General features: G+C 45.5%; 6 protein-coding genes and 2 long non-coding RNA genes across 13 annotated transcripts; 4 read left to right on the top strand and 4 right to left on the bottom strand.

The window, feature by feature from the left end:
- Positions 1-37,028: 37,028 nt before the first annotated feature.
- On the bottom strand, positions 37,029-76,398 carry BMP7 (bone morphogenetic protein 7). The gene is made up of 7 exons (XM_058036088.1): positions 75,885-76,398; positions 51,681-51,873; positions 41,537-41,685; positions 40,196-40,393; positions 38,875-38,951; positions 38,125-38,235; positions 37,029-37,618 (listed from the first exon to the last, which is right to left on the bottom strand). The coding sequence occupies exons 1-7, from the start codon at positions 76,396-76,398 to the stop codon at positions 37,469-37,471; spliced, it is 1,392 nt and encodes a 463-aa protein (XP_057892071.1). The 3' UTR covers positions 37,029-37,468.
- A 24,808-nt stretch (positions 76,399-101,206) lies between these two features.
- SPO11 (SPO11 initiator of meiotic double strand breaks) lies at positions 101,207-112,194 on the top strand. The gene is made up of 13 exons (XM_058036408.1): positions 101,207-101,304; positions 103,364-103,477; positions 105,859-105,947; positions 106,550-106,616; positions 106,809-106,917; positions 107,519-107,605; positions 108,919-108,955; positions 109,178-109,287; positions 110,174-110,273; positions 110,767-110,804; positions 111,451-111,527; positions 111,720-111,831; positions 112,075-112,194. Exons 1-13 carry the CDS (start codon positions 101,207-101,209, stop codon positions 112,192-112,194), a joined length of 1,158 nt encoding a protein of 385 aa, XP_057892391.1.
- A 1,020-nt stretch (positions 112,195-113,214) lies between these two features.
- Positions 113,215-120,901, top strand: RAE1 (ribonucleic acid export 1). Of its 4 annotated transcripts, none has more exons than XM_058036148.1 (12): positions 113,215-113,246; positions 113,890-113,986; positions 114,119-114,223; positions 114,799-114,891; positions 115,283-115,369; positions 115,799-115,885; positions 116,120-116,191; positions 116,680-116,787; positions 117,095-117,201; positions 117,305-117,380; positions 117,886-118,080; positions 119,584-120,901. In XM_058036148.1, exons 2-12 carry the CDS (start codon positions 113,897-113,899, stop codon positions 119,668-119,670), a joined length of 1,107 nt encoding a protein of 368 aa, XP_057892131.1. In that variant the 5' UTR covers positions 113,215-113,246; positions 113,890-113,896; the 3' UTR covers positions 119,671-120,901. The 4 variants fall into 4 exon arrangements, with proteins under 4 accessions (XP_057892131.1, XP_057892130.1, XP_057892129.1 ...); XM_058036147.1 differs by lacking the exon at positions 113,215-113,246 and adding an exon at positions 113,357-113,405; XM_058036146.1 differs by lacking the exon at positions 113,215-113,246 and adding an exon at positions 113,369-113,445.
- Positions 120,902-133,470: 12,569 nt separating this feature from the next.
- RBM38 (RNA binding motif protein 38) lies at positions 133,471-147,657 on the top strand. The gene is made up of 4 exons (XM_058035975.1): positions 133,471-133,700; positions 134,377-134,500; positions 135,113-135,167; positions 146,224-147,657. Exons 1-4 carry the CDS (start codon positions 133,533-133,535, stop codon positions 146,525-146,527), a joined length of 651 nt encoding a protein of 216 aa, XP_057891958.1. The 5' UTR covers positions 133,471-133,532; the 3' UTR covers positions 146,528-147,657.
- A 2,322-nt stretch (positions 147,658-149,979) lies between these two features.
- On the bottom strand, positions 149,980-161,645 carry LOC131090547 (uncharacterized). Of its 3 annotated transcripts, none has more exons than XR_009115325.1 (4): positions 160,179-161,645; positions 157,691-158,580; positions 154,718-154,814; positions 149,980-151,868 (listed from the first exon to the last, which is right to left on the bottom strand). It is a non-coding gene; the product is annotated as an uncharacterized LOC131090547 (long non-coding RNA). The 3 variants fall into 3 exon arrangements; XR_009115326.1 differs by having other exon boundaries at positions 157,691-157,779; positions 158,424-161,645; XR_009115324.1 differs by having other exon boundaries at positions 157,691-161,645.
- A 4,075-nt stretch (positions 161,646-165,720) lies between these two features.
- Positions 165,721-176,661, bottom strand: LOC131090802 (uncharacterized). Its single transcript, XR_009115339.1, has 3 exons — positions 176,452-176,661; positions 166,349-166,716; positions 165,721-165,878 (listed from the first exon to the last, which is right to left on the bottom strand). It is a non-coding gene; the product is annotated as an uncharacterized LOC131090802 (long non-coding RNA).
- A 27,864-nt stretch (positions 176,662-204,525) lies between these two features.
- On the bottom strand, positions 204,526-210,763 carry CTCFL (CCCTC-binding factor like). Its single transcript, XM_058036529.1, is given in 5 exon segments — positions 204,526-204,555; positions 206,809-206,942; positions 207,626-207,784; positions 209,381-209,588; positions 210,629-210,763. Coding segments are annotated over 5 exon segments (666 nt in total).
- A 13,111-nt stretch (positions 210,764-223,874) lies between these two features.
- PCK1 (phosphoenolpyruvate carboxykinase 1) lies at positions 223,875-231,102 on the top strand. Its single transcript, XM_058036251.1, has 9 exons — positions 223,875-224,146; positions 225,521-225,702; positions 226,314-226,517; positions 226,888-227,075; positions 227,904-228,066; positions 228,186-228,410; positions 228,505-228,636; positions 229,359-229,454; positions 230,024-231,102. Exons 1-9 carry the CDS (start codon positions 223,923-223,925, stop codon positions 230,476-230,478), a joined length of 1,869 nt encoding a protein of 622 aa, XP_057892234.1. The 5' UTR covers positions 223,875-223,922; the 3' UTR covers positions 230,479-231,102.
- The last annotated feature ends 32,530 nt before the right edge of the window (positions 231,103-263,632 follow it).

Genomic DNA, 263,632 nt, shown 5'->3' on the forward strand with positions numbered 1-263,632 from the left:
CTCCCACAGAGAGATGTGGTTGTCCTGCTGCTCCATGCCCATCACTGACTCTGCATTCTGTAGGTCCCAGGCTTGCTTGGAGCTGCCAAACTTTGGGTTCAGATCTGGAATTAGATGGTTTTGTAAGTTACTCCTTCACTTTGAAGCCATTGCTTCCCCTCCATTTCATTTCTGCTTCATAAATGCACAGCACAGTTTTGCCTCCTTTTAGCTTGTCAGGATAATCCAATCCAGACCCTTCTGGTTTGAATTACAGCCTTTTCCAACTCACAGCCTTTCAGAGCCGGCTTTCCTTTTAATCCCTTTTTATTTATTTATTTGTATGTATCTTGTCTCAGCAAATTATGTTGCTTCATGTCATCTTAAACGATGTGGTGTAAAATTAAAAGAAAAGCCACTTTGTAATGTATCAAAATGTTATTTAAAAAAAACCCCCCCAAAATGTTTGTCATTTATTTTGCTCACAAGTAATCCCAAGCGGCAGCACACTGTGAGGTTTTCTGTGAATGCACTTACAATAGGAGCCAACCACACATTTCACTGAATCAACAGGCTTGTCTCCAGATATTTATGACATGAATGTTCAGACTTCTGTTTAGTCAGCCATCCCCAGGGTAGGCAGCATTTTTGATAGCGCCTAAAGGAATTAGGCACATGTTGTCAGAAGGCTCTTTGAAACTCCTGAAAAATCACTGCGAGCGCGGCTTTGATGGCTGAGTCATTTGGGGTCTTGCAGATGCTGTGCTGAGTACCTAATTCCCAGGGCACAGGGGATGGGAGTGCAGCCCTGCCTGCCTCCCTGCCAGCAGCTGGAGCCAGGGCAGCTCTCTCTGCTCACAGACAGAGCGGTGACAAGCCCATTTTGTCACAGGGACCGAGAAGCTGCATTAGCTCTGGATGTGTCACCTATAAAAACATCATTGTCTGTCTGCACAGCTGCCAGGCTGACTCTGTGTCAGTCCCAGCGAGGATGCTGCCCTCCCCTTGCCCGGGCCAGGCTGGATGGATGCCTCCGAGCTGCCTCCTCTGCTGCGGCTCCCTGCTCCTCAACAATCCCCTCGTTTTGTTTTTGCTGTCTGAGTTACCTCCAGAGCAAACAGGAGTTTTCCCCTGTTTGGGGTGCATCCACAAACCCCTCTGCAGCTTTAGCTCCAGATTTGGAAAGCAGAGCATGCTCTGCGTGAGGGCAGAGGAGGCTGATGCCAACCTCGGTGCCAGCTCTCCACCAGCTCCTCTCCCCACAGCCCCTCGGGTGCCATCTGAGCTATTTTTCCAGCCAGAGCCAGACTACTTCATCATGTCCTGGGTATGACAAGACTTGTGAAGGGGGCAACCTTTGATGGCTGAGAGCTTTCAGAAGTGTTAATGCCATGTCTGGGATATTGTCACGGAGGGCTGAATTCCAGCGCGGGCGGCGCCCGGGGTGGAGCTGGGCCATGAGCAGAGAGAAGGGCATTTCTTGCTAAGGCTTTGTGCTCAGGCTTTTATGATGCTTTTAATACGAGAGACTCTTATCATGGTTCATTTGCTTCCATGCCTGTGGTTTTGCCACTTGGGAGCAATTATGGGAGTCTGATTCGTGCTAAGGGAAGGGCTGGCGTTTGGAGGGTGAATTATGTGGCTATTTTTTGGTGGACTTTTGCTGGTATTGAGCTAAAAGGCATTAAGGCAATTTGGTCCAGCTCAGATGGCATTTGTCTTGTTTGTGGCCACACTTTATTTTGTTACCTACACTCCTGGACTGTTTGGAAATGAAATACTGATAGAAGTTTGAACACAAGCTGTTGATGATTTTCCTTTGCCATAAAAATGGCAGGCTCTTAATTAAGATCCACTGTGGGGTTTTTTAAGTGCATTTTAAAATTTATTATTTGCTTTGACTTTCCAGAACATCTATGCTCTAACCAGTTCATTTTGTTTCTGGTTTTGTCCCACCAGTATTGATGTCACTTGAAAATCTGATTGTCAACATCGTGAAAACAGTGCTAGGAAAAGCCACAAAATATTGCACAAGATCCAGAAGGACTGAAAGTTGGAGGATTTCTTTCAGGGGATATATTGTTTTCACTGGTGAGTAGGTGGAGCCATTTTTTCCCTGATTGCACTCTAGAACAGCTCAAGTTGCTGTGACTAGAATTTTGATTCTTGCTAAAATAATTTGACAGTAGTAAAGCTTTTCTCCAGGGCCCTTGCTGTAAATTATATGTGTTGCATGCTCCATTATTAATTGAAACCAGGGTTTTTTCCATTTAAACAATGTCATTTCTTGAGGTGGGAAGAGGGTTTCTTTGGCTGGCGGTTGTTGATTAAATTGGGAGTAGAAATGGTTTGCATCTTATGAAATGAAAGGTAAATCTGGTAAAATTTTATTATAAAATCTGAAATTAGGCAGAACTCTGGAGCCCTGAGACTCAGATGAAGTCCAGAGTGATGGTCAGAAGAGTCCTAAAAGAAGCCAAAGGCAGGAATTTTGAGGAGGAAAAAAATTTGAATGTTTTTTCTCCTCTCAAGCATTCAAGGGAATTAAAAATTGCACCCAAAGTGGAATGTGAAATTCAGCCTCAAATGTGGAGACTACAGTTCCCATGGTTGCAAACCATTACTCAGGCAGCAGAATGATGGGCTTTGAGCAGGAGAGATTATCCTCAGATAAATTGTCCATTTTGAACATTTGTGCATTCACTACTCACTGTGTCTCACACTGATAATATTCTTTCCCCAAATTTAGGTGATCCAGGGAGAAAGGAAAAGTAGGGGGACATGTTTTGCCTTTTTTAAAAATTTTATTTTGTTATCTCCAGAGCTAAAAAGAGTTAATTTATTTTGTAAGAATTTCAGCCTCACCCTTACTCCATCTGCATTTCACACAATGATTGAAGTCCTGTTCTTGAAGTAGCCCTGAAATCTTGAAAATTGCAGGAAATCTCTCTCACATTTGATTTTTTGTAACCATTACAGGGGAAGAACGCTCCAAAGCTCCATGAGGATCCCTGTGGGCTGGGACAATGTGGGTTCCCTCCCTGAGCTGGGAGGCTGCAGCCCACAGGATGGACATTCAGTCTCCTCCAGGACAGGATCCAGGAGCAGCTCTGGGGATGTGCACAGGTACAGCACGGGATGATGCCCTCAGACCTGTCCTGTTGGGCTGCCTTTGCCTCGTGGGCTGTGTGAGCAAACAGGAGATTAGAGGGCACAGCAGGCTGATCTGGCTCTGGTGCCTGATTCAAGTAAATAAATAAACCAAAGGATAAAGTGACCACAGCAAGGCATGTTACAAAAATCCAGAGTTATTTAGGTAATGAGAAGCATGGATAACCACTTTGAGAACAGCAGAGGAGCAGAAGACAGAGCAGTGATGTCTCTTGCATGATAAAGGCCATCTTAATACTTTCTAATTACACTTATTAATACACTTTCTAAATGACAAAATGGAATCAGTCTTTGCTGTCTGGCATCCTAACCCTGCTAACAAAGCAGGGCCATTTGATTTCCACCAAAGGAATCAGAAGAATTAAGACAATTCCCTAATGCAGGATTTTTAAGAGAATTTCTTAAAAACAGATCCCTGTTTAAAAGTGACCTGGAGTTCTGTGTGGCAGCAGGGACAGAGGGCTCTTGGAAGGGGAAAAATGAGAAGTGGACCTTCAGCTCATCCAGGCTCTCCCATTTTTCACCAGCCTTGGCTTAGTCTTTCCCTGCCTTGGCTTCATCCAGACATTTGTGCCAGATGAGCTTTAAAAGAGCAAAGCAGAGAGTCTGTCATTTGTGTTTAACACAGAACAGTTTCACCAGGTACCCCCCTTGTGCTTACCCTAAAACTCCATAAAACATCCTGTCAGCTGCAGAATATTCCATACAAATAACATCCCCTCATGGGGTTAAAGGATGAAATCCAGATGGAAGGACAGAAAGCACAGGCCAGACCTTAACGTGCTGCAGCCTGGCACTGCCACCCCAGCACAGTGCCAGTTTGCTGTGGGAGAGCCCAGACACATTTCCCTGCACATTTTCCTGCTCAGGTTTGCTGAGCTGCATCCCCAGCGCAGCATCCCTGTCTCAGTTACCCACCAGGGCTGCAGAGGGGTCTCAGGATGGTGATCTCCATCCAGCCAAGCATTGGGGATGCTGGGGATGGGAGCTGGGGCAGCAGCATGAGCACAACTTGTGTTTATCCCCTGGGCTGTGCAGCCAGCAGCTGCTCCTATTAGCACGATTTGCATTTGGCCTTGGCAGGGCTGGGAGTGAATCAACTGCTCTTCATGGGTGGGGACAGAAAATCTGCCTCCCCTGGACTTGCAGTAACGTTAAACCCGAGTTTGGGGATGGGAGAGAAAGATTGATTAAAAAATAATGGTCTGTTAAAATGAGGGGTTTTCAAGTAATTAAAGCCACAAAATAAGCTCTGAAAGAAGATGAGCAAGGAGCACCTGTGTATATTCACAGTCATCTAAATACAAACTTCTATTTTTGGATGCTGATCTCTGCCCATCCTTCCATGTCCCCTGGCAACAGGGCAGTGCAGGCCTGGAGAAGCAACAAATCCAGCAATTAGTGTCAGTTTTATTAATTCATGTATACAACCTGAGTAGATTATTGCTTTGCCATATAAGATCTGATTTCTGTGCAGGTGTGTGCGGGAAGGTACAGTTCAGATAAATCCAGGGTGAGTAATGGGTACCAGACACTTTTGAGTCAGCCCTAAAAAGTTTTTTTGTTCTTGGATGTCTCTTCTAAGAAAGCAACAAGAGGGTATAAAAATTAAATGAGCAGGTGGCAGGTTCAGGGTAAGGAGAACGAGATTTTTCTTAAGGTGTTCTGTATTTAATCTATAGAACTCCTGCTAGGGGACACTCTGAAACTTGCGTTCAAAATTCAGCAAATTAAAATCACCCATTCCCATGCTCCCCACCAGGCAGGGCAGCTGCTGCCCACTGCCAGGGACTGCTCCAAGGACCCTCATCTGGGATCCCTACATCCATTCCTGATGCTCTTAGGGAAATAAAACAGGTATTTCACAAGGCAGCTCCGAGACCTGATTAATATGGACGAACTACTTTGAAAATTTTGGATGATAGGGACTGCTAAGTCCAGGCCAAAACTCACTTTGCACCCTGTGCAAACCATAACTGGGCTGGCAAAACTCATTAAACGCAGCAGCTTTATCACAGGGGATAATCTGTGAAAATGTTGCAACACCAAATGTTGGCGCGTTACCAGCACATCCTCACCCATTTCAGTGCGGAGCAGTGACCTGGTGATAAGCTCCTACTTGCTCAGCATCCAGCTCTGCTGGGATGGTGCATTAGGAAATTCCCCTCTGGCTGCCTCAGGTTTGATCCCAAGGGCTTTGTGCTGGACAGGAGGGATGGGGCTCTGCTGCTGTCAGGGCAAAGAGCTCCAGCAAACACCAACACACATGGGCAGCACCTTCTAAAGCGGCTTTAAAAACGCTGTTTGGATTTCACAATTAGGACAGATGTCAGTCTTTTGGGGATTAAGGCAGCCTGGTCCTTCTTCTTGTGTGGCTGATCTCCACTTGAAGGACATAAGGTTTGTTAGTCTGGTGTTGCTGTTACAAGCAGACATCATTAAGGTCTGGATCATCAATATTTTGTCGTGGGGGCAAGGAGATTGAAGAGGCTTTTGGCATCGTGGTAGCATTTTGGGAAGGTTTTGTGAGAATGCAGAATTTTTGCTGTCATATGGAAGAGAGAAAAACTAGGTAGGCATCCCAGATTTCCTTACAGTAAAATAAATTTTAAGTAAAGAGCCCAGTTATAGCAAAATGGTCTGCATAGCATAACCTTATAGTTGAGCTCATAGGGAAATGTAACAAACAGCATTTTCAAGTGGGTTTGTATTCCAGCTATTTCACAAGCTCGTTCTGAGCACTTATGGAACCCTTTATATTTTCAGAGCTCCTGAAAACAACAAGCTTTCTAAAAAAACATACAGGCACTATTTTTAGTGCTGCAATGTCTAAAATAATAGCACATTGACAGGAACTCCCTCGGCTGCAAAAGGAAGCCACAGTGCTTGGTGGTTTATGGTCCCCCTCCAGTTCCCAACTGGCTGAGCCCAGAGATGAGTCCAGGGGATCCTGGGTGGATCCAGCAATCCCTCCCCAGTGCTGGAATGCAGCCACCTCTGTGCTAAAACCTGCTCTCGTTGACCACCACCAGACTTTCAGCTCCAGGTGTCTGGTGTGAAGGCTGAGCTTGGAAAAAAGAGTGTTTCCAACTGCGGCGCATTGCCCGTTTTACTCATTTTTTTATCCTCTCTTTGACTTCCCAGTGAAATCTCTCACTGTTCTTTCTCCCATTCCCGAATTATTTTCCCAGCATTTTGTGGCAGAGAGCAGAGGCTCTCTCCAAAAGAGATATAAAAGTATCTGCACAGGGAGTAGGGCTGACACACCATCCCCATCCCGTGGCTACCTGAGCTGCCACCCGAGCTGCCTCTGGGCAGCGTTTCCATTCCCACTGTAACCCTGGTATTTCTCCCAAAATGTAACATGAATCCAGGAGCAGCTTTGTTGAACTATAATCTGGGTCAACAGTGTCTGCTAGGTTGAAAGGTCATGCTGAAACCCCATCTGTTTTAGCTCTCCGTTGGAACCATGAAAGTACTTTAAACTTGAGATGTTCTGTAGCATTCCTAAATTATCAGTAATGTGTAGTGACACCAAGAACTGTGGTCTAGAAATGCCATGTTTCTCTCTCTTTTTTTTGTGTGTTTTGATCTAACTGGGTGAAGCATCAGATTTAGGAAGTAAATTCAAATCAGCTGGACATAGGTCAGTGGCTGTGTGTGCAGAGGACAGTATAGTAGGTGCCTCTGGCCCATAAAAAGCCTGTCCCACTGAGATCTGGCTCCAGGGCTTATTAAATACCAGCCATTTTTGACTAGTAAAAGACCAAACAAAATGTGCTTTTTCTCCTTTGATGATTAAAATCAGCCTGAAGTGAGTGGCATCATTGATATAAACACTTGCTTTTATGCAAGTGCTGTCCTAAGAGATTAGAGCATTGCGTGCTTCCTTGTAAGGTTTTTTGCTTTCAGGTGACAGCAAACATAACCTACAGACTGAGGGACAGCTTTGCTAGGCCAGGTTGCTCAAAGCTCTGTCCAAGCTGACCTTGAGCACTTGCAGGGATGGGACAGACAGATTTCCCTGGGCAGCCCTTTCTTGGGATGTGTGCTGCTCACTCCATCCCTTGGTTCGGGGCAGCTGTGTGTGCCCAGCGCCTCCCTGACAGCCGGGCTTTAAAGCTGGTCTATAAACCAAAGACCACACTGGCTCCTTATTTATGGCTAGCTCAGAGCCAGTGACACCCTTGGTGACCTCCTCCTGGCACCTTTAACCTCTCAGCTCTGTCTGCTGCCTCCCCATCTCACAAAGATGAGAAGCAACCCCTCGCTCTGGACCAGGCGCGGTAATTGCGCGGAGTCACGCTCACGGCGCACACAGAGCCTGCAACTGATTATGAGGGTTTCTTCTCAATTAATTGTCAGAAGCAAAGGGATGTTTGATGTTTAATGTCGTCTTCTTCTTGTTAAAAGCATTCCCTTTGCCACCCGTCCTCAGACACTGGGAATAGGCAGAGCTGCAGAGTTTTTGGTGTGTTCCTGTAAAATCCATACCCGGCGTCCCTCTGTAACACACAGCTCTGTAGGGGACCTTTGCTTGGGGTTTGTTGATAAAATAACACTGACATCTTACTTGGAGGCGCTGAATGAATCCTAAACCAGAGTTCAGGGTGGGAGATTTGGATGCTGTGTGTGTTCTCTGGGCCAGGAGAGGGAGGATGTGCCTCTTCCAGTTGTGAGCGTGCCCTCACAGATCTGACTTAGGACACAGGAAGACAATTCCTCTGTCTGAAAATCCTCCTTGGAGCTGATGTTTCCTCCTGTGGTCTGAGCCCAGCAACAGCCCTTTGGCTGTCAGGAGTTTAAGCAGGGAAAAAGAAAACAAGAAAGGGAAACAACAATGGCAAGGAGATTAGCTCCCAGCCCTCTGCTGTGTCCACGGGTGGAATTGAACTGATTACAAAAAATCTTTGGAAGGTTCATTATTTTAGAACCAGTATTTTGAACTTTTAGGAAGATCTAATGTACATCAGGAAGCAATGAATGATTTTATGAAAAGGTAAAATACAGACTGGGCTCTTGTAACATGGAAATTGCCAGAGATAAAAAGTAGATAATTCTGCACTAGGCTGTGTTTTAAATTACCAATTACACCAATTATGTAAAACAAATATCTTAATTTGTTCTGATTTGGAAACATCAGGGATGTGGTATTTCACTCAAAAAAACCTAATAAAAATATATTTGAGGTATTATACACCCTTTTCCAGGTTTTTATAGAGGATCTCATGGTATGCTAATGACAGTTTATATTCTGCTTAACCATTTTATTGCAGCTAGAGGGGAGGTTCCTGCCTGCATGTGTGTGACAGAGGTGTGCAGACCAATCCCCCCAGAATGCTGGATGAATTTATCTGTTCTTCTTTCAGGTTTATCAGCCAGACCATCACTTCCTGCATCCCAGGGTTATAAGGACAAGTTCAACTTGCATCATCCTTCTCCATTTCCTCAGCTGGCATTTAACTTCCAGTTGGATGCATCATGTAAGTAGACACAAAACTGTCCAAGAGACTTCATACAAAGTCCTTCTTTGAATTCCTGTGGGCAGTATAAGATATATAAGGAAATATTGCTTCAGGTTTATAGTATTTTATTCAGGCTACGAGCAGCAATTGAAATGTGTGGGGAAAGGAGGGAGAAAGAAGGACTTTTTCAGATAAAACCAGGGTAAATATATTTATTTCCTCACTGGAACCAAGAATTTGGTATTTCTGTTCTTGCTGAAATTTGTTAGCTTAGACTAGAATTTTCATGCAGAATGTTCTGTAAGAAAAGAAACGTCCAAAATGTAAGCCCAGCACCAGGAATCACTGGCCTGCAGCTGGAGGTGCCAATGTGTTCTTGTCTGCCCCAAAATTCAGAGTAAGAGAGATGTTGGGAAGCTGCATGCAGCTCCATCTCTGCTGCTCTCTTTTGGAAACTAATGAGCAAGCAAGATCCTGGACTTCAGAAGCCACCCTTGTCATCAGGTTATTTCTGTCTTTTCCAGGAGTCCCAAAAGCTCCAAAAGTGGAGCTGTTCCACTAAATCACTTCCTTAGATGGTCACTGAATCAGGAGGAGATGATAAAAGGTGAGTGTCTACATCCCCCCAATAGTCTGAGGCTGGATCTGCCCCTGCAGTGTGCCTGCTCTGATCACTGACCTCCAGAACAGGGAATCATCTCCTGGCTGGGGGACACCCATCTGGGCAAGACTTCTTCTGTTTGAAACTGCAGAAATGGCATTTTTGATGAAAAAAACCAGGGGTTGCCTGGATCTAGTTCTTAGCACATCAAACCAGCTGCCAGGTTTGGTGTTGGGGTTGAGGAAAAGTCCTGCCCACAGCTGTAATGCAGACAGGCTCCCACACTGGGGGTCTCCCACCACCACCAGCAGCAGGTGCTGAGGGTGAGACATGTTGTGCCCACCTTCTCTGCTCTCAGGACGTGGCTCTGGGTTGGATTTTCTGTGTTTGCCCTTCGTGCTTGTCCAGTTGTGGCTGTGGGAGTTCAGTCTGGCTGTGCTGCCACACTCACACCGTCACCGACTCCCACGTCTGTCAGGGAGGCTGATGAGGTTTGTTCTGTTATCTCTCTTATCTCCCAGCCTGGACGGGGAGCACTGCAGGCTACACACTGAGGGGCTTCCAGAACTAAGCCTCAAATCAAACAGAGCAAATTAAGCCGTGCCATATGCAACACATCATTTCAGTATTTATGTTTGCAGCCTCCAGCTCCGGCATCAGAAAGCCTCGGAGACGAGTGCAATAAATAGCCAGTTCATGCAGGAGTTGGCAAGATTTATTATGTTTATGATTGTGCACAAATAGTGTTGACAGAGTTGTTCTGATACAGAGATAGTTTGTGTGCTCAGATCACCGAGGAGAGCTGCACTTGGGAGGGTTTGCCCCCAGCTGAGCCTGGCTCTTTAGGTGCCTCCATCTCCTTGTGTGCTGTGTTTTAAACTCTACCATGTGAAGGAATTTCATATAAATCACTTTACACTGATTTTGTGCTGCCCTTCTGAGATGGCAAGCCCAGCCTTACCTCTTTGCCTGGTGTTCTATCACCACAATTTAGAGATAATCACTGCTGGCATTCAGAATCCCAAACATGCCCAGTGTGCTGCAGTAGTAAAACAGGAGGAAAGCATCCCATGAAATTTCCAGTCTGAGCCATGGAATCAATAGGAATTTTTTCTTTAATTTCAGTGGGAGCTGGATCTTGCCCAAATTGCACAAAGCAGCCTCCCACGCTCCAGAACAAATCCAGAGGCATATGGTTACTGTCAGGGGAACAGGTGGATGTTCATATGGTCTGAAAAGAAGCTGGAGACAGCTTGTTGCATTTTGATAAGAAGGTTATTCCAGGCAACTGGAATAGTGTTAAAGCAGGGAGAAGGGCAGAACAGTCAGCAGAGGCAGCAGCAGCAGGCAGGATAAGACTGGAACATGAGGGGATTGGAATGCAGAGATTTGGAAATGAGGAGGGAAAGCTCTGATAAATATGTGCTGGATTTGGAGGGAAAACTGAGCATATTTGAGAGCTTTGTGGTGCTATTTTGCCAGAGATGGAGAGACCAGGATGGTCCACAGGTGAGGGCGATTTGTCATGCAGTAGACCAGAGATCTATCCAAATCTATTGCAAAATATTCCGTGTGACAAACTCCAGTGCATAACTTCACAAGGGAGCCATTGTATTTTTGCCATTTGCAAAATTAAGAATCCTGTGACTATGAGAGATTTTTTTGAATGGAATTCCTTGCTTATACATGCTCAGCATTTAAGCTTCTGTGATGCTAAAATAGAAATGTTAATAATTTGGGAATGCTAAATCAGCACCATAGCAGTTACTCTTCTAAAGGATGTCTTTGGGAAGATATCAGGAGACATAACCCAGCCTTGTTGCTATTGTTTTATTGACTCAGAAGAAGCTTGAAGAGTCCTCTGAAGTATTTATCTGACAAAACTGCCAACCCCAAAGAATAATTTCTGTGTGAGCATGGCTGTGATCCTCCCAGAGAAGGTGCTAACCAGTTGTTAAAATCTCTGAGAGAAAACCCAGGGAAGAATCCTTTCACAGTGATGCAGAGATGGCTCAGAGGTCACTGTGAGGATGCTCTTTGGTCCAAGAAAAGTTTGAGATGCTTGTCTTTGAAACTAAATTTTCATTTCGTTCTGACACGTAAACCTTTGAGCAAAGTGTAAAAGCAGATTATCCACTGGGAGGGAACCCTTGCTGCTGCTGTGGGCTATGGGCAGTGCCCAGAGCCCGGGTGGCGCTGCCAGCACACGGGGTCCGTGTCCCCGGGCATGGCGGGGCCAGCTCGGCTGCAGGAGCCGTCTGCCCTCCCAAAATAGCAATAATTCACAGTACAGGGCCAGGGGGTTCCTGCCTCGCACCCGGGCTGGGCTCTCGGTGTTTGCGCGTCCCGTTCGCTCGGGTTTGCAGAGAGGACCGGGATCCGCTTTCCTGTCCCATTCCAGCCCCATTCCCTGTCCCATTCCCAGCCCCATTCCCGAAGCATTCCAGCCCCGTTCCAGCCCGTTCCATGTCCTATTCCCTGCCCCATCCCAGCCCTATTCCCAGCTCCATTCCTGGCCCATGCCAGCCCTATTCCCTGTCCCATTCCAGTCCTATTCCCTGCCTCATTCCAGCCCTATTCCCTGCCTCATTCCAGCCCTATTCCCTGCCCCATTCCAGCTCCATTCCCAGCCCCATTCCCATCCCCATTCCAGCCCCGTTCCCAGCCCCATTCCCTGCCCCATTCCTAGCCCGTTCCCATCCCTATCCCAGCCCCGTTCCTGCCCCATCCCAGCCCGTTCTCAGCCCATTCCCGGTCCATTCTCTGCCCCATCCCAGCCATATTGCCAGCCCTATTCCCAGCCCCATCCCAGCCCCGTTCCCAGCCCCGTTCCCAGCCCCGTCCCAGCCCCGTTCCCAGCCCCGTTCCCAGCCCCGTCCCAGCCCCGTTCCCAGCCCCGTTCCCAGCCCGGTCCCAGCCCCGTTCCCGTTCCCGGCTCCCGGCGCGGCTCCAGCGCCGCCTCCCGGCATCCCGCGGCACTCGCCGCCCGCTCACGGCAAATCCCGGGAAAATCGCAGGTGTTTGGGGTTTTTTTACATCCATCGAGCACAGATCGCCCTGAGGAGGGCACAGGTGGGTGTGGACAATCCTTCCCGGTGCTGCTCCGCTGCTGCCCCTCGCTCCCTCACCAGCAAGGAAACCTTCAGAAAGCGAGATCTGCATCTGGAGCAGCTGCACGGTACACACGGGAAAATATTTACCCAGGAATGGCATTTCAGTGAGGGGAAAGGGCTGTGGGTTCTCACTGGAAGGTGGGTGAGGACAAAGCCACAGCTCAGGGGTGGCTCGGGATTCCTGCTCCTGGGAGGAGGGAAGAGGGCTGACAGCAAGGAAAAATCATATACAGAGATATTGAGAAATATATACATCTGTAGATAGATAGATAGATAGATAGATAGATAGATAGATAGATAGATAGATAGATAGATGGATGTGTAAATGGAAACATAATGTACCTGGAGTGACAAGCAGCCCAAAGGTGAGGACCTGAGGACCTATGGATCAGATTGGTGCCCTGAGTGATGTCAGACACTGTGTTGGATGGTGAGGTAAAAGAAATCCAGCACCCACATAAAAAGTTATTAAATATGTATTTTAAGTTAAAGCAGGACCATTTATGGTGAGGCTAGGTAAGTTTTTGATTCTGTAATTGTTTCTGGCTGTCCTCCATCAATGCAGGAGCATTTCCATGGGATGCAGCTGGCATATGCAGCTCCTGTCCACTTTAGGAGCACAGTCATTTCTTTCTCTCCATCTTGTGTGCAGTATAGAAATGCCACAGAAGTTAACTCGGGCTGGCAAAGTGGAGTAGTTGGAAAATGTTGTTATAAGCAAGGTAACAAACACACTTGGCTGAACAGCTGCCAGTGTGGCAGTGCTGGAGCAGGCTCCCTCCCTGGCAGCCCGGGTGCTGCTCTGCCTTGTGCCCCACACCAGCCCTGGTGCAGAGGGTGAGCCAAGGCCCTGACAGTGTCTGCTCCTGCTGTGCTCATGGGGTTTGGCCTTCCAGGAGCTGGGCTGACCTGCACAGCTGGTTCACACTCAGAGCGCTGAGATCTGAGCCCCCAGCCCTCATCTCCTCGAGTGGCCCCAGTCCACCCCACACAGAGCATGGTTTGGGGTGGCTTTGTGTTGTAGGGTGCCCTACAGAGCCCTGCTGCTGCAAACAGACCCAGCCTGGAGCTGCTGCAGAGCTCGGTGAGCACCTGTACAGGAATGCTGGGCTTGGTTTGTTTGGAGAGCAGCGTGTGCGGGCTGAGGGAGGGGATGGAGGAGCCCGGAGCCAGGGGATGGAGGAGCCCGGAGCCAGGGGATGGAGGAGCCAGGGGATGGAGGAGCCCGGAGCCGGGGGATGGAGGAGCCAGGGGATGGAGGAGCCTGGAGCCAGGGGATGGAGGAGCCCGGAGCCGGGGGATGGAGGAGCCAGGGGATGGAGGAGCCCGGAGCTAGGGGATGGAGGAGCCCGGAGCCAGGGGATGGAGGCAGTGCTGCAGGAGGGGTCAGCAGAGATGCTCTGATCTGCTGTTTCTGCTGTGCCCTGCTCTCTCCATTTCTCACCGTTCCCCTTAACACCTGTACTTTGCTGGCTCTCCCCAGGAGCTCCTGGCTTTCCAGCGGCTCCCGCAGAGCAGGAACAGGAGCCGGGAGCCCCCGCTCGGTGCCGCTCCCCGCTGTCCGTGTCTCGGCTCCCAGGACTGGATTCTGCATGCCGGGGATGCTGCGGCGCTGCCGTTCCGCCGCTCGGCCGCCAGAGAGCGGACGGGCATTTCCATCCACCCGGGACCATCCCGATATCCTGGGATATCCCCGGACATCCCTGCAGCACCCGGAGTCCTCCCCGGGACAATCCCGATACCTTCGGGACAGCCCGGTACGTCCTGGTACATCCAGGTACCGTCCGGACCCCTCCGGAGCATCCTCGGTGCTGCCGGGGTCCCTCTGGTACCGCTCTTTAGAGCCCTTTTTTTATTTGAGAGAGCACATTTAATTTCCTCTTCCTCTTCTTTTTAAGTGATAAACTTAATGCGCAAAAATATAAAAAATTATATTTTACCCAATATAAAATTCTCATCCATTCCAGGGCACTTTACTCCTGTCCACGGGTGACAAATTCTTCTGGCCAAGACGTCAGTTATTAATTATTATGTATCATACAAAAGCTGCCTAAATTGGACTGAAATGATGGATCTTCAGCTGCTGCAGCTTCACCCCGTGAGCAGTGTGGAATGATTCCATTCCAGTCACATCTCCAGGAGGTAAGAACAGTTTGGCTCAGTGCTGTTTGTTAAGATAATCAGTAAAAACATGTTTAGCCTAATGGGTGAGATGATTTCACCTCAGCAGAGCAGCTTCTGGAATTACCCAGTGAGATGGTCCATGTGAGTGGCAGAAATGGCAGCTTCTTCCTCCTTCCACTCACAGTGATTCCTCATCAAGAGCGGAATTCTGGTGCCCCAAATTTTCTCTGTCTCTAATTTAGGTCTAGCTCTGGCAATCAGAATAAGCAATTTTGGTTTGGAAGTGTTCAACAGAGATAAGGACTGAGGAAGAAACTTAGATCACAACAAGGAGTCTGAACACTTATTCCTGCTTGATTTCTGAAATAAAAGGTGATGTAAGGAGGAGCAGTGGAATAACAAATAACAGCATCCCTTGATTCTCCTCCAGGAGTTCTGGACTGATTGCAGCAGGATTACACGTTGTCCCTGGGCTGCAAATATCCCCACAGAAAAACAGGATTACGTGGTGCCCTCAGTTTAAACCAATGGCCCATAAGATGAAAGAGAGTTTTATTCCTGGAGATCAGGATTTCCTGAGGCCAGGGCTCCTGCAGTGGCGCTGGGGTGAGCTGTCCCCAGCCCGTCCCCCTTGGCTGAGGCCATTCCACAGCCCCTCCTCAGCCAGAATGAACATCCTCTGCTCCAGATCCCACCTGGGCACGGGTGGGATGAGGGGAGCGAGGCTCTTTTGGCACCTGTGTGGAGGCAGGGCTGATCCCTTCAGAGAAACTGAAGCCACACCTAAAAATTGATGATATTTCACTCCTGAGGCCATTTCTCATCTCCATGCAGAGTGAGGAAATGTTGTGTGATGGATAAATCCCAAAAGCAGCACTGAACAGCTTTTCCTGTTTCCTCTCTGTCCTGTAGCATTGACCAAGTGTTTTAATCAGTGCCCATTCCCAGGGGATATAAATGAGCCCAGCTCAGCTGCCTCCTGGGTAAAGCATTTATTTCCTGGGAATCTGGTGCTGTGTCTTAGGTCCTCATATTTAGCATGGAGATACAATTACTTTTTTTGTGGAAGGATATTGAAATGTGCTGGGTTTTGTTATTAATTTAATATTATCCAATTATATGATATTATAAAATTTGCAGATTCCGCCTCAAAGGTTTTAATCTCAGATTTGTGTATTACTTTGATACATTTAGATAAATATTGTAACAAAACACTCATTTGCGCTTTGAGAAGCACTTTTATAATGATTGTAGAGAGTGTGATGTGATGTTAATATTTTAAATTCTGTGTTAAAGAGCTGATCATAACTAAAGTAGGGAATGTATTTTTCACTTAGATTCTTTTCAGTGCAAGGTACCAATTAGACTCAGCATACCAAAAATAGCATGGGCAAAAACAGTTGGGCTACTTAAAAAATGCCATGGGAGATTAGCAAAGTATACCTAGACACAAACCATATGGAGACAAGAAAGAACCAGGACAAATCCAAAGAGTTTCAGCAGGTAAGCAGCCACACAGCAGCTTGTGTCAGATATCAAAGAGGCTGCACAGACTGTAGAACAGCATCCTGCAGCTGGCAGAGGGTAAAACCTCTCCCAGTAAAAGCTGGATCATCCCTCTTTGGTTTCACAAGCTGTCCTGGGCGGTGGTTGCAGAATGGAGCTGTGAGCATCAAAAGGAGACTGGAGCATCCTGGAGCTGATCCTGGGTGTCCCTGGGGTCCAGGAGAGTGTGAGTGCAGGGCAGGGAGGGATTCCTGCTCCCCTGGCAATTCTCCCTGGCTGCCCATCCAGAGCTCCTGCACACACTGTGAGGCAAAGCCAGGCAGCACCAGGGCAGTTCTGCTTTCTCATCAGCATCCTTAATGTGGGTGACATTACTAATTCTCCTAATAATACTAATTCCCAAAATAATACCAAAAATTAGGCCTATTGCCAAGTGGTTAACACATGAAGTCAAAAAAAACCCCTATAAACCCCAATTTGTTTATGTAGTAATACAATAGGAGAGAAAAATGCTATTTATTGTTTAAGTATTTATCTAGCTTTCAACTGTTTTAGCTTGTTTTCAGGATCCTTCATTTTAATTTTCATTCCTGATGTAGGTGAGCATCAATGTGGGGAGACAGTTCCATGCAGGCAGGAAGAACATGCAGTGAATCTTTTATGGAGATTCCCCTTGTTTGGTGGTTTCCCAAGCTGGAATGGGGGTCACTGACTTCCCCATGTGCAGGATGGTCTCTGTTTAGGGAGGGGCTTTGCCACTGTGTGAAATTCAGTGATGGTTACAGAATTATTTTTTAAGGTTAAATTTATTCCTCTGCCTCCCAATCCCTGTGGGAATCCATTGGTGCCTGAGGACACATTTCTGTGTTTAGGAAAGGCACAGCAGGGAAAATGTGAGGTGACTTCCAAGTACTTGGAATCACTCTGCTGACCCTGGTGGAACGACCAGGGCCAAAAGGTGCAGGGACCTGATGTCTCTCAGGCTGCTCTGCCAAAGAATGGGATCACAGCCTGTGCAAATAAAGGTCAGCACAGCTGGGAATTCTGCAAAACGTGAGCAGCTTGGGCAGGTACTGCTCTGAGATGGGAGCAGGTGCCCCGTGCCTGGGACAGCCAGGACCACTCATCTTCCCAAGGAATACCCAAATCCAGCACCTCCCTGCAGGCCACAAGAGCTCTTTAAATGCAATTAGGACTTGGGTTACAGGCTGGCTTTGCTGTGCAATTATCAGCATTAGCTCAGCATTATCGGCCGGGTTTCAGGGCTGATCCCAGGATAATCCTCACCCGTGTGACAGCAGAGGCTGCTGCTCCTCCCCAGCCCCGCCATCCCCTCCCACCCTCCGGGCTTTGCTGGGTGCTGAATTTGCTGCTTTGCTGAGCAGTGATGTGGAATGGGCCAAAGAGGAGCCTCTCACTTCAGCCCCACACCAGGGTAGGAGAATACCAGCAAAAATTAGCCAAAAATATTTGTCCTTCCTGCCAATCCCTCTCAGTGATTTCTTTTTCCTCCTTTTCCTCCCTCCAAGTTTCACACAAAGCTCTGTCTTTAGGATTAGCTGTCTACAGGCAGCTCTTTGTATTCAGCTGAATTTAAGATTATGGCTGAGCCATAAAAGGGGAGAAAGGTGACACTGGAGAGGTTTCTGCAGCTGTAAATCCTGAAATATTCAGGCCCGTGACATTTTTGTAGCTGGCAAATGCTGAGTGAGGCATATCTGGTCAACACTGGGGCCCAAAACTGGTTGGATTTCACAGAAGAACCTGCTGTGAGTCTCAGGTTTGGGGGGCATCAGATGCATTCAGAGATCTTTCAGGTCAGGTGATGAAATGCTGGTTTTATTTTTTTATTTGCTGCTGTCTGCAGTGATTGCCAGGAGGTTTCACACTGGTCTCCAAACAGTCCTGAGCTGGTGGTGGCTCTGGATGTGCTTTGCCTGAGCTGTAAGGACATGTGTGTGATGAGTTAAATCTGTCTGGGAAGGCTAAATGGGCTGGGGCTGTGCAAACCAGCCTGATTCAAGTTCCAGTTCATCATTGGATTGGAATTAAATCAAATATTATTTACAGACACATGTATAGTCCCTGGGTTTTGATTAACAGATCTTGAGGTGAAGGGGATCTTTGGGATTTTTACCCTACCACAGGCCTCCCCCCTGGAATCTTTGGGCTGGAAATCATATTTATGCAAGTGAGCCTCATACAGGCATTGAGTTTTAACTCCAAAGTTCATGTCTTTGGTGTTCAGAGACAGGAAGGCAGCTTGAGATGTGGTTTCTCCCCATATCTAATGAATGTTATTATGAGGAAATCTTCTACTGGATCAGATGCTTCCAATGAGTCTTTAAAAGGCTTTGGATGTATTTAACAGGGTACCAGAGCTCACCACAAACGGGAAGAGGAAAAAATTTATGAAGTCTGAGGCTTTGTCACCATGGTGACATCTATTTGAGTTTGGAAGCTGCATTAGTTTGAGCTCACAGATTTTTTCTTTTCCTGTCATTAAAGGCACGCCTCTTATCCTCTTCCTCCTCCTTCTCTTCTTACCCCACAATGACTGCATTTAAAAACTAAATTTCCTTTCAGGGTAAAAAAAAAAAACACAGGGTAAATTACCTCCATCAATTTCTGCCTCCAGCAAGCTGCAGCTGCTGAGTCCATTTCCAAGTGGACTTCATGTGTATAAAGTGAGAGAAAAAAATCTCTTTTCTGTGCCATGCAGTTAACAGCTATGATCAGATATGACCAAGTGTGAGATGACCACAGGGCTGAGCAGATTCACCCTGCAGTCCCTCCCCAGGATGAGGTGGAGCTCCAACAGGGGTGGATTGGACCCAGGAGAGAACATCAGCGGCCTTTGGGTTTGCTCTGCAGAGCACACAGAGCTCTTCAAAGGCTTGTGGTACAACATAACCCTGACTTCAACTCTGCTTTTAATGGCTACTTGGAAGATGACAGCGACCACACTCCTTGGGAATCTGTCGTGGGGTGAGAAGCCTCAAAACCACAGGGCCCAAATGTGAGCGGAGCTGCAGCCTGTGCAGCCCACACAGCTGCTGCCAGGGGATGCCAGAGCCAGCCCTGCTCCTGGCTGACAACTGCAGGGCACAGGGGCTGAGCACAGCTGAAGGAGAGAGCTTTCTTTGATGGGCATCCAGGAGGGGTTACTGCTTCCTTCCAGACCAGCCTGCTGTGCCGGGAGAGGCTGAGCAGCTCCCACACAGCCAGCATGGATGGGAGGCATGGCAGGACCCTGATCCATGGGCAATGGCGCTTGGAGAACCTGGAATTGATGAATTGGGGTGGAGCCCTGATCCATAGGAATGGCACTTGGAGAACATGGAATTGATGAATTTGGGCGGGGCCCTGATCCATAGCAATGGCACTTGGGGAACCAGGAATTGATGAATTTGGATGGAGTCCTGATCCACAGGCAATGGTACTTGGGGAGCCTTGAATTGATGAATTTGGGTGGAGCCCTGATCCATAGGAATGGCACTTGGGGAACCTGGGATTGATGAATTTGGGTGGAGCACTGATCCATAGCAATGGCACTTGGGGAACCAGGAATTGATGAATTTGGTCATTTGTTTGACTTGTCAGAGGGAGAGGCCAAGCTGTGGTTGATGGCTAGAGGAGGACTGGGCTCATTCATTTGCTAATGGTTTTCTGGCCACTGGGAATCTTGGTCCTGAACAGCAGGAATTCTGTCCTGGCCCTTGGTTTTAGCAGGAGTTTTCTGCCCTGCACTGAGCAGCATCACACACCATCCCTCCCCGCCTCCATCTGTGCTCACAGTCTAGTTCACTCTCAGTAACACATATTTTATTAAATTTGGCTGTGAGAATGTCACCAATTATGAAGGGGAAAGCAAGAGTGAAGGTTAGGGGGGAAAGGTGAAGGTTAAATTCAGACATTCATGGGTTTATGGGGCAGTTTGTCCTCAAATCAAAGCCAGGCATTCATGTCGAGCTACGTAAACAGGAATAAACACTCATGTGAAAGTCACTTAAGGAGCAAAAACCCCTAAGAATGTTTGCTGCAAAATATGTGCTTTCTTCTCTCTCCCTTCCCCTGCTCTTGGCCCCAGAGGAGATTGCTCAGAGTGTTTCCAGCATGGACAGTGTGATGCCTCCAAAGATAAAGACAAAACCATCCCTGCCACAGACACATCCCATGCTCTGAGCCACTGCTGGCAGCACGGCCTCAAAAAACTGCACAGGATTCCAGAGCCCTGGGGTTAGGACACATCCCAGTCCTTCCTGAGGTGCCCACTGATGTTTTTCCTCAGTACCACACTCTGTAAAGGTTTCGCCCGAAGTAAAGTTTTGGGAAGAAATGAGAAAACCGGCGAGAAGAGTTTTTTAAAAAGCAGATTATCCTCAGCTACCTTTTATTTACCAAACAGAAGAAGTTTCTCTGTGTGATACATTTTCTCAAATTATAGGCTTCCCATTTCCTGGCATCCCAATAAAGTCTGGATGAATGATGAGAGAGTCTGCTGGGAGAGTGAGTAAACATCTCCTACTGTCTGGAATGCAAGACGACTACTGTCTTATCCTTTGTTACAGGTTGTTAAGATAAAATTACCCTATATATCAACAGCACTGTCAATGAAATTAGAAAGGGCATTCTACCTCCACACTGCCCCCGAGGGTTTGAGGAGGGAGGAGGGAAGGCAGTTGTTTCTTTGTTTATTTTGGTTTTTCTTTTGCAGTGAAAGAAAGGAAGAAAAGGGGTTTGTTTTGGTTTGAGGGGGGGAGAAGCTTTGTTTTGCTTCTTTTTAATGCAAATGAAAAAAAGAGGAGAAAAGCCAAGGAGAATGTGCGAGGCAGGTTTGGGTATTTCACTGGCTGTGCAAGCAGGAGAGGGAAAAATTATGGTTTGATGAGCAATGGCCCAGGACAGCTGAATGCAGTGGGAGCAAAGCTGGGGTGCAAGGAGACCCTGGAGCTGGAGATGGTGGCTCCAAGCAGGGCAGGGTCCCCGAGACAAGGACAGCCCAGGGCTTCTGTCCCCATCCAGCGTGTGCTCTGAGCAAGGGCTGCTGCAAAATGCTGCAGTTTGGGGAGAACCCCCTCATACATCCCTATGATCCACTGACTTGTCTGGGGTGTCTTTTATCAAATCTTGTTGCTGTGGCAGTTTTCCTGGGCTTTAGAGAGATCTGTTTCTGGATTTTCTGGAAATGTGAGACTCATGAGTGTGCACTTGATTGCCAATATACTAGAAAACACTGCATGTGATCTCTCTGTACTCAGAGAAATCCAGTTCTCCTTGCAATTAGGCTGTATCACCAAAGTAATTACCTGGTTTACATTTGTTACATTAATTGTGTTTGCAGCCGTCACTGCCCTTGAACCCCAGAGCCATGAGAGTGGGATCCAGAACTCAAACCCCATTGCCTCTTTTGCACAAAAAAAAATTATTCTGTGTTCCAGACACCTCTCCCAGATGATCCCTAAGCTGCTGGGCTGTGATGGAGCTCAAGGGTTCCTTGTGGAGGAACAGGGCTCTAGTGCAAGTCAAAGCCTCATCGCTTCCATGTCCTCTCTTGTTTTCGTGTCAGCTTCTGTCACAATCTCATTCCTTTGCCTTTTCATTCTGTTTTTCCTGAGAACTTTGGATTGCTTCTTTTTCTTTAATTTTTAAACAAAGTCATTATTCATTTTTGAAACTCAAACATTTCGCACTTAAAATATTTTCATTTTGAAATCAGAAAAAAAAAACCCCAAAAAACTGGAAACAATACTGAAGAAAAGCTTGGTAAAAAAGCTGAACTTGGGTGAGAAATGCTCTTGGATTCACAGAGCATTCCTGATTCCCCCATCCCATCTTGTGGCATGTCAGAAACTTTACATGTCACTCTCCTGCCCTTACGTGTGTGTGCACACACGTGCACAGGAGAATTTCCTCTGACAAACTGTAGGGCTTTGCTACAGATTTTCCATCCCTTACCAAGTCAAGAAGAAAATATCTTAATGCTCTATTCACAAAACACTTTTGGCCTGCTTCCATGTGAACGTTATGCTTGTTTGCATAGGCAATTCAGAGGGGAGTTCATAAAACCTTGTTTTGCCTGAATTTGTGAAAGTCTGCCCACTGCGCGGTCTTAAAATGAAATTACATTGGAAAAGGGGCTGTTTTGGGATGCATACATTTTGCACATATTTGTCCTTTAAATAACTCAGATGTGTTTTCTAAGGAGAATGTTTTTCCTATGCACTGAAGGCCATGTTTATGCCACCTAAGAATTTCTTCAGCTTCAAAACAGCACTGAGTAAACAGCTGAGGGCTTTGCCAGCTCAGTGTTTCCAGCACTTGGGTCTTCCTGTTGAAGAGATCCCTCAGCAAAGGACAACTTCTTGCTTAAATTCTTGCTGCTTAGTTCCAGCAGAAAATCCTTCCCTAAATCTGTGATGATGGGGACAAAGCCTCTTCTCTGCCCAGCCCTGCCAGGAGCAGCCAGCCCAAAATGGGTGTTTGTCTGTATTAATCCAACACACAAAATGTGCAACCTGAACTGTGTGCAGAAATGAGTGGAAAAAGTGCAACCTGACCACGAAAGTATTATTTTATAAGTAAGGTCCTTTAGTAGTAGTTAATTGGATACACATTTTGCTGGATTCGTGGAACATTAAAAACTATCATATCCAAATTGACTGACTGAGTTCATGTTACATCTCCAAATTGCCAGTGACCATTCTGCCTCACAACATCAGACCTTGGGTTCAACAATCTCGCTCCGGGGTCTTTTTTAAGTACATGGTGACTTTTTTTTTTTTTTCCCCTAATAGAGATTGATTTAGTGTATGTTTAATGGCCCCATAAATCACTCAACATGCCCAACTCGCATACAAATTCTGCCAAAAAAAAAAAAGTTTTCAAGGAAGCAGATGCCTTGTTGGTGGAACCAATTTGCCTTGCTCTCTGCATGTGCACGAACCCACCATTTCAAGAACCTCCTTATAAAAACGTTCTGCTCTCCCAAGCCTGCACATTGGTCATTTTCTCCGGGGCTGCTTTCTTACCATGCCAAGTTAAACTCGGGCGATTCCCCCGCTGTGCCCGTTCTGTTCGAGTGCCTTTTAGATCAGCAATAAATAAATTCATTGTGTGTTTCAACAAGGAGAAAGAGCTGGAGCTGGAGCAGCATTGTGCCTGCCCTTGTGAAGATCTATTGTGTGCAAAGCAGCGCGCTATCGGATGGCGTGGGTCATTTTTCATTACCCCACTGAGGATGCAGCTCAAAGCAGAGGATTATAGAAACTCATTTCCTTTGGTTAGGGGGGGAAAAAAAAAAGAGTTAACATTCAATAAACTGGAGGGCTATGACGCAATGTGGCCCTCAGAACCTTCCGAGCAGAGCTGTTAATAGCTTCCTTTCCCAGGACGCGGGTTTGCCCCGCTCACTTATCGACTTTGATGCATTAGTAAAAGAAAATATCAACCCCTCATAACTCTCAGAAATGATACAATACATCACTTAAAAGTAAGCTAGGATCAACACATTGTTAACTGTTTGATCTCTCGAGTCAAAATTAATGATAGGTGTTTTGCACACAGAAAAATGAATGTTAAAAGCCTATTTAAGCTAACTAAAGACATCCCTACAACATCAGGGTTGAATTGGAGGTGATTTCCTGCAATGCAGCTGTTATAAGTTTATCAGTCTGCGGGTGGCAGTAACCAGTAATCATAACCAGATTGCAGAGGGGTGGGATGGAACTTATCTTTAAATAGAAGATCTATCTGACTAACTAACTACAGAAAGCTGGTTGGGAACTGAGTCCACGGTATTATTCACTGGAACACCCAAGGGTCTGGGAGAAGCCAGTTTTCTGTATATTTTAAAGAAATGAAATGATTCTGAAGGTTTAACTGCTAGGCAGGGAGAAACCAAGGTTCATAATGATTAACAGCAGACCTCCTGCGCTCTTGTACTTGCAGCATTTACACAATGATGATAGCTAATAAGAAATGGCATTAAGAAATGACTTCAACTTTCTCCACTGAGATGTTGCCATAGGCTGTTGATGAACTTTTAGCTCATTCTCTTGTGACATGGAAAGGAAAGATCTGAAATGCAGCATATACTTCAAGCAGAAAAGCGATTGAAAAAATTCCAAGAAATCTCTGTGAAGAGCCAAAGAGAAGTGTTGCACTGTGAGACAATGCCTCTGGACAATTACAGCCTGTTAGTTTTAATGCAGCCCCAATTGCTTCCGTCTGCAGCTAATCTGACCACTGGAAACAGGCACTTTTGCAATGCCCTTTAATTTTTCTGATTTGTGTGTGGGCAGTATCTGTTGGTATTAATACCACTCTTTTCCGGATTGAATTAGGGAAAACAAGATGAGCTTTCAAAGGAGCCTCAACTTTCTTTGAGAAACGTGAGCTGCAGAGGATCCACGTGGATGGGCTGGGTCTGCCCAAGTGCAAACTCAGGAAGGAGGAACAGAGAAGTCCCATGGGTGCCCAGGTGCCCCCAGCAGCACCCCACAACCTCTTTAGCTATCCTGAATCTGCCATATACTCCAGCTCCATCCTCAGGGCTGTGCCAGCAGGGATCCCCACAATTCCCAACCTTCTGGGCCATGCAGATCCACTGTTTTCTGTGGATGAATTAAACAGCTCATGAGTGAGCCAAAATCTTCTTCCATCCCTACAGTCAGACAAATACACATTTTGTTTTTAAACTAGTTTGCAAGAGCCTTTCCCAGATCCAGCTCCCTCCCCTTGTAGGGATTGTCTTGTGCCTACACTTAAACCTGGCTTATGGAAACCACAGCCCCGGAGAAGCTCAAATTTGCTCTTTTTATGAGGAACAGGCTGAAAAATGGCAAACATAAAGTTCTAATAAAAATGAATGTATTTTTTAAAATTCTTCACACAGCCTTCCTTCAAACTGTGCTGCAAGTTTAAACCTAAAATAATTCTCCCCCATGTCTGACATCTGTACGTTATTTATACAACACCTTTTTTCATAGAGGTTTTTTAATTATTATTCCAGAGGTGTTTCTCAGTGGAGAAAAAGGAAATTATTGATGAAACTGTAAATTTGAAATACATTTCAATTAAGACCCTTAGTCATTTCCACTTTTTGTTTTCCAAGCCTTACTCAACAAAACCTCTTAATTATTTCTCCATGGCGATGGGATCAGCTCACTCTGCTGCCCTCCCTGCGGGGCCCATAAAACCCTCAGCTGGCAGATCTGTGTGTGCAGCAGCCTGAGAGATGTGACACATCACAAATATCTGCAGAGGATAAATTTTCCATTGGACAAAGCATCAGAGAGGCCCCTGCACTGCCTGCATGAGGACAGGTGGATGGGGGCCAAACTCTTCCCGATTTTTTTTGGCTTGGTGTGAGAATTCCCAGCTTTGGAGGTGACCCATTCCAGGCAGTCTGGCTGCCCTCATTCCTGTCCTGCTCACTGTGCTCACTCCAGACTCCTCAGCACAACCCCTGCCCCCTGCATGCAGTGCTTTCTGTCCTTCACAGCCCACCCCATCACAGCCATGCCTTCCAAAATCCTGCAAAATTCAAATTTTACAGGCGGGGAAACTGTGGCAATGATGGGCGAGGCCTCCTGCACAGAGCTATGCAGTGGATGATGTGAAACAGAAATCAGGACTCCAGGTCCAGCTCATTCCAGTCATACTGAGTTATGTCTTGTTAAAGGACAGAAATGAGAGTGGAAATTATCAATATTCAATATAGAAACTTTTGCCAGAGTAGGCTCTGAAATTCTCTGATGTGTAAATCAGTTAATTTACAGTAAGAGTTGTGTTAATACAGGGTGTGTTTTGCTGCAATCCTTAGACTCACAGCCCCCTGTTAAATACCCCCTGTGCAGGTATGGGATGTGCTGTCCACCCATCTGACCTGGAGGAAAATCTCTCTGCAGAGAAGGGGCACTGGTAAACAACCAGTTAAGTGACTGTGGCACTGTCACCCAATCCCTGCTGCACTGCCAAGGGCTGGATTCCTAAATGTGGGACCCAGATGCAGAGGGAACAAAGACCACATGAAAGGGGTGCTGATCACCCGAGCTGCGGCTCTGAGCAAGATGCAGCAGTGCTTGGGAGGCTGACACAGGCTGGGGACAGCCAGCACAGCCAGAAATGGCTTTTGTAAGGCACATGTGAGGGGCAAAAGGTTTCTGTGCCTCCCCCAAACCTCCTTGTGTGCAGCCTTGGCCATTGAGACCATGCCTGCACACCCACACACGTGGCAGGGCTCCCAACCCCTCTGCAGATGTGGGGCCCCCCCCAGGATTGTTTTGGGAGCAATCCTTGCTAAAATGGGCCATGAGATGTGAAAAATCTACCTTTGTCACCCCAGGCTTTCCATGGAAGCAGTGATTTCACTGGGAACTCCCTCTCCACTGCCCAGCTGGACTCATAAACCAGCCCAGAAGCTGCTTGGAGCCCCTGATTCTGTGGGCAGGGAGAGGGAGGCAGGGCAGGGGCAGGTTCTGCCTGGTCCTCACAGTGATGGAGGGCAGAAAGTCCCCTTGCAGAGGGGCCAGGTGTGTGGGTGGCTTCTGGTGGCCAGACAAGCTGTGTGAGACCAAACTCCACGAGGTGAAGGTGATCAGCACCATGGGTGATTGCTAATTAGGGATGTCCTTAGGGCTGGAGCCTGGGAGAGGGGCAGGGAGAGGCTGCTCCATGCTTGAGCCAGAGCACATGGGGGAGAGACAACATAATTGTGCCTCCTAATTGAAAAACTGATGGGTAAATTATCACCAAATGAGGTGAAAATCAGAAGTTCCCAGAAAGGACTGGGTTGTAGGGTTTTAAACCAGTCACTGAGAGGCTGAGCTGATTTTAAACCAGTCACTGAGGCTGAGCTGGGAGCTTGTTCTGGGGCTTGGTTAGAGTTTGTCCTAAGGAAGGGAAAGGTCTTGTGGCCTTTGGTGTTTTGGTGACTTCAGAAAGGAGCAAGTTCTCTTTTCCCTGGAAGGACAAAATGCTGGTGCTACCTTGATGTCACAGCCTGCTTCTCTTGAGAAGAGTGCATGGAGGAAAGGACAAAGGTGACCTCTGGTACCGGAGAGGTAAGAGTTATCTTTTGTTGTCCTAGATAAAATGATGCAGTGGTTTGCAGTGTCAGAGAAACAGGTGTTTGAATTGACCACTGAACAGGCTGCAGCTTGAAATAGTGTGTGAATCCTGGTAGAGGAGATTCTGTGCATTGTTATTAGAGCTATGTTATTTTAATTATTATTCCAGTGATTTATTTGCTCTGGTTTCGCCTTCTTTTCGGTCCTGACCAGGACTGGGGCTGGTTGTGACAGGAGCAATTCAGGCAGTGGCCTCACTTGTTGGAGCTGGCAGGATGTGCCTGCAGGCTCCCTGTGTGCTGTGCAGGATTTGCCTGCAGGCTCTGTGTGTGTGCTGTGCAGGATTTGCCTGCAGGCTCTGTGTGTGTGCTGTGCAGGATTTGCCTGCAGGCTCTGTGTGTGCTGTGCAGGATTTGCCTGCAGGCCCTGTGTGCTGTGCAGGATTTGTCTGCAGCTCTCTGTGTGCTGGGCCCTTTTCTGTGCTGCCCACCCTGCTCCACTCACTGACAGGGGTGAGCTCTTGAAATTGTGAATTTTGCTGCTGCAGCTTGATCTGCAGGGAGGAGTGGATGTTGCTCTATCTGTGTAGGGGACCAAAAGCATTGCTTGGAACCAGGGGTGCAGAAACAAAGAACGAGGAGATGCTGTGCCTTTGGAAGCTGGTTTGCTCTTGTCCTGAGGCCAGCAGGGCTCAGCTGCAGCTCTGGCTGGAGGCACTCTGAGCTCCATCCCAGAGCAGGCTGATCCCAGCTTGCTGAGGGTTGGAATGGATGGAATAAGCTCTGCTTTGATCTGGCAAACAGGAGCCACAGCAGCTGCTGAGCAGGGGATGAGGGCAGGCACTGCAGGCTGATGGTGCTGGAGATTATCCCCAGCATGTTGAGCAACAGGAGCTCTCCCACCTGCAGCTGGGACAGGGGAACCTGTGTGCTGTGCTCAGGGCTCGGGTGTGATGTCAATGGAGGAGTTTCTGCTTTGTCCTTCTCTGCTGTGCCCCCACACCTCCTTCCTTGGGCAGAGGCTGGGACAAAAGCTGTTCTTGCAGTAAAATGTGTGAGCTGACTCTGGAAGCTGCTGTAAAGATATTTTTTGGTTGGTTGGTTGGTTGGTTTTTCCCCTTCTTTTGCTTGGTTACAAACTCGTCTCTCACAGGTTTTTTGCAAGTTCCTGACATTTATTATTCTAAATAGACTCACTGTAACGCTTTTTTGACTTGAATGTTGATTTGATCTTGTGGTAGAGGGTGATGTGGCTGGTGTGGCCCTTTGGCCTTTGTGTGTGGCACAAAGGTGACTCACAGAGATGTGTCACACCTTTCTGGTCACCTGGGGATGCTGTGAGCTGACAGCTCAGTCCCCAGTCAGCGGTTCCAGCTCTCTGTGAGCAGCAGCCCTCAGACCTGGGGCTGCCAAGGTGTGGGTGAGGCTGGAAATAACCTCTGCCTGCAGTCAGAGGTGCTCAGGAGTGGTGCTGGACATGACTTCACCGTGCCCGCTGCTCGGCATGAGTAACCAGTTCCATGATTTCCATGCCAACCATTAATTTCCAGATGCAATGACTAGCACGGTATTTTCCATTTCCAGATCGTGTTTGTACTGGCATGATTTAAAATACTTTGTAATTACAGTGGTTCCTATAGTCAAGCTTCTAGAGCAATGCAGGGTGCTTAGAAGTTCTTCTCTAAGCAGCAATTTTGGTAATGACAGTAATTCACATAATCTATCTTTGTGGCCTTGTGGCTTTCAGAAGTATAGGCTTTTTTTTTCTTTAATTTTTCAGAGATGTAGCCCTATCTCTATATATAGCTCAGTAGATATCTGGTATTCTGGATGTGTTAAGACAAACTCCACTGAGGAATTCCAGTCCCATCACCACAAGCTTTCTGGTGTGGCTGCTGCTGTTAATGCAATTGAGTAAATGGCAGAAGAAAATGGAGTGGGGAGGGGGGATATGGAAGTTTCCTCTCAAAGATGAGGAGGCCTCAACAAAAACAACTTCAGGCAGCAGTGGAGCTTCATTTTGGCTGACAACTTACAGCACAATAAGCAGTTTTGGCAGCCAAATGTGACAACATCCTACTGAACAGGGAGAATCCTTTAGTTTGGGGGAGATGGCTGCATCCCAAAGCTGCTCTCATTTACTGGTTTAGAGTAACAGAGACACTTGTGAATGACTTGAGGGAGAGGCTGCTCAGACAGATCAGAGGCAGACATCTCCCTCCGTGTGCAATCAGATGTGCTGCCTCCTTTGAGAGGGGGCCAAGGCAAATGGGGAGCAGCAATTAAGGCAGACACCAGCAATGAGAGCCTGAAGTACAGGGCACAGTGTTTATCAGCTGTCACTGCACAGGAAAAGCCTTTAATTTGACTGAGGAGGGAGGGAAGAGCTGCAGCTCAATATTTTTGTGAATTGATTAACTGTTATTTTTCCCAGAAGATTCTCATATGTGTCGGGTGGGAGGGACAGCTGTTGATTAAATGTAAACTTCTCTGCAAATGCGTGTGTGACCTCTGGCATGTTGTTCATTCACACTCCCTTCAGAGGCAGAGAACAGAGCTGGGGAGGGTTTTCCATTCCTCTGTCCAATTAACCTGTGTGCTTTCAACCAGAGGCTGACAAAACTGGGGCATCCTGAGCCTGGAAGAGCTCTTGAGGTCCCTATTCTCATACTGGCAGTAAATCACCCCAGATAATTTGTTTTTTAAGCTGTAGGAGCAGTAAATGCAGTCCGGGGTATGCCAGGGTGTGACCCGGTGGCGACAACCCTTGGGATCTGTCCCCCCTCTCCGTGTGCTGGGAGCATTTCAGGAGGAGGCAGGGGAAGGACAGACCTGAGGCACCCCTGGTGTTCCACCTCTGTTGATAAGGGGAAGGAGGACACTTGAGGGGACACGAGGGTTGTCTGACACATGGTCTGGAAAGGAAGCTAAAGCCACTCCATATCCTGCGGTGCCAGCAGAGATGTTTTCCTTTTCATTTTCTGAGAGGTGCTGCAGCAGAAAGCCAGATCTGCTTCCTCAAAGACTGTCACTCCCATCTGGAGAACAGAATATTTGACCCGTGGGCTTTATTTGCTGTCAATCTCCCACAGCTCCCAGGAAGGAGCCTCCATCTCCTTTTAACTTGAGGCTGCTACCTCTTGCCCAAAAAGCAGGTTTCTCAAGGCTCGTTCTTGAGCCAGATGAGAAACATGAAATAACTGATGCAAAACACAGGCATCTTCCTTTTTGACTGCCATCAATAAAAGCTCTTTGAAGAGGGGATGCTGAGCAAGTGTTAATTAATAGGACTGTCACTGTGACTGCACATTGCCACTGCAAAGTGCACTGAGTCACTGAGACACACAGGAGGCTCCTTTTGGCTGTGATTTTTTTCTTTTATTGAGCATCTTGTTCTCAGCTGCTACTAGAAGCAGGAAATCTCTCAAAGCTGTGAGGAGCTGATGCAGTTTGTGCCTTGAATTGGTTATGCTTTCCCACCTACTCCCATGAAGAAGTGCCTCCAGCAGCTCTCTGAGGGGGCTGGAGGAAGGAAATTTCTTCCTGGCCAAGGGAGAAATTTCAGGGCTTTGGGACCCCCTGTCTCTATCAAGCACATCCCCACTGATGTAGACTATGAGGAGCTTTGTTTTTTCCTGCAAACCAAAAATACCAGATTTTTTTTTGTTGTTTTTTTAATATCTGGAAATAAACAGTTACATGATCCACTGAAATTCATAACAAAGAACAAATTGAATCCTTCATGCTGTGTAACAGCCATAAATAAAGGCTTTATGGCTGAGAAGTTGTAGGCAGAGCTCCAGCAAAATCAGATTTATTCCCTCCCCACCCCCTGCACTGTAAGTCTCTGGAAATGGGGGTTCCAAGGGCTGTTCTGACACAACATTAACTGCAGCTTCTTAAAGCAGACTCCCTGCCAGTATTTACAGTTCACATTCTGTGCATGGTATGTGTCTGTGTAACTGCACCAGCTTTTACAGTTGATTTCTCAGTAGTCATGTGAAACCAAAACAACTCATGGGCTGAACTTGGAATCACTTGTGCATTTTTCTGATTTAGAATAAAAAAAAAAAAAAAAAAGTCTGCCTTGGTGTTAGGGAAAAAGATCTCCTGGTTAAAGTTGCTCCAAGCTGATGGTGGCTCAATCTCTGTGAGTGTTGTGTTCCTTCTCCCCAGAACCACTGGCTGGGTTTCCAGGGAGCCCTGCAAGGTGGATTTCACAACTTGGTTGTACAATTTAAAATGCAGTATCTGCATTCTTTCTTCTCACAAAGGCCTGGCCCTACCTCTACTTGCTGTCTCCTCTAAAACTTACCCCTGAGGTGTCACAAAATCCATTTTGGAGTAATTAACCTTGGAGTAATCAGCTCCTAAAACTGCAGTTCAGCCAGGTCATTCCCTGTTAAGGAAGAACAACTGATTTCAGCGGATTTAAGAGTTGGTTTCTCAATTCAGGAGCTAAATCCAGGTCAGCAGTGGCAGTAGATCACTGTGAGAAATGGATAAACAAATCGAAAGCAAAGCTCCTCTCATGCCAGTTTTGGATCAGCTAATATTTTTGTTTGTTCTCCTTTCTTGTGTGCTTATATGTACCCTAAGATAGAAGCTAAAATGAGGAACTTGTTCTCATTAAGCAGCTGCCCAAATCTCTCTTTTTAAAGAGTCTGAGGCAGAAGATGTAGAGGCACTGACTGCTCTGCTCTTGTCTACAGCTCGTTTTAAACACCGAGCAAAGTGACTTAAATTGTTGGGACCTGAGAAAGGATATCTTTGAGCTCTGACCCCTCATAACTGAATCCAGACACTCAATGTCTCTGCTTCCACCTATTTGATATGAAGCACCTGACACAGCAGCAGCAAATGGGGATAAATGGGGGTAAATCCAGCAGGCTGCAAGAATTCTCCTTCATTAGCCAAGCCAGAGGTCAGCTGGCTGGTGTCACCATCAGGGGCTGGCCACTCCTGGGGCTGCTGTCCACTCTGGATTTAGTGGAGAGATCATGCCAGGGCAGGGAAGGTGGGGAGCCAGGCCAAAAGAGCCTCTGTGGCCCTTTGTGCACTGCACAACCAGAGTGACAAACCTGCAGTGCTGCTCTGGGAACTGAGCACAGCCCCAGGTGCTGACACACTAAAGCACAACAGATCCACTGAGCTCCTGGCATCCCCTCCTTGCTTCTTAAGAGCTTCTTAAAATAAGCCCATTAGGCCCAAGTTATCAGCAGCTCACTCAGGAGCCACCTCAGCTCTGAGAGTGGTTTTAATGACAGGCCCTGGGTGCAGCACTCACCCCAGACACGACTGCTCCACTCCCCAAACCACTGCTGCCTGCCCTGGGACTGGGTTATTGCAGACAAGCCAGGCAATTCTTTGAGAGTGAGGTTAATTCAAGCAGCCCCATGTAGAGCTTTAGCCTGCAAATGGTTAAATGCTTCACCATGCCTGCAAAAGCTGCTCAAGTGCAAAGTTGGCTTTCTAAGGGTTTGTGGGGCTGAGGCTGAGACCCCTTTTCCCCCCAACATTCCCCAATACCTTTCACTAAGGGAAAAAATGTCTGAAGCTGATGAATCTGTCTATGGCTTGTCCCGTTTTCCTTTTAAATGCAAAGCCAAACTTCAACTGTTTAACGATTGTGCTGTCTTCATTTATGGAATTAATTCATACACAAGGATTCTGTTGGAGAAAGCAGCAGATTTATCCCAAAGTGGTAAACCTCACAATACCCAGAAACAACTTTCCAAATTTCAAAATTAAAAAGTCTGTTCCCATTGCCTGGCAAATGGACCCTTGGAAAACCAGCTAGGAAACAAATCAGTGTGTTAAACCTGCTATCCTAAACTTCTGGTCTTTCTCAGCTGCTGATTGAGGAATACAAATTCCTCAGCATTAAGCAGGAAAAGGGAATAGATATTTTTATTTAAAACAGAGCAACTCAAAGTGGCCATAATAACCCATTTCTGTTGCTTTTGTACTTGGGTAATGAGTGACTGCAGTATAAAGCGCTCATAGTTTTTGCCTCGAGGTCTTGTCAATCATTACCTGATAAATAAAAACTTCAAACTGGTTCCTTTTAGCTTAATTGGGCAGAATTTCTCTCTGAAGGAAGGTTGGATACCAAGAATAATGTGTTTGTGGCAGCAGTGGAAGTCAGCAAGCAGGGTGTTTGGATGGAAGCAGGCAGAGGATGTGAACTCTGAACTCAGAAGATGAATCTGAGGGGATTTTTATCCAGCAGTGTCTGTTCCCATTGCTGAGGGACTGAATCCAGCAGCAGAGGGAATCCTGCAGCCCCTGGCCATGGGCTTGTGCAAGCCCTGCTGGCCCTCTCTGGTTTGGGCTTTACAGCTGACACTTCCATAACAATCAGGAATTTAAACTTGCACCAAGGCTTATTTAAATCATTATTTTTTATTACACGAACACTGGCAGCAGCAGAGGCAGTTTCCTGCATAGGGACAAAAGGATTTTTTTTGTCAGTACTGGAACGGATCTGAAACAGCTCAATTAAGCAAACACAACATCCTCAAAGCTTGGCCTGAAAGGAAGCTAGAATAACTGTTCTATAAAATGTTTTAAATGTGCTTTAAAATGTCATTACTCAGATAAATCTAGCTGTTTGGAAGCTCATCCACCAGGGTTTTATGGCCCTGCCAGTTTATGGCAGTGGATGCATTCATGTCAAGAATTCCTCTTCCAGAACAGTAGATGAGGAGACAAAGCCACGGGGGTGCTGCAGACCAAGGGGAGGCTGCAACCAGCTTGGGAATGGAGCTTTGGCTCCTGGGCTGGGAAAGCTGCTCCAAAGCACATCCAGCAAGTTGTGTGTATTTGTGGCAGAGCTGGAAACCAGCAGATATTTCATGGCTGGATGTGTTGAACTCAGTGGTGAAGCTACTGTTGGCTGCAGGACTGACCCTGCAAAGCAAAAATATTTATTTTATTCTTGCTCTCCTTGCTGGCACCACCCCTGCCTTAACCTAAATGAAGAGAATTGGGACCATAATGAGAAATACCAGAGGATCCTCCTTCTAAATTTAGTCCAGACCTACAAAAGCTGAGTAGGTCCCATTTTACATCAACAAAGGTCTTTCCACTGATGCTTTACTGCACTCTCAGAGCAGTGCTCAAAGCAAATCTACTTATGAATTTGTACTTGCTTGTGGAAGATGGCAGATTAACTCCCAAATGCTGATGATTGAATCCTCTGGCCCAGCAAATATATCTATGTAAACTGGCATAACTCTGCTCACAGTTCAAAGAAAAGAAGAACCCCAAAATTGCTGTTGTGCCCTGAAGATATAATGCTCAGTTAATAGAGGGATTTATAGCATTATTTTTTTCAGCTGCCTCCATAGCAATGCAGTGTGGTATCCACAGTAGGAAACCTCATGCCAGCAGCATCTCTCAAATATGCTAAAACAATCTAAATTAGAAAATGTCAGCTTCTTGGCTGATGTTTCTTTGGAGTTTCTTTCTTCCTTTCTTGTGCCTCTATAATTTTATTGGGATGACTAAATCTCTGAACTATGTTAGCAGTAAACAGAACTAATTTACCCCCTGCTTCTTTGAAACAGCTGCTGACAGCTGCACTATAATTCAATCATGGATCTTTGCAGCACAGACTGCAAAACACATCCATATTTTTGCTATTCTTCCCTCCCTGTTGTATTTGGACCAAAGGAGCTGCCCCAAATAATGACATGTGACAGTTTTGCCCGTACATAGAGACTGAGCTGCATGAAAACAGAGGCCCAAGATGAAACATTATCCAGCCAGAAAGGTTCTTTGAATAAAAGGAGAATAACCACACAGATACACAATGTCGTCGGGATATCTTTTGTAAAGTTGCAATGATTTATTTTACTAGTTTGTACAAAAAGGCTTCTGACAACTGCTCTATGAAAAGAACCAGAAATGTGTATGCATTTTTGCCAACTGTTAATAAATATCTTCTTAAATAAGGAAACAAATGTGTTTAGGAACCCAGAATCATTTTTCCTGCATGTGATTGAAAAGGAATTCAGAGATGGAAATAAATAATTCTTCTTCCGCTTGTGACAACTATTTACACAAAAATGTACAAACAGTGAAGCTGATGTTGAGCCTAGCAACAGAAATCCTGTTATTATGCTTAAAAACAACAACAAAAAACCAAAACAGAAACAATCCCCACATAATATTTAATATATGAGTCCCATACAGCAAGACCCCGTGGTCCAAGTTAAAAACACAATATACCAATGCAGTGACCACCAACACTGAAACACCCAAGAGAAAACTAATCCTTGACTACTAAATAGTGGAAGCTCAGGCATGATTAGCTTTTCACTTTCTAGGCAGCACCTTCACTTCCTTTAGGAGGTTTACAGAAGCACTGGTGTGTGTATATGTATGCAATGTCAAAAGATGCTTCCTCCCTTGTGATTTCATTCCTCACCCTAGCCAGGGATGCACTGAGGGCAGATTTGGCTGGTTGTGGTGGATGGTGCTGTCTGCAGGCTCCATGAGAGGTGGATTTTTGGCTTCAGCTGTTGTCCTGCCGTGTTTCTGGCTGTGTTTGCCCATGGGGAGGTTGCTGCAGTCCTCCCTGCTGCAGCCAGGCTGCTCCTGCAGATGTTGGGGAGCTCTAGGGGGATGCCAGGCACATCTGGCAAGGTGGCAGCTGCTCACCAAGGACCCCATCCAAAACCCACCAGTGTTGTAGGTTTTTCCTCTTTCCCATCAGCCTGATCCTGCTACTGATAAAACTGCTGGGAAAACACCAATTGACTGAAATGAGATGAGAATTAGGCCATCAGAAACAAGTTTCCAATTTATTTCATAGACAGTAGGGGTTTTTTTCTTCCTTTGCTTATTCTTTTTTTAAGTGAGGCATCTGGTCTGGATTTGATCTGTGACTTAAAGGGAGAAGAGCAGCGAGTGAAGTCCAGAATTTCATTTATCTTCTTTCTCTAACTCTCCTCTAAGGCAGGACATGGAGCCAAGTCCCTACTCTGGCTGCATGGCCCCATCTGCTCACTGAGCAGAGACTCATCTCCAGGGATTTGTGCAGTCCTGGACCAATCTGTGGGAGGTTTAGCTCTCTGAAGCTGAGATTTAGAGCTGGGTGTGCTGGGCATGGTGTTTTATTGGGCATAATTTTCTTTTTATCTCCCTGGTGAAATTTATACCAATCCCACTTTGGTGCGTGCCAAAGTGGGGAATTGGTTTGTGATTGGTTACTGCAACTCTTTATTCTTCTTTGCAACAACTTTAATTGGTCCTTAATTACTTAAGTGTGATGTTTGTGTAACCTGTGACTTTAAAAGAAGGAAAAAGAAAAGCCTTGAGGGGACATTTCCTTGCTTCTGGTTCCAGCTTCTTGGTGGCCCTTGAAGGGGATTGTTGTGGGGTTTTTTGAGGTGAAGCCAGGAGAGCAGGGGCTTTTATCAGAGGCACTGGCCCCAGGAAGGTTTCCCAGCTTGTTCCCAGTCTGTGTGGGGCTGGGTGTGCATCCCAGCTCACAGCACCTTCTCACTTGAGTCTCCATGTTCTTGGAAAGGGGAAGAACTTGTTCCCTCTGGGAGGTCAATGGACATTTTCCACACAGCAGCAGGATCTTTAGTCACAGCTCTTACAGTGACTGCTCAGGGCACCCCAGCTGCACGTCAGGATTAATCCCTGCTTCTCAGCATTTTGCTGCTTTCCTGTTTCAAGTTCATAGCAAACTGAAATACCTTCTGGCTGCCAGAGGAAATCTCCTTCCTTGTTGACAGAAAAAAGTACACCCCAAAACTCTCACTCTTTGAAGTACTTTTCTTCAGCTCTTTTGCTTGCCAGTTGATTTGTTTTTCCTTAGCCTAATCTGTCCTTTGAATTTGTGTCAATCCACATCCAGCTTTTGTTACTGTAGTTTAAAACTGGAAGTTGCATGTAATTCATCCTTGGTTTTGCCTATGAAATTGAAGCAGGGGGATGGAAGCAATAATTCTCTAACAAAATACCTGTTCACTCCAGGTATATTTTGTTCACTTATTTTATTGCAAACCGTGTTACAGGAACTACACACACTTATTAGTCACAGCACAGTCTCACCTTGGATAGATTATTACTGTTTTACTCACAATCAACACTGGTGAGTTTGCAATCTCCAGAAAGACTCATTTGCAAAAGTATGTACTGTAGGAGCCAATTTTGTAAGCAGATTTGGTTTTAAACGGTTTCTCTGGCTTGTTTCAGTTTACAAGCTCATTGTCTGTAATAAACTAAAACAAAATGTGTTCAAATGCCTCTTCAGATCCAGAAACTGCTCCATTGTCTGAACTTTCAGAGGCCTGGTCCTAAAATGGTTTGGGACTTTTTTAAACCCATGGCTGGAGTACCAACCTTTCCCCCAACCCCACACAGCCACACAAACCCACTCTTTACAAATAACTTCTTTTTCTTCCTCTGTCCTACAAGCCTAGTGGCAGCCACATGCTCGTACCACCATGTTCCTGTATTTTTTTAAGATAACATTGGAGCTGTCATCAAAATAGAGCACTGAGATGGCGTTGAGTTGTGTAGGGGCACAGCAGGGCTTCGGCACAGTCTCTGGGTTTATAAAGTGAACCTGGGGAACGAAAATGGAGCAATGTTAAGATTTAATTCTCCCCTCTCCTCCCCCCATATCCTTCTTTCCTGGGCAACCTTCTGCTTGTCCTATATCCTCACTCAGTAGCTGAGCTGTGTAACTTTGGGATTCACTGATTCTCACTTTTGGTGGCAGCACGTTGTGGCTCCTTACAGAGCTTCCCCAAGAGGTGCTGACAGTGGGTCTGGTGTCTTGCTCCTTCCCTCCTTCCCATGCAGTGGGCCCAAACCCCCATTGCAATGTCTATCACAGGGCCCTTTCCAACCAGAGAGAGCCTGCCACTGCCTGCAACAGAGACAGGGTCATTTCTGGCCAGGTTCTAATCCAGGCCAGACATGTGGTACAGGCATCTTGAGAGCTGAGGCAGACCCTCCTGTCCCTGTCAGCTCAGAGACCCTGCTGTGTATGAATTTATTTCTGAGTATGATTCTATAAATTTATTTCTGTCAGGTGTAAGGCTGTGCTAGGAGACGGGGGGCACCTACCAGTGTCTGTACAATGGCATGGTTTGTAGCATTCATGTAGGAATTCAGGGGGAAAGCACATTCTCCTTCACAGTAATAGGCAGCGTAGCCCTCCGGAGCAATGATCCAGTCCTTGAGTCAATGGAAGCCATTGGATTGTGGGGAAGGACAGAAATGCAGTGAAACAAAAAGCCAACCAGTTAAACATATAAACCAAACATATAAATCTAAGCATTAATACACACAGTTACAGTGGCCTGCAAAATAAATAACAATCTGCCCCCCTGGCCTTTCTGCAGCTCTCTTAGAGGCCTCTGAAGTGCCGGCCCTTCCTGCAGGGACACACCCCACATTGCAAATGTGCCCACAGAGCAGCTGCACATCTGGGTTCAGTTGTTTGTCCATTCAGCAGTGCCCTGCCTGCCCACGAGGATCACTTCACCCAGCAGCACAATGCAGACACAAGCTTCCAGAAAGGAAAATAGCTTTAACCAGGTCTAAAAAAACATGTAGATGAAAATGGAGAGCCATGCCTCCAGCACTGCCAGAGGACCTGCAGGCATACAGCCCCTCAAAAGGACCTGACTGTGCTGAGCTTCCAGCCAGCCTCACACTAAATATTTGTATACCCAACTTAGCAGAAGCACTTAAGCACGCTAAAGGCTGTAAACAATATTTTTCCCCTTCAGGATTTAAAATAAAAAACCTGTCGGTGGCTGTATCTCAGTTCTGCAGTTGATAAATGATGTGCCAGGGCACCCCAGGCCTTACCTGCCACCCCAGGTCCCTGAAGCTGACGTAGAGCTCGTGTTTCTTGCAGGCCTGTCGCTGGTCACTGCTGCTGTTCTCTGTGAGGGGACAATGGTGGCCATGAGCCCGGGCTGCCCCAGCTCCCTCAGCAGGGAGTGAGGCACTGCTGCTCATCTGGTGCACTTACAGCTGGCTTTTTAGGTGTTTTGGTCATATAATAATGGCTGGGTACAACATATATGAAATGCACTTCTGGCTTTTTAGTGCAAAGCCAAAAAAGACCTGGGCAAGTAGGGGTTTTATCTTAATTTTTTTCCCCTGGACTTCCTCTGACTTCCTAATAGCAACACACAGATCACTCTGGTTATTGCCTATACATGAAAGGAGAATCAGTGCAGTTTTAAAGTTTTGTCCATCCTGAACACATAGCCTGAGCTGAAGGCCCAGGCAGAAAGAATGGCTCAGGAAGAATTTAATCTCTGACAGGGTGGTCAGGCACTGGAAGGAGCTGCCAGGAATGCAGTGGAGTCCCCCTCTCTGGAGGTGTTCAAGGGACTGGATGTGGCACTCAGTGCTCTGGGCTGCTTGACAAGGTGGGAGTTGGTCAAGAGTTGGACTTGATGATCTTGGAGGTTTTTCCAACCTTAATGATTCTATAGAAATGTGATTGCAAGCTCTGTTTTGCTTTTCCTTCTGCTCCTCACAAGCTCTCCTTGCGCTCAGTGAGGCACTCCCAGAAGCAGCTGGAATTTGCTGCTGCCTCAGCAGAGCCAGCCCCAAGCTGTGGCTCCTGCTGGGACCCTCATCAAGGGCCAGAACCTCTGAGGTATCACATAATTAAGCCACATTTCTATTTCAAATGCCTGATGGAGTTTTCTTCCAAATTAGGAAGCACAGCTCCCCCCAGAATAGCCGTGGTTATCCCGAGAATGAATTGGTTTTCCTTTTCTATGCAAGAATTTTGGGACTACTGTGCTTTTTAGGGGCTAAACTTAAAATCACGAGCTCTGGAAAATGAACAGCATTTGGATTCAGATATACTGATCACTGATTGTTTTAACGTAATTATCTTCCATTTCAAAATGAGAATTTATTTCATATGGGAGAAAAGGAGTTTTTCTGGTTAGGTTCTTGAGGTATTTTTTAAAATTTGAATTAAGAGGTTCCTCAATCTAACACAGGGAAAAGAATGTTTTTGGAACAACCTGCCATTTTTGGAACAACCCTAACCCAACACCCTTTCAAACCAGTGACCAGAGGGACAACAAACAAATAACATGGGAGAAACCATTCCCACACCATCCCAGAGCCAGAGCCGTGCTCGCAGGCAGCTGTGCTGTACCTGCAATGTTGGAGACCCGGAATGCCTCCTGGTTCTTTGGTGTTTTGGATCTGTTCTGGCTCCTCTGCTTGCCGCCCGTGGAGCGGATGCTGCGCAGGTGCACCTCGGTGGCCTTGAAGAAGGCCACGGTGAAGGGCTGCTTGTTCTGGGGGCCCTGCCTCCCAATGAGCCCCGCCAGCTTGGGGTTGATGCTTTGTCCTGCAAGAATGACAGACCGGTGAGGGTTTTGGCCTGGTTTTATCCTGGTTTCATCCTGGCAGCACCCAGGATAACTCCTGTGAATGCCCTCGACTCTCTAAAGACCTTAACGGGCAAAGCTGCTTCTGACACGAGCAGCTCAGCACAGCTAACTTCACGTGTGTAAAAGTTACATTAACTAGTCCTACACATAATTGTTTTAGCCCAAATCCGCTCAGCATTAGCTTTTCCTGCATTCTTTAGAGGGGTTTCTTCAAGTTCACCAACCTATAATTTGAAGTGATCCTATAAAAGGAGCCGTAAAACTCAGCCCATAGGAACGCTAAATTCCCACTGGAAGGTTATTAGCTTAAAATAAAAATGCCTTGTATGAAATGCTGACAGAGTTCCAGATATAGCTCAGCTGAGAGAAACAAATGTTTAGAGGCATTTTGCTTATTGCTGCATCTTGCCATCGCCATACCTGATAACTTTGTACAAAACTCTGATTATCATCCATGATAATCATCATGATTTCATCATCATCCTTGTGCTCTAGAATAATTTGGTTTTTGGTAGAATTAGTAGGTTTCTCTGTAGAATTAAATCAATTATTTACAAAAAAGGTAAGGACAGGGTGTCAGTGGGAAATTTCATGTTTCTCCTTGTCGCTGTTGAGGGATGTCTGGGTGCTGCTGTGCAATGCAGAGGTGATATCCAGGATTATTCTGTCCCAAGCTACTGAGTGCTGCTGCTAAATCCAAGTTATGGTTTTGTGATCCTTTAGCCAAGGCCAGAGCTGTGCCTTGTCAGGCACAAATCAAAATGCCAAAGGACAGCTGACACTTTCCTGGAGAAGTCCTGCAAGGCAGCCTGACCAGAGAGAGGGGGGAAAGGGCTCTCAGTTCATTTATTTTGGATGATCATATTTTTAATAGACTGTATTTGCTTCATGATTATAGGTCATGTAGCAGCAGATACAATGAAAGGATGGAGGTTGATTTACTTTGATATTTATTTTACTTCACTTAAAGCCTTGAGGATTGCCCGAGCTTAAAGTGTTGCATCAAAATCCTGCTGTATTTACAGCCTATGATATTTACTGCCTCCCCTGTCTGTGAATCATGGAACAGCCCCTGGTTTCTGCTGGGGTGTGACACTCACCATCAATGCCCTCCACGGAGAGCTGCAGGCCCAGGTTGTGCTGGGGATTCACCACCCAGTGGTTGCTGGTGGCGGTGATGTCGAACACCAGCCACCCTTCCTCTGCAGCCCAGATCGTCCTGGAGTCCAGCAGGAACAGATCTGAATCCCTGAAGCAAAGAGCAGAATTCCCACTTAGCCAGGATTTCCACTGGAGTCCCCACAAACATCCTTTAGGCAGCACAAGGGGTTGGGATTTCAGCAATAGCTGGGCTGGTTTGTGTTCCCCTCCCATCACCCTCAGGTGAAACTTCTCCTCTATCCTCTTCAAAAAAGGGAGGATGGGCTGAAGCAGAGCTGAGCTGGTTTGGGGTTACTTTGCTGTTAACCTTGAGCTCCTGGTGAGACTTCAAAAAAACTTTTGGCAGGCCCAGATCTGCAGAATTACTGTTTGCATATGCAAATCTGGTAATTGGGCAGACAATGCTGCTCATTAGCCTTTCCACACATAATTTCCTGACTTTTATGCATAACTGTAGTGTTGGTGCAAGGCAGCTGGAACAATGGTGTGCATATATTATCATATGTAATAGGTTTTTCTAAATTGGCTCATCTGAGGTTACAGATAACTGTTTGAGGCAATAACCTTCTGCACTGCTGTGGGTCACAATCTTTCTTCAATTCATTGCTTGGGTGTTTTTTTTTTTTAAAGGCCACTGCTGGCTTACTCTAGCTGAAGAAATAGTATCAGAAAATGGAAAAGATCCTAAATAGAGAGATTCTGTTCTTTTGAAAAAAGGTGGAATTATTCCAGACTTACAAGACATTTCCTGGCATATTTCTGAAAAATTAAAATTTGAGAAAATAGAGGTTCTGTAAAAGAAGGAGTTTTATCAGAAAAGGAGATAAAACTCAGATTTAAAAATGGATGCTGTTGCAAGACTTTTATAAAAAATTACTTTAAAAGAAGAACAAAGACATAAGGTGGAAGTGTCTAGACAAGTCCTGTAAGAGCCTCTTTTGTGCCTGCAGTGAACAAACACGATAACTTGTTCAAGTGTAATTATATCCTTTTGAATGAAGAACTATCCTTGAAAAACCCTTTAATCACATCCTCAAAGCTTTAAAAGGCCTTATGAATTCGGTCACTATAGATTTGTCAGTGCAAATATGTATATTCAGCTTGGTTTACACAGTGCCTCTTGTTTGCATGAAACATCATGCGATCAGAAATGAATCTGAGGAGAGCTGTTGGCATAAGGGCTTTTGACTCACAGCTTTTAGTGATTCTTTCCCCTTTGGCATACCAAGAAATTAGAAGCTTTTGTCCCACACAGAACAGGAATGGAGGGGTTTTTTTTTGCAATGCTTTTATTGTTTATCTTTCCTCTCATCCTTAGTGGGCCAGAATGTGTAAGAGATGATGCTTTCTTCTGAGAGCTAAGGGGTGTCACCACCCACCTCTGACTGTGCTGGCTTGCATGAAATTAAATTTCTCAAGTGAGTTCCTGCAGAGCACGTGGGCACAAGGCTCAGGAAGAAAATTCTGTGTTTCCTCCCTAAAGCAGGAGAGATTTGGGTACCCCATGGCTGAATATGGAGCCAGTGCTGCTGAGGGTGCAATCAGTGCTTGCTTTCAAGCAAAGCTCTGGTTTGTGGAAGAAGCCCTACACCAGACTTGCTGCACCACCTCCTTGCCAAGGCTGAGGGGATCCTGTGGGAGTGTTCAGGGGATGTTTGGGGCCATGGTGGGTGATCAGGAGGGGCTGTGGGGCAGCAGTGCTCAAGGCAGGTGTTGGGAGCTCGGTCAGCTCAGCTCCCAGGAAATCTGCAGTTAAACAGGATGGGTTTAACTCACATTAGTTACAGCAGTGCAAGAAGCTTGAACTCCAACCAGGGGACAATTCTCCTGGGGTTCCATCCCCACCCAGGAGCGGTGGCCCCATTTTCACAGCGCAGGACACCTCCCACCCTGCCCTGTTTACACCACACTGACCCAAACACATCCCACAGGAGCCAGGGACCAGGCCGTTGCATGGATGGGCCCGTCCCAGTGGCTGAGGCCAAGTTTCCAGGAGTAAAGGGTGTTTTATTCACATAGTCCATTATTTCAGCATGGCCCCTGACTGGAACTCATGATTCACACAAGGTTTGGTTTAACAGGGATTTGGCTTGCTTGGTTTTCTCCCCTTGTAGTTTGCAGGTTGATGATAGTAGCAATCATAATATTTTTTTTTGTTTTTAGCTACTGCTCAACTGCCGTATTATTACTCAGAAAAAACAGATTTTAAGCTTCCCATGCTGACATGATGCAATCAGGGGTAAGCAGACTACAAGAGGCATCAAGTACCAGGGTGAGTCAGTCTGGGAAATTGTATAATACATTTGTTTTCCTGTAGTTACAGCAATGTGCAAACAATAGGCCTGGAGGGGAAGCCCGAAGTGAGAGAGATCAAAGGGAGCCACTGAAGGGAAATGTCCTTCCCACACACACTTGGAACATTTGGACCCCAAAAAGCCCCATGTTGGATGCCCTTTGGAGGAGTTCAAGCACTCCTGGGTTAGTGTTTTCTGGGTGGGATGCAGAACCTCACTGGGGTTGCAAACAGAGGCTCCTGAGATGTGGCTCCTGTTCAGATGAAAAGAAACCTCTCGTTCTTTTCAAAAAGAAAACCTCCTTTAAGTGGAATGTCCTGCTCTCCAAAGACAGGCAAACAGCATTAAATCACCAGCTAATAGGCAGCCAGCCCTCGAGATATCCTTGTTGGACAAGACACAGTAAACAGAGCAGAGAAATGTTGTTCTGCTAAGAATTAAACATCATTTATTCTGAGGGCTCCCATCTAATGGCTTGTCACAGAAGGCAGTGCTGGTTCAGTCTAACTAATAGGGCTGCTTTGGGTTTTAGCTGAGAGATAAAGATCTGAGCCCAAAGAGAAAAGGTTTCTATGCACATCTCACTGCTGTACCTCAATTTCACACTGTGTACTCACAGAGCATGTTCCTGGAGCAGTGTGAGTGATGGCTCTGCAGCAAGGAGGCAAAAAACCCCTTTGGTTCCTTGGCCCTGCATTCAGCTCCTTAATTTTAGAATTTCAGTGCATGCAAGAAACTGTACTTGCTCTTTTTCCAGAGCAAGAGATAGGAAAGGCACATGATCCTCCTTTTACAGAAAAATTAGGCTGGGACATGGAAATGTTAATGTCTAGATTAGAGTTACATAAATTACAAAGTCTGGGTCCAGACCACAAGTATGTTCTGTTGAGACCACATCAAAATGGCTCAGCCTTCAAAGAACTGACATCAGCGGGAGTGTCAGAGCTTTGAGCAATGATAAAATTTGGGGCTTTCTGCTCGCCTGTCTCCAGCACCAGGCTCTCAGTGGAGCCTGAGATGAAGACAGGAGGTTGGCATTTGCCTGCTGATGTCTTTGGTAGCGTCTCACACTGGATGCCAGACAGGAGAGTCACCTCCTGTTAGAAAGCACTCCCAAAAAAATTTGTCTACAGGTCATGCAAGTGCTGTGTGGTCTGTGAAACTTCCTGAGTGAACTTGTTTTCTGGGCTAGGGCTGAGTAACCAGCGCTGCAGCGTGAGGGTGGCTGGGCAGGATGCATGTGAGGTCGTGTCTGGGAAGCAGCTGCAGCTATGGAGGTGGAAGGGCTGACGGTGGTAAGGAGAGGGATCACAAATATTTAGTGAAGAGAAAAGGGCTGGAAGAAGTGAGGATTGTGGGGGTGAGCACAGAAATAAGAGAATAAGGCAGGGAAGGGAAGGTGTGGGATAAAGGGAATTGTTGCAAACATGGCAATTCTGAAATAACAGAAAGGATTAACAACCATGAAGCTTTGTGAAAATAGTATTTATGGCTTCTTTGCTTTTTGCTGGGGTACTTTTTCAGTCCCTGGGATGCAGCTTGGTTTGAAGCCATAAACACTAAAAATATACCCTAAAATGAGAAGTGCTGCATCTGCCCCAGTCACCTACCTTGGTGAACTGGGGCATGAGGGGAACATGAATGAAAACATGAGAGACAGAAATTCTGCATTGGCAAGGGAACAGGAGATAAAACTCTGCATTTATAGACTATAATGCTGTAAGGTCTGCACTATTTTAGGCCAGTCCTGCCAAACAGTCCCTGCTTTTACATCTGTTTTCTTCCCCTACTGTCCCCATTGTCAGCCCTGTTATTTCAAGCTGCTGCTTACAAGTGGCAGTAAACACTAATGAGCACTTCCAAGAGGGATAAAAATAAATGGGAAAAAGGACAGTGAAGGTGACTCTTGGCAATTTCCATTACACTGTAAGGCAAGGTGATTCCTGTGACCAGGCTGTGCTGGGAGCAGCCCCCAGGCTCCCCTGGCTCTATCCTGGCAGCATCAGGGACAGGGAATCCCTCAGCCCAAAGAGCATCCCTGGGCTGCCCTGATCCCCCCCTCTACCTGCAGGAATTCCAACATCAGTGCTTTAAACAGAAACCATTCAGAGGCACCTTGCAACAGCCTTTGGATGGCTTTACAAATGTGGCTTAACCCTCCTGCTTCTGCTTTAAACTAGGAAACACTTGAGGCATGGATATGTTGAATTCTCTTTGATTCGGCATGCAAACCACAGTGTCTAAGGCAGGAGCACAATCCTCTCCTCTCAACTCATATTCTGACCCTAGAGGGGCTGTTTGGGTCACAGGCACAGGGCAAGGACAGAGCTGGCATGGGGAAATGGGTTATTCACATTCAGGTTTGAGCAGGTGGAGGGAGGAGAAGGCAAAAAGGACATCCTGGCAGGCTGAGAGGAGATGTGGGGCTAGAAGACATCTGTTTGGATTAAAAACCTGCCCTATCCAGATTCCAGCTTGCTTGGTGTCATTGCTTAAAGTCAGCTGCAGCTGTCCAAAGACAAGCTTAGGAAAATATTTTTCAGACTTTCCTACTTTGAGAGGGCCCCAGGATCTCCCTGGGCCTCTCCCTGGCACGTTTGCAACACCCTCTGTACACAGACCTGGTGCAGCCCTCCTCCCACACCTTCCCTGCCCTGGGCCTGGGATCCCCTGCTTATCCTCCCCCCTCCCTCCCCACTGATAACGGCTCTCCCCACTGATAACAGCTCTCCCCACTGATAACAGCTCTCCCCACTGATGATAGCAGCTCTCCCCGTGCCCCCAGGCAGGAGCCAGCAGCCAAGCACAGCCCAGGGGCTCTGCCAGGTGAAGGGATGTCCACAGCAGGAATTCAGCTTGCTGGAGGTGTTTTCCAAGGGTTGGCCTGAAAACTGGCTATACTGGTAGTGAAACAGATCTGTGTAAATTCTGCTGAATCTAGGGGGAAAATTAAATTCACTTTAAAATTGCAGCAGATTCTTAATTCTGCTTTCTGTGATTCAAGTAGCTGTGCTGCCTTTCTTAGACAGTGTTGGTGAAGGGTAAGATCTCCATCTCAGAGGCTGATTAAAAGTGGCAATGGGAGTTTGTTACTGAGAAGCAACATCTTTCCTAAACATGAAGCCTGTTGTAAAAACAGTGCTGGGAGAAATGAGGTTTTACACATATCCCTGACACTTTCTGTACAGCTGTTTCTGCTCAGCATTGAGGGGCTGTTCTTCAGTGCATCACTTCCCCAGCAAGGACCCACTGGGGTATGCAGAATGCCTCCTGCAGCTCCTCAGGTGCCTGTGAAGAGTTGTGCCTTGCTGAGTTCAAGATTTTTCAAAGGTTTTGCAGGCTGCAGTGGCTTTTAGGACTGGTTTGAATGAGAAAACCAGATACAGTCTCTTCTTGGAGAGCTGCAGGATCTCTGTGCTCACATTCCCTTGTTACTTGCTGAGAGATTAATGACTGAATTGCAGATAAATCACCAAAAATTACAATCAAATTAATTGTTGGTATTTGTAGGTATTGTCATGGTGCTGGGGCACATCATTAAATCCAACTGTGCTGTGCTGCACCATCCTCAGAATGCCCACACTGGCACTTAAAAAAGTGGGAAAAAGGACAGGCATCACACTGGCACTTAAAAAAATGGGGAAAAGGACAGGCATCACACTGGCACTTTAAAAAGCCCCAGAAAGAAGGCACATCTGCTTTATGGGCTGGGTGGGCCCAAGCCTTTCTTAGGTACTAGAATTACATGTTTCAACCCACAGCATGGAACCAGACTCCAGGGAATGGCAGAAAGGGGTCTGGAGAGGGGCTCAGGTTTGATCTGCTGCAGCAGTGCTGTAGTTTGAAGCTCAGGCTAAAGGGTTCCAGCTGCAAGTCAAACCCAGGAATGCATCCTGCAAGATCTGATTTTTCTGTAGGGCTGGTAACATGAGCATTCAAATCACTGCCTTTGAAGCCCTGGAATCCATAATGGCCACAAAGTGAACATGTAACAACTACATTTCAATTACCAAAGGCTGGTCAAGTACCTGGTTTTATTCTCTCCAGTAACAAAACTCCCATCGACTTCAAAGGGGCTGGGATTCACTCTGCAGTGCAAGAGCTGGGTCCAACGAAATAGGAGATGTAACTCTGGGATGAGGTATTTCAGCTTCAAAAGGTGCAGACAGAAAAGCAGGATGGAGCTCTGAGCTTTAGGGCATCTCTACAGTCTGCATTTTTTCTGCAGGGTAATTAACTGAGGGGGATGCCCTGACTGAGCACTGGGATCTGCTTTGCTCTCCCTCCTTTTCTGGGGGAGGAGATTTGAGCAGCCCCAGGCTCCCCATGGCCTCCTTCCCACTGAGGAGTTTGTCACCTCAAACCTGGACTGCATGTCCTGCTGCTCTCAAGCCAGGCACTGGCTTTGTCCAACACCTTCCCAAGCTTTTGGGTGAGTGAGCCATGACGTCCAAACAGGAGTTGGACATGACTCACTGGACTTTGAGCTATGCACTTGAGAGCTTTGAGGCATGTTATACCAGTTAAAACACCATCAGTGTTTGTGATATTTGGGACATTTTTGTTCATGAATGTACTTGTTTGCCTGAAGTGAATAGCTGATGCTGTGTGCCTAAAGAATGCTGTGCACGCCTTTCCATCGAGGAGATGCTGCCAGTTTGAAGAGCTTGCCTTGCAAGGAAAGATTTGGAAAAGTGAAAAAGAATATTTGATCATTTAGCCTGATTTCCTACAAACACCTGTAACAATATCTTCAATCTGACAGAGATGTAATTCCTGGCAGTGCAAAGTCATGAGTGGCATCTCCTCTGCTGCAAAGGGAGGGCTGGGCCCTCATTTTTGCTGCCAGGGTTGTTAGGCTGAGCAGGTGGATGGGGGAGAGGCTCTACCCTGCAAACACTGAGCTGCTGAGGGGCAGGATTTCAGGAGCAGCCTGCTGGGGGTGCAGCTGTTGCTCTGGAAACACCTAAGCCTGTGTTTTTCACTGACAATGAAGTGCACACAGGAGATGTTGCTGGTTAGATCCCTCCAACCTCTCTGAACTCGTGAAGCCATTAACTGCTGAGCTGCTCATACCTCTGCTTTCTGTGAGCTGAGGGCACCATCACACCCTCCAAACTGGAGGCTCTTGCGTGGTTTAACTGAAAACCCTGCCTGCAGCTCATCCCACAGAGGAAAATCTCCCCAGTTCCCCTCAGCCTGAGCTTTCCCTGTGCTCTGGGAGCTGTTCTGCTCTCGGCTCTGTGAGGATGCTGAGCTGCCCCTGGCAGGATCTGCTGTGCCTCGGGCGCTGCACAGCCTGCAGAACTGCAGGGTCAGCTCTCAAAAGGCAATTCTCTGTGTCAGGAGAGCCCTGGCAGGAGGAAACCCGAAGGCAGCAGAGGTTTCCCTGCCTGCGTGGGGCGGAGGGCTTGGCTTTGTTTTGCTCTTGTTGCTAACAACGTCAGATGGGGCTGACTTTCCAGAGCTCAGGATGAGACAAACAGCCAAGGAAGCATCAAAGTCAATGGGTGTTTTTTGATCAACACTGGAGAGGGTTTGTTTTCTTTCTGCACTTGCCCAATGACACACTGACTTGGATGACTGGGCTGTGACAGAGCCGGGTGGAAAATGTCAGCGGAAAAATGCAGAAAAAGAGCAAATATTTTTACAAATGGTAGGGACAATATTTTTACCTTTGGTCAATCCAAACCAACAGGAATATTTTTTCAGGACAAACTGTTCAAAACTCGCCACAGCCTGTGCCAAAATGTATGTAAAAGGGGAATATGCATGAGCACTCATTAAAAACAGCGTTGCTGTGGTGAATATGATGCAGTAAAATTGCATCTAGTCCTGTGGCTGGAACATCTGTATAATTAGCAAGATTCCTCACCTCTTCCAGACAGTGGTTGATGTATATGCCCACCCTTTGCATACATTTATTTTCCTTTAGGAGTAGGAATTAGTGGAGGAGAGAGTTTGCAGAAGCATTTGCTGCTCCCCAGCAGTGCCTCCCCATCCTCTCTAAACAAAGTTGTAACAACCTTTTGGATGCACCATGGTAAAATTAAGATATCAGATCTCATTCTGACTCTGTCAGTAGGATTCCTAGTGGGCACCTCACTCATCAGGACCTGAGGGGGAGCTGCCCTGGCATCTGATGAGGAGGAAGGTCATTTACCCCAGAACAGCTCCCCACTGCCCTGGCACTCGTGTTGGTGCCTCCTCTGCCAGCACATCTACAGTTCCTGCTCTTCCCAAGACTGGAAGGCCATCCCTGCAGGCTGGCACCTAAATAACCCTCTCAAGAAATGCAGCAAAGGGAGGCTGCTGCCTCTGGAGTGGCCTGAGAGGGAATAAACTGAAATGCTTAGGGTGAGCAGGACATCTGATGGGGCCTGTGCACAGCTCTGGCTTGGTGCCTTCTCCTTTAAGGAAGACCTGGTTAAAATGCACAGTTTGAATTACCACTGTTTGATAAAAATAGATTCATTTTAGCACAGTCCCCAAACACTGCAAATAATTGCATCATTAGAAATGCTAGGAGAACCATGAGTTTTAAGCTATAAAATCAGAATTTCAGATGTGGAAGAAAACACACCAGTGGTTAAATATTTTTACTATCCAGCAAAGCCGGCAGAAATTCTCACTATTAAGAAAAAGTTGACAAGGTTTCCTGACATATTTCAATTTTTTCTGCATTTTTATTAGCTCTTATAAAACTATAAAGCCAGAGTCCTGATTATACTTTTTTTTTCTTACCCTTTTGGACTTTCCACTTTTTGAATCCCTTGTGTTTCTCTTTTCATAAACCTAAATTAGAGCTGTAGTATTATTAGCCCATATTTAGTAGTCCTAAAGAATAACTTCTGACAAGAATGTGATTGTAAATACTTTTCACATAAATAAGTGCAATCTCACTTTTGGTAGGATTTGTATGTGAAAGAAATCTGTGCAAATGAAACTAAGTGCCTTTGATAAGTGGTTTGGGATTGCTGATTAATTGGAACTAAAACCAGATGAGAAAATTGAACATATGTTCTTATTCAAGTTCCCTGGAGGATTTGTCAGGGAGCTTGGCATACATTAATAATTGCTTGGAAGGGATTTAATAGCTCATCTTGTAGTTTTGCACATACAAAACAATCAGTCAATATAAAAAGCATGGTGTCATCTGTCTTTGTTAATTAGGGAGCTTGAATGCCTTTGATAATAAGGGCTGGTAATTAAGCTACAATTCCAAAGGAAGCATTTGGGTTTGCCACCTCAGGATCCATCAGGGGCAGGAGGAAAGGGGGAGTACTTCCAGAAATCTTGAGATATTCCTGGTTTATGATACTTATTCTGCACTAGCACACCACGAGGCTACTGAGTGCTCACAGAGGGCAGAGCAGGAATGGTGGGGTTGCCGCCTGGAACACAGGGAGGCTCCCAGGGCATTTCTCCTTGGGTTTGCCACCTCAGGATCCATCAGGGGCAGGATGAAGGGGGGATTTCTTCCAGAAATCTGGAGATATTCCTGGTTCATGATAGTTTTTCTGCACTAACACACATCCAGCACTCTCAGAGGGCAGAGCAGGAGTGCTGGGGATGCTATCTGGGCCATGGGGAGGCTCCCAGGGCACTTGTGCCCACATCACAACACTCAGGAGCTGCTGCAGCAGGATCTCTGGGATCCCCTGCACGCCCCAAAGCCAAACGCAGCCCCTTGTGCTGATGGCCCCAGGCTCTCTGAGAGCCCTGGCTGTGATTCCCTGCAGGAACAGGGAGCTGTGCCCTTGGCAGGGTGTCCCCGTGGGTGCCTCACCTCCCCGGGTGCTCCTGCAGGACCTGGTAGACGCTGATCTGGAAGGTTTCGTTGTCGAAGCGCTCGCGGATGAAATCCTTGTAGATCCTGAACTCGGCCGCCGTCACCGCCTCCCCCTCGGGGATCCGCGAGAGGTCGAACCTGAACTCTCGGTAGTGGCAGCGCTGGTGGTGGAACTCCCTGTCATGCTCCACTGGAACAGAAAACAGCCCATTAGGCACCTGCTTTGTTCCCCTTCCCTCACCAGCAAACACCCTCAGAGCTGCCACAACAGACAAGGGCGGGAATATCTGATGGCAGCACCTCGGGGGCTGCTCAGATCACCAAAGCACAGAGGAAATACCTGCCTCTATCTGGGCTATTATGGGCATATATGTGTTTATCAGGCTCCCTTTGGAACAGTTTCACAGTTGGCTGGCACAGGGGGCCATTGTGTTTTAATGATTTTTGGCAGCTTTGTGCCTGACAAGTGACTCTGGACATTTGCCACCGATAGCGACCGAGCTGCTGTGGGAAGGAGCTGAGACAAACAGATGGGGCTTTTCAGGAGTGCTGGTTCTTGGCCTGGCTCTGCTCCTGACAGTCACACACACGCATACCCACACTCTATAGACACAAATTCCAGCCCTCGAGGCTTTTCATGCCAGTGACCCACATTTGGTGCCAGCTGAACTCACCGCGAGCTCACAGCTCCTCTCTGTAGGGTCAAAGCTTTCATTTTAAAGGATCTGTAGTGGTCAGGGCTGTGAAGAAACTGTTCAAAGTGAGGGCTTCCCTCCACCTCCCAACCCTCACTGTGAAATAACAAGTGCTGGTGTTGGGATGTGTGCTGTCCCAGGGGGTGACAGGCCTGCCTGTCCCCTGATGGAAGCTGGTGGTCCCCTGTAACCCTGCTTGTGGCACGGAAGCAGGGGTCAGTGTTGGGAGGAAACAAAGACTTCAATCCAGTCCTGCAGCAAGGGGGAGGAGAGGTGTCAGTGCCCCAGCCCAGCACATGAGGCTAGGCACCCTTCTTGGAACAAATTCCAAATTAAACAGACAAGTCAGACAAAGGAGAAGGGGGAAACGGAGCTGTAAGGGGATGAACTGACTCGCCCAAGGTCACAACGCATGACATTTTAAGAGTTGAGGTTTGAGCCAGGGACTTCCTATAAGTCCCAGTCCTGTCGTCTGTCCACTTGACCTCTCTGCAGCTCAAGTGCACAATTCAAGTAGTTAGCTCTGAGATTTCCTTGGCCAGGAATGTGTGTCTTCCTACAGGCCTGATTTGCTTCTGGCAGCAGCAAATCCATTGTGTAAATCCATTGACTTAAAGGGAATTACTCCTGAAAAAAGAGGAGTTCCAAGCGTGGCTCTGGACAGTGCTGTTTAAATTGACAGCTCTGCGTGGCACAAACACAGCTCAGGGTTTGTGAGTCCATGGCCAGGGTGTCCCCACGGCAGGGACAGAGCTGGGGAGGCTCTGGGAGCGGGGCTGTGTCCAAGCACGGAGCAGGTTCAGTGCTGCTTTGCTGGCTGAGGCTCAGCCCCTGGCCATGGACTCTTCCTCCTCTCTCACATCCCTTCTGTGAGGAGTCCAGTTTGCCACTGTGTGATTGCTGTTCAGGGAAATGCTTCAGAGCTCTTACTCATAGCTGGGATTCATCTTAGAGGAGCTTTTTAGGTATTGAAACCTCTGCACTTTCCAAGGCAAAGGTGGTTAAGTTTAGCAAATGGTTTTATGTGTTGAGCGCTCTCTGTTGCACCTCTGCTAAAACATCTCAGGGGCAACATTTAGTGTCTCATACCCTGATGTGGAGGAATATTGTGAATATTCACCAGTGTTTGTGAAAGACTTGGCAGGCTGCAACTGCCCTGGACGTGCTAGCAACACTATTAAACAAGCCTCAATCCCTTTCCTCCAAAGTACTCCTAGCAGAATAAGATATCAAGAGCATAATTTCAGCTTTAAAGGAATTTATCTGCAACTAAATTATAATGGAATGAAAAATACTTTAATATGGAAACCCTCCTTTAACCACAAATGTAGAAGAATGAGTATAACGCAGGGTGGGTTTAGTTGCAGCTGTTAGCAGTAGGATGTACAAACATGATTTGCTTCCAAAGACATGGGAAGGCTGAATTTCCAGAGGAAGGTGGGTGCAGCTTTTCAATACGTGTGTGATGACAACTACATCAACAAACACTGGCCTTTAGCTGCACTTTATACACAAGGTCTGACAACAAGCACATGAAGATGAAACTTTTTGGGGTGCTGCTAAAGGTCACAGCAATTCCCACTGCTGAGCCCTAGAAAAAATGTGTCGTGTTAGTATGAAAAATTAACAGCCAGGGTCATAAAATAAAGAGCCCCAAAGTTTGAACTTTCCCATGCTTTGCAGATGTTTGGATATAGGGTTTTGGCCTGAGCCATCTTTAGTGTTAAAGCAAACATTCCTGTGGCTATAGTCATTAAGATCATGAAAATATGTGGATATGTAACTGAAGAAAGAATCCCAAGAAACCCTTCAACTCAGTGTTTATTGTTTTTCCCCTTTTTCTTTGCACTCTGGACCTATCTGCTGACCCAGAAGTAACAAATCCTTTCAGAACTAATTTATGAGAAACACTGACCCTGAATCAACATCTGTTAGATGACTGCAGTAAATCTTATTACATAATTAAACACCAAAATCTATGTTAAAATAACGTTAAGGGTCTGACTCGAACTCATAAAAGCAAGACTCTTCATTATGAAGGCTGAAATCCTATCCCCAAGTGCTGCTGCTGTGTGCTGGTATTTGGGAACATGTGGTACAGTATATCTGATCAAGCACTTTCTGCAGACCCCTGTAATACCCTAAGCACAACAGCACGGGGTAAGCAGGGGAGCATTCAAGGAGCCTGAGTTTCCTGGGTTTGATGGGTGTTAGACCTCTGACAATGCTGCAACTGGGTCATTTCCAGTTAATTACCTGAGGAGTTGCAAGGGGCAGCGTGGGGGGAGAGCTTAAGAAAAAAGACAAGGGGGAATAGTGGTATTTTAGGTGTTCATTGAAATAGTTCAAGAGAATTGCTGCAGCAATTCTTTGGATGTGACTGTAGTTTTGCATCTTGCAAAGTTGCAATTCTTTGCATCTTTGGATGTGATTTTGTAGGTCCTCCATTAGAGTTATAAAATCCATGATCCCTATTGACACAATGACCATAAGAAGAACTTCTTGGTCATCCTTGAAGGACTTAATCTCAGCTGTTTGTTCACCATTAAATTAATGTTAAATGCTCCCTTAAAACACATCAAGCATTTTGAATATTTGCTGGATATGCTTCATAGCCCTTCTGCCCACAGAACTTCAACTCATCTTTGTCCCAGGCTCATAGTTCTCACAAATCTACTACCCAAAGGCTTTGGTGAATGGTTTTAGCTCAGATGCTAATTTCAAACATTGGAAATTCCAGCTCACAATTCAAATGCCTTGGCAAGGCAGCTGCTTGGAGAGGAAGCCAAAGCTCTGGATGTGCAATCAAAGGTTGTAAAATAGGAAAAGGAAGAACACCCTTGAAAAATAATTCTGCTATGAAACAGACTGTGTGCCCTGACTGTGGGAAAACAGGGCATTTCCTCTCCCTAAAAAACAATCCCAAGTCACTCACAGGTGATGCGTGTGAGCCTCTCCTCATTCTTAGAAGCAGCATTGCATTCTGGAGGCACAGCCACTGCAGACAAATTCTAACTCAATTTGGCCTAATTTAACACAGGGCTTAATCTGGCCTAACTAAAAGGCCTAATTTAACACAGGGCTCTAAAATTGCTGTTGTGAAATAACCCTTGGCATGGTGAGTGTGGCAGCCAATTGGGGCTATGGTGGATGAGGATCACCAGGCACTCCCCCTGGCACAGTCCTTGGGAAAGGTGGAGACAGTGGGCGCTGTGGGATGGGGGAGGACATCAGATGCATGGGAAAATAAGCAAGACACCAAAAATTGTGGGGGAACAATTAAGGAGATGCAGCCAAAACAAGGAATATCTCAGGCTAGTGGTTATCAGTGGCTTGGCCACACCTGTCACAAACATGCAAGTCAGATCAGCACCTCTGAAAGCCTGGCCTTGCTATCTGAGCAGGATCTGAGTGCTGCTCTATCTGACACTGAGAGGGCTCCCAGCCCTCTGAAGTCCTTTGTGTCTCCAAGGCTCTGTTGTGGCCTGGTGGTGATGCAAGAGGGGGCAGGACAGAGTTGTGCAACTCCAGGGATGGTTAAAGCAAACAGCATGGGCACATGTGCTCAGGTGTGAGGCAGCCAGATATCAGATCCAAAAATATGGGAAAGCTGGAGATAAAATGTCAACAAATACTGGGTGCTTGTCGTGGCGTGTGCTGAAGATACAGAACTTAAAAACATCAGCAGACAGGGATGAAACAGTGTGGCTGCTGATATTTGGAACTTGCAGCAATACAGTTAAAGCCTGTACCAAATAAATAATGTTGGACAGAAAACCTTGAGGTCCTGGTTTAGCACCCCATCAGAACTGGAAACTTCAGCTGATCCCACGTTTGGTCATATTCACAGCAAAGTATGTTGAGGTTAGAAATAAACCAACTCCAACTCTTTGCAGCCCCTTTGTGAATCTCTGCTGGCAAGGGCAAAGCCACCCTGAGCTAATTCTGCAAACCTGGTTGGACTTTGGGGTGGTGTCAGGGATTGCTGGTGGCCAGGCCTGCCTCGTGACACAGGGATTATGGCGAGGCACAGCTTGCAGTGTTTTTGAATGACAGTGTTAAAAATAATTATTATTGAAGAATTAAAGAGCTTATCTAGATGCCAGGCAAGTCAATAGAAATATTTTCACTAATTTCAATGGATTTCACAGGAGGCCAATCTCCCTGCTTAGGTATTTTTACTCTCTTGTTTTCTGAAGATGCCAAAAAACTGCTTTTCAGAAAGAAACTCAACATCAGATGAATAGTCTCTGTTCTCAGGTTGCCAAACTGGGAAAGCTTTAGTAATTCCACAGCTCTTCCTCCCTGGCACATTTGGGTGATGCACTTAGAACACACTTTGAATATATAAACAAGTAAAAACTTAAATTTTCTTGTTAACGCTTTCACCTGATAATATGTTAATTGTTTTTATAAGGCACTTTGAGAGCAGTTGTCTCATTTATTGTAGTGCTTACAACAATTAGAGCTACTTGTTTCTCATTTACAATGGAAAAAGGCTCCAGAAGGAATGTGCAGTAGGGTGTCTGTAACTTCTTCACTCCCAAAAAAGGCCAGAAGGGATTTGTTAAGGACTTTAATCTCAAATAGATTAAAGGTCCTGAATTCCAGAGACTGAAAGATAAGTCAAAGGAAAATAGATTCCAAAAGACAACACCCCCTGCCTCAGCCTCTCAGCCAGGCTGCTGCTGAGCCACCAGCAGCTGCCTGAGAAACCCCACAGAAATTCAAATGCCAAAAAGAATCTGCCAGGCTCTGGCATTAAGGTCTCACAGGTTTTCAGAGTCTACCTGTGTGGTGAGTTTAGAGGGTAGGAGAGTCTTTATTTGCTTTCTCTCCAGCAGCTGCAGAGCTACAGAAAATGGGCACTGTTTCTTCAGAGGTGGCTGAGACTGGACTGTCCTGAGATCCAGGCTGGATCTCTAAACTCTGACTGACACATTTGCATCCAGCAGTGCAAAGTCTTGTTTGAATTTTCCAAGAAAATTTACCTTTCTTTCCCTTCATTGTCACTACCTTAGACTGAAGCCAAAGCTTCAGGAGCTCTGTTGCATCATTTCAGTGCAGAAATTCCCAGAAAATAGAATCCCTAGAAACCAGCTCCACCTGAGCCCCACTACTCCTACCTCCTGCCTCACCCTCCTGCCTCCCTTGGGAAGTGCATCCAGCTGGAAAGAAATGTCCCCTTTCCCAAAGGATGATCCTTGGGGTGGCTCCTGGCCCGTGCCAGCCCCCAGAGCAGCATAGCAGGAGCAGCAGGGACCTCCCAGCACGGAGGGAGGGAGGCCAGGCCCACCCCCGGGGCCCGGGCCTGCTGGTGGTGCTTGTGAAATGGAGCTGTAAATTTTCGGGATGCCAAATTCGAGACCTCTCGATGGGCTCCTAATTAACAGGCATTAAATGTTCCCTCTATAAATTGCACTTCTTTGTCTCTAAATTGGTGGATAAAACCATGGCACTTATGAAATATAGGCCTTTTCTCCTTATGTTGCTGGGGTTCAAGAAGGAGGAAACCAATTAGGGGCAGGATCCAGTGGTCTGTGCAGCTGAAAGAGCCCACTGGGCTCAGCAGGGCTCCTGATTGAGCAAGAAATGTGAGGCCAGTCCTTATATTTTTCTGAGGAGAAGGGGGACTATAATAAAGATTATTGCAATAATGTCATGCCAGGCCACAGCCAGCAAAGGGAATGTTTCCCTCCTCATTGTCCTTGACAGCAAGAGTTACAGGGGCAGTGGCAGGAAATTTATAATGGCAAGAATTTGGGAATGCAAAGTTCTGTGATTGGTTTTCATCTGTTTCATTCTCTTGGCTTCGTGATTTACATGCTGACATTAGGCAGCTAAAGCAGCAGTTACAGAAATAATTGGAGAAATAGTTGAAGAATATAAATTGGGAGTTCTATAAATGGAGTAGAGCAAATGTCCTGGGATGTGTGATGGCATATATTTTAAATTTTTTTTTAAAGAGTGATAAAAACAGTATTTGGCAGGCCTTTTACATGGAATAGCTGCAGCTCTCCAAGTCATCTAGAAGCTAGTGCAGGTTTTTGGAGAAACCCAAGGAAAAACAAATACAGCCTAGATTCTGACCTGTGACATAAGCATACTAGAAAAATAGTCTGTGGTTTTTCTATAACCCATTAATGCATCCCATCACCGGGGATTGCTGCCATCCTGCCACTTCTGAAACCACAGCCTGTCCTTGAGCCACAGGCTCAGCACGCCCAGATACTGGAGGGCTCTGGGCTCATGTGCCCAAGCCCTGCCTTGATGCTCTGGGCTCATATGCCCAAGCCCTGCCTTGATGCTTTGGGTTTATGCGCCCAAGCCCTGCCCTGTGCTCTGGCCCCGTGTGCCCAAGCCCTGCCCTGGTGCTCTGTCCCCATCTGCAGCCCTGCCCTGGTGCTCTGGGTTTATGTGCCCAAGCCCTGCCCTGATGCTCTGTCCCCATCTGCAGCCCTGCCCTGGTGCTCTGTCCCCATGTGCCCTTTGCTGAAGGGGCTGCTCTGAGCCAGGGCAGGGCTCAGCAGAAGGGAACCTGCACCCAGCTGCTCCCTGCTCAGGGACCCATTTTACAGCCAGGGACAGGGAGGAGAAGGTGATAAACTCTTTCTTGCATGGTCAATTCAGCGTGTGCCAGGGCAAAGTCCTGCCCCATCCATGGGTGGAGAGAAGCACTAATGCACTAATTTCCAAGAAGATGAAAACCAGGCTCCATAAATCCCTATCCCCAAACCCAGAAGTTGGAAATTCTTTAGTGCTCACTCTGCAAAGTGATCTGGGGTGAGCATTTTTGCTTCAAAAGGGGAAAAAAAGCCCTCTGGAGTTAATATTCTCCCTTTAGCCATCACTTCATTTGTTCAGCTTTCAGCATGGAGCTGGTATTGCCAGCGAGACCACCTAGCCACAAACCCAGCAGGGAGCTTCCAAAATTCTTCTGAACACTGACTCCTTGTTATAAATTGAAAAGTGGTAATAGCAACAGTGCATATCACATCTGTGCCAGGCTCAGGCCTGGGAAGCAGCAGCCTCCCTACTGCAGAACACAACTTGGAAAGATCCTTTCAGTCCACACATGTATCAGCATTAGCCATTTCTTTGTCAACAAATCCCTTAATACGAAGCCTTTCTATCATGTACAGATGTCCAAAAAATAATGGAATACTGTAGTACAAGATTAAACACTTTAATGTCAGCATGTGTGTTGCATGACTCTGAACAATGGTATCATTGTGCGTGTGCAAACAGCCAGGCGAGGGAAGATGGGTTTAATTATCTCCCAAACAGCAGCAAGTTCTTCCTGACTCAGTCAAACTTCAGCTAGCAAGGGCTGCTCAGGACAGAAATGGGTGTTTCTCCCTTCCTGCTGTTCCTAAATGGCTGTTCCCCCAGTGCTGGGGTCAGTGTGGTACCCAGGCCAGGCAGGAGCCACCTGCTGCCCCAGGAGCCACCAGGGAATGTGTGTGGGGACCAGAGGATGCTGAGAGCCACCACATCCTCTCCTCAACCCATGTGTCACCCAGGAGCCCTTTAAGTTAAAATTCCCAAGTGTGGTAGATGGCAAAGGGGGAAACAGCCACTGGGGAGGAAATGACAGAGGGAATCGTGCATGCTGCTGTCTGGATTCAGAGACATTCCCTGCTGGGATTTCTCTGCAGACACTCTGAGCAATGCTGGATGGAAAAACCATTTCATTTTCAAGAACATCCATGGAGTTTCTGGGCAGGTTAAGCACAGGTAATCCATTTTCCTTCCCGAGTGTGCCCTGATGGGTGCCAGCTCAGGCTGTGCTTTCTCTGCTGAAAGCAGAGCCAGACGAGATGAAAGGTATTGTGAAAAATTTACACCTGGGACTGCTCTGAGAACACAAAACTCTCCTAATAGTAAACAGACCCATGGTGGTGTGACTCCTGGTGCTGTTTGCTGTGTCTGCGTGTGTATCTGGGGAAAGCAAAGTTAAATAAGCAGGGAAGAGTTGTGTTTCTACAGAATACCTAATTCACAGCCCTGTCACGTGAAACACAGCAGCACATGGAGCTGCAATCCATCTGCAGCTGCTGCAATGCTCTGAGGATTGCTGTGGGATTTCAGCGGTGTGAGGGAATGGAGAATTCAGGGAGGGGTGACAGCGAAAGGAAAAAAAAATGGGAGTTCATGAAGTTGTTCCTTTTGACAGACTGCCTCTATTTCTACCTTCATCCTTCTGGAATCCACTATAAGGAAATCTCCTGCAGGGCCTCCCTCTCCAGGCTCTCAGATCCTGTTTCCCTTCCTCCTTTCACAGCAAAGGGGGAAGCCAGGACAGTGCTGACCAAAACCCAGGACTGTGCTCTCCCATTCCCAAAGCCTTGTGGGTGGCTGTTTTCCAGAGGGGCAAGCTGGGGACTGTGCCGATGCTGTAAATCCTGTGTCCCCCCCAGCTGGGCAGTGCTGTGGCCATCACAGATGTCTCGAGCTCTGGTGCTGGCTCTGGGATCAGGGTTAAGCCAGGCTGGTGCTCATCCCTGACAGAGCACAGCAGGGCTGTTGTGTCTCTGTGTAGCTGAGGATGGGATGCACCTGGGCAGCAGCTCCTGCAGGGAACCAGGGCAGGCTGGGGTGAATGCATAGCACCTCAGCTCTGCTCCACACCCTGCCCTGGAAATGTCCCTGCAGCAAACTGAGCCCTGAGCAGAAGGACAGGCAGAAGCTCCTCACTGCTCCTGCTTTCTCTTCTCTGTCTGCACAGTGTGGAACGACACAGCCTGAGAGCAGAGGCATGCTAACACATCCCCCAAACCCTCTGGGTGCAGCTGTGGGAGGCGTGTGAAGATGCAGGAGCACATTTTTCTCTTCCCTCTTTGAGCAGAGATGATGGCTACACCACACTGCTCGCTGACTTTGTCATTCAGGGGACAGCAAGGCTGAGGAACCGGGGAGCTGCCTCTGGCCAGGCCAGCTTCCCAGGAAAGCTGTGCCAGCCTTAGGTGTGAATTGCAAGTCACACGTTTTGCCAGGGCATCCAAGGGTCACGGAGATAGTGGCAATCTGGGGAGAATTCCTGATGAGGATCAGGCTGGGGTGGCAGCCACAGCACAGAAAAGGGAGGAGGAGAAAGCAGAAGGGTAATGGGTGCCTCAGGGGGGGAAGAGGTTGCAGAGCACAAAGAGGGAGAAAAGTTAAGTGGCAATAAGGTTTATTGAGAGAAATAATCCCCCAGTCCAGACACTTGACAAATGGGGCCTAAGGTGCTTCCTGCAACCTGCTCTGAGACTGAGCAGGTCTCCAAATATCACTGATGCAATAACCAGCAGCCTGCCCTGACTGCTTGCACACCCTGAGCAAATGGAAACATCCCCAAGGAAGGAGAGAGAGCTGCGCAGATCTGGTCAGAAATAAAGTGGATTCAGCCAGGGGAGATAAGAGGCACTGTGAGACTGCTACGGGCAAACAAAATGGGGAGAAAAGCCCACAAGGGAAGGACTTAGAGGAAAATGAGAGCTTGCTGGGGGCACAGGCACCTCCATCTGCAATTGGCACGTGCAGAGGGCACACAAATTAAAATCAAATCTTGTTAATACTTTTTCTTCAATGCAATGATTTGATCATGCAGAGATGTAACAGGATCAAATTTTTTTCCCCTGCATTCCAGTATCTACACTGGGGTAAAGTAATAAGTTTTTAAATAAATTAGCTACTATTCATATTAAACAGCCTGAGTCAGTAATTTTGGGATTGTCACTGCCTGAGCATCTCTGATGTGTTTACACAAAACAGACAGAAACGGCCAAAGGTACCTCTGGTGTCTGGAGAGTGAGTTCCAAACCTTCCCTCCAGGGCCGAAAGAACTTTATGAAACTTCTGCTCATAATCTGATGCTTTTAAGCTTATATGTTAATTATCTTCTACTGCATGATTTTTTCTTCAAGCTGCTCTCTGTTTTTTTAATGTTGCAGTATCATTATATAGCATAAAGTTACTTAAGACAGCAAAGATTCAACACTTGGAAAACTGATAGAGAAAGAAGGGCTGGATTCTGGGCTGGTACAGCTGGTTTAAGGTATTTTAGAAGTAAATGAAATCAAATGAGAATTTATAATCCTTCCTGAGGTCTGGATTCCATCAGACTAAACTCATTAGGCATTAAGGTGCAGGTGCAGCTAAATAAAGGATTGTTCTGCTTTTCTTAATGCCATAGATTCACATCTTGAGTTCAAAATAAAAGTCTTTTAAAAGCACATGTATATGTTGTGCATCTACTGGCAACACTTGAAAGGGAAAGCTCAGCTGATGGAATCTTCAAATGCCTCATTTTTGCCAAAGGAATGTGCCCATTTCTGCCCCAGCTGTGCTGAGGGACACGAGTGGAGCTGTGACTGGACATTGGCCCCTTCAGGCTTATTCATTTAATTTGCATTAGACTTCCTTTCATCTACTGAACAGCTGCCCAAATAAATGGCACAAATCTAATTAATCCTCCTTTAATATTGTATTGCCACAACAGCTCCAGCATCCCCCCAAACGCTGCAGGAGTGTGGGCCTACACCTGCACAGGCTCCCTGGGAGGAGCCCAGCAGGATTTGCAGGGAATCCAGCCTTTCTTGTGGTTTGCTGGGATAAAAGGAAAATAATTAAAAACCAGTTTCCCAGGTTTGAAGCCATGCAACTTGCTGGATTTCTCAGCTGAAATCCCAGGTTCTGGTGCTGTTGAGAGAGCAGTTTGTGGGATATTACAAAATAAGCAGCAGATATCAGGCACAGGCCATCAGATAAGGATCTCAGCCTTTGATTGTGATCAGCAAAACCTCAGCTTGGAATGTACACAGTGAGCTGTGCCCCACGACCAGCTGGGCCTTTGGAGCTTGTCTGTGCTCTGACAAACATCTGCAGCTCTGGGCAGCAGAGCTGGGAGATTAGGGGACAGCAAACTGTGGAGGGGAAAGGTCCTGCTGCCCCAGAGGGGAAATCCCTGCCAGATCCCTGCTCTCCTTGCACCCAGTCTGCTGCAGCCATTGCCTCTTTCTCAGGTGTTCTGCATGTGGGAGGTCCAGTGGTATTAACACAGTTTATAATTATTAGACAGAAATGAAGTGTTTGGAGGGGATGTTTTGGAAAATAACCCTTAGAAACTTCAGTTGCTGCTTACAGAGAGGCTGTGGAGTGCCCTTCCTCATGCAAGTGTGACTTGATGACCTAGTTCACATTTTTCTTTGAGATGATCATGTTTGCTCTGTGCTGCCAAGAGAGGCGAGCTCAGGTGGGGCACTGGGATTGGGACAGGGGACCTGGAGAGGAGTCACTGCCTGGAATGACCCTCCCTGCCAGCACCACACGTCCTTCACCCTGGGATGGGACTCACAGCTTTTGCTTTCTAGGAACATTTGCTGTGCAACACATTTATTTTATTGAGAAATAGGCAGGCAGCTGTTTGTTCTTTATTAACTCTACACAGCCCTGAGAGCTATGAGTATTGAGGACCTGGGGGCTGCAGACATCCACGTGTACTCCTGTTTGCAGATGTAAAATGTTAGTGTCTCAGAGCGATGGCAAGGTTAAACTGCTATTTCAGGAATGTCCTCAGGAAAACAAACATGAAATATTCACATGTAGGGCACGGGCACGTGTCTGTCCCCTTCACACCCCAAACGTTGGTGGCCCATGCCCCAGGCATAACGGCATCTGAGGGTGAGGCAGAGATTTATTTGCAGTTTAATTCCCACCCACGATCCCTTTTATACAAGAGGAATTTTCTTTTGGTACAAGATAAGCCCATCAGTGACATCAGCAGCACCTAGCCCTGCATACCACAGCCCTGCTGGATTCCTGACACTGAGCCTCTCACCAGGGCTGGGCCACGCAGGCCTCCTGAGTCAGCCCCTAACAACAGCATTTGCTGCTTTGTTTTGGTTTTTGTGTGTCTTCAAGCACAATTTTGCAACTGCAGCTCTGGGGTAAAAGATCAGCTGTTGAAATACACCCTGGTGTCCTGCATGGGTCTGGCATGAATGGAGGGAGCACAGCTCAGTCCTGTGGTGTGCAACTGCAAAAACAGCACAGGAGTGAGTGTGGGAGTTTGTGAGAGCATCTCTGAAGGAGCAGGAGCACAGAGCATCCCTTTTCCAGCTCATCCCTTTTCCAGATCCCTGCCAGGCTCTGCTCGCTCCTCGGGTCACAGCTCCAGCTCAGGGAGGAGATTCTCAGGGTGTCACACACTGGTTTACATTCGCATCCCTCTCAGTGTGTCACACACACTGGTTTACATTCACATCCCTCTCAGGGTGTCACACACTGGTTTGCATTCGCATCCCTCTCAGTGTGTCACACACACTGGCGTAGATTCACCTCCTGCTCAGTCTGTCACACACACTGGTTTGCGTTCACCTCCCTCCTCTGCAGGATTTTCAGTGAAGCACCTCTCATCTCACAGCTGTGGACTAATGAGCAAAATGACAGTTTTCTGTTTGCTGGAGAAATATTTGGGGTTTGCTTGGACGAGTCCCTGCCTCGTTCTGGGTTCTTTTGTGTGTTTCTGTATTCCCTGTGTCAGGCTTTAACGCAGCAGAAATGTCAGGGATTTCCTATTTTCTAATATTCTGGTAATTTCATTACACTGCATGCCATGGATTGCAAGAACTGTTGTACTCAGAGGTCAAAGTTGTGTCCACACCAATGAGAGAAGTTTTACACCACATGTCTGATTTGCTTCTCCTTTTCATCTGTCTCAGGAGACAAATGATTCATCACATAGTGCTGAAATATCTTCATCTCCTGATTTGGGCCAAGATTTAAGAGTAGTTACCCAAAAGTTTCTTTTTGAGCTGAGGAAAAAGAATCATTCATCACAGATCTTTTTCAGTTCTTCTCTCCTGCAGTTTATTACAAGTATATTCGTGTAATTAGGGGGCCCAGTAGTAATGTTGTTAAAATACAAGTGGGCACATTTATTGTTTCCTCCAAAAGGAAACAAGCAGTCTCTAGCAGTTCTGGTTTTTCCCTGCCTCAGCTGAACATTTACTGTTTTATGTAGCTAGCAGATTGAGGCTAAAGTTACTTCTTCCCCCCGCCTTTATTTCTTTTTGTTAAAAAGAAAAGAAAAAAAATCCCCTCCATTCTCTTAGCAAATGCTGGATTTTTTAAGGATATGGTCAGAAAGGGGAACTTAAACTCAGCATAATGTTTATAGTGCCACACAAGCCTCAGGAAAAGTGATGTGCAGTGCTCTTTATTAACATCTAAAAAGTCCCTGTGGGGTTATAATGACTGCAGAGTAATAAACAAATAAAAGTAGCAAGATTAAATTGTTCAGAATATTTTTAGTGATGGAAAAAGCAGTAAGTTTTAACCTTGAGAACCAAGGGAAGAGCAGCTTGTGGGCAGAACAAATACAATTAGGAATGGATTCCTCTTAGTGATGACTGGTTATCATTCATGGCATTACAGACAATTGTCTTATGGAAATAAAATTGTTAAAATATGGATACAAAAGAGCAAATGTAAGCACCGGAATTCAGAATTTCTAAATTACAGTAATTTTTAATTTTGTGTTTAGATGCTGAATTTGCTTTCCCTTGTGGTGCCAAAGGGCTCAGTACAGGCACTGGGTGTTCCAGGCACTGACAAAGGAAACCCACCCAGCCCCATCCCCAGCGCTCACCCAGGAGGAAACCCTCCTCTCCATCAGAATTAAAACTCCCAACCTCCAACACTGCATTATTTTGTGAGCATTTTTAAGTACCTCTCCCAGAGCTCTTCTGCTCTCTTTTAAAAAGTTTTACAGCCACTGAGCTGTGGGAAGAACAATTGGCAAAGCCGAGGGAGCCCCCCCAGTGCCAAGGCAAGGCAGGGGCCAGGGGCAGGATTGGCCCAGGGGCCCCAGGCCAGGGCTCAGGGTGAATTACAGCCCCAGGCTGGGCACAGCACACAGTGCCAGCTCCTCAGAGGGTGCCAGGCCTGGTGACTTCACTGCCAGGGTGGCCTGGGGCCAGGCTGCTGCAGCTGAGGGAGGATGCTGGGGTGACATCAGTGGGGCTGGGGTGACATCAGTGAAGCTGTGCAGGGCTGGGGTGACATCACTGGGGCTGGGGTGACATCAGTGGGGCTGTATGACATTAGTGGGCCTGGATGACATCAGTGGGGCTCTGAAGAACTCAGGTGACATCAGTGCGGCTGTGGGGACATCAGTGGGGCTGGGGTGACATCACTGAGGCTGAGGTGACACCAGTGGGGCTGTGAGGAGCTGGGGTGACATCAGTGGGCCTGAGCAGGCTGGGCTGACATCAGTGGGGCTGTGAAGGACCTCAGGTGACATCAGTGGGGCTGTGGTGACATCACTGAGGCTGGAGTGACATCAGTGGGGCTGTGAAGAGCTGTGGTGACATCAGTGGGGCTGCGTGACATCGGTGGGGCTGTGAGGATGCTGGGGTGACATCAGTGGGGCTGTGGTGACATCACTGAGGCTGGGGTGACATCAGTGGGGCTGTGAGGAGCTCTGATTCAGCCCAGCATGGGGAGCCTGCTGCAGAAGCACAGCAAACTCAGTGCTCCTTTGGAAAGCTCCTGTGTGCAGCAGGGAGAACCTTGCAGGGTGATGCTCTGTGTGGTTATCCAGCAGGGAGAACCTTGCAGGGTGATGCTCTGTGTGGTTATCCAGCACAGCAAACCTTGCAGGGTGATGCTCTGTGTGGTTATCCAGCACAGCAAACCTTGCAGGGTGATGCTCTGTGTGGTTATCCATCCAGCACAGCAAACCTTGCAGGGTGATGCTCTGTGTGGTTATCAGCTCATCTGCTGCTCCCCCAGCACTGAGGGAGCTCCTGCTCGCTTTAATTATTGCTTAGGGGGAAGCTGCCTTCCCTCTGCCCTCCTTTTCCTTGTTTTTTGTTGTTTTTTTTTAAAGGAAGGTAGCTTTTAAGAGCTTGCCATGAAGATCTAAGTTAAGGGATTTTCTCCACTACAAAGCCTGCATAGTTTCCCAGGCCAGGTGGACCCGATAGCACTGACTGCATGCTGAAAAATCTCATCCCCACCCTTCAGGCACTTTAATTGTAAGCCTTTCCAGATACACTGGATAAACACTGTCAAAATGAACCTGAAAGGGTTGTTGTTGTTGGTTTAGCCCTTAAATAATTATGAGTTTGTCTGTCTAATTACAACATAATCTTGTTTAAACTTGGATGGCTATTTGCAGTATCTCTTAAATGAGGTGGAAGCAGAAACACTGGGGAAAAAAAAAAAAAAAAGAAAATTCACAGTTCTTCCATTTAAGAGAAGGAAAAAAGGAGTTTTACTCCTGTACAATTTAATTCAACCTGACAACAAAGTACTCTAACTTGGAAGCTACTGTGGTAGGATAAGGATGATAAGAATAGTGTGGAACCTCTGAGATGCAACAGAAACCTAATCCTCTGCAGATAATATTTTTCAAACAGTTTAGAAATAGTTTAAGGTAATTTACGGGAAGACTTGAGTGACAAAGCACATTACTTGAAGTGCCTTTCCTTCACTAGGCACTTTCTAAATTCTTTCTCTTTCATTTCTTTACTCTCAGGAGACTTTTAAATCCAGTGAACCAAAACAACACTTTGTTTGTTGGTATAGCACGGGGCTGGCACAGATGGCAGACACTGCACCTGTTCCAATAAACTGGGGAAATGCAGAGATAAACCATAGCACTCATTAAGGGGAATCTACTGAAACGTGAACAATTTGTATTTTGAATATCTTCCAGGAATTAAGGGAGAAATACATAAACAGACTTTGTTTTTACCATTATCAGTTTAAAATAAACTTTGTTTAAAGGGAACTTCACATTTGTTTTATGTACAAAGGCAGACATACCACTAAAGAAGCTATGATAATGCTTGATTTTTTCTTTAAGAGAGGCAAATGATTTTATCTAGCTGCTACTATTCTGCTAAAGAAAAATTACCTGTTGGCAGTTAAACTAAAATCATTTAATTCCCCTCTTCCTTAGCAGCGGCAGCTTTTTCTGCTTTTGCATTTTCTCACGTTGAGTAATATCACATTCTTACAATCCAGTTCAGAATGATCAGAGGAACAACATAAACTAAAGTCCATCTGCTCATCTATTAATAAATAACTAAAATTATTGGGGGGTGTGGGGGGGAATTGTTTGGATCGTTAGCAACAAAGTTCCCTGCAAAACAGCTTTTTTCTATGCATAAGGAATATGTTGTGTAGTATCTGACAGGTTATTAAAAAATCCTAAATAAGAAGAAACATTGAGTAACAGCTCCTCAAAGGATAAATTTCTTCAAACATTTGCCTTGATCATCAGAGCTTGTGCTGTTCAACATGCCATACATCTCCCTCAATTTCTCTCTCACACACACACAGCATTAAATACAAAATGTCATGAAAATTCCTAAGTATCATTTAATGTTGGCAGCCCTGCACTGTAAAGCCATTTATATAAAACTGTGGTTGGCAGCTCTCACTCTTCCATGGGAACAAATTAACATTGGCATTCCAAACACAGGAAAGTAAGGAAATTAGAAACACAGTTTATATTTGGCCAGTGCTTTGAAATACTGTACCATGCTACTGATGTCAATTAATGAAAAGCAGAATTCTGCGGAGAGGGTCTGGTTTTGAAACACATTAACACACGTTAAACATGTTTGCACAGGAACTGGACTGTAAGCATCTTGGTTCCCAAACAATAAAGCAATTACACTAAAACTTGTAGTCTCAAAGTTGCCATTAATTCAATCCACTCAGTCTGGATTTTCACTGACTCTCAGATGTAGATGGCACAAATGTTTTTAAAAGGGGTAAGGCACAGTGTGGTGGGGATTACACCCACCATGGCTTCTCTGTTACCTGCTGTAAATCAGGTATATTTATGTATAAATAATGGAATTGTAGAACATACACCCAAATACGAGGGGGAGCTCAGCAAACTTTGTGGTCCTCATCAATGAAACAAAGGTTTCCAAAAGGGCTTTTTGAATCAGAACCGGTGTGATCTTTGCTACCTGCAACCTTTTCTGCAGCAAAGATTTTTACTGACAAAATCCTCAACACCAAAAAAATCTAGATGGCAGTTTATCTCCTGGCACAATTCCACTAACTTCAGTGGAATTACTCCAGCACGGAATTTGGCCCCGCAGCCTTTACAAGGCGCTGTTTATTTGTACTATGATTCAGATATTTTGATACCAGGAATCTTTCAGCACTGAAGTTTCTCCATATGAAATATGTCTTGTATTAAGAAATATCAGTTTCACATTTTTGTCAAACATTATTTGCTAAATTCTGTTTGTTGCAAGGATGGGAATTCAGCTGTAGTTCAACAACATGGATCGGGCTAATAATAATGATAAGCAGTGACTAATAGGAGCTGGTTCATGTTTTGACTGTTTGCAGCAAAGGAAACTTCCCTCAGAAACAATTTCAAGATTAGGAGAGGAAACTCTGTGAAGCTCAAGCAGAAACTACTGCATGCTCATTATTCCAACACAGGGGCACTTCTTTGGCCCAATTCTGCTCTCAGTGCTGCTCGTGTAAATCAAGAGGGAGTTTATGGGAATTACTTTGGACGTAGAGTTGTATAAATGAGACCACAGGGCCAGCTTCAGTAGAAATTTGACAATTTACACCAATGAAGGCCTAGCCAAGAATTTTCTCTTGGGTTTCCATTTTTCCAACCTTAAGCATGTGCAGAACTTTATCCATGGGATTAGTCCTTGTGTGTAGTCTCGTTTATTTCAAAGAGTTGAAAAGGAAAATCTTCATCCTGAAACTAACTTAAACAGCTCTGTCATTTCTTTAGAAGTTTCTTCCATTAAGAGAAGAAATATACATATATAAAATAGCGTATTTTATTTATATATAGTAATGGTATATATTTTATATATATATATGTAGTAAATTCATAAAAGTACTTTGATGTAGGCTCTAGAGAGGAGGACTGGAAAGGTTTAAAATATCATGGTCTCTTAATGCTGTATATCAACAGGTAGTCTCCTTATCTGGCATGCTATCAAAATTTGCTTACTTGTGTTCTTGCTCAGATGACTTCATCCATCATTGCAACTTCTCACTGGTATTCATCCAGTTAGGACAATTTAGAGGCATAAAACTAAATGTGTTATCATTTTAACCACAAATTAACAGTTTCCACATAAATATTAGCATTTCCTCACTTGGTTCAAGGATAGCAGCCCTAATGGCACTAACCGTATATTTGATTTAAACTAATTAAAAACAGGGGCTCTTGCAATTTAATATATTGATTTTACCAGTGGGACTTAAATCTTTTATAATAAGTGTACACAGCTGCAGCACTCACCCACCGCCACTCTCCAACCTAATCCCTGCATTCCTCCTGACAATAACATGACAGGATCCACACATCCCAGTATTAGCCTTAACCCCAGTGACACTGCCAGAATGTATTAAACTAAAACATCACAGTGTCCTATTTAAAAGGAGCCTGTCAACGGCTCTGACTGGGCTTTAATAGTTATAATCTTTTTTTTAATTAATGTTTCCAACCACTTGTGTAACCTCCTCTCACACGTCTCTCCCCGCCGACCCGAAAATGTGTTTCAGGCTGATTTCCAGGGAGCGCAGTGCCTGGTTTTGTGCTGCCTGTCCAGAGGCCATTAAAGCTCCTCTGCAGGGGGAGAGCTGGGACACACACAGAGACGCAGGCATGGCACAACTGGGGGCACTGGGGGCACTGGGAGCAGGTCCTGCACGCTCCACTGGTGCCCAGCTCCTGTTACCGGCATCACAGGGCCTGGCCATCAAGGCTCGTCTCCTTCAAAGCCCTTTCAGAGCTGCTGTGTTTTGGCTTCTAAACTGCAGCTCACAGAGGGGGATTCACCCCCCCAGGGCAGCCTGTGTGGGAACAGAGCACAGACCCTGCTCTGGGATAAATCTGCTGTGTGCCAGCGGATGGGGACAATTTCCAGGTCCTTTCTCCTTGCGTAAGGACATCTGTCCTTGGCGGCTCCTTTCTGTTCTGCCAGCATACCCCCATGGCAGAGGTAAATGGTTCCCGTCCTGCTCTGCTCTTTTACCCCTGGAAATTAGAAAATTAATTAAGTTTTCTCTGGATAGGTCTGCACATTCAGAGAATACCTGCTGGTCACTTGCTGCATGCTCCTTCATACCCTGACTTGGCTGCAAGCTTTCTGCCTTAAGCCAGTGTTACACCACCAAGGGCTGCACATATCCACACTGCCCAAAACAATTATGGGATGTACCTGTTCAGGCTTGAGAGCTTTTAACAGCGTGAGGTGGAAGAGAAGGAAAAAAAACCAAAGCGCTTGGCCTAATGTATGGACAAACCATGTGATGGGGACCAGGCATCCAGGGCTAACTTTTAATCTGCTTTGTTTCAAGTGGGAAATATGTGAAGATCAAATAAGTTCAAATCCAGGTCAAATATCCTTGAAAATCTTTGATTTATACAAGCAGGAAAATGAGGTTTAAAAGAAGTGATTATGAAAGGGTTACTAAAAACACAGCTGTACTCGTACTCTTATATCTGAGGCTCTCCAAAGAAAAACTGTGTGACATCTATATTAACCTTTGGCTGTACACCAATGAAGGCCTGTAGTGAGCTGGAATGCAAGGCAGCCCCTTCCAAATTTTAACACAAGCCAGGTTACAGCTGCAAATGCCTGCAGCCCGTGCTCACTTTATAAAGTATTCCCCGAAGGAAATTTTTTAACTGTTATAGAATCTTTTTCTAATACCCTACAGTGTTAAAGCCTGTTATTAAAGGGCAAAGAGATGGTTCTCTATGCCAAACACTTGTCAACAAAAAGGACAGCCAGATGGTATGAAATAAAAGGAAACTTGGGGGCTCTTCAGCTTCTTGATTTATATTAACAAAAGCCACTTTCAAGTGCTCCTTCCAAGAATGACTAATTCCCCCCCCCACTTCTTTTTTGCCAGGATTAAACAACGTTGTTCATTTTATAATCAACCACGAGACAAATTAACAAATTGCGTATCACTTGTGCCGACTCTTTTAAAAATATTCTAAGCAAGTCTGTTTACCAAGGCAAGTTTACCAGCATAAGGACAACGCAATTATTTTTAGAAGAGAAGGCCTAAGTCATCTAGAGGATGTTTACTCCTTAGCTGCTGTTTATAAACTGAAATTAAACTTGTGCAGAATATGCTTTGCGTTTTTTCAGTTCCTAAAATGGATCAGTTTGTAAACTGTATTGGACAGGATCTGAAATTAAATTCTAAATGTTAAAATTATAGTAATAAATTTTACAAAATTAGTCAGTAATTAACTGACTAACTTAGTCAGACCACTGTGGCTAAATTCTCTTTTAATTTACAAATAACTTCATTCTTGACACAACTCCATTCCCCATCCATCTTAGCACAGGTGTAAGCTAAGACAAAATGTAGCCTGTAAATTAACTGGTTATAAATCTAAATCTAATTAGTTGTCAGGATTTTACAGTAAGTAAAACTGTGCTTAGTACAAAGCTCCCTAAAACGGAGCACCTGTATTCTGGTTCCTCCCTACCAATACCCAGCATAAATTTTCTGCATTAAATATACACAGTATCTCCATAGAAATCAATGTGTGTGGGGCTTGCTGTTGGGGTTTTTACTATGTAGCCCAGTAAATCCTGCAATGTAGTTTTTTAAAAAGTATTATTCCCTCTAAAGTTGTACAACTAGATGGATGAGGAATATGAATAAGGCAAAAAAAGTGCTTATGTAGATTAGCATTTGGAAGCCTGGAATTACCGTTTTTTATTGACTGAAATTTCAAAGTATTATTTCTTTGCTCGCTTTTACTTCCTCCATGCTAAAATGAAACTTTATTATGCTGTGACACTTCCTCATTGTGATGGCTCTGCTATAGTAATAAAAGCCTACCTGTGAAATGCAATGCTCACAGAGTATCTCTTACAAAAGTAGGACACAGTTTACTACAGTCTGCATTTAGGAATTCAGCTCTGCTTTAAAAGGGATCATTGTAGAAAGTCTCCACAAAAATTCAGTTCTACAACTGATCTTCTAATTTTCCCTGAATGTCATAGAAAACTGTATGTCTCAAAGCAGGTGTTGTGTTTGATTATATACGGAGTGAGTGGCTGCTCTAATTCATTAAAACCTCCATAAACAAGCCTGCCTTTGTCCTATAAAGATGAAAGAGCAATGACTATAATGGGATGAAAGGTGTGCAGAGCGATGAAGAAAGCTCTTATAGATCTGTGTCCTTTTTAAACTCGTCCTGGCATGCTCTGTTGACAAGGGAACAAAACAGCACAGATAAACCTCCAAAATGTGCCTTGCTGGTCGTAATTCCACCTGTCCTTAAAACTGCTGGGCTTTGCTTGTGCTTGTGCTCTTACTGCTCCCTGACCATGCTGACAGCAATTAAATAAAATAATCATTTAGGATTTTGCATGGAGAACACTCTTGCATTTCTAAGCTGACAACAAACCCTGGTGGGTTGAAATGAATGAATAAATCCACTGCAGTCACCAAACTGCATCAGGATGTTGGTTATTGGGCGTTATGGCTCATACAGGTGAAACCTGCTCCATACAAAGTTCTCACATAGACACAGACATATCCAAAATGTAACTTTTATTTCACATTTATGGATTGATTTCATTCCTTTGTATTCAAACCCATCAATGGCCTAAATATTAACTTTTTCTTATAACTATTACATGAGGTGACAAGAGACTTGCATCGGCAATGTGGGATGGGAGCGCTGCAGTTTCACTGGTGATTCAGTAAATTACTACACCTGAGGAGCAGAGCTAAACTCCCTGCCATTATGTACTTACATGTTTCATAAGGTTCTTTCCTCTCTACTGAAATGGAAAGCAAAGAGTGAATTTCGCTATTGTTATTTGAACATCTTTTGTCCTCTGCTCAGGGCTCTCCTTGCACTCGATGTAGGACACAAGAACCACAGAGAACAGTGTTAGCAAGGTCACCCTTATCTTCAAAGTCAAATATTTGACTGCTATTGGTACTTTTGACTGCTCAAATATTTGATTTTAAATGTATCATTGCTCATCGGCTTAAGTATCCAGCAGCGACTAGACAAACACTGTAATTCCAAATGGAAAGCACCAGCCCTCATGGAGCACAGCCCCCGGGCCAGATGTAATTCCGAGTTTCCCACTGTGAAGCTTATGGCAGTTAATAAGGAGGCGCAGCTCATGCAAACTAAGCTCTCCCACAGCGTCCCGTGGCTCCTTATCATGCAGGAATTGTGCCGGGATGGCTACCGTGTCTAATAATTATTAACGTGTGTCACAGAGCCTTTACAGCTGCTGAGCTTTTCAAGTTAGTTAAAGTGCAGGATTAGAGAGGTGGTGGTTTAGGTGGTGATTTAATCTTTGCTGCCTCTGAAGTTCCAGACAGTGGAAGTGTCCAGAACAGTGACATCCATAAAGGTGTTAATGGATTTATTGGAGATGGGGGTCTGTAATTCCTGGCAGGTTATGTGCCAGAGGTGTGCTCCTCTTGCACTTTGCGTTTCCCTTTGTTTGGGACAAAGTCTGAGCCGATCTTGTTTTGGAAACACGATTCAGGTTCTGCCTTGAACTCGCAGGCACCCTATCTGTACGTGTGTGGTTTGAGAGCCGCACATGATGAGCTCTAAAAACGGAGAGAGCGAGCCAGGTCTATAATTATATATTTAAAATAGAATGCGCACCCTGACAATGTTTTACTCAAATCCGGCCAAGTCAGTCCACACGGGTGTGCAATCTACAGCGAGCAAATAGAAATCAGATTGGGCCGTGGCATCCAATTAGGGAGGCCTAGCGAGGCGCATACAAAGCGTGCCAACTCTCGTATCGTTTGCATAAACCCATCCACATGTGCTTGTGAAAAGAGGCGAGTTAGCGGCATAAACTGGGGTCAACAGGAAAAGCTGCAGGAGTAAATAAGGATTTACTGCGGAATCCCTCCCAAGCCATTAGGAAAACATGTGCGAGCGGCTCAGCCCCCGCGGCCGAGGCAGCGCGGGCCGGGATGCCGCAGGAGCCGTCCCGGCCGTGCCACCGCATCCCGCGGGAGCCGTGCGGGACCCGCGCCGGGCTCTGCCGGCCTTTCGTGTCCTCCTCGGCGGTGCGGGATGCGGGGCAGACCTGCTCATCGTCCTGTTTAACTCCTACCTGCAAATCCCATTTCTGACGCGCAGCCACTATCAAAGGGAGCGGACGACAAAGAGCTCAAAGTGCCGGCGTGTGCGGAGAGCTCGTGGCTGTCCGATGCTGCGAGGGGAAGTCAGAGCCCTTTCTTTCTTTCCCCGCCGATGCCACTCAATTACCGCCTGGCACAGCAGCCACCCTGCCGAGGGCCGCTGCCTGCCCTTCCTTGCCCAGGTGGGCTGTCACCCACCTGCCCCTCTGGGAAACAGCTCCCAGCCGGGGCCACCTGCGCCACCAGTCCCTGTCCTCCCGTCGGTGGCCGGGTCCCCTCTCCAGCCTCCCCCCGGCACGGTTCCCTGCCCGGTTACCCCCGACCCAGCCCCGCCGAGCCCGGCACTCACCCAAGTTGACGAAGCTCATGACCATGTCAGCTTCGGTGAGGAAGTTGCTGTCCTGCAGGCTGGCCAGAGGCGGCCCCTGGGTGCTGAAGATGGGCTTGTAGGGGTAAGAGAAGCCCTCGCCGTCCTCGGCGGCGGCCCCCGCCGCCCCCTCCTCCACGGACATGGCATTGTAAAGGTCCAGCATGAACATGGGGGCCGAGTTGTGCTTGCCGTGGAGGTGCGGCCGCGGGCGGTGCGGCAGGCCGAGGATGGAGAGGATCTCCCGCTGCATCTCGCGGCGCTCGGGGCCGCGCAGCCGCCGGTGGATGAAGCTGGAGTGCACCTCGTTGTCCACCGTGAAGTCGGCGAGCACGCAGCGCAGCCAGAGGGCGGGCGCGGCGGCGCCCAGCACCAGCAGCCAGGAGGCGGGCTGCCCGCGCCCCGCCACCGGCATCGCGGCGCGGCGGCGGCGGCTGCGGGGCGGCGCGGGGGGCGCGGGGCTGCCCCGCCGCGGGACGCGCCCCGCCACCGGCATGCGCGGGGGGCGCGCACGGACGGACCGACGGACGGACGGACGGGCGGGCGGGCGGACGGGCTCAGCCCCCGCGGAGGCGCCGCAGCCCGCTCATGGCCCGAGGCGGCGGCGGGGGCCGATCAGCGGCACCGGCCCATGGACGGGGCGGCGGCGGCGGCGGCCCGGGGCGCTTTCCCCGGCGGCGGCGGCGGCGGCGGTGGCGGGAGCGGAGCGCGGTGCCCGCGTCCCGCACGCCGCGGCGGAGCCGTGTGAGCGGCGCGCTCGGCGGGGAGCGGCGGGAGGGTGGCTCTGGTGGGAGGAGCAGGCGGATAAACCCCAGCGCTCCCTCTCGCTCGCCCGCCCGCCCGCTCCAAAGCGCTCGGGAGAGAAAATCCCGGGAACTGCCTCGAGGAGGGAGGACGTCTGCTCAGGTTGCTTTTCAGGATGTTTGTGGAGGCTGCGGGCTCGGCGAGAGGCTGAGCCGGTCCCCAGCGCCTAAATTGCCGTGAACGTCATTAAGGAGAAGACAGCCCAGGAGAGAGGGCGGTTTATGTATAAGGAAGGGGCCCAAACTCCCACAGACTTTATAGATGCGACTACATCGGCTGTCTCACAAGCACGCGTACACATTTCTTTTTCCTGCCTACCCTTTTCTTTTTAAGAAGTTCAGATTAGAAGAGCCTGCCCGTGACACAACAAACTCCATTAAATAATTTAAAGCGTGATGATTATATATTCACCTACATAGACACGTATGTGTGTGTCTGTGCACAGAGCCCCGGGTCACTTTTTCCAGCTGCAGTGGGGAGAGTTAATGGAGAAGCGTTAGAAATCCGAGGGGGGAGATATTCTCTAAGAATGGTAAAACCAGGAACATTTACTTGAAGTGAAACTATCAACCTGTGCACATGGGTGGTTTATGCCATTCCATTACCCTGCACCCTTGTCTTCCCATCCTTCTGCTCCTGGTACGTGCCATTTTGGGGATATTTTGCCTTGAAATAGATTGTCAGCTTCTTAAAACAATGACTTTTTTAACTCAGTGGGTGCAACATCTACAGTAATGTAGTTACAGTCCAATTAGCCCAGGTAGATGTCTGCTGCAACAGTAAATAATAATAATAATAATAATAATAATAATAATAATAATAATAATAATAATAATATCAGATGACAAATGTAAACTAATGCTTCCCAAATCTTACTTGGAAAGAAGGGGAAGCCAGGATGGTGTATTTGGGTCACCAAACTAAGCCTGAGATAACCTCAGAAATCATGCATATATACATTAAGTCTATCCTGACATTAAGATTAATTCCTTGGGCAAAGGAGAAAGAAGAGGGGTGGAAGATAAAACAGGTCAGTGTTTTTGGAGGTGTTTTTTGATAGATTGTTCTGTTAATATTTTCAGACAAGCAACATCTGGTAGTATCCAGCAGCAGATCCTGCAACTCTTCTGGAAAATAATATTCAGCTTTTCTTTAAGTTCTTTATGTTTCAAATCTTGGTGTGAACAGCAGGTAGCCAGTGAAAAACTGCATGGGAGCCATGATGAATGATATAATGTGTTTGTATGCATGCATGTGCACCTCTTAATAACAGGGAAACTGAGGCATCACATAGAAATGACTCACTGATGGCGCTATTGAAGTAGAGGTGGAACCAGCCTTAATCCCTCAGCTCAGACCTAACACATGTTTAGGAATGGCTCAAGCTCGGGGAGGATGGAGGGGGCAGAGAGGCTGTGGAGCTCCATCCACCTTGGGTAACAAGAAACATTTGCTGCACTCACTGGAGCTGCTCAAAAATCCCCCTGCAGCTGCATTCCCAGTGCTCCCCACGGATGGAAACACCAGCACCCAGCAGCTGAATTCTGGCTGCCCAGCTAAGATCAAACTCTCCAGCATCTTTTGCACTTCCTGAGGAGCAGCACTAACCTGCTCTTCGCCACGCAATTTGCCTAAATCTCTTCCTGGCCCAGGGTGTGGTTTCTAGATCAACTTAAACTGATTTAAAGCCAGGCTCCCCCTGAGAAAGATCTTTGTTTTCTCATCCCACCCCAGCCTGGACCTTCAGCTGTGCGACCCCACCCCTCTGCAATGCTGGTACCAACACTTACACACAGGTCAGAAAGCTGATTCTGTTTTTAAAATATTTTTTTTTAACCATTTGTGTACTTGCTTTTGCTGAAATAATTTTCTGCTGGATCAGCTCCTTGTTCTGACTGACTCCACGTTGTGGTGGAAGGAGGGAGGCCACAGGAATGCACAGCTGGGGGCAAGGAGAGGGTGTCTGGGTCAGGCTGTGCAGGAAGGGCAGGCAGAGGATTTGGGATCTCCCTGCTCTCCCTTTCAGCTGCAGACAATTTGATTTCTCTGCCTTCTTTGCTCCTTGTAGACTGTTTTTCCAGGGCTGTGAGTGCTGGCCTTTCATCAAGCAGCAGTAGGACAAGGAGCCTTGCCTTTGGCATGGATATGAGATGAAAAAGTCTGCAAGGATGGGACAGTGGGCTGGAGAACAGGTGTCTCTGCTGCCTAAATTACTGGCACTGGAATTGCTTGTAGCTCCCATTTAAAAGCTGACTAAACTTCAGGTCAGTGTTGTGCTCTGAAAGAAAGAAAAGGAAAAGTGTGGGAGGTTTCTCTGCTCACTCATTAACACCTTAGGTAACTGCTCTTGGTGTTGTAGGTGTCACTGGAGAAAGAACAGAGAACAAAACTAAACCTTGAAACTCTTGATTTGACAAATTTCCTGAAAAAGTGATGTTTGAAACGATTTCCTTCTTGTTTTGTCTAAATGGTTTGGGTTAGGCCACATTTAGCTATATTCTGATTTAACGCAGGATATGCTCTTAAAAGAGGGGGCAATGTTGCAACTGTAACCTGCATTTTATAGGAACAGTTGGGAAGTTTTCTCTTTCATACAGCATTTTCTATGATCTTGCTGCACCTGTACTCCTTTTAATAAATGCATGATAGCTGACAGTGGGGTACTTAAAACAGCACAGCAAAACCATGCCAGCAGCATGGGATGAGAAAGTGAGTTTGTTAAAGAATAACTTTTTGATGTGAAGTCCCAGCTCTTGCCTTCATCCTGCTTTGGGACACAACAAAGGGCAGCATTTATTCTGCTGGGTACAATAAGGGATGATGCAGCTCCAACTGCAGTGGTGCAGCCCTCAGATCTGAGCTTGAATTTCAAATTCCTTTCAAACAGAAAGGCAATCCAGTTTGTACCTTTTTTCATGGACAACCTCTTTCTCTTCCCTCCTTTCCTGCCTGCTGTGTAAACCCTATCCTGCTTCCTGTAGGATCAGTTCCACACAGCTTGCTGAAATATTGGCACCTTCATGTCACTGTCTTTTTCCTCCTCCTCCTTCCTGGATCAATTAAGAAACCAGTTTTTCCTCTCAGTCTTCTCTACTTCTTTTGTGTAGCCTCCTCTTCTTGAGAAGGAAAACTTAATGCTTGTGATGAAGTAATCCCTGTTTGTTGGCACTTGCTGCTTCAGATGATTTCTATAAAAACAGACTCCCAATGTTTCTGGGGTTCTGCACAAGCCACATTACCAATTGAGTAACTTTTTGATCTCTGTGAGCTTTGTGTGCATGCTCTTACCCAAGTTTAGTACCAACTACTGCCATTTTTTTGTTTGTGTGGAAACAGAATATTTGGAAGTGTGTATTTAGGAGATAAATAAAGGGGCTGATTTAAAAACAAGAAATTCACAAAAATGTGCAGGTTTGTGCTTGGTGAGTTTGTCATCCTCATGAAGCCATGTGAGGCATATGCCAGGGGCAGAATTTGGACATTTGCATTCAGTTTTACCAAACAGGCAGTAAAAAGTGTGGGTTCTGCTCAGAAACTCATTTAATGACTTCTCAAAAATTAGACACAAAGCATTTTGTCCTCTTTTTTGCTGATTCAGTTTCAAGCTCGTTGTCTTCCTACTTTGATGTCCTCTTTTTAACTTTAACCATGGTTCTTTTCCATTCTGTTTTGCATCTTCCCTCATTTGTCTTGAACAAAGTGCAACTCCTAAATTATAGCAAACTTTTTTCTCCTTCCAAATAGTCCCACTAAACTAGCATGTGTTTGGGGAATTTTGAACTGTTTGTCTATGCTCTTTGCATGAAAAACATTAGTACAGCAAAAATAATAGCATTATTATTTGTATAAGAATGGATAATTAGCTCACGTATTTTTTTACGCTGTATTGGATCATTCTTATCAAAAGATGCTAGTCATCATTCCAGCATTATTACTGAGAACACATTCACCAACATGGAGTTAATCACATTATGGATAAAGACATTATATTAGCTCTAATCCAGGAATTTGAACAGATTTGGGTTGAGCTGTGCTCTGTTGGACAATACTGATCACGTTATAAAAATTAAATTTTGATTCTCAATGCTACCGATCAGAGGAGAGTCAGAAATGAAATCTGTGTTTTGGATGGTGAAAAAGGCATTATTACTTCTGAAGATGCCAGTGAAAGCTAAAATAGAATTTGGGGATTTATGAAATGGGGGTATGGCACTGAATTTAATGTTCATCAGCTGGGGAAGGTGGACAGAGTTCAGTCCTTCACAGTTCAGCACTTCATTTCCTAAAACTGGATCACCACAGGGATCCTTTTATTGCTATTTACTTCAGAGAACATTAGAAATGAGCTCATGTTACTGAAACTTTTGTAATACTACATTTATTATACATTTATCTGCAATTTGAATATCGGCATGGGCTGTATTTTCTATATATGTTTATATTCTGGTATGAGCAGGCATAAATACACCAGTGTACTTCAATCATCTCTTTAAACTTTATGTAACTAATCCATTTCTGCAGCACAGATACAGGCATGGGAGTATTATTTAGTGTAGACTCCAATATTGCCAAAGCAGCTCGAAGAAAACTGAATTTAATTTTGAACTATTAAATTATTGTGTGCACACTTGATTTGGTTGATGGTTTTGGCCCAAGCCCAGGTATTTCCTTTGTTGGTAACGTTGTAATCTGAACGTCTGAGATCTCAGGCTTGTATTTGTGAAAAGCTAAGCTGGGCACGAGCTCGGACGTCACTGTTGGGAGCGGATTTGAGTCGTGCTGCAGCACCTTGGAAATGTGCCTCTGAAAATCTGCTTAGCTGTCACATTTCCTTACAATACATGGTGATCTTTGCTCCTACAGACATTCAGGATTCTTCTTATTAACATATATTTATGTCTTTTTCAGTTTTCTGCTGTTTGCATTCACTAAAGGCAGGGATGTTTGCTATTTTTTATACTGAACAAAAAGCATATAAAACACATTCATTTTTTTCAAAGGGAACAAAATAACTGATCCCGACCTGGGGATGAATTTGGATGGCTTTACTTTTCCTCTCCAGGCAGGTGCAGAGTAATACCTCAAAAGAACCATTATTTTGTGCCTTTATTCCAATGTGTACATAAATGCTTGCATAACCCTTGCACAGCTGCTGTACAAACTACTCATGCCACAAGTATTAGTAATCCTAACAGGGGAGGTTGCATGGAAAATTGGGGTGTGTATGCTAAACCATATGTACCATGCCCCTGAATCATAAAACTCGTGTTGCTGGAGCAGAGAGATCTTTGGAGACTGCTGGTTTTACAGGTCTGAAGGAAGCAGGATTATATACAACAGCTGCACCCCGCAGCTTCTCTCCTGTTGAGGCTTATCTTGTGCATTTCAATAAGCAGGAAACAGAATTTGGTCCAACATTATCTTATATGGTCTCAGCTCCTACTTTTTATTTATATTTCATTTCCATAGGAACAATTATTTTCACAGTTTATTTTGAATACACATTAGAGCCACTCCAATTGGAAGTTTTGAGCTGCCAATTCCAAGCTGCATGGGGCTGCAGAGACACAATGTGCATTTTTTTTTGTTTCTGGTTCTGCCTCTAAAATAACTTTCTTTATATTTGTGGTGATTTATAGCAGCGTTTCTGAACCAGCTGAAGGAAGATGGAAGCTGGAGAGCCATTTGATTCTCCAAAGCCCTGGCCACAAAAATCCCCTCCCGAGCAGAGCAGGGCTTGGGGAGGAGGTTTGCCACATTACCAGTGCCTGCGTGAAGCAATCTCCCAGACCTTCAGCAGCACAAAATCATGAATCGGGAGGATTTTAGAATAATCTGAAGAGATCATTTCCTCTGCCCGTGTGTGTTGGTGCAGCGCTGTGTGAGCGGATGGAGGTGTTCGTGTTTGCCCCCATCCAGGGCTGGGTGTGGAGCTCTCGGTGTCACCGCTGTCCCCTTTTTGTGGAGGGGGCTTTAGCTGTGAGTGCAGGGCTGCAGGAGTTTATCTTCCCGAGACTGGCACTTCTAAGTTTTCAGTCAGAACAAATGCGCTTCCTAAATGGTGCTCAGCGTGCACTGAGTTGGCTTTGTCAAGTGCATCTTTTCAGCATTCATCCAAAGCCCTTTCTGCAGTTGTCTGAGCCCCATAGGCGAATATATACTGTTAGACTATTAAGATAATTTTTCAGTTAAGACATCGTCAAACTGCAAGCGGGACAATAGAAACAAAACCCCTTTTGTTCTGACTAAACTGTTCCTAACGACCCCCTCTATAAACAGTGGCACCAGCGGAGGTCTCAACAAGGCTCTTCATTGAGCCCCCTTTGAAAAGGACAAGCAGAGCAGAACATGGGGCAGAAACTCTGCGAGTTACTGCACTTTACTCCGCTCTGGTGGTCCGACCGCAAGAGAGAATCTGTTGTTTTTGTTGTTCGAGGCACCCAAAAAGCATAATTCAAAAGCATGGATTTCCACAGTTAGCATCCTATAAAGGGTACTAAATATTTGGATTGTCGGGGAAAGAGCAGAAGGAAGCAGTTTGTATGTTTGTTGTTTTGTTTATTTAAATCAAGGAGCTATAAAATAGACTATTTAGAGTTGCATATAAAAATTTAACTTATTTCCTTGGGATAAGTTGCTGTCTGTTAAGCTCGTGAAAATGTACAATCCAGAGAAGTTAAGATTTGTACGTTCCAGACAGATCCCCACATTTGTTTTGGGGGTAAAAACCATCTTTGTGAATAGCATGTTTATCATGAGCAGGGGAAAGGTTTCAGTTGTTCAATGTGTACAGAAATTGAAGTTATGAAGATAAACTGAAACCACACAGGAGCAACCTCCTGTTCTTCCAGCTGAGTAACTGCAGGATACGTGCAGCACAGGCAGCGTCCTCACACAGATGAGGGCTGTGGAGATTTTGAATCACTTCCTGATTATTCCTGTCCCTATTTCCATGTCCTGAATACATGAGGAGAACAGCACAGGAGACCTTCCATTTCAACAAAAACCTGTTTACAGAGCATCTTACTGTCTGTAATTGGGAAATGATGACAAGTCAGACAGCAAACATCCCTAATGCGGACGGCTGGGGAATTTACACTGGCTACATTTGCAAGTAGAAATGCCAGTTTCTTTTGAAAGAAGTTGGGGTTTGTGTTTTAATATCAGATTTAATAAGGGTATTTCTAACTTAAAGCATAGGCTACTGCTTTATTTGGAAGCAGGGAGAAATTGAGGAAGGAGAAGAGAGAACATCCATTAAGACAGAAAGTACACATTGAATAAAGGCTAAATCATGGAGAAAAGTAAGAATATTCAGAAAATCTTAAAAATTCCATGGTGTGATGGGGGTCTGAGGGCTCTCTGCCATCTTTGGGAGGAGTTCAGCAGTTCATAGCTCTAAGGTTTTGGCTTTTTGTTAGAGATAGTGCCTTCACTCTTCCTTTGTAAAGTGTGGGATGGAAGGTTTTAGTGTGTCCTGGAAAAAGGAAGGATTTGGGTAAGTCCAGGATGAAGGTCCAGTGCCCTGTGACAGGATACTGAGAGAAAGAGAAATGTCAAAGAAATCTCGAAGAGATTTTCAGGAGAAACAAAAGAATCTTTGTGAAAGATACTGTTAGCAAGTCTAATGGAAGGAATGGGGACGAAAAAGCGAATTGAGAGGATTTGCAAGTTGTTTCTAAGCCTTGAGGCAAGAACAAAAAGCCGAGCATTGACTGTTTACTATATTTGGTAGGTATGGAAGAGCACTTTGGCCATCAAGGGAGCTCATAAACTGCAGAGCCCCATTGTCTGCTGGCTGGTTGTTGTGCTGGGGGTAGAGAAAATGCTGCTGTTAAAGGACATCTGAGGAGCAGCAGCTGAGATTGACCTTGCCTTTTGTGAAAATGCTGTTTTCTCAGCAGCACGGCCGAGATCCGAGAGCATATTCCCGTGTTTCCATGAATCTGATTTTATTTTTCTTGTTTGTATGCATGTAGGCATGATGCAGCGTGTGGTAGCTCTAGTTTTCAGGATTAAACATTATTATTGTAATGTGATAGCATGAAAGTACAGTATTCATTTTGTCACATCTTTTCTCAAAAATACTCATTTGAAGACAGATTTTACTGAAAATTTCTGGGAACAAGGTATTAACTGTATCTGACTAAAATTTGCTACCTCAGAGAAATTGAAGGGGATAGACAAAAGAAAAAACATATTTTTTTAATCTATCGAAATAAGTTTATGGTAATTAATTGACCAACAAGAAAAAAATTTAAATGGATTTTTAACAATTTAATGCCACGTAAAACAGGTTTTATTTAGCATTTGATTAGCCACTCACATGCTTGGGGATCACATTAGAGATGGGATAACTTTTAATCATGAAAAACAAATGCGTCAAAATGATAATTTTGTCCAGTTTTCATATGGGTGCATGAAGCTAAAGTAACAGCATGAACTTTATATTAACTTTGACTGTTGTAAAATTGCTTTCTCTTGAAAGTGATGGATCTGGTTATACATGCATCTCCTGAGCCAAAGTATTCTTCTTACTCTCTTCCAAAAAATGTTGTGATTCACTTAGTTTTTAATAATGTTAATCGTTTTTTTATCCCAGTGCAAATAAAAGCTTATTGCAAGCTTTCAACCTATACCAACAGCAGCAGGACACAGGTATATCTGTATAAAGCAGTGATCTTTATTGTTTTCTAATTTGCCGACTTTGGTGGCAGCCAATTCTTTATGTCATGCCAAAGCAATGTGTCTTATTTACCTTTTTGGATCCCTGTAAAAGCAGATTATGGGCCCCAAAGGCCTGTGAAGTAATTTTAAAAATCAGTGATATAGGACAATACAGAATGCACAAAGCAAATTAATTTTCCCCATGCAAGAGCTAAGTATCTCTCACTCTTTTAAAGGCCAGCAAGTTGGACCAAGTTAGAAGAGAAGAAATGAATTGAAGAGTTAAGGGTGGTGCACTGAGAATTAGAGTTGACCAGAAACAGAAAAAAAATCTCGTGTATAAAAAAATTAATGGTTTTGACATTTGTTTTAGATTTGTCACAGAATGATTTAAAAAACAAAACATGAATAGAAAGAATGAGACATCCCAGAATAGCCAACATCCAGTGGCTAGGGTATTTACTTGGGCCCTGTCCAAGGAGTGCTTTATGGGATTTGGAGCAGACATTTGACATAATGTTTTCAACATTATTTTTGTCAGACTGAAATCTGGGCTCTGTAGTGGGTTGAAAAAGAGCTTGCTTGGAGTCCTGTGCTTGGTAGGTGAGACTTAGTCACCAGCTGTTTCATCAGGCAGCTTCTCTTCAGCCTGGGGAATTTTATTTATTTATTTTAAAAAATAAAATAAAATAGCTGCACGGAGAACAGACAGTTATTCTGTTGTGTTTGGTAGGGTGCTAGCATATATTTGGGTATACTTCTGGCTTTGGGAGTCTCATAAATCACCCTTCACATTTCTACTCCATTCTCATTCAGAACAGATTTTTCTCATGGAAATATCTGAACCTGCCTAACTGTATTTCCATGGAAATCAGCAAAAATATAATTTTTTTTGCAAGTTAGCATTTTCTAATAGAAAAAAAGCACTTTGTCTAAAAATTCACAACCAGGTTTTCTGAGGTGAGATCTTTCTCCGTATTTGACAAATGTGAGGTGTTTACCTTCAGTATTTTTGGGGGTTGAAGAAGAGATCATAAGTGAAGTGTGCTCTGGGGTGATGAAATCTGGTGGGTAAATTTGTGGAAACTTTGTAAGGAATATCTAGAGCAAAATACAAGAAGATGTTGGTGACTGTCTCTCAGCTCTTACTGAAATTAGGTTAAATTGAGTATGTGGGGGGAAAAATCAGAAAATACATTGAAAGGTGGAAATTTCAACCCTTCTCCTTTGCTTTGCAAACACAGATCTCTCAATCCAAGCCTTTCATCCTTGTTCCCACTCTGAATCTCATCAAGCCACTGGACACACGTGTTCAGCTTCTCTTTCTGGTTTAGCCTGTGCTCCTGGCAGCCTCCCACTGGTTTGTGTCCTTCCTTCTGTCTGACACCCAGGCCTGATCCTCCCACAAAGGCTCTTCCCCACTGCTGGGCACCCTTGGGCATTCTTGAGCAAGAACTGAGACTTGCAAGTGTCCCAGGGGATCTGAAGGAGTTTGCAGAAGTGGGGAGCATGTGTTTCACCAGACACAGCTCCACACCTCAGCACTCTTCGTTCATTATTCAGCAGAGCTCATCTGAAAGATGTTCACCGTGTCTGAGGCTGGTTTTTGGATTCCTGGGTTAATGACCCTGCTGGGAAACAGTTATCCCATTTCTGTAGCTGGGGTTGGTGCAGGGCAGGGCACTTTGTGATAAAGCCTGGTCACAGATCATGAACGCAGTGGGTGCCTTGTTTCCTAGAGGAATCAATATTTGGGACCAGACATTAAATGTTGCTTGCCCAACTCCCCAGAGATTTAGAAGATATTGAACAGTACTGGGGGGAGCTGTGTTTGATGTCACATTGTCCCTCAGCTCCATTCCCTTGTCCAGACTCAGTATCTGTAGTGTTTCACTTTTAACTGAAGCATCTAGAAGTGACAATTCATGCCATGCAGGGACAACAAATCTATCTCAGTCATCTCCAGCCCAGGAATTGGTGTAGCTGTGCTAATTTGCTGACTGAGAAATAAACCAGGGTAATTATCCACTGAGAGGCAGAATTTATTAGGTCTGATGCAAGTGTCTTGTTGTGCTCCTAGAACCTGGTCCAGCTTGTTTTTGAGACCATGCAGGTAGTCTGGACAGGTGCTGCACACTCTATAAACAAGATTGTACTGACTTCTGGTCAGTGCAGATCCTATCACACCTCTCAGTCTGGTTCCCTAGGGAAATCACTTACACAATCTAATTATTTGTCTGACCCAGTTTCCAGGATGCTGACACATTTGTCACAGGTTATGTAGATGATTTGGAGACACTTACCAGTTGTCCTTACCAGTTTTGCAAGAATTAGCATCTAAGGAGAGGAAGGAATCCTTATTAATTCTCCCACTGAGGGAGAAGGGAGAGTTCAGCAATTGTTCATTGTGTTTGACAGCAGCGGGGCTCTCGACTGATTTGCACATTGCTCTGATATTCCTTGGTGAAAACACTGCTTCATTCAGCTGCCAAATCAAAAACAAAAGTCAAGGAATGGCTGAGAGAAGATGCCAAGGCATGCTAGCTAGGGTATTCCCCAAGGAATAAGGGAGCCTGCGTATGTTCTTGCAGGGGGGAGGTGGGGGATGAAGGGGGCTGGAGGGTTGGAGTGGGATATGGTGGAGGACACCTGGGGTTATTCCAATAGGGAGATGTAAGAACTGCAACATAAATCCATGAATAACCAAGCTTCATTTGCTCCACTTTCAGAGAATAATTTGTTAGGAAAATACTGAAGACTTTATTTTGCTGTTTTGGATGCATTTACACGCTGATTTAACCCTCCTATAATTCCTGTAGCAGCCAGGGCTGGTACACCACCTTGCTGTTACACAGCAGGCATCTGCTGTTATTTGACCTGAAAAGATCATTATAGGAGCTTTATTTGCTGTGCATTTAATAAAGCTGTAGCTGTTGTGACTATAACTCATGGCTCCCATGTCATTCCGCAGTGGCGCAACCAGCGATTCAGCATTCCAGGCCCATCAGTTCAAAGGGAAGTGTGAGGGACGCCAATGTATGCCAGAGCATTGGGACTTTTATTGCTCCTCTCCTCTGTTGGGAAGATACATTCTCGAGGAATTGAGAAGTACAAAGCGTCCTCAGACCTTGTAGTGCAAAATGTAAAAAGTGATGTTATCTGCAGAAAGTGGACTTTAGATTCTATCAGCGCACATTTAGCATAAAGCATTTCCTATGGTAATGCCTCTCACTTTCCCAGACTTTTAAAGGCTCCGAGTGGCACACAGGCTGCAGACCTCTTTGTAATGTTAATGAATCATCTTAATGGACTGTTTTAGCAGAAACATTCATCACCTTTTGTCCCACGATGATTTTTTTTGTTATACTTAAATGGTTAAGTAGGCAATAAATGCCTATCAGACCAACCACTATGCTCTAGTAATCCACCACACTATAAATCACCAGTGGATTATTATTGTCCTGTTTAATTAACACTCTTAAGGGATTCTATCATTGGATAGACTTTCACCTTGCACTAAGAAGGCATTAACATTTGAAATAAGACGTGTGTTTATGTGAAAAGCATTAATCAGCATGACTTGGAACTGGTAGTGGTGGGTTGGATGAAATATGTGCCTGTGTCCATGGGTGAGGGTTCCCTACATCAGTTTTCAATGGAAGCTGTGGAGTACTTACCTAAGTCATAGCAAATGATAGTTCCAGAGTAATCTTTAATCAGGTCAAAAAGACATTTGGCTATATTTGGTTGAAAGCAGTAGGTTTAACAGTTTTTATTCTGGTAGTTAGGAATGCAATGGTATTGTGAATGTAACCAGTTTGTTGTGATTCAGTTCAGTTTTTAGAGGCCTGGATCAAACCCTTTTCTTTTTCTGCAACAAAAGGTGAGAGGGGAATCCTGATCCTGTTGCTCCTGTGTGAACTCTTTTCAGGCTTCCCAGCCACAAAGAGTAAGCCAAGCAGCCAGAGTTCCCGGGAAGGGCAGGCGTGTCTGGGGGCTTGGATGCTCTTTGCAGAACAATTCCAGCAGCTCTGCAAACAAAATTCCCACACTGAGACACAAACTCTGCACAGGATCACTCTCAATATACAAACATTTTTGTACCTAGTACAGCTCCATGGTGGTTTTCTCCTCTGGCAGCATATAAAGGTGGCCGCTTGGTTTTTTTCCCCCTCATATAATACAATTTAATGCATTTACAAGTAATTTCCTCATCTTTTGTCAGGAGAGGAAGACATTTGAAAAAGGCTCTTGTTAAGGCAGTGTTTCCCATCCATGAAATCTTATCCTGCTCTCTTTGATTTTGTTACATTGGTAATACCAGTAGTGCATTTACCAACTGCTCCTTCTTTGAATTCCAGCAGTAACAGCAGCCCTGTGAGATAACCCACTGCTGAATTTCATTTTACAGACAGAGAACTGACATGTGCAGGGATTTTCTGAGGTCTTTGAAAGTCAAAACTAGTAGCAGAGCTCAAGAGATCCTGGTTCTTGTCTGCACACAGACCTGGTATGCACATCCCATTCCTCCTGGCATTTTCATTCAATTATTTCCCAGTATGGACTCCTGCAAATTAAAGAACAAATAAAACTGCTAAGTGGAACACAAACACACTAAATCTTTTTAATTAAGAGATTGAATCTCTTAGTATAAATTCATTTCCTGAAACAAAACTCCAATTATGTAAGATTAATTCTTTCCTCTGAGATTGCAGGGATTTATTGACTAACAAAATCTTCTGTTGCGTAAATGGAAATGTGCTTTTTAATGCTGCCTGCTGCTCAGAGGCAAAACCATAGCATTAGCCTTTTCACTGGGCATTTTTGTTTTAGTTGCATGTTAATCTGCCAGGTTTCTTTCTATTTGTAAGAGGAAAAGGGTGAAATGGTTCGCATCTGAACATGTGGTAAATAACACAAAACACTAAAGGAGTTTAAACAAGATGAGAAATTAAACAAAGCTCCTAAAAAGCCTGTTGTGATGGCAGGAGGAATTGTAATGACAGAAATAAGAATATCATGTGTGCAGGGCACTGTTGTGAGGAGGTATGTGTGTGTGCCATTGATCACACAATAGTTTTTTCAAATCATTTAACACAGATGCACAAAATCCACAGAGTTTCAAGTGCAGGCACGTCCTGAGAAGAATCTCCTTCATTCCCTCCAGTCACACCCAGCTCATTAAATCCATCACTGCCTCACAGTAAGCCCCAGGGTTCAATCTTTTCTAGAGCACTGTTACTATCCAGCCTTTTAGCTCATAGAGTGGGCAGCCAAGATTTCATGTCTATGCATATGGTAGGACTCATAGCCAATATTTCCTCCTCTCCATATATATGGATATATATATATAAAATAGTTTGGTTATGTCCTTGGGGGTTTTTTGAGCATTTTTTTGGGGGCTGTTTATTGTTGAGGTTTTTTGGGGGTCTTTTTGGATAGGTAAAACTTCAGTGTTGCTTTCAGATTACTTTCTTACATCCTGTTCCAATAACCTGTATGAGGGTGGCAAGTTAAAAGGTAATAAAATCAGGAATCTGTGCTCCATATAAGTAGCTGGCCATGAGAAACTGCAGCAGGGATGGATATTGAATGACTTCAATAGTCCAGCCAGCTTTTATCGGAACAGGTCATCAACCTGTGGGCTGCCTAAACCTGTTCCACTGCTTCCCCATTGATTAAATATCTGAAAGCATTTACACCTATATCAAATTCTCCATAATCTATTTTATCTTAATGACACCCAAGTTCTTTGTCAAGGGCAAAAATGTTCCCTCCAGTGGTGAAAGACGATGGTGTCTCTCCTTAGGGTACTTCAGTACATTGAATTTCCTTCAAGACAAACGATGATCTCAGGTTCTCATGGGATGAAATATTAGCAGGACTGCAGGGATATAAAGGAGGTGATGTTAAGGAATTTAGGACTGGATTTTTTTCATTTGGTTGCAGACCTGACAAATACAGAGGAAAGGAAAGAATAGAGAGAATATGTAGATTCCAACCAAGTTCTGATGGCTAAAATTCCTTCTGAATCTCAATATCTGTATCATCACAACAAGACAAAGGGTTTTGCCTGAAATTGTCACCTGTTCCTGTCATGTGAGGATTTCAACTCTCCTTCCTCTGTGTTGGGCCCAGCCTATTTTCCTGCTCTCCCTCTCTGCCCCAGACAGAGATGCTGACATCCTGGGCACTGCATTCCCTCCATTCTGCTTCAGGCTCCTAAGTGGTTCTGTCTTTTATCCCATTTTCACCCTCTTTTATTTTTTTTTCTCTTTTTTCTTTTCCTCCTTCCATAGTCCATGACAATAGGAATCAGGGGAAGCAGTGTGGAAATACATTAAATTCAGAAAAAAACCCACCAAAATCTCAACCTAGTGGCATGGCAAAGGTGGAAAAAGGCTGATTGCTCACTGTCTTGTTCATGAGTAAGGAGCATCATAAATAATTAGGAGATGGCAGGTTCAAGAACACACATCTTTGAGAATGAGTAGTTAACCTGTGGAACTCCCTGTCACAGGATGTGTTATGTTAAAAATGTGCATGAAATCCATTAAAAAATCCTGATGAATACAAAGACACCAGGAGAAATCCTTGAATACAAACTCCCACCAGTTATTCCAGAAGTCTTTGAGTCGTAAATATGTTGGAATACATCACTAAACACTGGTTTTGTACTCTTCTCATGATGTCCAGTATTTCTTGCTGTCAGAAGGAGAATATTAGTCTAGGTGGACTTTGGATTAACAAGTATAATAGGTCTTATGCTTTTTATTAAGAATAGAGGGCAGGATGCAATTTATCCCTTAGTTGTCAAACAGGATTGCAAAGTGTTGTGGTGTTTGCTCTCCTCTTACTTTTTCATCCCTTAATCCAATCCAGTGAAGTGTGGTAGATGTTTCTTATATTTTGTTGCCAACTGTTTTAAGAAGTTCATACAAAAGCTCCTCTCATCAAGAAAATTTATGTGTGGGCACATGAATCCTTGCAGCAGTATGTTGAAGCACAGAGACACTGTTAAATCAGATCCAAACTGATGGACTCAGTACAACAGGGGTAAAGTCTCAGGAGTGACTTAAAAAAAGAAGTTTCAAACACTAATCAATGTAATAAAGCATAAATCTATATTTCTATATCTCCAGACATTATCTTTACCATTACAAATTTTCTGTGGAGAAAGCCTTAGTTTGCCTGTAGGCAAATCCATGTCTTGAGTTTTAACACTGTAGAGATAATTATGTCACCATGTTGTAAACATTTTGTGTTTCTTGAATAGAGATTCTGTATTGAAAATATTAACCACTGGTCTGTGGAAACTGAAAAGTTGCAAAGGAAAGGAAACCAATTTTCTCAGTGGGTGCTGAGCAGCTGAATGGTTGGAACTGTGTTTGGGAAGTACTAAAATTGCTATAAGCCATCTGAAAAGTGCTGGTGGATTTAAAATCCTGAGGGAAAGGTGAAAACTTGCTGGTGTCACAAAGTGCCTTAAATGGAGTATCTGTAGTTTGAGTGATCAAAATTAACCCCTTTACACTCGTGCACATCTGGTAAACCAATGCTTAGATAAATATCACATCTGATGTAACAAATACCTGAAAGTGCAGGTAATAAATACAAGAAAAAACCTGTCTTGATTATTCAAGTAACTGCTTCTAGTTAATTAGCATGCTCATGGATTTTGGGCCAATGGAGTTTTGCAGTTTCCTTTCAATTGAGTTTTTTTTCAACTTTTCTTTTTAATCCCATTGGACACGGTGATGCAATAGTGCCCAAACAATTGAATTAATCCATTGTGAAGAACTAATTTTTGATTCAGAGATGATAGTCAATATTGCATTGCAAATTAAGCACTATTGGGGTTTGCTTGTAGAAAAAGAATTTGTTCCCCAACAAAAGATGGCATTCTGTCAACTACTAATTGCATACAAAGGATTTTAAACAAAACCAGGTAGCACATGTATGTAACATGCCTGTAAGATTAAATGTGTGTAGTACTGTAATTTGTGTAATATTAAAGGTAGGAGATATCTGAAACAATAAGAAACCAGAAGATGGCAATTATTTTGTTTTCTATTGGGTTTTTCAGCTGTACTCATACTTGGGTGTTGTTTTTGTAGTTTGTGAGGGGGGTTTGTTTTTGCTTTTCAAAGAATGCCTGAAAAATGAGTAACATTTTTTCCTAATTTTCGACTGAACCTCCCACGCTGTGATTTATGGCCACTGCTCCCTGTTCTGTGTTATGACACTACCTACCCTGAACTTGGCTGTCATCTCTGTAAGTGCTGTGCAGGCAGAGAGCAGTCCCTGGCCTCTTTTGGCCAGGACAAGCAAGCCCAGCACCTTCAGTTCCTCCATTTCACCCCTGTGCTCTTGACCCAGAGTATCCCAGCACCTCCTGTCGATTCTCCACACTGCTCTAGGATTGGGGAGCCAGCACTGGGCACACCATAACCAGCCCCATCTATCTGAGTTTGCCCAGCCTCACTGCCAGGACCCTGCTCTGCTCCATCTCTGCCTCTTTCTTTGCCAATTTTTACAAAGAGGTGTCTGAGAGCCGCTCGTGCCTGTTCAAATCAATGTAAAAGAGGGTTTGAGAACTTCAGCCTTTTTCTCATTGTAATCTTTAGGTCACCATCCCAGCTATTGGCAGAGCCATATTTTTCTGTTGTGCTTGGCTTTGGAGACACTGGCTTCTGTGCAGGACACACCAGAGGCAGAAACTCCGTCCCTCTATTACCACATAGATAGAGGCATGGCTAGAAAAAAGGAGAGTATGACAGGTTTTTCCATGGATGAATAACTTCTGTGCCCTGGGGACTGTAAATAGCTGGTATAAATCAATGCAAATTGGCTATTACTAATCTTGCCAGTAATGAAGTGAGAATGAATGGAGTACAAAGATGAACTTTACATATCGTTAGCACCAATCTGCCTGGCTGCATTTATGGGCAAGGCTCTACCTAGGAGGTCAGTTGGCAAAACTTACAGGTTTTTCTTTTGGAAATTATGCATTTGTGCTGCACAGAAATGTCTCTCCAACATCAAGTCCATTTGGGGATTTTACAGTTATGAAAACTTGAAAACAATTGTTTCATGATTTCTCAAGCACTCAGCAGCAAGTACTTTTATTACAGTGCTTTAGCATCACAGTATATAATTTAATATGTTTATTACAAGAGTGTCATATAAAACACTGAAGTGTATAATTTCAGTGTAAGAGTTCACTTTCAGTTTAGCTCTCAAATAGAAAACAGAATATCTGCAACACAGGAAAAGAATCAAGACTGTTGTTGTTACCCCATAACAGCAGAAAATTAACATGAATGAGGATAATGACTGGATATTCTACGAGAACATTTCTCATAAAGCAGGCACTAACTATAGAGGTTATGAAAAGTGAAGTTTTCCACTAGGATTGGAAATCAGTTTGAATTTCCATAAATATTGATGAAGATTTTGATGTATTGGCCATCACAAAGCAGCTGAAATGTGTAGAAAATCAATGTTTTTAAAACTTAAAGGAATGGTTCTCTCCTGCTTGAATCTTTCAGAGGGAAGAGCCAATATAGTGTAAGAGCAGCTGTTCAGCAACACCTATTATTTGCTTACATTTCATGACTAACATGAGGCACCCCATCGTTAAAATGAGAGTTAGGCATTGGGTCTCTTGATTTACTTCCCAGCATTCCATAATTTTGCTGAGGATATGATCTCATCCAGCTCTCCACACCACCTAAGGATCTGCACTGGTTGATGAGCATGTTAATTTTCCTTCTGAAGAAGTATCAAACTTCACTAAAGAGCTGAACGGTAATCTTCAGTTTAATTTATAAAGAAAGCTTTAGATATTCTTTTCTTAGGACTAATGGATGGTTGAAGGTATCTTCAACAATGTAATTTCTATATTTTTATTTCTTCTTGACATGCTAGGGTCCCAATCTTGCATTCCTGGTGAGTGGATCCAAACATGGAAGCATTCCAGTACAATGCATGAGAGACCCTGTAACATTACAGAGTAGAGGACATGCAGGAAAATGTTGAAATAATAAATTAACACTACATCAGATTTTTAGAAAGCAACTCTGTTAACAAGTGCTAAACCCACTTGTCATGCAAGGCACAAACAGGAATTCCCAACCTAGCAAAGGTACTGCTGGCAGCAAATGGCTTGTTCGTTTATTGTTTATTAAAATGAATGTGCTAACACCAAAAAAGCCTGAATTTTACAGAAGCACAGAACTGTTGTATATTTCTTTCTAATAACATGTATGATGTAACCACAGGGATGATGACCGAGATATGAAATCCAGCAGAGACTACAGAAATTAATTTTGTTAATATTTTTGCACTGACTTAATTAGAAATGAGGGTTTTTTAAATGATTTAGTTAAACTGATGCAACATCCTGTAATGGACATAACCTTGCAGATGTAGAGATGTTCTTAGTATGTAAGTAATCATAGTAAATTATAATAATATATCTTATATTAGGAAATTAAATAAAGCATCTTAATCAATTGCATCATGATTTTATTCAAAATTCCTTTTCTACTTTCCCATTTTGCCATATGTTATATATCAGACAAAAACTATTTTTCTGTAAAAAATAAACCAAGCTTACTACAGCTAGGCATGGACACTGTACATTTCTCTATGAGAGAATAGTGACCAAAATAGTTATTTCTGAATAAACTATCCATAACAGCTCCCTGTGTGGATATTCTAGTCTGGAAAAGTCATGGGTCAAATAAGTCATTGTAGAACAGCTGATCCTGCAATAGCAATTCCAGTCTGCTTCCCAGTGTAGAAAAGTCCTTAGTCAACAGCTCCAAACTCCTCTTTCTGCCAGAAGATTTTTCTCTTTAGAGAATAATATAAATCTGTTCTATTCAATTCTTTAAGGCCCAAATTCTGCACTCAGCTCCCTTTGGAAACCATATGTGAGATCAGTGAGGGAGAACTTTATAATATAGGAGTTTGTATTTATTTGCACAGACTCCACAGTTTTATTACACATTTCATTAACACCTTCCTGTGGCTGTGAGCTGTACACACCTTTGGCTGTGGGACATCTGGGTGATTCTTCTGTTCCAGAGCCTCCTGGATCCCTAAAGCAGCAGGCAGAAAGTTGCCATCAAACCAAACCCAAGGTGTTTGGCGTCCAGCAGCAGCTGGACAAGGCAAAATAGGGCAAAATGTCATCCCTTCCTCCATGCCCAGGTACAGGGATGGGTCACAGCAGTGATATCTAGCTGATACTTTTGAGTTTGCTCTGAGAACTGAGAAAAGAGTGGTCTGTGCAGAAAGACCTGAAAAATGTGTGAATGGGTTAAAATTGAATCCTGAAAAAGCAACACAGAATTTTCACTGAAGGCTGACCAGCAATGTCACTGCAGCCAGAACTGTTTGTGAACAGCTTGGTAAGACATGCTTTGGGCTGAATTCCTATTTATATTTGAATCATGGTTTTTCTCTTCTCCAGTAGGGGAAAAAAAAGAAGAAAAATAAAAACCTAAGATAAGACATCCATGCTATTTTTTTTTTATTTGATATACTTTATACTGAGTGTTAAGACCCTCAAAAGCAAAGGTTGCCCTTTATCCAAAATTACATCACAGTGCCCCTGGCATTTTTGTGGTGTGGACCAATTAAGATTAGTAGCTCAATTAAAATCACCAAATGTGTTTTAAAGAATGACATAAGGTTGATTTTAATCTAGACTCCCAAAAATGAAGTAGAATGTTAATCAACTGCCCCACCCACCATTTATATGGCCCAGAGTACTCAGTGTCAGAACTCCTACATCATCCTCTGACTTCATTCTCCCCAGGGTTTATTAAATAGTTAATAACAACTGTCTGAAGTCCACCCCAAGTTTTACCTGTTGGCAGAAATTTGGGGTCATGACACCACTAGTGTAGCATTCCCATAAATGCAGCAGATTTAGGTTCAAACAGTTTTAATGTACAGCAGGTGGCATTTTTGTATTTAAAGAGGAAAACCACACCTGAGTGTTCATGCTTTCTAGGATTTTGCCAACAAAAGGGAAACAGAAAATAAGACAGTTTACTTTTTGAAAGCCAGAAGAAATGGTGCAGCTGTTTTCAAGATTGCTATTTTCAAGCTGTCATATGAGCATGGAATTGAAGCCATTCCTGCTTTCCAGTTGTATTTTAGTAAAAATATCTTTCATTTGTTTGCTTCAAAATATTTCCCCTTTAACATATTTTTTTAATCAGAATTTTTCCTAATAGGCTGGAGAAGTGTCCAATCTTAGTGTGAGACCAATTCAAGAGAGAGGGAGGAACAGTGACTAAGTTAGTACTGGGCAAGCTCAAACTTCCCAGCATGTAAAAATTATGTGTTCAAATGTTCAGTCACGCAGAGCTATCTGTTTGTAGCTTAACTACTATGAGTGCACATGGAATTTATGCTCAATTATCAAAAAGTAATCTTTTATTTAATCTACTTTGTGTTTCTTTGTCTCAAATACCTATTATGCCCTGCCACCAAAAATACTTTACTATCCCTAAAAACATTAGAAGATGTGGATGTCAGAATTGACAGAGGTTAGATGAAAGGTACTTTTCCTTTTAAGAATGGTCTGTGGAGTTTCAGTAACAAAACCCCACTTCCTCTTACAGTGACTTGACTCAACACAGAATAAATATTTTTCAGGTGTTTCTCACCCTGGAGCCAGGTGTCTCTGCACACATACATTATTTTTGGGTTGTTCTTTTTAACCACCAACATTATTTAGAAGGAGAAGTTTGAAGTTGTGAGCTGTTAGCAGTGAATGACATTTCATCTGCTGTTTCTCTGGGCTTTGCTCATTAGAAAGAGATCAGTAATTTTCATGTAATTGGCAGGTGATGGATGTTGTTCCTGTTTCATCACAGTGTTAAATTTAACAGTTTCTGAGTGGTAACACTTTCTCTGGCACCTGTGGTGCCATCTACTGCACAGCTTGGTAGAGGCAGGACAAGAGAACTGCAACCCTCCACTGCTGCATTTGCGTCTTCCTTCCCATCTGAACATTTAAAACTGGATCCTCATTTGCTTTCCTAGTAATTTTCCTTCTTATGCACATATATAAATGTACATAAATACATATTAGAGTATATATTTATGCACATTTACCTATAAATGTATAGATGCGTATTTCTGTATTTTTTTAAACATAGCAGTAGATATCTGGAATTTAATTTTGGTGGGTTTTTGAAATGAAGATTTTTAAAAGAGAAAATAAATAAAGAGGACTCTAGAAAAATAATCTGCTTGTCCACTTCTTGATTGTAATTCATTTACTTATCATATTCTGGATACAAATATATCTGGTTAAGAGATATTTATATTTACATATATGTGTGCAGTATTAAGTTGGAAGCATTGAAAATTTTGTTATTGTTACTTTTTTTGTTGACTCAGATATAAACACTAGGTATAACTAGTTGGGGTATTTTATGATTGCTCTTTGATGCTGTGAAGAAGAAGTAGTTGAATTGGCTTCTCATAAATTGGTGTATTTAGTTTTGTTTGCAGTCTGTTGCTGGGGGCATGGTATAATTTTGGCAGTTCTATATAAAAAAAAAAAATCTGTTGATTTTGATGTAGAGTTGTTGGAAAGAGCTACAGAGATTTTACGTAAATATTTCCGGAATGATCTCAAGATACCTAAAGGCCAAAGACTTAAGATGAAAGCCCTGAAAATTTCAGTTTATTATTTCCCTTTTCTTTGGCTTCCTTCTGTTAATTGAAGCACCTTGTGCTCATATCATCGTAGCCTGAGGTTTTCCTTGAATAAATCAATGCATGAATTTTTAATTACCTACCCGGGCTGGACTTGGATTGCTCACTCATATGAGTACCAAAGAAAAAAGGTTCAGTGGCAGTAGCTAATGGAGCAACATCTTAAAAACTACATCATCTAACTTGCTAACAAGTCCAAGCATCACCACGTTTGAAACGCTGTTGGCTCTGAGCTGGATTGAGCACAGCTTCCAATACTGCTGACTGGTGTGCACTAAACATGATGTTATCAATAGTGAGCTTTGAAAATTTTTCCCTAGAAAGGACAAGCCTTGTGATATTTATCTCCTAAGTAACTTCTAACACTCTCAGAGAGATGTCTAATGAGGAATCAATTATGATGACATAGTTATGAGTTGAAAACGCAATTTGGCATATGATAAGTGCTAAGGTAAGAGCAGTTAAAGTTTGTGTTATTTGGGATTTTTTGCCACGGAGCTGATGGAGCAGGAGCCCTGATCTCTGCACACAAAAGCACTGCAGAACCAGGGAGTGCCAAGGAATACCAGGGGCTGCTCCCCTGGCCCTCACCAGAATTCCCAGGAGTGCTGCGTTTTCTCTTTGCAATCACCATGAATTTAAACATTCCGAAGTGACAGACAGGATTTTTTGTAGGAAAAGCTGAATGTCTAAAGGCGAAATGCACCAAAATACTCAGAATATTTGGGGCTTCTTCCCAAATTCACCATCTATGGCTGCCTGTGTCATCCATCGCGCAGCGCTGCCCTCTGGCTGGACACGCCTCATGAATAGCAACAATCCCAGTTCAGCCATAATCCTTACAAAATTTAGCATTCTTTTCTTAAATTTCAGCTTCTCTGGAAGCCAGTGATTCACAACTCTTAGAATTGGGATTTATTGTTTTTCAGAATACAAGACTTTAACAGCGCATTGAGAAAGATTTGACAACATATCGCAAGACTGTCGTAAACCTTCGGAATGCTGAAGGCAAACGATAAAAAGTAGCACTAAATCTTTAATTCAGCTTCAGTAGAAGTTTGAATTCCACTTTGGGGAAGGACGTGGATTTTTCAACAGCTCGAGCTGCACTGGAGTTCTATCTCCCTCAGCTTCCCGCCAGCCAGGAAGAGACATTTGAGATTACGGGAAGAGGAAAATGGCTGGATGAGGAAGGTACTGATCAAGATCAGCTGTTTGGCCACTTCCAAGCCAGCCTGGTTGGGTTTATTCCAGAAATTGGGATGCTGTGGAGTTTGTGGTCAGACATGGGCTCCATGGTCGGGCCTGAGGGCCAGCGTCCAGCAGCGGCCATGGCCTGAAGGGTGGGCAGGGCCAGCACCTGTCAGTCAGAAAAGGGCGGGAAAAGCCCTCAGGTGTCCAAAGCAGCCAGAGCGGCCCTTGGGCAGCCAGGAGAGCAGGGAAAAGGCCTTGGCAGGTCAGGAAGGGTGGGAAAAACCACTGGTAGGTTAAGGAGAGTAGGAAAATCTCTCAGTTGGTCATTCAGGATGGGAAAATCTCTCCATTGGTCAGTCAGGATGGGAAAAGCCCTCAGCTGGTCAGGAAGGGCGGGAAAAGCCTCAGCTGGTCAACAAGGCCAGAAACGGCCCTTGGTCATTCTGGAGTGGCAGGAAAGGTCCTTGGTCAATTGAGAAGAGTGGGAGAATCCCTTGGCTGGTCAGGAAGAGCAGGAAAAGAGCTTGGTTGGTCTGGAAGGGTGGAAGAAGCTCCAAGTAGATCAGGATGGTCAGGAAAAGCCCTCAGCCAGACATGGCGGGTGTAAAAAGCCCTCAGATGGCCAGGACGGGGTGTGCCAACTCCCACTCTTTATAAGGGGAGGGAGGAGCCCTAAGCTGGTCAGTCAGGAGGGGTGGGGAAACCTTGACTGGTTTCTTCAGCAAATTTCTGCCTTTTCTCTGTGACCCTGTGGTTTGAGCTCAGGTTATGTGTTTTACGTCCAGCAAGCAGAAGAACCATTTGCAATTTCTGTGATAACCTCTTTTTGTCTCCTTTTAACAGGGCTTCTTCCCTATCCAGAGAAGCTGGACTGACCTGCAGCAGCCTTCATGGAGGAGCACAGTCTGTGTCCCACTGAAACTCCAGCTGGGAACAAGGCCAGCTTCAGGGAAACAAGTCTGGCTGCTCAGGAGAGCCACGTCCCCAGGTAAAAAATGTAAAAAATAGCACCTCCACTCTCTATGATAATGTTTAAGTAGGTAGGACACTATTGCACCAAACAGGCTCATGCTGAAGCAAAGACATAATCCAATACAAAAACAAATGGGGTCTTGGATTGCAAACGGCATCTTCATTCCCTCAGACCTTTCCAAAAAGTCTGTGGCTACAGAAATACAGAAAACTGTGACAAAATGAGCTTACTGAATTACACCAACAAAAAACCCTTGTCAATTTTTAAAGAGCCTTTCTGCACAACAGAAATCAGCCTCAGCAGCTAGACCAGTCTGGGAGTATCATGAAGGTATTTTAAGAAGAAAAGGATATTATTAACATTATTATTTGGAGACTTCTTGGTCTCTGGTTCATGACTTCGGCAATATACAGGTCTGAGTTTTGGAGTGTGTTAGATTCTTACACTGCAGATTTTAATTTGTAACTGTTTCTTTTGTGTATCTTGTTAGCTTTCTTAAGGTGCTATAATATTGATATTTTGTGCCATTTATGTCGAAGATCTGTTCTCCTTCTGTATAGAAACAAGTATCCACTCTGCTGCAATCTATTAGAAATGATCAGCAAACCCTGTGAGCTGTGCAGCACCTTCCCTTTCTCTGCTCAGATGTCATTGTTAACTAAACCACAGTGAATTTTAAGTAGGCATACTTGGCCAGTATCATATGTTTGCTTATTAAAATTCAGATAATCTCTGCAAAAAGAGGCAGAATATCAGCAGGGGGTACACGGAGACTTCCTGTCCTTTTCCTTCTATTTTGCATTTTAGATATTACTTTTCCCATTTCTGTTGGCTAGCAAAAGGGGAATTTGGGATTGGAACACAAACCTGGGCTTGCAAATTCTTCAGCAAACTCTGAAATACATCTGGAATATTAAGATAGTTACACTGGACAGAATAAAATTAATAAACAAAATATTTAGGAGTATCAAAGTAATGACATGATTTAGAATTCCACCCTATCTATTCTTTCATCCACCTGCCTATACAGATTTTTTTGTCTTCAACACTATTTTTTGTTCTTCTGAAATTTTAAATTGCTCTAAAAATTATAATCTAGTTTCAGCAATGTAGGGATAGTGTGGGAGCTGAGATATAAAATGGAAGAAACATATTCAGCTGATAGAAGGGAGCTTTAAAGACAGCTCATTATTGTTTAAGAAGACTCTGCTTAATTTAAAAAGTCATTCTTGCTGATTTGAGATAATTTATTTTGTGTAGCATTCACTGGTATTGGCTCATCTTTCCTCTGTACATTACTTAACGACAGAATTGGACTTTGCTGATAAAACTTTGAGCTAAAATAAGTTCCATGAATTCTTTAATTCCTACCTAGACTCAGGATAATGCAGAGTACGCTTGTAATTTTAAGGACAGCTGAAACACTGGAGTCAGATTGCTTATGAAAATAAAAAGCATCTGTCATAACACTCAACCCAGCCTGGAGTTTTACTGTAAGGGATCTGCTGCAAGGCTGCTTTGTCTTTTTAGGTGCAAGATACAGATTTGATTCTTTCCATGGTGTGTCTGTTGAGACTGAACCTTCATGTAATTAAAATCCTTAGCAGTTAGTTCAGGGCAGCAGATCAAAAGGTTAATGTGCAATGCTACAACAGGAAGTATTTGTAGTCCTGAACACTTTTTAAATTTATAGCATTTAAAAACAACTTTGCCAAAATCATGGCCAAAGCCAATATTACCTCATTTATAGTAAAACATTAATCATTAGTCACAAACCAGCCAGTTGGTCTAGAAGTTCAGCTGGTGAAAAATTTGATGGTTACAGGATTGAACAGAAATATACTTTAAATTTTGTCCCCTATTCATGCATTTGCAATGGAAAGGCAAAGGTATCAGGGAAACTGAGCAAAACAAAATTAAAAAATGAAAGTGTTCCTCCACATTTTTGAACACAACGTATGCTGTAAGCAGTTTTGGCTCACATGATTTTTGTAAGAGTGGAGATAGTTGATAAAACTCAAAGTAGAACTAGATTTTATCAAATAATCTGTGTTGTTAATTCTCTTTGTTTCAGTTCTGAGGTTCTTGAAGCAATAGAAAATGTTATCCAAGGTGTCGTTCAAAGCCTGGCCCAAAAAAAACCACCTGTTCTCACAGTGGCCAACAGAGCAGACTGGAGGAACATAGAGTAAGTAGGAAATATTTTAAAGTCCTGCCTTCTATTAATACAAATGCCATGAATATGAATTTGATTATGTAACTTCCAGAAAACTTAACCATACATAAGCATTATATAAGCATTAGAATCAAGAAATAATTTTTAAAAGTAATGGACAAATAAAAAGCAATGCTTAGTAACCACTCTGAACAGGCATCCTCATGTATTAAGTAATAGCAGACCACAGCACAAAGGGAAATGTAAAACTACTGTAATAGGGGTTGGAAAGGAAAGGGAGGTCCTATAAACAATCCTTTTCTGGAAGCACTAAAAGCCAGAAACGATAGGTTGTGTTAGAGTGAAAAAACCTGGTTTAGGCTGGAAGAAATTACTGGCAATTCTGTTCTTCAAACCCTTTGAGTGCTTCCTACTTTCTTTTCCTCTGCTTTTCCTCGTGGTGTTATATTTCTTAAAATGATAGTGATAAACTTATTGGTTTTTTCTTCAGAGAAGATGCATCCCATCTCTCCCTGCTGTGTTTCTTACCTGTGTGTTGTTGTTCTGGGTTCATTACCAGCAAAATACAGCAAACCAAGCTTCCAGTACATTATTTAAATTTCAGATCTTCTGCCAGCTGACCTAGACAGGATCAGAGAAAAAGAAACCTGTCCTCCTTTATAGCACATTCTGTGATTTGTAGAAGTTGTTTGTGCAACAGTATTTTTCCAAGGAATTCACTTAAACTGAAAATCATCAAATATGAGAGATTAGCTGATTTCTACAATACATTAGCAAAATAATAAAGGAAAACACAAATCTGTCTCTGGCCTTGTAAGAGCTTTGGACATCAGTGGGTTAAAGGATATTCAGATTGATAAGATTGCAGAGGTGCTTGTAAATGGACACATTACAAACACTTAAGGTTGAGGAAGCACAGCAAACTTTCCAGGGTAACACTCTGGTGGAAAACTCATTTAATGAGAACAATAAACTTCTGCCAATCAAAAAACCTGAGGGGCCTGAAGGCAATCAGTTAACTGAAAAGCTTGTAGGTTCCAGGGAATTTAATGGTTTGTGTCTTGATAGTTTGACAAAAATGTTTCACTCAGATGTCTGTAAAATTAAAATACTCTTACAAAGGTTTGCAATTTTTGGCAGTCTTTGGGGAAATGGCATTCCATGCTAGAAAAACAAATCTGAGCTGTTAGTTACCATCTGAACACATATGGGGGAAAATGTTCAAATTAAAAAGAGTTAAGATCACAGTATGTTAAAAATAAGAGTCATCAATCACATCAAAAAGGGCAGAACCATTATTTCTGGTGGAGAAGTGTAATCTCAGATATGCCTTACACAAACTGCCCTGCTGGAGTAAGCACAGTCCTGGGAAGAACGGGAATGATCCAGGTTTAACCTGAGAGTAATTCAGGGAAGTCTTGGTTGCAGTTTTCCTGCTTTTCAGTTCCAATGTCGGGAGCAGGCGAGCGAAAAGCACAAATAACTTTAAAATGTTGCAACACAAAGGCAATAAAGTTACTTTAAAGCTGTCGGGCAGATGCTGCGCGGGCTGTCCCTGTGGGTTTGTGCAGCGTGCGCGCTCTGCCACCCAAAGGACGCACGGAGCAAAACCTTGCACAAAAGGATTTGGGAACACGATGTGGTTTGGGATCAAATTATAGCTGTTAAACCACCAGCACTTTTAAATGTACCTACAAAACTCCGAAATGAAATAGAATGCTTTAAAGGCATGATCATAAGGTACTAAATTACTTTAGAGTAAAATAATGAAGTGTCCTTAAGAAAATAACTGATTCTTTTGGTGAAATGTGCACCTTCAGATGTGGAGTGGTGAAACATGAAATACTGCAGCTCATTTAGGTTAAACAACTGTTTAGAGAAGGATACACTCCCTTTTTGTTCCCAACACTTAGAATACAATTAAGTTATCCTGATAATAATTTAAGGGCGTAATTTAGATAATATTATTCTATTTTGAAATAGTAACAGTTTTTCATATAATCTACCTGAGGAAGTCACTTGTGTCAGATGATTTTTATTTTCATAATGATTCAGAGTTTTTTCTTCTGATTTCTTCTTTGTTTTCTAAGTAATTACTGATGTTGATACATTAACAGTTCTAAACATGTATCAAATCCTTTTCTTCTATTTCTGTCTGGAAACTTATTTACTTTATACTTTAATTCGGTATTGGAGCATCTTCCTGAGAAAGTCTTTGCTGCCTTTTTCCTTTGGCCACCCCAAGCCCACCCAAGCTGATGGTTTCTGTGCTGACTCTGAAAATAGCACGTGATCATAGGAAAGAGGTTTCTGAGTCTGAGTTACCTTGCAGACAACAATTCACCTGTACTCAGGGAGTTTGCAGTTTATTGTGTTTGTTTACATTATGTCAGATTTAAAGATTCTGTAGGTCTACAGATGATACCAGGTTGTACTACAAAACAAATAAGAAGTGACTGCCCTCAATCAGCAAGAAGATTTGGTAAGTTAAAAAACAGTCCTAAGTGGAGTTCTTGGGTTTTTCTTTTTCTTTTTTTCTTAGTTCCCAAGTTCTTAAAGAACATCAAAAAATTAAAATATTATACACTACAAATTGGAAGTGTATGGCTGATATAAGCTGATACTATGGTCAGCCTTTCAGCTTTTCTCTTTTTTTCTCTATTAAATTATAGTGAGTGACAGTGAACTTAATAGAATATTCCTAGAGTTTCTCCCTTCCCTTAATGGATATCAACTAAAGGCATTTTCAATAAGTCTTAATGTAAAAACATCACCCTTCTTCAAAAAACTGGCCAGAAAGGAATCTTGGAATACAGACAAAAAGCTCATTTCTCTTTCTAACTCAGTCATTTCATTTCTTGGCCTGGACATTAGTGCATACATTCCCTCACTTAACCCCCTCATATTTTTTCTCATTATGATAGAAATTAATGAGTCTATTGAATAGTACAATCTCTGCATTGTCACAGTACATGTCAAACTTTTATTTATATGACACAAATATGGTCTTATATAAAGACTAATTATTGCATACACATTTTTGAAAAGAGATAGAATATTTTGTAAAATGTTTTTTTTTTTCAGCTCTGACACTCAAAATATTATCAATGATCTATAAGATGGTGCAGAGCAACACTTATGCAACTAAAAGGTAATGGAGTCAATTTCTGCAATTTCAAATAAAGCTGTGCTTTAAGTATTTTTTTGTGAAAATCAACCTGCAGGATACAAACCTGCAGGATTCTTGCACATAGAATGCTTTAGGTTTGTTCTTTATCAAATTCTCATGGGCCTGCAGCTGTTTCAGTATTATAATTGCAAATACAATATTTTGTCTTGATAGAGATATATATTATTCAGATACTCTCCTGTTTGGTAGCCAAAGTGTTGTGGACCAAATAATCAATGACATTTCTTGCATGCTCAAGATACCCCGGAGAAGTCTGCATGTGGTAAGTGGCTTCTTGTCAGTATTTCTGTCATTATTTCCAAATATTATTAAACTGATTCAACTACAAGGGGAAATAGCACAAAAAGTTGTCAGCTAGAATTAAACAGTTAAAATAAAAAGTCTCATTGGTGCTAATGAAACCTATGATTTATTGTGGCATTCAAAAGGTTTTTTTCTTCACACAAAATCCAGAATTTGCTTTTTCCAAAGGGTTTGGGACAAACTGCTAGTTAAAATCGCAGGAGCTTTGGTTATCATATAGAGAAGTGCTTAAAATTCAGAGTGCAAGGCAACCTGTTTACAAGTTTTACTCACATGAATTGATAATTTGGGGGTTAAATGAAAATTTAAAGTACATCAGAAATGGAACTACCTGCAAATTGACTCATATCTCATATGTTACAAGGGTTCCTTCATATAACCTAAAGTTATTTTTTGTAATTCCTCATGTCCATGAAGGCAAAACATTTCTTAGTGTTTAAAAGGCTGAAGGCTGTGAACCACTGCTTAGTACCAGTGGGAATTATTTTTTGAGATTTCTTGCTTTGTCTGTGCAATATAGTAGCTTCCCATTTACTCTGTACAACTTTTATTTTTCCCAGCTGTCTACAACTAAAGGTTTTGTTGCTGGTAATTTAAGTTACACTGAGGAAGATGGTACAAAAGTGAATTGTACCTGCAGTGCAACAGTATGTATTATAAACCACAAACACAATCCATAGCATCTGCCTGTACACTATAACCTGCACTCCTTGTAGCTCAGGTTACAGTGTACATTCATTACACAAACCTCTGCTTGGGACAAATTGAGGCATTACAACCTGAGTGAATAAGACATGAAAATATTGCTGAACTGTATTATAATTCTGGAGCTCAGACTCTATATTGTAATTCTGAGCTAGACCCACCAGGAATAAATCTTTGGATATGGTTTTTAGCACTACCTTCTGCCATGAGATCCTTGCAGAGGAAGGTGTACTACATTATATAATATTTCATATCTTAGGCTTTATGTTACAGTGTTCTGTCAAATGAGTGCTCTTGAAGGAAAGAATGCTGGGCACTCTGAATATACAGCATTTCTGTCACAGCAGATTGAATTCTGGCAGAGAGAGAAAACAAGTCAAAATTGCTTTAAGGGGAGGAGATTCAACTGGCCTAGTCCTGAAAGATTTTCTACAGCAGTGCAGAGAATGAAAGCAGAAATAAAACTCAGACTTGCTGACTAATGTCACAATTTTCTGAAAAATGTGTTCATTGTAAGCCTTAGTTGGTCATTTCAAAATTGAAGGGTAACCTTAGCTGCCCATTACACTTTGTTTGTAAGCACTAAATCCCCTGTTACTGTTCTCCATATTTTTATTTGCTGAGTTGTTCCACTCTGGCACTGGGGTGATTTACAGTGAGGAGTTAAAACAGACCACACACTTCCATATATACAGTATCTTTGACCAAGTTCTTCCCCCAGTTCCTGTTTTCCCATCCATATGCTTGCCAGATTCAGCCAATCCTAACTGAAGATGTAAAGTAAACATCACCATGTCTTCAAGTTGTTGCTCCAAAATACTCATAAAATCAAGTTAGAGGCCAGCAAAAGTATTAATTTAATGGTCTTACAAAAATATGGTTTAAATGTTTTAAGTCTGTATTAAATTTGCAATCTTCTCGCCAAGCAGACTTTTTCCTGGCTAAGACAGATAAAACATTAATCAAGGTATTACTATCTTCATCATGCCCATAGGATGAACAATTTTCTGCAACAGTGGCACAAATGCTTTTGAAAAGCATCTTGTGACAGGGGGACTCCTAGACCACTACACAATAGTGCACATGAATGGTTGAATACACTTGTCAAGAGGTGAAAATGTCAGAACTGATCTTGCTTATAGAGGAGGAATGGTGCTTTCAGGATGAAATTGTGTCCTTCATTACCTAATGTTGTTATTTTAAAATATATCATTTTCTCAATTTAAAATGATTAATCTCATTTTTGTTGTTTTAGGCAGTCACTGTGCCATCTAATGTTCAAGGAATTAAAAGTATCCTTTGAGCAAGAACTCTAATCATAGACAGAAAAAAAGAAAGTAAAAACAAGAAATATTCCAAGTAAAACAACGTTCTGGTAATTTTTGCTTTCCTTGTTGGCTCTGAAATTGAGTCATGATCACTGCTCTTGGCCCCAGAACAGGTATTTTAGAGCAGTTAGTTTTAATTGATTGGTGTGATGGATCATTTTACACACAGCTGGCCTTAACCAAAAGATTTAACCTCACATGCCAAATTTATATTAATTGTAGAAAAAGATGCAACTTTCCAGAGACTCCTGGATGATGACTTCTTCAGTAAAGTGTCCCCATGTATCATGATCACGGTATGCACCTTGTATTTCATATCCTCCAGCTGCACCTCATTTAAGGAATACTTTAGCATTGTAGAGCTGCTCAAACTTGGGCAAAAGGCCATAATGAAATTAATATGAAACATATTTAACAATAATTGTTAAAATTTAATTATCCTCATAGAAATATGAAATACATGCTCTAAAGGCTTATTTCTTCCAAACATCTCCTCAGAGCTTGGTAGCTTATCAGCTTCCTGTGCTGCTGCAAAGCTGCTGCTCAGTCTCAGAAAGGCTCAGCTGTTGAGTGACCTTTTGTCCTTCAGGACCTGAGGTTTTGCAAACCCAAATGAAACAGAATTGGTTGATTTTGGACTGTACTGAAAGAGCTCTGGAGCCAGGGGAATTAACAGGAATGTGTAAATGAAATATGCATACAATGAGGAAAAAACATTTCGCCATTCCTAAGAGAGATAAGCACTTCTATTCTGCTATGCCACAAATGGTCCAGCTTCAGTCAGTCATAGCAAGAACTTATTTCATATTGTTCCATTAGTGCCATAAATAAATATTTTTTAAGATAAAAAGTGACCTTCTTACCCCAGCTTATGCAGACACCAGGGTACATCTATGTATGAACTCCCAGACCTCACAAATCAACTCCTTGAACAGAGGAATGTCTGATGCTCCTGCAGTGCCCATAATCCAGAACACCTGCCCAGCTGCTCCCAGCCTGGCCCTCCCTCTGCACAAAGCCAAAATAGGAGCATAGAACTTTCCCTGCAAAACAGCTGCTGGAGAAATGGTTCTGCCAGCATTTTGTTTGTTTGCTTGCATTTAATGGCAAATATAAACACATATGTAGCCAGATGTTGTTTCAGTTAATATAAAACCATTTGCTTTTCTTTTATTTCTTTAGGGAAGAGGCATACCAGATCTTAATACACGACTTTTGGTCAGGAAGCTGTGGGATTCTTTTCAAATTCCTATTTTCACCCTTATGGATGCAGATCCACATGGTAAATCTGTAGAGGCTCAAAGGCATAAAAGGAGAACAAAATTTGTTTAGAATGTTCTTTCTCACTCTTATGAGAAGGTTCTGAGAGATCAGAAATCCCACACAATCAGAAGGTGATGTATCTACATTGATCCCCCCTGAAATTAGGGAGATTACTGCAAAGTGAGAAGCAGGTGCTCAAAGAAATAGTATTAAGAGATATGAATTACACAGGATAAAGAAATACACTTTTAATAAGAGATGTTGGACAATGTGTAAAATAGCTGATTATCCTTAGGTTTGAATTGACTGTACACAGATAGTGTGAAACATTTAACTACATGAAGGTGAGATGCTGAGATTCTGATTGTTTTGACATAATCAAAAAATATACGTAAACCACTAATCTCTAAGCCATAACTGCTGTGCCATGAAACTGATTTTTAAACAGTCTCTTTAAGCAAGCCCTCTGTGCAGACAGACAGACACTTGACTTTTGCTATTCTGCAACCCAGGTGTAGAAATAATGTGTGTCTACAAATATGGATCTGTGGTGAGTATATTTTTCCCCTTCAAATACCTTGTTTTATAGCCCAGCCTGGAAGCTGGAATGCATGAAATGCTAGAGCTTTTTCAGAATGTGTGCTGCCTTTTACCATTTTGATTCAACACAAAGAGGTGATTTTTAGGCCTTGTGTCTGCAGAAACAGCTTCTTCCTGCAACAAAAGGAAAGTGGATAGAAATGCCAGGTGTTTGATTTAACCATATTTCAAATTTTTCTCTGCTGTGCAGGCAGTTTTCAGACAGTCCCAATAGAAAAAGGCTCTCCATTTAGATTTGTTTCTGCCTTAGAAAAGGAACGAAGGCTGGAGGGACCTTGGGAGCAGGAGAACCTAATTGTGAGATGGGTGATTTGCACAAAATAATGTTATATTGGTAAAGATTTTATTCTGGCCTGAGAATTTGCTTAGGGATACTTGTGTAATGTGGAACGTTATGGAAGAAAGAAAGAGGAACAAGGAAATATTATCCTGTTACATGGCTACAGACAAGGTATGGGCACACTGCAGGGAAGGCAGGCAGATAGAGGTGAAGGCAGAGGGCAGGATGGGGGAACTGTTCAGCAGAGAAATGGAAAAACAACATCCCAAGTTAAACTACAGATCACTGAATGTTACAGTGACCTTTCTTGTTTTAGTCCATGTCCTTTGAGGCCCATCATCTCACTGTTCCCTCTATCAAGTGGCTTGGTCTCCTTCCATCTGACCTCGAGAGGTGAGTTATTTCCTCAGGAGAAACAGAAGTATCCTTCTGCTTCACACCCAGCAAATGCAGTTTTACTACACAAAAATCCATTTAAATCCATTACTCTTTCCATGCATTATTTTGGCTTAATATAAGGAAGTAAGATGGACAAATATATCTTTAAGTGTGTGAGAAAATGTAAGAATTTTATTTTCTTTGCAGATTAAACATATGCAAAGATGCCTTGATTCCATTTACAAAGCAAGATGAAAATAAGTTAGCAAGTATTCAGAAGAGACCTTACATTGCTTGTCAGCCACTGTGGAAAAAAGAGGTTTGTATAAACCTACTGTTTTCTATTTCATACTCCCCACAGGACAGATCCTATATCTGACAAGCTCTTAGGACAGCAGAACCAGCCAGGTTTTGTAGCCTTAAAAGAAGGCAAGACTGAGAAAACCTGGGATGTCTCTCTGAACCACTTTACAGCTCTACATGCACATACAATGAGTGGATGAAATTTTCTTACTTAACTTCCTAGACACATTAATTTTTCCTCCTTTTTTCCCCCTTTTAGCTGGAAATTATGGCAGCATCTAAACTGAAGGCTGAAATTCAAGTTTTAACTACTGTCTCAGCAGATTACCTCTCCAGAGTCTATTTACCAAACAAACTGCAGTTTGGTGGATGGCTGTGAATGCTGCTCTGCAAATGAAATGTTTTTCTATATATTGATTTAATTTGACTGCACTTAAGGAAAAAAAGTGCAGAGACAAAGGAGTATCTGTCAGTTTCTTGTTCAGTTTCTTTATCTCTGTACCTAGAGTATAATTTTTTCTCTTCCTTTGTTCAAACTATAAGAGTAATTATGATTTTTACAGACTGCTGCTACGTCCATTCTGTGGTTTCTGCTGTGAAACAGTGCCATGTGCAATAGTACACATAGAAAAGATAATGAAATATGTTCTTTCTGGCCAGAAAAATGTGAAGGTCAAAAACATATCCAGGAATTGTTTTGCCTTCTGTCTTAAAGCACTTCATGATGTTGTACCAAGCTTTTTGTATTTGAAGGGAGTGAAAGGCTTGCTTAAGAATTAATTATATGTGCCTCTTTTTTGGAAATTATTTTAGGTACTGCATTGTGGGATTTTGTGTTTACTGTAAATTATTAAAAGCCAGAAATAATTCCTGATTACTGCATATCTCAAGCAGCTATAAAACTTCCAGCAATCATATTATTATTTGTTTTCAATGAACAAATAAGAAAGTGGATGTTACTGATTAAGAATTTAATAAACAATCCTGTTAATAATGCACATCATAACAGAATCATTTATTTCATTTCATTCATTTCATTAATTCATTTCGTTGATTTAATTTATTTTGTTGTCTGTAAAACAGTAAAGAGAAGCAGAAAACTGTGATGATTGAAGTGTACATTAATTTTTATGTGAGGGAGTCATACTGCAGAGAAAATGCCTCCAACATTGATCTCCACAGGCATCACCACAGATCTTGCAGACGATATTTTCAGATTTATTTAGATTTATTTAGTTGGGGTTTTCTACTGTCACACCACTATTAAACTTGAATTAAACATCCGGCCGGCCCCGCCCCAGGCTCTGCCCCGCCCCGCCCGCTCAGGGCGCAGCCGCGGCCCCGCCCCAAGGCGCCTGCGCAGGAGGCGCGGCCCGTCCCGCGCTCGCCGCCGCTCGCGTCACAGGTCCGGCCCGGAGCGGGCCCGCAGCGGTGCGTGAGGGGAGCCCCGGGCCGGAGCGGGCCCGCAGCGGTGCGTGAGGGGAGCCCCGGGCCGGAGCGGGCCCGCCGCGGTGCGTGAGGGAGCCCCGGGCCGGAGCGGGCCCGCCGCGGTGCGTGAGGGGAGCCCCGGGCCGGAGCGGGCCCGCAGCGGTGCGTGAGGGGAGCCCCGGGCCGGAGCGGGCCCGCAGCGGTGCGTGAGGGAGTCCCGGGCCGGAGCGGGCCCGCAGCGGTGCGTGAGGGAGCCCCGGGCCGGGGGGCGTTCCGGTGCCGCCGGACGGGCAAAGGGAGCCCCGCGGAGCGGCGGCCTGGGGGGTGGGCGGAGAGCCCCGCTGGGGTGTGCGCCAGAGCGGCAGCACCCCCGGCCGCGCTCGGGTCTGGGCTCCCCGGGTGCAGCGAGGGGCACGGCGGGGTTGGCTCTGCCAGGGCGCGGCCCGAGAGGGCAGGTGGGAGGTGTGGGGGTCCAACAGCAACGAGAAGTGTCTTGTTATTTATTTATTTTATTTTACTGTATTTTGTTTGATATATTTGTATATCCCTGGGTGCCTCCCAGGAGCGTGCTGCTGTGGTGGCTGCGCTGAGACGCCCCGGGCACGCTGGAGGGCCTTGCGGGGCTCAACCTTTCTCTCGTTCGCAGGGCAAGGATGAGTCTGTTCGGATCCACGTCGGGGTTCGGTACCGGCGGTACCAGCATGTTCGGCAGCACCACAGCCGATAACCACAACCCCATGAAGGTGCGTGTGCCAGTCCCCTGTGCTGCTGTGTGTGTTACTTTGTCACAGCAGGACCTACTGACTCACTTTATAAAAGTAATAAGGGCTCGGTTCGCAGTTTTCAAAAGTTGTTCTGTCTCCTGTCCTTCATAGGATATTGAAGTAACATCTCCACCTGATGACAGCATATCTTGTTTAGCATTTAGTCCACCAACGCTGCCGGGTAATTTCCTCATTGCAGGATCGTGGGCAAATGATGTAAGTATTCTCTGTTAGACATGGAGATGAATAAAGTGCCTAAACTGCAAAATGGGATCCTAAAAGCTTGTGCAGGGCACCTGAAAACATAACTTGTTGAAGTACTGCAAGTTTTATGTCTGGTGTCAAGGCACTAAGTTTAACATAGTTGATAAATCATCACAAACCCAAACTATTTAAGTTATTAATTGAGTTATCATAGCAAGGTTTTTTTTGTTTGTTTGGAGGATGAAATTCCAGCTGGCTCAGGCAGGGAGGGAAGACAAATGTGGGCATGTTTTCTTACTGTTATGTTCTGCCCAGCTGAGGGTTCAGGGTTCTCCAGGACAGTGTGGTGAGGGGTTACAGGTTTGCAAGGCACTCTTGAGGTGGAATTGGAGTTGTGGGGCTGAGTTTTGGTTTGCAGCTGAGAAGAATATAAGCAAAAAAACCAAGGTTTCACTAGCTCTGAAAAACACAGACTTTGTTATTTATAACCATCATTTTGTTGACTAAACTAGGTCTGGAATCTCCAGGACAAGTTTTTTTAAGCTCCTGTTAATGTGGTTTATCTGCATTTGCTTCTCCTGTTGCAGGTTCGCTGCTGGGAGGTTCAGGATAACGGACAGACAATTCCAAAGGCTCAGCAGATGCACACGGGGCCTGTACTCGATGCCTGCTGGAGTGATGTAAGTTGCTTTTTAAAAACAAATGTACATTTTTACCTAAATTCCACATAAATTGGTGTGTGGTTTGCAGGCAGATTAGTGCCACAGGTAGCTGCAGCCCATGGTTGTTGCACAGACTGAAATTGCTGTAAATGTGTGCTCAGTGTGTCCTAGTGGGATGGGCTGGCATGGGTGTAAAAGTCACTTTTAAAGTTAGGATGTGTTAAAAGCTAGATAAAAATAGCACTGTTTGTTCTTCTATGACGTAGGAATAAATAAATTTGAATTTATGTTTCTTCTTTGTCTTGCAATCCCTCTACATGTTACATTGATGTTACACTGTTTCTAGAAGAGAACAACACTTGACAGTTTTCCTGTTCACTAATCTCTTGGTTTTATTCTTAATTTTTAGGATGGGAGTAAAGTATTTACTGCTTCATGTGATAAAACTGCCAAAATGTGGGATCTCAACAGTAATCAAGCAATTCAGATTGCACAAGTAAGTAAAGCCCAAAGTACTGAGTGTGTTTTTCTGTTTTTATTAAAAACTATCTTTCTAATTTTTATACTTTTGTGATAGTGAGGTGCACCTGAACAGGTGATCAAGGTGATTTAAAAACCCTGTGCATCTTTTTCTTGTGTTTTACTTAAGGGAGCTCTTTCCACTGCTGCAGTGATCTCACTAAGTCACCCTGATGCATTAGAGGGGAAAAATATTTTTAAGAAGTCATTCTGTTGACTTCATAAATGCCAGCTTTTTATTGCAACAACAACAGAATTACAATTTACATTTTCAAATGAGAAGTTAATGTCTGTTTGTAGAATATGTAATTGTGGTGACTATAATGAGTTACCAGTTGTAATTTAAGCAGAGTTGTTCTCTTTAATGATTGCTTCCTGCATGTGTGTTTGTCCTTTCTTTCCTCAGCATGATGCTCCTGTGAAGACCATCCACTGGATTAAAGCCCCAAATTACAGCTGTGTGATGACAGGAAGCTGGGATAAAACTTTGAAGGTATGATTTTTACCTGAACACATGGACAAAGTGTGCTAATAATTTGTGTATAAAAATATTTACATGCAGTGAAAATATCTTATTAATCTCTAATAATTAATGGAATAGCTTCACTTCAGAGGGAGTTGCACTATTCTGACTGTAACAAGAGTGAAACAGTTACACTTAAAATCACTACAGGAGAATGTATCCTGAGCTCCAGGTGTGAGTTTGTTTGTTTCTCTGTTCCATCAGTTCTGGGATACCCGCTCACCAACTCCCATGATGACTCTGCAGCTCCCTGAAAGGTGTTACTGTGCAGATGTGGTAAGTCAGGAGATGTGGCAGACTGGTGCCAGCTGGAGAACTGGGAGGAGGAAGGACTTTTGGGGGCTTCTGCAGGACAGGATTTGGATACTGTTAGTGTTTGATGTCTGTGTGATGGTAGTACTAGAACATTATCTGATCTTCTTGATCAGGCCCTGGAAAATTGGGATTTTCATCATACCAAACACCCTTGGTGTCCTTTTAACATCACAAAAGTCAGCATTGAGGACTGACCCACCCTTAGTTCTGGACAAGTTTGTAAAACACTATTGCACTTCACACTGGAAAAATTAGCTCATAATTAGAAGATTTTTGGTGTGTTAAATTTCTCAGTGGCAGGGAAAAACTTGAGTTTAAAGATGTGTGAATAAATGAACTTTATCTGCTTCCTATTTCCCTCCCTCTCATTCCTTTAAGTTCTTCAGGGTGCTCTGCCATGCAATTAACACGGGTGTCTCTCTTCTAACCTGTTTTACAACCTTATCCAGGTTCATCCCATGGCAGCTGTGGCCACTGCAGAAAGGGGATTGATAGTTTATCAGTTAGAGAACCAACCTTCTGAATTCAGAAGAATAGAATCTCCTCTGAAACACCAGGTAAATAATAATATTTGTATTTATACAGATCATTGACATTGTGGGCTTGACATTTTTTGTAAAAACAGGCAGTGTCTCAAAACCAAGTTATCTTAGCATGGCAGTGATGTGGTTTGCCAGTGATCTGTTGCTGATATTTACAAGGATTTAACAAATTAAACTGTTGCTCAAATTCTCAACAGAATTTGATCTATCTCTTGACCTTGCTAGTGGTTTTGCCTTACCTGCATTGATGACTTTGAAGTTTTGTGTTGCTGTGAAAAAGATGTCTCTGCCTAAAACTCCTGTGTATCTTTCTCCAATTCAGCATCGCTGTGTTGCTATTTTCAAAGACAAAGTGAACAAACCAACTGGATTTGCCCTTGGAAGCATTGAAGGCAGAGTAGCTATTCATTATATCAACCCCCCAAACCCGTAAGTATTCAATAAAACATCCACTATTTATTGCTCAGGTCACAGGGATGGAAATAAAAAGCTTTTTTTAAAAATATTTTTAACTTTTTAATTTCCTTTCCAGTGCAAAAGATAATTTCACTTTTAAATGCCATCGCTCCAATGGAACAAACACATCAGCACCTCAGGACATCTATGCTGTGAGTATCCAACATGTGTCATATATACACTGTACACTCCTAATGTAAAGTTGGCTCTGAACTGTTCTCCTTCACCTTTTATCTTGCCTAAGGCTCTTAGACACATTTAAAAACCTGTCATAGTCATTCCTTAAGAGGAAAGGCAAATTTTTGTACTCTCATAAAACAAGCAGTAGATCAGCCTTTCATTGAATCTGCTTGTCAACAAGTGGAGTTGACACTTGTTGATCTTGCAGATACTGAAACAATAGTTGTGTAATGGCATTATGCATTGGATTATTAGGCACTCAGCCAAAAAGATGGTGTTTTTCTTGTTGCTTTGGTGGGCTTTCTTAGCTGGTTTTTGGGGATTTCTTTCTCCAAAGAAATTTTAAAGAAATAAGAGCTGTATTTTGTTGAAATTTAATGTATTTACTCTCGTAGACTTCAGCCCACCTTGTGTGAGTGTGCCCATCAGCTGTTGCTGTGTGTGGTGTTTTTCATGGTGTTCTGTGTGGCTCTGCAGGTTAATGGGATTGCATTCCACCCTGTGCATGGTACTCTGGCCACAGTGGGCTCTGATGGGAGATTCAGCTTCTGGGATAAAGATGCACGGACAAAGCTAAAAACCTCAGAGCAGCTGGACCAGCCAATATCTGCTTGTTGTTTCAACCACAATGGCAATATATTTGCTTATGCTTCCAGCTATGATTGGTCAAAGGTAAGAAGGATTTAGACTCATGTTCATACTTTCAGTTGACACCTAAGACTCTTCTTGTGAGGTTTTTACTGGTTTTTTTAGTAAGTTGTAAGTGAACCTTTCTGATTTCTAAGAGAGCTTCAAATGGCCATTTTGGCCACTTGATGAAGTTTAAGATTGAAGCTGTGAATCTGTGGTGTTTCAGCTCTAGCAGGACAGGATTGCTAAATGCTGCTGGTTGACAAATGTGGATGAGCAAACTGTAAATTCCCTGATTCAGAGGTTGCTATGGTTGCTCACACAGCACGGTTGTGCCGTGGGCAGTGTCACAGGGCAGTGTGGCACCCTGACAGCTTCCCACAGAGCTTGTGAAATGCACATCTCTGCTGCTGGTGCAGGCAGAAAAGCTGTCACTGTGATTATAAACACTTACACCAGTGCTTGAATGCTCTCTATTAAATTTTCACTGCCACTTAGTGAGGCTTTTGATAGTGCTTATTTATTTATTTCTCTTCCACACTTAACAATGCAGATGCAGCAGAACCACAGCAAACCATGATCTGTGGAAAATCAATACTTCCTAATAGTTTAAGGAGGGAGGGCAGCAAGCTTGGAATGTAACTAATTTTCATGGTGCTTGGAGGATAATGCTCTTGTGGTTTTGAGTGAAATGAATGCAGAAATCTCAAAGATTAACTCAACTGCATGCCACAGAGAGCTAAATTTTAATTCACTGCATTGTATTTAGTCCTCTGCCCACATTAAAGTATTTGTTTGTGTCAGGGCAGATGAATTCCTCAGTTCTGCTGCTTGGGTAGACTTTCAGATCTGTAAACCAGTATTAAATAGTAAAATCAGTTGGTGCTAAGTGCTAACCCTCCTTCCTTCCCAGAGCCATTTCTTGTCCATGGCGTTGGTAATTTCCAGCTTGCCTGTTGGACCTCAGTAGCTTTATTAGTGTTTACTCTCCCTGATTTGGATACTTGGGTATTCATTTGGTAATGTGTATGAAAATGATATGCAAAACAGGACATTTGCATCTGCAGCTGGGGAACAAAATTCTGCAGTTGTCTGTAGAACTTGGGCTTCACTTGGGAAAATGTGACCTTATGTCATTTAAAAGATAGAAAATCTAAAGTGAAGCTGGGTGGCCATTAAAGGTTTGGTTTTTTCTCTGCCTCAAGTGACATTTAAAAGAAATAATACTGAGTTCCTTGGCTGCATCTGTAAAGTAGAACTTAGAGATACGTGGTTATTTTTAAAATTAAAAATATTTCATACTTTAAAAATGGATAAAAGTCTCTTAAATTTTACTTTATATGTATAATTCTTGTAATTGCTTGTTCAAGTAAGCTGTTCCTAATCCACCAGTGTGGTCCAATACCTGGTCTTAAAAGCTTTAAGATTAAATTTAAGATTAAATCTTAATAAACCAGACTAATGGAATATTTATATTCTTACATTTTAAGTAATGCTGATATTTTTTCTTTGAAGAGAGTAAATGTAGATTATTTTTGTCTTTAGGGTCATGAATTCTATAATCCACAGAAGAAAAATTACATTTTTCTGCGAAATGCAGCAGAAGAGCTGAAGCCCAGGAATAAGAAGTAGTGAGTCTGACTTGAACTCCTCTACTTGTTCTGCCCTTCCTGCCTCTGCTCTTGGGCCATTTGTGCCCTGTTGCACCATGGTTCAGTCAAATTTGGATCACAAACATTTAGCAGGAACTGTAAAAATGACAGTAAATGCATTCTGACTTGCTGGAGAACGTTTCCAAATTAGATACTCTGATGTGTATAAGAAAGAGAGGCTTGTATTGATGTGACTTAACCACTCTCTGTTCCACAGCAATAATGAAATTGCAGCAAAATCAGAATCTGGGGTGGATATTCCTGCCTTGAAGTGCAACCATTTGTATCTCTGGATTTATTTTGTTAGTATTACATTAAAATATGTTAATTATAATCGTTCTGGAGAAGTTGTATAAATACTGTATTTTTTGTAAGTACTTGGAGAATCACCAGTAATTCTTCTCAAAGGAGGCTTGTTTTTTTTCTTATTAATAATTCAGAGGTCCTTTCATTGCTTTCTGGTTTTTGAAATGGAAGCATTGTCTGCTGTATGCCAGGAAGAAATGCCTTGCAAATAGTTTTCCCTCCTGTTTTAGATGGCTAGGAAGGTATGTAGGGGGCCAAGGGCAGTGACAGAAACTCAAGGCAGAAGATGGGCCCAGTGCAAACTTTAGATTTTTCTGGCACTGCTGCAGTGGACATGACTTCTGAGCAAACTGCTGTTTCTAGTTCAAAGGAGAAGTTGCAGTGGTGCCAAGTGGTGAAATAGCTCAGAGTTCAGGAACATGAGCAAACCTTTAAAGGTTTTATTCATGACCAAACCAATGTGTGCAAAATCCCTTTTACCCAAGCTTCTTTGAAACTGACACCTTTTAGAGCTGTAAGCTGAGCATTTTAACATGGTTTTGTCCTGTCAGAGGGTGTTCAGGACTGAAAAATTCATTTTTGTATTAACTAGAAAGTAGTGCTGGGAAGCTTCATCCTGATCAAAAATGCTGTGAAACAAAATGAGTGGGTCTCTTTCTGACTTGAATCTACACTGTTTACTTTTAACTAGCCAGTTGTATACATGCCAAAGTTTTCTTTTTGGAAGTGAATGCTTATTATTCCTGTCTAACTATTGTTTGTTTGATAATGACTGAATAAAAAGGGGATGGGGGGAGCATGTATAGAATTTCATGGCATATTGTACAAATTCTCTGTAAAACTGTTATGGTTTAATGCTGGTGGTTACGGATTCATGCTGAGTTTCAAATAAAATTTCTACTAAATGCTTTTTTATATTCAGAAGTTCTGTTCCAATAATGTGGGCAAGGCAATGTGCTTCCTGTTTCAAAGCAGCTTCTTGGCCTTTCACTGCAACTCAGGGACATTTCTGAAAGTCAGCTCCTTTTCCTCCAGCTGCCTAAGCTGAGAACCCAATGCATTTTCCAACTTCTGTTCCACTACAAATGATTCCTGTGGGTTTGCCTCAAAGAATTGGGAGAGCTGGTGTGAAAGGCCTTTTGTTCTGAGACGAATCAAGTTCATTGCTGTTTCAGCAGCCAAACACCTGACATGGTGAGTACAGATGAGTCACAGACTCTTCAGACTCCCTCCAGCCCACTGTCTTCACTGCAGACTCTTCCCTGAGTTCATCAGTTTGTGCTGGATGGGTATTTCTTGTTTGGTATAGAGGAAAATCCTTTAAATACACCCAACTCTGCGTTGTTAAGGCATTATCTTTTTCTGTTTTATTTCTCAACATAGTTTGTTTTTTTCCCTGCTACCTCTGTTTTACATAGTTTTAGATTTTGCATTCATGCACAATTTGTTTACTTTAAGGTAGGAAAGAGTTCCCAGCACTTAAATCAGTAGCTGATCATTTGCTTAAACATTTCTTTGGTTTCTGTTGATTTTTCCCTAAGGTTGTGATTGTTATGCAGCAATCTTTGGTTATTAGCACATTTTTCCAGCCTTCCCAGTCAACTGAATGCCACCAAGCAACTGCAGGCTGGAGATCAGGTGTGAGTGATCACTGAAGTGTGCACAACTCCCACTGGAGTGAACAGGGAGGAATGGAATGTGTCATTGTTTCCTGCTTTAAAAAAATCTCATTTTGTTTAAATACTAACAATGTGAATGAGTGAGAGAAAATAATGAGTTGAGCAGGTTACATTTCTCTGGGATCCAGTGGAGCTGCACCTGCTTCAGTGGCCACTGGGGCCAGCACTGGTGAGTCTGCTTTCATAACACATTGTGTGTCAGGATGTTGAGGGCTTACTCTGCTGGCCTGAATTCCTTTGTCACTGAGGCTTCAGAATTATTTAATCATCACTTGCTACTTGTTCAGACTAATTTTAGAAGGACATAGTTTCCATTATGTTGCTGTGCACATCAGATGTGTTCAGCTGGGAGGAGAGTCAGGCTTTGAACTGAATTGTTTTCCATTACCCAAGTTAAGAGAGCACATTGGCAATTTGCTCTTCCCTGGAACTATTGTGAGGTTCTGTTGTAAAGTACACACAGCTGTATCCCTTCAAGCATCAAAAATGGAGTTTATTCACACCCTTTAAAGTGTTAGTGCATTTCTGGAAATGTATTCACTTGCTATTCTGTGGCAGTTACCTGTCCAAAAAAACTGAGTGAAGAATGTAAGATGCTAACATGTACCCAAGGCTAACACAGGAATGCATGATGTATAAAATAACTTCTTTAATTTTCTGAAAGTTTGCTGTCAATGTGTTTTATTGCAGGCAAATAATCTTTGGCATAAAGAGCAGCCCAGTTAAACCCCTCAAAAGGGGAACATTTTACAGTCTCAGATGAGTTTCCTGCTGCTGCTCTCACATGTCAGTGGTTTTGCACATTGGTTTAATGAAATGTATTTCAGAAAACGAAATAATTGGCAAAGTTTGTCTGCTAGAGCCTTTCAGAGATGAAACAAGACATGTTTGCACAATGGCAGGCAGGCAGAGTATTGATTTACCATCTGCCACAGGAAATGCAATCCTGAATTGGTGAGTATTCCAGTTTAGCTCCTAGACCAGAAAACTTGGTCACTGAGTTGTTCTGCAGAGGGGAGTGGGTTTGAGACTGAGGTGGGATTGGTGTACATGGGATATTTCAATAAAACTGTTGCTGTGCCTGGCTCAGTTGAGTGCTGAGCAAGTGCTGTTTGCAGATGAGGTGTCTGGGCAGCTGCCCACGATAAGGAATTGTATCAGATCACTATCATGACGTTTTACACTCTCCAGCCTTTGAAATGACAGAAACTACTGATTCCCAATTTGTTTGCTTTCTGCAGAGATGAACCTGAGCAAAATGAAAAGGCTGTTAATTTCTAAGTCTCCAGATTGGCTAATGAAGTGCCATTGGCAGTCATTTGGGTAAGACTGATTTATTTCACAAAACTGGTGCAGATTCATTGTGTAAAGCATTTCCCCTGGGTTATTGAGCTTCACAGCCAGGTGATGATCATCACCGGGAGCTGCAGCACACAATAACGACTGGAGCAGATTCAGGACAGGAACAATTCCCGGTAACTTTCCCCACGCCGGCAGCTCAGGGTGCCCGGAATGCAGCCGTGAAGCCGCGGCTGTAACGCTGCTGTGGTGCCAGGCGATGGCAGTGCTGATGGCTCCTGAGCACAGCTCTCCTTGCAGCCGGGGCGGGGCTCTGCACGGAGCTGGAGTGCTGCTGGAATACAAGGTACAGTTATTTGTAAAAACAGCTTCTCCCAAAATACTCAGGGAACAGAAAAAGATGGAAATAATTTCCATGTTTTGAGTTTTCAGGAGTGTACCTGGTATCCATGCACATAAACCAAGTCTTTAGAACTAACTATGCAATGCTCTTTCAGCTGCTCAGTGAGACATCTGACCAGGCAGGTCATGGATTTGTCCCCTTCTCTCACTACCAGGCCCTGAAGGTCCCCTGAACCAAGCCAACCAAACCAGTTTCTTCTTCTCCTGGCTGCTGGCCTCAATTCCTGGGCTCCATTCCTCCCTTCCTTGAAGGCTCCTGGGCAGCCCAGTGCTGCTGCTGAGCACCCAGGGCTCTGACTGTGAAATTATGGAGTTAGAAATGCTCAGGGGAGAGCTGGGACCCAAACTGCTCTGGGCAGTGACCTGTGAGCCCTCCATTGTCCTCTGCTTCCTCAGGGCTGAGTGGCTCATTCTGGGACATCATTTCCAAGTGTATGTGGTTGTTACATTGATTTACTAAACCATGTGTTAGGAGCCTCACACTTGCAGAAGGTCCAGACTAAAAAGAAATTATAAATTCTGTATTGTGCTATTTACAGTTTGTACCATATTGATGCTACTTGTAGAAATCCTGTGCCATACTAATCATAAATTCTGTGCTGTGCTAATCAGAATATCCTGCTGGGAAAACCTTGGTTGTAACTACAATTTAGTGCTGTCTTTATTCTGCCAAAAACCCCTAAAAGAACCCATCTGTCCCCTTAGTGCCAGGTGCAACAGATGTAATTCAAAGGGGAAAAACCCAGGAATATTTCCACTGACAGAATGTTGTCTTTGCACACCTTGGGCTGTGGGTTGGAGCTGGCAGAACTGCATTTCATCCTGCAGCTGGTGTTCTAACAGCTGGAAGTCATCTCTGCATTTCCAGGTAAGCTCGGGTTTATACACAGCAGTGCAGGGCCCATCCTGCTCTCAGCAGCAGCACAGCCATTCCCTGAGAGGAATCTGCTGCTGCTCTTCCTTTGCCAGGTCAGAATAAATGGAGCAACAGCAGCTGGCTGTGGGAGACTGCTGGGACTGCCCCTGGTTCTGTGTGCATGTGGAATCAGCAGTAGGAACAAGCCCGTGAAAGCAAAGCCTCTGGAGTGGCATCAGCTGCAAGCAGTGTGAGCTGAGAGCTCCAGGTAGGTCCCACTTTAGCAGAATGGGACCTGAGTGACCAAATTGATCTCACTTCTTCCTCATGGGCAAAGCAAACTTGCAGGTGTTTGCACCATTTACCTGCTCCTGGAATGGGGATGGTGCTACAGCTGGTAAAAGTAATTCACATTTTTAGGTCTTGGTTGCAAGGTACATGAGACTGAGGCAGCACCACAAAGGGGAGCATGTGCCTTGGGAACACTCGTGCATGGACAGAGTAATTCCAAATGTTTGTGTTGCATCAGTTCTGCAAATGCTTTTTGTTACAGTGCATAAAAGATACAATAGCTGCCAGCATTAGCTTTGTAAAGAGAGACCGTTTTCTTCTGTTGACTAATTATGCAGTGAATATATTCAGTTTGAAGGGACACTTCAATAATTTAGCAGCATGTGCCAGGTAATACAGCAGCTTTTGTCTTCCTGGTGGCACAGATCTGGAATCGTGTGTAACCCAATCCCTGGCTTTATGTTTTCAAGGAAGTGTTTGGTATAGCTCCTGTATCAAGTGCCACTGAAAAGCAGCCTAGATAAGAGATTAGGGTAATGCTCTTCCCTGGGTGTAGGGAAAGTTTACCCTTTGCTGCCCAGGGTGTCTTTTGCAGGCAGTAACTGCTTTGTAGTGTGAGGTGTGGATGGGCTGAGATCCAGCAACGAGTTTGTTGCAGGAATGGGAGAATGCTGCAAACTGCATGTTGAACACCCAAGTCAGCTAAGCCTGTCCTTGGGGTGCATTAACAAATGTAGTTTGACAGGGAGTGCTTTCTGTCATTCATGTTTCTTAAATGCAGATTGTTGATTTGTTGCTGGACAGAAAAGGAGAGGGGCAATGTTCATTTCCTGGGAACACTGTGAAATAAAACTCAGGTAATGGATTTTCTTCACCCCTTCCCAAGGTACTTGCTCACAGTTGTGCCATCTCCCAGAAGGGTGTAAGCTCAAATGTCCTTTTCTGACACCCTGCCAACTGGTTCAATCACCTTCCTTCCTTTGCCTATAAAACACAGCTCACTACTGATCTACAGCACAGGGAGATCCATTTGGTTTGGAATATGCCATGATTATTGCAGTCAGTAAAGGGCAGAGATAATGCACTAGCTCAAACTATTCTCAAATGACTAAACTGCAGCTCAAATACAATTTTTACAACTGTTTTTCTTTGGAAGGACAGCTGTCTGCCATGCTCCTGCTGTAACAGTGGGATTTATTTGGAGTCAGGTATCACTCACTGACAGGTGATTGCTTTCTGCAGATACCTGACTCTTTTCCTTGGAGGTCTCCCTTTCCTAAGTAATGCTCATTCTTGGTCTGTAGCAGCAGGCTTGCAGACAGCAGTTGGTTGGTTGGGCATTAATGTTTAATTTACAGAGCAGGATCTATATAATTGTAAAGAAGAACATCTGCATTTGTGGAACATTGTCAGGCTTCAAACATGAGTATGTAGCATTTCAGAAACACTTTAACTGGGCTGAAACAGCTTTTCAAAGAACCACAGAAAGATGGTCTATTTAAAGAGAACAGCTTAGCAAAACCTTGTCATTGAGCCCTTCCAGCTTTTGTTCAGCCATTGGCTGTGTGATGCAGCTGGGGCCACTCTGCAGTGCTGACCTGTGTCTGCCACAATGCCTGAGCTCATCCACTTCATCATCTGGGCACCTTTCTTTGGTGGTCCTGCAAACAGCAGCAGGGAGATGATTTAACAGAGAGGATGATTTAACTCTCCAAACTGTTCTGAACGTGGCTTGGCCCAGGGTAACATTTCCCACTAGTGACCTACTTGCTGCTTAACAGGGCTGGTGCTGTCACAGCCACACTGGTCTGGAAATAGAGGAGTGGTTTTTTCTCCTTGTAGGCTGATGAAAATGTTCTTTGAGGTAAGACTGGCCCTGGCACCCCAGGGCTGGCAGAAGGAAAACCACACTCCAAGCAGCAGAATGGATTTCCTCATTCAGTACTGATCCACACACTTCATTCACAAGCTGGACTTCAAAATACAATCAGCCCATCTGCCAGCCTTTTTGTCCTCCTGAGGATGCAAAACCTGCCCTCTTTCTTGTCTTGCACCTTTCTCCATGTGCTTCCCCACTAACTAAAGGCATGATGGGCACTAACTGGGCTGTGTGATTTAGCAGGACTGGCCTGCCTTTGTTCCACTTGTCATGTTCAGCCGATGCCATTGTCCTGTGGCAGTGTTGGGGACATCGTGTTGCTGCCTGCTGAGCTGTTGGTGGCTTTTCCCCACCAGCAATCACTGCTCCAGCAGGCTGGATGTGGATGTTGGACTGCCAGGAGCCAGTGGCACTGCCCAGGTGAGCTTTGTCCCCTCCAGTCAGTGACTGTGCTGCCCTGCTGTGGCACCATTGTAACTGGTTCTTTTTGTTTTGTCAAAGGCCCATTTTGGACTTTTTGAGATCAAGCAGAAGCTACAATCATCCTGTCCAGATTTCAGTGCAGGTAACTCTGTTTTTCTTTTTCAATACCTTTCCAGGCTCCATGGAAAAAGCTTCTGTATCTGATATGTTGGTTTGTTGTCTTGACATTCCAATTGTGTTTATATCCTGTTCAGAGCCACTGCAACGAACCTTTGCAGCCTTGTGTTTAAATAGAGTAGACATGGTAACTAGAAGGCTCTAAGAGTTTCAAACAAAACCTTTAAGGAAGGTTAATTGCCATGCCAACACTTTTTCTTTTTGTGTATGTTCTTCTGGCCAGGTTCACTGTGGGCATTAAACAATTTCTACAAGTATCACAAGTGGAAAAGTGATATCAGAGTAGATGGATTATTTATCTCATTGGATGTGATGTGACAGAAGAGTCTGGATTAGTGAGGACTAAAATACAGCAACCTGGGGAAAAGGACCATGAGGTTGAGGAGGGGATCCATGGGTGAGAGTCTTCTGCTGTTGAGAATATCTGTTGTGTCCATACAGCTGTGCTCTACATCCCAGAGCTGAGACATCTTGTTTAATGTTGTTCTGTGTCCTGGCTGCTCCCTGGTTGGAGTGGGTGGACAGTAGCTCAGTTTGTGCTACCAGTGTCACATGCACTCCCATGAAAAGGTCATGGGATGTGGCCCTGGCAGCTTTGGCAGAGATTGTTAGAAGCTCTCTGGCATTTTCTTTTTTTAAATCAGAAAATACCACTTAGTTTAACATAACTCCACAAATATTTGCAAAAAATATAATTATTAATGCTGTTTCAAAAGGCCTTACTTTTTCTGCTCCCTTCCTTTAAAGAATATTAAATTATTTCTTGTTCATTTTAAAATGTAGTTTTATGGTTTTCAAACTTCAGAAGTATAAAGTTACAATTAATATTTTCCCCAACTACAACATAAAATTGAAATAGCAAAAATATTTGTTTAACTATTTTGAGATGTAGTTTGCATGTTTGACTCAAATGGAATGTTTTTTTCTAAAAAACTTTTTGTGGGAGGAAAGTCCTTGTGATGATTAAATCCCAGCCTGAGAGAGATGGGACCATATTTCCATTAAAGAGAGAGAGAGTTTCTGGGCAGGGGTTCAGGGAAGGAACAGAATCTTTATTGGAGGTTGTGTTTAGCAGGTGATAACAAGTGGTTTCATCTCCTAATCCTTCTGTCTCTTCTCTCAATGCCCTTCCTTGCAGATTTGGGAATACAGAGACTCTTCCTCCATGACATCACCAAACCATGGAGAAATAGGCAGTATTTTAGCCTACATATTTAATGTTCTGCTGAGATCTAGATGCTGTCAAAGCAGGAAAATGTTTCCTGCATCTATCTCACAGCTCCTGCTCCCCACTGCTTACTGCCAATGGAGATGTGGTAGAAAATCTGGAGAGAAACTTCTGTCCCAGAAACCACCATGAGCTGTTTGCTTTGCCCTGTTCCTTTTCTGCTTCTAACCCTTTATCATCCCCTTCCTGCCTTCTATGAAGTAAAGAAGAAACTAAGATCAGCTAGTGAAGGGTTTCCTGGATTTGTTGCATAATTTAGCTGCAATATGAACATCTGCACTTTTCCTTAGTCATTCTCTAAGAGGTTAAAGAGAGATGATCCCCAAGTCACAGGAAAGGCAAGGGTTACCACTGCTCTAGGCCAAGACATTACAATAGTGATGATGACAAAACTATTTGGCAGAGATGCCAGCAATGCCAGCAAACAAGGCACCATCCTAATCAAGGGCAGTATTTTGATTGCTCAGAGAGCCAGCCCAGCTCCCTGCTGTCACACTGTGACAATCCCCAGCCCAGTGTCATTCCAGCTCCCCAGAGTGTTTGCCAGGGCTGGGGAGAGTCTGTACACACAGCTCCCAGGAGCTGGACCTGCACAAACAGAGAACTGCAGATGGTGGAGGAGAAATGCCCCAAGGGCAGAGTAAAAAGCACCAAGAAATGCAGGTGTGCCCATTCAGGGTGGCTGCAGCACATCTGCCCCACCACAGGTTCCACTGAAGCACCTTTCCTTGCTGACCTGGTCCTTCCTGCTCCAAGCAGGTGCTTCATCCTCCCCTGACACACAAGGGCATGGGGAAGGAAAAGGGCCAAGCTGTGCTCTGAGAAACTCCTGGGAAATGGTGATGGTGGCACAAAGAGCAAAGCACAAGACTCCTGAATATCAGACATTCTCCCTGCTGGCAGTGCAGAGTATGAGCAATGTGATGGCACAGCCTCTTAGTTTCCTTGGCCATATTTTATGCCTTTATTTTCATCTAGACTTATATCCAAGGCTTGCAGTGCACTTCCTGTGGCAAGATCCTCCAAGCAGTTATGAGCTCTGCAATATTCCTCCAAGCCTTCTTCTTTTTCAGGAATCTTGTTTGCAATTACCATGATTCTGTTTGTCCTTTGTCATGGCACAGATATGCAATTTTCATTTTCTGAAGGGACATCAAATGGGAGGGCAGGAAAGTTTGAGGAAGTAGAGTAAGATTTTTAATAACATTTCCTTTAGCCACAATAACACATGCTTGTGGTCCAGCAGAATTGAGTGAGGTGTCCATTTGTGTTCTCTCAGTCCCAGAGTTACCAATGCCCATAGCCATAATTTTTTTAAATGCAAGTTACTGGAATAATAAATCAGGTCACTCTAGATGCCCACTAGAGCTGATGATCTGCTTCTGTGTAACCAGTGCAGCCAGCAAGAGGAAACAGAGTTCACTCAGAAGAGGAAATACTCTGGAGGATTCCTACAGAAACCAAAGCCAAAAACAAGCCCTGATTGGGAACCCCCTCTGCTCAACTATTTTGTTACAAGTGGCCCAAAGAAGAATGATTTTCATTTTTCAATTCTTGTTGCAGCAGCAGCTCTGGGCTAAGCAATTGTTATGGTGTGCTCAGGGCACCAAACCAAAAAATCTGAGACAGAGGGCCCAGATGCAGAATTCCCTGCGATAACCTAAAGCAAATGCCACTGGATGCAGCTCCCTCAAGATCTCCCTGCTCACAGCCTCGCTGGTGGCCAGCATCCAGACTGAGCATTAGCAAAACCAACAAACCAAACAGTTCCCACAGTAAGTGCCTTGCTCTCCAGTTAACTTATTTAACTGTGGAGCTTCTCCGGGGGATGTTTCATGTGCTGTTGTTGCAATAAGCAGGTATCCATGGCAAAACCCGAGGGCACTGCCCTACAGCAATGAAGTCTTGGCTAAACAGCAGCAGGAACTGGAAAAGGTCAGAGCTCCACAGCAGCCCTGCTCCATTTTAAAAATAAAGCCCATCAGCTTGCTAAGAAACAAGGCAGGTTCTTCAATGGCTTGCAGGTCAGACCTGGGGTGTCTCAAATCAATTTTCCCAAAGACACTGGGGGAAGGAAGGAAAATGCTCAGACAAGTCTACAGGAGAGCAGCACAGAGCTTCACTGCCAAGGGAGGGACAAGAACAGAAGGGACTCTGGGGCTTTGCAGAGGCCAAGGAACAGGGAACATTTTCCCTGCTGCTCTTTCCCCATCTCAGTCCTGTTCTTGTGCTCCCAAAGGTACAACTTCCTGCTATAATCTATTTTTCATCTTTAGGCAGGGACCACTTCTATATGGTTCTGTACCTGGATGGCCTTGCAGCGCCACCTTCTCTAGGATTGTCAGTGGAATCCAGCACATTGGTACAGCTCTTCCATTCCACCTCTTGGATAACACTGCTGAAATCCACCAGAAGGAGCCTTTGTGTATCAATTTTGCTTGAGCCTTGAGGAATGTATTAACAGGTAAGTAAAAACCCAGTGAGTCCTCTTAACTGTGCTGAATTATCATAAAATTAATCTTCCCAATCTGAATGAGAATAGGATGCTCTGGATTTGCAATACAAATCCTGTACATTAAGGATGTGGATGGTTGTACACCCATAGCAAAACATGACTCTTCTCCCAGCCTCCTCATTGACTGACCTGTGTAGTTTTATTTCTTAATAACAACAAAGGACTAAATGCACCCTACAATAGCTTATATCAGGTCTGTGTTCTCCTTGCTTGCAGTCTGCTCTTGGATTTGTGCTAAGCAATGTCCTGCCTTCTCCAAGGCAGCTCCATACTTTGAGATATGTTTGTTTTTACAGGAGTTATCTTTGAGATAACTCAAAGAAAGTTGAAATATATTCTTCTCTTCTCAGATACTCCTATTGTTGCAGTAAAAGCATGGGAGATGTCAGCAAACTGGCTCTGCCAAACTCCTGCAGCTTTAATCTGATGGCTGGATTTTATCTGTAGGTGTTTTGAGGAGGACGAGTGCTTTTCACGAGAACGAGGCGGAAAAAAAATAAAAGCAAACTCATTAACTTCCATAAAGTTATCCTCACTCATTTTCTCTTCCCTTTCCTGCTGTGTTTGTGGTAACAGCTCATTAGAGCCTGTGTTTGCAATAGCTGCAGCATGAGACAGGAGATTTCATTTCCCCTCCTGCTTTCCAGGATGTGGCAGAACCGAGGCTGCTACCAGGGGTTTGTGCTGCTCACTGAGCACAGGTTGAGCCTGAGCTCCTTTCTTGTAGGAAACTCCTGCTCCTGCCTCCAGGGAAGAAGAGGAGCTGGGATTTCTCCTTTGAGAGATGTCGGGCTCATGTTTGAAGAAGAAAAAGCCTGTGCTGTTTCCCCCCCCCGACAAGCACAAGCATGGAGAACAGAGATGCTGCTGGTGTCTCTGGAGAGCTCTGCCAGCCCTGCCTGCCCTGCAGAGGAGCCAGAGTCTGGTTGGATGGTTTGAATCCCTGCCATCATTTGGAGCAGAATGAAGCTCTGTAAAGGACAGTGCCTGGATGCCAGCGGGGCTGTCATTAGCTCGGGCAGCCCAGGAAGCAGCTGATGTGCAGTTTGTGGTGGAAGTCATGCAGACACAAGGGGTGACAGGGGGTGGAGAGGCCCCAGCCCCTGGCTGCACCCTGGCCCCAAAGGTGTGTTCCAGGCTGTTTGGATGGACCAGGCACAGCTTCACAAGACACAAAGGCTCCATGGACCATCCATTTGATGTCAGTTTTTCAGTGATGTTGGGTGCCTCTGGCCCAGCTCCATCTTTCTTCCACAGTAATCAAAGGAAATGCACCCTAGTCTTGGAGTCTGGTGGTTCAGGACTGAAAGCTTAATGGCTTTCCTTGGCTTTTTTTTCCCCCACTCTCTCTTTTATGAAGCATAGGGTGTTTAGAACTATGGAAGCAGTGCAAGAAAAATATTAATGAATAACTATGGAGTGCAGACATTAATGCATTCCTTTCTCTTGAAATAACTGGCTTTTCTCGGTGGGGTCTGTAACAAAAAAAGTGTCTGCAGAGTCTGAACCTGCTGTATAGAAGCCAAAGTAGATGATGATGATTTAGAACTTCACTGGCTTGCTTTTTTTTTTTTTTTTTCTAAAATGTTATCTCTGCATTTATCATATTGCAAAAATCTCTTTCTCTGAGAAATGATAAACCTAAGGCAGAGGGGCAGTTCTTGAGATTCTGGGTGATGGAAAGTATGAACAAATAATGATTTTTGTGATCCTGTCCCACACCCCAAACTCCAACTGATGCTGGAGAGGAGGAATTAAAGCATTGCAAGCACCCCACCATTGAGTTCCCCAGTGGTGGGTTGGGTTTTCAGCTTTTGTTTTCCTGCAGTTATGGACCAGGGGCTACATGCAGCAAATATGGGGCTGTCTTATAGTAACAATTCTCCCAGGTTTGAATCGCAGGTCAGGGCAGAAAACCTGCAGGTCAGGTCAGTGGCTGGAGCTGCCTGTCCTTTCATGGAACAAAATGCAAAAGGAGGACGGTGGAGAGCCCCACTGCTGACTACCAGTGGAAATGGGAACGGTGCATCCTTGTCCCCGGAGAGGCTGCACAGGTGCGTATCCAGGTGCCCAGTGGAGAAGCAGGAGGCTTAAGCACCTGCTTGAGAAAAGACAGATAGTTCTGAACCTTTGTTCACTCTTCGACCCCTCCCTGGCTGTTTTTCCCTGGCGATTCCGTCCGACACCATCCCTTCCTCCTGCCCTGCTTCCACCGCGTGCCACAAGGGCTGCCAGCTGCCTTTGTCCCGTGCCCGAGCCTGCCGGGGACCGAGCGCTCGCCGTTGCGATGGTTGTGCAACAGCAGCGGGCAGGGGTGCGGGACAGCGCTGCCCAGGCGGGATCTTTGGCGGGAGCGCTGCCCGCGCCCGCCCGGCCCCGCCGGGAGCTGCAGCGAGCGCGGGGCCCGGCCCGAGGCTCCGGCCGGGGGAACCCGCGGTGTGCGCGGCGCTGCCGGGCTCGGTGCGGGGCTCGGGGCGGGCCGGGGGCTCGGCGGGGCGGGGCGCGGGGACCCCCGGGCGGGGCCGGACTACGCGCCCCGAGCGCCCCTGCGCGCCGGCGGGGCGGGGCCGCGCGGCCCTACAAAGGCGGCGGCGGCGGCGGGGCGGCCGCTACTCACCGGCACCGGCGGGCTCGGCGGGGCCGCGCTCGGCTGCAGGCGCGGCCATGAGGCGGCTGTAGGGCCCGGGAGCCGCCGCCGCTCCGCTGCCTTCGGCCGCCGCGGGGGGCTCGGCGGGGCGCGGCTCTGCTCGGGGTGGATGCCGGCCGGGGCCGGCCGCTGCCGGCACCATGCACACCGTGCAGAAGGACACCACCTTCACCAAGATCTTCGTCGGGGGGCTGCCCTACCACACCACCGACTCCTCCCTCAGGAAGTACTTCGAGGTCTTCGGGGACATCGAGGAGGCGGTGGTGATCACGGACCGGCAGACCGGCAAATCCCGAGGATACGGCTTTGTAAGTGCCGCTCCGCTCTGCTCCGCTCCGCGGCGGGACGGGCGCTGCCCCGGGGAAGGGCCGGCAGCGAGCCCCGGGCTGCCGAGCCCGCCGGTGCGGTGACAAAGTCCCGGTGCGGCCGGGCAGACTCCCGGACAAAGTCCCGGTGTGGCCGGGCGCACCCCCCGGTGCAGGACGCTGCGGAGCCGCCGCCCGTCCCGTGGCTGCCGCGGAGCTTGTGCCGCTGCGGGAGCGAGGGGCTGGGTCGGGACAAAGGCTGGGCTGGGGCCCGGGAGGAGCCCCCCGTGTTGTCTGAGGCCGTGCCGTTCGTTCAGCACCTGCTCCCCCCTCCCGCTGTCCGTGCGGGTCCCCGCATCCCGCCGCAGCTGCCCTGAGCTCCTCTGAGCTGGGGGTTTCGGGAAGGGCTCCACCAGCTCCTTAAAAAAGGCACGGGAGGAGGTGGAAGGGCAGGGGAAAGCAGCTGGCACCGGCCCAGCGGGGAAACCGGGCGGGGGGGAGCGCCCGCTTTTCCATCGAGTCCCAGCAGCCCTTCCCGTCCCGCCGTGCAAGCGAGGCTGCACGAAGGGAGTTCGGCTCCCGATTCAAAATAGAACAATAAATAAACTCCACTTTAGTGCCTGTTGCTGGAGTGTTTACAAAGCGCTGTTGCTACAAACAAGGCTGTGCTCGATTCCAGGTGACCATGGCAGACAGAGCTGCTGCTGAAAGAGCTTGCAAAGACCCAAACCCCATCATTGACGGCAGGAAAGCAAATGTGAACCTGGCGTATTTGGGAGCAAAACCACGGAGTATTCAAACTGGTGAGGCATCCAGGAGATCACATCTCTCTGTATTAGAATAACTTGTAAGACAAGGAAACAGTTTCCTCGGGCTGGAATCATCTGATCTGACAATGCACATTTATCTGTCCACCATAGTTCTGATTGTTGGCTGAGGACACTGCATGGTCCAGTTACCTCTCTGCTGTATCTTCTTATTCAGCCCTGCTGCCCTAATGTTACTCAGCAAAGTTCACATAACTGTGTTAAAGCTGTTTCCTTCCACGGCAGATCTGTTTGCCCGTTAACCTCTTTGTTACATGAGAATTAACTGCAAGATCCACTTTGTCATTTCTGCCTTTGGTTTAATGACCACAGTACCCAGTGTGTAAAATAAGGCTTTATACCCCATTGTCTGTTCCATAGCAGCACGTTCACACTGGGCTTTCATCATGAATTCCCATCTGCTCCTCGTGCATATCACATATGCATGTTAAATTTAACTTGTTTCTAAATGGGGCTCTGAATTTGCTCACATGCATAGCAGATCAAATGCAAAGACGTGTGCTGTAATTCTGCCTGTGTGTTACCAGTTGAATGGTACAATGGATGCCATTCATTAATATTTCTTTTTTTTCTGAACTTTTTTTTTAGGTTTTACCATAGGTGTGCAGCAGCTACATCCAGCCTTCATTCAAAGACCCTTTGGGTAAGTGGAGGTGTTTCCTAACGGTCTGTTTGAGATCAGATTCACAAATCAACTTCCTCATTATTTAAAATGTGTGAAAAAAGCCTTCGCCATCAGGAGTGGACAATTTCAACAGCTGTTGTTAATGTTCAGAGTACTTTATTTCTGGTGGAGATTTCAGAAGTTTTGTGCATTTGTCAGCTTTAATGTAATTCCCAAAGATCCTTCTTTATCCTCAGTAAATCTTAGTCATAATAAACCCAGTGCATTGCTCGCTGTTTTGCCAACTTCAAGAATTCACAGGAATTCAAATAAATGGAAAATAGTTTCTCTATTATAGTACTTAAGGTGTCAAAACAATTAAGCAAATTCTGTTCTCATGTTTCTCAAATAAGATCCTATGCTTCCTCTGTGCCATTTCCCACGTAATAACGCTTAGGATACAGTTTTATCCTAGAAAACAAATTGCATTGGAAACAAAGTCTGTTACTTAATGAAAGTAACATTAGGTCAAAAATTGATTTTGGACAGATGTTATACAAGGCTTGAATAGTCTGCAAAAGTGGGCTTTTGTCTGCTGTTTTCAATAGCTTATACCATCCCTACTCGGTTAGAAAAGTCCTCTTTTTATACATCTAATAGGATCTGGCAGCTGCTCGGCAAAAGACAAGTGTGCTTCACGAGAACAATAGTGACTGTCATACTGCCCTCATTTAACTGTTTAATGATTGATGCAGCTCTTTTTTTACACCATTTCAGAAAGTGAATATTGATAAGGTTTTTTATTATTATTTTCTAAGAGCATTAAGAAAGTAGGTGCATTTTTTAAATGAGTGCTTTTGAGCACTACCCTGGTGTGGTTTTTGTGTGACTCTAATATAAATAGATGGGATTTTGGCCTTTGTCAACAGCAATACTTCATCCCTTCCCTGCTCCCCGCTCCTTTTTTTTGGGGTGTTTTTTTCTTTTTCCTTTTTTTTTTTTTTTTTTAAGAAAAAAGAAATCTGCTAACAATAAAACTTTCATTCCTCTGCCCTTATGGCCGCAGTTGCCAACTGCCTGGGTAATCTCATTCCGCTGAGTTTCTGGATGTGAGAGGCTGTGTTGCCACAATAGTGCACGCCCCGTGTACGTGTGCTGTGTGGGGTTCAAACGCTGCTTCTTGCAAGCACTTACTGCTGAAGGCCTTGAAAAACATCTGCCATGAAAGGAAGAGTCTCCCCTTCTTCGGGGCGACAGCCACATCAGTCTGCATAGACCAAATGCTGCTTTTTAATAGTTCTCCTTGCATGGGGGCTGCAAGAGCTTTCACAGCCCCCAAAGCAGCCACACCTTGAGATGCAAACCCAGAGGCTTTTGCATGGCAGTGCAGGAGAGAAGTTGCCAATGAAAGCAGCCTCTGGCGAGTCCTGCCGTGCATGGGAGCAGAGAAGAACAAAGTGGTGATGCCCGTTAAAACTCCTCTTTTTGGCAGGAGCACCTCACAGATTATCTGCAGTTTTCTGGGTGCCCTTCCTACCCCGCAGCCGCAGCTCTTGCAAACAATTTTTTTTTTACCAACAGTTTGCTTTTGGTTTCACATCCAGAGGAGTGTGGGATCGACTGATTACATGTTCCTTGTGATCTAGACAGTTCCTGTTGCAGTTCTTAGGCATTGGTTTCATCATTAAACCAGCAGAGCTGCAGTTAGCACATACAGTGGAGAACATTATAAATTATTTATCAGTTGCCAAGAGACAGGAACCAGGAGAATGGAGGGCTGGAGGCAGGGGATTATATATCATTATTTGCAAGCATCAGTAAACAGGAATTTAATTGAATTCAGTCATTGCTGCAGCAGAATCACTGGAAATGTGGGTTTTGCAGAATGTGTTTACCTGAGCACCACCTTTACCTGAGCACCACAACTGGTGCTGCTCTGTGGCTTCTGAGCAAAGCCTCAGGTGCTCAGTCGAGCAGCAGAGCTTGGCTGCCGGTTCCCTCTTTGTCTCCTCAATAGACCAACAAAACTAAGAGCCTGCCCAGCTCCACTCCTGCATTTCCTTGGACCCACAATTTCCTTGGCCCTCAGTGGTGGATGAGGAGTTTGTCAGGGTCTGTCACTGGATTGCTGCTGTCTGTTTGCACCACGCCAGGTGGATCCCGACCTTTCCCAAAGGGAGCGCAGTGGCTCGGCTGCTTTGCCCCTGGTGTGAGATGTTGCCTGGCTCTCCCTCCTGCAGTTCCTGCCTCTGCAAAGTGTTTGTGCCCGGGGGTTGGCATTGTGGTTTCCAAAAGATGATTGTCATGGGGCACAGGGTGCTTGGTGAGCGAGCTGGGCTTGGCAGGGCAGGAATGAATGAAGAACCGTTAACTCCCGGGCAGTTAACGAAGAGCAAGCAGCCACTCATGTCCCAGCTATCAAGCCACAAAACGCAGGTTTTGGTGAAACCTGAAATGAATGGAAACTATGAAAATTACCCAAACACCAGAGAGGATTATTTATAGACTGAAGGCTTCCCCCCCAGCCCCAGACACCTCAATGCAGCTGTAAATATTGCCAGGGCTATGCGGAACTGAAAGAGAAACCACGAGGAGCCTCTCTCCTTCCTCCTGCTGTCCTGGCAGGGGAGGCACTTGCGCAGCAGACAGCACGGAGTCAGTAGTAAATCCTGTTTGGAAAAGAAGTTTCTAGCCTGTTGTAACCAGAGATCTTAACAGTAATGCAAGGCAAAGGATCTGTCTGTGACTTGGAGATCCGGCTGCTGAGTTTAGGGAAGCAGCATTGGGCCTGGGGCTCAGCCTGGGGCTTGCAGACTGTGCTTTGCTTGGAGGCACCTGGCAGTGCCAGCGTGTCCCTGCAGCTGCCATGCTTCATGTGATCAGGTGATGTGGCAGAGCTGCTTGGTCCCACCTCGTGGCTCCCTCCTCTGGGACTCCGGAGGGGGAGGCAGGTTTGAGTCTGTGCAGGGAGTGGGGATTCCCTGGTTCTCCTCTGTGCTTGCTGCTCTGGACACAGCATATGGCAGATGCATTCCTGTGGCTGTGCCTCAGCGAAGGAGCTATCTGTGTGGGAGATCTACCAGTGGCTGAGTAAGTGACTGAGCTCTTGCACACATAAAGCTGTCTCTTGTGGCAGGATCCAGCTTTTTCCATAGCTGCACGTTGGATGTCATTGCTCCAGAGACCCCATCCATGTGTAGTTACTTGTTTTGGTGGCCCCCTGCCTCTGGCCCACATTTGGCCTCAGCAACATCAGAAAGAGTTAAATCCCTTTGAGTTTAAAATTTCACGCGTTGATGCTGCTGCAGTTAGGAAGTGAAGAAAGTCTCTCTTTGTGTCAGCCCAGCCTCCCTTGCAGCTGTTTATCCTTAAAATTTCTCTATTGGGTTAAAAATAAAAGGCAACAAACTTTCATCTTTTCTGTGGTTATGCTTATAAAAGGGGCACGTGCTGTGCCCAGCCTGTGTCAGCTGGCATCCCCCTGCTCCAGCTTCCCACTGCCCACTTGCCCAGAGCTGGAGGCTGCAGAGTCCCATCCCACCCTGCCAGGCTCAGGGGGATGGAGCACCCAGCACCTGGTGTTAGCCTGTGCCAGGAACATGAAAGCTTGGGGGGGAAAGGGGGCATTTCCTAAGAAATGTCCAAATCCATTTTCCAAACGGCTTCAGCTGCTGGTTCTCATGCATGGTGACTGCTGTTCAGACCAAATGCTTGCCAGTCAGAAAGAAATCCCTTTCTTATTTTTTTTAGTTATTTTATTTAGGTTTTTTTTAAGCATAAACATGTATTTATAAGCAACTCAGACAGCTTTGAGAATTTTCTTGAACATCTACTTCAAGATGGCAAATGCTGGTGTCAGGCCCAAGGGTTTGGTGTGCCTGTTTTTTGGGGTTGGGGCAGAATTTGCTCATGTTCTGCCTGTAAAACAATACAAAAGCATGGTCTGATATAGTGACCTCACACTTGGCTATGTGAATGATGTGAGCTCAGACCTGTTGCGAGGGACAGGCTCTGGGTGAAGGATCTGAGCCATTCCTGGGCAGTCAGGGCATGGGCTTGTGTGTGATGGAGAGAGCCTGAGCTGGCTCTGGCTTTGTCTTTGCAGCACATGGCTTGAGTTGTGCTATCTTCTCTGTGATTCCATTGCCTCTGGTGGATTTCCTCTTCATCCTCAGCAGCAGAAACCTGAGTCCTTTCCCGTTGGGGCAGGAGCTGGGGAGAGGCAGATCCAAAACCCACCTGTGTTGCCGTGGCTGGTGCCACAGAGTCCCAATGTGGCAGATTGATGCACACGTCTGAATTTCCAGAGCAGCTCAGCTTGTGCTTGATCTCATGTTTCCTTTGAGCAGCTGCTGGCATATGGGCCCCAACTCGTAGTATTAAGCACATGCCCAGTAATTGGAATGATGAATGCGGCCCTGGGCACCCTGCCCTGGCGCTGAGGGCACCAGCCAGGGAACCAGACAGTTGTTGTGCTGATAATTTGGTAGCAAGGACACCGGGTCACTTCTAAATACGACTTTTATGAAGAACTTGTTCCCCACGGATGGGAGCAAGCTACATACCAGAACTAAATATACTCCATGATCACAAAAGATGAAAAGTCCTGGACCTCGGAGTTAAAACTCAGTCTCCTGTTTCTCAGTCTCCAAGTGCTGTAAACAGAGTTGTGCTGTCCCCTGCAATTTCCCTGTCACCAGCTTTTAGCTCTCCTCTGTCAGAGTTGAGCTGCCCTGGCCAAAGCAGCAGAGGCTGGAAAACCTGTGCTGGATCCAGGCATCCCCCATGATTCCAGCTTGCAGGAAGGTGTGGATGGATTGGATTGAGATGTCTTAAATGTTCTACTGCCACAAAGGCACAACTGGTAGCTGAGATCACAAACTCTTAAAATGGAATTTCTTTCTTGACTGAGAAATTACTTAATTACTTGTTTTATTAAGTGCAGGCCTTCTTTTATCAAAAAGAGAGATTTCATTGCTTTTTCTGTAGCTGAACAGTCTACTTCAAAACACTTCATCTCCAAGAGAGGGGTTTAGATAATTCAGATGAGTGAATGGTTTTAATTAAAGGTCAGTGGAAGGGATCACGTGTAAAGAAGGAAAGTCTGTTAAAAATGGAACCAGTTGAAAGTAGTCACTAATGTGTATTATTCCAAAACTTGTCAGATATTTCAGAAGACTTTAGAGATGTTTCTGCCATCGATTTTCTCTAAATTGCAGAAGAAAATTGGAGAGCTCAGTTAAAGGCAGAATTCTGGGGCTTCCTGGGTTGATCTGTTGGAGACCCTGGTTTTCCCTACCATCCTACACAAGGATGTTGAAGGACTCAGGTTCCTGTCATGCACTGGTGTGAAACAGTCCCTGTTTCTTCTGACAGTTAATTTCTGGTTTGGCTGTGCTGATAACTGGAAAGGGGAGGGGTTTTTCCTTCTCTGGAGAGCTGACCAGTTGTGGATAAACTTCCATGTGGCTTTTTCCTTGGTGCCAGATGGCTCTTGTTTCGGGCAGATGTTATCTCCTGCTACCTGAGTGTTTTTCAGCCTGCTTCTCTCCAAAACTATTTTTGGTCTGGCCCAGCATGCTTTTGTGTAGGATCATAGGTTGTGTTTTTTTTTTTTTTTCCTTCTTCCTTTGGGTGTGGGGGAAGCAAGATGCAGAGGATAAAGCTGTTGAGCCTGGCTGTAACTCCTGGTGGAGCTCAGCATGTTGATCTCAGACTCTTGGTCGAGCTGAGGAAAAGTGTTAGATCTTTGGGAGGTGCACTCCCCTCTTTGGTCTGCAGCCTTTTTTTGTTTCTTTCTGTTTTTCCCCCCACTGATGCAGTCTGGGACAGTCTGTGTGGCATGTCGTGCCTTGGTGATTGCCACTGGTGTGGTGACATCTGCTCCCAGCAGGGAAGCAGGAAGCTCAGTCCTGTACCTGTCTGCACAGGCTGCTGTGTGCATCTCCTCAGAGGGGCAGAGGAGGATGAGGAGAAGGCAGACAGGCAAATCAGTTACAAGAGGAGCAGAAATTGCCTTGACTGCTTTGCTGTTTTGTGTTTGTGTCGTATTGCAGCAGGTGATGATAAATCCCATGGGGCTGCAGGGTTCATCCCTGTGTGACTTTGAGCTGGCTGGGATAGCTGGCTGATGAGGCAGAAGCTGTTGACATTTCAGGGCATTTTTAAATCAGCTTCAGTGGGGACATTTCAGGAGTTGGAGCTTTGTCGTGTTGTGGTTAGAGCCCAGCTCTGTCAGGGAATGGTGAGGGATGGTGGAGTGATCAGGGCACAACCCATGTCCTGATCTGTACAGGTGTTAGTGGATAAACTGTGATCCCCTCCTGGAGTGGGAGTCCTGGTGGGCAGGCAGGGACATCCTGCAGCCTCCTCCTCGTGTCTGCACTGAGAACAGCACCTGAATTTCTCACATTTCCACAGCCTGTCACCGTGGCTGGGGCCCGTATGATACCTGTGGCCAGCCCTGCCTGCACTCCACACACGTTTACTGAGTGTCTCCTCGAGGTGAGTGCTTGCTGGCTTGGGAGTGTCCCTCAGGAACCATTCCTTGCAGTGTGAATCACACAGGATGTGTGCCTGCATCCCCAGCTGTGCCGTGGTGCCCTGGCACTGCCAGTGCAAGTGTGGGGTGTGCTTCCCAGAGCAGCTTGAAACTCAGGAGCCCCCTTCAAAATGCACCTTTGGGTGGGTGTGCCCTGCAGGCAGTGCCTGGAGGTGTCACATCAGCAGGGGCTGTGCTCAGCTGGCGCTGCAGCACCCCCAGCACCCCCTGCCATCACGTGCTGTGGCAGTGTGGGTGTCCCTGTGGCAGCCAATGGGTCAGCTCTAGTGGAAATGGAGGCCAAATTCCTGGGGTCAAATGCCAGAATTTGTGCCTTCAGTGGCAGACACAAAAGGCTCTGTTTCTTTTATTCTTCAAGGAATAAAAGGCTGGTCGAGGTGGTGGCGTTTGTGTGCTGATCTCTGTGAGGCTGCCAAGAGCCCTGTGCCCCTCCTTGTTTCCCAAATGTTTGTGTGATGCCGTGTCCCTCCTGACAGAGGGGTGCAGCTGTCTCCACCTCTTCAGAGCTGACAAAACCAGCTCCCAGCAGGGCTGGCAGAGATCAAGGGGTCAGGAACTCCCACCTTGTTGCTCTCAAACTCATGCAGCGTGCAGGAGCAGCTTGCAGAACAGCTCATGGCTCGTGTGTAGGAAGTCCTGAGAAGGTGCAGCTAAAGCACATTTTAGGTGTAAATCTGATACAAAATAGTCAAATACATGAAGTGTCTCTGAGATGAGCTCTGCTGATGAGAGCTTGTTCCTCTTCCCCAGTGTTTGGTTAGAGAAGTGGGACACATTTCCTCCTGACTTGTCCTTTTTTCCTTGCTGTCCCCCTGCCAGCCCTGCCCTGCTGCTGGGTGATGGCAGGTTTTGAAAGGGACTTTTTCATCTGGCTGCAGTCATGGGTGCCTCCCTGACATGTTTGAACATCTCCACCCAGGCCTGCACCTCAGCGGGGTCCCTTTTGTTGTGTCCCCACCAAAGCAGGACAGAGCCTGTGTCCCTGTGCCAGTGGCTCTGTAACCATCCCTGTTCTGGTTCAATTCTGGCTGCTGGGGCGTGGTGCCACACGGTCAGGAGTGTGGGCTGGCACCACCAGGGCCCTGCCAAGTCCCTGCTGTCCCTCCTGGGCTTTGACCCTGCCTCTGAGGTTTGACCCTGCTCCTTGTGCCGGGTGCCCGTGCCTGTGGCGGTGCCAGCAGCATCTCGTCCATCTGCTGTTCACAGGGTGACTTTGGTGTGTGGTGGCCACGGCTGAGCACTTGGTTGGTGTTTTATAATCACATCGTGTGTGTTTCTGATGAAGTTCTCTCCTGGCTGGCAGGGCCCATCGTGGGGGATGGAGGAGAACTGCAAGGGAGGGAGGAAGGGAAAGGCATCTTAAAACACAGATGTGACTCATCCTGTAGAAATTCAGATTAGAGTTTGCTGTTTTCTAGAAAGAGAACTCCAGAACAGCTTTCTTTTAAAAAAAAAAATTATCTCCTGAAAGATCATGTTCTGGAATAATGGAAGAGGAGGAAATACTTTTAAGATTTTCTGTGGATGCTAAATGTAGCCAGCAGAGAACTTCATCCTACTGCACTGGTTTGTTTTGTTTGTAGCTGCAAGTCATCAAAGTGACCTTACTTTGAGTTGTGTGTTTATTTTGATTGATGAATTGCCATCTGTCCACCTAATTCAGAAGACCAAATTGCATCATACCTTGATTGAAATTTCTAGCTGAATTATTGAAATCCTACAGACCAAGAGAACCTTCCCTTTTACATCGACATCCCCTTTTAGAAGCAGCTCTTGGAGTTGCTGAGTGTGGTTTTTTAGTGCAGTACCAGCTATTGTGAGTGATGTGTGCTTGTGCATGCCCTGGGCTGGTGGGATGGATTTCTGAGAGGGTCCAGCAGCACATTCTGCCTTCCAAGCTAATGGTGCTTTTTATTGCAAGTAGCACTGAGAAGCTGGAGTTTTTCCTTGCTGAAGGAGAAATGCAGTGCAGGATGTTGCAGATTTGCTGTCTCTGAGCCCACTGAGGAGCTCTGTGTGTGAAAGCAAAGCCAACAGTGCAGAGTTTGTTGGGATGAGCTGGGGATGGCCACTCACCCCGATGGCACCACGTCCCCCACGTGGGCTGTGCCAGCTCAGGAGAGCAGTTGGGTGGCAGCAGGGGACATGGAGGAGCTGCTCAGGCAGGGTGATGCTCTGCTGGATTGCCAGGGCTGTCCTGGCTGTTTGGTGAGCACAGGTGGAATTCCTGTGGGCAGGAAAAGTGCAGGTCCCTTCTCTGCTCCTGCCACCGGGTGGTTTTTAGCGGATTGTGCATTTTTTGTTGCATTTGTGGAGTGATTTTAGCTTTGTTGGGCCCTGGAGTACCAGGAAGCCTGGTGGCAGGGAGAAGTGAGGAGCAGCCAGAGCATCCATCGCAGTCTGGGATGCAGGATGTTGGCTGATCCACCAGGGCTGGAGCAATAACCATGGGCAGGCCCAGGAGCAGCATTGCACCTCTGAGTTGCTTAAAATGAAAGAGAAAATCCCCCAGTGACAGCCAGAGGAACCTCTGCGTGGGACTGAGCCCTGCTCCTCCAAGAGGTGGCTGCCACTGCCTGGTGTGAGTGTGTGACATGGAGTGCCCTTGGGCTGAGCTGGTGCCTAAGCTCCAGCTCTGATTCAGCTCTGCTGGCCCCAGTTTAGATCAGGGCTGAACAAAAAGGGATTCTGTGCATTTCTGCTGCCTCATGTCATTCTTGTTACCCACAGGGTGATGATGCTGGGGATGGTGTGCTTATGGGCTGGAGGACTGTGAGGTCCCTCTTGCTGTCCAGGGGTGTCTGGTGGCCTCAGAAGAAGGTCTTGCACTGAATGCAAGGTTGAGGTGCTGCTCACCACCATCCATCCTCCCTGGGCATATGGAAGGAGCCTGATTTCAGAGGCAGTGTTGCTGTGTGGGGAGAGGAGAGGAGAGCAGTCATTGTCTTGTCATGCAAATTGTCTCAAGCAAAAACAAACTGCATATGGGAGTGGGAAAAGGAGAGAAAACTCGTTCAGATGAGCCCTTGTTTGTGGGAAGCCTCTCTCCTGCCTGAAGAGCAGATTAAACCATCCAGTGCTGGTTGTCAAGCAAGTGGGAACAGCCCTGTAGGTGCTGGGTAGGAGTGACCAGCCCCAGGTGGACCCCAGCACACTGCAGGTGGTGGCTGAGATTTAGGATGCTCAGATGGAATAAGGCTAACCACATACAGCCCTGTGCCTTGTGAAGAGCCTGTGGGAGGCTTTTAAAAGTGGTTGTATTTGAAAATGTGCTGTCACACACATCCACACAAAAATCCCCAAAATATTTGAATTTGCATAATCTCTCTGCAGAGTTTTGCCTTGGGGATTTTTTTATTGGCCAAAATGAGTTGGGTTTGGAGACAGGGTGGCACAAGCTTTTAGGGGATGGCTTTGCCTCATGTGGGTCAGCAGGCAGGACCTTCTCCCCCAGGTGGCTCTGATCTTCCACTGGCACTGGTCCATTTGCTGGTGATAGCCTGCACCCCCTATTTCTTAAAAAAACCCCAGATGTGTCACCCTGCCACACTCTTCAGGCCACATAAATTCCCCATTTTTTCCTGGCCCATGGCTGTTTGTGTGCATGTACCTAAACCTTCAGGTTTGCACAGTTTTTGCCTTGTTTGAGACCTGACTTGACATGAGCCCTTTGGAAAATACAGCCCTTTCATTTCTATGCTTTTTTCCCCCCTCCCCTTTCCTCCTCATTAGCAGTTTCTAACAAATTAGTAGGCACTCCTGCATTAATCACCTCCAGGATCCCTCCATCTATGGACTTTAATTGAGTGTGACATTGTTAGGTTGCTCTCAGCAGCACAGCTCCTCAGGGCAGGGGCAGCCTGGGAGAAGCTGCACTTTTGGGCCCTCATGGAAAGGGCAGCGGAGATGCCAGGGGCAGATGTGACAGCTCATGGACTCAGGAGTGTCACCGCCCTGCCAGCTACTGGGAGGAGGAAAGCAGCATTAATATCTCGTGTTTTACAACAAACACCCTGTAGCATTCCCTAAACACGTGGTGTTGTGGAAACATGGTGTAAGTGTGTAGTAACTGATAACACCTGGCAGGCAGGAGGGCCTGGGGTCAGTGGCCATCCCTGGTGGGACACGTGGAGGGTGACACGCTGTCCCTGCTGCTGAGGTGTCCCCCAGGGGCTGTAGGTGCTCAGGACCCTCACCCAAGTTTGGATGGACAATTCAGGAGGCAGAAAGGCTGGCAGGGACAGGCCGAGGAAATGAGGTGAGCCGGTGGCTGTGTCACGGCCTTCCAGTGAGCTTATTTTGTGTTTCAGCAGCCTGGATGACAAGCTGTGGGGACCAGGGCGTGTGTATTATAGCAGCCCATGCTTCACCTTGCGCTACCCTCAGGTCTGGGAGTGTTTGCTTCTCATCCCCTCGCTCGAGGGCAGCACTGCTGGGCAGCACCGTTTCCATGGCTGGCGCACATGAATCTGAGGGGAAGCCGGGCTGTGCCCACCGCAGCCCCTCGCTGACTCTCTCCCTTTCCCTCCACAGACTCACGCCTCACTATGTTTACCCCCAAGCCATCATCCAGCCCAGCGTGGTGATCCCCACCCCCGTGCAGTCCATCACGTCTCCCTACATCGACTACACGGCCGCCAGCCAAGCCTACTCCCAGTACACCACAGCTGCCTACGACCAGTACCCCTACGCTGCCTCCCCCGCCGCCGGCTTCGTGGGCTACGGCTACACCACGGGCACGGTGCAGCCGCCCCTCAGCGCCGGCACCCCCGCGGCGCCCGCCGCCGCCTTCGTGCAGTACCAGCCGCAGCAGCTGCAGCCCGACCGCATGCAGTGAGGGCCCGCCCGGCCTCGCGGACAATCTCCCGCCCTGCAAGGATACCACTAGGACAGCAAAACGACAAAAAAAAAAAAATTATAAAAGAGACAAAACAAACGCTCACAAAAAAAAAAAAAAAATCACCCCGTCCCTTTATTCCCCCGTATGTAGGTGCGTATTGATGCCTAAGCTATTTATAGTATTGAGGGCGGACCCCCCGAATCCTTGCAGTCTGATTGTGCTTATGAAAGTGGACTTCTGGTAAGTTTGTTTTTTTTCCCCTTTTTTTTTTCCCTTCAATCTGGACAGATACTGTCTTGAAGATGTTCTAAAAGCGGCTGAAATGTTTCACAGGAAAGCGACAGATTCTTGCACACATGGCAGTCTGCTTCCATCACCTGTGGTCTTCTTTCTGCCCCCTTCCTTCCTCATCCAGCCTACAATCCTCTTATTTACTGGTGAGGTACAGAGGTACTTGGAGAACATGGAAAAAAAGCAATCTTATTTTTTGGTTGTACAAAAACTTTGTAATACTCAGAGATGCCTTACAGAAAAAAAAAAGCAAAAGAAAAACTATTTTTTAATATTTATTGCGATTTTATTCGCATGAGCTGTGAATTGCAGACAGAAGAATAGTAGTAAGTATCTGCCTTGTTTAATTCTCATTTTACTAAATTATTGTATGTAGGTAAAAGTTCTTAAGTAATTGCTGAATCACTTCAACATGCAAAAGGGAATATTGCCTTGAAGGAGAGCAGAATATTCCTTTAGTCAACGCACTGTACTATTTTCTTATTGTAATTGTTACTCTGTTAAGATTATCTCAAATTTAGGTATATTTTTAAATGCAAAAAACCAACCAAGAATACTGAACATTTTGTCTACTTTGGTAGATCTTTTGTTACAATGCTGCAACCTATGGAGACATTTACAGTATTTATGTAAAAGAGATTTGGGGCTGTTGGCCAGCAAGGTTTGGGAGAATATCATGAGTGGAGCAGTAGAGAAAAAGGTGTTATGTCACTGAACAAATGGGTAAATGTAACCTTTTTATGCCTGTAATCCAACAGCCAAATAAAGGAAGAGAACAGGCGATGTAAGTGCATTTCTACAAAGACAGCAATAAACTATTTTAACTTTTAAGATTATTCCATGCTGTATGGTACCATGTTTGCTTGGCTGCCTTAGGGGGTATTTCCCAGCCCACCTGGCTGCCCATGCTGGGCTTCACCCTCCTCCAGTGTGCCAGGGTGGGCTGTGACAGGAGCTCCTGCTGCCACCCTGGCGGGCGTCAGGGGCTGCCACCATCCTGCAGCGTGTCCCACACTGCCCTGCTCTGCGTGTCCTGAGGCACCTCGGGGGTTCTGAGCTCACAGAACCCCGTGGGCTGGTGCCAGCTGCTTCCTCACACTGCGTGCTGCAGAGGGTGGGAGGTGCTGCCATGCTGGTGCAGCTCCAGAGGCAGCAGGGGCAGATGGGATCTCGTCCCAGGGTTTTCGGGCCATCACTTTCCTTCTGTTATTTGCTTAAAATAAGTTGGGGGTTGTTTTTCTAAAATGGAATTTCTCTGAAAGAGAGTAGTCTGCCAGAGCCCTGTCCTGGTTAAGGGGATTTGCTGAGGGTGTCTCAGATCCAGCAGAACAGGCAGGTGCCAGCAGCAGAGAGCCTTTCACCCTTGAGCCTCATTTGCTGCTCTGGTGCTACTTGACTTCCCCCAGCCAACGTGCTTTAGAAGTTTGGTGTTCAGGTTTTAACAATTACAAACTTCAAGAATTAATCTTTAAAAGTAGATAAAATGACTCTGTTTGATCATGCCAGTTATCTGGTTCATCTCCATAAAGGTCTCAGCAGGCCTGGTGCTAGGAAGGGCTGCATTTTTGGCACCAACATCTGCTGCTGGTTCAGGTGGTGATGCCTAAAGCCATCCTGGGGGAAGAGAATGCTGTAGGATGAAAGCAGAGGCAGTTCAGCACTGTGCCTGCCCTGGGGAGCTGAAATGCCCACGGTGGGCATGTCAAATGTCACCAGTAGCCCTCAGAGTAAAGAGCCCATCTCGATGAATGGAAACAGCTCTCTCCTGCCTTGCTTGTGTTGCGTGAGAATGCAGATCCTGGTGGGGCTCTGCTCATCCTGCCCGGGCTTTTGCTTACAACCATGTGGGTGACATTTATTTCCTTTTTAAGTAATTACATTCTGGAACCGCTGTGGGGCTGCCAAAGGAGTAAGAGCCGAGCGCTGCATCCAGCCTGGCCCGGGCCCTGCCTTTGAAGTGCTATCGGGGCTGGAGATTATTCAGCAATTCTTCTTTCTCCCTGTCAGGAGTGCTCCTGAGGAGAAGGGAGGGCAGGGTTTTTTGATGGGGGTGCTGGGGAGCAGCGTTGAGGTGCCAATCCCCAGGCAGTGGTGCCTGGCACTGCTGAGCTGGGCTTTTGCCTTTGCTGGGGACACACATCTCCCCTGCTCCGTGGGGACAGCAAGGCTGCTGAACATGGATTTGTTGTTGAAAACCCCATGGGTGCAGTGCTCTCTGAAGTGAAAAGTGTGATGATTTTCCAGGTAGCTATCTGATTTCCTGAAAGGTGGCCAAACTGCCAGGAAGCGAGGGCGCAGGCGGCGCTCCCAGCGCCCGCAGTGCCGAGTGCCATTCCTGGATCCTGCTCAGTTTTGCTCCGGGCTCATTTCGAGAAACAGCCACATCAAAACAGCAGCGGGAGCAGCCCGACCTGTCTCCTTCCTGCTTGCAAAAACCCGGCTGTGAAGTTGCAGAATCGTGGGCTCTGCCATGCTCCTTCCCGGTGGGAGCGGGGCGGTGCTGCCAGGTGGGGCTGGCAGCCTCCAGAAGGAGCCCAAGCACTTCCCTGTCCTGTGCTGGGCTGGGAAAGTGGGAAGAGCTCAAAGGTTGCTGTGTTAGAAGGACAAGAGCTAAACTGCAGAGTATCAGCAGTGGGGTGTGGGTGAGAGGCAGAGGCTGCCTGGCTCCCGACTGATCAGGGTGGCACAAGTGCTTAAATAATTTTGAAATTGCTTAACAGTATAATTTAATTTTTTTTTTTAGTGCATGGCTTGATGGACCATCATCTTCCACCTCCTTATGTGGTCCCAGCACAAGGAAAGCTCATTCTGGGCAGCTCAGCTCTGCTGCAGCCAGGCAGAAGCCAAGGGAGGGGACGAGCAGGGGGGTCACAATGCTGGTTTTAAAAGCTTCAGTGAGCCAAAGGGACCAGGAGGAGCAGCAAGGGCTGGGTGGTTTTGGCAGCACCATCTGCTTGGCAGTTCCTGGGGTGGGACCAGCTTTGGGGGGCCAGACCTTGTCCTGGGCACATCCCTGTGGCCATGCTGGCAGCCCAGGCCACCTCTCAGCAGCTGTGCCCACATGCCCAGTGATTTGCATGACAAATTCAAATCTTTTTTATAGGAAACCATCACACTGGGGCTGTCAGGGGGAGCTTTGGCTTGTGTGGGCTGGGGAATGTGCAGCCCCTCTGCTGTCATGGGGAAGTGCCACCATAAATACCAGTGCTGGGTGCTGGTCATCATGTGGATGAACCCAGCCACAGTCTGGCATCATGTCCTGGCATCACCTCCCGTTCCACCTGGCAGCAGGAGTGAGAGACAGCCCTGTACCCCGGGGTGGCTGCTGCCAGACCTTCCCCACCTGCCTGCCATGAAAGGGCATGTCTTGGGTGAGATTTCTGCCCTTTCCAGGCACTCCCTCTCCCTGGGTGTCCCCTGGCACAGAGGCACAGCCAAGGGCTCTGCTGCCAGCTGCCTGAATCTGCTTTTGACAAGGAGCAGGGGGTACCCAGCCCACACCTCTGCAGTGCTCCCCACGCTGTCCCACCTTGTTTGGGCACCCCCACGGGCTCCTGTCAAGGTCCAGAGCTTTGCTGTGGCACCCCCAGCCAGTGGGTGTCCCCAGGATGGGATGGGAGCACTGGGGACATGGGGACACTGCCGATCCCCACAGCCCAGCTCCCCTGGCTAACAAGTTTGCACTGAGAGGGAAAGGCTGAGCACACCATTTATTTGCATAGTAACTGGGCTGCTTTTAGCACTTACCCTTTAAAACAGAGTTGACAGCAAAATGTTTTTACCCCCTCAAATACAGGGAATGCTAACAGCATCCTTTTTTTTTCTCTCTCTCTCTCTTCTGGCTGAAACTTGTTTTTCCCTCCTTTGTGCCTCTCCGAATCCTGCCAGCATAGAGATTCCCTTGTTCAGAGAGTAAAAAAAGAAGAGGGAGAAAAAAAAAATAGAAAAAGAAAAACTTAAGCCTGGGATTAAAAACCATCACTAAAATAGTTTGAATAACAAAGTCAACTGACCGGCCGGTGAATGCCTGTCACGTATCGCCCGGGCACGGTCACGTGTGGCACTAGATAGTTCCTGGAAAAGCTTCTGCTCCGCCTGATAGACCTGTGCCTGCTGATACTGCTGCACCCACTCCTGCAGGGCTTGGGAAACTTCCTGACAGGGTGATAAACTGGGGGGAATAAATAAATAAATCTCCCTTGGGTACCAAAGGCAATGGGTGTTCTTGAGGTTTTTCCATCCTAGTGGTGCGGGCACCACTGGGCCAGCAGGACTCTCTGTCCTTACTGATGTCTTTAGCAAGGGAATTTATGGTGGGTTTGTGGGTTTTTTTCCCTACATAAGTTTTTTGCAATGTTTCAGGTGCATAAAAAATCAAAAATGGGACCTTGCATGAGATAAAATCAGAGGGTTTGTACCTACCCCAGGCAGAGCCAACTCAGCCATGTCAGACACATCATGTGGGGCCACACAGCCATGGGGTGTGTTACTGAGGGGTTTGTACCTAAACCCAAACCTAAATAACAGTTTTATCCTCTTGCTGACTCCAGCAGCACAAATCTGGAAGCAGAGTGATGCAACAAGGCACAGCGACCGGAATGATGGCTCAGATAAAGCCACCCAGTGTGGGAGGGCAATTAAAGACAGATTTATTAGCTGTGTGCCCATGCTTAGGAGCATGATGAAGCAGTTGGAGATGGAAAAGTTGATAATGGAAAGGTCAGAGATGGAGGCTTGTGAGAGGATGAATCAATGAGCACCCCAAATCCCAAGAGCCAATTTTTAAAAGCATTTGCCCACATAAAAGTGGAGACAGTGGCCTTTTATAAATCAGCCAGGAACATGTCTTGGTTTGAAAATAGCACTGAGCATCTTATTACATGTTTAACACTCAAAAGATCTTTTAAAATCAGACTCAGCTCATTGGAGTGGCTCCTGTTCATGGGTAAATGGGGGGTCAGTGTGTGCAGGTACTCACGGCCATTCCTGGTCTCCTGTAGCATCCACGAGCTGCTGACATGTGAGCACCTTAAACAGACCCTGAGCTCTGCAAAATGAAAGTGAAATGAAATAAATGAGTCATGCCATTAGTGAGCTGGCTTTAAAATTAGCAGGTTTTAGACATAAACATGGTAGAATGAGCCCTGGGGAAAGAAAAGTCCTCCAAAAACCACATCCTACCTTCTTTTCAACAGTGCACACTGCTCTTTATTTCATGCCACTTTAGTAAGGTAAACTAATTTGGTTTCCTGTTTCCAATGAATTTTATATGTAGAAAAACGTTTATATTATATACATTATAAATCTGATTAGAAACATGTATGTATGAACAAACACGTGGTTTTTATCAGTAGCTGTGTGCATTCATGTGTGTATGTGAAAGAATACACATAAATCCCTTATTTCAACTGGCATTTTAACTTTTATTTCACAAATCCTGGCTCCTGAAGATGCCAGGTGTGCACAGTTTAGAAGATAATTTAAAATGAGAAGCATAACATAACAGCAATGCAACCAAATTTAATGGCTGGTAGCACAAGCTAATCTGGGGCAAAACCATGCCCTGGACTGAGCTCAGGCTTCAGCAGACTGAGAAAAAAGTAAAAATATCCCATGCTGGTGTGAGAGCCACAGCTGGAGATGGGGCAGACCCCAGGGGCATCCCCCATCCTTTTGCCCACTGCTGCCATACATTCTCAGGCAGTTTTCCTCTGTCTGTCTTTCTGTCTGTCTGTCTTTCTGCATTCCCCTATGTCCTCTTCAATCAGCCAACCCCGGGCACTTCAGCCTCAGTCTGCTCAGCCCAGAATACAGATATTTTGGGCATCTGCAATCTGGACGAAAGCTGCAGTCCTGCCAGGAATCCTGCACAGGCTTGAATGGAAAAAAAATAAAAATATCCCATGGAGTTGGGCAAAGGCTGCCAGGCTGCCCCGGGCCCTGTCCCGCAGGCAGGAGCAGCCCCAGCCCCTCTGCAGCCGCCAGCCGAGACACAGCCTGCAGGAGAGACAATAAATTAAATCCAAATGTTTATTCCATTGGCACTGGCCGGGTCATGTGCCTCGTGGGGCTGGAGAGTGCAGGAATATTTTCTTGTAGCTGTCGAATAAACTGCTGGAAATGGTGGCTGTGTGGAGATCCTGGAGGAGGCAGGGGCTGAGACCTGCTTGGATGGGTGGGTGGGTGGATGGATGGATGATGGATGGATGGATGGATGGATGGATGGATGGATGGATGGATGGATGATGGATGGATGGATGGATGGATGGATGGATGGATGGATGGATGGATGGATGGGTGGATGGATGATGAATGGATGGATGATGGATGGATGATGGATGGATGGATGGGTGGATGGATGGATGGATGGATGGATGGATGGATGGATGGATGGATGGATGATGGATGATGGATGGATGGATGGGTGGATGGATGGATGGATGGATGGATGGATGGATGGATGGATGGATGATGGATGATGAATGGATGGATGATGGATGGATGGATGATGGATGATGGATGGATGGATGGATGGATGGATGGATGGATGGATGGATGGATGGATGGATGATGGATGATGAATGGATGGATGATGGATGGATGGATGGATGGATGGATGGATGGATGGATGGATGGATGATGAATGGATGGATGATGGATGGATGATGGATGGATGGATGGATGGATGGATGGATGGATGGATGATGGATGGATGGATGGATGGATGGATGGATGGATGATGGATGGATGGATGGATGGATGGATGGATGGATGGATGGATGATGGATGGATGATGGATGGATGGATGGATGGATGGATGGATGGATGGATGGATGATGGATGGATGGATGGATGGATGGATGGATGGATGGATGGATGGATGGGTGGGTGGATGGATGGATGGATGGATGGATGGATGGATGGATGGATGGGTGGGTGGATGGATGGATGGATGGATGGATGGATGGATGGATGGATGGATGGATACACACACATACAGGAGTTGGTACAAATTCAGAGACTGGGCCAAGAGCTTTGTGCACAGGCAGTGGTTTTGGGGGCAGGTGTGGGGGTCTGTGTGCAAGTGAGACACTGAACATTGTGGGCATGTGAGGGCCTTGGGTTCCCCTCCCTCCTTTGCACACACACAGAATTAACTCTTGCCATCCTCACCAGCCTCAGCGAGCCCTGGATGTGCAGGGTCCTGAGCTCCAGCACAGCCCCAGCCCTGTGGGTGTCTGCAGCGTGTCCTGGCTGCTGCAGGCCGCTGTGCAGAGATGCTTTACAAACCTCCACCCCATCAGCACTGCCCCACAGGTCCCAGCACGGTGGTTACAACAGGCTTACTCATTTCTGCAGTGAGTAAGAGCGAAAGGGGAGCCCCACAGGGGCAGGACTGGGGCTGATAAGGAGCAGCTCCCTAATCTCCAGCCCCAGCAGCCGAAGGGCTGAGGGTGATAACTCCCAGAGCCCCTGGGTCCCAGCAGTGCAGGGTGCTGCTGTTGGTTTCAACCAACCCTGTTTAGGAAAATCCAAAGTTTAGAAACTGGAGGTAAGGAAGGTCTCAACTTCATGCTCCATCCTCATGCTCTGGGTGACACCGGGAACACAGGAGCACGGCAAAGCTGGCACTCCCCTGATTCAGACCTGGGCTGGGATTTAGGCTCAGGTACCTTTTTTCACCCTGTCCATGCCCATCCCTGTGGCACACACTCACATCTGCACCAGCAGCACCCACCACTGCTGCTCTGCTGGCTCAGTGTCACCTGCCCCAGCTCCAGGGACCAGCTCCACTGTCCCCTCACCGGCCCCATGTGCCAAATTGCACATGATAAGCTCTGCTCCACAGCACATTTTTGTCAGAGGCTAGCGAGATAAAGTCTGAAAATAGCTCACCATGACATCCATCAGGGCCTGTGCCACTGCATTTCCCACGTGCTGCTGTCCTCCCTGCCTGGCTTCAGCCGGGACCATCCCTGCAGCAAGGCTGGGTCTGAAATGCAAACAGCACAGGCAGAACAGAGCTGCTCCTGTCCTGGAGCACGATGGTCTACAGGCAGCGTGGCACAGAGTGTGACATGCAGTGAGTGTGACATGGCACTGAGCGTGACATGGCACTGAGTGTGACATGGCACTAGGTGTGACATGGCAGTGAGTGTGACATGGCAGTGAGTGTGACATGGCAGTGAGTGTGACATGGCAGTGCATGTGGCATTGCACTGAGTGTGACATGCAGTGAGCGTGACATGGCACTGAGTGTGACATGGCACTGGGTGTGGCATGGCAGTGAGTGTGACATGCAGTGAGTGTGCCATGGCACTGCCAGCTCTGCAGGGCAGGCTCTGCCCTTTTGGGGTGCCCCTCTCGCACAGACCCCGCTGCAGGGCCCCCGTCCCATCCTTGGCTGCTGCAGGAGCACTGTGCCCTCTCGCAGCCTTTGGCTCTGGCCAAACCCCACTTGGCCAAATCCCCAGCACAGGAACAAAAGCAGAGAGCCCAGGATGGGAGCTGGGGGAGGCTGCAGCTCCCTGCACAGCTCCTCTGCAGAGCTGGGAACCAGCGGGGCGTGGAAGGGAAGCGTCCCCTCTCTGCCTTTGTCACTCCTGGTGCTGCCCTGTGTCCTTCAGGGGGCCCTGGTGGCTCTCAGGCTGGGTGCCAAGGGCAAGAGTGGGGTGCCAGCATCTCCTCCTGGAGAGGCCATTTCCAGCTCTTTACTTGCAGGGTGAACCTGCTTCTTTAACCCTTCTGGTGCCAGCTGGCCAGCACCGTGCCCTGGCTGTGGTTCCTGGGCTCTGCCCTCACAGCGCTGCCAAGCGAGTGGCATTCAAAGCTTTAGCCTTTCTCAGCTCTTAGGCACATGCTCCAGCTCTCCCTTATTCTGTGTTTAGTTTTGGGCAGCCAACATCACGTCATATTTAAAGGCGCAGTTTCAATTCATATCTATCTCAGTTTATTTTTTTTAATGAAAAAAAAACAAGATTAAAAATAGTTATCAGAGAAAGCAAACACTGTAATGCCCACACCAATTTTTCAAACAATTTAAAAAATGCCCATGAGAGCAACTGCTTTTAAGTGTTTTAGAATGACAGTGGAGACTTTGCAGTGCTCTAAGGAAACAAAGCATTTTACACAAAGGGGAAATAGTCCAGATGCTACTGTACCACAAGCCACAGCTCCTTCCACTGCACCTGGCTCACACCTGGCTGGGGGCAGGTGGCCCTGCAGAGACATGTTGGGGTTACTGGGGAGGTCATGCCAGCATCTCCTGGCCCTGCCAAGGAAAATCATTCCATTTCGTCTGCCCTGTGCCTGGGAGGGGCTCATGGGCCTCCCCAGCTCAGTGTCACCCAGCTCAGCGTCACCCAGCTCAGCGTCACCCAGCTCGGTGTCACCCAGCTCAGTGCCACCCTCAGTGTCAGCCTGTCACAGCACAGACTGTTGTGGCCCACCAGGTGAGCCTGGGCTCACAGGGATGTCACCTGTGCCCACAGCATCCTGGGGTGCTGAGGAGCCAGCAGAGCCCACAATGGCTTGGACTCGACTCTGCAGGCTGGATGGGGTTTCTGGGGGGTTGTTTAGTCCTGTTAAGGGTTTTCCCCAGCCCCATGGCCTTGCTGCCCTCCCTCAGAGACACCAGCAAAGCCCCAGGGACCCTGTGCTCTGGGGAGCAGCGATGCAGCACAGCTCAAAGCCTGATGTGTTTGGGGCAGGGCTGTGAGGAAATCCCAGCAGGAATTATTGGAAGTGTGACAAATACTGCGTGGAAAAAGGGGGGTTCCCCCAGCACGGCCTAGACTGTGCCAGCACCCAGTAAGGCAGAAAGGCTGCCCTTCCATTTGACCATAGGGCTGCAGAACCAGTGGGAATCTTTCTGGTGCAGATCTAGGGCTGGTCTGAAGCCCCTTTTGAAAAGCTGATTCTTCCCTAGCTCTACCCAGCCCTCTACACCAGAGTGCAGCATCCCCCTAGGCCTTCTCAGGGGCTTAAGGATGCTGAGAACAGGGGAGAGCTCAGCTCAGGGGAAAACCACTCCAGAGAGATGCAGCCTGCCTGGAAAATGGGGTTTTACCCCAGCTGCCTGTGGGCAGAGCACAGGCAGCACCACTGCCTCACACAGCCCGTGCTGCAGGAGCACGTGGCACAGGCCTGGCTCTCCCCATGGAAATGGCAGCCTGGCATCACTGCCCGTGTGGGAAAGGCTCGGCTTTGTCCCCTTGGTGCCCCTGGACGCTATGTAAATCCTGACAGGGTTTTCTTAGCAGCATGAAATGCACATCTGCTCATGCAAAGCTGTGGGGGGGTGGCTGGTCACCGGTGCAGGAAGGTCCCTGCCATGCACGGGTGCCTCCCCTGCATGGGCCAGCCTCCCACCTCGATTTTGGGCCTGAAAGGGTTTCCTGCACCCAAAACAGCCATCCTTGCTCCTCTCCTTGCCCCGAGAGCTGAGCAGGCAGCAGGGAAGCTGCCACAGCTCCTCTGCATGTCACCCGGGGAGAACCCCCAGCCCTGCAGCTCTGCTGTGCCTGGCAGGCCCCAGAGATAAGGCTGCAGGATGATCACTTGGTGCTGTCATCACGACAACACAAAGCCTGGCTGCTTCCAATGCCGTTTTCCCCCCTAATTGTTCTATTTCCATGCGCCTGTGCTCACCCAGCTCTTGCCAGAAAGGCCAAGTGCTGATCATTGTCAGATGGTTCACACAGAGCTTTCTGGTTTGTTTTATTTTTCCAAGGATCCAAGAGGATAGGGGGATGGAGGGAACTTTGCTTCTCTGCTTAAAATAATTTGAGCTTTCCACTGTCTACGCCAGGCTCAGGCAGATATTTGCATAACAAATGAGCTTCTCCCCTCACTTCAACCCCGGCTTACCCCTGCAGCAATTGCTTGAGGTGGCTCCATCTCCTTCTTCATCTACAGCTCCATCATCATCATCTCCACCTCCCATCTCAGCCCTGGCTCTGAGGAGGGGAGGGCATGGGGAGGGTTGCAGAGTTTTGGCACATTTGTCAATCAGACTCTAAACAGCCTCTGGAACATTTCACCAGTAAAAACATTTGCTTGGTGACCAACAAATAATTCCAGGCGTCTTTTATCTTGCTGCAAAAATGCCACAAAGCAGCTGATTAGTGGAGGTTTGTCTCCAAGCTAAAACCTGTTGACAGCAGGACCAAACACTGACTTTCCTGTTATCAGCAGAAATGTCCTCTCTGTGCTGGGCATTCTCCAGGCAGTGATGGACAAGCATAAGGCACGGCTCTGAGAGCCTGTTTGGGTGCAGAAAAACCAAGAAAAGCCCTGAAAGTTTCACAGAATTTTTGTTTCACCCCTGAGACACATTAACACTTTGCTAGTTCAGATGGATAAATTATGCTATTGCTATTTAAACCAATTTCCTTGCAGACTGCTCCAGACAACACCTGCTGCAATGGCTGAGGTCACGATTTCCAGCCCAGCAAAAGATAAAACTGCTGCCAGGGTCCATGGCCAGAGCTGCTTTGTGCAGAACCACACCACCTCAGTGTCTCTGCCAAGAACCTGGGGAATTTTCCAGTTCCCATTCTCCTTGTGGGAGGCAGAAAGTGGAGGAGTAAAGCTTACATACCTTCATGAAGATCTGAGAGGCATCAGGAGGGTTTCCATGAGAAACTGGATGGAAGCAAGTGCTATCAGAGTCCAAACGCCCCATTAATTACACCAGAATCTCATTCTGGGGAGAAGGGAAGTCCCAGCAGTCCTGCAACAGCCTTCTCAGACAATGACTGAAAAAATGTTGCAGTTACTCATTTTGAAATGAGTTTTTGTAAGGGTTAGATTTTTCTTGCATGACAACTCATTGTGGGTACACAATTAAAAAATGAATCCATGACCAGTCAGAAACAATCATTCCTCCCTTTTTCATTTAGAGTAAACTCTGAAATCTGCCTGTAACTGTAATTACAGAGCAAAACTCCAGAAGCCCTTGCAACATAAACATCCCCAGGTCCTTTCTGGGCAGCCCCCTGATATCGGTGAGTCACTGCAGCCCCCCCAGCTGCAGGTGGAGGGCACACATCCCTCCTCCAGCCTGCTTCCCAGCAAGGCAAATGCTGCTCACAGCTCCTGGAAACCAGGCAGCAAATGCTCAATGTAATGAGACTCAACCAAGCTGGGCTGTGCCTTTCCACAGCAAACTCAGAGCATCACAAAGCGAGGTGTGAGGTAAAATCCCAGAGGAATTCTCCTGAGTCATTTTTCTTGCCTCTGTGTGTTTGGGACTTGATCCAAATGTGTACCCCTCCTCCTGTGTGCTGCAGCTCTGTTGACACCCCCAGGAGCAGCAGAGCTCAGGGCAGCCTCTCCAGCCATCCATGGTGCTTTTGCTGTGCTGCCCTCAGCCCTGGGAGCAGGTTTGGGTCCTGGCTGTGCTGGCACAGGCTCAGAGCACACACCACGTGTCCCCAAGCTGCCCTGCTGCCTGACTGGTGTTTGGGATGCTGCTCTGAGATGCTGCTCCCTCCACTTGTACCTCTTGACCACAAACCATCCTCCTTTACATGCAAAGTCTCAGCAGCACTGGCAGGAGACACCAACACACTCCTGAGCACCTGGGCAGGCAGCCTGAGCAGGGCAGGACAGGCTCAGCATGGCTCACAGTCCAGCCTGCTGGGCTGCTCTGGGTTTGTTCCACTCCATCAAAGCCTCAGAGGCACCAGATGGCTCCCGGGGATGCTCCCCTGCAGGTTTGGTTTGCAGCACAGGAGTTGTGCCTGGCACAGGCAGCAGAGCAGCTTCCCCACCCTGTTCCAGAGTGGCCTGGGGTGACAAATGGCTCTGATGGGTGTCCCCAGCCCACACCAGTGCCCAAAGCATGGAAAATGCATTCCTGCTCCTGGCTGTGCTGTGTCCCAGTGGAATGGGGAAGGGGAAGCTCTGCCGGGTTTTTGGAGAGCCCTGGTGTGGGTTGGAGGCACAGGTGGGGTGGCAGTGGCAGCCAGGGTGCTTCTCCTGGTGTCTCTGCTAAGAAGTGACCAGCCTGGAGCTGCCTGAGCTGCTGCACAGGCCCCAGAGATGGAGAGGCCAGGAGAAGCTTGTCCTCAGGCTAAAAGAGCCTCCAGCTTCCCTCCCGCCCATCCTTCCCTTCTCCTGCCAAGTGTTTTGAGAAGTTCATCCCCAAGAGCTGGCATCACCCTGGCTCAGCCAGGTGCAGCCAGACCTCTCATCTTGGGCACCATCTCCAAACAGTGCACTGAGAACTGGGGAAACTGAGGCACATACAGCCACCAGGACACTGCTGCAGGCTGTTCCCATATTGCCTGGGAGGGACAGAAGGGACCATTGTGCCCTGCACCTTTGGTTTGACCCGGCACCTGGTACCTACCCCACCTTGTCCTCCTCGCTGCCCCTCCCTGGGCTGGTGGCAGCAGGTGACAAATCCTGCAGCTCCAGTACGTGCTGCCCACAGGTACCACGAGCTGCTCCAAAGGGCTCTGGCTGAAAAGAGAACAAAAGCAGCAACAAAAGACCAACAAATAGTTGACTCTGTTCCCAGGCAAATAAAAAAGAATGGGTTTGGATCGTCACTGCTGCTGTCCCTTTGTTTACCGAATGCAGTAACAAAAACAGCCAGGAAAGAAAAAAAAATATTCCCTGATAGGGACAATTTATTGTGGGTGAAGCAGGCTGGGGCATGCCCCAGGGAAGGAAGGCCAGGTTCTGTGTGGATCTGCTGGGGATGGGAAATAAACGTGCTCAAAAGCACTTAAAAATCCTGAAAGGACCAGCCCTGATTGCAGCAGTTAGCAGTGATATATTCTTGGCACGGAAACAAAAAGCAAATTCATAGCAGGTTTGGAGCTGATCTTACTGGCTTACATGGGATTTTATACTTAGGTAATTCTATTGTTGGCTGGGGCTACCTGATTTATGCCTGAATAAGGGCCTGATCCTGCTAGCATTTACTGATGTACTTTAGTTTTACCTTTGCCCCAAGACATCCTACCAATTTCCCTGCAGCGAGGGCAGTGCCTGTCTGCAGAGCTGGGGCCTGTGCAAGAGGAAAATCTGTGTTGCAATGCCTGAAAGGGAGAGGAAATTTCACAGTGAGTCACTAACTTCCCCAGGCTGTGGCCATCCCCCAGCGCCAGGCAGGACACCCAAGGGTGCCAGGGCAGCCCCACAACACTCGGGAGCAGTGGGGGAACATCCTCAGCACCAACCTGCAGCTGCATCCAGCTCTGAGTCTCTGCAACACACACCACCAGTTTAACACCAGGTTTGCTCTCCTGACAGCCCTCTCCCCAGGGCAGACCCTCCAGACAATTTGGAAACCCAGCAGAAGCCATTTGGACTGCTTGTTCCCATTCAAGAAAATGGCATTTATTGTCAAAAACACCGTGTTTACCCTGTAAGGTAAAAGAGATGGATTCATCCATCAAACACTGTCCTGTGACAGTGACACCTCTGGGTGTGCTTCAAAGGGAGCAGGAGAATAAAATCCTGAGGTGAGAGGAGGATGTCCAGGAGGAGAAGCTGTGAGCTCACCCACGGCACTGAGATGTCCCCATGGCTCCCCTGCCCCTCACAGGCTGCTGAAATCAGACAAATGCAATCAAACAGGGGCACTGAGTCCCGGAGCAGCTGCTCTGCTCCCTGCCAAGCTATTCCTGAGCCCTGGGAGAATTCATTTGCTTTACAATGGGCTGCGAGGGCAGCCGGGGGTCTGAGCACCACCTGCAGCCAGCCCCGAGGGTGCTGGGGAGCCTGGGGGGCCCCAGAGTGAACCCCCCCTGTACAAACCCCTGGGGACACCCAGAGTGAACCCCCCTGTACAAACCCCTGGGGACACCCAGAGTGAACCCCCCTGTACAAACCCCTGGGGACACCCAGAGTGAACCCCCCCTGTACAAACCCCTGGGGACACCTGGCTGAGCCAGCAGTGCCACCCCAGCCCAGCAGAGCTCAGGCGATGCTCACAGACCTCGGGGTACATCTCTGTCCCCCAAAAACACACCTGGCAAAGGCTGCCAGCAGCAGTGACAGGGCTGGAAGAGGGGCAGTGGTGTGTTCAGAGCTTGCCTTCATCCCACAGTGCTGCTGTGCACCCGGGAGTGATGGGGTTTATGTCACCCAGGACACTGCCATGACCACACAGACCGTGATGGGGTTTATGTCACCCAGGACACTGCCATGACCACACAGACCGTGATGGGGTTTATGTCACCCAGGACACTGCCATGACCACACAGACAGGCTGCAGGACTGGAGACAGCACCCAAAGGCACTTCCAGAGCAGCTCCTCTGAAATGGGCTTTGTTTATGCTGTAGCAGCCTGGAGAAATGGGTATTGCCTGCCCAGAAAGATTTAAATATACATAAAGTTAGAAGGAGGAAGTGTTAGCGAAAATCTCATGTTTCTGGAAGGCAGACGGTTCGTTAGCAGTGCTTTAATGAGGCACTAACCTCACTGCAATGCTTTCATTAATGCTCCTTGCTTGCTGAGTGCCAAGTGCTTGGCTCCTCTCCGACAGCCCGGCTGGCCCACAAAGAGAGGGGCTGAGGGTCCTTTGATGCAGAACGTGAGCACATTGCCCCCCCAGGCAGGACAGACGACAGTTGGTGAGAGGAGACAGCCCCAAGCTCAGCAGATGGTGCCCAGGGCAGGGTGGGCAGCCAGAGCAGGGTGGGCAGCAGGGCACACAGGAGGGAACGGGAGGAGGGGGAAGATGAGGTGCCAGTGATGCCAGTGTTCCTGTTGGCTGCAGCAGGGTCAGCTGAGGGTCAGGCAACGAGCAATGCAGGACATCAGGGATGGGTGTGCTGGAGATTTGGTGACAAGGGCAGATGTGGGCAGTGCAGGATGCAGGAGCCCAGCACTCAGCCTGCTCCCCCTGCTCTACTGCTGCAGATATCTTGTGTGCTCTGGGCCCAAAGCTGGAGCCAGATCTCACCTGCTTTGGCCAAACCAGAGTCCTTAATCCAACAGACTTCCAAACTTCCAGACTTCCAAACTCCCCCTGCTCTGCTGCTGCAGATATCTCATGTGTTTTGAGCCCAAAGCTGCATCCAGATCTCACCTGCTTTGGTCAAATGTAAGTCCTCAATCCAACAAACTTCCAAACACTCAAGGACCACTGTGACCATGAAGGGAGGTCCTGTGCCCTTGAGGTGCTCCCAGCCCTGCTGTGGAGCTGATCCAGCTGGAGGAAAAGCAGCAGAGGATGGAGTCCCTCCTCCAGCCCCTCTGCCTGCGACACCCCTGTCCATGCTGCTGGCTGGGAGGGGAGGAAGGGACAGCACCTGCTCGTGGAGCTCACCTGCTCATGGCGTGATGCCCGACACCCTGAGCACACCTTCAGGCGTGGCTGTGGAAGGACAGACAGACAAGGATCACCCCAGCAGCTGCTGGGACACCCCCCAGCCCTCCTGGGAGCCGAGGTGAGCATATGCCGTATGCCTCTCCTCCTGTTCCTGGAAACACTGAATAGAGGGATTAAAAACCACCCCTCACAGCCTGCAGCAGCAGAGCCAGGGCTCTGGCTGGTATTCCAGCACAGCAGAGAACAGGTGGGCAGGCTGCTGCAGGAATGGGAACAGCCTGTGGGAGCCTGGCCCTGGCTCTGCCTGCCCGGCCACCCCTGCCAGGATGGTGCCAAGAGGAATGCCAGGCTGGCCCTGGCATCACAGCACAGAGACAGGAGCAACAGGGGCCGGGCATGGTGTCCCACCAGCGTCTGGTGGCTGCAGGGGCAACCAGAGAGCCCTGGCAAAGAAAAGTTCAGCATCGTGTCATAATCAGCTGAAACAGACTGTCACGTTGTTTTAGCAAAAAAAAAAAAAAAAAAGAAGGAAGATTATCCAGAGAAAAAAGGAGGAGGCCAGCAGGCTGCCAGGGCACAGAGTAAGCGTGAAACACAGGATGGAGGCAGGAATGACCGTGGAGAAAAGCTCCTGCCCTCAGTGCATTCTGCCCAAACCACCAAACTACAAATCTCTGAACTAGAAAATTCACAATGTATTTTTTTCTCCACGTAAAACTGACAGATTCAAAGCCAAACATGGAAATATCTCAGGGTGCTGATGTGCATTTTTCCTGGTAAAGTTTCTCTGAAATCTGGCCTGCTTCTTGCGAAGGGATAAAAAAACAGAGAGAAAAAAAGAAACAGGATATTTTCAAGTAAAATTAGTTAGATGCAGTCTTTTTTTGAAGTGACTGCTGTAGGCAATTGGGAAATTGGTAAAATAAAAATGTTAACCCTAGTATTTTTTGCAAAAATATGGTGTGGTTGTTTGTTTTTGAAAATAAGACTTTCTAAATTTATCAGAATTCAGAATATGGCAGATTCTAGAAATGAAAGCAAAACACAGAAAATAAAATAGAGCAAAATTGAATGGCAAATGCTGTGAAATTTTCATCTGAAATTTACAGCAGCGTCTAAAGCCCACTCACACCACAGTAAATTCTTGTTCCTAGCACTATAAAATAGTCCCATAATAAATCTTTTTAGTTTCTACTGGCCCCATCCAAAGCTTCCCTGCACTGACAGTGAGACCTTGCAGGTCTCTGGGAGCCTGGGCATCACTTTGCACATGACAGCAACTGTGCCAGCCTGAAACACAACGTCCTGGATCCCCCAGCTCCTGTGGCAAAACAGGAGAAACTTGGTGCTTAAAATGGATTTTATCCATGGCATACAGCAGATGAGTTTTGCCCTAGTGCAAAATGGGAAAACAAAGTGAAAAATGAGCACAGCTGTAAACAAGATGCACATTGGCAGCCCTCACCACCCTGGCAAGGGTAATTGCCCTCGAGTTTAATCAAGGTAGAAGGAGGGGATTAGGAAGCACCACATCCATGGCACACTTCCCTGCTTTGTCACATCACACTGAGCACTCGATAAAAGATCCCTTTGAAGAGGAGCCAAGCCCATCCTCACTGAGGACAGGGATCCTGCACTGGGTGCGCTGAGCTGGGCTCCCACTTGTGCAAAGAATTTGTAAGAGGCAGAAAAAGGAGTAGGAGTGAGCAGACAGTGTTGCAGCTCAAAGAAAACTACCAAAGGCAACAATTAATTATTGGGGTTTGCCTCTGTTTTTTTGCTGGCAGTGAAACAAACAGACTCCTGTGTTAGTAAAATGTATCCTTCTCTAGAGATTTGGATATGTGTCAATAAAGATTCAAAAATCATTTGCCATCTCCCCAAAATCACGAGATGAGTAAAAAAATAAATAGAATAAAAAACCTAATAGTAACAAAGGATTTTCTTTTGTGTCTTTCCTTCTGAGCTGCTGCCCTGCCAAGCTAATTTCAATAGAACCTTGGTTAAAGGAATATTAAAGAAGGGAAGGTGAGACTTTCTCATCATTCCACCAGAAGGGTTCAGTTTCCCAGGAAAGCAAATCTGTAATGCGATGAGATCACTTCCAGCTGACGAATCTGAAGTTTGTTTTTAGAAGGCTAAAAACAACAACAAAAAAAGATAAAGTTAAAAAAACCCAGCACCCAAATGCAGATCACTTGGACATTGGGAATTTGGGCCCAGCCAGAGTGGGTACCATGCCATCTTCCTGCTTCCTAGTGAAGGCAAAATTCCCTGGTTTAATTAGGGAATCCGGCTTGGGCAGAGGTGTGAGTGGTGATTAATCTTAAAAATTAGTCTTAAAAATTAAATCTTAAAAATTAAGCCAGACCAGTGATTTCCCAGTGCTGTTTGAGCCCAGCCCAGGCAGGAGCAGAGGGGCTGGGGCAGTTCCACTCCAGGCTCTGCTCCTGCAGGCACAGAGGAGCTGCTGCCATCCAGGGCAGGGCAGGCACCCACTCACCAGGGCTGATGGAGCCATCCTACTCTTCCTCCTGCTCCTGCCGTGCCAGAGCCCCACCCTGGAGCACAAACAGCCTCTGCCCACCATCCCTCTCCCTTGCAGCCCATCCCCAGCTCCTCCAGGTGTTGTTTGCTCTCCCAGTTCAGACAGAACTCACCACAAAGGCTCAGTTTCATTGCTATTGATTCTCAGCCCCAGCCTGGCTTTGTTGAGGTGACCAAGTGAGTGGCAGGTGGTTGGTTCTTCTGCTTATTTTCTGCTGGATGGGGAATCCAAATATTTGCTTTCTGAAATATTTGCAGCAGCTCCACAACAATTAACAACATCAACTGAAATGCTCAAAAAGGGTGGGAGAGTGCTCCTGTGCCTTTGCTAAGGTGGCACAGAAACCCCTGGGCTGTGTTGCTTTGTCATGGAGTGCACCTCACAGGCAGCACATGTGATGGATTAACCCCTGCTTTCAGTGGGAGATGCCCACTTGGATGAAGGAGTGGATTTGGACTCCAGGTTTCTGATCCATCCAGACCACTCTTGGGGAGCAGCTTTCACTAACCCAAGTACAAATGCACTTAAAGCACTCACCAAACCAATCCTGTAGCAGCAGAACAGTTTAGGCCTTGCATTTCAGGAACAACAGAACTGCCTGAGGGCATGTGCTAATTACAGACTGCTCCTATCGTTGCAGTTTACATTGCAAGGCACCAACCAAGCAGAGCAAGAGCGACTTACCTTTGATGAGGGGAAGCTCCAGCTATGATCAAGCTGGGATGTTGCATTCAAGGCAAATGTAGGGAAGGCTGAGCCAAGTCCTGCTCTGGATGAGCTCACAGATTGCCCAGTAGCTGTTGTCTGTAGCAGATTCATTGAGGGATGTGTTCTCATCTGAGACCTCCAGAAGTGCTGAGTTCTGGATAAGTTCTCCGTCCCTCAAATCACACTCACATCATGGCCATATTTCAAAAATAGACCAGGAATTTTGGAGACAAAATTCTCCATTGCTGAGAGGTCCAAATGCCTGCATGCTCCAAGGTTCTCACAATGTCTCCAGATGCAGCAGAGAGAGAGGGAGAAGGGTTTCCTCCAGGCAGGGACTGCTGCTGCAACAGGGATTCAAAACCACAGCTCAGCATAAGCTCTGCAGAAAGGAGACACCTACACAGAGCACAGGATTGCTGGGGCCTGAGTGCTGCACCCAGAGATGTGCTGGTGAAACGCCACAGCCTGCAGGGTGGAGGGCAGAGGAGGGATCCATCCAACCTGGCAGGTCTGGGTAGAGACTCTGGCCAGTGCTTGAGTGGCTGCCTCTTCCCCAGCTCTCACTGCTCTTCATATCCTCTCCTGCATGAAAGAGGCAATCATTTAGGAGTGGATTTTTAACTCAGTGCCATGAATCACTGATAGGATCAGGCCCACAGAGCATGCAGGGTATGACTCAGTGCTAAGCACCTTTTATTCTGCAATCTTCCTAGGCAGACAATATGCTTTTGGATTCATGCATTCTGCAGTTTCTTTCTTTTCCTTCTTCTTTTTTTTTTTTTTTTTTTTTTTTTTTTTTTTTTTTTTTTTTTTCCTCTTGTAAATACTTTGCTATGTCAGAATCTGTCAAACAACTCCTTGTGCCATGTTTTCACAAGAATCCTACTTGCTGGCTGGTGCCAAGCTCCCTTTTAAACAATCCTCAGTGAAGCATTGCCCTGCCTGTGCTCTGCTCTCATGCCATATTTAGACAAAAGCCAGGGAATTCCCTGCCCTACATGAGGGCTTGAATGAGTGTGCTCTTCTCCCACCTCAACTAAAAAAGCATGTGTTCACATCAGCCAGGCTTCCACCCAGCTTTATTTTTAATTCATTCCGCGCTTGGATTTATTTACCTAGAAATCTGAAGGGGGGAAAGGAAAATTTAAAGAAAACAAAACAAAACAAGTGAATGCAACCACAGACACATGCTTAGTCCTGCTGGGTCCATTCCCAAAGAAACCAAAACCAGTGGAATAAACCAAAACCCCGCACTGACAAACGTGAGAAAAACATGCAAACCTCACCCCAGTGCACAGCTGGCAACAGCTGGATCAGGTGGCTTTTAGCACATTAGCCTAGGGTAAGGAAACAACTGACACTGCTGCAGGCTGCCTAGGGGGTTCTGGCAGAGCACCTTGTGTGCACCTGGCTGATGGGGAGGAAAAAGGGGAAAAGGAAAGAGGAAAAAAGGAAAAAAAAAAGGAAAAGGAAAAAAAGGGGAAAGGGGAAGGGAAGGGAAGGGAAGGGAAGGGAAGGGAAGGGAAGGGAAGGGAAGGGAAGGGAAGGGAAGGGAAGGGAAGGGAAGGGAAGGGAAGGGAAGGGAAGGGAAGGGAAGGGAAGGGAAGGGAAGGGAAGGGAAGGGAAGGGAAGGGAAGGGAAGGGAAGGGAAGGGAAGGGAAGGGAAGGGAAGGGAAGCCCCGCACGGTCCCGTCCTGACGCTGCACGAGTCAATGGGGCTGCAGAGCCCTCTGGAGCGCTATTGAAGCGCCGCATTCCAGAGCACTGCGCTAATCGCTCCCCCAAGCCCTCCAGCAGCTCTCCGCTCACTGATGTTTAAATTCTTTGCCGTACTTTTGTCCGCAGCCTTTGGGCCCCCCAGATTTTTGACATGTGGTCCTTGCGCTCGCTGCCAAGTGTGCTGGAGAGGATGTCAGCCCCACAGCACTAACACAGATGCTGTCCATGCACTCACTCTGCTGGAAAAGCTTCAGATAAAGGCCTGTCTGCCCTCCTCCCCTGCCCCATGAATACTGCAAAATATTCATTACATCTGCCCCAAGAATCTGCTGAGGAGAAAATTTGAATTCTTAAATTGAGAGTCAGAGCATTGTCAAGTACAGAATACATGGCCTGAAACATGGAATGAAATACTCTGAAAAACAAGGCAGGATTTGCTCTGGATTATTGTTTTCATGTCCATAAATAAAATCCATTACAGCTATCTCTAAAATATCCACAGTGCTGACAGTGATGATGAGGACATCACTGCACACAGGATGCAGACAGGCACCTTTTAACTGCTGTCACTTAATTCTGCTCAGTGTGGCTTGAGCTGACATCCTAACTGAGACATCACTCAAGCCTTGACTAGCCTGGTGCTCCTGGTGTTGCTGCTGCTGCCAGGAGCATTCTGGGGACAGGCAGAGAGGAAGGGAATGATATGGACAGAGCTGTAGAGTTATGAAATGCACCCTTAGGATCATATGTTCAAGAGCACTCAGTTCCTGTTTAGGAACCTAAATGAAGCTGGCAGGATTTCAGAAGTGCTTAGCATCTATCAGCTCCTACTGAGAACATGCTGAGCTCTTCTTAAAATTGTCAGGGCAAAACAATTTGAAGATAAGAGCCAGCTTGTGGCTTACAATTAACATCATTGTATGGGTCTTCAGAGCAGCCTGGCAGGAGCAAGAATAGCTGCTTTCACAGAAGATATTGTACATGAGCCCACATGTCCGAGCACAGGGACAGGTCTGTAAGCACTCACCCCACTGGCTGCCTCCTGAAGGAGCTCTGCACCCCAAGGAGAATTTTCCACTTTGTGTCATTGATGCCTTACAGTGTTGAGTAAGTGGGAGTTTGCACCTGACCATGCCAGGACCAACCACAACAGTGGAGTGGAAAGGACCAAAATGAGTGCTTAAAAACTCAGAATACAACCCACAGGGCTGCAGGCAGGGCAACTGTGAAAACATCTGGAGAAATGCACTAATTTGGGCCTAACAGATTAGGTTCTGGCACATAATTAGTAGCAAAACTAAGTGCCAGTTGGTACCTTCTGTCTTTGGGCCCCAAAGTGCTCTTTGCTCTGAGATGGTGTGAAAGATGTTTTCTCCCAGTGGTGACAAACAGCTAATAATGCCATGGAACCTTCAACAGACAGAAAGATTTGTCAAATCTCTCCAAACACTTCCAGAAGCATCAATCCAGCAAAGAACTGAGTCAGCAGCAGTCCCACTTGCCCTGCTGCAACCGCTGATATATTTAAAAGGAAGGCTGTGAATTCAAACCCTCCCACTGCTCTCAGCTCCTCCACCCCTGAACCAGCTGAATCTTGGTACCAACACCAAAAAAACCCCAAACCAAGCACAGCAGCTTGTGCCAGGCTTCAGCTCACCAGGGACATATTATAATGCTTGAAGAGGGCTAAGAATGAGTCCTTCTCATCAAGCTTCTCTTTTTCACTGTGTCCTTCATCTCACATTGAGATTCCAGCAGTTATCTTCCAGGTAGGAGCAGCTTGCTTATCCTTGCTTCCCATGTATTTCAGGGGTCACAATGTCTGACTGCTCCTTGGCTGGCTATGTTGCTTGGTCTAATTCCACAGAAAAACTCCAGAGATTCCTCTAGGGGCAGCAGGAGCTGAAGGATCTCACGAATCTTGGTTCCAAGAGGTCCCTTGACTCACCTTGGTGTTGAGGTGGAGCTGTAATTTCATGTACTTCCCTAGATGAGGGTGCTACACCTCAACCAGAGCTGCCAGAGGACACTACCCCTCATGGTATTAGGATATTACAATTTTTTTTTTCTCTCTTTTAGCTTAGGAGAAGCTTCATGTTTTCTCAGTAACAGATCAAAATCCCTCCTGTTGAAGGTGGAAGCAAAAGTATTGATTCCAGAGGAGCTCCTGCTCCTAGCCCAGCTCAAGGACCCAGGAGAGAGATTAAACACCATGAAATCAAGCAGTGCCAGACTTTACAAGCTCTGGCCATACTGATTTATCTCCTGACATCTTGACACGACAGCAGAACAGCAGAAGAAAGCATAGCACTATTTTCCATTCTGACTGAAACAAGTAGTCCAAAACATGCATGAATTTAATTTGTCACTCCTCAAATATAATGACTCATTATGATTCATTAGTCCCAAGTATTCTAGCTCATTTTCTACAGCTAATTAACCTTGTAAGCAACAATTCACCCAACAGAGGATCACTCTATTGCCATGGGGAGGCTGCACTCTGCTTTCTCCTGCAGGAGAACAGAAGTGCTGCCATGGTCTGGCCAAGGGGCACTGCTGCCCTTTCTCTCCTGAATTTGCTGAACGGGGACAGCCTGAGAAAACTCATTTAGAAAAAATGGAGAATTCTCCATTCCAGTGAGCAACATATGCTCAATGCAAACACAGTCTCCTTGGAGCAGGGAAGGGCTGGGTGGCCATTGCTGCAGCCACTGAAGGGTGACAAACATTGTCCTTTGCACTGAGCTGAGCTCAGCTAGGCAGGAGAGAGGAGGGTGACAAGGAAGGGAAAGATATTAATGCTCATCTGGAGCAGTGGGAGGAATGGTGATTGCTGCAGCTCCTGGGATGATGCCCTGTCCTGGGGAAGCCAGGGGCTCACACAACTGGGTGGAGCTTGGACAGGACCTTTCAGTCTTTCTCTTGGTCCCTTTTATACCCTGCTCAGATTTAAACATCCTCTCAACTTCTCATATATATTTAGACCAAAGAAAAACACCATTAAAATGCCAAGGAGGCTTTCAAGACAATTGTTATATTAAACTAGCTTCAATCCTAAACTCTACTCCTGTGAAATCACTCACTGGACAGGCCCACTTTAATCCTGAATTAATAATTAAGTGCTGCTGTCACTGTCAGATGATTGCTGCTTTCACAGGTCAACCACAGCAGGAAAGGGAATTTTAGCAAAACCCTGCCTGACCCCAGGGATTTACAGGCAGCAAGTTTTGCATTAGGCACCAGGGTATGAAATCACAAAATCTTCACTGCAGAAGTCCTCCTCATAAAGCAGCAAGAGTGGCAAGAGCCGAGCACTGCTGCTGGCCGAGGAGCACCAAATGCCATTTCCCTGGCACGATCCCATGGCGCTGCTCCCACGGGCGGCCCAGTGTCACCCCTGAAACCCAAGAGCTGTGGCCGTTTTTAGAACCAGCCTGCCCGAGGATCTGCTGCATTATCTGGGCACCACGTAAGGGAACAAGATGAACTGCAGCACCCCCGGCCACTTATTTACCTTCTGTTTAAACAGAGCCTCTGCTCTCCCCGCCGCGCTCCCACTCGCTCGGCACCTCGTGCAGGGCTGCTGCTCTATTTTTAAAGGCATGCTGCTGCCTTTCAGCTGAAGCTGCTGGGGTTTTTCTGGTTGGTTTTTTTTTTTTTTTTTTTTTTTTTTTTTAGCTCCCATACTCTTTAAAGTAATTTAAAACATGGTGGCAAATAAAGGTGGTGAGGGGAGATACAGCAAATGCACCATGGTTGGTACTGTAACTTGAGATTAAGGCAAAAGGTACAGCTTAAAGCGAATTAAAATAACGTCTAAACTCAATGATTAGGGTCAGACAGCAGGAGTCCTTGCTAAGGGGACCATCTCCCATGTATTCGGAGTGGGAATCACTCCAAATTTGAACCAATCTATTTGAACCAAGACTTCAGGATCTGTTCTGGCAGCAAACACACTGAGGTGCTCACAGCACAGCGAGTGGCAGCTGTGAGGAGCCCTGTGAGGGAATGTGTCCCTGAAACACAGTTTGAATATTCTGGGGAGTTAAAGGCCCTGCTGGTTTGTCCTGAGCCCACATGAGCAGCAGTGCCTTCAGAGGCCTTGCACAATCCCACAGGTGGAGCAGGTGCTGCTGAGAGTCTCCAGCATTGCAGGAAGGTGGAAGGGTGCCAGAAACACGTGGCATGAAAATCCAGTGTCCCTACCTGGGGTTGTTATCCCAGGATGAACTAAACACCCTTGAACTGTTCAAGCTTGACTCAAAACTCTCAGCAGTTATTGGAATATAAGTGTTGAGGCCATGAACACTGACAGGCTGTCGATAGGGGAAGATGGATGACTACACTGATACATCACCAACAAAACAAGAAACCACTTCCAAAACTTCACATTTTGAGAGCTTGGAGATTTCCTAGCCACACCTTTGGTCTAGAATTTTCTCAGATGTTCAGGTGCCAGCCCTGTCAGCACTGCAGAGCTGCCTTGAGCATCTGCTGATGGTCCTGGTGCTGCAGACACTCACCTGGCTGTGCTGCGCTGGGCAGGCTGAGCTGGGCTCCATTTCAGATTCAGGACGCCTCTGAGAACTGGTTGAAAGAGGACTCCCTAACACTCCCATCAGATGCTGCTGGGCCTTTTTGTGCCAGGAAAACGGATGTGTGCAACAACAGCAAAAGTGCCTGGAAGCGTCCCAAAGCCCGAGCGAAATGGGGGAATGTTGAGTGGCACCAGACAAAAGGAGCAGTGATTTAATCTCCACAGATGGGGAGGAGGGAGCAGTGTCAGGAAAAGCAGGAGGATGAGATTAGCTAGGCAATAAAATGAAAATGAGCAAGAGGTGGAGAGAGCTGTGCTGAGATAAGAGGAGGTGGATTACAGGGCTGGCAGATGGAAGGGGAGCAGGCAGCCAAACAGTGAACAAAAAACAGGTAATAAATCTGTAAAAATTGTCACCAACAATGTTAAATACCATTTTCTGCCCATTTTCTCCAAGGAAGTAAGTGGTTATGGCAGAGGGCTGTGCTGTGGATCCCCTCAGGGTGCAGTGATGCTGCCTCCAGCCCCTGCAAATGGCCAGCAAGGTGTGTTTGCTTGGCCCCCCGGCTCCTGCAAGACAGCCAGAACCCTTTCTGACACATGAATAAAGCAGTCTTTTGCACAAAAGGTGAAAGAAATGGCTTATTTCTAGAGGGCCTGACCATCCATTTGAGTCAGCCTAATTCAGGAAAGCGACACCTCGTCTCCTCTGCTGCTGAAAAGAGAATTTCCTCCAGCCCTGCTGGAGCACATTAGGCTGGGTATCTCAGTTCCGGGTGATAAGGCAGCTTTTATCAAGAGACTTTCATTAATGCAGTTTAACTGGCAATAGACAATTGATAACAAGCAGACATTTGACCACAATTTAAGTCATTAAGCCCTTGACCACCATGTTTTTGGAAGATAATCTCTAGAATATCTTAATCTGTGTCATTTTAGCAAAGCTACACTGCAGCTTTCCAAATCTGTGAACCCCCAGCCTTCCATTACCCAAGGCAGGTCAGTGCCTGCTGGCAGCACATCCATCTCAAGAGGTCACTTCAAATCATTTATTTTTCATTGCACTTTAACTCTGGGAGAGGAAATTAGTGGACAAAGAGAGGCAATTTCCTTGTGAGTCTGAGACCTCTTCAGGACAGGGACACCTTGCTGCTCTGTGCCTGGCCCAGCAGGGTTTGGGCAAAAGAGCAGCACTGGTGGCTCATATGTCATTGCAAACATCTGTGTGGAATAATAAATACCTGGTTTGAGATGAAAATATCCCACCCAAATGTGGGGCAGGGTCACATTAACCCTGTCCCTGCTGAGTTGGGTTACATGCCTGCCCCCTCTTTATTCCCCAATGGATACCTCTTTCCCTCCATGCCCCTTTAGCTGATTTAATGTCTCTCCAACCTCCAGCACAACCAGGAGAGGACACAAACAGATCTCAGGGTGCTGTTTGGGGACAGGGATGAGGTCGGGGGAAGGCATGGAGAGCCCAGGTCAGAAGTTCCTCATCCCAGACCCTTCTGGAAAATCCCATTCCTCCCTATCAGGAATAAGAAACATTTCTACCATGCTGAAATGAGTGCATTTAAGAGCATTTTTTTCTCTAGGAAGGCGCTGTGGTTAGGCAGCTCTTGGACAGACTCTGAGAGTTAAGTGCAGGAAATTCAATGCTCTCTGTTCTACACCAGAAGTCAGGCTGAGGGTCCCTTCAGATCCAAACCAGACATTTTGCAAAAATTACCAAAAAAGCCCCTCCAAAACCCCCTCCAGTCTTCCACTCAGCATTGGGAAAACTTTTCAATAACAAGATGTGATTGCCAAATGTTAACAAAGAGGGCAAAACCATCGGGATCCACGTTTGACTCCAGTTTTTGTGGCAGCCAGGAGGGCTCTGGAAGGGCATTCCCCAAAGCAGCCCAGAGCTGCCCGAGGGCTCCCAGCTCCACAGACACTTGTTCCTCATTGAGCCCAGGAGCTGCTGCATTTCCCAGCGGTTCCAGGCTGGGATCAGGGCTGGCCCGTCCTGCTGGGAGCCAGAACTGAGAGCAGAGAGTGAACACAAACCCTGCAGTGCCCAGAGGGAGGAGCAGCCCCAGCCCCAGGGAGAAGTGGGCTGCAGGGAATGGTTGGGCTGCAGGGACCCAGGAGGGCAGCAGGGAATGGTGGCTCCGAGGGAGGTTTTACAGGAGGATAGCAGGCAGAGAAAGTGCCCCACACTGACTGACCCAGCTGGGATGTGCCCAAACCCAAACTCCAGCCCAGGGGGCTGCAAATGCTGCGCTGAGATCAGTTGTGTCAGGTCCTGGCAGCAGGTGTGGGGAGGAGCTGATTTCCAGCCCAGGATTAGCAGCAGGATATACAGCACATTCTCCCTGCAAAAGTGTGATCATATCAAAGCTCCATTTGCACTCAGGCTGGAGCTCAGAGCTATTAATGACTGCTGGGGGAGAACTAACATTTTTTTCTTATTACCAGTTAAATAATCTTCCCACACCTTGAGAACTAACCATTCCTTTTTCTTTAAAGACATGTCCATACATACCTCTTTCTTTCAATACAGATAATCTACACATATCTAGGGCAAGGGAAAATTGCACAGATTTTAAAACCCAGAATATTTTAAATGCTGTGTTTATCCTTTTTGTTTTAGAGGAGCTCAACTGTTCTCAGCTTGGATGCAAACACACATACTTCCACTCTAGGTATTTTTGGTGAGGAGGAAAAGACAAATAGATAGTGCATTTCAAACGTCACACTTTCAGCTGCCTTTATCTAACTTTGGTCAAGAATTTAAAGCTTTGCACTGAACACCAGCACATTTCAAGCTCCAGCTGTAATTCTCTTCTCCTGACAAGAATTTGCTGCTAACAGAGCCTGTCTGTGACATGGGAACCAACAGGCTGAAGCTGCAACCAAGGCTGTCAAGCTCACTTCACTCATTAATTATGAAATGGGAAAACCCAGCGAGCAGTGGTGTCACATGGAAACATGAGGGCAGCAGTGACACTGCCTTCCAAACGGTGTCAGCACCAAAACCAGGCTATAGATTATTGGGGAAGTCACAAACACTGACCTCGTGATCCTATTCTGGGCTGCTCCTGTGACAAAAAAGGGAGAAAAAAAATACCCAAAACCATGAAACCAAAAGCAGAAGCTGACAGCCCTGAGCATTGGCACCGGGGTGAGGGCAGTGCCTGGCTGTGAGCAGGGACCTCAGTGCCCAGTGCTGGGCTGGGGACAGGGTGATTTACAGGGGGACAGGGTGATTTACAGGGGGACAGGGTGATTTACAGGGGGACAGGGTGATTTACAGGGGGACAGCTGCTGCACTCACCCCAGCTGCCTGGCCCCAGGGCACACTGCAGCTCCCAGCTGCCTCTTCCCTCCCTTATTTTAATTTTTTTTTAAATTTTAAGGCAAATATCCAGTGCCAGGCTTGCCCTCCCAGCTCAGAGGTGGTCTCACAAAGAGGGGAGCTGCTGCTGTCCCCCAGCCATGCCAGGAGGGCTCCCATGCCCAGGATAACACATGACTCCCCGAGCCTCCCAGCCCTGAGCTCAGCTCGGATGCTCGGGATGACTTTTCCTAATCTTCAGCACGTCAAACCTTATTAGTTGATTTTATTAAATCTCTCTCCAAACATCTCTGAAGTAACACTTGGTGTTGCTGCATCCCAAAATAGCCTCTCAGTCTGGGTTCTTGGCAGCCAGCACAAAGCCTGGATGAGACCCTGGAGAGACGGATTCAGAAGGAAACTCACACCAAACCCTCTTGTCCTTTTGACTTGCTCAGCCCTTCCCAGCCCCACACAACCCCAAACCTCCTTTACCTCAGGAACTCTGCAAGCATCTCTGCTTCTCCAGCTGCCTTGAGCTCCCAGCTGGGCCCAGGACAAAATCCTGCTGGCAAACAGCTCCACTTGTAGAAGATCTGCCCTGGTGGTGCAGCTGCAGGAGCCTTCCACCAGATCATTACTCTTCCTGTTACAACAGGCTTTTATTTCTGCTGTCTGAGAGGTGAGATATCCACGAGACAAGAGGTACAAAGCTCCTGCCACTGTTAATTATTAAAAGCATTTATCACTGAATCTCTAGCGATGGGCGGGTGACAAATCTTGGGTGAGCCATAACATTTCCATGAGAGGCTTTTAAAGGGGAAAGAGTTGGAGGAAATCATCATGCATTTAAAATGTAATATGAATTCATATCAGTGACTGTTTTGACACAGCTTTAACCTCTGACTGACTACAGGGGTTTACAATTTAAAAGACATCTGGTAACGGACAATCTTGCAAGGTAGACAATTTAAAAGACATCTGGTAACTGATGATTTTTTCAAAGCCAGAAGTCCATTACATACAGTCAAATGAGCTTGAAAAAAAAAAAAGCACAAGGCACATCTGGTGTGATGAGCAAGAGCTCGGAAAAATCCCCATTGTCAGTGTCAGTGCTGCTGGTTTGGGCAGCTGTGAAAAGCAGCAGAGCCCTGACCCAGGGGCAGGATGGGCAGTGCCCTCCTGAGCTGGATTTCTGTGCCTTGCTCCTCATCCTTCCTCTTAGAGCCAGCTCAGCAGTCCTGGCCACCTCTCCTCACCCTGAATGTCACCTTTCTTCTGCCACCCATAGAATTGTTGACATCTTTCCTGCAGAAGGAAAATGGTCAGATTCAGCCCCGAGCCAAAAGATCCTCGTTTGGCCCTGGATGTGTTGAAAGCATGGGTCACACACCAGAGCTGGAGCACAGAAAATCTGGCTGTGTAAGCACCAGGGAATTCTGCCAAAAAGACCAGGGATTCTGTCTGTAGTCAGCCCTTGGAGAATGCTTTCTTTGACAAAAAAAAAAAGGAAAACTATATAGAAAAACTCCATCTCTTGCAAGCTTATGAAAGCATGGCCATGTGCCACAGAGGCCACAGAGGCTAATGGGCTCCCCAGCAATGTCCCCCACCATAATTCAAATGGCAGCAGCAGACTCTAAAAAGTTCCTCACTCTCTCTTCTCTCTCTCTCTTTTTTTTTTTTTTTTTTTTGTTGGTTTTAAATAAAGCCATTAGACCCTTGAAAAAGCAGCCATTACAAAGTGTGGAAAGAGTTTTCCAAACAGCAACTGAGGGTGCTGAGCAGCCCCCCACAGAACCAGAGGAGGGTTTTCCACTGAGAAGTTTTCCATGTTCTCCCCTGCACTGAAAAAAACACTGAGAGGGAAAAGCTCTGCCTTTGGAAAGGGAAAAAGTTCTGTTCCAGTCTCAGCTGAGCAGGTGTGAGCTCCATCTTCCTCCCCAAAGGGGATAAACTGAAGATGCCACTTCCCTCAAAGCTGACCAGAAGTTTTGCACATCCACCTGCCCAGAGATGCCCCCAGGGCCAGAGAGCTGCTCTGAGCTCTCTGCACTACAAAATAACCTCAGTCTTTCCTCCTTCACAGGGACAAACCTTCCAGGCTGACAATCCCCTTTCCCCTCCCAGTCCATTCCATCAGCTGATCAAAACCTCCACCAACACCGAGGCACTGGGCGCTGGCTCTGAGCAGGCTTCACCAGGAGAATGACCCAAAGTCCCATTCTCCAGGATCTGCTTTTCTTCTCTTGCATTTAGTGGGAGTTCTCTGTCTCCAGCAAGGGAGGCTCAGCCCTGATTTTCCATCTGTCACTGTTCTCCAGGGTCCATCCTAGCTGGAGATTTTCCTGAAGCCAGCCTGGCTTAATTCCAACAAGTGGGAACGAGCTCCCATCGCCCCTCTTATCACTCCCTGCCTCAAACAAGTTTGACCTTTTGATTGGTTTGAACTTGGGGCAGCACTAAAACACTTGTTCTGGCAGATGAGGCCAGTCCCCCAGCTTTCTGCTGTGTGTAATGGGGCATTAATGGCACACTGGTTTTAAATCATGGCATATTCCCAGCTGCGAGGACAGGGAAGGAAAACAAACTCACAGAGGTTGTGCCCTGACATCAGGCTGGGCCAGGCTTGTGAGCAGCTCCAGATCCAGCTCATGGCTACTTCTGGCTGCAAAGAAAAAAAAACCTTTGAAATAGTATAGAAAAAAATCCTATTTCAATGTTCCTCATCTCTCCATCACCCCCTCCTGAAGTTATCCATGCAAAATCCCTGAAAATGCCTCCTGCAAAGGATTGTGTGTCACTGCTGATCTCGGGCAGAGGATTTTAATAACCAACAATGACAAACAAAACCTCGGGAGCAAAACGTTTCCATGGCATTTAAAATTGACTTGGAAGGGAAGATATTTTGTCCAAACACATGAATATTCCTCAAGCTGTCACAGGTCAGAATTTGTAAGATCATGTTATATGTCAGGTTGGAAAAGGGGGAAAAAACCCAACTGGAAATGGATTCCAAAGATCAAGTTGAAAGAAATGCAAAACCCAACCACACGGGGAAAACCACACTGGAGCAAACCCAAATCTTTTCATCACTGCAGAAGCATTTTATGTTAACATGAAGAGGAATTTATTCTTTTATTAATGCAGGATTTTTTTTCCTCTGCCATCTCTGCAGGACTCAACACAGACAAATAAAAGCCCTGTCAGTGACTTCATTGCTCTCAGTTCTACATAAAGGGGTTGGACACACACTAATGGGCACTTCTATGTGGCAAACAGGAGTTAATAATGGGCATTCTTTTCCCTGCTTGCAGAAGAATGCTGGTGAATTTAACACATTTTATAATGTTTGCTTATTTACAGTTATGGTTGTAAAAATGACAAGAGGAACTCTTAGTTGTAAGAGGGAAATTTATAGAAAAACCTAAGCATTGAGAAAGTTTCTTTTCAGAGGGTTGTCTCACAATAATCTGGTTTCTCAGATTATTAGGACACACCCAGAGGGAAGGACCCTGTACATCTTCATTTCTGAGGGTGGTGTGGCCACCTCTGAAGTAGATGGGTTGCTGCATCCTCTGTCTTAGTCTATAGATTGATTTTTAGGTGCAATAAATCCCAGTCAAAATGCATGGAAACCTGGAATATGCTCATATTACAGCATTCCACTTCAGAAGTACAGCCCTGGGGCTAATTTCCTAATTACTCATTTCCTGCATTGCCCCAAAGCTCTGCAACTGCCACGCTCCTTTACTTCCTGCCAGCTCTAGTGAGGAATCTGGAGTTACTTACCCAAACCATCATTTCTGCAGGGAAATAAGGCTGAACCTCAGGTCTGAGGGGTCTGATGGCCAGGGTGCACCATGGGCTCTTTGCTCAGGGTATCCCAAAGGACACAGCCCTGCATGGAATACGAAGGGAGGAGAGCAAGAACATCACATTTCAGAGCCCATCATTCAACACTCACACTCAGAAAATCCCCTGGGGCCCTGCAAGGGCCTGAACATCCGCCAGCAGGGAGAGGAGAAAACAAACAATACTTTTTAAATTTAATTTTTAAAACAAGCACGCAAATATGAGCGCCCATAAATTATACATAGCAACACTCTGTCCTTCCCAAGCCACTCACGTTTGAAAAGTTAAATAAAGCCAGTTACATTGTAAAATATTAATCAAAGTGAGCATTATATTGGGTCCTATGAATCACTTTGTGTTCAATATTTGCAGTGTCACCATGGTGAGGAGCTGCACCTAACACAGTGCTGTAGTTATAAAGAGCTCAGCCATTGCTACTGGCTTCCCAAGCTATAAAACTGTCATCTGCACTAGGACAGCTCAGAGAACATTAAATGAGGCTTCAAAATCAGCATCCCTGTTTGAAGTTAATCCATGGCTCATGCCAGCTGTAAAAGTTGAGGTTCCAAACACTGGAACAGGAAAGTATTGACTGCTAAACACTGAGATAAAATCCAAGTGAAGATGGGGCCTTCCACTGAAACCCAGCCAATGCATTAATGGGATAGAATATGAAGTGTGAGAGCTCTAATGATCACAAGAACAAGAAAATAAAGTCATTTGAATGCTCACTACTGTGCTGTCTCCAGAGATTTTGTGCAGCCCAGTCTCAGGGCTCTAGGTCACTGGGGAAATCCTCCCAGAGTATATTTATATTTTTGGGAGGGGCTCTGCAGAATGTGCTCCTACATCCCCACAGACCAGGGGCTGCTTACAAATGTTCAGCATCCTATGAAAAGCTGTGCCTCACGCCCAGCAAAACTGCAATAATAGTTGTAATTTTAGCAAATTTAGATGCAAGTACAAGGTAGGTGTAGGGTTCCAAACGAGAGTGAGCATGGGGAGATGAGGCACTCACTCACAGTCTCTGCCACCTGGCAGCCAAAGCATGGTGCACACAGTGCCTCACGTGGCCACCCAGACTCTGAGGATTTCTAGATTAAATCAGCCACAAAAGGAACAATTTAGAATTGTTGAGCACGACATCTGGATCAGACCCTGCCAAGGCTGGCTCTGCACTGGGGGTGTTTCTGGTCCCTCCCTGCTCTGTGACAGGACTGAGCCCTTCCCTGGCACTCTGTGACTGCCAGACCAACCACAGGGCACAGCAAACCCATCCCTACTCCTCCCCTGCTCCAGCCCCGATTATCTCAGCTCATCGGTGCTTTGGAAGGGCAAATAAACAGGATTATGCTGTCCCGGTGCCTGCTAAGTCACAGCTGTATGGTGATCCTGTCAGAGGGTGGCAGGGCTGTGGGTACAGCCAGGTCAGCTTTTGCTTGCTCTGTGGAGCTGAAAACAGCATTGGGAAATTGTTAATCTCCATGAAGGGGACACTAGAGCTCACAGAAAGAAAATCAAATTCATCTTCATTATCCTTCTCAATCAGCTGCCTCGCTAAAAAAAAAAAAAAAAAAAATTAAAAAAAAATTTTAAAAATTCCTGATTGACAAAGTCATCACCTCCCTTCAGTGACAGGGCAGCAGATTTGGGATGCCAGTGAAAAGCATCTCACATGCACTGCCTTTTCCATCCCGAGTGATCCCAGGATGCTTTACAAGCGCCGCATGCAAATGGCACGTGGGATTAGCAGCACTCTGCCTCTGTTCCCACTGGGGTTACAGGGAACACAAGTGGGACTTGCTGCTGAGTAAAATGTGAACCAGGCTGGAAACCAGCCAGGACACTGAGATCAAGACTTGCATTCATTTGGAAGCTGCTGCCACAATGGCCCTATTGATCAGGACTTTGGGTTTTGGTCTTGTCCAAAACAATGCAGCAACCTACAGTGGGGCATGAAATGATGCTATTTTAAACCTGTTGGTAATTCATCATTATTTATTTTTGAAGCCCTCAAAGACAAAAATATTGAAAGAGCAAGCAACAGGGGAAATACCCATATCTAAATTAAAATCTTCTTACATAAACTATCCAGATTTTAACACAGCAGCAAGCAAGCAAAGCCAGCCAGCTCCCAACCCTCTCACATACATGCACACAGAAAAATAAATTCCTTCAAAAGAAACTTTGAAGATCATAATTAAGCATGAAAGCTACCATATATTAAATTATACATCTAGTAAAAAAGAGTCATTAGCCCAACAAATGGGCTGTTAATGATTTCAGGTTTGCCTAAGGCCACGAGCTAATAAACCAGTGATTAACCAGCATTTCTGGGCTGCTGCTGAAGGCTGCAGCCTGGTGTCACAGCACTGGCCCAGGGCTTGGGAGCTACAGAGAAACCAAAACCAAAGAAAAAAAACAAAGCCAAAGGAAAAACCAAAACCAAAGGAAAAAAAAAAAAAAAAAAAAACAAAACCAAAGGAAAAACCAAAACCAAAGGAAAAACCAAAACCAAAGGAAAAACCAAAACCAAAGAAAAAAAAAACAAAACCAAAGGAAAAACCAAAACCAAAGAAAAAACCAAAATCAAAGAAAAAACCATACTGGATCTGGGCCATAGTTCGGAACTTTGGAACTTCAAAACTTCATAGTTTTTGAAACTCTGGAACTGCCAGATTTCAGGGCCTGCTCTGAGGCACCCTGAGCTCCATCTCTCATCCACATCCCTCACTTCCACCACCCACTGGGATGGCAAAACCTGGGACGTCTCCCGTCCAGGTGGGACCAGGTGGGGTGGCCATGGGACATGGGACATTCCATGGGACATCCCAAGGGAAATTCTCCAGGATGTGCCCAGCACAGACCATGCCCAGGAGAGGCTCCTGCCACTGAAACCTCCCTGCTGCTCCTCACCTTCTCCACTCTCTGAGGCCACACCTGGGTGACCCTGGCAGTCATTTGTATGGAAAGCAACCCCACCAGAGGGTGCTTGGCAGCTTTCTGCAGACATTTCTTAGCAACTGGTAATAAAAATAAAAGAAAAAAAAACCCACCCAGCTCTGCCCAAAGCACCTGTACTCACCTTCCTCCCCACAGTTTGAAGAGCTGAGGGTGTGGGAACCAAAACTTGCTGTATTTTTTTCCTTATTATTCCTACAAAAAGAATATAGATGAATTTCAGCAGCAGTTGCAGCGACTTCAGATTAAATATAGCAGTTATTGACTTTCCCTGAAATTCAGACACTTCTGAAAATAAGCTTTTTGGCACCCACTAAGGAACACACTGAACATCTCCTTTAGCTACAAGCCCTCAAAATAAAAAATACTTATCAAGTTCTTACATTTATCTCTAAGAATTTTATCTGAGATGTTATTTAACTCTCCTTGTAAATATTCAGGGCTGGCCCAGGTCTTGCTGAAATCAGAAGATTTTCAGTGCCATCTGCATGAGCATCACAGCACACAACTGGACAAGGTAGTGATTAAAATTAAGAGATTAATTATTCCTTTTAACAGCCTCACCTTTCCTTGCAGGGTTGTACAACTGAGGTCATTTACAGAGCACCACACAAGATGTGAGCTCAAAACCTCCCCAGCACACACAGCCCTGCCCTTCAGCCACAGTCCTCAGGATTTAAAAGGACCTTTCCAAATTTGTTTTGTTTTAAATACATTAAAAAGTCTTTCCCACTGAAGTGGGTGGATTTTCCAGTGAACTCCAGCACTTAACCCTGCAGCATTTTGCTATTTCAAGATTAGAGGACGGGTTTCAAAATTTGTCCTGTACAACAAATATCTGCATGAGGTTCTGATGACGTTGCACTGAGACTCAGAGCCATCCTGGAATAGAAAACAATCCAGGCAACAATATTTGGCTCTGGATAGAAATTTTCCCAGAAGTTCAGGAGTAACTGCCTCCTTTCTGTTAAAGTTCCAAGTAATCCTGCCTGGGCTCCTGTGCATGGCTCCTGAGGCCAACATGCATGCTGCATGACGTGTCAAAATTAAATATTCCATCATTAATCATTTATATTATACCTTTCCCAAGTATTTTAGTTCTAAAGATGAAGGGGGATAGTCCTGAAACAGTTTTACCTTCTGTACAAACAGACTCTGTGAGGTCTCCAGCATTTCCCTTCACAAGGAACTACAACAGATTTGCATTATTTCTGATTGAAACCAGTTTGGTGTGCTATGAAAAAAAGTCCAGCTGGAGCATTTTACTACCACAGCTGACCACAAGATGGAAATCCTTTTCCACAAGATGTCTCCTGATTAGGAAAAGTACTAATGAGAAATTTCTCTTTCCAGGAAAATGTTTTAGAGGAAGCAAAGGAGGATTCTCATCCCCCCAGCAACTTCTCTTGGAGGCTTCATCGATTTTAATTTGATCAAAGCCAAGTTTTCCTGGGAAGTTTTCCCTTTCCTAGGAGGGCAGCTCCAGTCAGGAATCATTCTGATGGAACCCCTCTCTGATCTGGGCCAGCAGCTCAGGCACAGCAGGCGCAGAAAGCACCATGGAAGTGTTCACTGTCACATTTGGAAATGTGCAGGATAAAGTAAACTCTTCCCTCATTCCACTGCAGGTTATTTTTAGAGTTCAAAATCCCTCTGAGGAGCAGCTCCAGCCACCTCAAGCCTGGCATGGCAGAGCTCAGGAGCTCTGTGGGGTTTTACACCCAACCTGCTGCCCTGCGCAGCCAAAACCACTGGGCGCGATCTGAACACCAAATGTAATTTATTTTTGTGATTGCTGATTTACAGAGGAGTGCAGAGGCTTGCACTGGGATGGCACCGGGCACTAACAGAGCCCAAAGGCCATTGCTGTCCCCAGGGGCAGGGACAGGGTGGGAGATGTGTCCCTTTCCCACCTCTGTGGGATTTCTGCAGCTCCCAGGGCGGGGATGCTGCAGGGACCCTCACAGCCCCAGCCAGGCTCACTCCAGCTGCTTTTGAGCTGCAAACCATTGCAGCCAGGAGATGAAAGAGGAGCTCCCATGATTTTCATTATCTGATGGTGCTTTCCACTCCAAATCCAACCAAGCAGCAGGCAGGGAGCTGCACTTGCAGACAGACAGGACATTTGCATCTGCTCTGCTGATTACAGGAGCTGCACATTTCACTTTAAACATCAATGGGTTGCAACTGCTATTCAAATGATATGGAAATTGCTACTTTATACTGAAATGTCCCTTAAGCAACAAAGCAAAAGATTAGCACAGGGCTTTGGTTTTTATCTTTTATCTTCTTTTCATTTTAATAAAACACTGTGGTGCCAGTGGAAAACTCTTTGATGGCTCAGGAACAACACCTGTATCTTTGAACATTGTATTTGTACCAAGCTGCAGAATATTTGAATCCTTTTGTGCAACTATTATGACAACAATTTCCAACTAAAATGTCATTCTTTATCTGAGACAATGAATTAACTTAATTTTCACAAGACTTCTTCCCCAGAAAAATAAACCCAGGCTATATGGATAATAGTTCAAGGCAATGAAGGTACCACCACCAATTTATGATTGTTTTCAGATTCAGATGAACTTTATCAGCTGGATGCCTGTCCTGTTCCCACACACCCAATAAATATTTCTCATATGACCAAACTCACTCAAGATTGAATCCTATCTGTCTATAGCAGTATTTAGTAGAGTCACTGCACATAAGAACCAGACCACAGTGCGAATTTTTCCCATTGAAGCTGTCATAAGGAAAATCAGTTGCATTCCAACAGTTTTCAGGAATTATCTTTTCATCTCTGCCCAGCTCTGCACCTGTTTATGCAATCCTAAATAAGCAGCTTTTCAGTGAATTTTAATGGTAAATTTCACTCTGGGCAGAAGAGGTAAGGGATGTATAAAGATACAGCACTAGACTTCCTAAAATCAACAGATTTTGAAAGTTAGTGCAAGTTATTGATATGGCAGAGAAACATGAGCAAAGAGGGATCACTGGCTTCTGATTACCTTGAGGGGATTTATAACAAAGGGTCCAAGAGGAACATCATCCTTGTCCCCTCTCAGCAGGGCTATTTCTGAAGAAAAAAGTAAAAGCACATTACAAACAAAATTATTTTTTAAAAAACCCAATGCAGACACATTGACAGAATTAATTTGCAAAGCACTCTGTCTATAGACTCATATTTGTATTCTGATGTCAAAGATTTGGGGCTTTGGGGTGCTGAAAGGTGGGAAATTATCCCCTCCTGACCAAATCAGACATATTGCTATTCTTGACATTAATTATTTTAGAAAGTAGAACACTGAACTCAGCCTGTGGGATTTGTGTTCTATAAGCATCCAGCAGAGATCTGGAGAGAAACCTTCAATTCTTCATGAGCAGGTTCAGAACAGAGATGCAAACAGAATGAGCAAGCAGCAACTCCTTTCTGTCAGGAACAAGTTTCAGTGCATCACCCACAAGAGACAGCTCCGCCCAATTCCAAAGTTCCTACATCATCCAGGGGTGCAAACCCAAACCCTGCTCTTACCCACCTGCCCCTGCCATCCCGCTTCCTTTAGTGGAGTTTTTTCCTCACAACTGCAAAAATAACAGCATTATTCCAAAACATCCACACTGCATTCCTCACTCTGAACCCATCACAGCACATCCACACAGGAGCTCTGATAACCACGCTCACACTTTGGGGTTTTTTAGTGCCATTATGAATAGTTGTGAATATTTATGCCCATTTCCAGGCTGTGCCCCCTGGTTTGCACAGGGCACAGGTTGTTTCAGCAGCTGAAGCATTTCATTAGCATCTGACAGCTGCTGAAAGGGAGCAAATAGGTGGTGCCAGGCGTTGTGGAGCTGGCAGGTGATCACAGCATCATTACCAGGGACAAGGAGGGCTCCTCTGCACTGCCCAGACCTGCCTGGTGCAGGGGAGATTTAATTATCACCCCCAAATGGGCAGGTGGGGAAGGTGAGGACCTGACAGGAGCAGAGAGTGGGCACAGGGCACAGCTGGCAGTAACCAACCCCTAAATCAAGGCCCACACTCCGGCTCCACGCTCAGCAAATGTTCAGGTGGAATCCAAAACAAAGCAGCAGAACCTTGTTCACAGAGGATGCTTGGATGGGGTGTGCTCAGGCAGGAAACTGGGATTTCACAGGGAAAATCTGGGAGCAGGGAGAAGATACCCAGCACACAGGGCATGGACAGATACTGAGAGGGGCCTGAAGGAAAATATTCCTTGGCCTTCAACCCACCACCATCCTCTGCTCCAGGGATGCCTCGTGGATTTGATTCTCAGGATTGGCCAACAAATTGTAATTGTGCTCAGAGGGAGATGAACCTCGTGCCCTGGGTAGGCAAGGCCCATGATTTTCCACCCCAAATGGGCACCCATGGGAATGTGAACAAAATCCTGCTCACATTTACCCCTCCAGGTGGAACAAGTTGCACACACAGCATGAAAAAGGTGCTGCTGGATTTTTTTTTTCAAGTCATGGCACATTGCTTTGTCAGAAACAAACTAAATGCAAGTGTTGGGATGGTTAAATGCACAGAACAGAGGTACAGCCCTTCTGAGATGCTGGAAATGCTTCTTTTCATATCCCACTAATGAACAAAATCATTCCACTCAAGGCAATTACATAAGTTATTTAAAAAATAATTATGTAAAAGCAGGAAATGTCAACATGCACATTACTTGCTTTCAAACCATTTTCTTGGCAACCAACCCATCTGTTCTACCTCAATCTTCCTTCCAAAAGAGAATTAATGTTCCTCTTCATCAGCTTAACATTTGAGGAAGTTCTGAAATTACTTTACCTGCACAGCATCACCTTCCTCGAGCTGCTTTCCCCACACTTGCATTCTTTTTTTGCTTCTCTGTGTGAACAATTACCATTGTAAACACACATATATACCAGTTTTCAAGAGAAAAAAAAGGCCATACTCAATAGCAACATAAATTTGGGTTGTAAATTGCCACACAGCACAGTCACATTGTAAACAAGGCTGTCCATGTACAGCTCCACTGCCTTTGATGCCCAGCCAGAACTGGATCTTTTCAACATTTTCTTATTAAGGACAAATTACAAAACAAACCGAGGGTGCTCGAGTGAGAGGCCTTGATGGGAGCAGTGTCCAGGTGCCAGGGTTTCTGTGTTAGATGGTGACAGAGCCTTGCAAACACTGCAGCCTCTTCTCCGGAGACTCAGAATCTGCAATTTTAGTAAAATCATTCTGGTTAATGCGTACTTTATACTGAGGAGGTATCGTGGTACCTATACTGAGGTCTTGGCACTTTATACTGAGGCTGCCTGCCTCCTCAGACACAAATATATCTTTGCTCCTATTCTCGATTTCACTTGTATTATTGGAAATACACCCCACTTTCCTGGAAGCAGATGCACGGTTCACAAACCTGGAAGCAGATGCACAATTCACAAACCTGGGAGCCAATAAGAGCAGTAAATTTCAGACACTTATGTCTAAAACCATCAAAGTGAAGAGATGACCCCCGTTACCCAGTCCCAAGGCTCACAAAGTGCTCACTGCTGCCTGTTTGTGCAATGCATTTTTAAAGCAGGCACTGTTTAAAATATGCACAATTAATATTAACAAAGAGCTGTGGATCCCAGTGTGAGGGGCTGGAACAAGTGCTGCCTTCTGTCTGCTGTGCACTGACCTTTGCATGTATTTTTAGGCACTGTCCTATAAGTAATGTGTCTTGCACAAATTACTTCTGCCCAGATATAAAGCAACATTACCCAGGGGAGGGAGAGGGCAACATGGGGGGGAATTTGTGTTTGCTAAAATTGGGAAAAATAGAAAAGTACCAGGTTTTATAAGAGGATTTTTAAACTGAATTTTACAGGCATTCACAATGGACTGAAGTGTAGTGTCATTCTCCCATTTTTTGAGTAAAGAATACAGCAATCAGTTCCTTGCAAGAAAAACAGAATTAATAGAATCAATGATATATTTAATTAGAAGTGCTTGTGTCTCTCAGGGAGGACAAAGATTAATTTAGGTAACTACTCAAAATTTTCAATCTTTGTAACTTTAAGCTAAGAACTAAAGTAGAAATCTGTGTGGAAAAATGCTGTTGGAAGGGATTGCTCCCGTAGCCACAGGAAAAATCAAACTGCACTATGTTCTGTGGTATATAAGTGGCTCACACAGCTATGTAGCAATATGTATTAATAATGGGCAGGTCTAGGAAATTACATGAATATAAGGTTGAAAAAAACAAAATAAACTGCCAAATAAAAAAAATGGATTTGTCTGTGTGGTTACTCCACAGAGAAAAAACCTAATGTAACTGTTCCTCCCCACTTATAATTAGAAAAATCAATGTTAAAGATTAATCCTCAGCATCTGAAGGATGAAACATGACCTAAGTTGGCTTTTTCTTTCTTTTTAGCCAAGATTTCTGAAAGAAAAAATAAAGGAGGGAAATAATACTCAATATGAAACTGCCTCTGATGCAGAGAAAAGAACCAGGGCATGATTGCATAAAGGATCTCTTACTTTAGGTGACACTGTCAGACAATTTTCCTCCCTGGTACATTGCCATTAGGCTCCTCATGAAGCTCATTTCTTTAAAACTCACCCACAATGACCCCATGGCAACACAATGACTTGGTTTAACTCACACCAAACTATGAAGAAATTAAAAAGAAAAAGTCATTAAATCAGATTGAGAGGTGTAGTCCACAGCAGTTTTTCATTTAAGACTTGGATAATAAATTCCTCTGGTGTAATGGTGCCACCAGCAGATAATAGTTAGAACTGGGTTTAGCTGTAAAACCTACATGGATATAAATTTCTCTGTAGAGGATATTTAAGCTTCCAAGAATATATCCTTTAATTTTTAAAAACAATATTTTGATAAGAACATGGAGCTAAACATTGGTTCTAAATGTGAACTATCAGTAGATAAAACTTTGTATTCATAATCCTCAGTGTAAGATCCTCTGTGATTTATAAAGATGTGGAAGTGTTTGGGACAGCATGGGGGTTTTTCCCACAGCAAAACCTGGTGATTTTCATGCCCAAACAAGTGACAAACATTGGAGCAGTAACAGCAACACTAAACTGAGAGAGATTAATGACTGGAACTCAGTTTTGTCTGTAGGAACACTGACCTGATAAACACTGAATATGGGAGTGGAGCAGAGATCCAGGATTCATCACTTCTGTTGCAGAGAGAAAACTGAGAGGATTTGTTCCTCCAGCCACTGCAGAGCTGAACTCCCAGCATTGCTGTCGCCTGTTTATCTACAGCACCTCCATTACATTTTAAATTATCACTTCTCATTCAAATTTACTTAGAGGGTTTAGGAATCTGGAATATAATCACAATGGGAGGAAATCCCTGCCATGCAGGTGTGGATTTCCTTTCAGCCAAGGAAATGGGAGTTAGAGCATGGTGCAGCAATGCCACCAAACCAAAAACTGCTCCAAGAGTTACTCCAGACTGAAATACAAACAGGGCAATATGAGAAGCAGATCAGTTCTCAGCAAGATCACTTTACAGATTTGGAGCACAAGGACATGTGTAGGAAACACACAAATTCTGCAATCCTTTCCAGCCACAGCCTCTCCCTGTGTGCTCTGAGGTTTACTGGAGCTGTCTGGAGCACTCCTGGCTGCCCTGCAGGGCCCAGAGCTCAATCCCACAGCTGAAAGTCACTGTCCCCCGTTGTGCACTCCCACTACTGCACCTGCATATTTGATTTCTCACACAAAAGGTCAGAAGCTTGCCAGCAGGCTGCCTGCCTCTTCAGACACACAATGCCTGCAGAAAAATAACCCCAAGGAGCTGCTTGCTGTAATTTCCTGCAATTTAAGACCATTTATTTTTAAAACTTTTGCTGCCAACCTCCCCATCTGACTGTCACCCTCTTGCTGAATTCCACCATCAGAACATAGTAATTTATTAGAGATCAAATCCAACCAGTTATTTGACTGTCTTGGTTTTAAATACTACTCAGGCTTTTTAGGCTTTTTAGCTCTGAATCCTTCTGGCTCTCTATAATTAATGTTCCTTCAGCAGAGGCAGTGAGGGCTGGCTGTGCACAGCCCCTGTTAACCCTTTGAGACCACCACAGCCCACAGTGATCCAGTCCATTATTTTGACTTCTGGCATTTGGGAATGAATTTTCCCTGGCAGTGGGATGAGTTCGGCCACTCTCCACCCACGTGCTCAGGAGCTGCTCTGCTCTTGCACATGTTCATTAGCAGATTGTGGGGTCACAGCCACACATATGGGGCTTGGGGAGGGGCTGCAGCTTCCCCAAATCTTTGGTGGCAGCTTTGAATTGAGATGAGAGAAGGGGATGGTCAAGGGGATGGATGTCTGCAGAGCCAGGTGTGCACACGGTGGTGCAGCACCAAAGGTGCACGTGAGAGCAGGGATAAGCCAGAAATTGAGCCATTTCCTGTGGAAAGGGGGCCAAAATCTCATTTTGAGTCACCAGGGAGCTGCTGTGGCAGAGAGCCAACAGAATACTGGGCTGCTCCAGCAAGGGCATCACCAACAGAAATAAAATCATCATCATCATCATCATCCCACCCAATGCAGCACTTGTCAGGCCTCAACTGCAATACTGGGGTCACTTTTGGTCCCTGCTATGCATAAAAAAGATGTGGAAAGGCTGGAGATAGTCCAGGGAAGGACCACAAAGATGATCGAAGAACTGAGAGGATGCCCCACGAGAAAAGGTTGAGAGAATTTGGGTTGTCCAGCCTCGAGAAAAGTAGGCTTAGGGAGATTTCCTCACCATGTTCCAGCTTACAAAGAAGATGGAAATTCCCTTTCTACAGGGAACATCTTTTGCAGAAAAATCTCCCCAGTGCTGGACACTTTTAAGATTCAGCTGGGCCATCCTACCAAGGCTGTGATTTTGTCTAGAAGGGTTCAGTCATAAGATCCCTGAGGTCCTTCCCAACCTGGTATTCTATGGCTCTATGAAAAATATTTATGAGTAAATATTGAATTTATTCCTACATTGAAAGATAATCTCCTGAGCTCTTTAGGTCAATATTAGCATAGCCCAGAGGGGTCAAATAGCAGATATTTGGCAAGAAGTAAAAACCACTGCACAGTAAAAGGAGGTTGACAGTGAACACATTTTCCTTTAAATTTTAGCATCTTGTTACCATACTTTTTTTCCTCCAGCTCTGACCTATAGCCATGAATGGCAAAAAAAATAAAGCCAAGAATAGGAAAACAACAATATTAATCAAGGTCTACTCTCAGATATATATTTTTCCTAGTGAGTATTTCATAGTTAGGAGAGCTGAATTTGACCTTGAAACATTCCAATAATCCCTCCTCAAACAAATTCACAGAAAAATTACTATATTTGATATTTACTTATTAGAAATTGCAACTGCCATTGGAATTCTGAAGGGGCTGCCCTAAGAAAGCCTTTCTGGGTGAACTATTTAAGGCAGTATCCTTGATTGAACTTCCAGCATTTTAGCTAATTTGACCATGTTTGTCTTCTACCCAAAGCACTCCCAGCAAAAATAGCTGAGAGAGCTCCTGTGCAGCAAGAACTCTGCTTTTTGCAGTTCTCTTTTGCTGTATTTTAAGAAGATTTTTTCCCAAGTCTCTTATCAAATAGCTTTTAGTAGTGACAGATATGTTTGGTGTAAGCCTGTTGGTTTCCCACGAGCAAGAGCTTCAGGGGAAATTCAAGAGTATATTTCAATTATAGACACTGAATGAATCATAGATAAATACCAGGATCTCTGGAAGCACAAAATACTGTTTTCTGTTTAGATAAATAAGTGGCAAAAGGCATAAACCAAATGACAATAGTATCAGATTATAGCTGTTATTGAACTAATATAAAACATGTAAAACTCTATTCTGAGCCACACTTTTGTTATTTCAAAGGAATTTCCACCAAAGAAAGCAATTTTTCAGACTGCATGCATATTCTACTGGGCTAAGTGGAGTCTGAAACCTATAAACAATTTGTACTAATCTAATTATAAATGTACTAATTTGTGTTGGCACAAGACCATGCTACTACCTACTTATTTCATAATAGTAAAGACAAGTTTAAATTAGTACTTTCAGGAGAGGTATATGATGTAAAACCATTATGTGTCTGACAGCAGAGCTTTCATCAGGGTGGAAAACCCCAGCAATTTCACTGAATAAAAAGGAAACCTGACTGGATAAATTGCAAGAGGAGAGCAAATCTTTGTTGCTATCCCCACACTGGGGTGCAGTTTAGAGACAGCTCTGCCCCATCACACTCCCTTGGAGTCAATGCAGAAAAATCCAGGAAGGAGGAAACAACAGCAGATTAAAAGCCACCAAAGCAGCTTCCAGAAAATGTTCTTCTGGCCCTGCCTTTGTGTCAGTGTGGGTCCAGAGGAACACGCCTGGACCTGCCCCAGAGAGGAACCAGCCTTTGTTCAGAGCAGCGCTGGGCTGCCCTGCGCTTCTTCATTCCGTCAGCCCTGGAGCCACAGAAGGTGAGACAGGGCACACAGAGCCTGGGAGGGCAGTGAAAACGCTGCTCAGAAAAGGGCTGGGGGCTCACTCACCTTCCCCACCAGCCGCTGGGCAATCCTGATCCTTTGTGGGGCTTTGGCGGAAAACAAACTCTGCAAAAGCTTCTTGCAAAAACAAACTGTGCTTCCCATCCCTCGGGCCTCTCTGGTAAATGAAAAACTCCCCTATGGGCAAAGAAACAGTCTGTTAAAATGGGAAGTGTTGTGTGTTATGCACAACATTCAAACAGTTTGAGGTAAAAAACACAATCTGATTGTTGTGTTTGAGGTAGTTCCTGCCTTTTCAATTCCTTCTTACTGAGCACAACCTCTAGTGAATATTTCTTATTCTTCATATAATAAAGTCCTAAGTGCTAAGGGCTCACTGATTAATAATGGCATTATTTCCCCAGTTTCATTCAGCAATGCAACCACAAAGCTTTTGGATTTCTGGGCTGTGTGAAGGGGTATGAAAAAAGCTAGTTTTGTGTCAGGACTAGCTTGTGTCCTGTTACGGTTCACTCTGCAACAAAAAAGCTTTTTGTATTAAATTGTGATGAAGTCACTGGACAAACTCTAGAAAAATGAATCAATCACTGTAAGAAAAAGATGCCCTTTCAAGTTAAATATTATGAATTATGTATACTCATTCATGCTGCTTATTGATATTTGTTGTGAAGTAACAACAGCTTGTGTATTCATCAAAGGGTTTAACACTAAATAGTAATTTAATGTTTAAATCACAATTACTTCCCTGTTTCACAATGCAACTATTTCCTAATCACCTGCCAAGAGGAGAAAAAAAAAAATCAAAATAGCTTTCTCCATTTCTATCTGATGAAGGAACTTTTTTGATTTAAGGCACAGGATGAGGTTCACTGCCAAGAAGATTCACCAGCAGCCACTGCCTGAGAGGAGCTGCATCCTCAGGGAGCAATTACAGCAATTATCTGGATGGATCCTCTCATCAGCGACCTTTGACTCATCCCCTACGAACTGTCAGGCTCCATCACAGATGGGGAAAGCAGTTTCATTGTTCCCACCATCAGCTGCTGCTGAGAGGGAGGAACCCCCGAGGCTCAGCCCGAATGCCCACAGTGCCCTCCTGCATCCCTGGCAGGACCTGGAGCTGGCAGGATCAACCACAGCACCCTGCACACCTCTACATCCATCACAGGCATTGGGAGGAAACAGAAAATATCCCGTTGTGTCCAATGTCCAGGTGCATTTCCTAATGCTAACAGGTGGGGTTTGTTGCTTGTGCATCACTCCTTGGAAGTTTGGCCCAAAAGAAGACACACCTTTCATCTAACCAGAATGAATTTACTATCTGTAGTTACTATAAACTTACAGTTCTGCAAAAATGGAGCACAGTCTTACCCCTAACACTATCATGACATTTATTATCCCACAAATTTTACTGGAGCAAAACTGCAAAAGTTTTGTCAGAGGACATGGCCTGGAAGGTACAGCTCATGTAAAATTAAACTATTTCAATTCACAGTCAGTAAAGCTAAATGGTGAAAGGACAAACAGCTCCCTTCAAGCAGCAGGACATTTAAAATGGGATTGGCAAATACCAACTAAAAACAGCTTCACAACTTTCACTTTGCAGTGAAACAGCTGATCCTATAACAGAACAAAAAATCACCTTTGCCATAAAGGGACTTGAGCTTAGTTGTCTCAGCCTACAGCTCTTCCAGAAGAAGGATGTCAGTTCCAGGCTTAATTATAATCACCATTAGCTGCTACCTACCATTTAATTAGTTGGTAATAAAAGCTAGTATCTTTCTTATCAAAGCAATCAGCAGTGTCACTCCTTTGCATTCCCCTCATTAGCTGCAAATGTTATGTGGCAGAGCAGGGATAGAACCAATAATAGTTCAATTTGGGGAAAACAAAAAACCAAGCCCAAAAGTTAAAAATAAAATAATTTAGAGAAGCAACTCAAACAGTCAGCTACCAAAGGAGATAGAAACTAAATTCTTCATTGTCAAGTGCCAATTCAAAGTGAAAACAGATTGAACCAAAACTGTCCAAAACTGCTTTCCCATTTTGTAATGCTCACACCCCTAACGCCAGACAGAGCCCAGCTGTTTCTGCCACTGACTTCAAACAATAGCTGGGCTGTTTAAAAGCTTAAAAGCTGTTTAAAACAGGGAATGATGTTTGCCTGAAGACATACTTTATTAATGCAAATTGCTTTCAAATGCACATCCAGTTTCTTAAGCAAAACAAACCCGAGATTTCAAACGGAGTGGAAGTCAATGCTAGAGCCATACCCAACCTGTCAGCCACAATTCAGTCACCCATTAGGAGTCAGCTTGCATTCTGCAAAAGGGGCCTCCAAGGTTTGTATCAAAGGAAAATGTTTTTAATTTCACTCTTCCTGCTTTAGAAAGGCCTTGAGATTTCAGAGTTTGTGTCTTCTTTTTGGACCTTCCAATTAGCACCAGCTTGCTCGTCCAGGATGCTGCACTCCACTCATGCCCATGGCTGTTAGTCATGCTGCCACAGTGCCTTCCTATCAGCTTAAGCACTGACCTTTAAGAAGTTATAAATGTTATTTCAGCTTTAATATTCTGATTTTAATGTCTCTGGAAGTGATTAACAGCACTAGCTTTATGTCTTCAGGTCCTTGCCTATTTGCTCACCACCTTCTGCTAATGTAACTTAATCAGCACATGCTGCAGCTCCCCAGGTTTCTATTTCTGGTTCAGTGAGATTGAAGTAGTAATGAGCAGAGCACACTGTGGGTTTCATTGCTCCTGAAAGGAAGAGGATTAAATCAGAGATTCATTTTGTTCTGTGTGTCATCTTTCTCATCTGTATAATGGAGACAACACAGCTATGGCTGAGAGACAGAGAGGCTTCCTCACAACAACAATTAAACTCCCATCTGTTAATTTTTTTGTCAGTTATCTTTGCAGTGTAGTTGTGAGATTGTTAAATAATCAAACTCATGTAACTAACAGAAAAGTAATCATGGCAAGGATCTCCAGGAATGTGCCGACAGACAGCAGACAAGTTTCCCCGATCCAGACTCAGCAGTCAGCAAAAAGATTTGAAAGACAGGAAAGAGACTAGTTTGGATACAAAGGAGAGGATGGCAGGAACGTTACGATGACAATTCAAGAAAATTTCTTGGAACAGTTACAAAAATGGAAATCAGCTGGAAATCCATAATTTCCTTGTATAGTGTGCAAGAATAATGCTTAGACAGTGAGTAAAGACCATCTCATGGTAAAATGTCACATCACAGCATGAGAAGTCCCAGTCCTTGTGGTGACGCTGATTGTGCACCATTTCCACATTGTTGTGTCAACACTTACCTTGGAGAATGCTTGAAAAAAATCTACTGGATTTGACAAGTTCCTCCTTTATCAAAGGGCCAGGTCACTCCTCATGGCCTGTGCCCACTTCACCTCACTTAAAAGGACTTTTTAAAATTCCCCTAACAAATGTGTTGCTTGTTAAAAGCCCTAACATCTCTTTAAGATTTCTTAGATAAGCTGCTTAAATTATCAACAAACATTAACTTTCTTGCTATGTTAAAAAGATTTATCAGCAACAGAAAATAGATTAACATGCCCTAGTGCAGGCTCCCTGCACCTGCCTTGCACTGGTGCCACTGCCCTGACCCTCCATGGAGCAGCTCAGGCAAAGGGAAACACAAACACAGAAAAGGCACGAGCAGGGCTGAAGAGCTGTCACAGTCCCTGAACAGCAGGGACCAGCTCAGCCTCCATCAGTCCCACTGGGAGAAAATTCCTGTTCCAGGCACAAGGCAGCCCCAGCCTTGCTCAGCAGAACACAAGGCAGCAGCACACTCCCTTCCTCTCTCCTGGTGGCGGCATTAGGAACATGCTAAAGGAAAGAAAAAGCTGTTTTTGTATCGCCTGGACACGGCCAAAGCGATGGAGGGACGGGCCGAGGGAAACTGAGGCAGCAATTCCAGAACCTCGAGCGGCTCCCGGAGCTGCCGCGGCCCCGTGCTGCCACCTGCGGGCAGCAACGGGAATGAGCACGGCCGGGAGCGACCGGTACCGGACCGGGAGTGACCGCGGCCGGGAATGACCATGGCCAGATCCAACACCGGGAACGACCACGGCCGGGAATGACCGATACCAGATCCAACACCGGGAGTGACCATGGCCAGGAATGACCGATCCCAGATCCAACACCAGGAATGATCGATACCAGATCCAACACCGGGAATGACCGATCCCAGATCCAACACCGGGAACGACCACGGCCGGGAATGACCGATCCCAGATCCAACACCAGGAATGACCACGGCCGGGAATGACCATGGCCAGATCCAACACCGGGAACGACCACGCCGGGAATGACCGATACCAGATCCAACACAGGGAATGACCACGGCCGGGAATGACCGATCCCAGATCCAACACCAGGAATGACCACGGCCAGGAATGACCGATCCCAGATCCAACACCAGGAACGACCACGGCCGGGAGTGACCGATCCCAGATCCAACACCGGGAACGACCACGCCGGGAATGACCGATACCAGATCCAACACCAGGAATGACCACGGCCAGGAATGACCAATACCAGATCCAACACCAGGAATGACCGATACCAGATCCAACACCAGGAATGACCACGGCCAGGAATGACCGATACCAGATCCAACACCAGGAATGACCGATATCGGCACCGGGAGTGACCACGGCCGGGAATGACCGATCCCAGATCCAACACCAGGAATGACCACGGCCGGGAATGATCGATACCAGATCCAACACAGGGAATGACCGATCCCAGATCCAACACCAGGAATGACCGTTATTGGCACCAGGAGTGACCACGGCCAGGAATGACCGATACCAGACCCAAGAGTGCCCACGGCCAGGGATGACCGATCCCAAACCAGCCCTGCCCCTGAACTCCAGCAGGAGCTCCTGCAGGAACACCAGAGCCAAATTCCAGTCTCAGCTCCTTCTTCTTTTGTCCAGGATTCTTTTGAGGTCAATTCTTCCAAATTTCAGGATGCAGCTCATTCTAATTGACACATCACTTCCACAGGGTCACGTCACATTTTAGCATCATTGAAGCTACTCCTGTGTCAAGTCTGTTTCATTACAGAGCCAAAATTCTAAAAGAATGTATCCAAAGGCCTGGTTTTACTCTTTCTCTGCATTTTATCTGCTGGGTCTGTGAAAACTGTATTTCCTCACACATTAACTATTTAAAGCATAGACAATTTCAGCTTGCAGAGGAAACTCAGCATGCAAGTTTCCTCTTCTTTCCCAAATAACTGAATTATCTCAGAACACTGTTACATAATGCTACAGAACACTCCAGTATTATCTGTTTCAGACATGAATAATTCCTCTGTATTTAACAACTCCTCCACAATTAGTAAGTTAAAATATTTTAAATTTGGCATCTGTTCAGAATATGCATTGCTTTAAAAGATATTAATACATATCTACTGGTCCAAAATATGTGAGTAATATAATGAAATTAAATTATCTCTGTAAAATATAAATCAGAATAGTGATGCAAATATTTGCATTTGCATAGTTATGCAAACTCTTAATCATGAAGAACAATCACTGCTGTAGAAAAGCATAAGGCCACTAGGAATGGCTCCTGAGGAGGTCAAAGCATTCTTTCTTCATTTCCAAAATGACACATTCATAGCTTCTAACTACTGAAATAATAATTTGAAAGTTCAGAGATAAAAATATCTTTTATTACTACATTCACATTCCACTCTATGTAGTCTGATTTTTAGATGTCAGCACAGAATGAGTCAGCTTTGTTATTAACAATTCAAATGAACAATATATATTCAGCAAATTGATCAAGGAATTTAAACAACTTCTAAAATTAATTTTAACCAAGCAATCTGCTGCTTAGAATTTATAACACAAATGGAAACAGCTCAACAAGAATAAAGTTAACAATATTATTGAAGCAATCATAATGAACAAAAGTATTCTTAAGTCCTGTCACTTGTAAGAACAAATGAACTTCCTGAAATCTTACCAGCATGAAAACAGACACAGAGCAATCAATATGAAACTTTATGAACACTGAAGTAACAGATCTGCAATGGAGGGACAGAATGAATAAGGAACCAAAATTAATTCAAGCCCTCTGACTTTTCAGGGTTAGCTACAAAACTGAAGGAGGTTTCTGTTACCACAGTGGTAATTCCTGTTCATGTGTTTGACTGAGATGATTGATGAAGGTCTTGGTGAGGCCTTTGGTGTGGTGTCTATAAATGGGATTATTTATTTAAGGCTGCAATTATCTCCTGCTAATCCCAACATCCTCCCTTATCTGCTCACTGGGCACAGAGATACTGGGGACACTGCATGGCCCAAAGCTCCTGGCCCTGCTCTGGTCACAGAACAGCTGCTGAACTAAACAAGTTACCCTGGAACAGGCATGTAGACATGTCACCAAGTACAGGATAAAGGTGCTATGTTAATAAACTAACTGGCAAAAACGTAAAGATTCATTGTTTCATTTTTGAAAGTAAAAAAGTTAAAAGTTGCAGTTGCTGTGAGCCTGCAGCTCACCTGGGGTGCCCAGCACAGGAATTCTGTTCCTGCCCACATCAGCAGAACCTGCAAGCACAGCCTGCCCCACCTGCAAACCCAAACCATTTCATACTGGTCAAATTCCACACCAAAATGGAGTTAAACACAGATGTTAACCTTGAAATTGGGATGAGGGTTTGGCATCCCAATTAAATTCAGTTGTTACATGACCTAATATTATTAATATTTGCTAGTTATGCTGGCACTTATTTTTAATGAAATGTAACACAAGAATAGCAGCATTAAATATGAATATTTAAAAAGTATTTAAGATTTTATGAGGCTTCCAAGTATTAATTATAAATTACAAAAAAAAAAGTGTGAACAGAGCATAAATGGCAATTGTGATCATTGTAGTGAATCAGAAAAATTAATAGTACTTACTGCAATGACTCTAGTAATCATTAAGAGTTAAACCCAGTAGTTCTTATAACCTAAGGAAAGTTAGAGAATTGTATTTGACAGTTAAATTATTTTCTGATTTTTAAGTGTACTATAAACATGAGCTTTCCTAAGTAACACAGTTGTGCTTTATTGAAGATCTAATTAATTGGGTGTGGTGTGGATCTGGTGCTAAATGGAGGATCACAAACTTACAAGGAGCACTTGCAAGGCTGGTTAAAGAAAACAGATCCCACCTGCATCCAAGAAAGAATCAGCTTAAGGTCACACAAGGTTTCACATTCCCAGAATATGGGGTCGTCCACACTTCTCTGCCACCCTGCTCCTGCTTCATTTTTGCCATGCAGTTCTGTTTCCCCAGCTAAGTGAGCTGAGAAAAACTCAGACAAAAGATTAGTTTCTAATTACCAGCAGTATGAGGCATAAAAAATGGTGCTTTTCCACAAAATTGTGTCATGCATTCTATTGCATCATGAATTCGATTAGAAACTAAAGTGTTTGCAGAAAGGAGATTTAGTAAATGTACCTTGTACTAAAAAATCATTGCCTTTCATGTGCTTACCTCAGCAAAGTATAAGCACTGAAATTCAGGCAGCTCTCAGTGATACTGAGGGATAAACTTGCCTCAGATCAGTCTGCAATTTTGTGAGTAAAGCTGGCAAAAAACCAATGAAAGGGGAAACAACCAATCTATTTTTTAATAAATAACTCTGAAATTAGCTGATTTTTGCCACTCTGTTATTACCTGTATGTAATAAACCAGGTGAAAGTTGCCTCTAACTTTCCCATTTTGCAATGGTATTTAGGTCACACAGTAGAAACTGCAGCAAGAAGAAACATGAGCACATGAGAAGGGCTTCAACAGCTTCCAACCAGCATCTTTTCCACCTTTCTAACTGGAGGTAGTTCCACACTTTGAGTTACAACTACTGAGAACAAGGAAGACCAATCTGTTTGTGCATTGTTTGTCCATCATGCTGAGGATCCATTTAATGAGCTGCTTCTGCTCTGTGTTCCCTTGGAGTTGCTGTTTCTGTCCCATCTGAAACAGGAATAATCTCACTGGCACAATGTTCATTTTTCACAGTAGAGTCATCTGGGAATAATTTCAGGGCAACTTTGAAAAAAAAAAATTAAATATTGGGATGATTAATCAGAAAGACAAGCAAATATTTCAATAAATTTAACAAGTATGCGATTTAATTTAGTGGAGAAAATGCTGCCAATATGTAACTAAAGCACATCTTTTATCTTGCACTTTACTTGGGGAATGAATTTATCTTCTGTTGAATATTACATTACAAGCCATGTTACTGAGTTTGGTATTCTCATCAGAGGAAAACTAAGCATTTTTTAACTGGAAATTTAATTATCATAGGCATGCTTTTTCTTTTTTAAGTATTAGCAACAGCAAATCACTGACAGCCCCAGTCTCACAAGTCATCATCTGCAAAGCCACACTGAGGATCCCACAGGCCCCTTCAAGTTGTGCAAGTGGACAGTGATATATTTAAATACTTGCAAATGTCAGTTTTGGGGAAAAACCTTCTGGAACAGCACAGAAATTTCTAGGTTTTGTGTGAGTCAATTAATGAACTGAATATTTGCATGAACAACATCTGAAGACACATTATCACAGCCCTAGAAAATCAAGCTTTCAGATGAAGGTATTTACAAGATATCAAAAAGAAATTGTTTGCATGTAGGAAAACATTAATAAGCAGCAAAATCTAATTACTGCAAAAACATAAACACTGCAGCTGTAACACTTCTCTCTAACCATACCATTACAGCCTCACCAGTGAAAACAGAAGTGTCAATGCTAATGTAAACTCAGCTGCTGATATATATTCATTAGATTCAGAAAAGCTACAACATTTTTTCTTCTTACCATGTCTAATTTTCTCTCAGTGCAGATACAATCTGATACAAAGGGTGAGGTTTAGGGACACCTAGGCCTAAGGTGTATCTCCATTCTTGTCTCTTACTCCACAAAGATCATCTGAGAGCATTGCTAAAAAGGGAGGCAGGGATGGTACCTGTGCAGAGACCCAACTCACACAACAAGAATTTCTGACACACAATAAAGCCTGTTCTCAAGTATTCTTCCATTATTAGCTCCACTGTGAAACAGCAATTAAGCAGCAGGGAAGATTCAATGCCTTAGCCTTTTAGTCTTGATTCTAATTTACATGATTAAATCCTAACTTAGTCACTGATTACCTTCTGCCTTAGCACACTTCGGGTTCTCATGGATTTTAGTTTTGCCTTTCCTTCCTTTTCTGGGTGTAGCAGTTTTTGCCCTCACCAATCCACGATTTTCAGCATGCTTACATATATTACTCTGTTAGCATAATGAAGAATAAATATATCAATCAAATCTTAATCTATGTAAGCAATTTAACAGACACAAAGCAAATATAGTTCTGACAGACAAATTCTGGAACACTAAGTGGAAGACTGACTTAGTTAACAACTTCCATAAAACTCCTGAAGATTTTCCAGAATATATTAAAATTCTGCTTTAAAAGAACATTGCCATTTGGTGGGTATAAAATAAAATTTATCATTTTCTGCTTCCTGGAGAAGCAATAAAGTTTCACATGTAAAATCTGTATGTGGAAAAAGGGTCACATTTACTTTGAAGTGTGCACAGTTAAGCCAAAATGAGAATATGTTCTCATTGCATATGGTTTTGAAGTGAATAATAATTTCTTACTTTCCTTGCTGAATGGGTTCTAGCTATCCTAAAAGTACTCTTTAAAATAAATTTTTCAGTTCTGACTGAATTTAGTCAGAATTCAGTCACATTTCAGGCTCAAATGCTACATTTTGTTCTTTATCACAACATCCCTGAAAGTGACTGCTCTTACTTTATACTTCTAAGCAGTCCACGTACCAAAGACTTATCAAGAAGACAGACTCATCCTTCCAGCATATCAACCTCAATTTGTGAAAGATTTACCCTGGAAATAAGCACCACTACACTATTTCAGCTGGACTGCAGTCAGAAAAGTTTTTATTTTCTTAAGGTGACTATAACCCTGGAAACTTAAAATTATATGTAGGCTTTTTTCTTACTGATCAGCTCTCTTTTCACCAACACTTCTTCTGAAAAACCAGAGGGTCACAGTGCCACAGGCATCAAGCAAATCATAAAACAGAAAAAGCTAAATATTTGCTACTTTGCATTTTAAAGAAATTAAAATATCAACCACAAGATGTCACCACATCTCCTTGCAGGAGGAATTTACCTGTAAAGCTACAAATACATTTTATTCAAAATATTGTGATAATATGAAGTCAGCTATAACATATTTGGTGAAATTTTGTGAAAATGAGAGATTTCACCTCCACTTAGCTCTATATTATGTTGTTAGTGTTTTCCTTTAGACTCACCCAAATCACTTTTTCGAGAAAGGAAAGCACTACAATGTGGACATTGGTGTTTTGGTGTTTTAGCCCATTTTCTCCATGTTTCTGTAACACATGGATTTTCATGGTACCTCTCTGAGTGAATCTGGCCTGGCAAACATAACACTCATAGCGTTTTTCACCAATTAAAAAGAAATTAAAATAAGATATGCTTAGAAACTCTACTTATTTAATATAAATTCAAATTCCCACAGAATTCAACATCCATGTTCTAACAGCAACAGTCTCCAGATCAACCAAAAGTTAATATTAGTTGACAGCGCACAAAAGGCCAAACAAGTCTCCAGAAGTTTACATAACTGATTGCAACACAAAATCTTGGCTTTCTGAGTCCACAAGTCAAACCGCTGAAGCATAAAGCCTTTCATATAATTGTAAACTAGGAATTAGGAACTATTTTAAATTGTCATCTATTCTTCCTTGAATACTTCATGTACAAAAATGCAGAGTTATCTTCAAATATGCAAGGAGACAAAGTAAACAGCAGTAAAACATCATGGTAAGAGTGACACACCATCAGCCATTGATAATGGTGGGAAGAGAACTTAGGAAAATATTCTCTTGCCTTTCCTCCCCAAAAAGCCACATCAGGTGTGACTACCATTAAAAAGTACATCAACACTGGCAACTGGCACAGCTTTGAACCAGCTCCAGACTGCTTCTGTGGAATTAGTCCCTGCCAGGAGTGGGTAACACTATTGAACTCTTCCAGTTGGACTCTTGTGGTTGACTCTCATAAAAAAATAATTCAGTTTAATTGCACCAAACTGTCTCAAGATATGAACCAATGCGTGACAAGTGGGGATATTTGGAAAATTTGATTCAAACCACGCTGTCACACTCTGATTCAACCTAAAACATTAATCAGAGCACAAATTACATATCATAATTGAGCCAAGTTAAACCCTGAAGTACAGGATTGATACTCACTGCCCCTGAGATGACTTGCATGTTACAGAGCTATGACAAGAACACACTGCTTTCAATCTTAAAGCAATTTAATTCTTTGTTGACCAAATTGGTTGCTGGCAATCTGGGGTCACAATAATATCTATGTTCTTAACAGAGAGTTAAAAATCTCTCACAGATACCTCTCCATGTAAAATCAACTAATTGAGAAATAAAAGAGACAACCTGACCCACAGAAAATGAAATATTTCATGAAATATTTCTCTAATATAAAAGAAGTTTAGGAGGAACAGCAAGACTAACTACTGGGATTCCAAGTGCCAAATCCAGAACACTGAAAGAGAACATGTTTTTTACGCCAAATCACAAGTTTAAAAAGGGCTAATTGTGAGGCTGAAATAAGATTGCTCTATGGATATTGAGAAGCTCAGGCCCTGGGCTTGATCACTAGCCCAGAATTCCACCTGTGTGAGTTGACATGTGCCTCTTCAGTTTGTGTAGGCATCTTTGCTGGCATGGCTGCACAGGCGGCAGGGGTAGGGCCGCTCTCCCGCATGCTGGCCTCAGACAGAAAGGAGAGATTTCCTAAAGCAACATCTACATTAGAGATGCATTTCATTAAAATATAAGCTATTTTACATGCTGCACCTACTGCAATTTTAAACTTTGTATTAATCCCAGAATTAACACTCTCACATTTGTGTTTTTCCCTGCATGATCAGCCTGTTGTGGCTTTAGGACACTTCTGCACTCTTTCCCCATTTATCTTACTTTCCTATTTAGTGTCCACATTAGCAAAATGGGAAATTTTGTAATAAAAACAAACAAAGATAAAATTTTAAAAAGAGGATACCTACTACTGTCAGGCTACTTGGATATACCAAACATGAAATTCTTTGAAAACACTCAGGAAAATAAATGAAAGATCAATCTCATTATCCAGAGTCTATTCACCTTCAAGTCCCAATGAAGCACTTTAGTTACAAAGTTTAATTCAATTCTACTTTTTAATGCTGTTTTTCTGATATGTTCTACATAAATATTGTAGGTATGTGATTAGGAGTTATCAACTGTTCAGTTCCTCCATTTATGAACACAATTAATGAATTCATTACTAGATTCCTTCAAATCTACACTACTATTCACTTAAATAAAATTAAACATGACTGCCAACCTTTGATACACAAAAGTCAAATAATCTGCATGGCAGTGCTGGAGAGCTGTTTCAGCTTTCTTCATTCAGGTAAAGCTCACAAGAATGTGAGTTCTGTAACAGCAGTGAATGCTGAATAGCTCCTTACTGAAACAAGGGAGAGAATAAGGTAATTTAGTATCAGCTGTCAGGCTTTTTAAAGATGCAAGCTATCAAAAATCTAATTATTAAGATAAGGTGCATGGAATAAAGTTCAGGATTGCTTACAGCTTTAGATCTGGATACAGCACAAATTCAGATATTGAACATCCACTAAACTGTGACAGTGATTCAATCACAGGTGCATTTCTAAAAGCCTGTGCACCCAATTCAATTGCAATTTCCAAGTGCACCCTTAAGGAGACTCTAAGGTATTTTATTCCCGATGGAGAAATTTCTAGAACTGGAAAAAACTCATACATCATCAAATATATAAACAGAATACATTAACTTCCTTTTAGACATTAGCTAGTATTGTCCTACAGTAGATGGAACATAGTGGAAATGAGGACCAAAAATGCTTTTGTAGGACCAAAATCACACAAACACATTGTCTAACAACAATTTTAGCATTAAAAAAAGAGGAAAAGCTCTTATAATGCAACTAGTTCTTAAACTAAATGAATATTAATTTGAAGCAAGACATTTGCAAATACTACATGGACAAAGAAGGGTTCCAGGAACTCAGGCTACTTGTTCCTTTTCTTCAGGATGATGGGGATGAAAAGATGTGCACACAAATGAAATGTAATGCAATGTAATGAAATGTAATGAAATATAATGAAATAAATGCATGGCACCACAGAGTTGTAGCCATCAGCCACCTTGCAGTAACTCTGCAGCACCATTACAGATAAACACAATCCATCAGCATGTCCAAGGCCATCAGCAGAGCCTGGACTTCTCATGGTTAAAAAATCTGGGCAAAAATTGGATGTACATTAAAATCCTGGCATGTGAAAACCTTCACACCCTCCCAAAAGATTCAGTAAGGCTGTACTTACTTCCACACTGGAGTATTCACATATTGTGCACTTGAAAGGCTTCTCCAAAGTGTGCTTGTACCTCCTGTGTCGTGCAAGTTCCCCTCAGGTCACAAAGGCTGTGTCACACTCACTGCATTTATGGGGTTTGTTCCCTGCAACAATGCATGTGAGACTTTTATTCAACACCACAGCAATTTGATTTGTCTGCCTTACATCAACATGCAAAATTTTTTAATAAAACCATTTCTGATATTCTGATTTTTTACATACAATAAATCATAGAATGATTTGGGTTGGAAGGGCCCTTAAAGCTCATTTTGTTCTACTCTCTGCCATGGGCAGGGACACCTTCCACTGTCCCAGGTTGCTCCAAGCCCTGCTCAACCTGGCCTTGGCATTTCCAGGGATGGGGCAGCCACAGCTTCTCTGGGCAACCTGTGCCAGTGCCTCACCACCCTCTCAGTAGAGAATATCGTCCATATATATGTACACAGTAGATTTATTATAAACACAATTTATCACTTTGCTTGATATGTTTATACAGCTAAATGAAAACATCACAGAAAATTCTATTCTGCATGTAGGAATGCAGCACAGCTGAAATCACTGTTCAGCTGACAAGAATTGTTACAACGGTACTGAACAAAATAAACAAATACACACACACAGAGTTCCTAACTACAGCCCATGTCTTCTCAGTGCAGAACGCCACAGAAAACCAGAGGAATTTCTGAGCATAAAATGATCACAGAACACGGCTCCAAGGCAGAGCCACTTGCCTGCTCACTCAGTTTTGAAGGCAGTGTGTGACACAGCATTTTCAAGCCCTGGGTACCTGTGTGTGTGTTGACATGGCTGTGCAGCAGAGCTGCCTTGGGGCAGAGGTGACACGCGTGACGTTTCTCGCCCGAATGGGTTTTCAGATGACGCCTAAGACTCCACAACTTCACTGAGGTGAACGTGCAGAAAAAACAGTTGAAAGTTTTCTTTTCTCCTGTTGGAACAAAGACACATTTACACTGTACATGCCACAAAATAATGACTTTACTTTTTTAAAAAAATTGTAGCATTTCTAATGAGTCCCTCTAGTCTGGATAAAACTACTTCAAACTTCTACATCACAGGATTCATTAAGACTTAAGTGATTTGCCCCCAGAATTGTGTTAATTGCTGGTGATACAGTTTAGAATCTAATCCCAGGAAACCTAACTCCTACCCTTGCCCTCACCACCAACACAGGATGAGATTTCCTCTCTAAGTACCATCTTTAAGACTTACAGCCTGTGCAACAAACTTCTTGATAACAACCGTATAATTAGCACTAATTAAATTTATGCAAAGATTTGGAAATTGCAGGTTAAGCTACTCCCAGCTTTCTGGTGCTCTTGAATCTGTAAAGTGCATATAAAAAAATCATGATTTGAAAGCATCTTTAAAATTACTGGTCGAATTTGAGGGGAAAAAGTCAGTTCTGTGGAGAAGTCATAGATCAAAGTTCGAGGCACAAGAGTAATGAATTTCTTTTGAGAGTAACAAGTTAAGATTAAACGTGCAACACTTTTAGTTATGAAGAAGATTTGAAACTGTGAAATGGCAAATACGTCATATTTGAAGAGTCTTTCCAGAACAGTTGTCTCAGCTCCCAAGTGTGCTCTCTGTAATGATTTTCATGCTGAGACCAAAATGCATTTCATACATTGCTTTATACCACACAGAGATGTGCAGATAACACTTTGCTTCAGTAAAAGCAAACAAAACCACTTTATTGTCATTTGTTCATTGTGGATTCATGCCCACACAAAGGAACATTGTTAGCTTTGTTAAAACTGCTCAAACGTGTTTCCTATAAAGGCTGTAACTGAACCAGGGGACACCAACAATTTGTACAGTATCCACAGAGAGCCCCAGCCAAGATACCTTAACTTCCAGATACAACACACACATTTACAGACTCAACATCATTGATGTCATCCAATTTTTACAGTACACACACAGTTTCTAGGGAAACAGATGCTTATCTGTTCTTTTCTGAGTCAGTCCTTAACTTCTGTAACATACTTTAAGGTTTCTAACATCTTAAATCAGCCATTTTCTGTTACTCTTATTTAGGCTTTGGGAAAGGCTTTGCTGACAGGTATTGATTGATAAGTGCCCACCACCCTCTGCTGGCAATGTGGAACCACTCTAAGCTCAACCATAAACCCTCAAACAAGCACATTTTGAAGCTGAACGAGTGGATCAAGACACTAAATAAATTACTAGGTTTATTCAAAGGCACTTATACAATATTAACTTTGAAATCTCCCTGGAGGTTTCAAATACCACACACTGTTCAAAAGACCATTAATTTCTAAATGCCATCCAAAATGTCTCTCCTGAACACAAGGCAGATGACATCAGCCTGAACAAGAGCTTCAAGCACTTAGGGCTGACGGTATTATTTCTTCTTCCAAATTTCCACAGAATTTTACTTAACCTAATCTAAACAATTACCACTGTGAATATTTAATGCAAAACTTCAACCTCAGTTCAAAATCTTACTTTACATGTCTTATTTAAAAATTAACTACAAAGATTATTAACTTTTTACCTTTTTCCTGTTGTGGAGCACCAGCCTCAAATTTTAGATTCTTGAGATTTCTTACAACTGTTCGTTCTGATGCAGTTGGATATTCCTGCTCTTTACTTTCATTGAAAGAGTCTGACAAATCATCACCCCCTTTGCAGCTCTGACTCTTTGTTTCCCCAACAGTGGAAAAAACTTCCTTTCCTTCGCCCTCTTCAGATGGTCTCAGTTGCTGGATGTTATTTTCAGATGCAATGGCATCATTATCTCTGTTAATCTATTAAAAAAAAATGTTTTACAACTTTCTCAATTAAAGGCAAATCAACTGAGCAGTCAACAAAATGCAAGCCACCAATTCGTTCTGATTTTCAGTCTTACATGTGATGGACAAAATTTGCATTTGGCATACAGCAGCCTAACTGATAAGTTACAATTAAGTAAGAATAATTACTAACATTATGTCCTCTCTCTTCAAAATTTTGTATAAAATTTCAGAGCATCATTTTAAGTTTGCAGCACTGAGAACACAGAAACATGTATCTTTATTTTTAAAAGAAAATATTTAAAATTTCATTTCAGTACTTCTAAAAGGAAATGAGAAGTATGCTCTGTTTTTTAAACAAATTTAGGACTTTTGCAGGCTAATTGTAATGCCTTCTCTGTCATATACCAATGAACCAGGCTGTGATACTTCTTGCATTAGCTAGACTCAAATATGGCAATATGACCTACCTCAGAAATCATCTAGTGATGGACAAAATTTATAAGAAAAAAACATAGATTTTAATTGTAGAACCAATATAATAGCTAGCACAGAAGAAAACAGCAGTGTTTGCATGTCCTTTTCAACAAAATTCATTTCAAATAGGACTGTATTACATAACCAGCTTTAACGATGACTGCAGGATTGAGCTAACTGAATTAAGGAGAAAAGGGGAAATTCTGTAATGCCACTTGAGATGGAGTCTATCAAACAAATAGTAGCAAACTGATGAACTAAATTAAAAATTTGTCTGAATTTCAACAGTTAAATATCATCTTGACATCTTCTTGATAATCTGGGTCTCTTCCAACTCAGAATATTCTCTGAATCTAGAAAGCCTAAATTTCTAGTTTGTCCTTTTAAAAATGAGATGAAACTACAAAAAGATGTACAGAGGACTGAATACTTAAGCCCAATGAATAACATTAATTCTTAATTCCGAACCAAATCGGTGTGACAGTAGAAGCTAACAGGGAACAACATATCTCTAATTCCACTTTATGCAGAACTTGTACCTCCATCGGGAGCGTGCCTAGTGGTTTTTCTGCCGCCTTGCTTTCTGCACTCTTTACTTGCAATGTATGGGTCTGCGGCTGCTCCGAGCCGTGGAGCACGGAGATGCTGTCCCGCAGGGTCAGGGCCATGCCCGGGGGCACGGAGAGAGAGCACCGAGCCCGGGCAGCGCCCCCGACCCGGCCCGGGCAGAGCCCCCGGTTCGGGCAGGGCAGAGCCCCCGGTTCGGGCAGCGTCCTACAGGCTCTCTCCACACACAGCGGCCGTAGGCTCGGCTTTGTCCCCGCCCGGGACACAGATCAGGGCCCTGCGGGCTGCCCGGTGTCCGTCCCCTGCCGGGACACAGGACTCTCCGGGACGCGTGTCCCGCCCGCGCTGCGCTCCCCGCTCGGGCCAGCCTGGCCTCGCCGCCCTTTCCGCTGCAGCCCCAGGGCTGCGGAGCGGTTCTGTTCGAGGTTAAACACCAGGGCAAACCTCGGCCGCTCAGGACCAGCCCCAGCCCTGCTCCTCGCCCGGGGCTCCCCCGGCCCAAGGCCCCTCTCGGCCGCTGCGGGCGCTTCCCCGCGGGGAGCCGGGTCCCCCCGGGCTGTTGGGCCGGGCCCGGGCTGCCCCTCGAGGGGAGGCAGCAGGGAAGGGGCTCAGCACCTGCCGTGCGCCTCGGCATGGCCGCCTCTGCCATCCTCTGCCTCCCTGTGCCGCTCCCTCAGCAGCAGCTGGGGTGGGAGCCCACTCATGGGTAGCAGCTTTGGGGAACAGCTGCTTCTCACCTGTTAATTCCCTCCAAAACACAAAGCCCCGAACCTGCAGAGGTTTCCCTCCCAATGCTCAAGGTGCCCGGTGCTCCTTGGTCCCCATGCATGGCAAGACCTGTCAGAGCAGCTGCCGTTTTCTCACCCTCTGAGCTGGCAAAAATGAAGATCTCCGAACCTTAATTGTAGGCCCTTAACCTTCTGCTCCCACTTGGCTGGAGACCGCGGGGCTGAGCTCAATTGGTTTCTCCACTTGGGAAATATCTGAAGCACTTGCCGTGTTTCTGTGGCGGAAAGCCTCCAGCCGGGAGCCCGGCGCTGGAGTGCCGCTGAAGGGCCGCCTGATGCTGCCGCCACATAAGTGTTGTACAAAATTGGCTCAAGTGGCTTTGCAGAGGCAGTGGAGCGATGTACAAGCATCGTTACACTGTTCCTTAGGCCAGGATTGGTTATTCAGCGAGAACAAGTAGAAATACTTTTTTCTCCAAAGGCATTGTGAAAATGTCTTTGAGGTAAACTTGCACAGTTTGAGTGACTTAACATTTAATCTTGTGTACCCTTCTAGACTAGTAATTTCCAGCCATCAAACATTCTATAAAACCCACTTACTTTGAATACTCTATTATATCTCAGTGCAGACGACAGATTTGGAGCTCTACCTCTAAATATTAGCTCCGTGCATTGCAGGGTACAGCACGCTGCACAGGGACTGCAGCCCAGTGTAGTCCGGATCCTGTTAAACTGAATTACCAAACACAAATCCAAGCCCCAAACCAAGTGGTGGCTTTCCTTGCCTGTGGAAGTAACCCAGTACAACTGGCATTTGTGAAAGATCTGTAGCAAAAACAACAGCTCACACAACTACCCTCAGATTAGGTGGGGTTATTAGACCTCATCCTCAGAGATATCAACTGAAAATCTCATAAACACCCTTGACAACAGCCACTCCTATCCACAGTTCTGTAAAATCTTAAATGGAGAAATAATACAACATGTTTACATTTAACAACTCCAGGTTAGTCATAACTATTCTACTGCTTGGAATCAGCACAAATCCAAAGCCATTATTTAAGGCTGAATGTCTATTCCAGCAATTTAGTGCTGATATTTTGGTTAGACACCACATTATTCATCATCCACAAATCCACAGGCTCTCAAAACTAAAGAACAGGATGCAGAGTACACAATATATTCACATAATTAGGCTGCCAGTAACTGTGGCCAGAGATTTTACTTCTTACACATTCCTAAATCTTTTCAAGTTGCTCTGTATACTGTGCAATTATGATAGTTGAAGGGCACTGTAGGAAAAAAAGTTGTTATAATAGTACACCATCCTTTAGGTTGTTTTAATGAGGTTTTCTGCACTTCAGCAGTCATCAACTTCTAAGAGCTGTCCTGCCTTGCACTTCTGCATTATTAATACCAGCACCATCCATGCAGCTACAGTAAAGGTCTGTCATTATTTCCATTTTTAAACGATGTTTCCAAGGATTTATAGCTCAAATGCAGAATGGCCCTTCAGTTCATTTTTTGCTGAATTTAAAGGAACTATTTGGATCAGCAATCTACAAATTCAGCCAGTTTCTGAGTAGGTTTTGATACACTAGAGGTTAACAGCTCCATAATGGCCATTATGGTGTGTTGTGTGAACAGTCTCCAGTTACTGCTGCTGCTGCATTGTCTATCTCTAGCTGCAATCAAGCTTCGACCCACTCCTCTGGGAGTCTGGTTCCTTCTAACACATCAACAGCCTGCATGAAAAGTCTATCACGAAAGAATAGAGATGTATTTTGCATTTTAAGTCATAATTATACTTTGGGGGGTAAACGTTCAAAATGAATTATTGTTTGTTGGGAGTATTTCATTAGGAGCAAAAGGAATTTAATGTAGGCACATTTTCTTGTGCTAAAGTAATGTTACATAAAGAAACAAAATTCAGCCACAGAATTGCAGATAAATTACTGATAAGAATCTACCAGTGCATGAAAGTGAGTACATGGACAAGTAAAATCCTCAATCAGCAGAGTAAATTTCCTTGGCTGCACTAAGGAAACACAGCAAACTTTGTTCTGATCTGCGGTTTTCCACCCAAGTATAAACAGTGCAACTGATTTTTTAAAGCAAAATACTGGGTTAGCTCTGCAGATTGTCAGTCTTAAATCTGAATAATGTCTTTTATAATATTTAAGATGTTTAATGTGTGTTAGGTGGAGCCGATTTTTTAAAAAGCTCCATTACCATATAAATAAAGCATATTTGACCTTGAATGTAGTTCAAGGTTTGCTTCCCTTACTGTGTTTTAGAAACTCACTTTGGATGACTGCAGAGGCTGTTTATCCATCCTCCCTGGTGATGCTTTGCACCTCCATCACAGGTTCCAAACTGCAGTCCTCCGATGCCAATGGAAGGATTGCCATCAATTTAACAGGGCTTGGAATTAGGCCCAGAATAGATAACTATGTGAAGCAATGACAGTGGGATTTATTTACACATTTTTGACCTGTCCACAAACTGTAGAGTAAATCAGGAATGCTGCAGTGCACTTGAAAGAGAAAAATGAAAAACAAAGAGACCAAAGCATAAAACCCCCAAAAAACAAATAGGTTCAAATTTAACCTCCAATGCTCATAATTGTTTCATTTATGACACTCTGCCTTGTAGCTGAAACCTCCATTCTTCTCCAGAACATGACTCCTGTTAGTCTAGGAGAAAACCCAGTCTTTGTTGTGACTTATTTTGACAGCTTTAATACCATTTTCCACCTGGCATCTGGAAAGTTTTCCATTTTCACTTTCCACCAATGTCTCACTTTTGTTTCCCAGCATGTGTCGCGTTGGCGCCGCACCTGTCAGCGGTGTGTGCGCCTCAGCGCCGCGAACACGCACGCCTCCCCTCTCCTCCCACCCCAGGGACAAGCACTGCCTTCAGCACCTCTTTGGCAGCGAGATATTGCCCCTCTTGATAATGACAGCACCAGATAACCTCCTTCTCGCCATCACCTGCTTCGGAGAAAGCGGAGGTACTTTTAAAATCTTCTAAATGATCTGGCTCCTTGAAATGTTGCTCAGGTCTTGAAGCTGTCACTAAATGGTTGAAGTCTCTTTGCTGTATTTTTTGGTGCTCCTTGTTCCTTTGGTGTCCCACTTTCACAAATATGAAGCATTTCTTCAGAGACCACCAGAACCCTTAATTAAAAAAAAAAAAAAAAAAAAAAAAAGAAAGCACATCAGCTAATGAGTGAGATAAAAAAAGTTATGTTCTTTTTGATGCTGTTCTAATCAACTGAATCTTGCAGATTCAGAATTAAGTCAGTGCTTCAGTGCTGGCCTGGAATATTCTCAGGAGAAAATAAACAGTTTGATCACTTGGAAAGAAGAATATTATTATTTTTTTATTTTTTTCCCCCAGACCTCTGGTCCAGAGATGGAAGCTACAGTTCATTTTAGCAGACATCACTTAGGATTTAGATCTGACTTGGATTTGCCTGCCCGAAAGAACACAATTCTCTGTCTCCTATTGCTGCAGTCATATAAAAAACTAGTCAGACCTCAGACCCATCAGGAACATCAGAACATACAGTCCTACTTGTTTCCTTACTGAATCCCCAAAGCAGAGAGAAGATGGGAGCAGAGCAAAGCAAAGCCAGATGGAAATCATGCTGGAGGGTATTGATTGACTAGTGTCTAGGCAGGCTATAAATTACCACTTCTCATGCAAAGAGGAGGGTGAGCAGAGCTGCAGAGCTGTCTCAGGGCACAGTGCTTGGACTGTGCTGTTCATGCAGGATCAGCTAAATTCAGGTTGTGCCTGAGGCACAGGGAAAGCCAGGCTTTGCTCTCCCTCCAGTGCTCATCTTGACTTGGAGGAGACACATCATTTCTGTAAACATGAGTGATTCTTGCAGCAGAACAAAAGCAACTCCTATTAAGTTAAAAGACTTAATACTTTCAAGTATTGTCTGTGCTCTTAAAATCCTGCTCCATACTGTAAATGATTCTGATTATATAGCATGACAAAAGCCAAGACCTAACAGAGCACAAATGTGGGTTACATAAAAGGGGAAGTATTTAGCATAAGCTTATTGGAGCTGAAAGTACCAGGGATGATTGATTGCTTAGACACAAGTCAGGGAAGTGGTCTAAAAATTATTAACCATAATTGCAATTTGTCTATTAACTGTTTCATCTAACATTATGATATATTTAGAAACAATAATACACAATTTGTTCCTTGTGGCAAACAGCAGAGCTGCGTGCCTGGATCTGTTTGGAAGAAGGATGTTTATTGGGAGGCATATCACTTATTCCATTTCAAAAGACATTAGTGTGGTTATGCAGTTAACTACACCTCAGTGACTTCCACTGTTTTTACAGAATACTCTTTAATCCAACACATAGCAAAGAAAGTTTTTAATACAACTTGCCTTAGTTAGTTATTACAGGTTTCTGTTGCTGTTTGTGCAAGGGTGGAAGAGTTAAAGGTTTAAAAGGCAGAAAGTTTTCCTCTTGTTTTGACTAAACTAGGGGAAACGTGCTGGAGCTGTGCAGAATTTGATTGCCAAACACAGATAGAAGATACACAGTGAGAAAAGATAGTAAAGGTTTAACCCAGCTGATGTAAGAAACAAACTCCAAGGATGCCCATGTTTCCTTCTTTTATCAAAGCACTGTTAATCTTTAATCAGGAAAACAGTTCTGAGAACAGCTCTTTGTGCACAGCTGAACAGACACCAAAACTTAGAAGTTAATAGGATCACTGAAGAATGAGACTATTAAATGATTGTCCTAATAAATCTGTGAGTGACATGTACAAACCCAGAGGAGTTCAAATTCTGCTTCCACGTGGATGTGCAGCAAGTCCAGGTTAAACCTTGCAAAATCAGCAGTAAGGAGGCAGTTGGTGGGTTCAGAAGAGCATTGGGTTCCTGTGCACTTCTTTCCAGCTCAGATAACAAATCCTCTTGGGCATTAAACTTTCTGAGGAGTCCAAATCAACTTCTTAATTCAAAAATCTAAAGAAATCAAGAAAATTTAAGAGAGTATTTAACAACGTGTACATTAATGTCACTTCACTGAACAGCAGGTGATGTAGTCCATGATATTTATCAGCAGAAATACCTTAAATCTTAGTTTTTACACTGCTACAATGTTGAACCATCACTTAAAGTCCACAACCAGCTAGCCACAGGCCTGTCCATCAGGAACTGGTAATGAAAATATAGTATAACAGGCTTAGTTGCACATCTTTTCTGCTCCTGTAAGAAACCAAGTCAATTTTATAGTCTTTGTAAGTTAAACATCAAGAATGAGGCAGTGTCTAGAGAGCAGATGAGAATACCTGGGTGACACGTTTTGTGAATCACAGTTATTACTCCATTCAGAGCTGCCTCTACAAACTGAAAGTCTCTTGATCTGTCATTCATACCCATCTTTTGTTTAAGATATTATGGGCAGAGAACATCTATGCTTCACCTAAAATAAAAAGTTACTTAGTGCTATTTAGAGCAAATACCTGAACCTTAAAAGGTTAGCAAGTGCATGGGGGTTTTAATTTTATTTGCAGAATGCAAGATGATTGCTGTTCATTTGTACATGGTGGTTTAAACACCCATGTAAGAACCTTCTCTTTACATGAACAGTATTGATATACACATATATCTTCCTGAATCAGTAAATTTGGAGAGTTACAGATGGTCAGTCAAAGATGCACACATAGCAGTCAGAATTCTGTCTTCCTAAAAACATAAGAAAAAAATTCCCATGATTTCCAGGGTCCAGTTGAACTCCTGATCTCTCTACTAAGTGTTGTTTGTAGAAATAATCATAATTGTGGCATTTGTCTGGTAAGAACCATTTACACTGACCAAACAAAAGTGCCTTTACATTGAAAAAATCCCATTGTTGTCCATTGATGTTGCCTTATGCCTTTTACAATGATGCTAAGCAGAAATGTACAGTATGTAGGATTTCACCTGACCTGTTAACACTTACATAAGAATTTTCCAGTAAACAGAGGATTCGTTACAGGGATTATTGGTTTTTGTGCAATGTTGATTTTCCTTCAGCTGCCAGGTTCAAGAACCAAAAGGTATGTAGTGCTTGACATAGGCACTTTTGGCTTCTGACCTTTAGATGTAGCTTGGCTTTCATTTCTGCATAATCAGCTTTTCTATCCTGTTGTTTGGCTTTTAGTGTTATAAAATGCTTGAAATATTAATCAAAGCTGTTTTCCTGGGGAAAAAGTACAGAACAAATCTCACTTGAAACAGAAGACAAGGTTTAGCCCAAGTTGCTGCTTTTGTGTTGCTATTGAAGGAGAAAACAGTTTCTAATAAATGCTTTACATTTAAAGTAAGAACTTACTATTTCCATTACAGTAACCTAGAGAGAACCCAGCAGGGACTGTCTGTGGCACTGACAAAAATGAGAAGAGATAATGATCATGGTTAATTAGCTTTTAAGTTTCTCTAGCTGGGAACTATCAACCAAACTAGGAGAATTCATAAGAACAGGGAGAAATTGGCATTGTCTAGTCCCAAGCACCTTCCTAGGAGATGATAAAGGCTTGGGGATGCAGTTACATGTCCAAAGTCCCATTTCCAAAATGGGAAATCCATAGCAGAGGAAGAAACAGAACCTAAACCTTCAGAATCTGCCCCCACTCTTACTGGTTAAAGCCATCCTTCTTCAAAGGAGTCAACTCAAGAAGGACGTACAGAACTGTGACCAGTTCTGTGCAAGTAAAAGTTGACTGAAATGTTGAGGGAGAACAAAGGTATGAGGGAGGATTTAAAGAAAAGAGAAAAAAGCCTGTGGCACAGGTAGAGCTGGGTAACCCTGAAAGGACAGCTGCCAGCACAGAGCTGCTAGCAGGCAAAGCATCACAGAGAAATAATGAACAGCGTGCAAGAGGAAGGAGCCAAGGGAGCCAGGGTTGCCCCATCCTACAAAAAACAAACAAATTTATAATATAAAAAGGTGCTTCCCTGTCATTTCTTCATGCCTGAGGAGGTGAGGTCTCTGTAAAGGGCACAGCTAGCAGAACAACCCCAGGAAGCTGAAATTCTTGAACAAGAGGCGCTTGAACTCATGTGCAAGGATTTGTCTGTTCCCTACTCAAGTAGGAAGCAGGAAGTCCTTGACAGCTGCAAGCACACACCTCTGTGGGAAAGAGATTTCACTCCAGCAAGGGTAACCATTTTTATTTGCAAACTGGATTTGGAGCCATCTGGGCTTTATGGGACTGAGCAGAGCAGATGCTGAAAGTAAAGGGAAACACAAACCTTTTGCTGACTGTTTTTCACTCTGGTTAGTATGATTGTCCCCTTCTCTTCTGGCTGTGGTTCTGCTGTTCATCCAGCAAAAAAATCCTGCAGTAACAATGCAAAAATCATAATTCTGTCGTGGCTAGGGTAAAAATCAAAGTCTTGGTGAGCCCAAATTCTCCACATGACTGAGACTTTCTGCAGAGAAGAGCTCCCAAGCTACCAGAATTACACATACCTGGCCACTGGTCAGGTGCCAGTGCCTACAGAGCCTATTACTCACATACTCACATTGATCCTTGACAGGGGTTTTTTTGAGAAATAACAGCATTCCTTTAGGGAAGAGTCCTCAGATTAGAGTCACACCTCAAGAAATGGCTCCAGAGGAGTGACTGCTTATCAAAGTTAAAATTACATGTCTCAATCCCATCTCCAGAGCTGAGCCTGTAAAAGTGAGCCTAAAAATAAAGTAGTAATAATAACAATAACGACTATTTTATCAGCCAAAGCAGAACAAGCAAGAAACCAGTGTGCCCATGGTGTAATGTCAGCCTTGGCATGTACTGTAGCACAATCAGGACTTTCCCTAAAATATAGCCCAGGATTGAGCACTTGAGTTGATACTGAATGAAGCATCAAAGCTTGGTGACTGTTTAGAAACTGTAAATATGCACCAGTGCATCTTACTGGCTGATGAAATTTGCTTCCATTTGTTTTGAGAAATGTCTGTTGTCAAGCTGAAAATGCTGGACAGGTTAATGGAAGTGCAGCCTAATTATGATAAATCTGGGTATTTTTTTCCACTCCTCCACCATCAGAACAAGCCACTTCATTTTGAACACGGGCCAAAAAAATCACATTGCCTTTTGTAAGGATCCACAAACAGCATATTTTACAATCTGCCCGATCCTGTCTGGGTTAGGGTTGGAAGGGAGGTGAGCAGGAGGTAAAGCACTGTGCCCCCAGCTCGCTGCTACCTGTTGTGGCCGGTGGCAGGGGCTCAGTCCCAGGGCTCACACGTGGAGGGGAGCGTGGCACACGTGGCAGGGCCCCCAGCCCTGCTGCAGGTGGGTCAGTGCTGAGGAGCTGCTGCCAGAGAGGGGCTGTGAGGCAGAAACGTGCCCGGCACCGTGCAGGGTCTGGAACGAGCCCTTGGCTCGCTCACAGGCGCTTTTGCAACCTCAGGCAATTTGCACGGTTCACGTTTTCCTTTGGAAATTGAGAGAACGATCCCTGCCCTGCTCTCTCTGAGCTTGCAAGGGCTGCCCTTGGGTCTGGACTCTGTGGCATGCAGTCCAGCAGCTGTCAGAGAGTGCTCAGTGTCAGCTGAGCAAAACACCACAGAAATAGCAATCCAGAGGCAGTGAGTGCTCTTCCCTTGGAAGAGCAGCTCAGAGAATCTTTAAAAAACCTACAATTTTATAGCAAAATACCCAAGTGACAAACTCCTTGGAGGTGACAATATGTAGGAGAATTAGCAATGGGAGGGAAGTAGAATTTTTGAGTATTATTATATGCCATTAACAACTTTCAGATCTCACTCTGAGTGCTTTGTTGCACCTTGGTTTGTAGTGATGAGTTAAGCTTCCTTTTTCTGACACTTTTTTGAGCATCTAAAAACCTTTATATTTACTGAGTTCTAGTAAGTCTGTAAAGCCTGAAGTGCTGAAAAACTTCTGTTTTGAGCAACCTGAATGGTGTCCATCAAAGCAAACATCCTAAAACCCCTCCTTTCAAGGCACTTGTTGAACACTGTCATCTTGAAATGTCAGATTCACACACATTTAAATGATTTGACAGCTTCCAAGAAGGCACCTGATAAGCATCACATTCAAGTGTCAAGAAGCACAGAGAAAAAGTGCCAAAAAAAGTTCAATCAGAAGAAATTGTATCAGCTATTAGATGAGCATTATAATGCAGCTACTACTAAAAAAGGCTTCTCATTTAAATGGAAAATAAACTTTACATTCAAGACAACTATTTTTTAAAAGGCCTTACATTTCCCCATACCACCTCCTATGTTTGCCATTCGTGAAATCTTCCAGAAACTGAATCCTGACAGCAGCACCCACTGGTACTGGGCGACACCTCAAGACCACTGAAACTGAGCCATTGCAAGTACTACATCTGGGGTTTTGTGTGGGAGACAGTGGGTGTTATGAGAATTCACTGTCTTCACATAAAACCTTTAATGCCTTCTGTTGGCTTTCTAAAAGCTGAATCTCTAAATGAGAAGATTCTTGAAAAAAATCCTGGCCTTGATTTGCATATGCTCCAGTTATTTCACTGCACCAAATACTATGTGTGTTTTATATAGGGGCTTGAGGCTTACTGTGTGTTTGTGATATGCTTTGAGATCCTCTGATGGGAGGTGTTACCTAAATACAAGTAATTTGATGCTGAAGTGTCTAGAATTCCCAGTGGACATCTGTACTCGAGCCCTGCTGCCATCACAAATGAAAAACATTTGGAATCCTTAATGTGATTTTTAATGGACATATGTTCATAACACAGTGCCACCAATTTGGCATATTTAGTGTCTTCTCAAGAGAAGCCCACAGTTTGTATAGCAAGATTGTGGGAGGTTAGGATTGCAGTGCTAGAAAATTTGCACAACACCTGCCTGACTGTAATTTAATTGGCAGAAATTAATGCTCTGGGTTTGGGAATTTTTTTATTCCTCTCAAAACCTAGAGACACGAGGACTGATTCTGCTGTATTACACTGTTTCATGTAAGATTTTATTCTGATTTTTTTTGTGCTGCAATATGATAATTTCCTGGTCTAGTCTCTTCCTGACAACTGAGCATTGCGGGCTTACTCTCAGTTATTTCTATGTACACTGACTTACCTGGCCAACAAAAAGCACTCAGTATTTTTGTACTTCTCTGAAAAAGGGCTCTGCTTAGTATTACTACAGATTATGCTCCATTTTATTTTTAATGAAGGTACTTTATGACATGTTTTAAAAGGAAAATATTTCTCATCAGCTCCACCAGCAACATAGTATGTGGACTCTTAAGACAAACACCAGCTTTGCCATTATTAAATTGCTTTGGGATTTTATCTTTGCTTACATCACAGCCCTATCTGGAGCAGTCTTTAGCACCTCTTATCCCACCAGATTTTTGTTTTCCTTTTCAGGAATGTTTGGCCTTGCCGTGCATCAAGGACAGCCCCTCTTACCTCACTGTTTTCTTCCCTTATTTACAAAACACAATAAAAGGCTTTGCAAGGGAGATAGAGGGTACAGTCCCAGAGGGTGTTCCTGCAGAGAGAGAGTCAGCTCTGCAGTATTTTAGACTTGCAGGTGGGAAGGTGAGCTACAATCCTGATCCCTGCTGCTCTGCCAGCCTGGCTTTTTGGGGGGTTGGAAGTCACTGCTGGCTGCCTCAGCAAGAGCCTTGCTGGGAACAACCAACTGCCTCACAAACCAGAGCAATAGCTAGGTTGTGAACACCCTTTATACAAGATAAGTCAATTTTGTTGCTTTTCAGAACTCCCTGAAACTTAGCTGGGAATCCCAGATTTCCTGTTCTGCAAACTACCAATGACAACCATGGTAAGAGCCCCATCAACACAAAAAAGTCACAAGTTGGCACAAATGCATCACCTTATCCAGGCTCCAGATGCTTTGCTAGGACTGGGTATAAATAGAGGGAGAGGAAATGGCAGCAGGGCTGTTTCTACAGTTCTATTTGTCTGAAGTACTTCAGTCTTCACACACCCAGACTGCATGGACAAATAGACGTGAAGACCACCTTTCTTTATGGTCACAATTGTCTAAAATGGAATAGTGGAAGCTAAAGACAGGCATGCAGAAACAGAGACAAGCTCAAAGTATCTGAGATGACACTCAAGTGTCTGATATGACACTGAGATAACCCTCAGAATTATAAGAGTAGTAGTGGTTGTTGATACCAGATAGTGCCACAGCTGAAACAGATGCAGACTCAGGTCTGTGTATGTGCACATGCACACAGTGCACTTCACCCACAGAACAACAGTGTGCAGCCCCAGTCCTGAGCAGTTCTGTGCTTTTGCTCTGAGTATAAATTTAGGGACGGGTTAATATTTTATGACACCTCGCCCCCACAGAACTCCCAGTAAAATAAAACATAATATTTGAAAGAGGAGGTTAATTATTGAGACAGTTACCACTCTGCCTCTTCTGAGGTTGTAGCAATAGGAAATAACTTTCATTTGCAAGAGCCTAAAACAAGCCATAAACAAAAACTTCCTTGCCTACACTGAAGGAACCCCAACACTTAGATTTATTCTGCTAGGGATGTTTTTAGAACTGCATAGACAAAAATAAGAGCTGTGGGCCTTACGTAGTGGTTATTCAGGCCTGTCAGTGCTCTCTGTTGAACTTTATACCCAGATCAGGCAATGTTCCCAAGGTGAGTAAACACTCCTTGGACAAGCCTCCACTTCACAGCCAGCTAGTGACCATCTGCCTGCAAAATGTGCCAACTGTACTTTGCCTCTGTGCATGACCTCCGTGTTCCTGGTTCCAGAAACTCTTTGTACTCAACCTTTCCCACACACCGAGAAGTTATGACGTTTTTGATTTCAAAGCCAAAATGGATCAAAGTTTGGTTAAACTGCTAAATTTTGTAACTGCTTCAAAACAGGGGCTAAGAACCTCCGCTTTCAGCATTCATTAATCAAGCCTGTTAAATGATTACCCTGCCAGGGCTGCTTTGTTGACAACTCTGCATGATGACAATGTCAGTGGCACTGTCCCAAGACACATCCAGTGGTGATGTAAAGGCCAAGCCTCCTTCACCTCAACTGGTGGGATGGACACTACCATGAAGAATATTTAAGGAAGGAGGTGCATCCTTGGAAAGCAGCAATTGCAAGAGAGCTCCAAAGCAAGAGAAACGGGCTCAACTGAGAGGTACAGCAAAATCCTCTCTGGCATCCAGCTCCAGCTTCCATAGACAGTAAGTAGAATGGCCTCTATTTTTCCCACCTTAAATTAGTAGAATGGCCTCTCTTTTTCCCACCTTAAATTAGTAGAATGGCCTCTATTTTTCCTACCTGAAATTAGTGGAATGGCCTCTATTTTTCCCACCTTGATCCAAATTCCCTACCTTGATTTTAAAGCAGTACATAATCAAGTCCATTGCAAATTCTTTGCGTTATACGTTGTTAGGCTTTGTGACGCTGTTTAGAACGCAGCTAAGCTAACACACCTAATCTATTTGCTTTTCCATTGTGATCAGTATTTTACAGCCATCAACAAGAACCACAGCAGCCTCAATAATGCCCCCACAGCTGAAAGCCGACATGAACGTCATGCCCAAGGTTGTGCAGGGGGATTGGGAGAGTCTGTCTCCAGAAGCCAGGGATTTCATCGAGACCAATGCCAAGCTGTGCCAGCCTGAGTGCATCCACATCTGCGATGGCTCGGAAGAAGAGAACAAGAAACTTCTGGACATCATGGTAGAACAAGGCATGATCAAGAAGCTGAAAAAGTATGAGAACTGGTGAGTAGCCTACATGAAGTCAAGTATCATCTCAGAATTGGAAAATTCATTTTCTATCCTGTTTACTTTAAAAACTTCTTATAACTCTCCAATGTTTGCTTTCCATGAACATTTTGGAACTTTAGCTTACATAGGTGAAATACTCAGGAAAAGCAAACTTTTTCCTCTAAAAATTAGATAAAACATATTATTCAGTTGGACTATCAACTGTACATTTTCTCTGTTGATTAGTTACATCAGGGAACTGAAATAATGTCATGAGACTTAGGCAACTTATCATTAGCAACGGCTAAATATTATTGAGCAAATCTTCTTTTGAAGAATTCTACTATTTTAGCCAATTAGTTTATTCATCACATACTTTTTTGTGGCATTCAAATAGGTCTGTGGGTGTTCAAATATTATTCAGTACAGGCATTATTCATATCGTGCCGATGAGCTTTGACTCTAATGTATTCTGCAAATACTTTTTTCAAATATTTCATAATTTCTCCCAACTAACTGAACGTGAAAGGAGAATATTAACAACAAGTGCATACTCGAGAATTACGTGCCAACCACGAGATCTTCATGGGAGAAATCTGCAAAGACTTTTGAATAACTAAAAGCAGGAATTTGGCAATCTGTTTGCAGACTATTTGGGAGAGAAAAGGGCAAGATTCACCAGATAAATTATTCATTGTTAATTATATGCTTAGCTGTAGTGATGATGGTTATGACAGCCCAACTAGAACATTTTTATACTCGTGGAAAATTTCGATGCACAGAGGTGAAAATGTAAAACAATCCCCTCTATCGTAAATAGATGGCAAAAAATTCCTTAGAGGGGAAAAAGAATCCCCTTTAATGAACTCCTTCACTTTAATTGATCGTGCTTATACTCAGTATTTCCTTTGTGATGCCTCTAATTTAAGGGACTATGCCAATCCACGAAGCTGGGTTCTGATCCCTCTGGCACTTATACCAACACTTAAACTACTTTCCTTGGCATCCACTTAGTTTGAGGCATCATTTTGTGGTCCCCATACAAAACAACTTCACACTGATGAGAATGAGAATTAAACAAGATTAACTTTTCCCTGAAAGTTAACAACAGAGAATAAGGCTGAGATAAGAGGCAAAGGAGTATTAACATGTAACAAGAATTTCCTAGGCCATATGATTTTTTATTATTACTGGAAAGTCTTATATTCTCTGATAAAATTGCTTTATCTGACTGATTTTTGAGGTTATCTGTTATACTGCTTTGTCACTAATTTTTGACTTACAAAGCATTGTTTTAGCAGCCTTTTGGGCTAAAGTGGACCCACAGAAGGGTAAAAATGCTATATTGATAATTAAAGTCTAATTCCCTGGTTTTTTGGTGCAATGCAGCTGGTTGGCTCTCACTGATCCGAGAGATGTGGCAAGAATTGAGAGCAAAACTGTCATCATCACTCAAGAGCAGAGAGATACCACTCCAATACCTAAAACTGGAACCAGCCAGCTGGGGCGCTGGATGTCTGAGGAAGATTTTGAGAAAGCCTTCAACACCAGGTTCCCAGGCTGCATGCAAGGTAGGCAAGAAAAGGATAATTGACACTGAACTTTCAGCAATGCTGAGACACTTACTACTGTTGCAAGTTACTGAAAATCTTTAAAGAACGGTTTTAGCTGAAGATTTAGCTTTATCCTCCAGATAGTCACTTCACTGGTTTCAGGCAGATCTTTACCATAGACCCAAATACCTGGGCAAGGACAGTCCTCAGGCTCTTTCCAGCACTCTTATTTTCCTCGAGAGGGGCAAAGTACAAAAATTAGTGTGACTTGGTTCAGGAAGTCACATAGCAACTGAGGAGCAGATAGGAAGTGAGATAAGAACGAAGGTCCTCTCATCCACAGCAAGAATTTCAGATTCAGGGATTTACACTAACAGAGAACTTGGCCTTCACCTCCCCTTCCTCCTGGCTAGACAATCTGTCTGAACTGCTGCTTTCAGCATTTAAGATAAAACTTCTTGCTACACAATTAGACAAACAGAAAGCTGCAGCTCTTTAAACATCATCAGAAGCTGTCACAAGACAAACAGCTTTTAAAGGACTGAGAAACAACCTCCATGTTTATAAAGGTTACTTCAAATGTTCCTTGATTTGCTCTTGGCCACATCTTGCTACTCCCTGTTTTCCAGGACGTACAATGTATGTGATCCCCTTCAGCATGGGGCCCATTGGGTCACCTCTGTCCAAGATTGGGATCGAGCTGACGGATTCACCCTATGTAGTGGCCAGCATGAGGATCATGACACGGATAGGAACAGATGTTCTGAAAGCCCTGGGCAATGGGGAGTTTGTAAAATGCCTTCACTCAGTTGGATGCCCTCTGCCACTAAAAGGTAAGAGCCATTAAAAACCCAGGAGCCATAAAAAAACCCAGGAGCCATAAAAAAACCCAGGAGCCATTAAAAATTCCTGGAAATGCCCAGGGCTGTGTTTTGGAGCTGAGTGCGTGTCCTCAGCACGTGGGACACCCTCATCACAGGAGCCCAGGGTGGTTCTGTAACAGCACTAGGTACAAAACTCAGTTCAAGGAATCAAAGCCCAGTGAGAGTTTGATGGAAGGGAGATCATTATCCCTAGTACTTACCAGGGATTTCCTTGAAGCATATGCTCTGGGTTGCTGTCAGAGGCTTGATGCTGATGAAACAACAGCGTGATCAAGCATGGAAATTGCTGCCTTCATGACTACAACATTCTGTTCTGCAGAGCCATTAATCAACAACTGGCCGTGCAACCCGGAGCTGACGCTGATTGCTCATCTCCCGGATCGCAGGGAGATCATTTCCTTTGGCAGCGGCTACGGAGGGAACTCCTTGCTGGGGAAGAAATGCTTTGCTCTCCGCATTGCCAGCAGACTGGCCAAGGAGGAGGGCTGGCTGGCAGAGCACATGCTGGTAAGAATCTATGCTGTTAAATCTCGTGTGTTTGAACAGCCGTTAAACCTCAAATTAGAGCCACATAAATCCATCACCCGCCTGGCCATCAATGGAATTAGTCTCATATGGATAGTCCTGTAACTTTAGATAGGAATCTGTTATGTGCCAGGCTCATGGGGAATAGAAAACTGCTTGCAAGGCCAAGTACTAAACATTTAAAATAGGACCTGTCATGGTATAAAACAAGCAAAGTTTGGAGCATCTGAGAGTGACTTCTTGTACTCAAAAACCTGCAAATATCAGATTTTCTAAGGGAGTTGTGCTGTGTAACCTTCCTGGCTTTAATTTCTGCTGTCCTTTAAACATTCTACCGCCATAAAATACCACTGAAAAAAACAATTTCAAAGTGCATAAGAGAGCAGCCTTAGGAAAAAATATCTGTGGTCTTTGAGAAGAGCAGAAGAATCCATGCACAAAGTGCTTTCCTTTCACTCCACTTGTGTAGGCAAAAGAATATTGCCTGGTTTTCTTCTGTCTTGACAGAGAAACACAGATGTATATGGTCTTTAATCAGCAAAATAAAAAGAAATGCTTATTATATACCGACTTAACATTTTTTTAAAATATAAGAATTTCTTAGATATTCTAATGGGAAGAAGAGTTGACTCTGATTTTAAAAATACAGCTTGAGTTATTTGTCAACAATATTATGTCGTGCTTCTTCTGTAGGAACAAATGTGCCTAATTAAATATTTTATCATTTCCACTTGCTGGGAGACAATCTCCAAAATGAAAAGCGCAAGAAAAAAAAGGCTTTGTTTAACAGTTGCATTAATTTTTCAATAGATCCTGGGAATTACCAATCCAGAAGGTAAAAAGAAGTACTTTGCTGCAGCATTCCCTAGTGCATGTGGAAAAACTAACTTGGCCATGATGAACCCAAGCCTGCCAGGATGGAAAATTGAGTGTGTGGGTGATGATATTGCCTGGATGAAGTTTGATGAACAAGGTATGGAAATAAAATTGGAATGTTTTACAGGTTGCTGTAGGTGCAGTAAGACATGCTACAAACTTCTGGATGGAATTAAACCAGTATGGTTCACTGATATTTTATCATTTAACTTCCAGGCAACTTAAGGGCAATCAATCCTGAAAATGGCTTTTTTGGTGTTGCCCCTGGAACCTCAGTCAAAACAAACCCCAATGCTATTAAAACCATATTCAAGAACACCATCTTCACCAACGTGGCAGAAACCAGTGATGGAGGTGTTTACTGGGAAGGCATTGATGAGCCCCTGCCAGCTGGAGTGACAGTGACCTCATGGAAGAACAAGGATTGGACCCCAGACAACGGTACCTGGCCCACCCCGTGGCCCTCTCTTTGGCTTTCTTTGGAATCAATGAATAAATTCAAGTTAATTCTGTTTTGTTGTGTTGTTCTGTGCAGGAGAACCTTGCGCTCACCCCAACTCCAGGTTCTGCTCCCCAGCCAGGCAGTGCCCCATCATGGATCCAGCCTGGGAGTCTCCCGAGGGCGTTCCCATCGAAGGGATCATCTTTGGAGGCCGCAGGCCAGCTGGTAAGAGATGCAGCAGCCGCACTTCCAGGCTGGCCACAGAAGGGTTGACACACAGCTGGGCATAGCCACAGCTTTTGCTTTCACAGCTGCAAAAGCAAGGGAATAACCACGTTAGTCCAATTCCTCTGTGTTAGCCTTTGGCACACACGCTTCCAGCCACTGGTGTTTCAGTGTCTGAGGTGTTTGATGTTAACACAAAACAGGTAATAATAATAATAAAGGGCTGGAGGGAGATCAGGACCCACTAACATGGGTGGCAGACACACAAAATTGCTACATTGGTCTCAATTTGCCTGTAGTTTAAGTGGTTTAACTAGCAAATGCTTAGAGAAATTAATCAGTTTTAGATAGTTTAAAGAAAAGGAAGTAAAATAAATTTTTCTGCTAAAGGTCACCCAAAGTTGGAAAAGAAATAAAAGTAATGCTATGTCTGAGTCTAAAATGACCACAAGACCAGATTCTATTTCCACTAAAATCTGCTGGAGATTCTGATGTCCCAGGTATCTCCCACTGGATGTGTTCAGTAATCAGGAGCCAGTTTTGAAAACATTCATTTAAACTTCTTTGCTGTAAGAGAGCAGGAAATGAACTGATTTTAAAAACCCAGGAAAAATTATAATACATTATCCAGTAACATGCGTTCAGTACTATGTCAGATGGCAAAACCTGTCATAAAAATGTTTCTGGACCTCTAATTACTGAAGTGATTTTGTTCTTTATAGGTGTCCCTCTTGTATATGAGGCCTTTAACTGGAAGCATGGAGTGTTTGTAGGAGCAGCCATGAGATCTGAAGCAACAGCAGCTGCTGAGCACAAAGGTAAATCAAAATTTAATCTGCCTACCTGTATTAAAAGCAGGCCCCTCTGGACTGCCTGCCCTCTCCTTCCCCCTGCTCTTTCACATTTCAGTCTTGGCAGCTAATTTTGCAACCTGTGCATTTTCACAATAGAAAATATTTGTACTGGAATTAACGGCCAAATTCTCTGTAAAAGTCAAATTAAGCAAAATAATCCCTTAGGTGGCAAGCATACAGAACAGGATGCAGGCACAGGGTTGCCAGAAGCCTTGACAGAGAGTTCTTGTTACAGTCTGGGATAAACAAATTTAAATTTTCTCTTCTGCTAGAGCTCAACATAAATGCATGAATGACAGCCATCTCTTGAGAATCTTCATTTAAGCTGCCTGACCTGAGATTTAAGAAATTTAATGACAAAAATTAATTTCATTTGTACCTTTTGTGCATCAAGGATAATGCTTGTGTTGTTCCTTAAATCTCACAAGGGTGGTGAAGGGATCGTGGGTAAACCCTGGGAGGATCTGAATCTTTGTGCTCCAGAATAAATGTGCTATTGATTCCCTGACCTTCTCCTTCTGCGTTCCAAACAGGCAAGGTCATTATGCATGATCCATTTGCCATGAGGCCTTTCTTTGGCTACAACTTTGGCAAGTACTTGGCCCACTGGCTGAGCATGGCCCATCGTCCAGCCGCAAAGCTGCCCAGGATCTTCCACGTGAATTGGTTCCGCAAAGACAGCCAAGGGAAATTCCTGTGGCCTGGCTTCGGCGAGAATTCCCGTGTGCTGGAGTGGATGTTCAACAGGATTGAAGGGAAAGCCTCTGCCAAACCCACTGCCATAGGTTACATCCCCACTGATGCTGCTTTGAACTTGAAAGGTTTAGAGGACATCAACCTGACTGAACTGTTTGATATCTCAAAAGATTTCTGGGAAAAGGAGGTAGAAGAAATCAAGCAGTACTTTGAAGTGCAAGTTAATGCTGACCTTCCCTATGAAATAGAAAGGGAATTGCTTGCCTTAGAGATGAGGATAAAGCAGCTCTAAGCTGGTCAAACCCACAATTATTTATCAATTCGCACACACTAAGGCAAGGCAAACACACTTTACCAAATCACCACTGGAAGCATAACAGCACACTGATGGGCAGGGGGTTATAATGAAAGTAGGTCATAGCTTAGTTAGGATATAGATACAGAGACATTCTAGAAATAACTCCAGACCTAATGATTTATAACTACATCGGTTGTTGTGAATAGGTGAGCAGCTGTGGGAGTGCATGTGCACGGGGTCTGAAACCCCTGTTCTGTCACTTACATGCACACAGAGCCACGATGGGTGTAAATTATTTGCCTAGTTCTGCATATACAATCCAAACCAATCCAGCCTTCAAGTTGTAGCACATTGTTTCCATCACAGAAACCTCTGGAGTCTCAGACTCCAGTCAAAAGAGGAGAGAAAATTAGATGCTGTATATATGTATTACCTAAACATATTTCATGTCTTAAATACTTTTTAGAAAAATGAAGTTGTAACTATCAGAGTGAAAGATGACTTTATATTACTAATGCATATTTAAGATATTGCTATTATATATTACTCATGTTCTTGTGATTTCCAGATGTTTTGAATGGCTTGTTCTTAAACTATAAAATAAATGTTTATACAAAATATTACCTCATTTCCAGTATTCTTGCTGTTTATAAACTGCATGCACATAAATCGAGGCTCCTGTCAATAGCACAGCACAGGCAGAGATGCACATGTGGAAGTTAGATGTTGACTGGAGTTGATCTGCTGCTCCTGAGCCAGCCAGTTTAAGCCACATACTGTCTTTGCAACTTCAATTCAAGCCAAAGGAATGATCCAAAAATTATGATACCAGCTGTGAGCAGTCATCCAGATGGTGACACACTCTCCATAACTGGGCATTGTTAGTTACTGCAGGCATTTATAAAATAAACTACCCTCTAGGAAAGCCCCATATTAGGACCTTGCTCATTTGTTAAATTCGTAGGATTTGTCCCTGTTCCACAGCACCTTGGCTTTTGCAAGAGTAATGAGTGAAGCTGTTGAAGTAAAGACAATTTGGGAAAAAGTTTTCCAGATTTTTTGGGATGCCTAAAGCCTTAGAGCTCAATGAAAATCAGGGCAGGAACCTGTGTTGGCTTCCTTGTAAAGCCAAGACACTAAAACCAGCCCATGTTCTCCCAATTAGAGGTGTCATTTATGTGCTTCCCACATCCCTGGCAGGTATCCTGCTTTTCCACTTTGAATGCTTGATCTCCCAAAACATATTGCAAATATTTGCTTAGCAAAAAGAAAATCACTTACATTGTGTAATAAGCCTTTTTACAGACTTGCTTCCTTGCAGAGCAAACAGTGCCAGGGCTGGTCAACAACTGCCCTTCAAAGTTTGCTAGGAGAGATCACACAATCTGAAAAGGCTCTAAACTACCCCCTGACCCCATGTTTAAGACTTAACACAAACATCATCAGTTCTGAAGTGAATAATAGAGCCCAAGTCAATGCATAGGTCACACAAAGAACAGGCAATGGAAAACTGTGAGGGAAGTGGAGGAGAGTGGTGCAGCCCCTGTGGAGATCATCAAAATCACATCTGCATCTCTTATAGTGTCCTCTTGACTGGGCTCCAGACTAACAGAAAAAAATCAAGGTGGAAGTCAGTAAATAAGTCAGAGGAAGTGAGCCAAGGAAGACTGGAATATACACTCCTCAGATTCAAGCATTACTATCAAGTGGATAAAACAAAGTTGTTAATAGAGTAATTCTATAAATAGCTAATGAACAGCCTGGGCCATCCACAGCTGGTGTGACAGTGCTGGGCTGTTATTTGGATGGGTCTGAGGAGAGCAAGGAGAGCTGAGACAATCTGTCATGGTGATCTCAGTTATGGCCAGTTACAGCCCCAGGGTTTCTTATGGGCCTCAGGAGAGGATCCCAGCCCTGAGCAGTGCAAACGTGTTCCAGGCACAGCTTGAAATGCTGCCCAGGAGATGTACAGAAGCTTGGGGCTTTCCAGAGCTCCTGCTCCGCCTTCCCAAACACAATCAGGCTCAAACGAGTGTTCCAAAGAAATGGCTCCTTCCTCCTGCCAGGGGAATCTGTGCCAGGGCCCAAGCCCAGCAGGCATATGGGCATGGGAAAACCAAGTGACACCTCTCCCACAAAATGCTGCTCCATGAGGAGACGCAGATTCCATCACTGGGGTCCTACAGCACACACCCAGCTCTAGCATCACTGCTGTTATAAAGTGCTAACTGCCTTGAGAACATCTTACCCAGCCCAAAACTGGCTCTCACATTCTGACTAAATCCTTGCTTGCTCCTCCTCACCCCAAGAAATCAGGGAATTTTCTTTCTTTTGACCACCACTGCCCTCAGGTTCTGCTCTGGGTGTTTTTTCCACATAACACAACACAACCCATGGACAGTGTCTATCATGAGCTCCTCTGGAAAAAAAAAATTTAAACCATTTGTGGTTCTCCACTGCACACATTTTAACCACATACACCTTTTCAAACACTGCCCAGAGACACAGATTGTTCCGGAAACCAGAAAATGGGGGGAAAAACCTGCTGTACTGTAAAGAATGAGAACAAGAAAATGAGTTTTTGCATGAGTCATTCAACAGCTCCTTTGTATGTAAATATATCCTCAACCCATCAGCATCTATGGGGAGTACAATTTACATTTTGAATGATCAAAATGTTTAGTATTGGCAGAGAAAATGTTTAAAAAGGGAGAAGGCGGTGGTTTAAAATTTAGAAACTTAGTCAACTGTGCCAGATTATGATCTCAACTCTTCTCCCTCCAACAAATACTATGCTCCATAAAAACAAAATGCTTTTAAATTGAAATTTGGAAGTTCCCCTGATTTTCAAAAGAAAGAAGGGAAGGCAACAAATGCAATAAATTTCAACAAATTAGTAGAGAAATATAAAACTTGGCCTATTAAATGCAATTCAGAGAAGGGAAGCACAGGCAAGACTAACACATGAAGTGTACAGAGCCATAACATTTGCAACAGCTGTGTTATGAAATGCACTTGGTATTCTGGGAAGTGAGAAACAAAATACTTTGTTAAAACACTTGTGGATGTACCGGTGGCTTAGAAAAAGAGAGACAAAATTAACATCACAGTTTAACCATGAACGGTTTTGAGGATGTGATCTCTGGTACCTTGTTTGTGCCGTGATTCACTGGACAAGAACATTGTGATGGATGCACCACATCCAGGGAAGGCTGTGCTCAACTCCCTCAAATTTAGCATAGTCCCTTGGGTAAAAGTCTGGCCTCAGTGCCAAGTGCTCCTGTTAGCACTGATAAATCCAGAGCTCAGACCTAGACCTTGGCCCAATCCTTGCACAGGTTGAGAAGCCTCCAAGCCCAATGCCATTCTTTGGACTCATTTCTCATGTTTCAAGGTCAAGTTTTGACTGTGTTTTGTCTTGTTCCTTCAAATCCCCTTCTCAGATGTCAGTCTCAGCAGTAATTAGCTTGAGTATATAAGATATCCATGCACCTGGATTCTGTCAACATCATGAAGGTTAAACCAAATAAATAAATAAACCTGAAAAGCAGCGTCCAGCTTGCTGCAGAACTCGTGCTGGAAAACAGTGAAACCCAACTTCAAGCCTCTCACAATTCTGGGATGATATTTTCAGGAAAAGAAGCAAAATTCAGAGAAATGGCATTTGTGCTTTGGGAAATGCTGTTTTCCAAAAACCTTGGCTACCATAGTAACATGATTTATTCCATACTTGCGGCAGTATAGTCAGTCAGCTCCCCAACTGAAAGACAATTATTGTAACTAGAGATGTACCTGGCTGGAAGACTGTGGGAATGCTGCTATGGATGGCAGAGCAGAGCACTCTGAACTCCAAATTAGTAATTGTTAGTGTTGATCGTGGAGGACATTTCTGGCAGGGGTTTAACCTCAGCAGTACAAAAGGGCACGTTGGTCAAATGAGTGTTGGCAAATCCCCCTCACCGAGATTCCAAACCACGTCCTGCCCCATCTGTGTGTCCTTATGCAAAACAGCTAGGTGGGGAGAATGGGAAAGGAAAAAACCCTAATTGCTATTGTATTCCTTCCCTGCATTCTGCAGCCACCATGGATACGTTGGCTGCAAAACTTTACCAGAGAAGGATTTTGTGAGCAAATTGCAGAAATCCACATATATTAATATGCAAAATTCAGGCCGTGTCTGATCCTTGCAAACAAAACACATGGTTATGGTTCCTTTGCTATAAAAGGCCATACAAAAGAACTCAGAGTTGTCTCTACCCAGTGGAGGGCTTTGTTCTGCCTTTGATGCCATCAGTGAGAATCACCTTGAAATTTGTTCTGCTCCTCCTCACATTGGTGCTTCTTGCTATGCCTTTTCTCGAGTGTAAATGTGATCAGACATAATTCTGAGATGATTCTGCCTTCAGTTTTCCTTCAAGCTGATAAGCTGCAAGCAGAACTTTTTCTAATACACATCCCAGAAATGTTCTTTGTGTCTTCTTTGGAAATGTCAGATGCTGGCCATTGGAAAAGGGAAAACATCTGCTTTAATTCTCCCGAAGGAACATATCAAAGTTTTTGTGCTGTTTTTTTATCCAGCTTCAATGCCTTTTGTTCATCTAAAAAATCCCTGTATAAACTCCTGCATTTTATTTTTGTTGGTTTTGTTCTTTTTTTGAACCAAGAATGTAGTTTGTGTTCTTTTCTTGTAAAGCATCACAAAGCCATTTCCCAGGTTGAGATGGCCAAGGAACAGTCCCTCCCAGAAACTTGATCCTGATAAACAGCTGTTCTCCAGCACAAACTAAGCTCATCCTCCACAGAAAATAGCTCTTAGGCTCACAATAAATAGATCTTACCCCTGCTGTGTATAGATTTGTGGGCTTTAAACTGAACTGATAGTCTGAACTTGTCATGCTTCCCATCTCATCAGAAATCCTAGAAAGGGCCTGTCACCATGGTGGAGGCTGGCACAGCAACAGCACAAATGCCAGCTCTGAACGTGAATAGAACAACAAAACCTCGTTTTACCCACTGGAAACCATCACTATATTTATCTGTGTCTTCCTGAACAGATGAGAAACTTCCCATGGTGTTCTGGAGCTCCAGATCCTGAGAGCAGCTATGAATAGCGGCTTTAAATTTATCCAGGGTTGGAAAGAGACTGAAACCCAAAGCTACAAGATGATGGCAGTTCAGCTGGCTGGGAAACCAGCAGAGCCCTGCAAGGGGCATGGAGATAAATTCCCACCCACAGGGTGAACAACATCCATGTCCAGTAATGCTGTGGAAATGAGGTGACTTTGAGTGATGAGGGATCACGACAGGTGCAGCTCTCCCAGGAGTTATTCCTGCTGGCAGGAGCCAGGAAGGGGATGAGACCCACAGGGAGCTTCTGCCTTGACCCTCACTGAGCACCCTGACTCCCCTGTTCCTTTTCCTGTAGTTCATTCAGGTCTGCCCAGGCTAAGTGTGCTTGGACTTTTGTTGTTTTGTTCCACCTCAGTCCCTGGATTGCCTTAAATAACAATTTATTGGAGAGCCACATGGCCAGGATAGTGGAACTGGACAGCAGAACTTGGGTGGTGTCCAAAAGAATCTGCAGAAAAACAAACCCCAGCAAAAACCTCACATTCAGCCTGGTTTTGCCTATCAAAGTCATACTATTAACAGTTATGTCCAGCTCCAGAAGCAACCAATAGGGAAAAAAAAAGCTATAAATTAGCCATAAATTTAAACTAGGACAAGAGTTGGGAAAGGGAGGGGGAGGCTGTTTGAGAGCTGTGGGTTGAGTGGTGGTCTTAGAGTACAAAAACAATAGGCTTCTGACACTAATAAGTAGAAGCAAGCCTTGGATTCTGTGGCGTTTTCTTGGTATTTATTCTATAAAGACAGAAATCTGGCTCTATTTCATCATAGTTATCTACACTCAGACACCCCTCCACCCTTGAAGGAGATTAGTAGTGATAATGCATCTGGTACCTGCCCCAGCAATAACAGATCTATGTGGAGAAGATTACAAGAAATTGTTTGGACTTCTGCCCAGTCCTAGAAGTCCCACCAAGCATTTCCAAAAGTCCCATCAGTTTTTACGGCTTGTCTCTCAAGAAGGCTGCAGAAACCTACATGAGGGAGAGACTTTAAAAAGGTTTCTGCAGACATTTATTTCTGGCCAAATTATGATTGCTTGGAGGAAAAAGAAGCCACCATACAAATCTTGTTAGAGACTTCAGCAGGAACTCACAAACCCATGCAGAACCAAGATAAGCTAAAAAAAGCAATTGCATCCAGGAAGGAAAGACAGACCAGCCAGCCAAATGCAACTCTTAATTCCAACCCGTGACAGACCCCTGGGGCAGCTCCAAAGCCACTTAGCACAAGTGTGGAGCTGGGCCAGGAGGAGTCGCTGGCACAGGAGAGCAGCTCTGGCAAGTCCCCGCTGCAGTTTTGCTGAGGGGGACAGACTCAGACAGGCTCAGTACCCTCAGGACCACTCCCCACCCCCAAAACCCCCCAGCTGGCAGCGCCAGGGACACTGTGATCCCTGAGCTCCCTGCACATGTGGGACAGCAGAGGAACAGCACATCTGTCAGCAGCACAAACACCCGGCAGCGCTCGCTGCGCCTTGGCGGGAGCTGGAGCAGACTGCAGTCCAAGGTCTAAAGGGCAATCCGCCTTCCAAGGCTCCTGCAGCTCCAAGGACCTGAGTCCGGGGTAAATATCTGTGGCTGGGCAGCCCAAAGGTTCCTGCACCTGCCCTGTAAGCACCGTGCCCACTTTCTGCTACACAGGAGGTGAATTTTCAGGGAACCCAGGGGGTGAAACCACACAGAGAGCATCCTGAGAGGCTGAAGGTGAATCCCTGTGCCCCTCACACCCTCCAACGGACTTCACTAGATGGGCTGCTCTGCCAGCAGAGGTGGAGCACACCAGCACAGCACTACCAGGCACTGGGAATATTCTCTACAGCAAGGAAAAAGTGCTTTCTTTTCAGGGACATAGTGCAGAGAGCTGCCAGGAAGGTGACTGGACTGATTATTCTTGCGCAGGGCTGTGGGCTGCTGGCAACTGCCTGGCCTGGGGGTCCCCAGGCTGCACTGCTCAGTAGGAGGAAGGTAAAGGAGGGGGACCAGATGGTTTCTAGCAATGACAGCTACAAACCTCCCTGCAGGCTGTGTCACATCACTGCTCCATCTCCAAACAAGCAGCTCTCACATGCAGCTACACCCTTGGACAGTGGGAGCTGGGAGCTGCTTCTGTTGCACTTGCTGGAGAGCATCAATCTCCCAGTGTCCTGGCCCAGGTGAGGGTGTTTGCTGCGTGCTGTCCCTGCTGCAGGCACAACAGGAGGGCCCTGCTCCCAAGGCATTTATGACAGTGCCAGGTTTTTTTAACTATGAATTTGAACAGAAATAATGTTGCACCCTAAATGTCACTGCCGGGCAGAAGGGAAGTTATGAGTCTCCAGCAATATTCTCAACATCATGATTTTAAAGCATAAAATGGATATACAGTGCAAGAACCCCTACAGCTGTGGCTGCCTTGGTGAAGCCATTAACAAATGCAGTTTAACACGTCCAAGTGCAGCCAGCCCTTACTCCAGGCTGCTGGGTCTTTCTCCCATCCTTCTCCCCCCATTGCTCTGCTTATTGTTTGCTTCATTGTTAATCCCACCTAATTTAAAAATAGGAAATTGATTTCTTATGTATCCATTACAAACCAAATCATTTCTTTATTACAGCGAGGATCGTATTTCATAAGCAAGTCATGGAAAATTAAAACCATGCCTGTTGCTTTGATGAAATAATGGAGAAAAGTGCTGGAGGGGAAGGCACAGACAGCTGGGGGCTGTCATGCAACCAGTGGTGCAAGTTAACTCTTTGCTGTCACCCAGGGCTCCCAGCACTGCCTGCTCTCCTCCTCCAGGCTTCTGGTGTAGTGCTAAGTACTCCCTTACCCCTGAACCTCCAAAGCACCTCAGAGAAGGAGTGCAACCCTCTGAACAAAGTGGGCCGGTGCTTGTGGAGCTTTTGTTGTTAACAGAAGGTTTGCAGCCTGCCTGTGTGCAGAACCAGATTCCTCCTAGTATTGACACTAATGAAAACTCAGGAAATCGTTGCTGTTGCACAGTGTGCAAAACAAACAGGGACAAACACCAGGCACACTCAGCCCAGGAGTGCTTGTAGCATAAATATTTCCAGTCCTTGGGCATGTTACACTTTGTGCTGTGCTGCTGGGAAGGGGCTCAGGCTGAGGCGGAGCCACAATTGCCTGGGGAGATCCCATTTACACCCAGGTTATGTCAGTGCAGCAGGCACCACAGCAACAGCGAGTTAGCAATGTCCTGTGGGGTGGATTATAAATTAAAACAAAATCCTTTGTGTGCATTGAAGAGGATTTATGGGCTGTTCTGTGAACCTCCCTGTGGAGCAGACAGGACAGGGGTCCTCTGAAGAGCAATCCAGATAAGTACTACAGCCCGAGGACATTGCAACATCCAACCCAAAGTTCATTGGCTGCTTCGTTAACATGTTGATCTCCAGGAATTACAGCCAAAAACACCCTCTGCAATGTCCCCATCAGGAGCAGAAAGAACACTGAGCTATCACTGCAGAATTCTTTTCATCATGTATCATCTGTAGGTGTGTCCATATAAAAATGCCATTTTTGAGGACAAAGAATAAGCAAAACTGTCACAACAGACCACAGCCAGGCTCCATGAGAGTGAAGGGCAGCAGGAGAGATTGCTTTAGAGCAGTAATTCATGTCTAGCCTGTTCAACTCTGAGCACACCTTTTTGAGCAAGTAACTATTAGTTTAATTTCTTTGGAGTAAGAGTCTCCCATTTAGAAAAAAAAAGCCCCCATTTTGCAGTATCTTGTAAGTCTGTGTTGCTCTCAAAGCCTGCCATAGAATCATTCAGGCTGGAAAAATCTTTAAGATCACTGAGTCCCCAAGGACTTGTTCTTCCTGAAGTCAGAGATTACCATCCTGAAGCACTTCTCCAGCAGGTGAGAGGCCTGGAAACCCTCACCTGATCCTGCTCCAGCCCTGGGAGGAGCCCAGCCAGCCTCCAGCAGGTATTTGCCTGTACACCACAAAGAGCTTCCTTCCAAGTGAGCCAAGGGAAGTCCTTTAAAACTCCTTATGGTCCCTTTGTGCTGATGATTCTCAGAATAGAAAAACAAGTTTTGTAACTCAGTGGAAGTGAAGGAAACGAGCTCTTTCCAGGAACATCCTGCAGTGGCCCTGCAGCTCCTCCAAAGGGCTTCTTGGAAGCTCTGAGACTGGGACATGCCATGCCCCTTTCTACCAGTTTCTGTACTGGCTGCTACCATGTTCAACCAACCTATTTATGCAATAAACAGCTCAAGAAATATCTGTATAAAATACTGTAAGGTATGTCCAAGCAGCTCCAAGATCAACTTAAAGGGCCAAAACTCTCAGCCTCTGTAAAGTTCTCCTGTGTGAGAGGCATTTCAGTTTCCTCTTAGAGGGTATTGAGTTTTTAAAATTATCAAATACATGATAGAATTATTTTCAAGAAGTTTCTTCTTTGGTCTTACCATATATCACCCAAACAAAATACTCATTAGAACTCTTGGAGGAAAATTTCAAAATGATGTGATAAGTCACCCAAAATAATTCAGAAATTCAGAAACATCCATTTGCACAGCAGAGCCAACTCACTAGGCTGATATTTTAATGGAAGCACTGGATGTTTTCATTAGCTGCATTTGCCACAATGACAGCAACAATAACTCCCAGACAGAAGTCGAGACAAGACGCAGTAATTAGGTCAAACCTTGGGGATAGAGCTGTCATCACAGACATCAATGTAAGTTACTCTCTCACTGCCCAAGCTCTGCAAGATGTGCTGCTCACTGGGTTGTCTAAACATGATAAAGAAGGGGAAGAAATGAGGGTCATCCTGCCTTTTGCTGTTCTTCACAATTACCCCGTGTTTAATTGATCTTGATTAATTATTTAAGGTAAACGGAGCTTTCCTGACCGAACGGCAACATGCAAACTGATTAACTTGACAAAGCCAGCAAAATGATCTGCACGGTGAGATCAGCTCCTGTAATCCATTATTGAGGCCAGGTTATCCCAGGTCAGGGGTGTGCTGCCAGACAAGGCAAGGTGGTGGAGGTGGGATGGGGTCCCTTGGGTTGGGGTCAGACTCCCCCAGCCCCTTGGCACTGGGGAAAGGGAGGAGGAAGAGGAGGAGGAGGAACTGTCCCGAGCTCTGGTAGCTCATGGTGCCTCTGGGGGCTGCACCCATATGGGCTTGGGGCAAGGAGAAGAGGAAGAAAACCCCTTTCCATGTGGGCTGGGGGCTGGAGGGAGGTGGCAGGGCAGTGTCAGGGGATGGGGCAGTGGGAGGAAGGTCTGAGCAGCCCAGCAGACCCAGCTGCTCACAGCCCCAGCCCTGCAGCCTGCACAGCCCAGCCCCAGGGGCAAATACACACTGGCCCTCTGCCTGGTCTTATTTTGGCTGCCCTGGCTGTAGCAGCACCATGGGCTACAGGGCAAAACCCATTTATTTGGTGCAGATAATGCCTATCTGAGCTGAAAATCAATCCCAGATAAAAGCTTTCCAGGAGATCCTGCTTAGATTTGCGTGGGGAGCAGCAGTGCCCTATCCAGGCTGATAAGCAATCTGGTGGCATTGATTCCTTGTATGACCTAGTAAATTATGCACATTGGAAGAAAGCGATTTGTTTGGAGATCTACAGTATCCTCCATCCCTTCTGGCCAATCACTAAGGCAGGTACACAGATAAATGAGAAGAAAACACTCATCACCACTTTGGCTTCAGGGCAGAAGCAGATAAGGCTGATAAGGCAGCAAGTGAAATTCCCCTGCAGGCTCCCAAACAAACAAATACCTACTTGGGCAGAGGCTGCTCAGCTGCAGCAAAAATTCTGCTCTGGCTGTTTGAAATAGCAGCACCCCCAGGCACAAACAGAGCCATAAACTCCCTCCTCCATCAAAAGCTCCTTGTCCAGAGAACTTATGCTCAAAAGAGGCGAGAGAGAGCAGCTGGGAAGGAAAAGAAGCACCCAGAGTCCTGCTTGGACTCACACGGACAGGTGAGAGACCCTATCCAGCACCAGCACCCCAGGGAAGCTCTGTGTTAGGGTGAGGATGGTGTCAGGGCACAAAACACAGAGGCAAGAGGCATCACAAGCCAGTCCCACCACTGAGGTCCCCATCACTGCACGGTGAAGGCGACAACTCCCATCAAAGCTGTCCCTGCTGCTGCCACCAGCCAGGAAGAAAAGCACAGGAGTCAGGAACATTCCCAGCCTGCAGGATGGACTAATCCCCATCAGCTGTGCACAGAAACCCCCAAATCCTTCAGTCAGTGAGACCTTCCTTCATGATCTGCCTGTGCCACCAAAGGCTTTGACACCATCTCCCTCCTTTTTAAACAGAGATTCATGAAATCTCATAAGCCATATTTTAAAAAAGGAAAAAAAAAAGAGGCTTTCTGCCAAATTGCTGACACTTCACTTTTTTGGGGCTTTTTTCCTCCCACCCCAGTTTCTTTTACATCTCATCAGTTCCTTCCCTGTATTCATTTCTATTTGGTTTTCTACCTCTGGGAGCAGAGCAAGCCATCAAACCTGGATTAAACATGCCACAAAAAAATTCAAGCCTTGACATGGCCAAAATATTGGTTTCCAATGAAACAAAACAAAAGACCAGGGTGAAGTAACTATTTCAGCAGCTTGTGCAGCCATGTAAATAGATGTTGCCAAGGGAGACTGAAGAGAGATAAAGATCCACCACCCCTCCAGAGCTCACAGAGGAATTGTTCAGATCCAAACTCCATTTCCCAGCAGCATTTACCAGTCCAGCTCCAGCCAAAATGGTGGATGAGCCACATTTTAAGCAATAAATGCTTCAAAAAAGGACAGCAGAGTTCAGGCTTCCCAGCTGGGCACCAGGAAGGCATTTCCTCTCGGGGCAGGTCTCATTTCTGAGCTGTGGGACATCTGCAGCCTCCTACCGGTGAGGAAGGGGCTGGGCAGACCTCAGGGCTGACCCGAGACAGCAGTGGTTGTTTTTTATGGAAATATGGATTTCTTTGGGAAAACATGTGTCTCACTGGCAAACCCCAGAACCACCAGGCTGCCTCAGTGCAGCTGCTGCCAGGGGGGCTGGCAGGGCTGGGAGAGCAGAGCCCATGGCCTGGGTGCCAGGGATAGGCCTGGATGCCAGGGATGGGCCGGGGTGTGCCAGGGGTGTGCTGGGGATGGGCCAGGGTGTGCCAGGGATGGGCCCGCGGTGTGCCAGGGGTGTGCCAGGGATGGGCCTGGGGTGTGCCAGGGGTGTGCTGGGGATGGGCCTGGGTGCCAGGGATGGGCCTGGGGTGTGCCAGGGATGGGGCCGGGGATGGGCCTGGGGTGTGCCAGGGGTGTGCCAGGGATGGGCCTGGGGTGTGCCGGGGATGGGCCCGCGGTGTGCCAGGGGTGTGCCAGGGGTGTGCCAGGGGTGTGCCAGGGATGGGCCGGGGTGTGCCAGGGGTGTGCTGGGGATGGGGCTGGGGTGTGCCAGGGGTGGGCCCAGGGTGAACACCAGGAAAGTTTCTCCTTTGGGGAGGGTTGGGGCAATGCAGTGAGGCTGCCTGAGAGGCTGAGGAGGCTCTGTCCTTGGACATGCCCAGGACAGGGCACAGCTGACCCAAACCAGCCCTGGCAGCAGCTCAGAGACCAGACCAGAGCCCTCCCAAGGTCCCTCTCACCCAACACTTCCATCAGGATGGCAAACCAGTGCAAAAAGAGGTGAATACAAGACTGACCACAGAAATTCAGCCAGCAGCTCCAGAAAAGAGGCAAGTGACTTTATCCCAGTGGGTTAAACAAGTGTCTTTATCCCTGTGGGTTAATTAACACTGAACCTCATAAAGCCTAACTACACTTTTGTTTTAATGAAGAGAAGGGGCCCCTTGGCAGCTCCCCCTCCATCCCAGGACCCCCACACCGAGCACAAACACTGAGGAATGCAGCTCCAGCTCACTGCTGCTGTAACCTGTTTGTTGTCCCAGTGCTGGACTCGGGCTGCACTTTGCTCCAGGAACATTTCACCTGTGTGCACAGGGCAGCCCTGCAGCAGGGCACTGAGCACTGCTCCCAGAGGGCAGCACACGCCATTTGCTCAGCAAACCCACGGACACAGACTCTGTTTGTGCTCTGCCTTTCCTGCCAGGGCAGGCTGTGCCAGCTGTGCAGGAATCGGAGGGGCTGTGCTGGGTGAGCAGGGGCAAATCCTGACAAGAGTGGAGTGGCAAAGCACCCAGCAGCACCCCGGGCTCATGGGCTGCCACTGCCACAAGAGCAAAACCAGCTGATTTTAGTGGAGGTCTGGGTTTGGATGAGGGAAGGGCAGGGCTGGCTCAGGCTGTGGTGAGCAGGGATTGAAAGCTTCTTGGGAGAAAGAAATGCAAGCACTTGTTAGTCCATGCACTGAAGACACATTGGGAAATGGGTCTTCCTGACACATCAGATCCTTCCCAGGATTGCTGCCCGTGTGCTGAGGGGTGGCACAGAGCTCCGGGAGTGCAGCCCCAAAGGAGACTGACCCAGAAATTGCTCACACTGCCCTGGGTGAGTTTGGTGGTGCCTAGGACTGTGCAGGGTTTCAAAAGGCTGCCAGGAGAACTGTGCCTCCAGCAGAGAACAGAACACCCTCCAGTCCAGTCCAGGCCAGCACAGAGCAGCACAAAGTCCCTCTACAGGAGCTGTGCCCACCCTGTCAGCCAGGACAGACCCTGCATTGGCTGGTTTGGGTCCCTTGGTCTCAACTCTGCACGACAGCAAGCAGGATGTGGGGGCTCTGTCTCTGGCTGCTTTGTTTGTTTGTTTTACAGGTACATTTTCAGAGAGTGTTTCAGGTAACCACTGAAGACAGGTTCAGTGTGGTGCCAGAAGTCCCCCTGTGAGCACAGGAGCCTGCAGCTGCTCAGGAGGGCTCACACTGCTGGGATTTCGGTGTCCATGCTCTTGGCATGGTCTGCACGAGCCTGAATGTCCCTCACATGAGGCTGAGCCCCCCCAGCACAGCAGCAGAGCTGTTTCTGTGGCTCAGCTGCCACGTGCCCTGAGCTGCAATGCCTTGGAGCCCTTCTGGGATCGATGTCTAACCCAGGAACCTCACGGGACACGGCACAGAGGTGCCTCACCTCTGGATTCCTGCCCAAGAGCTTGATGCAAGCCTCAAAAGACTTCATCTCTGAGGTGAAGTTGGCATCATCTGCACTCATTCCAGCCAGGGATCTCCTCCCACCCAGGCACCCTCCCAAGGTAAAGCTGCCCCAGTTAGCACCAACAGCTCCAATTCAGCACAAATTGTCTGATTGTTTACATAATATGGGGCTTATCTCTGACTGTACAAACAGAGAAAACAGGGCAAAATAACACGTCTCTCTACTCCCCTCCTATCTTAAAAGAACAAACCAACCAGAAAGTCTGGACACAAAAAAAAAAAAAATAGTTATGGATTGACACAAATTGTGAAAACAGGTCTGCAGGTCAGGGTGCCCTGGGAGGGGCACTGGCTGTGTGTGTTGGGGCCCTCATCCCCTCCACAAAGCACAAAGTGTCTCTCATAACCATTCTCATTTGTCTCAACAGAGCAGCAAAGCACCTGCTGTGCTGCTGCAGGTGAGGGGGCTCTGCTGCCCTAGGCCTGGCTCTGGAGGGCACAGAGCAGCCAGACCCTGCTGAATGGCAGCTGTGCCAGTGCCACCCATGCCCAGCACCGGGGAGCTGCTCCCAGAGCTCACACACCATTCCTGTGTGCACATATTTAACAAGAAACCCTTTTAGTTCATGTTCCATACATCTCTCCCCGCGGAGCTCTGAGCTGGCTTCCACAGGAAAATTCCAGCAGAAATATCCAGGGGGAAGCAGCTTTGCTGAGCCTTTTGCAGCCTGGGGCAGGTGGGAACCACTCTCAGGGATGGCCCAAACCTCCTGCCAGCTCAAATCCAGGCAGGAACAGAACCCCAGAGCCCAAAGGCTGGGACCTGTGTGCATGCACAGGAGCAGGGCAGGAAGGAGTCACAGAAAATAATCAGATGAGCAAGGGTTCAGCCCTGCTGGTCTCCATCATCCCCACCTCCCTGAAACGGGGCTCACTCAGAGCCTCCCCATCCCCAACACTCACCTCCACACACAACTCTCTCCATCAGGGCCAGGAAAATCCCTTCCTCCTGCTCTCCATGCAACTCCCAGCCTGGAGCCCTGGGCTCCTGCCCCTCATCTCAGGGCCTGCCCACCCTCCAGGTGCCGCTCGTTCACCCCTCCTGCCTGGCTCTGCCCCCCTGCCCCAGCTGCAGCGGGTTATGCTGGCAGCAGAGGGGGTGGAGAGGGGAGCAGGCAGCCACCCTTCCCTGGAGCCACCCTTCCCTGGACATTCAGAGGATGGGAATAGGCAGGGCTACGGACAGTGCGGGATGTGCTGCCACGCTCTCCCGAATCCTGCTTGGGAAACTCCGAGCATCCTTGTTCCCACAGCCCGGCTGTGGATGTGCCCGTACGTGCTCCCCACCCTGCTCTCGTCCCTGGCCACGGGAAACGCGGCTGAGCCACGCCGGGAGCCGAGCCCCTTTCCCGGGACAGCCCTGCCAAGAGGCTCCTTCGCTCGCCATCTCGTGGTGGCAGCAGGCAGCCTGCCACGGCCCGCGGCCGCATCCCGCGTCCCATGTCCCGCATTCTGCATCCTACATCCCACATTCCCCATCCCATATCCTATATCCCCCATCCTGCATTCCGCATCCCATATCCCGTATCCCATATCCCGCATTCTGCATCCCGCATTCCCCATCTTATATTCCACATCCCGCATTCCCCATCCCATATCCCGCATCCCCCATCCTGCATTCCACATCCCAAATCCTACATCCTACATCTTGCATCCCATGTCCTGCATCCCACATCCTCCATCCCGTATCCCACCTGCCTGCATCCCTCATCCCACATCCCCTGCAGGGCCCCAGAGTGCGCTGGGGGTAGGTAGGGGCTGGGCCACCACCCTGTCACCACCGTGTCACCATCTGCACTGCTCCAGCCCCGTGGTGCCAGTGAGTTACACTGTGAGTTACACCCGTGAGTTACACCCGCGTAACCCAGGTGTAACTTTGGCCCTGCAGAGTCACTCACAGGGCTCAGTCCTACCCTGGGAATTTCCTCTCATTCCCACGGGAGAGCACCAGTAGCTAGCACACGTGGGGTGATGATGTGTTGGACATGCACGTATTTCATGTTCCCGGACTTGTGGCTGTAAAGGTTTGGTCCTCACACCCCCAGCCCACCAGGACTGGGCTGCCCACCCTCAGGCACCCCAGAATTGCTGTAGGTGTCACAGCCCAGGCACTCTGTGAGCACCAGGGAGTGCCAGGAGAGCTCTCGGTGACAGGGACACCAGGGCAGCTTGGCACTGGCACAGCTTTGCAGGATCCAGCAGCATGGCTGAGGAGCTCCAAGGCAAAGGTCCCATCTCCAACCCTTTTTAACACATTTTGCCATGGAGCCACTGCAGGACCCAGAATTGTCCCTCCACCCTGTGCAGCCCCAGGCTGCAGGCTGAGCTCTGCCATGGCGTCACCCTGCCCACACTCAAATTTCACCCTCAGCCAAATGGTTTTCTTTAAACCAACCCAGGGAAATTTGCCCCAGCAAGAGCAGATGCCTGGAAGCCCTTTCAGACCTGGATACCAAAGCAATGGCACCAAAGGTCCCCTCATGCAGATTCCTCCAGGACCTGCAGTGCCACCCCAGCCCCCCCTCCAGCACTCCCGGCCCCCCACCAGGCTTCCCTTTTTCTGCTTTCCCCCTCTAATTTGGGCAGAACAGCACAAAAGGAGCAATTTTGCTCCCCACCCCCTTCCATCCTCCCTCCTCCCCTGTCTGGCAGGTCTGTGTTATTATTAAGACACTTGAGATTATGGTTGTCTGGAAGTGGAAGAATGACAGGAAAGAGCCAGATGCCATCCACTGATAAATTACCAGGGCATTATGTAGAGGCAGCTGTGCCATATAAAAGCTGGGTTTTTATACCAGGCCATGATTTTCCATGTGGCATCGGATGGTTCCAGCATCTGGGTGTCACCCTCCGTGCCTCCCAGAGATTTTGCTGAGCACTGTCATTATGATAATGAAGAAATTGCAGCAGACGTTAATTGTGGCTCCTGCTGGCAATTGAGAGAGCTTGAAGGTATCAGAGTGGGCTGGCAGGGCCTCTATCACCTCACAGGGTGGACAAGAGGAATTTGGATGGCTCTGAGTGCTGTGAGCAGCATCCAAGTCCTCCAGGGGCTGGACCTGATCAGGGCTGGCTGGTGCTGGTCATGATGGCGAGATGAAGTTTTAGGTCTGTACAGAGATTTGTAAATCCATTTGTAAATCCACTTCCTCCCCTTGGTTTCCTCATTATTAGCACAGAGCAGCCTTGGGCTGTGCTAAAGGATGGATGGCACAGGGGCAGGAGAGTTTGAGCCTCTGGTTTGATGCCCCATTGCTCAATTCTCAGCTGGCAGAGCTGTTCTGCAGTGGTCCAGCCCTGGGCGTGGGGACAGGGACACTCAGACAACCCCTCACACCCTGGGGCGAGTCACAGTGATATCTCACAGTGCTCAGATCTCTGGGGATGGTTTGGTGCCTCAGGAATCCACCACAGGTATGTCCTGGAAGGGGGATGAGGATGGGCAGAATTGCTGCCCTGTGAGTCACTCTGGGAAACCTCTGTCAGACAGAAACCTTCTTCCTGCTCCTCCTTCCTGCTCCAACCCTCCTGCTCCAACCCTCCTGCTCCAACCCTCCTGCTCCAACCTCCCTGCTCCAACCCTCCTGCTCCTCCTTCCTGCTCCAACCCTCCTGCAATCTTGCTCAACTGCTCGTGGCAACAAAAGCCTCGTACCCACCAAAGAGAAGCAGCCCCTGCATCTCAGAGCCAGGGGTTGGACCAGAATAGCCTAAAACTCTTCCCCCAGAGCTCCACCAAAGCTTTCATGAGTTCCCAAAGCCCACAAAAGCAGGTACCACCACTTTCCCCTTCCTGACCCCTGCCAGACACATTTCTTTCTGAAGAGCTCTGTAAAGACACAGGTGGGGCTGATGCTCTGCCAGGGCATTGATGGTCAGACCAGCTCAGGAAATGCTCGTGTTTCCTTTCCAGCTCTCTGCTGAGGAGCAGGGGCTGGCAGCAGTGTGTGCCTGTCCCTGTGCCTCCTGCCTGGGCCCCAGAGTGTCCCAGGGCTCCTCTGGCACCCTGGCATGTCACTGCCAGCTGGGAGAGCTGGCCTGTGCCGGGCAGCTGCAGAGCTGACTTGGGAAATGAGCTCATCCCACCCTCCCCACTCACCCTGGCCTGTGGCTCACAAATCACCCCTCAAGAAGCCCTGCAGCAGGGGGGCTCCTCACTGAACCCTTGTGCCAGGGAAGAGCTTTGCTTGAAGGCAGCAGCCAGGCACAGCACACAACACTGAGCTCTCCCTGTCTGGGGGCAGCACTGGCTGCTCTAACATGGCTTTTTCCCCAATGGGCACTGGAAAACAGGAGGAGTAAATGTGGATGGCTGCAGCTTCAATGGAAAACTCCTTTGGGAGCCTGTGCCTGGTCGTCGAGCTGTCCCACGAGATGCACTGTACCAGACTCCAACAGAAACACAAAATTCAGTGTGATCCAGGAGTGCAGTGAGATTCCCAGGAAAGGGACAGAGGATTGTCCTGTGCTGATGCTGCTGACACTGCCAACAAGGAGGGGGAGCTCCAGCAAGAGGGTGCTTTGTTCACTCAGCTCAAAACATTTGATATCACACTGAAACAAAAAAGTGTTTGTTGGGACCAAGCAGCCTTTGTGCCAGCTCTTGTCCAGCCTCCAGGAAAGAAAAGAGCTAAGATGACCACTGGGCATGCAGAGCTGGAGCAGGACCCAGGGGGACCCTGGCACAGGGGTGGCACTGTCACAGCACTGCTGGGGCACTGTGTCGCTGCTCAGGTGTGGCTCAGCCTGGACCTTCCCCTGGCCACAGCCACAGCAGCTGCCCTGGGATCAGGACGGTGACAGCAGGGTCTGAGCCTCCAATCCTGCTCTGCCCCACACAGGGGACCTTTGGAGGTGCCACAGGGCAGCTGTTTCCAGTGGCAGCTCCTGGATACAACCCTGTCCCGGGGAGAGTTCTCACAGAACTTTCTCTGAAGTTTCCTCTTTGCTTTGGGTGTCTGTGGGCTCCTGCCAGAAAGCCACCCCTCAGCAGCCCTGACATGGGCAGTTCTGTGGATGTTCATCTCTATTATCTCCCCTATGCATATGGAAATAAAAAAGGCAGCTCCTCACTTGGGTGTTCCTGTCCCAAGAGGAACCCTGGCAGGGAGAGGGGCAATGTGCCACCCTTGGAGCACCAGAGCAGCAGCTGTGGGGTCACCCATGATGTCCAAAAATGCCTGTGTGCCCTGCATGGTCTGAGATGCACAGAGCCCCACAGAAGCCACTGGCACAGAGCAGAGCCAGGGGCACAGAGCAGAGCCATGGGCTGGCAGTGCCACAGGCACAGAGCAGTGCCAGGGGCACAGAGCAGTGCCATGGGCTGGCAGTGCCACGGGCACAGAGCAGTGCCACAGGCACCACAGAGCAGTGCCAGGGGCACAGAGCAGTGCCATGGGCACAGAGCAGAACCATGGGCTGGCAGTGCCACAGGCACAGAGCAGTGCCAGGGGCACAAAGCAGTGCCACAGGCACCACAGAGCAGTGCCATAGGTAGCCCCTCATGGCTGGCACTGCTGGATGTGGGAGCTTGAGCTGTGCCAGGCCAGCATCCCTGCACAGAGGCTCCATCCTGGCAGTGCCAGGAGCTGCCCCCAGTGCCCATGCTGTGGGGCAGGCACATCCAGCAGCCCCCCATGCAGACCCCACCTTGGGGGAACATTGGCACGGGCTCCTCCTCATTCCTGGCAGATGTCCCCAGTGGGAAGAAAAAGCCTGGGGAACCAGGAGAATTTCCTGCAGAGGGGGGAAAAATAATAAAAAAAGATAAAGAAAAAACAGAAAAAAGAAGAAAGAGGGAGGCAGCCCATGGCAGCTCCCTCTGCCTGGCACCTGTGTCCCAGGGCAGGCGTCCAAAGCAGGCGCGGTGCCACGGCAGCAGATGGGCACCCAGCACAGCCCCGGGCTCAATCCTGCCACACCAGGGAGGGCACGGCTGCTTAGGGCAAATTTCCCAGCTGAGAATGTCAAAACAGCTGCCAGTCTGGAGTTTATACACCTATAATTAAGGGGGTATGTGATCTCTAATCCAGCTCAAACGGAGCTGGATTAATTGGCGGGCCTAAAAATAGCCTGGGTGACCATGTAAGGCAAGCTTTTGTGTGAGGTTTAAATTAGGAAAGTGGGCTCTGGCTGTTTGCAGTGAGAGACAGAGGCATCCAGACAGCCTGCAGGGCCTGATCCTGCTGAGGGACAGGGGAGGCTGCAGCACACTGAGCTCCCCACAGGAACAGCCCGGAGCCAGGGAAGGAGCCAGGGCAGCACCTGAATCCCAGGATGTGTGTCCTGGAGAGGGGGACACTGCTCTGCTCAGTGACCCCTGACAGCCTCAGGCAGAGCTCCTCTGCTCTGGTCCCCACACACCCAAACCCAGCTGCTCCCCGCTTTACCCTGTCACATCATTCATTAGAGCCCACAGCAAGTTTGCTCACTCTGTTTGGGATGTTTGGGCTTTGCCTGGTGGAAAGGCACTTTCTGGATTACTGGAGCCCCCAGGAGACACCTCCACTTTCCCACACTGCTCCTGGCCAGCTTTGCACCACCACGATGGCAGAAGAGCCCCTTTGACTTGTGCTCTGTGATCTGCTCCACTTCTCAAACACTCCTCTACCCACAGCCAGACTGCAGGGTGAAATTGCTGTTAATTTTTGTTTAATTATCTGCAGCGGCACAAATAACTAACAGCATTGATTTGAACTTGGCACACAAAGGAAGGTTCCAAATGGCAAAGCATATTATGAGATCGAATTATTAAATGTAGCTAATGAGAAAAATAATGATGTGATGCCAAGCTATAAAAGGTTAGACTTTAAAGTTGTCACAGTTCATGAGCAAGAAAGATTTAATCACATTCTTAATCAAATATTTATATGATAATGTGTTTTAATCAGAATAATAGCAATTAATTTGGAAAGGGATATATTGTGCACTTCCTGTTCGTGCTTTACAGAGGTTTTTGGCGCTGAGGTTACAGAGCACATATTCCCTTACTCAACAATAATTCCATCCCAGTTGGAAGGTGTTCCAGCTGCCTGTGATGGGGACAGGCTGGTGGAACAGGGAGCAGGAGCTGTGGGTGCCCTGCTGGGCTGGGCCTGCTCCATCCTCCATCCCTGCCTGGGGCTGGGCAGAGCAGAGCCACGCTGAGCCCGGGCCCCTCGCTCTGCCTGTGGAGCTTTCACTGCTCACAAATGATTTAACTGCTGCCTCCTTCCCTCCGAATCCTGCCAAACCTCCCAGCTCCCCTTGGCAGCTGATGCTACTGCCATCATTTCCAGCTGTGCAAGCAGCATCTTGAAATGGCTGCTGTGCTGGAGCAAGGATCCTCTCCTTCCCTCCTTCACAGGACAGCAAAGGGACATTGTCAGAGCTGTCCCACTGCTGTCCCTGCTGCCCCTCTGCCCTGCCTGGCAGAGCTCAGGGCTGCAGCTGGGTCCTGAGCACTGAGCTCTGCTCTGGGATTTTGGTCTGGTGTGTTAAAGTTATAAAAACGGGCAGTTTAAAGCAGCAACAGGGTTTGATTCTGAGTGCTGCAAAGAGGGGAGGTGTCTGTCCTGGATACCACGGGTGAACACCACAGAGGTTGGACAGGATGCTTAAATCTGTCTGCTTGGTGAAAAGGAAATATCTAAAACCTTTCCCCAAAACTCAGAATGAAGTTGGTTTGGAATTGAAAGCAGCCTGGAGGACTGTTTCCAGCAGGCACTTGGCAGCCAGAGCACCATGAGAATACATCACCTCTGAGGGAGCTCACTAAAGTCCTTCCAGCTGGGTGAGGAGGCACCCACAGAACCCTGGGGTTTATTTTAATGGAGCCTCCAAACCACCAGCATTCACTAAATGTGGGAAAAGCAGAGTGAAAACTGAAGGGGAGCATCCCTCACCCCAAATGCCCAGTGAGGAGATTTCACCACTCTGTGCACAGCTCCCACGGATCTTTGGAGAGGGAGGGATGAGACAAGGGACAGCAGTGACCCCTCAGCCACCACAGAGACCACACAGCACAAACCTCACCTGTCCTGGGTGTGCTGGGGGTCACCCCAAACTCACCTGACAGCCTCACCTGGCCTGGGTGTGCTGGGGGTCACCCCAAACTCACCTGACAGCCTCACCTGGCCTGGGTGTGCTGGGGGTCACCCCAAACTCACCTGACAGCCTCACCTGGCCTGGGTGTGCTGGGGATCACCCCAAACTCACCTGACAGCCTCACCTGGCCTGGGTGCCTGCAGGGAGGGGAACATGGTGCTGCAGAATCACCTCAACATCCAGCATCCACGGGGACACCTCAGCAGCCCTGCAGCCACGCTGGGAATTCCATCCAAATCCATCCCAAACACCTGGGAATTCCATCCCAAACACCTGGGAATTCCATCCCAGGTGAATTCCATCCAGAGCACCCTGCCACTGTCCCAGCACCAGACCTGCCCCTTGGCACACACCTCATCTTGCCCCAGTCTCTCCCTCCTCCTCTTCTCAGCCCTGGCTGGGTGGATGTCTCTGCACTTCTCTCTCTCTCACTTTTTAACACTTCATCAGAAGCTGGAATTTTATATATATATATATATTTTTTTAAGTGCTAAATTTGCTGTTTCTGTTGGAGTCGAGATGAAAAGCTTTCACTGAACCACCTCTGATTGGAATCACTTCTGTTGCCTTCAGTTTGGCCAGATGTTTCCTAATTACTTATCTGTCAAAACTTTTTTTTCTTTTTTTTTTTTTTTCTAATGCACAGACATTTCCTTTAAGTGAGAAAAAGTGTAAGGCTCTTGTTTAGTGTCTTTGCCCGAGTGAAATAAGCCAGGCTAAGCTTCATCATCAAGGCTGGATTTTATGCTTGAACATGCAATTTAACATCAAAAGCTTGATCTTTTTTATTATTCAGTGCTGCCTTTTTAGACCAACTTCAGCAGGAGCCAAATGGCACATCCTAACTCGGGATTTAAAACTTTTATTTTTTAAAGCTAGGTCTGAGTCATGCAGCTTTCTCCTGAGCCTGAGATGGTTTCATGTAATAACTCAGGGCCAGAATCTGCCACGATTACTCACGTCAGGGAAGGTTCCTCACATGAGCAATCTGATTGAACAGGTGCTCCTGGCAGTGAGCAATGATTACAGAATCAGCCCTCATCCTCCTCCCTTCACACAAATATTTTTTGCTGCTTTGAGTCAGTTGCTGGGGCCTGCAAGGATGTCCTGTCATTGTGTAGGAATTTGGGGGTAGAAAGACAAAGGAGGAAATCTTGAAAACTTGAATTCCCCACACTGACCTTGGTCCAGCAGGGATCCTGATCCAATCTGGAGAGGCAGAGTCTGTACATGTCAGTCATTCAAGACATCCAGCATTGATTTGCTGTTGGGCTGCTGTCAGAAATCTTTTCTTTTGGGTAAAGGTGCAGAGGATCCTGAGTTAGTGCAGGAAGAAAGGGGAAACCAGGACTGAGCCTAAATGGCTCCATGGGTGCTTTAAAGTCTTTGTTGTGTCCCTCTCTGCGAAGGGAAAACAAATAGCCAACACCTCTCAAAGTGAATAATACACCAATACACCAGAAGGGGACCGAATAACCCAAAAATAAATCCATATAACAATTTTTCAAAAGCTTTAAATGTCTTCAAAGCCAAGCAGCATTCTTTAATGAAAGCAGGATCAAGCCAGAAAAGCTTTAGGAGTTTAAAGTTATTTGATAGCTAGTTATTTTCCTTCAAAAGAGACTGAGTAAACCTCTGCCTGTAGCCTTCATCACTCCACCAGAAATGCTTTGTCAGGGTATTTGTGACAAATTAATTATAGCGATAGAAAATCTCAGTAGAAATGAATATTCAAAAAGAATTTTTTTTTATTCTGTTGACTTCAGGGAATGCTCTCCTGTTTCTAAAGCTGTGTGTTTTCCTCATTAGCTCTCCCCCTCCCCCAGTTCTTTTCAGAAACTTTCAGAAGTGATTAGAAATGGTTTTATTTTCAGCTCGCCTGGGGAATGGCATTTGCAGTGGAACAAACCACTGATGCTGGAGTCTTGCTGGCAACAAGAAATGGCCCATCAGCAAACTTTCCAGAGAAAACATCCTGAAATTGCCATCCCAGGCCTGACCACTAACACACAGCAAGATGCTGTGTGAGGCTGTCCCACAAAGCCCCAGTGCTGGGGGAGTTTGTGCTCACAGCAGCTCCATCCTCAGAGATCCTGGCCTGATCCTGCAAACAAAGAGCAGAGTTGGGGCAGACCCAGCGTGGCTCTCACTCCCTGCAAAGGCTCTGGCAAAGCAGAGAGCTCCTCATCTCTTTCTCTTGTTGTCTGTAAATTGCAAAGCTTTCTTGTCTTAGGCTAAAGGCATTTCAAGGAGCAAAATTCCCATTTGTGCATTAAGACTGAGGAAAGCAGGAGGCCACTGCCTTCCATCATCCCCCACGGCTCCAGGCCATCCCCAAGCCTCTGTCCCCTGGGTACCCTGGTCTTGTCCCCATGCTTACCCCTGCACTGAAATATTGGGCTGCAGGCCCTGGAGTCTCTTCTGGAAAGGTTGTTTTGGGCTGGCAATAAAAAGAAATAAATGTAAATAAAGCTCTCCCAAGCTGTGACTGCCTGGCCCCACTCAGGAAGCTTCCAGGACCAATGTCCCCACATGGAGCCACAGTTCTGGCTCTGCTACAGGAACTGGGCAGGAAAAATCCTCCCCTCCATCCTCACTTCCCCCTGACAACTCAATTAACAAGCTGCCTCATTAGTATCCTATACTTAATTAACAAGTTGAATTAATAAGTAGCCTGGGTTGCTTAATTAATAATTAATTAATCCTTGGTTAATAAGGACAACAGAAACTGGTTCATAAGGGAATGATTCAATAGCTTGCAGTGAAATGAGGATCCAAGGGGAAGGTGGGGAATGGCTGAGGGGAGCTGGTGCTGGGCCCACCCTGGCACCCAGAGTCCCTCCCTGATGCAGCTGAGGGCTGCCACCCTCAGAGCCCCTGTCTGCCTCCTCCTGCCCCAAATCCAGGCTGGAAGGGTCCAGGATCCTCATTGGGATCTTGCTTGCAGCGGTGATGCTCTGCAGAGATGCTGCCCCTGGTTCCCCCATCCAGCTGGAGTTGGGGTTGGTGTCTCACCTGCCAATGCAAAAGGGGGGGACATTACCTGAAACCAGCACTGAAAAAGGGAATGTGCACAAAACACAACCTAAAGCATCCTGCCCTGGTACAGTATTTCCCAGGGAAGGACTCTGAATATATTTCAGTATTCAATTTAACCTGCTCCAACCAAAATTGGCTGGGGCGGGGTGAGCCCAGCCTGAGCCCCTGCCCAGGGCCTGGTCCAAGGAGGAAATGCTGTGAGCTCAGGCAGTGCTCAGCTCACACCCAACTCAATGTGCTGCCCACATTTGACTACATACATTTGGCAATTTTCACTAGGAAAGCATGAAGAATTGTGTTCATGTTCCCTTCTCATCTTGATACAGCAGGTGTCTTGTTTCCATATGAATGATCTCAAGGTGTGCATACATATATATCCATAGATTAAAAACACTCATATTATCATATAACATTTCAAATTCAGCTAAATAGAAGCAGTTGATTGTTCCTGATGGTATTGATTTGAAATTCTCCATCCACAGACCATTTTGGAATCCCAAACAAAAGAAAGAGGAGAGTTATTTCCCACACAACAGATGCAGTGCACCGATCTCCAGGAAAATGACTTTTTACTTTATTGCTGCTTTTGGTGACTTCTGTTCATGGCTGGTTTCAAAGAAGACATTGAGCATAGCAACAAAACAGGTTTGCAGACAGATAATTACCATTATTTTCAATTATAATGCTGTCATCTCCAATCCAAGTGTTTCAAGACTGGAAAATACAAACATTACTGCTATTGCCACATTGATAAATTATGTTGTTGGTTTGTTCCAAGAATGACAATTAATGGTGCTCAGTTTTGTTCCCAAATTTGTTGGACAACCTGAAATGAAACACAACATAAATTTGTTACTAACAATCACAGTAAGGAGAGGGCTGGAGAGGGAAGGTATTTATTGATGAAACACTCCAGACACAGAATCTAGGAGCAAAATTGGCCTGGTAATTCAGTTTCCTTGTAGAAAGATGTGGGATGGTATTGCACTGCTTTGTACAGTGGAAATCAGTGCTTCTCACACCTTTTATTTAGATTTTTTGTATCTGATGTCTCAGCTATTTTCCCCAGTGTGCTTCATGCATCCAGGACGTGGTGCCTGAATGTTCCTCATCACTTTTGAGACAAGTGAGGGACAGGTGAAGCCTCTTGCTCCAGGTTCCCAGCACACATCCAGCAGGACATTTATTGTGGGGGATCCCTCTGTGTCTGCACAGCCCAAGGGTTCCTGCACCTCCCCTGCAGATCCCAGCAAGGACTGGATGGGATTTGTGCCCTAGCCAGGCTTCAGCTCTTTCATGCACCAAGCAAGAAAGGATGGGAAGGAAGAAGAGAAGGGAAGCACAGGTGACTTGGTTCCCCCTGGGCTCCAAATAACAAACTGAGCTCATTGAGGCTGAGGAACCCTCAGTGGGCAGCATGGTCACAGTCTGGGAACAAAAGCTGCTCCCAAATGCTTCCCACAGCCAGTGCTGCAGGAACTGCTTGGAAAGGTTTTCAGTATTCACCAGCTGCTGAGTCTGCTCCTGCCATGGGAGTTCCCTCTGTTGTCTGCACAATCCCCTCCATTCCCCCATTGCTTTACCTGCTTTTTGTTACGTTCCAGCTGTGGGCTGCTGGCTTTGCCACCTGGATGGCATTTGGGGAGGTTTTGGTTTATCTCAGGTGGTCCAAAATCCAGCAGTGATTACGCTCAAGGCAACTTAATATTTTCTGTATTGCAGCAGAGATTCCCATTTCCTACCATCCTCACCCTGAATTTTGCCTTTAGGTAGTTGTGCAGCAGTGATTACAGATTTGGGAAAGAGCTGCAGCCAGAGAAGGCACAGACTGGATGAACACACCATTCCCATCCCCCTGAGCAGCTGGGAGCTGCAGACAGAACTATAAATTCCTGTCCAGTGAAAACTGCATTTACTCCTCCCAAACAAACCCATGTGCATCCCCATGCCAAGGGCTCTGGCTGCTGGTTTGGAGCACAATGGACCTCACTGATTCACACAGCTCTGAGATGCCTCCCCAGGAGCCTGGGCTTGCTGATTCTACCTTACAGACACAAATTCAGCTCCAAAGAACAAGCAGGAAGCTTTGCAGAGAGCCCTGAGCCTCCTGGCTGGAGGTGCCCCATGAGAATGATCACAGCATCCTCCCCTGTGAGGCTGCAGTTGCTGATTCCAAGGCTCCTGATTTTGGATCACACATGGAGTGTTTTACCCAAACTTCACCTCCCACAGGTGCAGCAAGGCACGTGATAAAGCCTGTGACTGATTTTTCACCTTCTTGTTCTGTCTTGACACATTTCCCCCTTCCCCCCACCTCTATTTTTCATTAAATCCAGGCCAGCAAGGAGGGAGGGAGAGTTCAGTGCATCTGTTCATCACTAACATTGACAAACAACACGTAAAAGCTTTGCTAACCTGAAAAGTATTGGCATATCTAACCAAAAACCCACTTGATTTCCCCTGGAAAGCAAAAACTGTGAGAGGCCATTACTAGCAGGTTGCCCTTGCATGGGAAGTAATTGAATCTGGAAATGGGAAATATGAGGCAGGAGAGGTTGGCTGTCATTTTACAAAAACAATTAAATGCATGAAATGTGTCTTAATGATATAATTAAGGCAAAATTCCAATCCTCCATTAGTGGTGGCATTAATTATTGCAAGCACATTACATTCAGTATCACTGGAATGATGAAATCCTTTGTTATACAGCTTTATTAACAAACAAATAAATAAATAAAACCTGATTATCTGCTCCTCAACAGACGCTGTGATGCCAAATTACTCCTGAACAGACCTTGATTAGTTTTGCCTGTTAGGCCTGATGGTACCAGAGGTCAAAGCACCCCAGGGAAGCTCCTGTAAACTCTGCTGGGACCCATTGTGGGTGTTACTGGAGCAGGCAAAATTGATTAATGCCACCCCACTGACACCACAGCTCCCCATAACCACCCCATTTACACAGCAGGACTTGCTCCTCACCCTCCTGGAGGGCCTGAAACCTGCATCAGCCCCAGGAGCTGGTTTGCAGCGGGGCAGGATCTCACCTGCCTGTGACACAAAGCAGTGAATCACAGCCTTGGGTTTCACAGCTGATTTTGCACTCATTGCTCTGCCCTGCTCCCATTCCCTCGGGCTGTCAGCTCCCTGGGCTTTGGGGCCCCTGGATGGGCACAGCAGAGCCAAATCCCTCCTGCCTGCACTGCAGGGTCCGTCAGCTGCTCAAAGGCTCCTGGAAGTGCTCAAAACCATTTTATATATTGGGACATGATCTCAGAGGTGTGAAGGTATAAAATACACCTTTCCAAAGGAGGAAGGCATCAGTAACGTTCCCTCATCATACATGTTTGGGATTATGAGAAAATTTATTAGATATAGACACCTGTTTATAGTGATTTTAATGCTTAATCCAGCACAAGGAACAAAAATTGGAGAAATTATCCCCCTCCAGCCAGCCATGTGAGCCCTAGGTGATATCTGCCAGAGGACAAGCAAACACATCAGTTGAGTGATTATGTGGATACCTGCTGAAAGAGGGGGATTTTCAATTATGCATGGTTGAATTTGTACATGCACAATTCCAGTTATAGAGGGGAAAATCAATTAGTGAGAGTCATTTGTTTCTGAACACACTGGTCAGAGAGAAACATTAGTTCAGAAACATTAATTTCTGGACAAATGTTTACAATTAAAATGCAATTTTGATTCCACTTGAGCTGTAGCCTCTCACCCTGTATCTCAGCCAGATCTGGAGAAGAAATTACAATATCCAGGAAAGGCAGGTTGGGGATCACAGTGGTGGAAGTGTCAGCCCTGGGTTTGCCATGGAAACCTCGGGATGCACTGGGGGACAGGGCTGGAGCACTGGGCTGTTTGTGCAGCTCAGGCCATGGACAATCCTGGGCTAACAGGGACCCAGGTGGGGATGGAGAACAGCAGGATGCAGAGCTCAGGTTCAGGCAGGAATTTTTCTGCGTGAGGCTGATAATGCAGCATTTCTTTAACAGCAACGTGTCCCTGTGCTGGATGACATTTGTCCCATTTGTCCCCCTTCCCCAAGGCCTGAAGCCAGTGCAGGAGCTGAGGAGCAGGGCAGAAACAGCAGGAGCAGAGTCCTGGGTGCCAAACTCCCACACACAGAAACAGCGACTCTGGCTGCGCTTTACCCGACAGGGAACTGAAAGCCAGGGCACAAAAGGAGAACCACTGCCTTTTCCCATAAACCAGAACCTTCAGAGAAGACACCAAGCCCATTTTCCAAGCTGACATTTGGTTCCAGCAATTACTCACAAGTTCCATTTGCTCATGACTCAGTCCCACATCTCGGTTCTGAGCCGAAACCTCGCTGAGGGCTTGGGCATGTTCTGATGAATGGGGAGAGCTGAGTAAACCTGAACACATTTTTTTGAGTTAGTCTGCTTCCTTAAAGCCTCACCTCATTCCAGCCTTTCCTGCAGCATGAGGAATCTCAGTTACATTCCTTGGTCCTGTCCCTTTGCTCTCTGACACATCTCAAACACCACTCACCCCAAAATGGGTTTCTTTTGAAGCATTGCCAGCCTGGGGGCACCACATCCTCCTGCAGAGGGAAGGAACAAACGTGCTGGAGGTGCCTCACCTTCCCTGAGATCCACTGCACATAAAGCACCTGCCTGCATCACCTTCCAGAGGGGTTTTCTGCAATCAAAGCTGCTCCTCTGCCACAGGTCACTCATCAGATCTGAATTCTCAGCAGCAGGGTGGGAGTGCATCCAGGCACGGAGCAAATACACAGAAATTGTTCATATAAATAGCTTATTTGGGCATTTACAGTAAAACCTGGCCTGGAGAGAGTGAACAGAGTTCCAGTTTCATGCCACTCATACAGCATTACTGTAAATAGTTGGTGTTTTTTTCCTTCAAGTGCAGGAATTGTGCACCCAGCTGACCTTGCACTGGCACAGGAGGGAAGGAAGCGTTCCAGACCTCCTGTTTGTAAAGCAATAAAACATAACAGGGCTCAGAGATCAGAGGGGAAATAAACAGATCCTCTCACTCAACCTCCTCCAACTCCCCCTTATTTTCCCCTCCACAGCTTATATTTAGCTCAGGCTCCTCCATGCCCACGGAAGAGCTGCCCTGGGAGCAGGGAGGGAGAGCACCAGGGCCAGGCTCTTGGAGAACCTCAGGCTTTCCTCCTCAGAAAGGAAAATCCACAGACCTGCTCAGCAGAGCAGAGAGAAACTGCAGCTCCCAAGAGAAAAACAGAGATGAGATGGGCAGTGGGGCCCACCGGGGTCACCCAACATTTGTTTGTTAACCTGGCTCTGCTCATCTGAACCTTGCAGAGCCTGGGTTTGAGAGTCAAGGAAAAAAACTAAAATCAGTGTGTGCACAGTAATAAATTGTGTGGAACAAAGCTGTGAGTGAAGCCCATCATCTCCCCTGGGAAAGCCCCTGGTGTGCAAGACCCCAGGTTAAACCCAACCCAGATGCTCCTCACACTCACACCAGCCCTGCTGGTCACCCCAGCCCTGCAGGGACCCTCCCCAAAACACCCAGGAGGGGCTGGTCTAGCAGGACTGGGTGCTTGCATGAACATCTTAGAGCTGGAGTGTTTTGGATGCTGAATTCCCACCCTAATGAGCCCAGATAGCAGAAATCAGTGAAGACCTCGTGCAGAAAGGCAGCTCTGCTCCTGGAGATGTGGGTTCAGTTCAGTGGTGCTGCCTTGGAGCAGCAGCTGTGGCCAAGCCCATCCCTTGCTGGGAGCACAGAGTGCCTAACTGGGAATTCCTGGGTTTCCAGTGGAAACTGGGAAGAGCTGGATCAGGACAAACAGGGAAAATATAGAGACAAAAGAACAAAAAAAAAAAGTGCTTCCATGAGGTTTAAATTCTCTGCAGTTAGAATTTGCGCTGTGGCACTGCAGGGGCTGCCTGGGACACACAGCCAGACTCAGGCTCAGGTGTTCCCATCCTGAAGCCTTGAAGCAGGGCAGGACACCTGTGGCACGATTCCAGTGCAGCAAAGGCCACGCCTGTGTCCTTTCTGTGCCTGAGCAGGAGGGACCGGGGGGATCTCCCTTGGACAGGGATGCACAGAGGGTTTGGGGATTGATGCTCCCATCTCCAGCCTCTCTGTTTGTAAAGCCAGGCTGCTGATTAGCAATGCACAGCTACACCCAGCAATAACTTTGTACTGCAGTTACTCTCTTAATCAAATGCAGCTTCACAGAGCCAGGCTGATCCAATTGTTCAGTGTCCAGGTTCCCTGCCTTTGCAGAGATAAATGCTCTGAGGAGCTGCATTTTGACTGGCATCCAGAACTCACCCCTGGCTGCTGTGATTGTGATTTATTGCTGCTGATAACAATCAGTCCCAAGGCAACCACGTGCACTTGAAGTGATTCAGGACTGAGCAAGGGGGGAATGGACCCGCACAACTGATGAACCCTGCAATGGATGCTCCCCCCCATTTCTGCATTGCAAACCCCATCCAAGCTCGCTCCATGGAGAGCTTTGTGTCACCTCTCCCTCTCCATCAGTCTGCTCAGCCAAAGCTCTAAATTTCATTTATGCACCTTTCAGCCTTACCTGGCATCAGGCTCTCCATGGGCAGAAGACAGAGAGAAAGCTCCAAAGTGGTGCAGCCACCAGCCTGAGCTGCGGGGTACATGGGGACAATCTCCAGCAGACAGCAAGCTCTGGCAGTGTGGGGCTCCAGGACAGCCTGAAACCCACTTTTGTGCACCCTTAAAATGCCTTCAATCCCAATCTCAACTCAAAAAAAGGTGGCTGCTGTTTCAGAGGGTTTATCTTTTCTTCCCATCATCCAGGCAGCTTCAGAAACCTGGTCAGGAAAGATTCTCTGCTAAACCTCCTGTGGCTGTGACTCAGCAGAAGAGCAGAGAAACCCCCAGAGCAAACCTCCCCCTCCCTGGAGCTGCTTAAATTTGGCTCCTGGGCCTTGGCAAAACTGTGCCCACCTGGGCTATGGCAAAACTGTGCCCACCTGGGCCATGGCAAAACTGTGCCCACCTGGGCTATGGCAAAACTGTGCCCACCTGGGCCACATCCCCCAGCTGGGCCAGCTGCCCATTCCTGCCTGTCCCTGCAAAGCCCCTGAGCCTTCCTGCACAGTGTTCCAAGGAGAGGGCAGAGCTGTCTGCAGGGCTCCTGAGAGGGGAAAGAGGGAGGGAGAATCAGTTTTGACCCCATCAGACCTTAAATGAAGGGACCCTTGGGCAGTAGGGCAGTGATTATTTCCTCTTCTCCCCTGTCTGCTCTTTTGCTCTTTTGCTTTTGCTACACAGACCTGTTTTATGCCAAAGCACTGGGAATCTTCACTTTTTTTTTATTTTATTTTTTAAGGGATAGCAGCAAGTGTTTGGAGTAAATTCCCATTACAGCTGGGAGAGTCAGCAGCAGGATCCCTGTGAGAGCTGTCTTAGCAAATCTCAATGAAACATCACTGCAGGGAGAATCTGTTTCCAGCCACTTCACCCAGGGTTTCTATCCCTGCTCAAGGCTTCCCCTCCCTCCGTGGTGAGACAGGGCTCTGCCTGCACAGCATGGAGGGAAAACCTCCAATAAATCAACCCAGGGAAATGCAAGAGGCTGATGCCGGGTTTCACACCTTCCCCACCCCAAAGCACCCCGAGCCATCCCTGTCCTGCCTGGGAGGGAACCACTGGTGGGAGCATCCCTGAGCACCAGGACAAGCCCCAGAGGGGTTTTGCTTGGTGCCCTGAAGGCACAAACCTGATTAAACACAGGCAGGAGCCTGAGCAATGAA

Source organism: Melospiza georgiana, chromosome 17, assembly GCF_028018845.1.
Source record: "Melospiza georgiana isolate bMelGeo1 chromosome 17, bMelGeo1.pri, whole genome shotgun sequence".
Lineage (NCBI taxonomy): Eukaryota > Metazoa > Chordata > Aves > Passeriformes > Passerellidae > Melospiza > Melospiza georgiana.

Excerpts from the sequence above, each read along its gene's own strand:
- BMP7 (XM_058036088.1), bottom strand. The coding sequence starts at position 76,398 with ATGCCGGTGGCGGGGCGCGTCCCGCGGCGGGGCAGCCCCGCGCCCCCC. Across the intron at positions 41,686-51,680 it reads CTGCAGGAGCACCCGGGGAG|GGATTCAGATCTGTTCCTGC; the intron begins GTGAGGCACCCA and ends TCTTTGCTTCAG. Across the intron at positions 38,236-38,874 it reads TCAGGGACCTGGGGTGGCAG|GACTGGATCATTGCTCCGGA; the intron begins GTAAGGCCTGGG and ends CATTGACTCAAG.
- SPO11 (XM_058036408.1), top strand. The coding sequence starts at position 101,207 with ATGGAGGAGCACAGTCTGTGTCCCACTGAAACTCCAGCTGGGAACAAG. Across the intron at positions 107,606-108,918 it reads ATTGTACCTGCAGTGCAACA|GCAGTCACTGTGCCATCTAA; the intron begins GTATGTATTATA and ends TTGTTGTTTTAG. Across the intron at positions 110,274-110,766 it reads TATGGATGCAGATCCACATG|GTGTAGAAATAATGTGTGTC; the intron begins GTAAATCTGTAG and ends TCTGCAACCCAG.
- RAE1 (XM_058036148.1), top strand. The coding sequence starts at position 113,897 with ATGAGTCTGTTCGGATCCACGTCGGGGTTCGGTACCGGCGGTACCAGC. Across the intron at positions 114,892-115,282 it reads TCGATGCCTGCTGGAGTGAT|GATGGGAGTAAAGTATTTAC; the intron begins GTAAGTTGCTTT and ends CTTAATTTTTAG. Across the intron at positions 117,202-117,304 it reads TATATCAACCCCCCAAACCC|TGCAAAAGATAATTTCACTT; the intron begins GTAAGTATTCAA and ends TTTCCTTTCCAG.
- RBM38 (XM_058035975.1), top strand. The coding sequence starts at position 133,533 with ATGCACACCGTGCAGAAGGACACCACCTTCACCAAGATCTTCGTCGGG. Across the intron at positions 134,501-135,112 it reads ACCACGGAGTATTCAAACTG|GTTTTACCATAGGTGTGCAG; the intron begins GTGAGGCATCCA and ends CTTTTTTTTTAG. Across the intron at positions 135,168-146,223 it reads TTCATTCAAAGACCCTTTGG|ACTCACGCCTCACTATGTTT; the intron begins GTAAGTGGAGGT and ends TTCCCTCCACAG.
- PCK1 (XM_058036251.1), top strand. The coding sequence starts at position 223,923 with ATGCCCCCACAGCTGAAAGCCGACATGAACGTCATGCCCAAGGTTGTG. Across the intron at positions 228,067-228,185 it reads GATGAAGTTTGATGAACAAG|GCAACTTAAGGGCAATCAAT; the intron begins GTATGGAAATAA and ends TTTAACTTCCAG. Across the intron at positions 229,455-230,023 it reads AGCAGCTGCTGAGCACAAAG|GCAAGGTCATTATGCATGAT; the intron begins GTAAATCAAAAT and ends CGTTCCAAACAG.